This window comes from Nicotiana tomentosiformis, chromosome 8, assembly GCF_000390325.3.
Source record: "Nicotiana tomentosiformis chromosome 8, ASM39032v3, whole genome shotgun sequence".
Taxonomy (NCBI): Eukaryota; Viridiplantae; Streptophyta; class Magnoliopsida; order Solanales; family Solanaceae; genus Nicotiana; species Nicotiana tomentosiformis.
The window spans coordinates 18,999,924-19,288,281 of NC_090819.1; the positions used below are offsets into that span (position 1 = coordinate 18,999,924).

Here is a 288,358-nt window from a genome sequence, read left to right on the forward strand (position 1 = left end):
TGTTGCTTTGATAAGGGGTTAAACATGTTTTTCCCCGTATGTTACGAAGAAAAGATAGCTTATGCCCCGGTGAGGCCCAACAAGTACTTATTAAGAGAAAAAATAGTAATCTCATTATTGCCTATTCGGCCCTTTTCATATTAGCTTCCACTTTTTCAAGAGTTTGCTGAACTTTTAGTAGATCAATGTCAATACCCTTCTCCGCGTCATTTGCTAAAATAGTAATCTCATTATTGCCTATTCTAGCAAAACCACCTATCATAACCATTGGTCGTTAAGGCGTATTCTCAAAATACCTATATTTACAGTTAGGGGTGTCAATGGTTCGGTTCGACGGTTATTTTATAAAATTTGTATCATACCAATTTTTCGGTTATTCTATTATGTATAACCAAAATTAAATTTTTCGAAACCGTCCCAATTATGTCGGTTTCTCTTCAATATCGGTACGGTTCGGTTAATTTTTGGTATTTTTTTAAATATCATATAAAATTCACCAGTAGAAATAGAATGCAATAACATACGTTCTTTTATAGGACTTAGCAAAACTCTCTAGACACTTTTACTGTTTAAAGGGTGATGAATTAAAAAAAATAAAAGATGGCTAGAGTATAGATCCATCAACTATTCTACAATAACGTAAAAGAAACCAAGCAAAGGCAAAGAAAATATAAATCACACGAGTGGAAAGATATTAACCAAGTTGGGACTCAAGAATAAAGTCTATAGAAGATTAAATATTCAAAAAGATAAATCTAAATTATACGAAAGGAAACATATTCAATACATTATAGTTTGCTACTCATTATCGCTAGAATACTTTGTGTCTTGCTAATAAAGATACTTGAAATAACTTAATTTAAGTAGATCATAATTCTTAAAATTTAATGCCCAAAGAAAATTTTAATGCATTATTATTTTTAAACTTACTAGATAAATATATTTTTCACATGTAAAATTTATTCGGTACGGTTCGGTATTTTTTCGGTTTATTTTTATAAAATAAAAAACCTACCCTAATTATCGGTGCGGTTATAGATTTATATAAAAACCTACGGTTTCTTAACAAGAAACCTAAAAATCGGTTCGGCACGATACGATTCGGCTGGTTTAATCGGTTTTCGAATATCCAATTGACACCCTATTTACAGCTGTGACAATAGGAGCGTGATTTGGCAATAAACTTAGTTGAACAAGAATCAAGTTGAAAATTTAGTAGATATCTTAATTAAGTAAAAAACAAAATACCAACTTAGGCAATTTTATAACAATTCAGAAAGATAAAGGAAGGATAAAAGAGAAGAAAGGAGGAAAAGAAACGAAGAAAAGAAGAATAAGAAGTGGAAGCACGGAGAGAGTGAAGATAAAAGAAGAGAATTGATAATTCCACGTCATTATTTGTTCCTTTACTATTGTGGTTCTTTTCTTTATCGGTAAAATTTATTGGGTATCTATACCAAATTAATAGGTGTATGTTATGTGTTTGCACATACACTTTTCTCACTTAATTATATAGTTTATTAATATGTATTCTTTGCTTTAATAGTAGCCGTAGGCTCCTTTTCGAGAGTAACATATTAAGTGGGAAATTTCACAGCTCGGTTTTTTAGGAGCAAGTGTTTCTAAGTTGTGCGACTATAATATCTTTGAATATGTAATATAATAATAAAATCATTTCTTACAAAATTTAATCAGTAAGGTAGGCTAGGGGTATTCGTCGGTCGGTACGGTACGGTATTTAGACATTTCAGTTCGGTATTTATTCGATATCGATTTCTTAAAATGCTATACTAATGCTATATAGTGCTTTTCTTCTTTCGGTTTCGATTTATTCGGTTCGGTAACTTCGATTTGTTCGACTTAATTTTAATTGTAATATTATTAATTAAAGTACTTACAAATACAAATATAAAAATATTCCAGCTCACCCAACTATTGAAAAAATCTTTGTTCAAAACCAGCAAGTATCAACTAAGAGAAAAAAGGTACATAAAGGAATAAATTAATCCTTGAAAATATCTTGCTACTTGCTGAATTTAGAGAATACAGTAAGAATTAATCCAACAAATGCAATAACGATACACGAGTAACAAAGTAAGAAACACCCTAAAATCATAGAATCATTAGGTACTGTCGACCTCTACATGCATGTCAAAGAAGAAAAGTATTGTGTAACTTATAGTATGTTATAATTAATAATATATATGTATGTATAACTTAGTGTATACGGTCGAAATCGATTTCGGCCTTCGTACGACTGGTCGAGATGAGAACATAATAGACCGAAGAGAGTCTTCTTAATATCGAGATGAGATCCGAAGAAGGCACAAACAAGCTTCGAGTTTCAGGGACAGATCAAATACCGAGCTCGAAGTCATTATCGAGCTCGAGCCCAAATCGAACTATGATGAGAAGCGGTGGAATCGAGCTTAAAAGCCAGAGGCCAAACAATACCGAGCCCGAGTCAATACCGGACCCCGAGTTAATATCGAGCTCGAGCCCACATCGAGCTCTAAGCCTGGAAACTGACCGATAGCGAGTCCGATCAAGATCGAGCCAAGAGACAAGAGCCGTTAAAATCGCACTAAGAGAGAGAATCTCGGCGAAAATTATGGAAAAGCTAATTTATTATAGGTTTTTCACTATGTATTTTTTATTATATCTAAAGTAGGATCCTCCACTATAAGAGGGATGACTATTATTTTTATAGGAAGGAGGTCATTAATACACGGTAACTCAAATACTGTTGATATATTCCCATATTAAGAGATTATCCTTTTTAGCTTCATACACAATTTCATTTTTGCTGGTTCATAAATCATCTTCCTTTCAACTCGGTTTGTATCTTTTCTTTATAGTTAATATTCGATATTTCTACTTACTCTTACAATTTGTGTCAAGTTATACCACGTACCATTAGAACTACGTACAAATTCAACTCTATCCGGTAAATAAACATACCAAAAGTGAAAATAACGGTAAATAAAGATAAAGAAAAATAGTATCATAGTTATTACATACCAAATGTCATCACAAATCAAATCAAAATGGACCACCCCCCAAATAAAAAATAGCATTGTCCTTAATGCTAATATCAAAATAAGATCGGGGAAAGGTTAGAGAGTAAAGAGAACTCCATATATGGTCTCTGTCTGCATCGGGTCAGGAACATAAGTGGAGTCCTCAGACTGCATAGGATCATCAACTCCCTCGGTGTCCTTTAACTGGATCTCCACATCCTCTGACTGGGGGATCACGGGGTTGCTGAGCATCTGGATCATCTCCTCAGCAATATGTGTAGTGGCAACCGATTCCTTAGACTGGCCAGCTGCTGCATCTGATGCCTCATGCTCTGCTGCCTGTGCTGCTGGGGCGGTCTCCTCCATGAGCAGGTCTAGTGGGATATCTCTAGCAGAGGCAATCTTCTCTACCTCCTTTTTTTAGCATATGCACTAACTCCTTTGAGGCCTAAGTCTTCCTCATCTTCTTCACCTGCTTGCCCAGATCCTTGATAACCTTACCATGTGCATCCAAAGTCTCCAGGATCTTCTTCTGGTTGTCCAGGAGCTTCTTCTGGTTGTCCAGAAGCTCCTTCAATGAATCTTTCATTGATGGAGGTACCTGAAGCTGTGTTGGGGCTGACTGTACTGTTACTGCACTGGATAGGACAGTCAGCTTTGTGGTAGCTGCCTGCATCCAGTTGTTGAGGCTGGATAGTGTCTGTGAAACCCACAATGCAGTCTGAGGGTAGGTGAAAGATGAAGGTACAGATAATGTCACTGTGATGGATGGCCCGGAGAAAGGAGGAAGTATGGCAGCTGAAGAACCTTCTGCCATGGAAGGCTCTGACCCGGTGGCCACTATCCTTGGCTCTTCAGACTGGCCAGTGGAGGTAGTGGCTATACCAGGAGAAAGGCTTTTTAGGCCTCATCTTCGTATCAAAATGCCTCTTTTCTACCCCTTGGTATTCGAGATACTCAGTGATGAAGTTGGGGTAGGGATATGATCTTTCGCCTTTGCCAGCCGCCTTGGAGATATGGTAGGACATCAGGTTCCCCACATTAATTGGATACCCCGCCATGATGGAAGCTATCAAGATTGCCCGGGTGAGTGGGAGGACATTATCATGCTGTCAAGGGTCAAGCCGGCTGCACACAAATGTGGACCACCCTTTGGCTTCAAAGCTAAGGGTGTTTCTGACTATTGGGACTTCAGCTGTGAGCCATGCCGGTGTTGTCCCTGGAATAGCTAATACCTCCGCTAGCCATGGATGAGCTGCTTCATCCAAGGCCAACTTCTCCAAGTACCGCACTGCCTCCATATCCTCAAATCCGGCATATGAGTTTAGAGTGTGGCCATCAAACCGGATCTTCAAGTTCTGGACCTTTGTCATAGTGGTACCCTTTTTGATGTGGGCAACATTCGCGTAGAACTACTTGACAAGGCACTCATTTGCATCCACCACTTTTCCGGTGAAGTACTTCTACCCTTTTCTCTCCTCAAATTGTTTTAGGACATTTGGATTGTGGGGGAAGAAGGTCTCTTGTTATGAACTATTGCTCAAGTGTGAGCGACCTTTGGGGCCATTATTCCCGAAATTTTGCATAGGTCTTCTCACTCACGAATCGATCCGCCCACACCTCGGGCTTCCTTGACCTGGCCAAACCTCCCACATTAGTATCACCCCCTCTCCCGTCATCCAGGAACTCGTCATCATCATCAACATTTATTGGGGCAACTGTTGAGGCAGGTGTTGTAGCAGGTGGGGAAGATGGCTCTGATGCCTCACTACCTCCATATGAGCCATCAGATGACCCAGAAGAGGAGGTAGGTTCATTAACCAATCAGAATGGTTTTGATTGAGCCTCCGGTTATTGTTGTGCAGATTCCCCCTCGAAAGTCTCCCGGGATGAGAGGTATTCACTTGTGTCAGAGTAGTCGGCAGGAGGTCTAACGAGGGTAGCATTTTTGCCTACTACCCTTTGGGCTGCTAAGGGTAAGGTTTGCTTTCCTTTACCCCGGCCTCGGGAGGATTCTGCCCTCCCCTTTGAAGTGTCTCCTCCCCCACGAGAACGCACCATTTTCTGTAACACACAAGTAGTGAAAGACAGTTAGAATTGGGGTTCAATCATGTGTTAAAGCAGTACAGATGAATTGAAAAATAATGCTTCTCAGAACAGGGCATCGCGAACCGCACAAAAATGAGTGCGACCATGAACTGTCCATCGCGGACCGCGTAAAAGTGAACGCGGCCACGAAGAGGCCAGGCTCAGACTACTTGCTCTCTGAAATTGATCAATTGCAGACCGCACAAAAATGAGTGCGGCGGCGAAAGGCCAATCGTGGACTGCATAAAAATGAATGCGGCCGCGAAGGCAAATGATAGAGTCTCTGAAGTTCAAATGCGCGAACCACAAAAAATTGGGTGCGGCCGCGAAAGACCAATCGCGGACCGCACAAAAGTGACTGCGGCCGTGAATTCTAAACAACCATCAGTGCCTTAAAACTAGGGTATTGCAGACCGCGTAATTTTGGACGTGGCCGCATACCCTATCGCAGACCGCGGAAAAATGACCGCGGCCGCGAAATTCAAAATAAATTGGCACTGATGAACACTCAAAACTAAGGTTTTCACTAATTACCCAAGAATTGTAGCAATTAAACATGCAAAGTTACTAACCCCAACCCCCATTATGCAAACAAACACTACCCATATGTTGTTAATCAAAAATTAAGCATTAATTTGATATTTTGGCATGATTCTAACCCTATCTAAAAAGAAAAATTAAAACAAAGAGTAAAGAAAAGAAAAAGATAAAATCAAATTATTGAATTGAACATACTAGTGGTAAAATGTGGTAGGAAATCGAAAATTGATGAGAATAGGATGACTTTGAAACCAAGGATGCACAGTGCTTTAGGTGAGTTTGAGAGGTTAGGGTTCGTAAAGTGTGAAAAATTTCAAGAACTCCTATTTATACTCAGATCCCACCGCCTTACCTGAGTGCGGCCGCGAAATTTTGTCACAGTCCTCGAAAAACTGGTCGCGGCCGCACAATTTGTGCAGACTGCAAAAATTTGAATGCAGCCGTGAACTCTGAAGGAATTTTGACAGGCCAACTTCAGAGAGTTGGCATTTTGCCCATTTCAGCTATGCGATCACGCGTAGAATTGTGCGGCTGCGAAGTGCTCATGCGGTCCGCAAAATTTTGAGCGCGGTCTGCGAAAGTTCACTACTTAGCCAAATGTTTTCCTTGTTAATTTTCTGCACTGCACAACCAATTCCTACATACACTTCACAACCAGTTAGTCCAAAATAATGTCTAATCTACAAAGAAAATCAAAAGAAAGAAAAACACATGGATTGCCTCCAAAGAAGCGCCTGATTTAACATCGCGGCACGATACATGTTACCATTATCATTTGAAATGGATCAATGCCACAACGTGACTATCATCAATCTTGCCAAGGTAGTGCTTCACTCGGTGCTCATTGACTCTAAAGATCTCACCATTATGTTTTTCAAATCTAGAGCACCGAAAGGAGTAACATGTACCACTTCGAAAGGACTACTCCACTTCGACGTGAGCTTTCCCGAAAACATCGGTAACCGAGAGTTGAATAGAAGAACCAAGTCACCTTCCTTGAATTCTTTGTTCCGCATATACTTATCATGTAAGTACTTCATCTTGTCCTTATATAAGGACGAGCTGGAATAAGTATGGAACCGGAACTCATCAAGTTCATTTAGTTGCTCTACCCGGAGATTGACAGCTATATCCCATTCAAGGTTCAATTTCTTCAGCGCCCACATGGCCTTGTGCTCTAATTCAACCGGAAGATGACATGCTTTCCCAAATACCAACCGGTACGGAGGCATACTAATTGGAGTCTTGTAAGTTGTTCTATAAGCCCATAGAGCATCGTCAAGTTTCCTTGACCAATCAGTCCGGTTTGCATTGACAGTCTTGGATAGAATGCTCTTGATCTCCCTGTTGGAGACTTCAACCTGTCCACTTGCATGGGGATGATAGGGGGTTGACACCTTATGATTGGAACCATACTTGGAAAGTAAAGTGTCAAAGGCTTTGTTGCAAAAATGAGAACCCCCATCACTAATGATAGCCCTTGGGGTGCCGAACCTTGTGAAGATATTTTTCTTTAAGATAGCCACCACACTCCGTGCCTCATTATTGGGCAAAGCCACAACTTCAACCTATTTGGAAACATAATCCACACCAACAAGAATATAAGTGTTCCCACATGAACTCACAAATGGTCCCATAAAGTCGATGTCCCACACGTTGAAAATATCAATCTCAAGGATGGTGGGGAGAGGCATTTCATTCTTCTTGGAAATTCCACCGGCTCTTTGGCACTCATCACAATGCCTAACGAGCTCGCTAGCATCTTTGTACAAGGTAGGACAATAGAATCCACAGCTTAGGACCTTTGTAGCAGTTCTCGCCCCACCATGGTGACCACCATAGGGCGAGGAATGGCAAGCTTCAAGAATACTCAATTGCTCTTCTTCCGGAACACATTTCCGGATAACACCATCATTACAAATTTTGAAAAGATATGGCATGTACCAATAATAATCCAAGCAGTCCCGTTTGAGCTTCTTTCTTTGGTTAGAAGAGAGCTCATTCAGGATAATGCCGGTCACAAGAAAGTTAGCCACATCGGTGAATCAAGGTATCCCAGTCAAAGACACGGAGAGGAGTTGTTCATTTGAAAATGAATCATTAATCTCGAGGCCATCATGGGGCCTCTCCTCCTCTTCCAAGCGAGACAAGTGGTCCGCCACTTGATTCTCACTCCCTTTTCGGTCTATGATTTCAAGGTCAAACTCTTGTAGAAGAAGAACCCATCTCATCAACCTAGCCTTAAAGTCCTTTTTACTCATCAAATAATGAAGTGCAGCGTGATCGGTGTGCACAATTACTTTGGTACCCATGAGGTACAGGCGAAACTTTACCATGGCGAAGACAATGGCTAATAGCTCTTTCTCGGTCACCGTATAGTTGACTTGGGAGTCGTTCATTATTTTGCTTGCATAATAGACCGGATGAAATATCTTGTTGATTCTTTGCCTCAAATACCGCTCCTACCGCAACGTCGCTAGCATCACACATGAGCTCAAATGGTAAGCTCCAATTAGGTGCGGTAATGATGGGAATGGTAGTCAACCTATACTTGAGTAGATCAAAAGCTTTCATGCAATCATCATTGAATACAAACTTGGCATCTTTTTCCAACAACTTGCACAAGGGGTTCACCATTTTTGAGAAATCCTTGATGAACCTACGGTAAAACCCCGCGTGACCAAGAAAGCTCCTCACTCCCTCGACGGAAGTCGGAGGAGGGAGTTTTGATATCACTTCAATTTTTGCTTTGTCCACTTCAATACCGTTCTTGGAGATCTTATGGCCAAGGACAATGCCCTCCCCGATCATAAAGTGGCACTTCTCCCAATTAAGCACTAAGTTGTTCTCTTCACATCGGGCCAACACTTTATCAAGATTATCCATGCATTCTTCAAAGGAATCCCCCACAACACTGAAATCATCCATGAACACCTCGAGGAGGTCCTCCACCATATCCGTAAATATTGCCATCATACCCTACTGAAAAGTAGCCGGTGCATTATACAAATCAAATGACATCCTTGAGAATGCAAATGTGCCATACGGACAAATGAATGTGGTTTTCTCTTGGTCTTCAGGTGCAATGAGAATCTGGTTATATCCGGAATACCCATCCAAAAAGCAATAATAAGCACGTCCGGCAAGTCTATCTAATATTTGGTCAAGAAATGGCAATGGAAAATGGTCTTTCCGGGTCACTTTGTTCAGCTTCCTATAATCCATGCATACCCTCCAACCAGTGACAATTCTTGTGGGGATCAATTTATTTCTATCATTTGTGATCACAATCATGGCCCCCTTCTTTGGGACACATTGTACCGGCGAAGTCCATAAACTATCAGAAATGGGGTACACAACCCCTGCATCTAGCCAATTGATGATCTCTTTCTTGACTACCTCTTGCATGGCCTCGTTTAACCTCTTTTGATGTTCCACGAAGGGTTTGGCATCTTCCTCAAATATGATTTTGTGCATGCAAAAGGTGGGGCTTATACCCCGAATATCCGCCAATGTCTAATCTATTGCTTTCTTCCTTCTTTGAAGCACCGCAAGGGTGGAATCTACCTGCACGTTAGTTAAGCACGAAGAGAGAATAACAGGTAATATGGAACAAGGGCCTAAGAACTCATAACTGAGGTGTGAAGGCAAGGGCTTCAACTCCAATATGGGTGGCTCCTCGATTGAGGGCTTTATTGGTGGAGTTTTCTGGTTCTCAAGGTCCAAGAAAAGTTTTCAGGGTCCATATGTGTAGGATCCCAGTCCTTGCAAAGCATTTGTATTCTACCAAGCTTTCCTTCTCATCCTCATCATGATTCAACAACACAGCTTCCAAAGGGTCTTCCACATTAATCATAGCACTTGTGTCATCAACAATCACCTCAGTCACAAGATCCACAAATGAACATACTTCGTTGCTATTAGGCTGCCTCATTGACTTGCACACGTGAAACACAACTTTTTTATCGCCCACCCGAAAGGTGAGCTTCCCAGCTTCCACATCAACTAAGGCTTTCCCTGTAGCTAGGAAAGGTCTCCCCAATATTATTGGCACCTCATAGTCAACCTCACAGTCGAGTATCACAAAATCTGCGGGAAGTATGAATTTATCAACCCGAACTAGCACATCATCAATTATCCCCAATGGCCTCTTCATTGTTCAGTTTGCCATTTGCAACCTCATGTAAGTAGGTCTTGGTTGCCCAATCCCCAATGTATTGAACACAGAATATGACATCAAATTAATGCTTGCTCCCAAATCACACAAGGCTTTGGCAAAATCGGCACTACTAATAGTGCATGGAATTGTAAAGGCACCGGGATCTTCTAGCTTTGGAGCCATGGAATGCACAATGGCACTCACTTGATGTGTCATTTTGATCGTCTCACAGTTCATTGACCTATTCTTTGTTACCAATTCCTTCATGAACTTGGCATATCCCAACATTTGTTCTAGAGCTTTAACCAAAGGCATACTTATGGACAAACTTTTCATCATATTAATGAATTTCTTGAATTGGTTCTCGTTGTTTTGCTTTGCGAGCCTTTGAGGATATGGTGGAGGAGGCGTTGGCAAAGGAGCCTTGGCTTTGGGCACTACCGGATCCAGTAGGTCTATCATGTGTTCCCTAAATGGGTTCGCATCATCTTGTGTCTCCTCCACGTTTTCATCAATGTCTATCCTCACTTCATCATTTACATTCTCGTCATTTCTTGGCTTATCTTCTTCTTGCACAAAAACATCATCATTCACGATCTTTCTTGGATTGGATGTACTAGCAACTCCCCCTCTACCACTTCTTTTAGTCACCGCTATAGCATGGACCGTATTATTTTCACCTTTCGGGTTTACTACCGTATCACTTGGTAGTGCCCCCTTAGGGTGAGTATTCAAGGCTTAAGAAATTTGACCCATTTGGACTTCCAAGTTGCGGATAGAAGTGTTGTGGGAGGCTATTTGGGCATCGAAGTCGGCGTTTCTTTCCATCATTTGCTTGAACATACTTTCTATCTGTCCCATCTCATTGTTGGAAGAACTTTGCCCTTGTGACGGATATGGAGGCGGGTTGTTGGGTTGTTGATACATCGGGGGCCTTTGAAAGCCTGACCCCCGGTTCCCTTGATTATTGTTGTTCCAACCCCCTTAGTTTTCATTGCCTCCCCAATTACTATTATTGTTGCCACCCCAATTGCCTTGGTTATTTTCTTGATTCCCCCAATTTTGATTGTTGTTCCCCCAATTGTTCGGATTGTTGTTGTTGCCACTATTCCAATTCCCTTGGCCTTGGTTACCCTAATTTTGATTGTTTCCCTATGATCTCCACTGTTGTTGATTTGGAGCATTGCTCTGTTGACCTTGGTAATTGTTCACATATTGAACCTCTTGACATTGATCGTCATAAGAGTCATCTTGGTTGTACCCACTACCACTTTGCTCAAATTGATCCTGATTGTGTTGAACTTGTTGACCTCTTTGTCTCCTCTTGTTAACCATTACATTCACTCCTTCCATGGCATTTACTTGCTTTGGCCCCTAAACCTGCTGAAGTTGTGCCTTGGCTAACTGATTCATAGTAGTTGTCAACTCTGCTATGGCTTGTCCGTGATCATGAAGTTCCTTATGAAGGTGGATAACATTAGGGTCACCCTGAGGAATGTTAGCCCGACTTTGCCAAGCTGAAGAGGTGTCTGCCATCTCATCTAATATTTCACATGTTTTTGAATATGGCGTGTTCATGAAGTTACTCCCTGCGAGCTGATTCACCGCACACTGGTTAGTTGTGTTGATACCCCTATAAAAGGTTTGCTGGATCATTGCTTCGGTCATATCATTGTTGGGACATTCTTTGACCATTGTCCGGTACCGTTCCCAAATCTTATGTAACAGTTCATTTGGCTCTTGTTTAAAAGCAAGGATTTCATCTCTCAATGTTGCCATATGTCCCGGAGAAAAGAACTTCTCGGCCAACTCATCCCAAGTGGTGATGGAATGGTTGGGTAGCCTCTCAAGCCAATCCAAAGCCTTCCCTCTAAGTGAGAAAGGGAAAAGTCTTAACCTCAAAGCGTCCTCAGATACATTCGTCTGCTTGCTCCCCCAGCATATGTCCACAAAACCTTTGAGATGCTTATATGCGCTCTGATGTGGAGCTCCGGTGAAGAAACCCATTTGTTCCAATAGAGTAAGCATGACATTGGTTATTTGAAAATGGCCCACCCGAATCCGGGGCAGGACAATTGCACTTGCATAGCCTTCATTGGGCAACACCCGGTGTACTGCCCTTGGAGGAGGTGGGAGAGGGTTTGGAACGTTGTCATGAGGCGACCGACCTCTTCTTTGTACTTGAGGTTCAAGATTAACCTCATCCACTTCATTTCATCTACCTCCTCCCCCTGAGTAATATGTCCGAGGGCCTCGTTAAGAGCCATTTGGTACCTAAAAGAAATTGACACACAAAAATTAGAAAAATGGAAGGAAAGAAAAACAAAACACACAAATAGTTAGATATATAGCTAAGACCGTTTAACTCCCCGGCAACGGCGCCAAAAATTAATCGGGTCCAAGCCTGCACTACTATTGAGTAGCGAGGATGGTCGATGCAGTTTTACCCAACAAGGCCTGGATCGAATCCACATGGAGTTAATTGATTTGGAATTAGGTTTATGTCTAAGTCTAGATGCGTGTTTTGTTCCTAATTATGCTTCCGCACATTTTGGTTTTGATTCTACTTCTAATTCTATTCTATTGTATGCAATGATTAAAGCTAAGTACAATATCTTTTTGATGTTGGTTTTCAAGTGTTTAAAAAGACTAGGGTAGTGACTTCCGACTAGGTGGATATCTAACGGGTAGCAAGAATCTAGGGCAAGCTTGATTAACTTGGGGTCATAATATAACTATCACACCCAAGTACTCACTCTATACCTCTCGATAGTTTGAGTGATTTTTCCCAATTTGGCTTTCTCAAGTCCAAATGGGTATTCATGCAAGCCATGTGATATTAGCTCAAGTCGGGTATTACTATCTCTAGGTTTAACCCTTTAATTGGGGCTATAAATTTCTTGAGTTCACCCCAATTCCTTATTAGTCTAGTTTTCCTAGACTTAGTCCCTCTTTCTCAAGAAGAGACTAAGTCATAAAGGCATAAATCAGTGTTTGCAACCACTAATTCTACAATTCTAGCAAGAACTAGGCTAAATATCACTAACCCATAAACATTCAAGCCCTTAAATTCAGTACCCATTAAATACCCACACCAGGGTTGGGTCACAACCCTAGCTATGGGTCTAGCTACTCATAGAAATAACAGAAATCAAAGATGAAAAGAAGATAAAATTCATAATACTAAAGTAAAAGATGAAAATCTAATATTATAAGGTGAATCTAATATAAAATTGCCCCAAAAGGGAAGTTCCAGTCGTCTCACGTGCTCAGCAAATACACAACAACCTCTAAAAATGACAAAAAGTTCTATTTATACTAAGCTGAAATTTTCGGACAAAAATACCCCTACAGAGGTTACGCGGCCGTGTAATTCTGACCGCGACTGCACTCTTGCTTTAGTGGCCCCGTAATTCTGATCGTAGTACGCGTTCTTCACTTCTGGATCTGGGTTGAGCATGGTTTCACGGACCACGTAATTTCCATTGCGGTCGCGTAGGAGACTTCCGCGGCCGCGTAATCTTGATGCGGACCGCACTTCTTGTTTTTGCTTAAAATGTAAGCTCTCTGAACCTCAGCAACCGCGGTCCGCATAATTCTAATCGCGGCCGCGCAGGTACTTTCGCGGTCGCACCTTTCTGACGCAGTCTGCGTTCATGTTTTAGCCCAAAAATTCATCTCTCTGAATCTTCCTTTTGCGGACCTCGAAATAGTGCTCGCGATCGCGTTGTATCTTTCGCGGCCGCACAATATTTGTGCGATCCCCGTTTCATATCTTTTGGCCCAGTCTTGGTTTTTGTTCAAGTTTTGACTGCTTTATGAGTTGATTATGACTCCTTTTGGCTCATTTTGAACAATCCCTGCAAGCAAGCATATTACATTAGTTTTCAGGAATACCTTCACACATTTTTAGCCCTAAACACAATTAAAAGAGAACAAATAATAGGTTAAAATCCCTACTTATCAAGGTCGGCCTCGTACCGACTCAGCTCAGGAGATCGAGAACATGCTTCTCGATGAACCACTGAGGCCTACGAAGAAAGAAGAAAAGAAGTTAGAAAAGAAAAACAAATATAAAGGTGGTACCAATGAAGGTAGTTAGAGCTTACCCGATTCAGAGCTTGTTGCACTTTATAGAAAAGGCCCGACACATCACTAGGGCCAGCTACATCCTCGACACCAGAAAACAAACCATAGTGAGACCGGCCTACCTCGAGGGTCCCCAAATCCTGGGCTTCCCGAATTGCCCCTTCGGAAAAAGCAGGGAGAGTAGGCGAGTCTCCGATTACTATTGCCCCAAGCGAGTCGCTTGGGGCGTTCTCTTCGGTTCAGAGATGTTCAGGGTCGGCCCCTTCAGATATATCCACCGTTTGTTGACTTCGGTGGGAGACATTCTCGATCTCCAGCAACTCGGGGACTTTGCCCGAACCCTTCTTCGATATCCCCTTAGTTCGAGGCAGAGGCTCAAGCTCGCATTCTTCTAGAGAAACGAGGGGACTATCTGACACGCATTAAATGCCTTGGTAAACTAAACTGACGGGATAGCTATCACGTACGTCATGATCGAGCTCGGTGCAAGCGTCAGTATATATCTAATAGCGCCGTTGAAAAATCACGTCGTTTCTCGCCACATTCTTCCCGATAAACGAGGTGACTATCTGTATACGGTCGAAATCGATTTCGATCTTTGTACGACTTGTCGAGATGAGAACATAATGGACCGAAGAGAGTCTTCTTAATATCGTGATGAGATCCGAAGAAGGCACAAACAAGCTTCGAGTTTTAGGTACAAATCAAATACCGAGCTCGCAGTCATTATCGAGCTTGAGTCCAAATCGAACTATGGTGAGAAGCGATGGAATCGAGCTTAAAAGCTAGAGGCCAACCAATACCGAGCCCGAGTCAATACCAGAGCCCGAGTTAATATAGATCTCGAGCCCACATCGAGCTCTAAGCCTCGAAACTGACCGATAGCGAGTCCAATCAAGATCGAACCAAGAGACAAAAGCCGTTAAAGCCGCACTAAGAGAGAGAATCTCGACGGAAATTATGGAAAAACTGATTTATCATGAGTTCCTCACTATGTATTTTTTATTATATCTAAAGTAAAATCCTCCACTATAAGAGGGATGGCTATTATTTTTGTAGGAAAAAGGTCATTAATACACGGTAACTCAAATACTGTTGATAAATTCCCATATTAAGAGATTGTCCTTTTTAGCTTCATACACAATTTCATTTTTGCTGGTTCATAAATCATCTTCCTTTCAACTCGGTTTGTATCTTTTCTTTATAGTCAATATTCGATATTTCTACTTAGTCTTACGATTTGTGTCAAGTTATACCACGTACTTGTCACGCCCTAAACTAGGGGAGGCACGACTGACACTCGATACTGTATTCGATCGAGCTAGCCACTAAACATACTAGCTAACTAGACTGGGGGCCCAACAGATCGGGCAGCACAACATCTGAAATACTAAGCCTGGACCTTAAGGTTATGACATGAATAACAATAAGCCATATAAACATAGGTAGACAAGCCAAAATAATAAAATACTAGCTGGCCGATGAGGCCGCGACTGAAGATATACATGCCTACACACCTATATATACATGCCAAGCCTATGGGCTGGAGACTGAAAGCAGCAAAAAGAAACCCAGAATATTGTGTCTACAATAGCCTCTAAGAGTGTCATAAGCACTGTCAGGATAAGGCCCCAACTATACCCAAACTGTACAACAAAAGTAACCATCCTATGAAAGCTCCAGGAAGAGGTGGAGCTTACCAACTCACAGCTGAACCCCGAAATCCTAGCGGAGGGGTCGATCAGAGTTCCTACCTGGACCTGCACGCACGAAACAAAATGCAGTGTCCCTAGGCAACGGGACATCAGTACGAATAAAAATGTACTGGTATGTAAGGCAGAAAGTAGAATCATACATAGCTAATGTAAAAAGGTAATAAAGATACCACTTGACACTGAAACTCTGATAGCCTCCATGGCCGACATCCGACCTCATAGTAATAAAATATGTATGGTATGCTCGTGTAATCGTATGTCGTGAATACATATATATTGATGTAAATGCATGACATACCCAACCAAATGCTAGCAATGGCGGTCTCTCCCGGTAGCTAACCGGTATCATATTTCCAACCTGTGGCCATCTGTACAATATATATAGTCTTTCGGGCAAATAGGCCCTTTACCTCCGATTATAGCTCGAAGTCCATACATAATATGTCATGTATGATATGACCTTTGAATGCACATAATAGGCCATAACAAGAACTTAGCCAACCTTGGCTCATTGGTACTCTTATTCTCATAATCTCATAATCACCTTCGTATCGCATACAAATGTCTCGTGGAACCTCATATCTTTTTTTAATAAGTTTGAAAACTTAACTCGACTTTTAGAAAGATAACTTAACTCTGAATATGTTCATAAAAATCTTAAGGTGCTTCACTTAGTCCTTATACCTGATTTCTTGATAATTAGTAAAAGAAAGTATTTCAAAAAAAAATCAAATGTTTTAGTAGTTTAAACATAAAAATTACATTTGAAAATTTTGAAATCGACGTGTCACTTTAGAGATTTTAAAATACACTTTAACAAGGAAGAAGGACTGATCACAAATACTAAATGCCTTTATTTTTAAGTCACACAACCCAAAGACGAATAAGAATTCATATATTTGGACATATATTTAAGAAAGCCGACAAAATGACATATATAGATGTCGAATACCCTTTTTAACCGAACGAGTGGAATATCAACCTAATAGCATCATGAAAATACTTCAGCTACGATACCAATGTCTTTCATAGAAGGTCTTTCTAGCAACAGAATAGTAAAATATCACATTTGGCGTCTTAGGAATTTCCCAAAATTCGTGCTAAAAGGAAGGACGAAGCTTAGCCTTAACATACCTCTCCAACGAACGTCCGAATACCCGTAGTTCCTTCACAAAAGTTATTCCTTATATCCTAAGCTTCGAAACCACTATATATATGCAGCTTATACGCACATAAATGAGTTTAAATTGGTAGATTTTCCATATGACCCTAACTTGACGAAACGCCCGTAGAACTTTGTAAAAACGATCATAAAAGAGTCCCAAGATGATTACCTTGGCAAACAAAGTATAAATCCTGAAGAACCAGCAAGAACAACAATTTTCTATCTTCCAAAAATAGCTCAAAACACAGCTAATAGAAGGGGAAAACGATTGCAAAGCGTAGAGATTGCGCTTCTAGGCACGGGGGCAAACTTTAACGATAGAAATCGTTCAAAACGCACCTTAATCACTCAAGAACACCATGAAACCCTCTCTTAAGATTTCTCACTATTTTGGGACGAAGATGAAATATTTTGGGGTCTTAAAAATTGGATTTTCCGTCTTATGCTTGTTTGACCCGACCCGGTTCGCGATCCGATTTCAGCCCGGACAGTCCGCGGTAAAACAGTCATAACATTTTACTCCAATATCGGTTTGATGTGATATATCTTTGGTTGCAAACTAGACTCGTAGACCTTCGATTTGGCAGGTTATGGGTCCCATAACTCTTTATATATTGGGAGAAATGATCTGATACATTTGACCCAAAGTTTAGAAAATTTATTAGAGAAATTTACGATAACTTTTGCCGACCTTTATTTCACAACTTGCTTGACTCCAAAACTTAACATGTGACCAGTGTGATATTATAATACCTCATAACACATTATTCGTAGCATATTATACACTCTTAGTCTTATCCCACAGGTGCAAGTTAACTTAAACCTTCCGAACGCGCGGGGTGCTACCCGAGCCATTTCTTTAACCATGAACCTTTGTTTAAGGGATTCCTTTGACTTAAAGCTTTAGTTTAGTTCCTTGATATTACCACACATTTTCAGTCTTATTCTCCCAATGTGCTATACCCAATCATATATACCTAATATAACCACGCCACGTTACGTATATTACGTAAGAGAAGAGAGAAACACCTGGGGTCTCACAGTCTCCCCCCCTTAAGAACATTCGTCCGCGAATGGGTCAAGTCAATTCCTTGGTTTCATTTCTTGTCCGCTAATACGTTATTTGCGAGGCTATATTTGTTACATTTGCAAAGCATAAATCAAATTCTGAAGATTCCAACTACTAGGCTTCATATAGCTATCTCGCAATAAAAAAATTTAAATTAAACTTTCAAGTCATTTAAAATCCAATTAAGTTGCTGTAAAGAAATAATTGGCAATTATTTAAATGTGACTCACCTTAAGTCGTAAATAGGTGGGGGTACTTCTTCCTCATTTCCTCCTCAGCTTCCCAGGTCATTTTCTCGATGTTGTTATTTCGCCATAACACTTTCACGGAAGCCACTTCTTTAGTTCGAAGCTTCCTTACCTGCCGATCTAAAATAACTACTGGTACCTCTGCATAAGATAAGTCTTCAGCAATGTGAATATCCTCAATGGGCGTAATACGTGAAAGATCTCCAATGCACTTCCGCAACATAGATACATGAAACACACGATGGACTGCTTCCAATTCTAAAGGCAAATCAAGCTCGTACGCCACCCTACCAATCTTCCGAATAATCTTATATGGTCCAACATACCTGGGGCTGAGCTTCCCCTTCTTTCCAAATCGCATGACGCCCTTCATAGGCGATACTTTCAGGAAAACCCAATCTTCTACATCAAACTCTAAGTCTCGTCATCAAACATCTGCATAAGACTTTTGCCGACTTTGTGCTGCACGCAGCCGGTCTCTAATAAGTTTTACCTTTTCCATTGCTTGCTGGACTAAGTTAGGACCTAGCAACTCTGCTTCCCCGACCTCGAACCAACTGATCGGCGACCTACACTTCCGCCCGTATAGTGCTTCGTAATGAGCCATCTGAATACTAGCTTGGAAGCTATTATTATTAGCGAACTCAATAAAAGGTAGATGATCACCCCAACTTCCTTTAAAATCTAGCACGCAGGCACGTAACATATCCTCAACTGTCTGAATAGTACACTCTGCATGTCCATTAGTTTGCGGATGAAAAGCGGTGCTAAGATTTACCTGCGTCCCTAGACCCTTCTGAAAAGATTTCCAAAAATATGCTGTAAATTGATCCCCTCGATCAGAGATAATAGATAATGGCACTCCGTGAAGGCGAACAATCTCTCGAATGTAAAGCTTGGCATAATCCTCGGCTGAATATGTCATCCTGACTGGCAGGACATGAGCAGATTTTGTAAGCCTATCAATAATTACCCAAATAGAATCATACCTCCGTGGAGTGCGAGGCAAACCAGTGATGAAGTCCATATTTATCATGTCCCGTTTCCATAATGGAAGCTCAATACACTGAGTTAGGCCTCCAGGCCTCTGATGTTCGGCTTTAACTTGTTGGCAGTTGGGACATTGGGCTACCATCTCCGCGATATCTTTTTTCATTACATTCCACCAATAGATCTATCGAAGGTCCCGATACATCTTTGTCGCTCCGGGATGAACTGCATATCTAGAATAATGGGCCTCCGAAAGAATCTTGGCACAGAGCTCTCCTACTGACGGTACACATAAGCGGCCCTGGTATCTAAGGACTCCATCTCCAGTTAGCTCAAATAAAGGTTGTCGCTGCTGTGGAATACTTTCCCTCAGTTTTATAAGCTCAGGATCCCCGTGTTGTCGCTCTTTCACTTCAGTAACAAAAGAAGATTTTGTCGTATTCTGAACGAGAATGCTTCCACCCTCTGCATCTACCAAACGCACCTGCAAACTAGCTAGCTGGCATAGATATTTGGTCATCTTGACCTTATCAGCTTCAACATGGCTTAGACTGCCCATGGACTTCCGGCTAAGGGCATCAACAACAATATTAGCTTTGCCGGGATGATATAAAATATCAACATCATAGTCCTTTAGTAATTCTAGCCATCTTCTTTGTCGTAGGTTCAGCTCCGTCTGTTTAAATAAATACTGAAGGCTCTGGTGGTCGGTGAAAACATCAATATGAACCACATATAGATAATGCCACCAAATCTTTAAGGCAAATACAACTGCGTCTAACTCAAGATCGTGCGTATGATAGTTCTGTTCATGTTTTCGCAACTGTCTGGAGGCGTACGCGATAACCTTAATATGCTGCATAAGAACACAACCTAGGCCAATTCTCGAGGCATCAAAATATACAACATAACCCTCGGTGCCATCCGAAAGAGTCAAGACAGGTACCGTAGTAAGCATTTTCTTTAGTTCCTGAAAACTTTGTTCACATGCCTCAGTCCACTGAAACTTAGCTCCCTTATGTGTCAGTTTCGTCAATGGTGCAGAGATAGAGGAAAATCCCTCCACAAACCTTCGGTAATACCCTGCCAAGCCTAAAAATCTACGAACCTCTGTCGGATTCAAGGGCCTCGGCCAAGTCATCACAGCTTCAATCTTTTGGCCATCAACCTTGATACCATCGCCGGTAATAACATGACCAAGAAAAGATACAGAAGTTAGCCAAAATTTACATTTAGAGAATTTAGCATATAACTTGTAGTCCTGGAGAGTCTGCAATACAGCTCGCAAGTGGTCCGCATGCTCGGCTTCCGATCGAGAATATATCAGGATGTCGTCAATAAACACAATCACAAATTCATCCAAGAATGGTTTGAATACCCGGTTCATAAGATCCATAAAGGATGCTGGGGGCATTTGTAAGCCCGAAAGACATGACAAGGAATTCAAAATGGTCATACCTCATCCTAAATGCTGTTTTTGGGATATCAATATCCCTGACTCGTAGCTGATGATAACCGGATCACAAGTCGATCTTCAAAAAGCATTTGGCACCTTGTAACTGGTCGAACAAGTCATCAATCCATGGAAGAGGATACTTATTCTTGATAGTGACTTTATTTAGTTGCCTGTAGTCAATGCACATCCGCAAGGACCCATCTTTCTTTCGAACAAAGAGCACCGGAGCACCCCATGGGGATGTACTTGGCCTAATAAATCCTTTATCGAGCAAGTCCTTCAGTTGTTCCTTCAATTCCCTTAGCTCTGTAGGAGCCATTCTGTAGGGAGGAATGGATATAGGCTGCGCATCAGGAAGCAAATCTATAGCGAAATCGATTTCCCTTTCGGGGGAATTCCTGGAAGCTCGTCAGGGAATACCGTCGGGAATTCATTCACAATAGGAACCGACTGAAGAGTCGTTGGCTCCTTATCTATATCCCTAACATGAACCGGATGGTATATACAACCTTTAGCAATAAACTTCCGAGCCCTAAGGTATGAAATAAACTTACCCTTGGGCGTGGCTGCATTACCTTTCCATTCAAGGACAGGCTCACCAGGAAAATGAAATCGGACCAACTTTGCACGACAATCAATATTAGCATAACAAGCTGCCAACCAATCCATACCCATAATGACATCGAAGTCTAGCATAACCAATTCAACTAAATCAACAGAGGTTGGACGGTCATTAATTAACACTGTACAATCTCGATAGACATGATTAGCTACAATAGAGTCGCCAACTGGCGTAGACACCTCAACTGGATGTGGCAACAACTCAGATCTCATGTCAAGCTTACCAGCAATAAATGGAGTAATATATGAAAATGTAGAGCCGGGATCCATCAATGCATAAATAGTATGAGAATGTATTGTCAATATACCTGTGACAACATCTGGGGATGCCTCTGAATCCTGTCGGCCTGTGAGTGCATAAAAGTGGTTCTGGCCACCACTAGAACTTGAGGTGTCTCCTCCACCTCTCCCCCTACCACGACCCTGAGTAGACTGTGGACCTGGTCGGGGAGCACCGACTGAGGGCGAAGAGGCTGCTGTGAATCCTGAAGGCTGAGCTGGTGTACCTCTGCCTAACCCCGGGCACCGGCTAATATAATGTCCTGTCTGCCCACAATGAAAACATGCACTCGAACCCTGTCTACATTGCCCGGTGTGCAGCTTACCGCACTGAGTACATGGAGGAGTAAGCTGTCTCATCTGTGCAGAACACTCCTATCGACGGCCCTCAGGCTGGCCTGAGCTCTGCCCCGGTCCTGACTGAATATAACGATCAAACCGCTGGCCCTGCATCTGTGGTGGGAAACTACCTGCTGACCGAGGTGGATATCGATGGAGTGGGAGCCTAAAATCAACTCGTGGCTCCCTATAAGACCCCATAGTACGAGCCCTCTTACTCTGCTCCCTATCCCTGCGAGTATCACGAATTCGACGGGAAAGGTCCTCTGTAGTCTGAGCGAAAGCATGTATGCGGGAAATATCTACATCATCCGATAGGGATGCAACCCTACAGTCTCTAATCAGATGATCCCCCAAACCATCCACATAATGATGAACTCTAGCCCTCATGGTACGTACTATATCTGGTGCATACCTTGCCAAAGAATTAAACTTATGGCTATAATCCCTCACACTCATATCCCTCTGCTTTAGGCTAAGAAACTGGTCAAGACGGGCCTCCCGAACCTCCCGTGGCAAATAATGGGCTAAAAAGCCTCAGAGAAGTCCTCCCACTCTGCTGGCGGAGCATCAGGTCCTCTAGATCTCTCCCATGCCTCATACCATAGGACGGCTACATCACGTAGTCGAAAAGAAGCCCACTCCACAGCCTTGGTGACGGAGGCATGCATCACCCTCAATACTCTATACATATGGTCTATAAAGTCCTGGGGATCCTCAGTGGAACTGGATCCTGTAAATAATGGAGGGGCCAAGTGAAGAAACTCTCGTACCGTCGAGCTTCCAATCCGATCTCTCCGGGCATCTGCTCCTGACTCTAGCTATCGCTCATGAATAGAAACCATCCTAGTCAGCAACTGAACAGCCTCCTTCATCCCCTGCTCCCCAGTCTCTGATGGGGGAACAATATGTGTTGGAGGTCCTGTGTCTCTAGCTGCCTCAGGTACCAATGGAACTGGTGAGGCTGTGGGTACTGCATCTCCCTGGGCTCCAACAAGTGCTGGGGAAGCTGAAACTAGGGGTACTGGAGACTCACTGTGAGCCTCTAAGGGAAATCTAACCCTCTAACCTGGTGGGGAACGACTTGTACCTTCTCCCGAATCCATACCTATCTCTCGCTGTGCCATCTCCTGAGCGTAGGTAGCCTGTTAGATAGGAAACACAAAGCACGATTTAGATTTCATATGTTCTTATAACTTTGCTCTATAGCACGATCTATTAATTGAAAGAAATGTAACCATTCCTAAATGCCTCATAGCCTCCTGATTATAAGTGTGGTGCACAACACACCCATAAGCAAGACTCTACTAGACACGGCTTGTGGACTCCCTGGGATACAACCTGCTCTGATACCAAGTTTGTCACGCCCCAAACTAGGAGAGGCACAATTGGCACTCGATACTGTATTCGATCGAGCTAGCCACTAAACATACTAGCTAACTAGACTGGGGGCCCAACAGATCGGGAAGCACAATATCTGAAATACTAAGCCTGGACCGTAAGGTTATGACATGAATAACAATAAGCCATATAAACATAGGTAGACAAGCCAAAATAATAAAATACTAGCTGGCCGACGAGGCTGCGACTGAAGACATACATGCCTACACACCTATATATACATGCCAAGCCTATGGGCTGGAGACTGAAAGCAGCAAAAAGAAACCCAGAATATTGTGTCCACAATAGCCTCTAAGAGTGTCATAAGCACTGTCGGGATAAGGCCCCAACTATACCCAAACTGTACAACAAAAGTAACCATCCTATGAAAGCTCCAGGAAGAGGTGGAGCTTACCAACTCACAGCTGAACCCCGAAATCCTAGCGGAGGGGTCGATCAGAGTCCCTACCTGGACCTGCACGCACGAAACAAAAATGCAGTGTCCCCAGGCAACGGGACATCAGTACGAATAAAAATGTACTGGTATGTAAGGCAGAAAGTAGAATCATACATAGCTGATGTAAAAAGGTAATAAAGATACCACTTGACACTGAAACTCAGATAGCCTCCATGGCCGACATCCGACCTCATAGTAATAAAATATGTATGGTATGCTCGTGTAATCGTATGTCGTGAATACATATATATTGATGTAAATGCATGACATACCCAACCAAATGCTAGCAATGGCGGTCTCTCCCGGTAGCTAACCGGTATCATATTGCCAACCTGTGGCCATCTGTACAATATATATAGTCTTTCGGGCAAATAGGCCCCTTACCTCCGATTATAGCTCGAAGTCCATGCATAATATGTCATGTATGATATGAACTTTGAATGCACATAATAGGCCATAACAAGAACTTAGCCAACCTTGGCTCATTGGTACTCTTATTCTCATAATCTCATAATCACCTTCGTATCGCATACAAATGTCTCGTGGAACCTCATATCTTTTTTAATAAGTTTGAAAACTTAACTCGACTTTTAGAAAGATAACTTAACTCTGAATATGTTCATAAAAAGCTTAAGGTGCTTCACTTAGTCCTTATACCTGATTTCTTGATAATTAGTAAAAGAAAGTATTTTAAAAAAAAATCAAATGTTTTAGTAGTTTAAACATAAATATTACATTTGAAAATTTTAAAATCGACGTGTCACTTTAGAGATTTTAAAATACACTTTAACAAGGAAGAAGGACTGATCACAAATACTAAATGCCTTTATTTTTAAGTCACACAACCCAAAGACGAATAAGAATTCATATATATGGACATATATTTAAGAAAGCCGACAAAATGACATATATAGATGTCGAATACCCTTTTTAACCGAACGAGTGGAATATCAACCTAATAGCATCATGAAAATACTTCAGCTACGATACCAATGTCTTTCACAGAAGGTCTTTCTAGCAACAGAATAGTAAAATATCACATTTGGCGTCTTAGGAATTTCCCAAAATTCGTGCTAAAAGGAAGGACGAAGCTTAGCCTTAACATACCTCTCCAACGAACGTCCGAATGCCTGTAGTTCCTTCACAAAAGTTGTTCCTTACATCCTAAGCTTCGAAACCACTATATATATGCAGCTTATACGCACATAAATGAGTTTAAATTGGTAGATTTTCCATATGACCCTAACTTGACGAAACGCCCATAGAACTTTGTAAAAACGATCATAAAAGAGTCCCAAGATGATTACCTTGGCAAATCAAGTATAAATCCTGAAGAACCAGCAAGAACAACAATTTTCTATCTTCCAAAAATAGCTCCAAACACAGCTAATAGAAGGGGAAAACGATTGCAAAGCGTAGAGATTGTGCTTCTAGGCACGGGGGCAAACTTTAACGATAGAAATCGTTAAAAACGCACCTTAATCACTCAAGAACACCATGAAACCCTCTCTTAAGCTTTCTCACTGTTTTGGGATGAAGATGAAATATTTTGGGGTCTTAAAAGTCGGATTTTCCGACTTATACTTGTTTGACCCGACCCGGTGCGCGACCCGATTTCAGCCCGGACAGTCCGCGGTAAAACAGTCATAACGTTTTACTCCAATGTCGGTTTGATGTGATATATCTTTGGTTGCAAACTATACTCGTAGACCTTCGATTTTAGGTTGTGGGTCCCATAACTCTTTATATATTGGGAGAAATGATCTGATACATTTGACCCAAAGTTTAGAAAATTTATTAGAGAAATTTACGATAACTTTTGCCGACCTTTATTTCACAACTTGCTTGACTCCAAAACTTAACATGTGACCAGTGTGATATTATAATACCTCATAACACATTATTCGTAGCATATTATACACTCTTAGTCTTATCCCATAGGTGCAAGTTAACTTAAACCTTCCGAATGCGCGGGGTGCTACCTGAGCCATTTCTTTAACCATGAACCTTTGTTTAAGGGATTCCTTTGACTTAAAGCTTTAGTTTAGTTCCTTGATATTACCACACATTTTCAGTCTTATTCTCCCAATGTGCTATACCCAATCATATATACCTAATATAACCACGCCACGTTACGTATATTACGTAAGAGAAGAGAGAAACACCTGGGGTCTCACATTACCCTTAGAACTACGTACAAATTCAACTCTATCCATTTTTCGGGTAAATACTTAGTATATATTTCAGTATGATATCAGTATTTTGATATTATTCTTTTAAATACCAATTATCATATCTAATACAAAATATTTTAAAAACTTAAACCAAATAATAACTAAATAATACTATCAAATATCAAAATTTTCGATTTCGATACGATAATTCGGTATTTACCATATTATGTACAGTCCTGGAGTAAACTAGTAATTGGGTTAATCTTCAAAAAAAGATATGGTGTTGGTGGTGGTTTTTCTCCTCATCGTTAGAAATGGGCTTCAACATGTCAATTTGTCAATTTATATTGGGGAAAAATTCAAAAAATAGCGAGATTTACAAATGTTAATTGAAAAATAGCCACAGTTTTAAAAGTAATCGAAATTTAGCCACTTTTCATGTAAAGATAAATCTGAACGAAAATACTGTTCAAAATCTGGAAAATATTCCAGCATAATATACTGGAGTTACAGTATAATATACCGGTCCAGCATAATATGCTGGAAGTTCATACACAGGTACTCCAATCTCCAGTATATTATACTGGAACTTTTCGCGTGTTGGAGTTCCAGCATAATATGTTGGAAAAGTTCATACACAGGTGCACCAATCTACAGTATATTATGCTGGACCGGTCTGTGTTGTACCAAAATAGTGGCTATTTTTCAATGACTATGCAAACGCTTGCTATTTTTGAATTATCAGTCCGAAAACTGGCTAGCCCGTGCTATTTTTACTTTATATTGATACTCAAGTCAATTATGTCCGTGAAAATCAGCTGACGTGATTAAAAAAAACTAATAATGCTAGATAAGTAAACAAGAAAGAGGCATGTGATGTATATATTATCCTTCATGTGAAAAGATCGTAGACTAGTTTAGAATAACTAGTTTTAGGATACGCGCATGTATCTTATCTCAATGAATATAAAATTATAAACTTACATAAATATTAAAATTTGTGTTTGAGTTATAAAATTAAATCTAACAAAATATTAAATTATTATCGCAAAAGATATTATTCAATCGCTATAATTTTTATTAACTCTTTTTTGTTTTGGAGTGAGCTTTCTTTTTATATCCAGGCACATAATTGTGATGACCCAAAAGGTCATCTTATGTTTTAGAACTCGAATCTGCACTCTTAAGCCTTAAAAATCTCATTTTTATCCTTTCCGATTTGCGTGCGCGGTCCGAGTAGGTTTCCGGAAAGCTTTTTATGTTGAAAACTAATGAAAATAAGAATTTTTGCCTTAAAAGTTAATTTTATTTGATTTCGGTCAATATTTTTAGTAAACGGGTCTGGATCCGTGCTTTGACAGTCCTGGTGGGTCCGTATCGAATTATGGGACCTGGGCGTATGCCCGGAATCGAATTCGGAGGTCCTTAGCTCAAATTATGAATTTTTGATGCAAATTAAAAGTCTGAAAATTAATTATTTTTAAGAATTGATTGATGTTGGGCATTGTTAGTACCAGGTCCGTATTTTGGTTCTGGAGCCCGGTACAGGTTCATTATGATATTTAAGACATGTATGAGAAATTTGGTGAGAAACAGAGTTGATATGACGTGATTCGGACCTTCAGTTGAGAATAATTTTTAAGTGTTCTTAAGGATTTCATTCGATTTGGAGCTAAATTCATAGTTTTAGATGTTATATTGGCGATTTGATCACGCGAGCAAGTTCGTATGATATTTTTAGACCTGTATGCATATTTGGTTTGGAGCCCCGAGGGCTCGGGTGAGTTTCGGATAGGCCACGGGATGTTTTGGACTTTGGAAATCTGGTTTTTCTGCAGATTCTGTGTTCTGGTATGTCCTTCTTCGCGTTTGCGAAGGTACTCTCGCGAACGCGAAGAGTAACTACTAGGCAGTTGAAGTTTTCTTCTTCGCGAATGTGAAGGCCTGGTTGCAAACACGAAGTGATGGGGGACTTACCCTTCGCGAACGCGACTGGATCAACGCGAACGCAAAGCATGCGGAGACCTGGGGGGTGTGGGTGGGGGGGTTGGTCGTTGCTTTTATCGCGAACGCGAAGGCCAGGGGGAGTAATTATCGCGAACGTGAGCTGGATCTCGCGAAGGCTTGGCAGCCAGTATCCTTCGCGAATGCGACAGTGCTCTCGCGAACGCGATGAACACTGTCGCACAGCACTTAACAAAATCCAAAAACGGGATTTTAGCCAAAAACTCATTTTTCTCAAAAACCAAATGGTGAGAGGCGATTTTTCAAGAGTCATTTCTTCCCCAAATTGTTGGTAAGTGATTCTAAACCATTTTCTTTCAATTACCCATTACATTTCTTGAATTTTCAACCAAAAATTTAGAGTTTGTGGTAGAATTAGGGGTTATGGTAGAAACTAGGAATTTCGGGAATTTGGGGATTTAGACCTCAATTTGGGATCGGATTTCAAAACCAATTATATATTCGGGCTTGGGGATGAATGGGTAAAAGAATTTTGGTCCGAACCTCGGGTTTTGACCAAGCGGGCTCGAGGTCGATTTTTTGATTTTTTGGAAGAAAATTTAAAAAATGTAATTTATGAAATATAATTAATTCCTTTAGCAATATTTGATAGTATTGAGTTATTTTTTAATAGATACGAGTGGTTTGGAGGTGATTTCCAAAGAAAAAGCTGTGATTGAGAATTAAGTGGCCTTCGGAGCAAGGTAAGTATTGTGTCTAACTTTTGCTTGAGGGAATAGGTATTGTGTGAGTATTTGCTACGTGTTTTGTTGTTGAATACGATGTATAGTCGAGGTGACGAGCATCTATACGTTGTGGTCGAGTCATAGCATGGGAATGAAATTTTATTTCTTGCAAATTTGTAGTCTTAAATCTTGTTTTCCATGCTTATTGTTGTTGTTGAAATATTGGGAGACTTGTATCCGGTTCCACCAAGGTCGATAAAATTATGAATATTGATTCGCGGTCGAGATGTTAAATTGTGAAAGTAATCATTGATGAAATATCGATTTCTTGTGAAACTTCTCTCTATCCGTTGTTATTGATTATGTGAATTGTGAGGAAGAGTGTAAAGCACGAAGGGTGATGTCGTGCATAATTTAATTATATTGTGAGGAAAAGTGTAAATCACGAAGGGTGATGCCGTGCATAATTTAATTATATTGTGAGGAAGAGTATAAAACACGAAGGGTGATGTTGTGCATAATTTAATTATATTGTGAGGAAGAGTGTAAAGCACGAAGGGTGATGCCGTACATAATTTAATTATATTGTGAGGAAGAGTGTAAAGCACAAAGGGTGATGCCGTGCATAATTTAATTATATTGTGAGGAAGAGTATAAAGCATGAAGGGTGATGCCGTGCAGTTTTCCTTGCTGTCTTAATTGCTCAATTCGTTTAAGGATTTCCGGTTTAATTCTGTCTTTTCATTATTCTCACTCTTTATGTTGAATTTCCCCACTGTATGTTCCCCTCCCATTATTTTTGCGTTATTTCTTTATTTACTGTTGTTGCTACTAGCATGATTATATTATTCAGGTTATATGTGGGTGTCTTGTCCTAGCCTCGTCACTACTTCGCTGAGGTTAGGCTCGACACTTACCAGTACATGGGGTCGGTTGTACTGATGCTGCACTCTGCACTTTCTGTGCAGATTTTGATACCGGCTCAGGTTGATCAAGATTTACTACTGGTCCGCTGTCCGGATACTCAAGGTAGATCTGTCGGCGTTCACAAACCTTGAAGTCCCCGTCTATCTTTTATGTCCTACTGTTTTCTTTCATTCAGACAGCTGTATTTCTTTCAGACTAATACTTGTAGTAAATTCTAAAATGCTCATGAATTGTGACTCCAGATCCGGGTAGTAGTAATTAATATAGTTTTATGATATTCCGCACTTATTATATTTCATCTTAGTTAATTATTGTTATTTACTGAATGGAAACAAAAAATTGGTTTAACGATTTTCTAACGTTGGCTTGCCTAGCAAGTGAAATGTTAGGCGTCATCATGGTCCCATCGGTGGAAAATTTCGGATCGTGACAATAACCATGTATATATATATATATATATATATATATATATATATATATATATATTTTGTAGAAGTAGGAGGTTAAGATTGTAATGAAGTTACTTATTATTATTAATGGATTCTAAAAGGACTATGCTACTTAGCAAAAATATGGAGCGTATGTTAAAAACAATCCTAAACAATTTGTAGTCTTAGCTACCCTCTGAAGTCGGCTATTTGATAATTGATAAACTCTAGACTTCGATGTGTTAAAGAGAGTGGATATATATACTCTCTCCTTTAGGCGCGTGAAAGTGAAGAATAATTAAAAATTTAACTTTCAAAAATGACATTTTTCAATCGTTAATTGTTATATAATCATATACAAGTGTTATTTGTCAGAATATAATTATATATTTTTCCTTGCTTCATCTTAATATACAACACATACTTAATTTTTCCTCAAGTATTTCTTCAAATCAAGGATCAAAAACAGTGTTGTGTTTTTCTTTTAAAAAATGCAATATCCCTTTTGTGTTTTTGATTATTGACTAATATAATTATGAATTTTGAGGTATTTTTAGCACTAATGTTAGTAACATCTAGAGATTTAAAAGTCGTATATATTTACAAAGCAAAAGACACAAAGTTTTAGAACCTAAAATATCATTGAATATAGAAGGAGCACAGACTTATATTATCAATTTTAGTAACAAATAGTTCTTACTTATTCCTTGTGGACTTTATCGTTTTTTGTTTACTTGTTTATCATTATATTCAAACTCATTTCTCTCGTTTGAATTGACAATATAGTAATTTTATTTGAATTTATCATTAGAAGTAGAAGAAAATTACCTTGATATTTTGATTACTCTTTAATTCAAAATAAAATTGTCAAAATCAGGGTAACTTTGTTCGTTCATATACATTATTTAGTTGATATTAGATCTTGATAAATAGGAATTTGAAATTAAATTTTCGAGTTTTCTTCTTTGAACATGAATTAAACTAAGGAGTTATAGTTATTTTATGCAATTTAAGTAAAAACAATAATTAATATGAATTAAAATATTATTCAATTTTGAATTCTAAATATTAACAGTTCCTATTATGACAAAACTTTCACTTAATTTTTGAATTTTCAATAAAGTAATGACAATGATATTTAATATATAAGATGACGTACGTGTTATAAATAATTATTAATTAAAGTGCTTATATTAAGTATAAAAAATGTATAAGTCACCTTAAACACTTTGTCTACATATGAAAAATTAGAATTTTTGCTACTCACATGGTCCAAAAAAGAAATGGACAAAGAATTAGAATTTGAAAACATGCACGAAGACAAACTTTGCAATTCATTACAATTCCTAACGTGTAAAAACTCGGAAACATGGAAGGGTTATATGTAAGGAAAATAGAAAAATTATCTAAATAAAATCTAACTCAATATCGGATTTCTAAATATTAGGAAGTTTTACATAGTTCTAATAAGGAAAATATTAACTAATTTAAAGTTTTAAATATTAGAAAAATAATTAAATTATAATTACAATTTTATCCAATGTGAAATCTATTTTTAAAAGGTAAAAAAGGCGAACGACATTTCGTTAAGGGTTTTTGTGATTTTAATATAGTATAGATATAGATATAGATATAGATTGAGGAACTCAAACGTTGTGTCCTAATATATTGCTTCAATAGCCAATGTCATGGTCAGTTTATACAAAGAGTTAAGAGAGTCCTATATTCACTAACATTAAGACTTTATTTCAACTAATATTACAATTCCCATGGTTGGTTGGTAAGATGTGTTAGAGAAAATAATACATATATTTTAGTTTTGATAATATTAATCCCTTATTTGGTAGTATTTTTCAATCTATATATAATTAATATTTGTACTAGTTATACACGTTATTCAGTACTATTATTATACATAACGGATCATAGTATTCACAATTCCATAATTTTTAATACATGGATAAGCATGTATAAGGACAGAATTATCCTTTCAAGGAAAATAACCAAAAAATTAAAACAATATTGTCACACCTCCTTTTTCCAAAAGGAATAGGGGAGTTTTTCCAATTAAAGTGACATTATTCGAAATGAGATTATTTATTTGATTAGAGTCGCCACTTGGAATAATTTTATGGTGTCCCAAGTCACCGGTTTGTTTTAAAATCCCAAATCGAGGAAATTGACTCTATTTATGGTCCGCGAACACAGAAGATCGGGTAAGAAATTCTGTTAACCCGGAAGAAGGTGTGAGGCACTCCCGAGTTCCGTGGTTTTAGCATGGTCGCTCAATTATTAATAATTAGCCTAATTATCTGATTTATTACATATTTAAAAATCCTTTTGTGCATTTTATCTTTTATCGCTTTTATTATTTATTTAATCACTTTTAATATTTATGGAATTTATTTGAACAAGTCGCGATGTCGCCTACACATGCTCCTACACATGCCTTCTAGAAAGATCGACGCGTGATTTTGGTTATTATGGGGCGAGCGAAAGAATACAGAGTGAGAGGGAATCTTTGGATAAGGGAGCTGGGTTGAAGTATCCGAAACGGTTATGGTGAGGTGGGCGTGTTGGCTGGCAATGGCGAACGGAAATGGGCAGGGGCAGGCTGCCCACCGCGCGCAGATGTGCGGTCTCTTAGGGTTAGGGAAATGTTATAAAAATGTGAATGGATAATGGGTTAATGGTCTGGGCTGGGTATTTGTGGGGGAATTTGGGCTGCTGGCTTGTAAAATTCACTTGGCCACTGGAAATTTGCCCAATTTCGGGCAGCTCTCTTTCCCTCATTGTTAAAATTCACATTTGGCCAATTAATCAAATGACTTTCATTTTAATCATGTTTTTAACCTATGATTAATTTCTAAATGCAATTAACACACTAAATGAAAGATAAACTATTTTTTTTTTTATGATTTAAAATATTTCTAAATATGCATGAACAATGCGAATAAATGCAAAACAAATAAAAGAAAAACTCCTAAAATTTATAAAAATAATTAAAATTATTTTTGGACTATTGTTTAGGAGTAATTTTCTATGTGGGGCAAAAATTACGTGCTCACAACTGCCCCTCTTTGCTCGAAAACATGAAAATTTTTTGGGTAAAGATAAAGTGAGCAATTATGAGCAATTTTTGTCCATTTAGCACTCCATGGGAAGCATTTTGAAAAAGTTTGACCGAACCTTGCTTTAGAGGTTGCCTACATATCCTTGGCTATAAAGGAATCAGGTCAGTATAGTTTTGAAAACTTTGGTAGCTGGGACTACCGAAAAGCTGTGGTTTCGCTGTTGTTGCTGCTCTTACTGCTTGTTGAATCCCTTATTACACCAAAATCAAAATGAAAAGAAACTAAAAAAGCCTATCAGCTATGAGTTACAAGATTCCTATCTACAAGTCTTATGAATCTTGGCCTTGAATCTTCTACAGTCATGTTGTGCATCTCGAACTGTTGACTTGCATTCTTGAGGCGAGCTTCTGCTACTTCTAACCTGAATTGACCCTATTTTTCAGGCGGGCTCCTGCTACTTACTTGAAACTTGAAGTGAATTCTGAAATGACTTCCCTCGTTCTCCAGGTGGGCGCCTACTACTGACTTGAAACTTGAAATGAATTCTAAAATGACTTCCCTCGTTCTCTAGGTGGGCATTTTCTACTGACTTGAAATTTGAAATAACTCTGAAATAAATTCTGAAATGACTTCCCTCGTTCTCCAGGTGGGCACCTGCTACTACAGCAAAACATAAAAAATAAAAGAAACTTTTCCTGGCCCAGTTTGCATTAGGAAGATTTGTGAGTTGTTAGCAGAACTATAAATCACCTATGCTATTGATGAATGATGCAATGATGAGAGTAAAATTAAAGACTCGACTAGGATGTGCGTCTCCTATGAGTAAAACCAAGAAAATTTTGACTAGCAAATGCGTCTGCTAAAAAAAACCTGAATGACCCAAACTAGGAAGTGTGTATCCTAGGGATGAACTCAAACGACCCAAACTAGGAAGTGCGTCTCCTAGGGATGAAATCTCAATTTAGGAAGTGTGTCTCTTAAAAGTTTGACCTAAAAGACTCAGACTAGGAAGTATGTCTCCTAGGGATAAAACTTGAATGACTCAAACTAGGAAGTGCGTCTCCTAGGGGTGAAACCTTTAACACAGAATTATGAAGTGCATCTCCTAGAAAGTGTGGCTTGAAACATTTAAACTAGGAAGTGTGCCTCCTGGATGTGGGATTGGGTTTGAGGAAAACTATAAACTAAGCTTGACTAAAATAAAAACTGACCCTATTCTCTAGGTGGGACCCCTGAACTTAAGGAAAACTAACGATTACCAACCTAACAAAATTGAAAACTGGCCCTATTCTCGAGGCGGGATCCCTGAACTTTAAAAAAACTAAAGATTACTAAAACTGACCCTATTCTACAGGCGGGACTCCAAAACTTAAGAAAAGCCAAAGATTCCTTTCAACTAGGGATATGCCTAGGAGGTATAGTGTTTCTCAACTAGGGAGCATGCTTAGGAGGTATGATCTTCTCAATAGCCTTTGCGTTAGCAGAACTGGGGCATTGCACCTGAAAAATTCAAGCTTCCAAGCTTGATATGAACATAGCCTTCATCCCTGTTTTAGACAAAGAAAACTTGTGAGTTTTAAACACGGTGGTTAGTTTGTGGCTTTGACTTCGAGGGCGATTTCTCTTGCACTTGTCATGATCAACTTGGACTTCAACTTGGAAGACAATGCTTGTTATCGACCAACCACTTTTCCGGAAAACCCTTATCACAAGAAATATTCCTGATTCGTCCAAGTCCAATACCTTCGTATTCTAACATTTACCAAATATTTGCATTTTACATCAATCCGAAAGAACATCTATTATCACCAACTCAGTTCACACACTATTCTCCCATGTCTTATGCCATTTTGATGTGCTTGCTAGACTCTGCTTTGTGTGATTAAAAAGCTGGTAGCAGATTTTGAAGTCATTTCTCAATTGTTTCGACAAAAATAGACTCAAGAGGGACTTACACAAAACAAGAGGAACAAAGTAAGGAGATGAACCAGAAGAGATGGTATCTAACAAGAAATATTTTTACCCATGAAAAAGAACAAAGTAGAAACTAATCTGATTTGAAAGTCAGCTCCACTGATCATGACATGCATTTTGGATTAAGCGGCCTGATCTGTCAAGCGAGTCTAATCTTCAACTCTTGTTATACCTCTAAGCCGTGAAACTGGGCTTCAATGCTCCGATTATCCTATCTGATTCACGATCCTTATTCGACTTGTAGTACCCGAAGGGTTTTCACCATCAAGCCTCTCTCATTTTGTTCTTTCTCTCAACTCACCGTCGCCTTATGGTGCCTGTGAAGGTTTTCACCGATAAGACTCTCTCATTTTGTTCTTTTCTTCTTATTTCCTCTAATTCTGCAGATGACAAGGCATTAACCATGGTAAAAATATCATATGTTCTTGGCATGACTAACTCGGCACTCTAAAAGATTATCCGGTTTTTTTTGGACTGTAATGTAGCTTTTGGACAGGGTTAGAAAGAAAGAAAGGCATGAAAGCTCAAATTCGAACTAAGACAAAATGTGGTATAACTTTACAACTTTTGGAACCATCTTTTATATCAAACAAAACTTCTGCCCCAGTTTCTTTTGAAGTGAGGAATTTTAGGATTGTTTGACTTGGTGTGACCGAACCTTAAGGCTGCCTACGTATCTTGTTGACACAAGAATTAGGTCGAACGTAATTCAAAAGAATACTTTTTGTTGTTGCTATTTTTCTTTTTTCTTTTTTCCCTCTTTTTTTCTCTTTTTCTTTATCTCTTTTTTTTGAATTTTTCTTTTGGAATAAACTTTCTAAAAGAAACCTTATGGGGACAACTTGAGATGCACTTGAACTCAAAGTTGCTTGCTTCAAATTATCTGGGACGCACTCTCTTGTACCAAATTCTTATCGTACTATTAACTTCTCAAACTATCTATCCCATTTTCACACAATTCGGGCTTTAAATGATCTCAAAATGTCCAAATCTTTACTTATTTCCCTCAAATGTCCCTGTCATCTTCAAAACTTGTTTCATTGCTTTCTGATTAGACTAACTTTCAAGACCAGGCTGAGAATTCTGCGTGCAAGTCATGTCACTAGAGTCAGCATGTAAAGAACTATAAAAGAAAAAGAGAACTAAACAAATACGGACTAGAAATAACAGAATACAGGAAATTGCATTAGACATATGGTGAAAGGGTTTGAACAGTGAAACAAGCAAAATGAAACTTGGGTTACAACCTTGGAACAAACCTAGATAACACTAAACGAGTTACTACAACTAAATGAACTAGGCAAAATAAAAGGATAGAAGGGTTTGAGTCACAAGACAATATCCGAATTACAACCCTGAAATAACCCGGACATCAGAAATGACAACGAAATAAACCACCAAAACTCCTCCCTGGCTAGCCAAGAAAGGAGTGTCTTTCCAATTACCAAGCTCGACATCTTAGCCACTGAGTCGCACATCGACATTACCCAGACCTTCACAAGTCTCCATCATGTTGACCTTAGCAAATAGCTTTTGGGCCACTTTTGCCACCTCATTCTTAAGATCAACTTCTGGAACCGAGACTGATAGCGCTGAAAACTTTGCGATAAGTGGCCCTCCAAGGGATTCAGAAAAGTTCTCATATTCATTTTCAACACAAATCATGCCCACCATATGCATCTCATTATGAACAGACAATGGACTTTGGCTAGTATCCGTTGCATCTGGATTTTTTACGGTAATGTCACCTACATCGACAAGCTTCTGGACTGCTCTTTTCAGATGCCAACACTTTTCTACACTGTGCCCTGGGGCATTAGAGCAATATGAGCACCTTTGAGAATAATCAAAATTCTTCGGGAGGGGGTTCGATATTTTTATCTGAATCGACTTCAACATGTCCAATTGCCTCAACTTTTGGAACAGACTGGAATATGATTCTCCAATAGAAGTGAAAAACTTTCCTTTTGTTGCTGCCTTTTTATTTTGTACTCCGGCCTCGGTTGGAACCTCTTGCGGGTAGGTGGTTGATATGCTTGTAGAGGTGGGTAAGATATTTGTGGAGGTGGTGCAGGCCATTACGGGTCTGGTGGATGTGGAGCATATGGCGGTGCATTGTGGATAGAGTACTGGGAATGTGAGGTATGACTTTGGGGATTTTGTGGAGAGAAGTAGCATTGGGGAGGATTATTTGGAGTACGAGGAGCAGGAACACCCACTGGGACTTGTCGTTGGCGGGCCTCAACAACATCTTATCTATTTCTCTTTCTTACCCCAAACTTACTGAGATGTTCTGAAAGTCTTTTGTAGTATCTTTCAATGCAGAATAGCTCATAATTTTTCCTGACTTGATTTCTTCTTCTATCATATCCCCTATTTTTACCACATCATTGAAAGGCTTACCTAAAGACGGGATCAAATGACCGAAGTAGGTGGGTCCCTGAGCTTGTAGGAGAAGCTTAACCATTTTTTCTTCATCAATCGGGGGACTAACCCGAGTAGCTTGTTCCATCCATCTGAGCCCAAACTCCCTAAAACTTTCCTCGGGTTTCTTTTCCATCTTAGATAGGGAGGAACAATCTGGGATAATGTCTATATTGTACTGAAAGTGTCGAACAAAATCTTGAGCCATGTCATCCCATACATACCACTTACTCACATCTTGACGAGTATACTATTCCAAGGATGCCCCACTCAAGCTCTCACTGAAATACGCCATCAACATCTCATCTTTCCCGCTAACACTTTTCATTTCACTACAATAACCCCTCAGATGGGTCACTGGATCTCCACGCCAGTCATACAAGTTAAACTTTGGCATTTTAAACCCCGCGGGCAGATGAATATCAGGAAACATATACAAGTCATTGTAAGATATGTTAATCTGATTTCCCATCCCTTGCATGTTCATTAAGGATTGTTCTATACCTTTCAGCCTTTTGGATATCTCATATCGCTCGTATTTCTTTGTGAACTTTTCATTTTTAACATGAGGCTCATTCTGAGGGCGGTGATTATATGAGTCCGGGACCTGGTGGGCCAACTCTAGGAAGTAGTATTGGGCATCATGAGGTTTGAACTGGTGTTCACTGTTGTACCTAAGAAGAGGTTGTTGAGAGGTTATGATAGTAAGGATAGTGGATATGATAGGAGGGCTATTTTTGGGAAATATAGTTGGAGGACGAACAATGGAGCTACTAGGGAGGTTGGGAAAGCTATGATAAGCGGGAAAACCTGGAAAATATGGTGGATCATCTGACACTATGACCGGGGCTTGGGTAAGGGTGGCATCTAGGAAGTTAAGTGGTGGAGGGGGTGGTGCCTTACCAGTCATCCAAGCTTGATACATGCCCGTCATGTATTGTCTTAACATCCTTACCTCCTCAACCAACCCAGTGTCTTGTTCAACCAATTGATTTTGGGCACCAGTATCAACCAACTTAATTCCGTTGTCGTATGTCATTACCTTTCGACTTTATGTTGCAGGGTAGAGTTACTAACTTAGGAACCACAAACCAACTACCCTTCTACTATAATAAAGATAACAAAGAGGAACAAAATGAAGTCAGCACGTTAGCGTTAGAGCATTTACCATAAGATAATCTCACATTATGTGCAATGCACCTATTGCAGTTATCGGTTCTAAAATGACTTCAAGGGTACGAAGGTTATATTGGAATCATCCCAAGTTCACTCTTCCCGCCCCCTTTCTTCTTCACTTTTTGTTTCTCGCGCTCCTTGGTTTTTCATTTTCTTCCCTCTCTTTTCTTTCTGATAACCTCTCTTTTCTTTCTTCCCATTCCTCTATCCCATTTTTTTTATGATGATTCGATCGAACCAGATGTAGGTTGCCTATGTATCATGTTCCACATGAATCAGATCTTGCGTAGTTCGGGAAGATCAGGAATAAAGAAAATAAACTAACTATTTTTTTGGAATAAAGGAATAAAACTATGATAAGTGGGAAAATCTAGAGAATATGGTGGATCATCTGACACTATGACCGGGGCTTGGGTAAGGGTGGCATCTAGGAAACTAGGTGGTGGCGGGGGTGGTGCCTTACCAGTCATCCAAGCTTGATACATACCCGCCATGTGTTGTCTTAACATCCTTACCTCCTCAACCAATCCAGTGTCTTGTTCAACCAATTGATTTTGGGCACCAGTATCAACCAACCCAATTTCGTTGTCGTATGTCATTGCATTTCGACTTTATGTTGCAGGGTAGAGTTACTAACTTAGGAACCACAAACCAACTACCCTTCTGCTATAATGAAGATAACAAAGAGGAACAAAATGAAGTCATCACGTTAGCGTTAGGGCATTTAACATAAGATAATCTCACATTATGTGCAATGCACCTATTCGCAGTTATCGGTTCTAAAATGACTTCAAGGGTACGAAGGTTATATTGGCATCATCCCAAGTTCACTCTTCCTGCCCCCTTTCTTCTTCACTTTTTGTTTCTCGCGCTCCTTGGTTTTTCATTTTCTTCCCTCTCTTTTCTTTCTGATAGCCTCTCTTTTCTTTCTTCCCATTCCTCTATCCCATTTTTTTTTATGATGATTCGATCGAACCAGATGTAGGTTGCCTATGTATCATGTTCCACATGAATCAGATCTTGCGTAGTTCGGGAAGATCAGGAATAAAGGAAATAAACTAACTATTTTTTTTGGAATAAAGGAATAAAACTATGATAAGTGGAAAAATCTAGAGAATATGGTGGATCATCTGACACTATGACCGGGGCTTGGGTAAGGGTGGCATCTAGGAAACTAGGTGGTGGCGGGGGTGGTGCCTTACCAGTCATCCAAGCTTGATACATACCCGCCATGTATTGTCTTAACATCCTTACCTCCTCAACCAACCCAGTGTCTTGTTCAACCAATTGATTTTGGGCACCAGTATCAACCAACCCAATTCCTTTGTCGTATGTCATTGCGTTTCGACTTTATGTTGCATGGTAGAGTTACTAACTTAGGAACCACAAACCAACTACCCTTCTGCTATAATGAAGATAACAAAGAGGAACAAAATGAAGTCATCACGTTAGCGTTAGGGCATTTAACATAAGATAATCTCACATTATGTGCAATGCACTTATTCGCAGTTATCGATTCTAAAATGACTTCAAGGGTACGAAGGTTATATTGGCATCATCCCAAGTTCACTCTTCCTGCCCCCTTTCTTCTTCACTTTTTGTTTCTCGCGCTCCTTGGTTTTTTATTTTCTTCCCTCTCTTTTCTTTCTGATAGCCTCTCTTTTCTTTCTTCCTATTCCTCCATCCTATTTTTTTTTATGATGATTCGATCGAACCAGATGTAGGTTGCCTATGTATCATGTTCCACATGAATCAGATCTTGCGTAGTTCGGGAAGATCATGAATAAAGAAAATAAACTAACTATTTTTTTGGAATAAAAGAATAAAACTATGATAAGTGGGAAAATCTAGAGAATATGGTGAATCATCTGACACTATGACCGGGACTTGGGTAAGGGTGGCATCTAGGAAACTAGGTGGTGGCGGGGGTGGTGCCTTACCAGTCATCCAAGCTTGATACATACCCGCCATGTGTTGTCTTAACATCCTTACCTCCTCAACCAACCCAGTGTCTTGTTCAACCAATTGATTTTGGGCACCAGTATCAACCAATCCAATTCCGTTGTCGTATGTCATTGCGTTTCGATTTTATGTTGCAGGGTAGAGTTACTAACTTAGGAACCACAAACCAACTACCCTTCTGCTATAATGAAGATAACAAAGAGGAACAAAATGAAGTCATCACGTTAGCGTTAGGGCATTTAACATAAGATAATCTCACATTATGTGCAATGCACCTATTCGCAGTTATCGGTTCTAAAATGACTTCAAGGGTACGAAGGGTATATTGGCATCATCCCAAGTTCACTCTTCCTGCCCCCTTTCTTCTTCACTTTTTCTTTCTCGCGCTCCTTGGTTTTTCATTTTCTTCCCTCTCTTTTCTTTCTGATAGCCTCTCTTTTCTTTCTTCCTATTCCTCCATCCCATTTTTTTTTTATGATGATTCGATCGAACCAGATGTAGGTTGCCTATGTATCATGTTCCACATGAATCAGATCTTGCGTAGTTCGGAAAGATCAGGAATAAAGGAAATAAACTAGCTCTTTTTTTGAATTTTGATTTTTTTTTTAAAAATAATTTTCGTAAGAAGACTTATAAAGAAGAAATGAGTGATGCTTTTGAGTAGTTGGGCTAGGAATTGTACAGCACACACTAGTGTCACTTTACACGTTATTCCTTATTTTTGCATAATATATATTTAGTAGTATAGTTTTAGGACCAAGCTCTGTTTTAACGAAGACAGATCCAGAATTTAAGTTTTATGGGTTCAACATTTAAGGTTTTAGTATTGGACTCATTATATTTTTAAAGTTATTGATTCATATTTCTATATAATACAATATTAGTGAATTTTTACACATAAATTTATGCTCCGTGTCAAAAGTACCGGGTTCAGTTGAATCCGGTGCCGACCCATTGCATCAGTCTCTGTGTTTTAGAATGGTGAATACTCTCTCTTTCTCTCAAACTTATCTTTTTGATTTTATTGAAGGTGAGGGTGGCCCCATGAATAGTGTGGGGGAAGGAAAACGCAAAAGAGGGGAGTTCTTTCGGCAGGATTAAAGTTCTTTGATGGGAAGGAGCATTTATACATACAAATAAAAACACAGTGGAATAAAGTCAAATAAATGTCATTTGCACGTATATTTAAATTGTATTCATGTTGCAAGTGAAAGATAATCACGGTTGTTTCGGTTTAAGTCAGCATATTGATATTTTATTGCTTCAATTTTTCACAAAATTTTAACTAATTACTAATTATTATAAGAACATAGTATTACCTAAGCATAATGTTAAAAAAAATATTCATAACACAAGCATTATATACTCATTATATTTATGCATTTTCGCAGCAAACTTTTGTAGTCAAATCCGATATATTGAACAAACGAGTGGAATGCATGAACTCGACCATGGGAACATGTATGCTTATTTATTTACTTTTCAAAGTAAATATTCTTTCTCAATCCGTCCAAAAATAATGTCTACATTTTATGAAGAAAGGAAACTTCCACAACATATCACAATCCAAAAATATTGTTATATGGAGTCGTTTCAAATCTTCTTAGCACACAACTAGTTCTTCTACTTAATTCACTATATAAAAAACGTTTTAAGTTATACTCCGTATTCACGTTCAGTATAAAGAACTTTTTACATTGTCAATTCATCCAAAGATATCTACAGGTAAGTCTCTTGAAAATATAAAATTTGTAATCTTAAAAATAAGTAGGTTACCTGCTTTAACAGGTAAAAGTAACTTGATCCTGTAAATATTCTTACACTATCGGTGTATATAACTTAAACTTTAGAAAAAAAAAAATTCTTTTCTTCTACTCTTTCATATTAACCTAAACTGCTAAACCTAATCTGGGACCAAAGAAAATATAATCGTAGATGAGACATGAGTTATATATATTTATAATACAACTATTCTTACTCGTACTAATTAACCAGAGATCAACTTTACATACATCAAGTTTGGTTTTTGAACAACCTTCAAATGTGCTCAGATAATTAGGAAAATTTTATGGGGTTGGACTAATATATATTCTGTTCTGTGTACTGAAGGCTTGTATCCTCATTACGTTTTTATTTTTAATTAAGCTTTCACCTCCCGTGGTAGTGGGGGATTTATCATAGACCCATACTTCAAAGTTCAAACCTGACTTCCCTAGTAAAATACATGTAGGAATACAGGAAACAAAATATAGTTACAAATACAGACATTTATTTTTCTAACTGTTTCTCAAAGGATAGTATAGGACGCTGAAAAAATGATAATGTTACTATAAGCTGCTTAGGGTTATTGCACCCAGAGTCAAATCTCAATGAGATAAAAACAAAGAGTAAGTGATTAATTGTTTTCCTCCTAAACATTAACGGAAAGAGTTACCAAGTAGCTGTTCTGACAGGAGATAGGTGGTAATAAAACCGAATAAATTAGTCAATGTGTGTGTAAGTTGTATATTGTATAGATTATTTTGTGAGCGAGTGTATTTAATGGAAATGAAAAGAATATGACCATTTGACTCTCAATATCTCGTGTCACTGTCAAATTCCTGCTTTACACAATTCTTTTCAGCAATTAACTGCATTAGATTATTTAGTTTGGTTAATAATTGTTGATAAATTGATCCAATTGGATAAAGCTAGCTTTAACAGCTTGGCCAGACTTGGAAATTTTAATATACCCCCCACGGTATTTGAAAAAGTTAGGGACAATCTATAGTGTCACAAAGTTGCTTATGGCTTTTGGTTCAGATAAAGAAAAAGAACAGCATTTTAATTTGTGAAGATTAGTCTGAGCAGAATTTCATTGTATCTAGAAAGAAATTGAAAAAAGAAATATTCTATTTCACTATTATGTTAGGTGCAACTATATCATCACAATGAAAAAGCAGAGTAAAAAGAGAACGTAGAGGAGATTTCATGATTTGATTGAGAATATAATATATTATTTTTTTGTAATTCCAAACAAAGATTAAGAAAATGATCTGATCAATGATGGCTCCGAGGATTTGGCTGTCGCGGGAACTATGACATTAATATAAATTTGTCGCTGCCTATAAAGACCCTATCTATCTATCTATCTATCTATATATATATATATATATATATATATATATATATATATATATATATATATATAAGCACTAATATTTGATTATTTTTTAAAAATATTTATAAGTATATATGAAATTTTTGACGAAATTTTTGTGTGACCGTGACCCCTCAACCTATAGTGTGCGTCCACCTGTGCCAACAATATAGAGACAATTTGCTCGTATAGTCAGAAAGAGTGTTTTACTTTTTAGTTGCTTTTTAGTGAATCTACTCGGTATAAAGTTAAATTAGTGGGTCAATAAGTCGGGTGAATAGTTAAAGAAAACAGTGGTGAGTTTAGCTGTCAAATAATTTCTTCTTTTTCTTGTTTTCACATTAGAAATCAAAATAAAACACAAGCTTTTTGTATTTATTTTAACACAAGCTAATTATATGTTTATATGCTGGTTAGGTGAAGTAAAGCATGTTATATGAGGAAAGTACGAAGAAAATGTGCCAATTGTCGTGTACAGCAAAGCAGCCAGCACAAGCAAATTCGCACTTGATAAGTGGCTAAGTCCACTTTCTAGTGGACCTAGTGGTTCACTAACTTTTACCAAAAAGGCAATAATTTGCAATTCAAAAAGAAAAAAGGAAAAAAGAAAACTAGACAGACTTTAACACACCAACTCCCACAGGAAGCAACAATGCAACTCACAAAAGGAAACCGAGTTTTTCCGCGACGGATCTAGAATTTGGGTTCATTCTTTACGCTTTTTCGTATTAAACTCATTATATTTGTATAATTATGGGTTTATATTTTTTATTTATTGTAATTTTTGTAAAATTTTATATATAAGTGTATACTCCACGTCTCCGGATACTACATTAGCCTCTAGGGTTCTTAATACTCTTGTTAAATTGTCCAGGCTCCAAACGCATGTTCGTTTCAATTTTAACGGATGTTTCCGAACAACTCCAAATGTTCAATGTTAGGTGTGTTTGGTGTTAAGCTTCCGTCCTAGGTTAATAGAATAGATAATTGTTGTTTCTTATATAATTTTGAACAATCGTCGCCATAAACTAATTTTTAGGATGGAAGCTAATTTTTAGGATGGAGTACAGCCTAAGGTTAAAATATAACTATAAAAAATATCCATAAAAGGTGAAATTTAATTAGTAACATGAAAAGATAAAACTAGTGTTATCGGTCAAACTTTCAAAAGAGAAAGAAATAACTAGACAAACTTCAACAACCAACCTGCCCAACATGCTACTGTGCAATTGAAAAATAAACAAAAGAGAACCAGACAATATTTCAACCAATATTCCATCAAGAAAACCAATTATGACAATTCTTAACCAAAGTCACAACTAACACTTATAAAAAGCACTAACTCAACTGTACATGATTGTGAAGCCTAACAAAAACACTCTAAAAGGAAAAGACTACGAGAATAATTACACTACAACTCTTATAGCTAATTCTTGTCTCAAGATTTTCAGCTATGGAATCCTCAACCAAAAGCCAAATACCAACACAATCAGAAGAAGAGCGTAACTGCACATATGCCATGCAACTATTGTCATCTTCAGTCCTCCCCTTTGTGTTGCATTCAACAATTCAATTGGAAGTTTTTGAGATATTAGCCAAATCTAATGACACTAAACTTTCTGCTTCTCAAATTGTTTCTCAAATTCCTAACTGCAAGAATCCTGATGCAGCTACTATGTTAGATAGGATGCTTTATGTCTTGGCTAGTTACTCGTTGTTTACTTGTTCCATTGTTGAGGATGAAGAAAATAATGGGGGCCAGAAAAGAGTGTATGGTTTGTCACAAGTGGGAAAATTCTTTGTTAGAGATGAAGATGGTGCATCAATGGGGCCACTTTTGGCTTTGCTTCAAGATAAAGTATTCATAAACAGCTGGTAAGTTTTGTCCTACTGTGTATTCTTTTTGCAGTGGCTGTATTGATTGGTTGCCTTTTTCACAAGACAAGATTCTTAAGTTTTATTACTTGTCGATTTATGTTAGTCGTATGTGCTAGTGTTATTATTCTCCATCTGATCCTTTTATTGGTCACTTTACCTAAAAATATTGTTACAAAACATTTGTCCTTCTAGAAAATCAGGTATTATTAATTTTTCAATTCCATCTTTATTACTCCAATAGTGAATATGGTTATTAATTAGTGTTTTAAGGAAGATGTAAGGATAATTTAATCAAATAGGATTTATTATTAATGTTGTCAAAGATTCTGGTGGATGGATCGGAGAAGATTTCTTCATCTTAATCAGAGTTTGATGTTCGAGCCACAGGAATGAATTTGTTTTTAATAGGGAGTATTTTCTCTTTGAATAGACCTTACACAATAAAAGGGCAGCCCGGTACACTAAGCTTCCGTTATGCGCGGGGTTCGGGGAAGGACCGCATCACCAGGTCTATTGTACGCAGCGTTACCCAACGTGAATCTAAATTAATGAGACTAAAAAATGGAACCCAACACCAGTGAAAACCAAAAAAAGAAGCAAACTTTAGTGGATGGCTTGGAAAGATCTTTCTTCTTGAATAACTTGGAGCGCTATATATTAAGGCGTCGCAGCCGTTAGATACTTTCAAGAAGAAAGCTAAAAAATGTTTTAAAGTTACGGCGCTAGAATAATGAAATTTCTCTATATATATAATTCAAAAGTTAATAATTTATTCTCTTAACTTAAATCTATATTATAAAACTATATTAAGTAACTTCTGCCTAATTTATAATATACAACTAATGTTTTGAGAAAACAAAATAACAACAACATCAAACCCAATGAAATCCCACAAGTAGAGTTTGGGGAGGATAGTGTGTACGGAGACCTTACCCCTACCTTATAAAGTTAAAGAGGCTGTTTTCGAAAGACTCTCGGCTCAAGAACATTAAAAATTTGAGAAAACAAAATATAAATTCAAAACCTATATTAAGTGTATAATCCATGGTATATTATATTGGCTTAGTAATCTGAAATGAAAGATTTATGTTTGACTCCTCTAAACTTGTTTTTAATGCAAAAGAGGCACAACATATATATTATAAGTATCTTTTTTTGGTTTCCCACTGTGGCCGCTAAATTGGATTCGCTGGAAGTGTCACATTGTTGGGGATGGGGGCAACGCTCACAACAAAGACGACTCTATAATTAGTGTTCGAACCTGAAATTTTAGTTAAAGATAAAGAAGTACTTACCATAATGGTAGATATGATCATATCTGACTCTCTTTCTAATTTCAAATTACAGGTTTGAACTAAAAGATGCAGTTCTTGAAGGAGGAGTTCCATTTGACAGGGTACACGGTGTGCATGCATTTGAATATCCAAAATCGGACCCAAAATTCAATGATGTTTTCAACAAGGCAATGATCAATCACACAACTGTAGTCATGAAAAAAATACTTGAAAATTACAAAGGTTTTGAGAACCTTAAAACTTTGGTTGATGTTGGAGGTGGTCTTGGAGTTAACCTCAAGATGATTACATCTAAATACCCCACAATTAAGGGCACTAATTTTGATTTGCCACATGTTGTTCAACATGCCCCTTCCTATCCTGGTACCTTCTCTCGTTCTTATTTTGTTGTTTATTATATTTACTTCGATCATCAGGTCTAGGTCTGTCAAGTTAAATTCGTTCTCAAAAAAGTTTATTAAGGTTTTGAACTCCATCACCTATTGCTTTAGGATTTTGAGTTGTATGCTCTGAGTCTTGCGCATGGTATCATAGTCAATTTATTTAAGCTCGTTATTGCACTTGTGAATTCTATTATATAAGGAGTAAGCCTTACCAAAAAGGAGCGAAAATATTTTCCAAAACTCTTTTTAAACCTTCCTCACCCCATTCCCCTCTCCCCTCTCCCCCAACCCCACCCACCACCCCAACTCCCCCGTCTTAGTTTTTTTATTTATCCTGGACTTTCTTATATTTTATGCTTTCCTTTAATTGAACTCTTGTAACTAAACCATTTGCCCCCCACCCTATAGTGTTTGCCTAAATTTTATATTTTTCAAAATAATATTTTCTATTTACTAATTAAACATTAGAAAATATTTTTCGGATTTTTTTCCACTCACCAACCAAGCATGGGAAAATAGTGATAAAACTACTCATTTTTCAAAATAATATTTTCAAGGAAAACATTTTCCTTTATACCAAATACCCTTACTCTTGTATACAAATCTTCATGTCGATGATCTTGCAATATATATACATGTATATGTATGATTTGCTAAACCACATGAACAAAATGGTTGAGCTCTGCGAATTGTGATATATGATTTGCTTATGTGTTGTGCACTATCAATTACTTAAATTAAACTTCATCTAATAATATTGCAGGGGTGGAACATGTTGGGGGAGATATGTTTGAAAGTGTTCCAGAAGGAGATGCTATTTTTATGAAGGTACGCCAAATTAATTGGAGGAGTCACATAGGTTTAGCAGAAAAGTGAAAAATTATTTCTTGTTTTTTTTTTTAAAAAACGTTTACAGTTCAGTTCGCCAAATTGGAAACGGAGGTAGTAATAAATAGAAGTTGCACAAATAAAATAAAAATAGTTTTATTAATTTGGAAGCGGAATAATGTGCCAAGACGATTATTTTTTTATGACGGTGGTGTCTGAGCCAGCTAACACGACTAATTTCACTAGCTACCTGCCATCTCCAATCAATACAGGTATCGGGTAACTCTGTTCACCAAAGGTTTGGTAGATAAGAAGAAGTCACCTATATAGTGTTTTTTGTATCTGCTGGAATAACGTGCCAAAATGACTAATATTTCAATGTTTCTTAATGAAGTGGATTCTTCATGATTGGAGTGATAGTCACAACCTCAAGTTGCTAAAGAACTGCTACAAGGCTCTACCAGACAATGGAAAGGTGATTGTTGTTGAGGCCATTTTACCAGTGAAACCAGACATTGACACCGCAGTGGTTGGCGTTTCGCAATGTGATTTGATCATGATGGCTCAAAATCCTGGAGGCAAAGAGCGTTCGGAACAGGAGTTTCGAGCCTTGGCTACTGAAGCTGGATTCAAAGGCGTTAACTTAATATGTTGTGTCTGTAATTTTTGGGTCATGGAATTCTGCAAGTAGATTTCTACTGTACATTGAGTTTCTACTACTCTTGAGTATCCATTTATGGCAATCTGGGACTGGAATTGCAGCTTAGTCCAGATTGAACATTGATATTCCTAATAATATTTCTATTATTTCCCTTGTTTGTTTATCTTGTATGAAAGGATGTCATTTTGGGTATTGATAAACATGTTCTCTAGGACAGAAATTGTAACTTCGTCCAACTTTATTGATACTCCTAGTAAGATTTATATGAATGTGTCTCTGGTTTGAGAAGAGTTTCAATATCTACAGACGGCACTTGCGAAAGTGGGACTGAGATGGCTGCGATTGACAAAGTATATAGGGGAGGTGATTCTTGTCTCTATTTATATTTTGTCGTACTCGGAGAAGTGGGTAGTGGTGACCCGAGAGTACATACTAGACGAAATGATGGTGGCTCCATACGGGGATTGTCGGCTTCTTATGGATGCATTAACTAGAAATTGGCAACAAAAATTGCAACTTAGTCCACATTAGGACGTTATTCCTAGTAATCGGTTTACAACATGCCTTTTCCAGTATGAAAAGTATAATTTTGAGTTACAGATAGGCCTTCGCACATGAAATTGGAAGGTAGCTTACAACCGGGAAATAGGGTGTTGATATTCCTAATTATCCTTATAACCTGGTTTGCTTTTTCTACCTATAAGAAGAGTTTCAGGACTACGGCTGAAGTTGCATGGACTAGGATGTTTATAATCCGAATAACCTTTCTATAATAACTTTGCTTTCCTAGTATGACAAATGTGTCCACTTTGAGTTTGTACACATGGGAATCTTGGGCAGTAACCGAGCCACATAGGCTCAAGAGTGATCAGATGAACACTATGTGCCGAAAAATTATATTGTATATATACGTCAAGTAGTACCTTTTTATACATATTACATATATATTAATCTGAAATGCCCTTCAACACTCTTAACAAATTTTTTAGTTAGCCATTGATTTTTGGACTGGTTTTGAACTGGATTTCTTGGAGGTATTTATCCAAAGAGTGTGCCCCTAGTAAAGGTCTAAAATTATACTACTTGAGAAGCAAAAGAACAGAGGAAGCATTATCAATGAAAAATCTTTATCAATATCCACAAACAGATTTAAATTGATCACTGCGTGAAGTCTAAATAATGGCGAAGATAAGGTAGCATTGCTTAAGCTGTGGCTAGTCATACCTACATACTTCCTTTTATTTTTTTATTTTTTTTTATTTTTTAGTTTTTCATTTAGTGTCTCATACCTGCGTTGGAACCCGACTAAATCTGGTTTCGTGTCGGAAAAGTCTCACATTAAGTGGGTAAAGCATTTCCTAACAAAGACAACTTCACATACCAGGACTCGAACTCTAGACCTCTGATTAAGGATGGTGGAGTGCTTATCACTACACTACAACCCCGGTGGGTCTTGCTACATACTTCCCACAATTATATGATCATGACAATTGACAACCATATGGTAACATGTTTTGTGGTACAATTTTATAAGCTTAATTACCAAAGACATGGATCTACTTGAAGGTATTGATATACATTTATAAGCACGTAATTTTTGATCCGTGCAATTTTTAAAAGCAGTATTTTAAAAATATTAACTTATCTTTTATTTTAATAGGATTTCAATCAACTTTTAATTTTAATTTTAAAAAATAAGTTTAAAAACACAAAAAATAGTTTTATAGTATTTCTTCTCTTATTATATATCTTTTTATTTTATCCTTTTATTTATTTATTTAAGCTTATTAGTATTTTATAGTGATAATATTTTAATTTTTACCATTACTTTAACATAGTTTTCTCTACCTTTTTATAACATTTAAAAAATACCAAAAATATTTTCATTTGTATATATAGTTTACTTTAATAGTTTATTCTTATTAACTAAGATTAATTAGTATATTTTGTTAGTATTTTTATTTTTATTTTATTTTTGTTCATTTAGGAAAAATTAAATTTGGGTCAATTAAGAGCTCATTTTCGGATTTTAGTGGCCCAGCAAGATAAAGGCTTATTCTTCCCAATCCATTAGCCCACTCTCCACTTAAAATACAATATTTAATCTTAGCCATCTACTTTCCTCTAATCCAATGGTCCATATTTCCATATACTCCCATATATAAACTCCATCTTTCACAAAAAAATCTAACCCTAGAGAGACCGAATTCCTCCACCCCTAAGACAGACCACCCTTCACTAACCTAGGAACACACACAAAAAAAGCATCAGCATGCCCCACAAAAATACATACGCCTTTGCTGTCCCATTTTCCCCCAAAAAACCAAATAAACCCAGATTTTCCAAAAACTTTGAGAAATCAGCCGCCCACCTCCCATAGGAAACCCTTCAACTCCTCCATTCTAAGCCGACCTCCCCCGGATTTTCAGGTCTTCAGCCGCATCTCCTCCGCCCTTCAACCATGAAACCACCATTGAAGCCTTTTTCTTTCGCGTTCTCAATCATAATAGTCACAGAACTTTAAAGAACTCAAGAGATTTTATTCAGGTTTACTATTTCAGAATCCGGCGAGCTCTCAAACACCGGCGATATTCGTCGAAACAGGTTGGTTTCAACTGGAAACCTTAATATATGCTCAAATCTGGCCAGTTTTAGAATTTTTCGGCGAGGCATCCAAACAAAAGGGAGTTTGAGTCAGTGAGGTTGTCTGCTTGGATTCGCCGTTCGAGGTCTCTGTTCGATTTTTCCGGTCCAGGCTCTGTTCCACAGTTTCGGTCAAGTATTTCTACGCGATTTTGTTGCTTTCGCGTTTCAAAGCTTTCAACAGTCACAGTCAGATTCTGTTTTAAGGTCCATTTCCTAACACACACTCCAATTTTATTGACCTTGTATGCCCATAATTTTGTTTGACTGATTATGTGAGATGATCTCTTTATTTTGCTCTTGGTATGATTCTGTGTTACATATACTTAATTTTGTGTAAATCTTTTGAGTTTAAATTAAATATATTGTGGATGATATATCATTTTTATAGTGTGTAACCTTAACGGAAGTATTTACTGTGTTTTGAGCAACCGCTCCATTTAGTTGATAACATGAAGGTGAATTAAGTCATAAGATACTTTTTTGGAAAAAAGAAGAGTTACGGAATTAAGATGCAGAGATTCTAAGTTGGAAAACTAACGAGAAATAATAAGCTGTGGGATTTGTGGACTAAAATGAAAGTGAATTAGGTCAAAGTGATATTGGATTGAATTTTGTTTGGCATGTGACAATTTGAGCTGTGAAAGATTTTTGTCAATTCTTTATTTTTGCGTTACTAATTTAACCGCTAGTAGCATGTTTAGGCAGTCAACACTTGGGTAAGCAAACTTTTAGGGTATTTATGTTTTAGCTTTTTCGAGGTGAGAGTTCGTTCCCTTTAGTTCATTTTCAGGGGAATGTCCCGTAGACTTTGTATATATTTTTATCCGGGGTATGCTCCGTAGTATCATATATTTGGAGGCCGTGACTAACCTCGTGGAAAAGTATAGTATATATTAGTATTTAGGACTTTACTTTACTTTTCTCTTTCTATTTTCTTTTATTAGGTGGGATGACCTCGATCCTCTTTTATGATTGCTTTCCTTTTTATGTGTTTTAACCTCAATTTGAATATTTTAAAAGCCAACTTGATCATGTGCGCAACCATACTAGTTACGGGACTCGGGGAATGCTTAACACCTTCTCCCCGAGTCAAATGAACCCTCTTACCTGAATCTTTGGTGCAGTCAGTTTTAGAGTCTAAAAATGATGACCTGACACACTGAAATCAAATATCAGGTGATGACTCTGAAAATCTTTTGAACACAAATTTTTGTTACTTTCTAATTGAAAACTCTTGTGAGCTTTACAAATATTTTTATTTATTTTAAAGGGGTTAGTGAGGTGTAAAAAGGGGTGTGACAACATTAACTTCCAACTGCTAAATAAAAACACATGAAGGTAAGAGAATGAAAAGACAATGTACAAATAAGCAAAATATAGACGTAGTTCATTTGAGTTTTATTCTGTTAGAATATTAAGACAACAAAAGAACAAAGCAGAGTTTACATTTCGAAGAGCAAAGTTGCATGATTGCTCAACTGAAATCTATTTTGACCATGTCTCTGCAGCAACATTAGGACTCTATTTCTTTTCAGCTGCTCCCAATAATTTCCTTGTACAAGTCCTTGATCTTTGATATCAAAACTTCTCTGTTAACGGCAAAATGTTATAAGAAGAGAGGTAAGTAGTGACAAACACGACGTATGAATAATAAACTTAGCTTCCACTAATTCGTATATCGACGAAATGGAATTACCTGTTTGGTTTGAAGACCAAGTTCTTGTAGTCTTTGTATGATGCCAAAAGGGAAAGAAAATTGATGCTCGAGAGGGGGAACAGGTTCTCAGGAGAAATAAAAGTCTTTTTGCAGGAAAATTTGTATAGAGATTCAGTTCTCAGGGGAACTTGAATTATAAGTTTGTCATCATAAAAAGGGAGAAATTAATAAGTTATATGCCTTTTTGCATTTTGATGATCTAACAAACTTCATAATAAGAATCAGATTGAGAACCTATCACACATCCTCAAAGTGCTCAGTCTGGTACAAGTTCCAACAACTTGATTCAAAGAAATGACAGAGGCAACAAATGAATATTAGATCCCTTCCTGACAGTACAAGTCAACTCTCCACAACTGTAAAGTCGCTGCACTATTTCTCTGCACACACATAATAATGTAAACAGTGCAACAATCACTTTATGGAGAATGCCTTGTACCGGATAATTGCTTGCATCATCCAAGTGACCTCACTTGTATATTACCAACATGAAGCAAGTGAAAAACACATACTTGAACGATCCAAAATTATCAAGTTTCTATCTCAAGTATGCTGCCGATTTTGAGTGACTTCAAGACTTCAAGAACAAAATAACAACTAAACAAAGGATCAGTTTCCAGCACTGTGTTACCATATGTCTTTAGTTTTGTTGTACCTTTGTTAGAGTGATCTACTTGTAATTCTTACTTAGCTTAGTTAGAAGCATTGTTGTACCTATGTCTTGGCTAGAGTTAATCGAGTTGTGAGCTTTGTAATAGAGTTATTACAAAGAGGCTTGTAATAGAGTTATTACAAGTAGATGAGAGAATAAGAGGTTAATTCCTAGGTTATAATAGTTTGTACTATGAAGTTTGCTCAGTTAGTGAAGTTGAAATCCTACGAGTGTAGGTCGTAATTTTTAATAATGGAGTTGGGAGTTTTCCACGTAAAACTTGATATGTCATTTACTTATCTTTGATTGTGTACGTTCTGTGGGAACTGATAGAGAATCAGGTTCTCTATACAGTTTGGTGGACCCTAAGTTTCTATCAATTGGTATTAGAGCAAGTTCTTTCTATCAGGCTAATACCTAGAAAGGATCCACATAGCTGCTCCACCAAACTTTGAAGAAGGTCAATCAACCTACAGACCACCAAGATTCAATGGATAATACTACAGATGGTGGAAGACAAGGATGCATGATTTTATCATGGTTGAAGATTTAGAGCTCTGGGATGTTATCTGCGATGGACCCTTCGTCCCCATGAAGACCACTGGCGAGCTAGCAATGACAGTTCCAAAGACAAGGAAATAGTATAACGATGCTGACCGCAAAGCTATAGAGATCGAACAAAAAAGATCCCCGTCTGCGGTATTGGACCAGGCGAGTATAATAGAATTTCTGCCTCTCAATCTGCTAATGAGATCTAGGAGGCTCTCCATACTGCACATGAAGGAACAACTAATGTCAAGTAGTCAAATATCGACATGCTCACCACTGAGTATGACCTCTTCAGGATGAAGGATGATGGGTCCATTCAGGACATGCACACTCGATTAACCTCCATCATCAATGAGCTTCACTCTCTAGGAGAGATTATTTCCAGGAACAAACTTGTCAGTAAAATACTTAGTGTATTACCTAGTCCTTGGGAAAGCAAAGTCAATGCTATCATAGAGGCAAATGTTCTGCAAAAGCTGACCATTGATGAACTCATCGAAAATCTGAAGACCTATGAAATGAAGAAAAAGAAAGACCAGAAAATAAGAGAAACCAAAAAGGAGAAGAACCTATTCCTCAAGGCCGACAATAATAACTCAAGTGGCGAGGATGCTGACATGGACTATCTGACAAAAAGGCTTCAGAAAATGGTTCACAGAAATGGAGGCATTCCAAAAAAGGGTAATTCCAGCAGACCAAATAGCTATGACTTGTGTCATAAATGTAGGAAGCCAGGACATTTCATCAAAGCCTATCCTCTACAGAAGCAAGACCAGTACAAGCATAACACAGACAAAACAGCCTAGAGGAACTCGGTTCCTGACAAGAGATTCAAGAGAAAAGATGTTGCTGACAATATTGTGAAGCAAGCTCTTGCTGCATGGGGAGATTCTTCCAATGCATCTGGGGAAAATGATGAATAAGGTGACACCTCCATGATGGCCGTTGAAAGCAAAGCAACTGAATATGACTCTATTTTTACCTTGATGGCAAAATCTGATGAGGACGAAGATGATGATGACGATGAGGTAAACTTTCTGGACGTTCAAAGACATTTGAAGTCTTATTGTCAATAAAAGCTTATATATTTGAAAAATGTCCTAATTGATGCTTATCATAATTTCATTAATGAAAAAAATGTGTTAACTACAAAACTAGGAGAGGTTGAATATGAGAGAGATGATCTAGTAGTCATAGTGGTTGACTTAAAAGAAAGCATTGAGGATTTAAAAAAGGAAAATGATGCTTTAACTGATATTATTGAAAACGTAGAGCATGAGAGACATGACTTGTTGGTGGTAGTTGTGGATGTTAAAGAAAGCATTGGGGAACTAAAATGGGAATACAGTTCTAGGAACACTCAAAAGGGAAAGGAATTTGCAAGTGAGGCACACCTTAAGCTTGAAAATGAGCTAAAAATGGTGACATCTAGTCTGTGTGTTGAACTTGAAAGAAACAGACAACTTCAGGAAGATCTAGGCAGAGTTAAGAATGACCTAGAAAAATCTCTTAAATGGACCTGGTCCTCTGATGCAATCTCTTATATGTCTTTTTGCATTTTGATGATCTAACAAACTTCATAATAAGAACCAGATTGGGAACCTATTACACATACTTAAAGTGCTCAAGAACAACAAGTCTCAAGTTTGGCACCAGTTACAACAACTTGATTCAAAGAAATGACAGAGGGAACAAATGGATATTAGTTCCCTTGCTGACAGTATAAGTCAACTCTCCACAACTGTAAAGTCGATACACTATTTCTCTACACACATGTAACAGTGAAAACAGTGCAGCAGTCACTTTGTGGAGCATGCCTTGTACCGGATAATTGCTTGCATCATCCAAGTGACCTTACTTGTATATTACCAACATGAAGCAAGGGAAAAGCACACACTTGACCGATCCAAAATTATCAAGTTTCTATCTCAAGTATGTTGCCGATTTTGAGTGACTTCAAGACTTCAAGAACAAAGAAACAACAGAACAAATGACTAGTTTCCAGCACTGTGTTACCATATGTCCTTAGTTTTGTTGTACCTTTGTTTTAGTGATCTACTTGTAATTTCTACTTATCTTAGCTAGAAGCATTGTATAGGAAATCATTTGTAAAACCATAAACCTTGTGTTTGTGTCTTGGCTAGAGTTAGTCGAGTTGTGAGATTTGTAATAGAGTTATTACAAAGAGGCTTGTAATAGAGTTATTACAATTAGGTGAGGGATTAAGATGTTAATTCCTAGGTTACAATAGTTTGTACTATGAAGTTTGCTTAGTGCTAGTGAAGTTGAAATCCTACGAGTGTAGTGTTAGGTTTTAGTTTTAATGATGAAACAATAATATAATTGCTTTTGGTGTAGGGAATCAAGGAAATCAACTAAGATCGAAGTGCACAAAGAGAAACAATCAAAGTTGAAGGAAGAAATCAATCGAAGATTGATTGAAACATTCAAAAGGAAAAGAAGAACTGACAATCCGGCGAGATAATCAATCCGAGATTGATTGAAGAGTTAAAAAGGAAAAGAAGCATTAAAGATCCGCAAGATAATTAATCAGTAGCTATTACTGGAAGGACTCAGAACTAAGGAGCAAATCCGGTGCTATCAAGACTAAAAATGGAAAGATGTCAAAGTCCACACATCAAGGAAGAGTAACGAGAATTAACCTTATTCTTGAAAAGAATCAATTTCTTTCCAAGGATCAAATCTCTTGGGTTGGCAAATCTCTTCAGTAACGGTCTCCTACAAAGTATTTATACGCAACCTTAAGTCTTAGAGAGACATACTTTGATCAAACCAATTACCATCTCTTTGTTATTCTTCAAACAAACATTGTAGCTCTACTAGATCTGTTGTGTAACAAGTTAGAGAAGAAAGTGAGAAAAATACTGGTGAGGCATTATATCAAGAAAAGATGAGTGACATAAAAACTGAGCTGTTGGTGTAAACTACACCATTCACTTTGTACTCAAAAAACTCAATCACTGAAAGAGAACTTCCTTGCAACCCAAAGGGACTGGACTAGAATTTACATTGAATACGAACCAGTATAAAAACTCCGATGTCTTTAATTCCTACACTTTACTTTTGCATTTTAATTCTGCACTTTACTTTTGCATTTTAATTCTGCACTTCTTATTATCTCACTATTACATCTAGTCGACTAATTGAAAAACCACTCAACTTATAATAATTAATTTTAAAATAAGCAATTCACCCCCTCTTGTACTTTCAATTGGTAAGAGAGTAAGGCTCACATTTTTCTTTTGCTTAACAGTTTGTGAGAAAAGATCATGGCTAATCAAGTTATTGTCGGAGCACTCTTCCAAGAAGGAACATCGCAAGTAAAGCCCCCATATTTCAATGGACAACATTTCTCTCACTGGAAAGTGCGTATGGAAATATACGCAAAGTCTTATGATGTCAAGGTCTTATGAGTTATCAAAAAAGGGAACTATCCTCTGTCGGCTGCTGCTCAACCACCTGCTGATCCTGAAGATATAGATGAATATACTGATGAACAAATGGCAGTTGTGCAAGTTAATGCTAAAGCAAGGAATCTTCTTTATAATGCTATAAGTGGTGAAGAATATGAGAAACTCTCCAGTTGCGATACAGCCAAAGAGATGTGGGATAAACTTGAAGTTACTTATGAAAGAACCAATAAAGTGAAAGAAACCCATATTAACATGTTGGTTCATGACTACGAACTCTTCCTGATGAAAGAAGGAGAATCCATTGAAGATATGTTTGCCAGATTTAGCAAAATCATTAGCGATCTAAAAGCTTTTGGCAAACCATACTCAAGTGGTGATCAAGTTAGGAAAATTTTGAGAAGTCTATCCACTACTTGACAGACAAAAGTGGTTACACTTAAATCAAAGGATTTGAACAAATTATCATACGATGAACTTCGAGGAGAACTTATAGCCTTCGAGAAAACTCATCTCAAGAAAACAAACCAAGAAGAAAAGAAGAAAACAATTACTTTCAAGGCTAGAACTGAAAGAGTAGACAATGATATTGATGATGACCCGGAAGCTCTTCAAGAAGAAATTGCCATGGTATCAAGGAACATGAATGGTTTAATGAGGAGATACAGGAATACAAGAAGAGGCAAGAGACCACCCAAGCAAACTAGGCAATATAACGAACAAACAAAAATGATGGCAAATGCTATGAGTGGTAAGATTTGGGCATGTTCAAGCTGAGTGTCCTGATCTTAAATGAAGGGTTTCCAGAGGTTTTAACAAGAGCAAATCATTTGGAAGATGGAGTGATGAAGACAATTCAGAACACGAAGAGATAGCAAATCTATGTTCCATGACAATTCTGGAAAACGACATGAACAAACTCCGAGGGTGCTGGACAGATGAGGACACTTCAGATGACGAATGCAATGATGACAATGAGAACTGTTTCATGGCGCGAGGTGAAACAAGCAAGGTAAGATCTTATAACTGTGAAAGATGTAATGAATTGTAGGATATTCTTACCTTACTTTGAAAGAGTCTCAAAAAATGATGAATGAACTAAAGAGACTCAACAAAGAAGTAAAAGACTGGAAACTCAAGCTTGAAGTATGCGAAATTGAAAAGGAAGTACTTCAAGATGAGTTTCAGGAATTGCAAATGCAACTCAATGTCATGCGCAAATCCACCAGTCATAGTTCTGTCAAGTCGAACCAGGCGACTTACAAGTCAACTGGAGAAGGACCAGCCAGAACAGAGTCCACTAGTACTAACACAAATGAAAGATCCAAAAATGGATTAGGACTTACGTGTCACTACTTTAACAAAAGTGGAAATAAATATTCTTTTTGTCGATTTCGTAAATCAAATGTCTCAGGATGGATTTGGAAACCCAAAAACAATCCTGAGTCCAGTAATACTAACCAACAAGGACCCAAGCAAGCTTGGATACCTAAAAGGAATTGATAATTATGTTTTGCAGGAACACCACAGAAGGAGTCGCAAGGGAAATTGGTACTTAGATAGTGTGTGTTCCAGTCACATGACAGGTGACAAAAACCTGTTTAAAGAAGTTACAAAAATAGATGGAGGAAGTGTCAAATTTGGTGATGACTCAAAAGGAAGAATAGTCGGTATCGTAATAGTTCCTTTCAATAATAACTGTGATATCACTGAGGTTTATCTTGTTGACGGACTTAACTATAATCTTCTGAGTATAAGTCAGCTATGCGACTCAGGGTATGAAGTAAAGTTCAAGAAAATAGGCCGTGCTATTGAAGATGAGACATGTAAAATAATCCTCCCAGGTAAAAGGTATGGAAATGTCTATATTCTTGATGGTTTTGAAAATATAGATGGTCATATTTGCTTAACATCCATGTCTGATGATCCATGGTTATGGCATAAGAAACTTGGTCATGCAAGCATGCATCTGATAGAGAAATTTTCCAAGCATGATTTAGTTATTGGTTTACCTAAACTCAATTTCTCTAGAAATCATGTATGTGATGCATGTAAGATTAGTAAACAAACTAGAAAATCTTTCAAAAATAAAGATATTGTATCTACTTCAAAGCCTTTCCAATTGCTTCATATGGACTTATTTGGACCCACTAGAACTGCTAGCATAGGAGGAAAACGATATGCCGTTGTTATTGTTGATGATTACTCACGCTTTACTTGGGTGATTTTTCTATCTCACAAAGATGAAGCTTTGAAAAATTCGAGATCTTCTGTAAAGAGGTCGAAAAAGAAAAGCGGTATCTTATTACAACAATTCAAAGTGATCATGGAGGAGAATTTGAAAGCAGAGTATTTGAAGATTTCTATAATGATCAAGGATACACCCACAATTTCTCTGCTCCAAGGTCATCCTAACGGAATGGAGTTGTTGAGCGAAAAAATATGACATTACAAGATATGGCAAGAACTATGATACTAGAATATTCGTTGCCAAATCACTTCTGGGCAAAAGGAGTAAGTACATCATGTCACATTCTCAATCGATGCCTCATAAGACCCATCCTGAAGAAGACTCCTTATGAATTGTGGAAAGGTAAACAACCCAATATAAGTTACTTTCATCTGTTTGGAAGCAAGTGCTTCATTCATAATAATGGTAAGGACAATCTTGGAAAATTCGATCCAAGAATTAACGAAGGTATTTTTCTGGGCTATTCATTAAATAGTATATCCTTTAGAGTCTATAATAAATGCACACTGTGTGTAAAATAATCAGTACATGTTATCTTTGATGAAAATAACACTTCGGCCGAGAAAGAAATTATTGCAGGGGATGAAGATCAAATTCAAAAAATTCAGAAGACAAGAAAATCCCAAGAGTCGACTAATAAACCTGATGGTGTAATGGAGTCAACTAATGAGATTAGCAACAGTAAATCATAATCTCCGAAGGAGTCAACTACTCATACAAGTACAATTCGTCCAAATAAATGGAGTGGTGAACCAGAATATCCTCAAAAGTTTATCATAGGAGTCCCAAGTAAAGGAATGAAAACCAGGGAAGCTCTCAAGAAGAAAGCAAACATAGAGCTAATTTCCTAGATTGAACCAAAGAAAATAGAGGAAGCTCTGAAAGACTCAAGCTGGTTACAAGAAATGCAGGAAGAGCTAGATCAATTTGACAAAAATCAAGTGTGGAAACTGCTGCCTAAGCCTGAAAAAGCTCTTGTAATTGGAACAAAATGGATTTTCAGAAATAAGCTAAATCAGGATGGAAAGGTTATGAGAAACAAAGCTAGATTAGTAGCTCAAGGATAATCACAACAGGAAGGAGTCGACTATGACGAAACCTTTGCTCTAGTAGCTCGACTGGAATCAATACGAATTATTCTTGCATACACATCCTTTAAAAGATTTAGGCTCTTCCAGATGGATATCAAATGTGCCTTTATAAATGGTTTCATTGAGGAGGAGGTATATGTAAGACAACCCCCTAGATTTGAAGATTCAAAGTTTCCTTACCATGTGTACAAATTGACCAAAGCATTGTATAGACTTAAACAAGCTCCACGAGCATGGTACGAAAGACTCAGCTCATTTCTTATTGATCACGGATTTACAAGAGGTAAAGTAGACACTACCCTTTTTATTAAAAGTTCATCAGAAGGTAATCTCATTATTCAAGTTTACATTGATGATATTATTTTTGGTAGTGCTAATCCTCTTATGTGCAAGGACTTTTCAAATCTTATGCAAAGTGAGTTTGAAATGAGTATGATGGGAGAGCTAACGTTCTTTCTTAGAGTTCAAATTCAACAATCTAAAGAAGGAATGTTTATATGTTAGACAAAATACACAAAGGAGTTGATTCATAAGTTCGGTATGAGTAATGCTAAAGCTATTGGCACACCAAATGAGTCCTTCAACAAGTCTTGACAAAGATGAACAGGGAAATCATGTTGATGAAACTGAATATCATGGAATGATTGGCTCCCTTCTTTATCTAACTGCTAGTCGACCAGATGTTATGTTTAGTGTTTGTAAATGTGCCAGGTTTCAGTCAGCTCCTAAAGACTCACATCTGACTACAGTAAAGAGAATTATTCGATATCTCATTGGAACTATTTCTCACGGATTATGGTATCCACGCTCTAACAATTTTAAACTAGAAGGTTTTTCAGATGCTAATCTTGCAGGTGATAAGGAAGACAGAAAAAGCACCAGCGGAACATGTCAATTACTTGGAAAAGCAGTGATATCTTAGAACAGTAAAAAACCAGGATCAGTTGCACTATCCACAACTGAGGCTGAGTATATCGCCATTGGACAATGTTGTGCACAATTACTATGGATGTCTCATCAATTGGGTGACTATGAGCTATTCTTTAAACCCATTCCAATTTTCTGTGATAACTCTAGCACCATATGTGTCTCAAAAAATCCTGTGCATCACTCTAGGGCAAAGCATATAGACATCAAGCATCATTTCATTAAAGATCATATTCTTAAGGGAAATATAGAATTATCTTTTGTTGGAACTACTGATCAATTAGAAGATATTTTCACTAAACCTTTACTTGAAGACATATTTTGCTTTTTAAGAGAATTACGTGGTATTATTTCCATTGATCATTAATATTAGGACCTATGTGATATTTTTATGTTTTGTATGCCTAATGTTTAAACGTTGTCTTTTCATAGTCATTAATTGCGCCTCCGAATTCCCTATCTTTTCCTCTCTTTTCATATCCCTTGCAGTGTTCAAGAAAGGAAAACCAATCATCACGCCTGTTCAACTGACACCCTTTCCTTTTCTGCACCAAATTGTTAGAAACCCCTTCTTTTAATATCTGAAAACCTCTTCCAATCTCCATCATTCCCATCGCCTAGAAACCCTCTCCGAAACTCTCTTCAATCAGTTTATTCCATGGCTAAACACTCTAAAAATCCCTCAGCCTCCACCAGGAAAAGTACTTGCTCCAGAGCAAAATCTTTTTCCCAGCCTCCAGAATAAGTAGACCTAGGGTCCGACCACTCAGAAGGCTTTGCCTCATCTCAGGCAGAACTCTCAGATCATTCTCATCCTCTAGGAGAAAACGCCCTAGGAAAAAGACCTTTGGAAGAACCTCCTGAATCCTTTACTCCAAAGAAATCGAAAATAGATCTCTCAAGTTCTTTAGAGTCTGACCTAAATTTCTGGGATTCTCCAAATAGGGATTTTTTTATTGCTCTGAAAGACAAGCCAGTTTCTCATGACAGAGTAGTCGACCTTGATGACATGGAAGCTCTAAACTGTAAGGTAAAAGATCTGTTTGTTTATCAAGGCTGGTCAAAATTCTTTTCTGTTCCCCATCCTAAAGTGTATGAACCCCTAGTAAGAATGTTTTATGCCAATCTTTGCTCTAGTAAGTCTAAAATGTTGGAATTCTTAGTAATAGAAAAGCGCATTGTTCTTGATTGTGCCATGTTTGACTCAATTTTCCTGTGTAAGTATTCTGGTTTTCCCATGCTTTTCAAAAATTCTTGGCCTGGTGATTTTGAAATCACCTTTGATCAAGCAAAACGTTGTATTGCTGAGTGTTCATCTGAATCCCTCCCGAACCAGTTAGGTCCAAGTGATGTTAGCTTTGAAACTCGTGTTCTAGCCCACATTGTTGCAACTACTCTTCTCCCTCGTACTGGCTCCTTCTCTACCTTCTCTCAAAGAGATACCTTTCTTGTCTATTGCCTTGTGACCAAACTCAAGATCAAACTGTCCTCTTGAGTTATAAATTTTATGATTGGAAGTGCTGATGATCCCATCAGTCTGCCCTATGGCATGTCCATCACTCATATTCTGGAAGCTCATAATATATCTATCTCTGAATTCCCCTTCGTCTCTGTTTCAAAATCTTACAATTATAGGGCGTTTTCTAGTATGGGATATGTGTGTGTGAAGGGTTCCTGGGTTAAGAAACAGGAAGGTGAGGTCAAGCATGTTCAACCGGATTCCAAGACCAAAGCCTCTCTTTCCCATCACAGTCTTAGTAATCCTGACCTTGCTGAGAAATGACTGCCATTGACAACCAGCTGACCACCATCAAAGATCTTCTTACTTCCACTCAGTCTACTGTTGGGGACATTCATGCAATCTCCAAAGAGACAAGGTCTGATGTTTCAAAGATAAGGGTTGCAATTCTTAGAGTTAGGGAAAACACAGTCAAGGCATTCAAGGAAGTACACGACAAGCATGATGGAGTGTCTGTCTCAGCTAATGCTAGCTTTGATCAACTGAAGGAGGCAATTTGCAACACTCTTACTTATTTCTTGTGTTGTTAGTGTGGAAATTTCAAGTAATTGTTTTTTGCTGTGCTGTTTTGGACTGGATAACCAGTCATTGGATGATTGTTTTTAACTCTGCCTGCATATCATGCTACAAATTCTGCTTTAGTATCTGGTGTATTGTTGTTTTTATCCCCTCTTTGCTGATGTCAAAAAGGGGGAGAAGGCTATACATATATTCGTGTAGTTACATCCATTGCAGGGGGAGTAGACTATAAATACTACAGGTAAAGTCGACTAAAAGAAGTAGTCCCAATGACACCTATTGAGGGGGAATCAACTGCACTCATTGAGGGAGAGTAAAATACAGGGAAGTTAACTGATGTTTACATATATTATTTTTTTATAATCATCAAAAAGGGGGAGATTGTTAGATTTTAGTTTTAATGATGAAAAAATAATATAATTGCTTTTGGTGTGGGGAGTCAAGGAAATCAACCAAGATCGAAGTGCACAAAGAGAAACAATCAAAGCTGAAGGAAGAAATCAATCAAAGATTGATTGAAGCATTCAAAAGGAAAAGAAGCACTGATGATCCAGCGAGATAATCAATCCGAGATTGATTGAAGATTTAAAAAGGAAAAGAAGCATTGAAGATCGGGCAAGATAATCAATCAGTAGCTATTACTGGAAGGACCTAGAATTAAGGAGCAAATCAGGCGCTATCAAGACTTAAAAATGGAAAGCTGTCAAAGTCCACACATCAAGGAAGAGTAAAGAGAATTAACCTTATTCTTGGAAAGAATCAATTTCTTTCCAAGGATCAAATCTCTTGGGTTGGCAAATCTCTTTAGTAACGGTCTCCTACAAAGTATTTATACGCAACCTTTAAGTCTTAGAGAGATATACTTTGATCAAACCAATTACCCCCTCTTTGTTCTTCTTCAAACAAATATTGTAGTTCTACTAGATCTGCTGTGTAACAAGTTAGAGAAGAAAGTGAGAAAAATACTGGTGAGGCATTATATCAAGAAAAGATGAGTGACATAAAAACTGAGCTGTTGGTGTAAACTACACCATTCACTTTATACTCAAGAAACTCAATCACTGAAAGAGAACTCCCTTGCAACCCAAGGGAACTGGACTAAGATTCACATTGAATTCGAACCAGTATAAAAACTCCGGCGTCTTTAATTCCTGCACTTCACTTCTGCATTTTAATTCTGCACTTCTTATTATCTCGCTATTACATCTAGTCGACTAATTGAAAAACTAGTCAACTTATAATAATTAATTTTAAAATAAGCAATTCACCTATCCTCTTGTACTTTCATGTAGGTCGTGATTTTTAATCTTGGAGTTGGGAGTTTTCCACATAAAACTTGATGTGTCATTTACTTATCTTTGATTGTGTACGTTCTGTGGGAACTGATAGAGAATCGAGTTCTCTATACAGTTTGATGGACCCTAAGTTTCTATCAATTGGTATTAGAGCAGGTTTTTTCTATTAGGCTAACACCTAGAAAGGATCTACATAGCTGCTCCACCAAACTTTGAAGAGGGTCAATCAACCTACAGACCACCAAGATTCAATGTATAATACTACAGATAGTGAAAAATAAGGATGCATGATTTTATCATGGCTGAAGATTCAGAGCTCTAGGATGTTATCTACGATGGACCCTTCGTCCCCATGAAGACCACTGGCGAGCCAGCAGTGACAGTTCCAAAGACAAGGAAGGAGTATAACGATGCTGACCGAAAAGCTATAGAGATCGAACAAAAAAGATCCTCATATGTGGTATTGGACCAAACGAGTATAATAGAATTTATGCCTCTCAATCTTCTAATGAGATCTGGGAGGCTCTCCAAACCGCACATAAAGGAACAACTCAAGTCAATTAACAAAGATCGACATGCTCACCACTGATTATGAACTCTTCAGGATGAAGGATGATGGGTCCATTCAGGACATGCACACTCAATTAACCTCCATCATCAATGAGCTTCACTCTCTAGGAGAGATCATTCCAAGGAACAAAATTGTGGTCCTTGGGAAAGCAAAGTCAATGCTATCATAGAGGCAAATGATCTGCAAAAGCTGACCATTGATGAACTCATCGAAAATCTGAAGACCTATGAAATGAAGAAAAAGAAATACCAGAAAATAAGAGAAACCAAAAAGGAGAAGAACCTGTTCCTCAAGGCCGACAATAATGACTCAAGTGGCGAGGATACTGACATGGACTATCTGACAAAAAGGCTTCAGAAAATGGTTCACAAATGGAGGCATTCCAAAAAAGGGTAACTCCAGCAGACCAAATGGCTGTGACTTGTGGCATAAATGTGGGAAGCCAGGACATTTCATCAAAAACTGTCCTCTGCAGAAGCAAGACCAGTACAAGCATAACACAGACAAAACAACCAAGAGGAACCCGATTCCTGACAAGAGATTCAAGAGAAAAGATGCTGTTGACAATATTGTGAAGCAAGCTCTTGCCGCATGGGGCGATTCTTCTAGTGCATCTGGGAAAGATGATGAACAAGGTGACACCTCCATGATGGCTGTTGAAAGCAAAGCAGCTGAATATGACTCTATCTTTGCCTTGATTGCAAAATCTGAGATTATTGAAAACATAAAGCATGAGAGACATGACCTGTTAGTAGTAGTTGTGGATCTAAAAGAAACCATTGAGGAACTAAAATGGGAATACAGTTCTGGGAACACTCAAAAGGGAAAGGACGTTTCAAGTGAGGCATACATTAAGCTTGAAAATGAGCTAAAAATGGTGAAATCTAGTCTGTGTGTTGAACTTGAAAGAATCAGACAACTTAAGGAAGATCTAGGTAGAGTTAAGACTGACCTAGAGAAATCTCTTAAATGGACCTGGTCCTCTGATGCAATCACTGCCATGTATAAGAACACTGGGGGGGAACAAGCATGTAATCGGGTTCCAAAAGGAAAAGACTCTATACAATCCATATAGCAAGTACGTTACTATCCCTGATAATTGGCAGTGCACTCACTGTGGTAACATTGGACACTTTAAAGAAATCTGTAAAGCTAGATTTCAGTCCCAATCAAAAAATAAAATCTTTGTTGAAAAAGTAACTACTGCTAAAGAACCTTGTCCCTCAAATAAAAAATGTGGGATGCCTGCTTGGACAAGAGGAAGTTTGATTCACCCTTTTCCTCATTACAAGGGACCCTAACTTATTTGGGTTCCTAAGTTCAACCCATGATTTCCTTGTGCAGGGAGTAGTGAATGGAAGTAGCCAAAGATGGTATATGGATAGTGGCTGCTTTAAGCATATGACTGAAAACACCAATGATTTCCTTTCACTCAAATCCCTGCAAGAAGGAAGTGTGTTCTTTGGCAATGGCAAAAAGGGATACATTCTGGGAGTAGGAAGAGTTGGGAAGATACCCACTCATTCAATTGAGAATGTTTGCTATGTGAATGGCTTGAAATATAGCCTACTGTGTCTCTCCCAAATTTGTGACAAAGGAAACAAAGTGGACTTCTTATGAAAGACTTGCATTGTTATAAATCTTATAACTAGTGAAATGGTTTTGATGGCAAAAAGATTCAAAAATATGTATGTTACTGATTTTGTGTTTTTGAACAATGAGGATCTTACATGCTTGACTGCTGTTGATGATGATGCTGACCTGTGTCATAGAAAATTAGGACATGTAAGCTTTTCGTTGCTAAACAAGCTGGTCAAGAAGGACCCGGTTCATGGGCTGCCTAAGTCAAGGTTCAAAGAGCATAGGGTGTATGATGCATATGTAAGAGTAAAGCAAGTGAGGTCCTCCTTCAATCCCAAAAAGGAAGTAAGCACCTCAAGGCCACTTGATCGCCTCCATATGGATCTGTGTGGACCTATGAGGGTGCCAAGTAGAGGAGGAAAGAAGTACATTTTCGTCATAGTTGATGAATACTCCAGATTAACATGGACCATGTTCCTCAGAACCAAGGATGAAAGAAACGTTTCCAGTTTTTGCTGCCTTTGTGAAGAAGATTCAAGTGAATATGAGCCATATGTTATGAGTATAAGATATGATCAAGGCACAATGTTCGATAATGCAAATTTCAATGAATTTTGTGCTGAAAATGGTATAAGTCACAATTTTCAGCTCCTAGAACACCCCAACAAAATGGTGTTGTGCAGAGGAAAAATAAGACTCTTGAAGACATAGAAAGGACTATGCTGATAGACAGTGGTATTGTAAAAGGTTTTTGGGCAGAGGCAGTCAACACTACTTGCTATTTGGTGAACAGGTGCATGATCAGGTCCCACTTGAATAAAACCCCGTATGAATTGCTTAACGGGAGAAAACCCAAGCTAACTCACTTGAGAAAGTTTGGTTGCAAATGTTTCGTTCTAAACAATGGTAAGGAAGTGCTGGGAAAATTTGATGCTAAGAGTGATGAAGGTATGTTTCTTGGATATTCCTCACAAAGCAAAGCATACAGGGTCTACAATAAAAGGACTCAATGTATTAAAGAAAGTATACATATAATCTTTGATGAATCACACCACTTATGTGAGAAAGATTCACATGATAAGATTTATCAAGATGAGGAGTAGTCAAAGGTTCCCGGAGTAGTCATTGATATGGAAAATGGAAAGGGTGACATGATGAGTCAAGTCAAGGAATCCAATGAAGAAGATGCAGCAGAATCTACAGCTGATACAGAAGAACCCAGTTCCTCTATCCCAAAAACTAAAGCAGAGAACCGAGTTGATGATGATGTGCAAGGAACTCCTGATGCTGAGCTGAGAAGCGGCATTCACTCTTCCATTGATGCCAATAATAGATCCCATTCAGAGCAACCTAGGTCTTCTCACAATGCGATTCAGGTGTCTAACTGGAAGCACAAACGTTCACATCCTCTCCAAAATGTGATCACTCCTCTTGATTCAGGAATTCAAACTAGATCAAAGACAAGAAGCTCTCTTGCCTTCTCAGTTTTTCTTTCTCAAATTGAGCCCAAGAATTTTAAGGAGGCATTAAAAGATGATGACTGGATTACTGCTATGCAAGATTAACTCCATCAATTTGAGAGGAACCGCACATGGCACCTGGTTCCCCGACCCTCAGAAAGAACTGTTATAGGAACCTGGGGGTGTTCAGAAACAAGCTTGATGAGTTTGGGAATACAACAAGGAACAAGACCAGGTTAGTAGTGCAAGGCTACAATCAAGAAGAAGGGATCGACTATGATGAGACCTTTGCCCCAGTTTCTCGAATGGAAGCCATCAGAATCCTCATTGCCTTTGCATCTCATATGGAATTCAAATTGTTCCTAATGGATGTCAAAAGTGCATTTCTGAATGGATATTAAAAGGAAGAAGTCTTCGTCAAACAACCACCTAGTTTTGAGTTCATGAGCATCCTGAACATGTATTCAAACTTGACAAGGCATTATATGGGATGAAATAGGCTCCTTGTGCATGGTATGAAAGGTTGTCTAAATTCCTTTCTGAAAATGGCTTTACAAGAGGAAAAATCGACAATGCCCTATTTCTGAAGAAACGGGGGAGGAGCTTACTCATTGTGCAAGTTTATGTTGACGACATCATCTTTGGTGAAACAAATGATTCCTTGTGTGAGGTGTTTGCCAAGCTTATGTGAAGCGATCTTAAAATGAGCATGATGGGGGAACTGAATTTTTTCTCAGGCTTGCAAGTTAAGAAAACCTCTAAGGTAACGATGATAAGCCAACAAAAGTACATTAAAGAGCTTCTGAAGAGATTTGAAATGGAAAGTTCAAAAGCCATTGATACTTCCATTGCCATTGCCACTCGGCTGGATATGGATAAGGCTGGTACTCATGTGAATGAAACCATGTACAGAGGTATCATTAGTTCACTCTTGTATCTCACAGCCAACAGACCTGATATTGTATTCACTATGGGGTTATGTACTAGATTCCAATCAAGTCCAAAGGAACCTCATTTGAAAGCTGCCAAGAGGATTCTAAGGTATGTCAAAGGAACACAGGACACAGTACTCTACTATCCTTCAGGAGATAACTTTGACTTAATTGGGTATGCTGATGCTGATTATGCTGGGTACTGCTGGATAGAAAGAGCACATCTGGCATGGCACATTTTCTAGGGTCAAATTTGTTTTCATGGGGTACAAAGAAACAAAACTCTATGGCTCTTTCAATTGCAGAAGCTGCGTATGTGGCAAGTGCCTCTTGATGTGCTCAACTGCTGTGGATCAAGCAACAACTGGAGGATTTTGGTGTATTTTCTGATTGTGTGCCATTACTGTGTGATAAAACTAGTGCTCTCAACATGGCAAAGAAACCGGTTCAGCATAAGAGAACAAAGCACATTGATGTGCGACATTAGTTTCTCAGAGATAATGTTGAAAAAGGTCTTACCTGCACAAAGTTCTGCAAAACTGAGGACCTAGTAGCATATATCTTTACCAAAGCACTGAGCAGAGAGCACTTTGAAAACTATCGACTAGCATTGGGGTTGATAAAATCAAACTGAGCACCAGCTCCCTCAATGATTGGCTATGAAAGAATGAACAGGTAGAACTTCTAAAAAGTGTCTTCTAGCAATTTCTTACCGATCTCTATATCATTACAGGTTAACACGCATGGCAACTACAAAGCAAACAAGCAGCTAATGATGTTGCATCTTGGTAAAAGGATGAGGCTCACATTTACAAAACTAAGTCAGAGAACCCGGGTCCTTTGACTCAGGTTAATAGTTCCTTTTTTACTCTCATGCACATTGTAAACAACTATAAAAGTGCCACGTCATTAAATGTTTCTGTCTCTCTCTCTCATATCTTTAAAACTTAAATGTCACACCCATTATAAATCGACCCGTCTACCCAATAATTTATACACATTTGTAACCGATCCCTCACCCTCTCTAAATAACCCCAAAAGACGTCTCTTTCCTAACTATCCCCATCAAAGCCAAAAATTTCCTTTCTCTCTCGAAACAAACCTTCTCTTTCTTATGTCTTTAATCCCAACCTCCACAATGTCTCAACATCCAGAAATTTCAAACACTTCCAGAGTCGTCCCTACTATGTCTTCATCTCGTGAAGCACTGGAGCGAGAGTCTGAGTCCCAACCATTACCCAATTAAAATCCCATACCAGACAAACAACCGCCTACTACTTCTTTTCCAACCCCATCGAGTTTTGGTTTTCGCAAAAGTCGTAAGACCTAAATTCCCAAAATATTTGTTGATGCAACCTCTACCTCTGCCTCACCGGAAAAAATGTCAGACAACGAAACAGTAGATGGAGAAAAGGGGCAAGAAGTCTCGAATCAGCAGGTTGGGGAAATTTTTGAAGCCAAACAAGATGTTGTTGGCAGTGGTGAAATATCAGAAGTGCCCGCTCCAAGTTTTGATCTGAATATTGCTACTTCGACAGGTAATGTTCCTCTTGCATCTTCTGATTCTATTCTGGGTGTAAATGAGAGAGAAACAATAGAGATATGCTTTTGATTGCTGCTTAGGGATGTTTGGTTGGAGCGTATGAGGGTGGTGATGTGACCAATGGGTCTCAAGGTGAAGGTGAAGGGCCTAGAGGTGAAGGTGGGGAACTGGTACCTCTTGAAAACTTGGCACCAGTCAGTACTACTGGGGAAACAACATAGGGAACCGATCCCTGTGCCCAAGAAGAGCACTCTGCTCCCACTTGGGATGAAACCCCATGATCCTCAAAAGAGCCCCAGGTCAGTACTGATCCCTCTCCTTCTCCTCACTTTGGTGCAATACCACTGGACTTTATTATTACTGAGATGAGACCCCTTTCTGAAGAGGAAGATGACAATAGTGAGAAAGACTATGATAATGTGACTGTGGCAAGCTTCTTTGCTACTAGAAGTGGTAGGGCAGTTCATAAAGATCCCATTCATAAAAGACCCACTACCAAGCTGTAAAAGAAGGAAGCCTTTGAGACTGTTCTGAAGAAAAACAAAGAAGAGAAGAAAAGAATGAGGTTGGTGAAAGGGGGAAAGCTAGTAAATGAGGAGGATGTGCCTCCAGCAAATGTTGTTCATGTTGATAATGAAGGGGTGAATGAGGAACCTGCTTCCTTAATTCGAAAATCCTCTAAGAAACCTGTGATTCCAAAGCCTAGGAGAGGCTCATCAGTGAAAGCTATAGAGGAAGTGAAAAGTGTTGAGGGTGAGAAGTGTAGGGAACAATCCAGTGAGAAGTCTGAAAAGAAGGAGGCAAATGTGAGGAAGTTGGTGAAGAGGAAGGCTGGTGACAAAGGATGCAGGCAGAGCAAATCTTAGGAAGCAGAGAGTGCTATGGGGAAGAACTTTTGAAACTAACATTCTTGATATGTCAGGGATGGGACAACTCTTTGACATTTGTGAGTTTCAAAAGTGGACACATTTGTTCACTAATGAGAGTCCCAAGGCATATGAGGAAGAGGTTCGTAGCTTCTGCGGAGATATGTTTATAGTGGAGGATGATAACATTTGCTTGAAGGTCAATGGCATAGATTTTGTGATGGACGAGGTTGTTCTAGGGAGCATTTTGGGAGTGTCTACTGAAGGGCTCTCATCCATTGAACGAACCTGTTCGCATAACTTCAGAAGATCCATTATGAAAGATGATGCTGTGCAGCAGGGGGAATGGGTTCACAAGAAGGCCCTCCTTCCAGTGTATCAACAGGTCTTGCTTCCATGCACAAAGAGATGTTCTATTACTTCAAAAGCAAACCTGTTCCTCATGGAAGCACTAGATGCCTACACAATCATCAATCTTCCTGGTCTTATAATTGAACATATGACGAAAGTGGCAGACTTCAAGGACGACAATCATGGCTTGACTTATGGGTTCTTACTCACTAAGGTGTTTAACTTCCTCAAAGTCCCTTTGGGAAGAGCAACAGTGGGAACTCGCAAGCAAACCTTCTCAAAGACAACCTTGGAGGAATGTGAGTGTATTGACAAGAAAGGGGGTGTGGGCAACAATTCCACTATTTCTCAATTGATTGATGCTTAGAATGCTGCAAATGAGGAGATAAGGAGGTTGAAGGCACGTAATGCCATTCTTAAAGGGCAGCCTAGTAAGGCCAAGGAAGCACCTGGTTTTAGTAGTGCACAAGGCACATATGTTGCTCGCTTGACCATAGAAAATGCAGATCTCAGGAAATAGGCCGAGGACCTGAAAGAGCGGCTGATTAACGAGCAAATGTCTTCAAATGCTCAAATGGACATTCTCCTCAGAACCCTTTCCTCCTCATCCCTACCTCCCTCTTCCAGTGCCCCTTAAAACAGTTCCCTTCCTAGTATCCAGTTGTATTATGTCTGTCCTAACTTTTTTGTTTGTTGTCCCTATGGCTGGTACTTTAAGTTATTTTTTATGGATGTTTGTGTAACAATGGTACTACTATATCTTTTCTCCTTTTTCTTAAATTAATGAGTATCTCATCTTTTCCTATGCATGTTATACTCTTGAGCTCTATTTTTTGCCATGTTGTGTGCACACATGTGGCATGAGTTAACTTTGCTAGACTTCTTTTTGCCTTTACTTGTGTATAGTCATTTTATGATGCCAAAAAATGGAAGAAATTTGATGCTTGAGAGGGGAAACAGGTTCTCAGGGGAAATAAAAGTCTTTTTGCAGGGAAATTTGTATAGAGATCTGGTTCTCAGGGGGAACTTCAATTATAAGTTTGTCATAATCAAAAAGCTAGAAATTGATAAGTTATATGCCTTTTTAATTTTGATGATAAGAACCGGATTGAGAATCTGTTACACATCCTTAAAGTGCTCAAGAACAATAAGTCTCAAGTCTGGCACAAGTTCCAATAACTTGATTCAAAGAAATTACAGAGGGAACAGATATACATCAGTTCCCTTGGTGACAGTACAAGTCAACTCTCCACAGTTGTAAAGTCACTACACTGTTTCTCTGCACACACCCAACAATACAAACAGTGCATCAGTCACTTTATGGAGCATGCCTTGTACCGGATAATTAATTGCATCATCCAAGTGACCTCACTTGTATATTACCAACATAAAGCAAGGGAAAAACACACACTCGAGCAATCCGAAATTATCAAGTTTCTCTCTCAATTGTGCTGCCGATATTGAGTGCCTTCAAAACGTCAAGAATAAAGCAACAATAGAATGAAGGACCAATTTCCACCACTGTGTTACCATATGTCCTTAGTTTTGTTGTACCTTTGTTAGAGTGATCTACTTATAATTCTTACTTAGCTTAGCTAGAAGCATTGTTGTACCTGTGTTTTGGCTAGAGTTAGTCGAGTTGTGAGCTTTGTAATAGAGTTATTACAAAGAGACTTGTAATAAAGTTATTACAAGTAGATGAGAGATTAAGAGGTTAATTCCTAGGTTATAATAGTTTGTACTATGAAGTTTGCTCAGTTAGTGAAGTTGAAATCCTACGAGTGTAGGTCATGGTTTTTAATCATGGAGTTGGGAGTTTTCCACGTAAAACTTGCCGTGTCATTTACTTATCTTTGATTGTGTACGTTCTGTGGAAAATGATAGAGAATCAGGTTCTCTATACAGTTTGGTGGACCCTAAGTTTCTATCAATTGGTATTAGAGCAGGTTCTTTCTATCAGGCTAACACCTAGAAAGGATCCACATAGTTGCTCCACCAAACTTTGAAGAAGGTCAATCAACCTACATACCACCAGGACTCAATGGACAATACTACGGATGGTGGAATATAAGGATGCATGATTTTACCATGATTAAAGATTCAGAGCTCTGGGATGTTATCTGCGATGGACCTTTCACCCACATGAAGACCACTGGCGAGACAACAGTGACAGTTCCAAATACAAGGAAGGACTACAATGATGTTGACCGCAAAGCCATAGAGAAGAACTTCCGAGCAAAAGAGATCCTCGTCTGTGGTATTGGACCAAACAAGTATAATAGATTGTTTGCCTGTCAATATGCCAAGGACATCTGGGAGGCTCTCCAAACTGCACATGAAGGAACAACTCAAGTCAAGGAGTCAAAGATCGACATGCTCACCACTGATAGTGAATTCTTCAGGATAAAGGATGATGAGTCCATTCAGGACATGAACACTCGATTCACCTCCATAATCAATAAGGTTCACTCTCTAGGAGAGATCATTCCAAGGAACAAACTTGTCAGGAAAATACTTAGTGTATTGCCAGGTTCCTAGGAAAGCAAAGTTAATGCCATAATAGAGGCAAAGGATCTGCAAAAGCTGACCATTGATGAACTCATCGAAAGTTTGAAGACCTATGAAATGAATAAGAAGGACCAAGAAAGAAGAGAACCCAAAAAAGAGAAGAACCTGGTCCTCAAGGATGACAACAATGACTTAGGTGGTGAGGATGCTGACATGGCCTATCTGACAATAAGGTTTGAGAAAATGGTTTGCAAAAATGGAGGCATTACAAAAAAGGGGTAGCTCCAGCAGACCAAAAGGAAATGACTTTTGTCGTAAATGTGGGAAGCCAGGACATTTTATCAAAGACTGTCCTTTGCACAAGCAAGACCAGTACAAGCACAATACAGACAAAGCAGCCAAGAGAACTTTGTTCCTGACATGAGATTCAAGAGAAAAGATACTGCTGTCAATATTGTGAAGCAAGCTCTTGCTGCATGGGGAGATTTCTCCAATGAATCAGGGGAAGATGATGAACAAGGTGATAGCTCCATGATGGCTGTTAAAAGCGAAGCAGCTAAATATGACTCTATCTTTGCCTTGATGTCAAAATCTCCTGAGGATGAAGATGATAATGACGTTGAGGTAAACTTTCTAGACGTTCAAAGAAATTTGAAGTCTTATTCTCAAAAGAAGCTTATATCCTTAGAAAATATCCTAATTAATGCTTATCATAATCTCACTAATGACAAAAATGTGTTAACTATGGAACTAGGAGAGGTTGAACATGAGAGAGATGATCTCGTAGTCGTAGTGGTTGACTTAAAAGAAACCATTGAGGATTTAAAAAAGGAAAAAATGATGCTTTAACTGAGAAAATAAAAAATGTAGAGCATGAGAGAGATGACTTGTTGGTGGTAGTTATGGATCTAAAAGAAACCACTGAGGAACTAAAAAGGAAAATAGTTCTGGGAACACTAATAAGGGAAAAGAAGTTGTAATTGAGGCACACCTTAAGCTTGAAAATGAGCTAAAAATGGTGAAATCTAGTCCGTGTGTTGAATTTGAAAGAAATAGACAACTTCAGGAAGATCTAGGTAGAGTTAAGAATGACCTAGAAAAATCTCTTAAGTGGACCCGGTCCTCTGATGCAATTACTGCCATGTATAAGAACAATGAGGGGAACATGCAGGGAATCAGGTTCCAAAAGGAAAAGACTCCCTACAATCCACATCGCAAGTACGTTACTGTCCCTGATAACTGGCTTTGCACTTACTGTGGTAACACTGGCAACTTTAAAGAAACTTGTAAACCAAAGTTTTTGTTGAAAAAGTAACTACTGTTAAAAAACCTGGTCCCTCAAATAAAAATGTGTGATGCCTGCTTGGACAAGAAGAAGTTTTATTTACCCTTTTCCTTACTACAAGGGACCCAAACTTGTTAAGGTTCCTAGTCTAACCCTTGATTTCCTTGTGTAGGGAGCAGTGAAAGGAAGCAACCAAAGATGGTATATGGATAGTGACTGCTCTAAGCTTATGACTGGAAGCACCGATGATTTCCTTTCACTCAAAGCCATGCAAGGAGGGAGTGTGTCCTTTGGAAATGGCAAAAAGGGATACATTCTGGGAGTAGGAAGAGTTGGGAAGACACTCACTAATTCAATTGAGAATATGTACTATGTGAATGGCTTGATGATGATAGGTTATATTCTCGTATTTTAGTCACTTATTGCACTCTTATTTACTGCACTTTAATTGAGTTTGATCGCTAGTGTTTTGTAATAATTGCATGTTTTATGCATTGGAGGAGTTATTCTGAGCTATGTAGATGTTATGGAACGAATTTGAGCTATTTGGAGCTTTGGAGTCTGAGTAAAACCCCAAGGGATTAAGCCGGGATTGCATTCGAGGGTCGAGAACTATGTCTGGAAATCAAAAAGTCAAGAAACATCCGTACTCTAAGAAAATTACACAACCGCGGCACGCCGTGACTGTGTAAATCCTTCAATTTGCATGCTCTCTGAAGTTCCCCACAGATACCCCGCCTGGCGCTTTGCCCCATGCGGCGCGCCTGTGCAATTTTTACAGAACCGGAATCCTATTTCGCATAGGAAAAGGTGTTTCGTCTGGGCCCGACCCTACTTAGTATAAATATATGTAAAAATATTTTAGAGGACTTTTGACACACCTTAGACCGAAGGAGACTATTTTGGAAGGGTGAAGACGTTTGGAACATTCTTAGGAGGGGAGAATCATCGAATTCTTCACTCCTTCATCTTTTCTTTGTAATTTGTTTATGCAAAATACTTGAAAAAATATTACTACAAACATGAGTGGCTTAGCACTCAAGTTTCTAGGGTTGTGGTTGACATGATTATTAATGTTTATTAATTATGACTTCGTTAATTTGGATTATCATCTTGTGATTATTTCTTTAATTTTAGTTTTAACTTGTAAATTGTTGTAGCTACCAATTCACCCTACTATCTATGCTATGCTTGGGAAAGTCGTAATTAGATTAGAGTAGAATTAGAGAGAGCTTGTTTCTGAACCCGCAGCTTGGGAAAAGATTTTGTGGTTAGGATAGAAATATACCTAACATTCTTGCTTAATTGAATTCCGTATTATATTAGTTCATGATAAACTGAATACTATAGGAATATAGGATTGATATATTATGGATAGGCGAGTAGTATTGTTGGAACATGCTATTCATATAAACGATCTGGTTAATTAGAAACCATAGATAATCTGGATTAATGAGTGTGATTATTGAACTTAATAGGATTAATAAACCAACCACAACCCTGGAATCTTCATCTCCTCTGAATTAAGATCTCATCATGCACATTTGCATTCTTGATAAATTAGTTGTACTTGTTTAATTCCGTAATAGTATATTAATAGAAAAACAACACTCTTGATTATCTTGGATAGTAAATTGATTTTAGTTTGCTTAGTTAACAATTACTCTAAGTCTTTGTGGGTTCGGCATCTGACTTTGGAGTCACTTTATTACTTGACGGCCACGTATACTTGGGGAACCAACAAGTTTTTGGCGCCGTTGCCGGGGACTTAGTTATTGATTGTTTATTTAAGTTAATCTTTCTTTCGTTATTTGTTCAAGTTTTAATTTTTAGTTTGCCTTATTTGTGATAATGCATGCTTTTCTCTTAAATGCAGAGGAGTAGAAGTGCAAACAGTCTCCTTCTTCTTGATCCTGAAATAGAATGAACACTTCACAGAGTGATGAGGGAAGTCGAAGCTAGAACTGGAATAGAAAGAGAGTTGGACATTGTAGTTCAACCACAACCAATAGAGATGGCTGGTAATGAAAAGCGTCCGGTGATAGAAGCTGCATGGCCCAATCTTGCTAATATGACTCAGGCTATTGTGAAGCCTAATATTACGGGTCACTTTGAACTCAAACAATACATGGTACAATTGATTCAGTCCACCGGGTAGTATGTGGGTCTATCTCATGAAGATCCACAGAGGCACATTCAGAACTTCCTGGAAATTACGGACACTTACAATTATCCGAACGTTTTCAAGGACTATGTTAGGTTCACACTGTTTCTCTTTTAATTGATGGGGGAAGCTAAGGAATGGTTGCAAAAGGAGCCCGCAAACTCAATCAACACTTAGGATTCAGTTACCCTAGCCAATTGAGGGTTGACAATGAAGAAGAAGTCTTCAATGTATATCGAGCCATTCAGTTACTCCGTCATTATGAGGACCTGGCCATGATATCTATGGTGGAAATAAATGAACCAGCCATAGAGCCAAGTGCGTTTAAAGAAGATGCACTAGAAAAGGCATTGATGTTGTTCAATCACTTGGAACTTGATGAAGAGGTTGAGGAGATGTTGCAAATTCTGGATGCATCTTGCGAATACATAAGAGAAGGATCCCAATTTGAGCCTCTGGATAGGCCAATCGACCCGCCCCTAAACCCTCAGTTGAAGAGGCTCCAAAACTGGAACTTAAACCCTTACCATCTCATCTTCATTATGCATATTTAGGAAGTTCTAACGCTTTACCTGTGATTGTTTCTTCTCATTTTTCTAAACTCCAGGAAGAAAAGCTCTTTAGGTTGCTGAGGGAGTACAAGCATGCCATTGGTTGGACAATGTCTGACATAAAAGAGTATTAGCCCTACATTCTGCATGCACAAAATACTCATGGAGAAGGGACACAAGCCTAGCATGGAACATCAACGCCGCCTAAATCCAATCATGAAAGAGGTGGTGATAAAATAAGTGATTAAGTAGCTCGACGCAGGTATAGTATTTCCTATCTCCGTCAGTAAGTGGGTAAGCCCTATTCAATATGTACCTAAAAAGGGTGTATGACTGTTGTAGTGAATGAACAAAAAGAATTAATCTCAACTAGGACTGTGACTGGTTGGCGAATATGCATAGATTATAGGAAGTTGAATAATGCTACACTAAAAGATCACTACCCTCTCCCCTTCATTGATCAAATTCTTGATAGGTTAGCCGGACAAGAATACTATTGTTTCCTTGATGGCTATTCGGGGTATAATCAGATTGCTATTGCCCCAAAAAATCAAGAAAATACCACTTTTACATGCCCTTATGGCACTTATGCATTTAAGAGAATGCCATTCGGGTTGCGTAATGCACCTGCGGCTTTTCAAAGGTGTATGATGGCTATTTTCATCGATATGGTGGAACGGTTTGTGGAGGTCTTTATGGATGATTTTTCTGTGTTTGGTCCTTCTTTTGAAGAATGCTTGACCAATCTTGCTAAAGTGCTTTCTAGGTGCGAGGAGATTAATCTGGTACTGAATTGGGAAAAATGCCATTTTATGGTACGTGAAGGTATAGTGTTGGGGCACAAGGTGTCCAAAGATGGACTAGAAGTTGACAAGGCTAAGGTGGAAGCAATTGAAAAGTTGCCACCACCGATCTCAGTGAAAGGAGTTAGGAGTTTTTTGGTACATGCAGGTTTTTATCGCCGATTTATAAAGGATTTCTCAAAAATTTCCTCTCCTTTGTGCAAATTGCTAGAGAAGGATGTGTCATTCAAGTTTGACGATGCTTGTCTGAAAGCATTTGAGGAGCTAAAAAAGAAGTTAGTGAGTGCACCAATCATAGTGGCTCTTGACTGGAACGAGCCATTTGAGCTGATGTGTGACGCTAGTGATGGTGCAGTTGGGGCCGTATTGCGCCTCAGGAGGAGCAAAGTATTTTAATCCATTTACTATGCAAGCAAGAATCTCACTCTTGCTCAAATAAATTATACTGTGAAAGAAAAAGAGTTTCATGCTGTAGTGTGGGCGTTCGATAAATTTTGGGCCTATTTGGGTGGCACCAAAGTCATCGTCTACACAAACCATGCAACCATTAAGTATTTGTTCGAAAAGAAAGATGCTAAACCAAGGTTAATCCATTGGGTTTTACCCTTGCAGGAACTTGACTTGGAGATCCGAGACCGTAAAGGAATAGAGAATCAAGTGGCTGATCACTTGTCCAGATTAGAAACTCGGAATCATGTAGCTGAGGGAGATGTCATCAAGGAAACCTTCCCGGATGAGCAATTGTTCGCTGTTACTGTTGGGGAGGTGCTATGGTATGCAAATTTTGTGAACTATTTGGAAAGTGGAGGAATGCCACATGATCTTGAACCTCATGCTAAAAAAAAGTTCTTGCGAGATGTGAGATCATATGTGTGGGATGAGCCGCTTCTGTTCAAATCTTGTACCGATTAGTTAATGAGAAGATGTGTGCCCGAATTTGAAATAAATGCTATCTTACATGACTGTCATACGTCGTTATATGGTGGTCATCATGCGGGTGACAAAATGGCAGCAAAGGTGTTGCAATCGGGTTTCTATTGGCCTAGGTTGTTTAAAGATGCCCATGAGTTCCCGAGGAGGTGTGATACGTGCCAGAGAACAGGAACAATTATGAAAATGCATGAGATGCCATTGCAAGGTATTATGGAGGTTGAAATTTTTGATGTGTGGGGAATTGATTTTATGGGTCTGTTTCCTCGTCTAGTGGGTGTAAGTATATTTTGGTGGCCGTTGACTATGTGTCGAAGTGGGTGGAGGCCATTGCTCTTCCTACCAATGATGCCAAAGTTGTGATCAACTTTGTGAAAAAGCATATCTTTACAAAGTTTGGCACCCCGATAGTGATGATAAGTGATGGGGGCACCCATTTCTGCAACAAGCTATTGGACAATGTCTTAGCAAAATACGGGGTCAAACATAAGGTTGTGACCGCTTACCATCCTCAGACGAGTGGACAAGTTGAAGTGTCAAATAGAGAGATAAAGCAGATTCTAGAGAAGACGGTTAGTGCAAGTAGGAAAGATTGGGCCGCAAAGCTTGATGATGCTCTATGGGCATACCGGACTGCCTACAAAACTCTAATCGAAACCTCCCATTACAAGCTGGTTTATGGAAAGGCATGCCATTTACCGGTAGAACTTGAGCACAAGGCCTATTGGGCGATAAAGAAGCTGAACTTTGATGTAGAATTAGCGGGGAGTTTGATGAGTTTCGCTTGCATGCATATGAGAATGCCAAGCTTAAACATCAGAGAGTTGATATTTTTGACATCTCAATTGTACGGTCCACAAGAGGAATGTGTGGTCGCAATGGTCTTCTGCTATAGCACATAGAAATGTGCGGTACGCACAAATAAAGTATGATCCGCACAATTTTTGAATACTTAGCCATATTTTGTCCACAATTCCTGTAAGTCACACTCATCCCTGTAACACACTTCAAGCCAAGTTAGAATAAAAATAGCACCTAACTACAAAAGAAAAAGGAAAAAAAACATGGGTTGCCTCCTAAGAAGCGCCGATTTAACGTCGTGGCACGACACAGAATACCCTCAAGTGAATGAATGACCGCAACGACGTGTCTATCTCCAACTTTTACCAAGTAGTGCTTCACCCGGTGAACATTGACTCGGAATACTTCATTGTTTTTGTTCTTCAAGTCTAATGCACCAAAAGGTGTCACACCCATAATTTCAAAAGGGCCACTCCATTTGGATTTTAGATTCCCGGGAAACATCCTCAACCTTGAGTTAAGCAATTTAACTTACGGCTGCAGATGTGAACTCGTGGAACACATGTTTTGGTTGTGCAGCTGCAGAAGTGAAGTGCAGTACGCACAATTTGACTTGCGGCCGCACCTGTGAATCCTGAAAATGCTAACTCTCTGATGACAGAGAATTGACCAATCTGCAGCCGCAAGAAGATTTATGCGCTCCGCACAATTTGACTTGCAACCGCACATTGGTGTCTCAAAGTGAGTACTCTGTGATGACAGAAGATGTGTTGTTCTGTGACCATAAAGGGAATTCTGGACCGCAAAATTTCATTTGCGGCCGCATATGTAAACTCGCGGACCGCACTTTTTTGTTGTGCGATCGCAGAAGTGAAGGTTGGTCCGCACAATTTGACTTGCGGCCGCACCTTTGAATCCCAAAAATGCTAACTCTCTGATGACAGATACTTGACCAATCTGTGGTCGCAAGAGGAATTCTGCAGTCCGCACAATTAGACTTGTGGCCGGATATTGGTGTCTCAAAGTGAGTACTCTCTGATGACAGATGATGTGTTGTTTTGTGGCTGCAAAGGGAATTCTGTGGTCCGCACAATGTTAACTTGCAGCCACATATTCCTTCTTCTCTAAGTTGCCCAAACTCATCATCTACGGATCACACAAATTCAAGTGCGGCCACAGATTTCAAAAGTTAAGTACAAACCACATTTTTCTACTTAGGTTTGTTCAATTTCTTGCATAATTAGACATGGAAACATTATAAAAACATGAAATTATATAACCGAGTCCCCGTAGAGCATTTATCAAGTTAACCCAGTTTAGATCTACCCCACATATACATACAATGGAACTCCAATAACAGATGGCCTAAAAAGAACTAAAAATCTACAAATTAAACTAACTAAAAAGATTATTATGAAACTGAAGCATACCAGATAGAGTGAGTGCAATAAGTGACTAATCAAAAAGGCTTTGTGTGTGGACAGTGAAAATCCTCAAGAAAACATACTAGGGCACAATGTTTGTTCAAAGCAGGAAAAATGTAAAGTGAGGCCTATAATGCTATTTATACCAACTGTTGGATAATGGAAAGAAGGGTGAGTGTGGCCGCATATTTTCATGTGCGGTCCTCACTCTATCACCAGAGGATCTCATCTCAGAACTTCATCTGCGGTCCGCACATTTTCAGGTACGGCTGTAGATTTCACGTGCGATCGCAGATCGACCTCCGCACTGACAAGCTTAAACTTCAGAGAGTTGGTATTTTTGACATCTCAATTGTGTGGTGCTCAACAGGAATGTGCGGCCGCAATGCTCTTCTGCTATAGCACATATAAATATGCGGTCCGCACAAATAAAGTGTGGTTCAAATAATTTTTGAATACTTAGCCATATTTTGTCCACAATTCGTGTAAGTCACACTCATCCCTGTAGCACATTTCAAATCAAGTTAGAATAAAAATAGCACCTAACAACAAAAGAAAAAGGAAAAAAAATATGGGTTTCCTCCCAAGAAGTGCCTAATTTAATGCCGCGACATGACGCAGAATACCCTCAAGTGAAATGAATGACCGCCACGACGTGGCTATCTCCAACGCTTCCCAAGTAATACTTCACCCGATGACCATTGAATCAGAATACTTCATTGTTTTTGTTCTTCAAGTCTAATGCACCAAAAGGTATCACACCCATAATTTCAAAAGGACCACTCTATTTGGATTTTAGCTTCTCGGGAAACATCCTCAACCTTGAGTTAAACAACAATACAAGATCACCCACCTTGAACTCTTTGTTCCAAATGTATTTGTCATGAATATATTTCATCAATTTTTTGTACAAGGATGAACTTGCATAAGCATGGTACCATAACTCATCCAATTCATTCAAGTGTGCAACCCTCATGTTAGCGGCTACATACCAATCAAGATTCAACTTCTTTAGAGCCCACATCGCCTTGTTCTCTAGATCCATCGAAAGAGACTAGCTTTCCCGAACACCAACCGGTATGGAGACATTTTGATATGTGTTTTGTAAGTTGTCCGATAAGCCCATAATGCATCATCGAGCTTCTTGGACCAATCTGTCCGATTAGCATTTACCGTTTTGGAGAGGATACTCTTTATCTCCCAATTGGAAACTTCCACTTGGCCACTAGCTTGTGGGTGATAGGGAGTCGTGACTTTGTGAGTAACACCATTCTTGCTAAGTAAAGTGTTTAAACCTTGTTGCAAAAATGTGACCCCCATCGCTTATAATTGCGTGCAGAGTACCAAACGTTGTGAAAATATTCTTCTTCAAGAATGCTGCTACACTTCTCGCCTCATTGTTGGGTAAAGCAATGACCTCAACCCATTTGGACACATAATCCACCGCGACCAAAATGTAGGTGTTTCCACAAGAACTCACAAAAGGGCCCACGAAGTCAATACCCCTCTCATTAAAAATATCAATCTCCAAAATGATTGTGGGAGGCATTTCATTTTTCTTTGAGATTACACATGCCCGTTGACATTCATCACATCTTTTCACTCACTCACTTGCATTCTTGTAAAGAGTGGGCCAATAGAATCCACAACTAAGCACTTTGGTTGCCGTTCTCGCTCTACCATGATGGCCACCACATGGTGAATAATGACAAGCCCCAAGAATTTCACCTTGCTCTTCTTTCGTTTTATATCTTCTAATCACCCATCAGTACAAATCCGAAAAAAGGTATGGTTCAACCCAATAATAATCTTGACGATCCCGGTTGAGCTTCTTCCTTTGGTTTGAAGAGAACTCATCCAGAATGATTCCACACACAAGAAAATTTTCTAGATCCGCGAACTATGGCACCTCTTTCATTGAAATAGCCAAGAGTTGCTCATCGGGGAAAGATTCATTGATTTCAAGGCCATCATGCGGCCTCCCCCTCCTCCAAATGAGACAAGTGGTCCTTCCTTGTGACTTTGTTGAGCTTTCGTTAGTCCATACACACCCTCAAATCGGTCACCATTATTGTAGGAATCAATTCATTCTTGTAATTGGACCACTTCATACCTCCCTTCTTTGGGACACATTGCACCGAAGAAGTCCATGAACTATCAGAGATGGGGTAGACAACCCCAGCATTCAACTACTTGATAATCTCCTTTTTAACAACTTCTTGCATAGCCTCATTGAGTCTCCTTTGATGTTCAATAGATGGTTTGGCGCCATCCTCCAAATTGATCTCATGCATGCAAAAGGCAAGGCTTATCCCATGAATATCCGCCAAGGTCTAACCAATAGCCTTCTTACTCTTTTGTAGAACTGCCAAGGTGGAATCTACCTGCACGTTAGTCAAACAAGAGGAAAGAATAACCGGTAAAGCAGAACAAAGACCAAGAAATTTATACCTAAGATGTGGAGGCAATGGCTTTAACTCCAAGGTAGGAGGCTCTTTAATAGATGGCTTTGTAGGAGGAGTTGTTCTATTTTCAAGATTCAAGGATAATTTCCGGGGTGCATAGTTGTACGATCCCATTCCTTGCAAAGAGTTCACACATTTCATTAAACCATCCATCTCATCATCATCGAATTTGAGTAAGACGGCCTCCAACATATCACCAATATTAATTGTAGCACTTGTTTCATCATCAATAACATCTGTCACCAAGTCCACAAAAGAACACACCTCATTGTTATTTGGTTGCCGCATGGACTTACACAAATGGAATACCACTTTTTCATCACCAACCCAGAAGGTAAGTTCTCCCGCTTCAATATCACAAAGAGCCTTCCCTGTAGCAAGGAAAGGTCTCCCAAGAATAATCGGCACTTCATAATCAACCTCGCAATCTAAAATGACAAAATCCGCCGGAAGCATGAATTTATCAACACGAAACATGACATCTTCAATCACTCCCAAGGGCCTCTTCATATACGATCGACCATTTGCAATCTCATAGAGGTGGGTCTTGGTTGCCCAATTCCCAAAGTCTTGAAAACCGAGTAGGGCGCCAAATTGATACTTGCCCCAAGATCACAAAGATCTTTAGCAAACTCGGCACTTCCAATTTTATAAGGAATCATGAAAGCATCGGGATCCTCCAACTTAGAAACCATTGAATGTACAATTTCATTCACTTGATAAGTGACTTTGATGGTTTCAAAATTCATTTACCTCTTCTTTGCCACAAGATCCTTCATAAACTTTGCATAACCGGGCATTTGTTACAGAACTTCAACTAATGGCACATTGATTGAGGGACTCTTCATCATTTGAATGAACTTCTTGAATTGATTCTCACCATTTTTCTTGGCAAGTCTTTGAGGGTATGGAGGTGGCGGCTTAGGCAATGGTGCCTTAGCCTTTTGCACTACCGGCTTTGGTATGTCAATAATGTGTTCCCTAGATGGGTTCACCTCCTCTTGAGTCTCTTCCATGCTATCATCAATATCAATCCGAACTTCATCATTAGGTTACACCACATTGTTCGTGATCTCTTCTTCTTGCATCACTTGATCATCATCAACAAGTTGCCTTCCATTTGAGGTGGGTGCATTCCCACCTCTTTCACTTCTTGTGATAACCGCCATGGCATGCCCCGCGTTGTTACCACCATTTGTGTTTACCACTGTGCCACTTGGTAGTGCCCCCTTAGGACGAGAATTAAAAGCTTGAGAGATTTGCCCCATTTGAACTTCTAGGTTTCAGATTGATGTGTTGTGTGAGGCAAGTTGGGCATCCGAATCGGCATTCTTTTCCATCATTTGCTTGAACATATTTTCAATACGCCTTATCTCATTATTTGAAGAACTTGAACTATGGGAAGGATAAGTAGGCGGGTTGCTCGGTTGTTAGTACATCGGGGGCCTTTGAAAACCCGACCCCCGGTTGTCTTGATATTTTCTCCATCCGTCTTGATTGTTGCCCCCCCCCCCCCAATTTCCTTGGTTATTTTCATTCCAATTTCCTTGATTGTTGTTGTTATGCCAATTTCCTTGGTTGTTTTCACCATTCAAATTTCCTTGATTTCTAGAATTCCAATTGCCTTGATTGTTTTGAGGCCGCCATTGTTGTTGGCTTGGGCTTTGGAAATTATTTCTTTGCCCTTGAAAATTGTTCATATATTGCACTTCTTCTTCTTGTTCATTATAGGAATCATCTTATTCAAAACCACTATCTTCTTGCACATAGTTCTCCACTCGATTTTGCACTTGTTGACCCTTGGTTCTCCTCTTGTTCACCATCATGTTCACCTCTTCCATGGCATTGATTTGTTTAGGAGCTTGCACTTGACTAAGTTGTGCCTTTGCTAGTTAAGTCGTGGTGGTTGTTAATTCAGCAATGGCTTGTCCATGGTCTTGCAATTCTTTGTGAAGGTAGATCATATTCGGGTCACCTTATGGAACATTAGCCCGAGATTGCAAAGCCGATGATGTTTCCGCCATCTCATCCAAAATCTCATACGCCTCCGCATAAGGCATAGTCATAAAATTCCCACCGACAAGTTGATTCACTACACATTGGTTGGTTGTGTTAATCCCACGATAGAAGGTTTGCTGAATCATGTTTTCTGTCATATCGTTGTTGGGACATTCCTTAACCATTGTTCTATAGAGCTCCCATATCTCATGTAGTGGTTCATTCGGCTCTTGCTTGAAAGCCAAAATCTCATCTCGAAGTGTAGCCATGTGTCCGGGAGAGAAGAACTTAGCAATGAACTTTTCTGCCAATTCATCCCAAGTGTGAATTGAATGGTTCGGCAATCGTTCCAACCAATCTAAAGCTTTCCCCCATACAGAGAAGGGAAAAAGCCTTAGCCTCAATGCATCCTCGGAGACTTTTGTTTGCTTTCTCCCCCAATAAGTGTCCATAAACATCTTCAAATGTTAATAAGCATTATGTGTTGGAGCACCGGTGAAGAATCCCCATTACTCGAGCTAAGTGAGCATCACATTTGTTATTTGGAAGTTGCCTGCCCTAATGCGGGGAGGGACTAATTCACTAGCATAACCTTCGTTGGGCAATATCCAGTATGGAGCTGCTCGTGGTGGATGTGGGGGTGGAGCGGGTACATTGTCATGAGGCACCCGGCCTCTTCGATTGGCTTGAGGTTCAAGAGGTACCTCCTCGAATTGCTCATCCTCGCCGTCAACATCCCCCAAAGGCACATTTCCGAGATCATTGTTTGTCGCCATGATTGTACCTAAATGTTTCTCACACAAGTTAGTAACATGGAAGGAAAAGAATATATTCCAAAAACAAACCCAAATATATAGCTAACACCGTTTTAAATTCCCGGAAACGGCGCCAAAAATTGATGACGTCCACAACACACCTCGATAGGAGATATGATACGGTCGTATGCAATATAATTTACCCAACTGTGAGTCAGGGTCGAATCCACAGGGAGTTATAAGGCGTGTTAGGAGTATACACTTAAAGAAAGCGAATGGATTAACTAAATTTGCATTTCCATAAAAAGTTTTGATTTCTACTTCTACTATTACTCTAACAATTGTAAGCTAAGGAGAAAAAACTAGAAATTAAAGATTGTTTTTGGTATTTTTCCAAATAGTTAAAAAGCCTAGGGATGTGACCATAACCTAGGTGTTCGCTGAATGGGTTAAAGACATTAATATTTATTTTGTTGATTGAAGTGTATTATAGCTCTCAACTTTACATTACCCACTCAATACCTCTCGGTCAAAGAGTGATTTTATCCAATTTGGCTTTCTTAAGTTCAAATGGGTATCAAATAAAATAGTTAATATGAGCATATGTCGGGTTCTTACTATCTCAAGTTTGAACCCTTTAATTAGGCTAATCAAACTCTCAATTAACCCAATTTATTGTTAGCCAAGTTATCCTAGAGTAGGTCCCTCTTTCTCAAGTAGAGACTAAATAAATAAAGGCATGAATTAATGTTAGCAACCATTAATTCTAAAGTTGAAGCATGCACTAAGCTAAATAATCAATACCCAATCATAAATAAGCATTAAATTAAATACCCATAAGGTTTACACATCAACCTTAGTAAGAATCTAGCTTAGTGGGAATTGAAAAAAATAAAGAAAAAAAGCTAATTAAACTCATAATCAAAGATTAAAATGATAAAATATAATGTTTAAACACTAAAATAATCACAAATTTCCTAAAATGGCAAAATGTAAATGCTACAGCAGCTCAAACTTCAATCTTAACCTAAAAATGTGAAACTCGTCTATTTATAGTGGCCCAAAATTTGTTGACAAAAATTCCCCTCGGGAGGTTCTGCGGTCGCACAATTTCATGTGCGGTCCGCAGATTTTTTCAGTTGGCAGGAACTAGGATTCTGCACCCGTGCATTTTTGGATTGCGGTAATGAAATATCTTCTGTGGCCGCACAATTCTTATGCTGTCCGCACTTCAGCAACGCATTAGGACTTGGTCTTTTGTGCATTCTCTGAAATTTGAATCATTTGTTAGTGAAAACCCTATTTTGTGGTCGCACAATTCATGTGCGGTTCGCACATTTGCCAAGTTCTGCTGGGTGCTTTTACTTGGTCTGCGGCCGCAGATGGAATTCTGCGGTCCACACTTTCTTCTGCATGCCTCACTTCTTTGCTTATGTGCCCTTTATTGGCTTGTGATTCAGAACACTCATTTTTAAGTCGGATTTCATCATGGGAGACTAAACTTCCAACATTCCTATAATTTGTACAATTTGATTAGTTTCGGGAACATAAATCAATACTTTTGGATTAAAACAAAAGCAAAAAGGTGCTAATAAGTAGTCAAAATTCCCACTTATCAATGATGATGCTGTGGCACAGAAGATTGAGATATGCAAGCTTTTCGTTGCTAAACAAGTTGGTCAAAAAGGACCTGGTTCGTGGGCTGCCTAAGTCAAGGTTCAAAGATCACAGGGTGTATGATGCATGTGTAAGAGGAAAGAAAGTCAGGTCCTCCTTCAATCCTAAAAAAGGAAGTAAGCACCTCAAGGCCACTTGATCTCCTCCATATGGATCTGTGTGGACCTATAAGGCTGCCAAGTAGAAGAAGAAAGAAGTACATTTTTGTCATAGTTGATGACTACTCCAAATTCACATGGACCTCATTCCTTAGAACTAAGGATGAAACATTTCTTGTTTTTGCTGATTTTTTGAAGCAGATTCAAGTGAAGATGAGCTATAATGTTGTGCGTATAAGATCTGATCATGGCACAAAGTTTGATAATGCAAAATTCGACGAATTTTGTGCTAAAAATGGTATACGTTACAAATTTTAGCTCCCAGAACACCCCAACAAAATGGTATTGAGGAGAGGAAAAATAGGACTCTTGAAGACATAGCAAGGACTATGCTGATAGACAGTGGTGTTGCAAAAGGTTTTTGGGCAGGGGCAGTCAACACTGCTTGCTATTTGGTGAACAGGTGCATGATCAGGTCCCTCTTGAACAAAACCCCGTATGAATTGCTGAACGGGAGAAAACCCAAGCTAACTCACTTGAGAAAGTTTGGTTGCAAATGTTTCGTTCTATATAATGGTAAGGAAGCGCTGGAAAAATTTGATGCTAAGAGTGATGAAGGTATGTTTCTTGGATATTCTTTACAAAGCAAAGCATATAGGGTCTACAATAAAAGGACTCAATGTATTAAAGAAAGCATACATATAATCTTTGATGAATCACACCATTTATGTGGGAAAGATTCACATGATAAGATTGATCAAGACGGGGAGTAGTCAAAGGTTCCCGGAGAAGTCATTGATATGGAAAATGGAAAGGGTGATATGATGAGTCAAGTCAAGGAATCCAACGAAGAAGATGCAGCAGAATCTCCAGCTGAGACAGAAGAACCCAGTTCCTCTATCACAAAAACTGAAGCAGAGAACAGAGTTGATGATGATGTGCAAGGAACTCCTGATGCTAAGCTGAGAAGCGGCATTCACTCTTCCATTGATGCCAACAATAGATCCCATTCAGAGCAACCTAGGTCTTCTCACAATGCGATTCGTGTGTCTAACTGGAAGCATAAACGTTCACATCCTCTCCAAAATGTGATCACTCCTCTTGATTCAGGAATTCAAACCAGATCAAAGACAAGAAGCTCTCTTGCCTTCTCAGCTTTTCTTTCTCAAATTGAGCCCAAGAATTTCAAGGAGGCATTGAAAGATGCTGACTGGATTACTGCTATGCAAGATGAACTCCATCAATTTGAGAGGAACCGCGTATGACACTTGGTTCCTCGACCCTCAGAAAGAATTGTTATAGGAACCTGGTGGGTGTTCAGAAACAAACTTGATGAGTTTGGGAATACAACAAGGAACAAGACCAGGTTAGTAGTGCAAGGCTACAATCAAGAAGAAGGGATCGACTATGATGAGACCTTAGCCCCAGTTTCTCGAATGGAAGCCATGAGAATCCTTTTTGCCTTTGCATCTCATATGGAATTAAAATTATTTTAAATGGATGTCAAAAGTGTATTTCTTAATGGATATTAAAAGGAAGAAGTCTTCGTTAAACAACCGCATGGTTTTGAGTGTCATGAGCATCCTGAACATATATTCAAACTTGACAAGGCATTATATGGAATGAAACATGTCCCTCGTGCATGGCATGGAAGGTTGTCTAAATTCATTCTTGAAAATGAATTTACAAGAGGAAAAATTGACAACATCCTATTTCTAAAGAAACGGGGGAGGAACTTGCTCATTGGTAGGTCATATCTAATTCTCTTTCTAATTTTGAATTACAGGTTTGAATTAAAAGATGCAGTTCTTGAAGGAGGAGTACCATTTGATAGGGTGTACGGTGTAGATGCATTTGAATATCCAAAATCGGACCCCAAATACAATGATGTTTTTAACAAGGCAATGATCAATCACACAATTGTAGTCATGAAAAAAATACTTGAAAATTACAAAGGTTTTAAGAACCTTAAAACTTTGTTGATGTTGGAGGTGGTCTTGGAGTGAACCTCAAGATGATTACATCTAAATACCCCACAATTAAGGGCACTAATTTTGATTTGCCACATGCTGTTCAACATGCTCCTTCCTATCCTGGTACCTTTTCTCATTCTTATTTTGTCGTTTACTTTGCTTTGACAGTTTGGTCCAACACTAGTTAATTTTACTTAATTCATATCATATACAATCGTTAGAGAATTACCTTATATACATTGAAATGCTAAATATTACTCACGTTATAGCTTTCAGCTTCATAACATAGATATACATGAGGTGAGTCATAGTCAGAGGCGTATCTAGGTTAAGAGATATGAGTTCACGTGAACCTATGCTCTCCTCCCTAAATTATATATAATAATATTATATTTTTTCAAAATTACTTAAATATATGTGCGTGCACCCATGCTCAAAGATTTCTATGGTGCAATTATTATTGGATGTACCTCTACTAGTGAAATTGGCGGTTCAAATTTCACTCCGGACGATCTTATTTTCGGCACGGAGTATATATATATATATATATATATATATATATATATATATATATGTGTGTGTGTGTGTGTGTGTGTAAAAATCACTAAAATTTTAAAAAAGATATAATTTTAAACCTATAATTTTAAAAGTATAGTGAGTTCATGGTGAAAGACTAAATTTAAACCCGTCAAATATAAATTTTAGATCCACGTCTTCATAATTGTACATCCATCCTTTTGAAATCCTGGATCCGCCTCTTGTCACTGTAATGTCACATTGCATGCTTATGTAATTAGATCAAACTAAATTAAACCTCATCTAAAATGGTAAAGTTTTGTCAACTGATACAATATTTTCTTATACATGCACAATCAATTCTTAACTTGAATTAACTTTGTGTTCATAATATTTCGGGGGGGAACATGTCGGGGGAGATATGTTTGAAAGTATTCCAGAAGGAGATGCTATTTTTATGAAGGTATGTCCAAAACTTTGAGGAGCCGAATAGGTTTAGCAGAAAAAGTAATAAATGACTTCTTGTTTTTTTTGAAATTTCAAACAATTTAAAAACCAATTCAGTTTGTCAAAACGACTAATATTTGGAAGTGGGGAAGTAATCAATAGAAGTTACACAAGAAATTTGTTGGTTTTGGCTGTTCCTTTTTTTTTTTTTGGGCACCCTTCGTAGAAGGTGGTCTGGAACTCCAGATGCTCATAGTTTGTAGCAAGTTTTTGTTTGTTATGGTAATATTCACAGTTTATTCCAATAGGTTTATTAAATTGGGAGGGAGGGGGTAATAACGTGCTAAAATGACTTTTATTTTATTACGGTGGTTTCCGAGCCAACTTGCACGCACCTCAATTAATTCCACTAGCTACTTGCTACCTCAAATCAATACAAGTATCGTGTAACTCTGTCTACCAAGACTTAGGCAGATGGAAATAAGTCACCTAATATTTTTTATATTCGCTGGAATAACGTGCCAAAACGACTAATATTTCAATGTTTCTTAATGAAGTGGATTCGTCATGACTGGAGTGATAGTCACAACCTCAAGTTGCTAAAGAACTGCTACAAGTATTGTTGATAAATTGATCCAATTGGATAAAGCTAGCTTTAACAGCTAGGCCAGACTTAAAATTTTTAAACATTTGACAAAGTTATGGACAATCTATAGTGTCACAAAGTTGCTTGTGGCTTTTGGCTCAGAATAAAGAAAAAGATCAGCATTTTGTGAAGATTAGTCTAAGCAGAATTTCATTGTATCTAGAAATAAATTGAAAAACGAAATATTCTATTTCATTATGATGTTAGGTGCAACAATGAAAAAGCAGAATAAAAAGAAAACCAATAGGAGATTTCAAGATTTGATCGAGAAGATAATATATTATTTTTTTAATTCCAAACAAAGATTAAAAAAATGATCTGATCAATGATGGCTTTGCGCTATCACGAAAAAAATGATGTTTTCCAACAATCGTGGGTGGACTCACGATTTGGCGGTTGCGGAGAATCATAATATTAATATAAATTTGTCATTGCTTATAATGATCGGTACGGGAGCCTATGATAATATTTGATTATTCCTTAAAAATATTTGTAAGTATACATGAAATTTTAGACAAAATTTTCGGGTGATGGTGACCCTTCAACCTTTAGTATGCGTCCACCTCTGCCAACAATATCGAGACAATTTACTCTTATCCTCAGAAAGAGTCTTTTACTTTCTTAGTGAATCTAAGAGTGCAAGGGAGGGGTAAATTATAATTTTTCTTTTCTTTTTCGAGGTAGTCGACTAATTTGCAATCTAGTCGATTGGACTTTTCAGGAACATAATATAAAAGATAAATTGCAGAAAGTAAATGACAAAGTATGTTTTTATACTAGTTCGGATTCAGAGTGAATCCTACGTCTAGCCCCCTTGAGTTGCAAGCCCGATCTCTTTCAAGTATGAAGTGGCTTAGTACATATGAGTTGTTGTTGTTATACACAACCAACTTTTGTCCCTTGTTCTTTTTTCTATAATTGATCAATACCTCACCACTGTTCTTTTTTCTCTCTCTTCTCTTCTTTGTTATACAAGAAATCCAAAGCAGACTATAATATTTTGTTTGAAGTAGAACAAAGAGATTGAAGTTGATTTGATCAAAGTATAAAGTTTCAAGGTTGGTGCAGTAGGTATTTATACTTCTCGAGGCCTTCAAGTCTTGTATGTCTTTTGAGAGATTGCGAACCCAAGGTTTAGACAAAATCGTAGATTTATTCTTTCCGAGATTATTTCTTCTGCTGACTTGCCTTGACTCATGGACTTGAATGACTTCTTCCTTAAATAAGAGAATATTCCCGGTGCCAAATTCCTTGATTGATGCCTTCGTTTGACGTCTTTAAGTGGGATAATCTTTAGCGGATGATTTCGTACCCTTAATCTCCTTTGATTGAGATCCTTCCTATAATATCTCTTTTAAAATATTTTTCCATCTTTGTTGATTGATTTTTCTGTTTCTCTTTCCTTTTTTTCGTTTGGTTTATTTATGCTTCCATATGCCTTCATTTTATTGCTCAGAATCTTTTCCTGCACATAGGGAGTAAATGGTTATTTTGCATCATTGAAATTAATCGAGATCTAACAATCTTTTCCTTTTTGATGATGACATACTAATAATGAAAATACTTCCCTATTGATCAGCTGCCTTGAGTGTATTGTAGTCAACTCTCTTTTAATCCGCGTTTCTTGGTAGATTTGTCTAGTCGACTCCCCCTCAGTTGGATATTCTATTGTGCCTCATTTGTAAACATAGCACAAAACACAGAACACAGAAGTAGGTAATACATAGAAATGCAGGCCTTAAGCTTGCTTACTATTTCTCCCCCTTTGTTATCAATAAAAACAAAATAAAAGTAGGGACATTAAAAGTATTTATCCTAAGAGTACAATCCATGACTGAATCATCAGTCGCAAAAATAAAGCAAAAAGAAAATTATCTTAAACAACCAAACATCAACGACACTGAAAGTAGGTAAGGGTATTGCAAACTGCCTCTTTGAGGCGTTCAAAGCTAGAATTCACTGTGGCAGAGACCCCATCAATTATGTCGTGCATCTCTTTGAAGGCCCTTACTACATTTTCTGCAGTCTTGAGAATCTGCACTCAAATCTTGGACACATTGGAACCTGTCTCCTTTGCCATTCCATGGATGTCTTCAATCTTGCTTTGCATAGAGGTTAAGGGGGTCTTGATGATAGACAGTTTTTCTAAGAGGTCAGAATCACTTGTACTGGGGTGAGACACAAGAGCTTTTGCCTTGGAAATGGAGGGAACATTCTTGGTTTCACCTTCTTGTTTCTTGACCCATGCACCCTTTACAGAAATATAACCCATGCTAGTAAATCCCTTGGAATTGTAAGACTTAGTGAAAGTGATGTAGGGATGGTCAACAAAGGATATGTTGTTGGCTTCTAGCAGATGGGTGATAACCATACCATAAGAAAGAATTTTGGGATCATCGGCACTTTCTATCATGAAATTGATGACCCAAAACGACAAGTTGATCTTGTGCTTAGTCAGAAGGTAGTAAACTAAAAAGGTATCATGCTGAGAGAAGGTAGAGAAGGATCCTGTTGTTGGAAGAAGGGTGGTTTCTATAATATGTGCTAAGACACGAGTTTTAAAATAGACATCATTAGGTCCTAGTTGACTAGGAAGAGAGTCATAGGGTAATTCAGCTATACACCTTTTATCTTGATCAAAAAAGATTTCAAAGTCCTTAGGCCGGGTATTCTTAAAGAGAATAGAAAAACCAGAACAACTACATTGAAAAATAATATTAAACAGAGCATAATCCAGAACAATACGTTTGCCGAGAACCAAGGTTTCTAATTTATCAGGTTTTCTAGAGCGAAGATTAACACAGAACATTCTAACAAGGGGTTCATATACCTTTGGAGGAGGCAAGGAGAGAAAATTTTTCCAACTCTGGAAGTCGAAGAGTTCCTTCACTTTACAGTAGAGGCTGTCCATGACATCTAAATCGACAACTCTGCCATGAGTGACTTGCTTGGCAACAATATGGCCAAGAATATAGGTTTCAAAATTGATGTCACTGGGCCCTAATTAGTTTGGCAAGGGATGAGACAGGGAATCAACAATATATTCTTTGGCTTGTTCGAATGACTCTTCAAAATTATCAGGCCAAGAGTTCTTAAGCAAAGCAGAGTATTCAGAACTATTACACTTAAAGAGGGTATCAAAAGTAGAATAGTCTAGAGTAATACGCTGACTTAGCACCAGTGACTCAATCTTATCAGATTTCTGTGAGCGAAGATTTGCATAGAACATGTGAACTAAGTCTTCATAGACCTTTGGAGGGGTTAGGGCAAAGAAATTTTCCAACCTTGAAAAGTGCAGAAGTCTTTTACCTTTCAATTTAGGGCTTCCATCTCTTCCAAATTGATGAGAGATTGTCTTACCTTTGAAGGAGACGAACTTATCTCTATTGGGAGAATCCCAATAGTTTAGTTTGGATTCCAGTGCACTGTCTAGGTCGATATTCACCTTCTTCGAAGTGTACGCTGCAACTCTTTCTCCCATGGGTCGCTTCCCTAGTGCCTTTTCTACTCGAGCATTGTTAGAGAGAATTTCTTGAGAAGGTGAGAAACCCTCAGAGTGGTCAGAGCTAATAGTGATTGGTTCTGATGGTTGAGATGGGGTCTTTGCTTTGGACTGGGTGCTTTTGCGAGTGGAAGCAGAAGGATTTTTTTGAGGCTTTAGCCATTGGAGAGGATGATTGAAAGGAGTATGCAGAGAACTTCAAGGGAGAGGTGGACTTATAGAGGTGGAGAGAGGAGTGAAGCGATGTGACTGAATCGACATGACTGACGGGGTAGAGAAAGGCAAGAGACGTGATTGATTGATTCAATTTCCATCTCGGTAAACCAAAAAGGCAGAAAGAGGGGATAAAAACGGATGCGCATAATTAATGCAACATGAGTAATAATAAAGTAACATAGTAAAAGAAATTTTTTACAAAAAGTTATTTTGACACGCAATCTTTCAAGTAAAACAGAATTTAAAGCCTTATTTGGAAAAGGTAATAATGCCAAGTAATTCCCTAAGGGTTTTAAACCTATCCTCTAGAAGAGGCTTAGTAAAAATATCAGCTAATTGATTTTTCGTATTAACAAAAGATAATTCAATGTCTCCCTTAAGAACATGGTCTCTAATAAAATAATGCTCGATATATATATGCTTTGCTCTAGAATGATGCACAATATTTTTTGAAAGACATATAATACTCGAACTATCACAGAAAATTTTAACAGGCTTAAACGAAATATCATAATCAGTTAATTGATGAGTCATCCAAAGTAGTTGAGCACAACATTTCCCAATGGCAATGTATTCAGCTTCCGTTGTAGACGGTGCAACTGATCCCTATTTCTTACTGTTCCAGGAAATAAGTGATTTGCCAAGCAATTGACACGTTCTACTTGTACTTTTCCTGTTATCTTTATTATCGACAAGGTCTGCATCTGAAAAACCTTCAAGCATAAAATTTTTAAGGCGTGGATACCATAATTCATGTGAAGTATTTCTAATAAGGTATCTAATAATTCGCTTCACGACAGTTAAATGTGACTCCTTTGGAGTTGCTTGGAATCTGGCACATTTGCATACACTAAATATTATGTCAGGATGACTAGCAGTTAAATAGAGTAGATATTCAATCATTCCACGATATTTTGATTCATCTACTCATTTTCCTTCTTCATCTTTGTCAAGAGATGTAGCTGGACTCATGGGAGTCCCAATTGCCTTGACATTGTCCGTTCCAAATTTTTGTATTAGCTCCTTTGTGTACTTTGTTTGATTGATGAATTTGAAGTCAAAGGAAGAAAGTTAATTCTCCCATCATGCTCATTTCAAACTTAATTTGCATGAGATGTGAGAATCTCTTGCAGAAAACATGGTTAGCACTTCCAAATATAATATCATCAACATAATTTGAATAATGAGATTTTCTGAAGATGATCTTTTGATAAAAAAAGTAGTGTCAATCTTACCTCTCAAAAATCCATGACTAACCAAAAATGAGCTTAGTCTTTCATACCAAGCTCTAGGCATTTGCTTTAGCCTATAGAGAGCTTTAGTCAACTTAAACACATGATAAGGAACTGTGAGTTTTCAAAACCAGCAGGTTGTTTAACATAAACCTCCGCATCAATGATTCCATTTAAAAACACACTTTTAGCATCCATTTGAAATAGTTTAAAACTTTTAAAAGAAGCATATGCTAATAAGATACGAATTGATTCAACCCATGCTACCAGAGCTAAGGTTTTATCATAGTCGACTCCTTCATGTTGAGAGTAAGCTTGAGCGACTAGCCTTGCTTTATTCCAGATAACTTTACCTTCTTCATTCACTTTATTCCTGAATAAATATTTGGTTCCTATGATTGCTGCATTTGCTGGTTTGGGCAAGAATGCCCAAACTTGATTTTTATCAAATTGATCAAGTTCTTCTTGCATAGCCTGTACCCAACTTGAGTCTTTCAAGGTTTCGTCAACTTTCTTTGGCTCTATTTGAGATATGTGTCACGACCCAAAATTCACTATAGATCATGATGACGCTTAACGCCGCCGTCAGGCAAAGCCAATGGTGATTTACCAATTTAATTACTCATCTTAGTATTTTGAAATCATAATTTTCCTTAATTGAACAATAAAAATAAAATTTATAGAGTAAATGAAAATATTACACTAACCACAATAATGAATAACTTGAAGGAATCCCCAAAACCCGGTGTCACAAGTGCATGAGCATTTTCTATGAAGCACAACAACAATACAACATCTGTCCTGAATATAAATAAGACATGATAAGATAATTAGTATGATGGAGACTCGGTGGACTGTGATTCGTAGCCTGGGTTGTAGCTCACGTAAAGTCTCCTCAACAGATGCGCCTACGTGCCAAGATGATCATCCAATGAACCTGTCAGCTCCTGCCCATTTAGTGCAGAAGTGCAGCATGAGTACGTAAATCAACACGTACCCAGTAAGTATCTAGCCTAACCTCGGAGAAGAAGTGATGAGGGGTTGACATCGACACTTACTAGAGGTCCAAATAAATAACATAATAATTCATAACAGATATGAAGTGCATAACAATAGTGGAGTAAATCTGTAATTTCAAAATTTTCAAATTATTTCTTTTAAGGTATAAATTTCTCGATCTTGCAATCTACCTTAATAACTCAGAAAATGCCAAGTGTCAATACCAATAAATAAGGAATACCATAAAATCCCTGGCATCAGTGGAAGGTTTATCTCATGAACATTCGGACTACTAGCGATATAATGCACGATTTCGTCGAGGTCGTTCAGCTCGATCCAGAATAATATATACACTGTCGAGGAACGTGCGGCACGATCCATAGATGCATATATATACTTTCGAGGCATTCGGCCTGCTCCACAAGAAAAAAAAAGGAAGTTACCGAAGTACGAGACATGTATTTACAATACCGTAGACAAAATGAATATAATCTTTACCATTTCTCAAATAACTCGCCCACAACTCAAAGTGTTATGGCTTGGACTAGTATACATATATTTATTTCTAAATCAATTTCATTTATAACTTCGATTAATTAAGCCAGCAACATGAGTTCAAATAATTCAAATATTACAAAATAAGATCCTAAGTCTACCCAGACATAAACATGCTTTAGCTAAGTACGGACTCTCATCACCTCGTACATACGTAGCACCCACAACTAGTTGCATATAACAATAAATATCACCTAGGGATAGTTTCCCCCTCACAATGTTAGACAGAAGACTTACCTTGCTCCGAAGTTCCATAACCGGCTCCAAAACCTCACTAAAACCTCAAATCGATGCCCGTCGATCCAAAACTAGTCAAACAAGGTGCAAACCAATCAAAATATACTCGAATACCCACAATTAATCAATTTAAACAGTTCTCAACTCCGCTAGAAAAGTCAATAAAGTCAACCCTCTGGCCCACGTGCCCGCATTCCGAAAATTTTCGAAGATAAACCTTACCCATAACATCACTAACTCAAATATACACTTTGTTCTTAATTCCATTTCCAAAATCGTGGTCAAAATCTAAAACTATCAATTCTAGTTTTTTTTACCAAAATCCCACAAGTTTCCTAAATTTTCCACCTTAAATCAACATATAAACCTTACATTTAGCTCATAACAAGTGGGAAACTACTTATCTTGTGTTACATGATTAAAACTCCTCAAAATCGCCCAAGAACCGAGCTCCTAAAATCCCAAATAAAAATGACAAAATGACCAAGTTCGATCCCTTATGTTCTGCCCAGTTTTCGCTTCTGCAGATCACTTGACCGCATTTGCGGATTTCCCATCGCTTCTATGATCCAGGACTTCCAGCGCACTTCCGCATCTGCGGTCTCTAATGCGCAGATGCGCATCTGTATCTGCGGCTATGCTCCCAAACTTGCGCCCCCGGGCTCTCTCCCGTTCTCGCACCCACGACACCTCTCCATATCTGTGACCTCGCAGGTGCGGACAACCCTCCGCACCTACGATCACTGCCCAGCTTCACCCAAACTGCACCTGTGACCATTTCCTCGCTTCTGCAGTCAAACTTGCATAGGTGCGATTGCACCAGAACTGGTTGTCATGCCCTAAACTCGGGGAGCACGATCGATGCTCAACCGAGTGAACCCGGCCGAGAAAGCCTACTAGGTACTTTCTACCCCAAACTCACTCATGGAAAAAGAGGTGACATATATTCATTAATTAGACAATAGGGAGATTATGAATACAATATCAAAATCTTTCTATTAGTTTCTTCATCTTTAATATCTCAAATACACACCTTTTTATAGGCTAAAGTGGAACATAAACATGAATTGTTTGACTTCCCCCAATACCGACATATAACCCACACAATGTCTATAGAGCCTCTAAAAGATACAAAGGAGTACAATGATAGTGCCGGCAACAAGGCTCTGGCTATACCTGAAAATATGATAACAAAATGTACAAAAGATACATGACCCCGGAATGAGGTGGGGCTCACCAAGTCTGCTAGGAGGAAGGTGTACTGCTATTGCTGGTCAATGCTACCTGCTGTGGAACCACCTGCATCCATTAAATATGCAGCGCCCCCGAAAAAAAGGACGTTAGTACTATCGAATTTAGTAGTATGTATAACTAAACACCATCTCAATAGAATGAATAATAATACAAGGGGGAACAGTCAAGAATTCAATAAGAGCTTCAAATAATACTAAAACATCTAGTTAAGGGATCACATAAGTTTTCAAGTCAATTTCCATGTTATTAGGTTGGGTGATCTTTAGTGCCGATATACCATATTTCACAATACCACCGTATTCTTACACGGAGTCCGATCATGACCCGGTCAGCTAGGTCGTCTCATTTGAGACATCAACCATAACCATAATTTCATTATAATTTCCAGCACAGTCACCACCATGTGTGCGGCATGGCATCCGATCACGGCCCGATCCGCTAGGCCATCTCTCCCGAGACATTACTTTTTTCAGTTAATCATCTCACATCATACTTATTTCACATCCTTTCAATTCATTGGTACTAGAGGCCACAATTATAAAGTCATTCTTTGCACTTGCCTGTATTTCATAAATTCCAGTTCCCCATTCCACATTCAAACATCATTATCATTATCAACAACAATAAGGCTTCCCATTCAAGACATTAAATTCACATATGGGCAATTTGAGAATCTTAGGCACATAGAGGCTTTTCATACAATTTGGCATAACAACTTTTATTTTGATCTTGACTTAAAGTCTTAACATTTTTAACACATATTCCGTATTTTGAACACATCCTCAATGATAAGGTGATATGATAAAGCATTTAGAATACATATTGAGCATATATCCTTCAACACAAGCACATTCGAAATAGCCAATTCTATTATGATTAATTTGGGACTTACACCAATTACATGAACACCATGGGATTCGATTCTAAGAAGAAGGGGGTTTAGCCAACATACCTCAATTGAGCTTCCTTAAAATTTTAAAACGTTCTGGAATTCTTAGCAACTTCAATCTATTTTAGAAATATAACAAGTTGAACCAAAATTAGGAAGATGATCACGATTCTAGCTCATTTGAGCATATTATCAAGCACTAGGTGTGCATTAAGGTTTTAAGGCCCTTTTACGAAAGATTCCATCATTCCCCAACCCATTCTCTAACATTTTTAGCTCACAACCTTCCCACATTCTTTGATAACACATGCATGCAAGATAACAACCCCCACACCCAAGAATTGTCTTTCTAATTATCTCATTTTTGAAAATTTTCAAAATTAAGAGCTAGGGCATAAACTCTTACCTTTAGGATGAAGACTTTCCTTGTTAATCTTCAATGATTGAGGAAGAATTGATGGATAATAAGTTGAAGGTTACTCCCCCACTCTAAGTACTCTTTCTCACTTTAAAAGTATCAGAAATTTTACTCAAAATTAACTATGGCATATATTTTAACGAAGTAGGGTCGGGTTATTAAAACCTAAACAATGAAGCCCCGGGACAGGATCTGCGGTCACATATGCGACCGCATAATGATTCTACGATCCGCAAAATAGCCGCGGAAAATGGCCTCCGGAACTGGGCTAGCTTGCTTCACTCTGCGGCCGTTATGCGGCCCGTTTATGCAATCAAAGTGTGGCCCGCGAAATGGTTGTGCGGTCGCATATCTGGTCACGAAATTGACATAAAAAATGGCTCAAATAGCTACTTCACTCTGTGGCCATTATGCGGCCCGTAGAGTGATTATGCGGCCGAATAATGGGCCGTAGAAATGCCCAGCTCTGCAAAGTATTTTCCTTCAACTCCCCAACGCACTGTTCAATCCAAAAAGTCCGAACCGTGGCTCGCAAGCTCGCAACGAAGAATTTCTACCTCTGTGCCTACCCCGGCATCACGGAACCCCGGTTATTTTTGGAAAAATTTCACGAGGCCTTACACTGGTGCACATCAACCATTTTTTAAACTTCAACTTAATCCGTTAACCATACGAAACCACCCCGAGGCCCTCGGGACTTCAACCAAACCTACCAACAAGTCCTAAAACACAATACGAATTTAGTCGAACCTTCAAATTACATCAAACGATGCTGAAACCACAAATCTCAGCCCAATTCAAGCTTAATGAACTTTAGAACTTCAAACTTCTACATTCGATGCTGAAACCTATCAACAAGTTCGGTTGACCTCAAATTTTGCACACAAGTCATAATTTACATTACGGACCTACTCCCACTTCCGAAATCAGAATCTGACCCCGATACCAAAAAGTCCACTCCCGGTCACACTTCCCAAAATCACCCAATTTCCAACTTTCGCCAATTGATGCCGAAATGACCTACAGACCTCCAAATCAACATCCGGACAAGCTCCTAAGACCAAAATCATCATATGAAGTTGTTGGAACCTTCAAATTCCTATTCCAAAGTCGTTTACTTAAAATTCAAACCTTAGTCAATTCTTTCAACTTAAAGCTTCTGAAATTAGAATTTTCTTTCCAAATCAACTCCGAACTTCCCGAAATTCAATTCTGACCAAACATACAAGTCATAATACCCAAAGTGAAGCTACTCAAGGCCTCAAACCGCCGAACAACATGCTAGAGCTCAAAATGACTGGTCAGGTCTTTACAATATGAGTGAGATGTTGGATTGTTTCTTTAAAGCTCCTCTTGTTTTCATTCCATCAGTTAGATTTCGAATGATGAACTTATGAGGATATTCTGGTTCATTTCTCCACTCGTTTGGTACTTCTTCTGTACATTGATTAGTTGACTCATTCTGAAGTTGATCATGATCATTGATGTCTTTATTAGTCGACTGTCAATTTCAGTCGTATTGTCAGTTGTCTCTTTTGAAGTCTTCTGTTCACTAATCTTTGGCTGAATTTGGCTTATCTCTTCATCACCTGCAAAATTTCCATTCTCGACCATAGAGTTATTATCATAAAAAATAACATGAACTGATTCCTCTACGCATAGGGTACGCTTAATATAGTTTCTAAAAGATCTACTGTTATTTGAGTAGCCGAGAAATATCCCTTCATCACTCCTTGGGTCAAAACCAAGATTGTCCTTGCCATTGTTGTGGACAAAGAAATTGCTTCCAAAAGGATAAAAGTATCCAATATTGGATTTCTTACCTTTCCATACTCCCACTTCGAGAATCAGAATCCGACCCCGATACCAAAAAGTCCACTCTCGCTCAAACTTTCCAAAATCATTCAATTTTTAACTTTTGCCAATTAACGCCGAAATGACCTACGGACCTCTAAATCGACATCCGGGTGCGCTCCTAAGACCAAAATCATCATAAAAATCTGTTGGAACCTTCAAATTTTAATTTCGAAGTCGTTTACTCAAAAGTCAAACCTTAGTCAATTCTTCCAACTTAAAGCTTCTGAAATTAGAATTTTTTTTCATATGAACTCCGAACTTCCCGAAATTGAATTCCGACCACACGTACAAGTAATAATACCCGAAGTGAAGCTATTCAAGGACTCGAACCTCTGAACAACGTGCTATAGCTCAAAACGACCGGTCGGGTAGTTACATTCTCCCTCACTTAAATATACATTCGTCCTCGAACGTGTTAGGTCTGCTCCAGAGTTGCCCCAAAATCATTGTTCAACACCTTGTGCACCTAGCCGTGCCACCATAACCCAGTTGAGCACATTAGCTCGAGCCAGACTGAAGATGCCCCATTTTATTTGGTCAATAAGCCTTAGAACCAAATTCCAACCTCCGAATTCTTCTACAAGATCTGATTCTAACTTACGAACATTGTATCAATCACTACACACTATACCAAAACATGATCATACACCTTTGCTGAATTCACACCATGCACCACATAAGTCGGTTGCCCACAATAACATCCTCCGACCATAATAGCTATAATTTCACGAATCCGATGTCCGCAATACATCTCATGATGCATATAAATCCTATTCCAAATCTTGCAATACTGCCACGACAAAAAAGACATGTAGAAACTCATAACCACCTGTCGAATCAATAATTCATGGAGTCTATCCCCCTGACAAGAACCATTACCTCATTATGAACTAAATAACAATATTTTCTCTTTAATGTACCTTATGTAAATCTGATTGCACTAAGTTCAGGTCCAAAAATCTCGTCTCACCCAGTACAAGCTTCTCAGGCAATAAATTGCCTCAAACACTGTCAAAAATCTTATATGACGCCCATAACCCGCCAACAAGCTACAACTCGAATATGATACATAAGGAAGAACGAACTCTGGAGAAGTACTACCCAACCCGCATTACGAATAAAACGGTCGAATAGATGCTCTGAACCTACCTTAGGGATAAAAACAAGGCACACAAAATAAAAGTAAGGAACTATGCTCAACATCTCGTTGTTGTGGCGTGCAACTCGATTCTACATGACACTGTTGCGGCGTGCAACCCGATCCACATAACATGCCCGTGGTGGCGTGCCACCCGATCCGCACATAACAATCACGAAGAAAACACACATATCCAGCTGTAACACTCATACTTATGAAATGCACAAATATCGACCATAAGAACATCAAGTGCATAATACCAATCATGGGGAGACAGATAGTGCCATATGCTAAGAAACCCAAGAACAACTAAGGTGCAATAAATGACCTGCATCTCGAGAGCCATCCTGCTCACATAACAACACAAGCGACACCGACCTCAACACATGTGCGAATAATAAAGCCGTCTCACAACCCACATGGCACAATAGAGATTTACATAGAATAGCTAACGACGGGAATAACATCCCATGCCCGACGACTCCTCCGTAAGCAAATTCTATGACTAACGAATACATCTGACCTGACGTAGAGCACACACTCACATTAGTCCCACCAACGGACCTCACACCGATTCTGATCATACCATATTTGGCCAATAACCTTCCAAAGATCCACAATGGCCCTATTAATGACATATAAGAATAACCATCAAACCCGAAACAAACTTACACGGGCCACAACTCAAGGAATAGGATGCCTCTCAGGCATAAACTCTAGCATCTGCGATATTACCATAACCTCCATACTTGGTCTTAATCTTTAACAATCAAGTGACTAACATGCCACACTTATACAAATCTCCCCGTGGGGTACACTCCCACAACCTTCCGCTCAGGTAGCAAAGTCTGCACATCCATACCACCAACCGTACTAATTCTGTAAGGCAAATCACAATCCGCAAGTCAATACACAATGCCTCTTCCACAGAACACCATTCTCAGGCGACACTAAGATAACACCAACTTACTCTAAACATCTGAATTCTTCCCTGCTCATCCGAGCTCATGACATTCTTATCGACACTAAACCACAACCTTGATCCTCAACTTTCAAATTCCCATGCCGTTTACTGCACCTATCATGACGCTACGCGAGAATACATGAATTCATCATAATCCCTGAACTACCAATAGAATAAACACTTCATTGGCTAGAAACCTTTCACTTATATCATTACAGAAGAATAGTGCAACACGTAACTGAATTCCCAAATCGTAGAAAATACAAATTTCAAGTCGTGATCTAAACCGCCATGACTATTCCGGAATCTATTTACACCACAAGGCCATTTGAATCAAATAACTCCCAAATCAATCAAGTTGTGGTGGCTGTCAAGTCCGCATGTACAACCAGAAACCACATGTATAACTTCACACACCGAAGGAACTGATCATTGTCGCAATCATGCCGATTCAACCATTGCTAACCGACCCAACTTCTTTCAATTTACTCTTGACCTAACTTAGAAATAATAGCTCCATTCACAACATAACGAATACAATTCGCACTCATCCTGAGTGACCCGAATCGCGAGATCACATCGTCTCAATGTCCATGAACCATCTCATACCCTTCTCAAGCGTACAATAGTATCTCCAACTGGTACACCCATTTTGAAAAACCTTCCGCGAATCCGAAGTTATATCTTCCTTTCCTCAAATACTGCACCCACATACCCGATGATAACATAGAACATTCCAAGTCCTGTCCATAATCCTCTGTCAAAACTCGATCCTTAACCACACAACAAAACTGAAATCCTTAGGCACCGCGCTTAAATTTTTGAACCCACTAGGGCCATTGTTGAGAGTCACCCACTCTGACCTGGTACCGAATATAGCCAAACTCCATCGCTCTGATAGCACATGAACACCATATCAAACAAGCAACCAACTGAATTCATTTCCTTGTACATTACATCCACAAGAAACATAAACTCTGAGTCTTCCCAAAACCTGCACCTGAATCGATAAGGTGAAGTATAACACACATTCATCAAGTTCCTTGTTCGAATTACTACTGATATTTTCTTTTCTTAGTCATAAATAATCTACCAATGCATTGATAACCAGAAACTACACAAGTAGACAACCATGAGATCCAATCGTAGACGATGGGGATCCCTCACTTAGCTTTAAGTTACTATCACATAATGTAGAGCCCACAACGATTCCTCTATCTCAATTACCATGATCCCATACCATTAACCCGCCAAATTTCTTGAAGTCTTTCGTTAAGCCTTTCATGAACATTCTGAATAATCAGTCACAGTCACATATTCGATATCATACCGAGTAGCAAGTAGTATTCTTCACAGAAGTTTTATCAATATCACGCAATCACAATCTTGCTCATAGGAGATAACCCACATGTGGAATTCCTTACCGACATCCTCCAATGATGCTGCACTGGGTACAACTACCACGAGTTCAGTAAACCCTCCTGAGCCCATGCTCGTCCACCAGTTGTACAAGTCTGTTCCTTCCCTGTTGACATCAATTGAAAGTTCAAACCTTCCAAACTCAAAGCCATGTTGCATCCAAAACAATAATCACATCTTTACACCCCTCTTTATTTCAAGCAAACTCCTTTCTGCCATATTCAATCTTTCACCATACAGTAACCACCATTCTAATTATAATCCGTAGACCTAGTCACTCCAACTATGCCTTCCAAACCGCTCAAATCTTCCTCAAGGTACGTGACTATCCTACCACATAGTCCATATGCTACTATGCCACTCCCATTTCGGTCAAACCGTCTCCTTTAAGAAACTTCTCGACCTCCATTTCTCATACTCGACCTGCTAGTAACTCATCCACCGCTAGACACCTCCCGCCATGTCCTTCCTCATACTTCACTGCCCAAATGTTGCCTCAAATCAAAACATACATGTAGCACCAGATCTAATAAATTGCTACCAACCCTAAACCTCCTAGAAGATTATCTTTCTCGAGCCATCAACACTAGAAAACTCCTCAAAATCGCCCAAGAACCTACCTACCTTGTGTTACATAATGAAAACTCCTCAAAATCTCCCAAGATCCGAGATCCAAAAATCCCAAATGAAAATGACGAAATGACCAAGTTCGATCCATCATCTTCTGCCCAATTTTCGCTTCTGCGGATCACTTGACCACATTTGCGGACCCACTTCTGAGGATTTCCCATCGCTTTTGCGATCTAGGACTTCCAGCCCATTTCCGCATCTGCGGATATACTTCCACACTTGCGCCCCAGGCTTCCTCTCCCATTCTCGCACTTGCGACACCTCTCCACATCTGCGACCTCGCAGGTGCGGACAACTCTTCGCACCTGCGATCACTGCCCATCTTTGCCCAAATCGCATATGTGACCATTTCCTCATATTTGCGGTCACGCACCTGCGGTCAAACTTGCGTAAGTGTGATTGCACCAGAACTGGTGCACTTCAACCATTTTTTAAAATTCAACTTGATCCGTTAACCATCTGAAACCACCTCGAGGCCCTCGGGACCTCAATCAAACATACCAACAAGTCCTAAAACAGAATACAAATTTAGTCGAGCCTTCAAATCACATCAAACAATGCTAAAACCACGAATCGCACCCCAATTCAAGCTTAATGAACTTTAGAACTTCAAACTTCCACATTAGACACCGAAATCTATCCAATCAAGTCCGATTGACCTCAAATTTTGTACACAAGTCATAATTGACATTACGGATCTACTCCCACTTCCGGAATTAGAATCCGACCCCGATACCAAAAAGTTCACTCCCATTCAAACTTCCCAAAACCATCCAATTTCCAACTTTCGCCAATTGACACCGAAATGACCTACAAACCTCCAAATCGACATCCAGACATGCTCCTAAGACCAAAATCATTATATGAAGCTGTTGGAACCTTCAAATTCCTATTCCGAAGTCTTTTAGTCAAAAGTCAAACCTTAATCAATTATTTCGAATTAAAGCTTCCGAAATTAGAATTTACTTTCCAAATCAACTCCGAACTTCTCGAAATTCAATTCCTACCAAACGTACAAGTCATAATACCCGAAGTGAAGCTACTCAAGTCCTCAAACTACCGAATTACGTGCTAGAGCTCAAAATGACTGGTGAGGTCTTTACAATATGAGTGAGATGTTGGATTTTTTCTTTAAAGCTCCTCTTGTTTTCATTCCATCAGTTAGATTTCAAATGATGAACTTCTGAGGATATTCTGGTTCATTTCTCTACTCGTTTGGTACTTCTTCAGTACATTCATTAGTTGACTCATTCTGAAGTTGATCATGATCATTGATGTCTTCATTAGTCGACTGTCGATTTCAGTCGTATTATCAGTTGTATCTTTTGAAGTCTTCTATTCACTAATCTTTGGCTGAATTGGCTGATCTCTTCATCACCTACAAAATCTCCTTTCTCGACCATAGAGTTATTATCATCAAAAATAACATGAACTGATTCCTCTACGCATAGGGTACGCTTATTATAGATTCTAAAAGATCTATTGTTATTTGAGTAGCCGAGAAATATACCTTCATCACTCCTTGGGTCAAAACTAAGATTGTCCTTACCATTTTTGTGGACAAAGCATTTGCTTCCAAAAGGATGAAAGTATCCAATATTGGGTTTCTTACCTTTCCATAATTCCTATGAAGTTTTCTTCAAAATAGGTCGAATTAAACACCTGTTGAGAATGTGACAAGTTGTGCTTACTACTTTTGTCCAGAAATGATTTGGGAGAGAATGTTATTGTATCATGGTTCTTGCCATATCCTGCAGAGTTCTGTTCTTACGTTCAACCACTCCCTTTTGTTGTGGTGGCCTAGGTGTTGAGAAATTATAAGTGTATCCTTGACCATTGCAGAATTCTTCAAAAGCTCTGCTTTCAAGTTCATCTTTGAATAGTTGCTATAAGATGCCCCTTTTCTCGTTCAATTCTTTTACAGAAAATCTCAAAGTTTTCAATGCTTAATATTTATGAGATAAGAAAAATACCAATGTAAAACGTGAGTAGTCATCAATAATAACAAAAGCATATCGTTTACCTCCAATGCTGGCAGTTCTAGTAGGTCAAAACAGATCCATGTGAAGCAATTATAAAGGCTTGGTAGTAGACAGAATGTCCTTGGTTTTGAAAGAGTTTCTTGTTTGTTTTAGAAATTTGACATGCACCACATACATGATTTCTAGAAAAATTGACCAATAACTAAATCATGCTTGAAGAGCTTTTGAATTAGATGCATGTTTGCATGACCAAGCTTTTTATGCCAGAGCCATGAATCATTGGATATGGACGCTAAACAGATATGACTATCTTGATTTTCAATTCCATCAAGAATATAGACGTTTCCATACATTTTACCAAGAAGAATAATCTTACCTTCCTCATCTTCAATAGCACATCCTATTTTCTTGAACTTAACTTCGTACCCCGAATCACACAATTGACTTATACTTAGAATATTGTAATTGAGTCCATCTACTAGATATACTTCTGTAATATCGCAATTATTGTTGAATGGAACGGTGCCAGTACCAACTATCTTTCCTCTTGAATCATATCCAAATTTGATATTCCCTCCATTTATTTTTGTGACATCTTTGAATAGATTTTGTTACCGTCATGTGACTGGAACACGCACTATCTAAATACCATTTTCCTTTGCGACTCTTTCTGTGGTGTTCCTGCAAAATAGAATTATCACCTTCTTTTAAGTACTGGGTCATTGTTGGTTAGTATTACTAGAATCATGGTTGTTTTTGGGTTTCCAAATCCATCCTGAAATATTTTATTTATGAAATCAACAAAATAATTATTTATGACTAACTTTGTTATAGTAATGATACATAGGGATTGATCCAGTTTTTGATCTCCCACTTGTGTTAGTACTTGTGGACTCAGTTCTCGCCAATCCTTTTCCAGTTGACTTGTAAGTCGCCTGGTTAGATTTGACAGAACTGTGACTGGTGGACTTGCGCATGCCATTAAGTTGCATTTGCAATTCCTAAACTTCATCTTGAACTACAACTCTTTTGATTTCACAGACTTCAAGCTTAAGTTCCCAGCCCTTCTTATCCCTATTGAATCTTCTTTGTTCATTCAACATTTTTTTAGACTCCTTCAAGGTAAGGTCAAGAATATCCTACAATTCATTACATCTATCACAATTATGGGATATTACCTCGCTTGTTTCCCCTCATGCCATGAAGCAATTCTCAGTATCTTCTTTGCATTTATCATCTGATGTATCTTCATCCGTCCTACAATCAGAGTATCTGTTCATGTCGTTTTCCAAGATGGTCATGAAGCATAGATTTGCTATTTCTTCGTGTTCTGAATTGTCTTCATCACTCCAGGTTCTGATGGATTTATTTTTATTGAATCCTCTGGAAACTTTTCTTTTAAGATCTGGGCATTCAGCTTGAACGTGCCCATATCTTCCACACTCATAACACTTTCCATCATTCTTGTCTTGTTCATTGTATTGACTGGTTTGCCTCGATGGCATCCTTCCTCTTCTTGTGTTTCTATTCCTTCTCATCAATCCATCCATGTTTCTTGAAACCACGACAATTTCTTCTTTAAGAGCTTCTGCGTCGTCATCAATATCATTTTCAGGTCCTTCAGTTGTAGTTTTGAAGGCAACTATTTTCTTCTTTCTTCCTAATTTATTTTCTTGAGATGGATCTTCTCGAATGCTATAAGATCTCCTGTTAGTTCATCATATGAAAGTTTGTTTAGATCTTGAGATTCGAGTGTGACTACTTTTGTCTTCCAAGTAGTAGGTAAACTCCTTAGAAGTTTTCAAACTTGATCACCACTTGAGTAGGGTTTACCAAAGGCTTTTAGATCGCCAATGATTATGCTGAATCTTGCAAGCATTTCCTTAATGGATTCTCCTTATTTCATTTGGAAAAGTTCATAATCATTAACCAACATGTTTATCCGAGTTTCTTTTACTTTGCTGGTTCCTTCATAAGTGACTTCTAGTTTGTCCCACATTTCTTTGGCTGTATCACAGCTTGAAATTTTCTCATACTCTTCTCCACTAATAGCAATATAAAGCAAGTTTCATGCTTTAGCATTAACCTAAACAACCGCCATTTTCTCGTTTGTGTATTTATCTATATCTTCAGGATTAGTGGGGGGTTGAGCTGCTTCTGGTAGTGGATAGTTTCCCTTTTTGATAGCGCGTCGTACTTTGACATCATAGGATTTTGCATAAATTTTCATTCGCACTTTTTAGTGGGAAAATTGTTTTCCATTGAAATATGGTGGCATGACTTGCGTCGTTCATTCTTGAAAGAGTGCTCCAACAATTAAATGATTTGCCATGATATTTTCTCACAAGCTATTAAGCAAAAAGTGTGAGACTAGCTCTGATTCCAATTGAAAGTGCAAGAGGGAGGGTGAATTTTTAATTTTTTTCTTTTGCGAGGTAGTCGACTAACTTGCGTTCTAGTCAACTGGGCTTATCAAAACTAAATATAAGAAAGTAAATGACACAAAATGTTTTATACTCGTTTGGATTCAGAGTAAATCCTAAGTCCAGTCCCCTTAGGTTGCAATGGTGATCTCTTTCAAATATGAAGTGACTTAGTACAAATGAGTAGATGTTGTTATACACCAACAAATTTTGGTCACTTTGTTCTTCTCTCTTATAATTAATACAATGCCTCGCTAGTATTCTTTTCTCTCTCTCTTCTCTTCTCTTCTTAGTTACATAAGAAATCTATAAAAGACTACAATGCTTGTTTGAAGTAGAACAAAGAGATTGAAATTGGTTTGATAAAAGTATGTCAATCCTTGGCATCTTCTGTAGAATATATATGGCGAGTTGGTCTCCATTCTTCACGGCGTGATAGTGTAATAATGGAACATCGACCCAAGGGATTTGATTTTTAGAATCAATCAAGATGATTTCATTCCAGAAATAGAATGGACTTTTTCTTTCGTTGCTTCCTTGATTTCCTTTTCCTTGCGAGTAGTTTAGGAGAATATTCTTAGAAGATCTTCTATGTATATGATTGATCTTCAACACTGATTTATTGATGCCTTTCGTAAATGGTTGGTTCGCATATTCACATGATTGATCTTCTATACTGATTGATTGATCATCTTATGCTAATTGATTAATGCCTTCCGTAAATGGTTGATTCAAACATCTAGTTTCCATATAACGCGTTGTTACAACAGTTGTATTCCTTCAATCTTGCCTCCTTGATTTGTGCTTCCAAATCTTCTATTAGAATTTTTCCCATTCTCATGACATCCATTTGGATTGGTTTCCTTCAAGTAGAATTAAGTTATTGTCTATCATTAAAATCCATATCTAACAAAATGATCTAAATAAATCTCAAAAGTGGACCTGGTTTTCTGACACAATCACTTCTATGTATAAAAGTAATGGCGAGAAAATGCAAGGAATCGGGTTCCAAAAAGGAACGGTTCCCTACAACCCACTTAGCAAGTATGCTACTGTGCCTGATATTTGGCTTTGCACTCACTGTGGTAATACTGGTCATTACAAAGATTCTGGTAAAGTAAGGTTTCAGTCCTAACAAAAAAATAAAGTTTTTTGTTGAAAATGTATCTACTGCTAAGGAACCTGTTTCTCTTAAAAAGAAATGTGTGATGCCAGCTTGGACAAAAAGAAGTCTAATTCGCCCCTTCCCTCTTTACAAGGGACCAAAACTTAATTGGGTTCCTAAGTCTAATATCTGATTTCCTTATACAGGCAACAGGGAAAGGAAGCAGCCAAAAATGGTATATGGATAATGACTTCTCTAAACACAGGACTGGAAGGACGGATGATTTCTTATCACTCAAAACCCTGCAATGTGGGAGTGGGTCCTTTGGAAATGGCAAAAAGGGATACATATGGAGTTGAAAAAATTGGGAAAACACTCACTCACTGTCACGCCCCGAACCTAGGAGCGAGACAAGCACCCGGTGCCTCACCTAACCTGGCGTACCAAATTGCGACTAAGGGACTCTGAACATATAATGTCATACTTTGGCCATGGGGCCACCTTGCAAGATAATTTGCGAAGCAAAATATAAAACTGAATGGAAACTAGCGCTAACTAAACATCAATATAAAACTAGGCTGAAAAGGCCGTCATAGCTACTACAGCTGACAAACCACCAAATTATACATACCAGGCCTACAAACCCAACATACTGCACTAACCAACAAGATATGTCTACAAGCCTCTACTGATAGATATATTGTGATCGGAACAGGGCCCCGACCTACCCATATTATATATATAAATACATACATAAGATGCACACAAAAACTTAGACCCGATAACTCCGAAGGATGTGGAGCTTACCGATCAGGCTAAACTCTGGAAACACCTACTGAGGAGGTCTACTCGTCTGTCTATCTGAACCTGCATGCATGAACTGCAACGTCCCCGAAAAAGGGACGTCAGTAAGAAATAATGTACCGAGTATATAAGGCGATAACATAACTGAAAGTTGAAACTGAACTGATAATATAATAACTGAAAATAATTGGGAGTCAAGGATGATTTGGAGATATACTTACCTGTTGATACTGACTCAACTCCTTCAATATAGTAAGTAAAATAATTGTACGGCCTTATAAGGCTCGGTATATATAACTGCTCTGCCGTAGTAGGCTCGCTCATAGGCGCTCGGCCATACTAGGCTATGTATCTCGACCATGCTGGGCTTGCTCATAGGCGCTCGGCCACAGTAGGCTCGGTATATAACTTTCCATCTGATCAGAGGTTGCCCAATAGGGGCCTGCCCATCGATTATAGCTCGATGGTAATGAAAATACTGTAATACTGTATATATAGGCTTACTGCTCTCTTGACTGGAAGAAGACAATACTAAATTGAATATAGAATCTCGATAAGGAATAATATTGTAACTTATGAGACTAGAATAGTGTGAATAAATTCATGAATATGAACTTCTCTTTTTGTCTCATTACTAACACATGTAGCTACGAGATCATGCCAAAATGAAGGAAGGCTTAGCCTTAACATACCTTATCACAATCTTTCCAATCACCAAGTTGAACTCACCTCTTCGCACCTTAATCTACAAGAATGATAATAATACTATCGTTAAGTTACGAAAGTTACAACTATCGCACAACGAACGACAAACTTATTTTGTATTAAAACGGGCAGCATCTCCCCTATAATCCTTACTTCCTCCAAATTCAAGATAACACCAACAATACAAGAACAGAACAATGACAACATATATACATCATTTTCCAGCCCTATATACACCATCAAATACTACAAAACAGCCCAACACACCCCAATCTCTTCATACACAAAACGACCACCGTAGTAGTGTCAAACGACCCGAAAATGTTATGACGAACGACCAGCCAACCACCCTACATTTATATGGTGTTTCTACACCCCCTTCCTCCTCCAAAACTCCACAAAACAGTCGTAAAACATGCAGCTCAACAGCAACACAAAATAGTCTACAAAACAGTCCGCTACAAGTGAATAACTCGAACTCACGGCTTCCGATCACCGTCCCGTGAGTTCTCACAAGTATAGAACGACTTACCATGAATTTATAGAAGAAAAACTGGATGAAAGAGAGCAGTAAACTCACCTTATTTGTTGGATAACTCAGCTCCTATCTTGGTTCTTCAAACTCTAGGTTTTACCTCCAATTAGAACTTGAAAGGGAGAGAAAATCAATTAGGGTTTGTGGGAAATTTTTGGGAGGATTCTTTGTAGAGCTTATGTCTGGTTATTATACTCTATTTTAAGTCTAATATATGAAGAAAATAGGCCTTTAAAAGGCCTCTTTGGACGACCCGAAATGGCCCATTTTTGGGCTTTCATTTAAGCAAGTAGGTGACACACCTACTTGTCACCTAGCAGCTTGCGCAGTATCGCAAAAATGCCCATATCTCACTACTCCGATGTCATATTGACAAACGGTTTAATGAATTGGAAAATAGACTCATAGATATTTAATTTGATGGGTAGAAAACCCCATAACTCTAAGTATATTGGGAGAAAATTGCAGTTAGATTTGACCCAAAATTTCAGTAAAACTTATGAGTGTAACTTGTGATGACTTTCATCGACTTTTGTTCCACAACTCGCTTGACATTAAAACATAACACACGGATGTCATGCGACTAATATAAATCATAACATAATCTCCTTATCATGTTAATCACCCTAGTCTCACCCCAAAGGTACATGTTATAACATTCCCAACTTGTCGACTTTCGACGAAACATTGTTTTATTCAATTGCTTTAGCTTTTGAACTGTCCAACCCTCTTTGTACTTGTTGTTCATGATCTTCAATATTTTTAACCTCATAGGTAACATGATTAACTTACTTTACATACTTTTAATTATTATCTCATTTTTGATCCTACATTAGTTTGCTTACGACGCATTTTTACGTACAAAAATATAGGGTGTAACATCACTCCCCCTTGGGAACATTCGTCCTCGAATGTTTACTCTTAGAGACTTTGGAAAATTTTGCCAGAGTATCCTTCGTACACTAGGTTAAAACCAACCTGCACGCAGCCAGAAAACATACTATGCATGCCACACATGGCCAATCTTTATAAATAGCAGCAATTTGCCTCACCGACCGTAAATCATAAATATTGAAAGTGAAAAATAAAAGCTTACCTGATGACCTGCTAGCCTACATAGAGCTATGTTGTAGCGTCCCATCTCGAACCATATCTTCAGTTTGAAATAGGTGGGGGTATTTAGACTTCATTTCTTCCTCCGATTCCCACGTCATCTCTTCTACATTCTTGCTCCTCCATAAAACCTTTACGGAAGCTACCTCCTTATTTCGTAGATTGCGGATTTGTCGGTCTAGGATGGCAACTGGAATTTCCTCGTATGACAAGTCCTCTGTAATCTGTATCAGAGCCTAGGCTCGATATCGGACGAGGGATTACATTACAAGTACCACCATTTTTGACCATGGTGAATAATATGGATCGCATCGCGATCCTTGAGGAGACGGTTGATGTATTACGGCCCATGGGCTAAGCTTGCCTTTCTTGCCAAACCTCATCACGCCCTTCATAGGTGATACCCTTAAGAATACCCAGTCATTAATCCTGAACTCTAAGTCTCGTCGCCGCACATCAGAATATGACTTCTGACGACTCTGAGCTGTCAACAGTCGCTCCCGGATAAGCTTTACTTTCTCTATGGCCTGCTGAACCAGGTCTGGCCCATGTAACCCAGATTCTCCAACATCAAACCACCCTATAGGAGATCTGCACTTACGCCCATACAAAGCCTCGTACGGAGCCATCTGGATACTGGAGTGGTAACTGTTATTATATGCAAACTCGATAAGAGGTAGATGTTCATCCCAACTTCTTTTAAAATCCAACACACATACTCGTAACATATCCTCGAGCATCTGAATTGTGCGCTCGGCTTGTCCATCAGTCTGTGGATGAAAAGTTGTGCTGAGATTCACCTGAGTCCCTAGACCTCTCTGAAATGACCTCCAAAAATGTGCTGTAAACTGAGCCCCACGGTCAGATATAATAGAAACCGGTACTCCGTGTAGCCGCACTATCTCCTTAATATATAACTTTGCATAATCTTCTACTGTATATGTAGATCTGACCGGTAGGAAGTGAGCTGATTTCGTGAGCCTATCGACTATCACCCATATGGAATCGAACTTACGATTAGAACGAGGTAAACCCGTGATAAAGTCCATGTTTATCGCCTCCCATTTCCATGTCGGGATCTCTATAGTCTGCATTAGCCCTCCAGGCTTCTGGTGCTCTATCTTCACTTGCTGGCAACTAGTACATTGGGCGACAAACTCAGCAATGTTCTTCTTCATATCATTCCACCAGTACACATCCTTAATGTCATGATACATCTTCGTCGATCCAGGATGGATGGAATACCATGAATAATGTGCCTCTGACATAATCCTGTCTCGTAGCCCTGCTACATCTGGAACACACGAACGACCCCTGTATCTGAGAACCCCATCTCCCTTGAGCTCTAACAATGGCTTCTTCTGCTGCGGAACTCACTCTCTCAACTCGACCAACTCTGGGTCCTCGTACTGCCTTTCCTTGACTTCAGCTATGAGGGATGATTTTGCAGTGTTTTGGAGTACAACTCCACCATCCTCAGAATCTACTAACCGAACCCCCAACGAAGCCAATTGATGAATCTCTCTAGCTAATTGTCTTTTCTCGGGCTCTACATGTGCTAAGCTACCCATAGATCGGCGACTTAAGGCATCTGCTACAACATTAGCTTTCCCTGGATGGTAGAGAATGTTAACATCGTAATCTTTCAATAACTCAAGCCATCGCCTCTGTCGCAAATTCAACTCTTTCTGCTTGAAGATATATTGTAGGCTTTTATGATCAGTAAATACATCAACATGAACACCATATAAATAATGCCGCCATATCTTAAGTGCATGGACAACCGCAACTAACTCGAGGTCGTGGGTCAGATAATTCCTCTCGTGCTTCCTCAAATGCCTTGAAGCATACGCAATTACCTTCCCATGTTGCATCAGGACACATCCTAACCCGACACCTGATGCATCACAATACACGGCATAACCCTCTAGACCCTCTGGAAGTGTTAGAACTGGAGCTGAGGTCAACCTATTCTTAAGCTCTTGGAAACTCCGCTCGCAAGCCTCTGTCCATTGAAACTTAGTTTCTTTCTGTGTCAACTTCGTCAATGGTTCCGAAAGGGAAGAAAAACCCTCTACGAACCTCCGATAGTATCCTGCTAAGCCTAGAAAGCTACGAACCTCTGTCGGAGTGGTAGGTCTAGGCCAAGATTTCACGGCCTCAATCTTCTGAGTGTCTACCTTTATCCCTTCATCTGATACAATATGCCCCAAGAATGCTACAGACTTCAACCAGAACTCACATTTAGAAAACTTAGCATACAACTTACGATCACGGAGGGTTTGGAGTACCGCTCGCAGGTGGTCCGCATGCTCATCCTCTGAACGGGAATAAACCAGAATATCATCAATAAATACTATCACGAACAGATCTAAAAATGGCCGGAATAGGCTATTCATCAAGTCCATAAATACAGCGGGTGCATTAGTCAACCCGAAGGACATGACAAGGAACTCGAAGTGGCCATATCGGGTCCTGAAGGCTGTCTTCGGAATATCTTTTTCCCGAACTCTGACCTGGTGGTACCCCGACCTCAAATCTATTTTTGAAAAGCATCTAGCCCCCTACAACTGATCAAACAAGTCATCAATCCTTGGAAGTGGATACTTATTCTTAATAGTTACCTTGTTCAACTGCCTATAATCGATACACATCCTCAGCGAGCCGTCTTTATTCCGCACAAATAGTACCGGTGCACCCCAAGGTGAGGTACTGGGCCTGATGTAACCTTTCTCCAGCAAATCTTTTAACTGCTCCTTCAACTCCTTCAATTCAGCAGGTGCCATTCTATACGGAGGGATGGATATTGGTTGAGTTCCTGGAAGCAAATCGATGCTAAAATCAATCTCTCGCTCTGGAGGAATACCTGGAAGCTCATATGGAAACACATCTGCATACTCTTTGACTACGGGAATAGACTGAAGTGTAGGTATCTCAGCATCTGCATCTCTAACTCGCACAATATGATAAATGCACCCTTTTGCGATCATTTTCCTCGCCTTCAGATATGAAATAAACCTACCTCTGGGTGTTGCTGTATTACCTACCCATTCAAGGACTGGCTCACCCGAAAAATGAAATCTGACTGCCTTTGCTCGGCAATCAACTATGGCATAGCAAGCTGCCAACCAGTCCATGCCCATGATAGTATCAAAATCCATCATCTCTAGCTCAACTAGGTCAGCTGAGGTCTGACGACTACAAATTGTCACCGTACAACCTCGGTAAACCCGTCTAGCAATAATCGATTCTCCGACCGGTGTAGATACCGCAAAAGGATCACTTAGTATTTCAGGCACTATACCAAACTTCCTCGCGACAAATGGGGTAATATATGATAAAGTAGATCCTGGGTCTATCAAAGCATAAGCATCGTGAGAGCAAATGGTTAATATACCTGTCACAACGTCTGGTGAAGACTCCTGGTCCTGTCGACCCGCTAAAGCATAGATACGGTTCTGATTACCACTTGAACTGGAACCTCTACCTCTGCCTCGACCTCTACCAGCCGAAGACTGAGACTCACGCCTTGAAGGATGCACGGACATAGACGATCCTGTTGCTGAACTCGCTGGTTGTGCCATTCCCCCAGAATCTCTATTTGGGCAGTCTCGCATCATATGCCCCGGAAGCCCACATGTATAACAAGCATCAGAACCTGCTCGGCATTGGCCCAAGTATCCTCTACCACAGATGTCACACCGTGGAGGAAATGACCATGTCTGCATAGAACCTCGCTGTCGCTGCAAACCCGACGCCCGTGAGCTCTCACCTGGTCCTGACTGAGTATAGCGGTTATACCTGTAACCCTGTAACTGAGGTGGCGGAGGCCTAGGTGGCCGTCCGAAGTACTGGGTCCTATAACTACCCTGAGATTGCTCCTGAGACCTGGGAAATCTCATCCTCTTACGTTGCCCTTGCTCAGCCCTCTCTGTACCCTGCTGCCGACGCCTACCCCTTTCTATATTCTGGGCGAATGCCTGAATCCGGGAGATATCCATACTATCCTGCAATGCAGCGGTGGCACATGCCTCGGTTAACTCTGGGGCTAACCCTGCTATAAACCTGTGAATCCTGTCCCGCATAGTAGCAACTATGGATGGTGCATATCTGGCCAATGAGTCAAAACGGAGACTATACTCTCGAACACTCATATTACCCTGCTTGAGGGCTAGAAACTGATCGACTTGAGCCTGTCGGATCTCCCGCGGTAAGTACTGGTCAAGGAAGGCATCTGAAAAATTCTCCCAAATAGCTGGAGGTGCATCACGTCCCCTGGACCTCTCCCATCCCTCGTACCAAAGGATGGCTATATCTCGGAGTCGAAAAGCTGCTAGCTCAACTGCCTCTTTCTCCGTGGCATGCATAACACGAAAGATCCTGTGAAGCTGATCTATGAAATCCTGCGGGTCCTCCCTCTGATCTGTCCCCGTGAACTCTGGGGGACTCAAAGCAATAAACTCTCGGACCCTTGAACTCCCAGACCCCTCAGAAGTTCCTGCACTAGCTGATGCCCTAGCCTGTTGCTGGGTAGCTACCAACTGTGTCAACAAATGCACCGCACTCCTCAAGTCCTGATCTGATGGAAGTGGAGGGGGAACTGGATGTGCGGTTTCCCTAGGAATCTCCGTAGTTGGTGGAGGAGCCGGTAATGGCTGAGTAGGGGTCTCGCCTTGAGCCTCAGACTGGGCCACATCTACTGGGGGTACCCTGCTGGTCCCCTCACTTACTGCTGTATCTCTCCTCTGGCTAGCCATAGTCTTCCTAGTCACCGTCATCTGTGCATGCAAACACCAACACATAAGTTTAATTCAAATTTCCTATAACTCAGTTCTATGGCACGATTTAGATTTCAAAGAAGGGTAACCAACTCCTAAATGCCCTGTAGTTCCCTGCTTATATAATGTGGTGCACAACACATCTATAAACAAGACCCTACTAGACACGGCTTGTAGACTTCCTAGGACAGAACTGCTCTGATACCAAGTTTGTCACGCCCCGAACCTAGGAGCGAGACAAGCACCCGGTGCCTCACCTAACCTGGCGTACCAAATTGCGACTAAGGGACTCTGAACATATAATGTCATACTTTGGCCATGGGGCCACCTTGCAAGACAATTTGCGAAGCAAAATATAAAACTGAATGGAAACTAGCGCTAACTAAACATCAATATAAAACTAGGCTGAAAAGGCCGTCATAGCTACTACAGTTGACAAACCACCAAATTATACATACCAGGCCTACAAACCCAACATACTGCACTAACCAATAGGATATGTCTACAAGCCTCTACTGATAGATATATTGTGATCGGAACAGGGCCCCGAACTACCCATATTATATATATAAATACATACATAAGATGCACACAAAAACTTAGACCCAATAACTCCGAAGGATGTGGAGCTTACCGATCAGGCTAAACTCTGGAAACACCTACTGAGGAGGTCTACTCGTCTGTCTATTTGAACCTGCATGCATGAAATGCAGCGTCCCCGAAAAAGGGACGTCAGTACGAAATAATGTACCGAGTATATAAGGCGATAACATAACTGAAAGTTGAAACTGAACTGATAATATAATAACTGAAAATAATTGGGAGTCAAAGGATGATCTGGAGATATACTTACCTGTTGATACTGACTCAACTCCTTCAATATAGTAAGTAAAATAATTGTACGGCCTTATAAGGCTCGGTATATATAACTGCTCTGCCATAGTAGGCTCGCTCATAGGCGCTCGGCCATACTAGGCTATGTATCTCGACCATGCTGGGCTCGCTCATAGGCGCTCGGCCACAGTAGGCTCGGTATATAACTTTCCATCTGATCAGAGGTTGCCCAATAGGGGCCTGCCCATCGATTATAGCTCGATGGTAATGAAAATACTGTAATACTGTATATATAGGCTTGCTGCTCTCTTGACTGGAAGAAGACAATACTATATTGAATATAGAATCTCGATAAGGAATAATATTGTAACTTATGAGACTAGAATAGTGTGAATAAATTCATGAATATGAACTTCTCTTTTTGTCTCATTACTAACACATGTAGCTACGAGATCATGCCAAAATGAAGGAAGGCTTAGCCTTAACATACCTTATCACAATCTTTCCAATCACCAAGTTGAACTCACCTCTTCGCACCTTAATCTACAAGAATGATAATAATACTATCGTTAAGTTACGAAAGTTACAACTATCGCACAACGAACGACAAACTTATTTTGTATTAAAACGGGCAGCATCTCCCCTATAATCCTTACTTCCTCCAAATTCAAGATAACACCAACAATACAAGAACAGAATAATGACAACATATATACATCATTTTCCAGCCCTATATACACCATCAAATACTACAAAACAGCCCAACACACCCCAATCTCTTCATACACAAAACGACCACCGTAGTAGTGTCAAACGACCCGAAAATGTTATGACGAACGACCAGCCAACCACCCTACATTTATATGGTGTTTCTACACCCCCTTCCTCCTCCAAAACTCCACAAAACAGTCGTAAAACACGCAGCTCAACAGCAACACAAAACAGTCTACAAAACAGTCCGCTACAAGTGAATAACTCGAACTCACGGCTTTCGATCACCGTCCCGTGAGTTCTCACAAGTATAGAACGACTTACCATGAATTTATAGAAAAAAAACTGGATGAAAGAGAGCAGTAAACTCACCTTATTTGTTGGATAACTCAGCTCCTATCTTGGTTCTTCAAACTCTAGGTTTTACCTCCAATTAGAACTTGAAAGGGAGAGAAAATCAATTAGGGTTTGTGGGAAATTTTGGGAGGATTCTTTGCAGAGCTTATGTCTGGTTATTATGCTCTATTTTAAGTCTAATATATGAAGAAAATAGGCCTTTAAAAGGCCTCTTTGGACGACCCGAAATGGCCCATCTTTGGGCTTTCATTTAAGCAAGTAGGTGACACACCTACTTGTCACCTAGCAGCTTGCGCAGTATTGCAAAAATGCTCATATCTCACTACTACGATGTCGTATTGACAAACGGTTTAATGCATTGGAAAATAGACTCATAGATCTTTAATTTGATGGGTGGAAAACCCCATAAATCTAAGTATATTGGGAGAAAATTGCAGTTAGATTTGACCCAAAGATTCAGTAAAACTTATGAGTGTAACTTGTGATGACTTTCATCGACTTTTGTTCCACAACTTGCTTGACATTAAAACATAACACACGGATGTCATACGACTAATATAAATCATAATATAATCTCCTTATCATGTTAATCGCCCTAGTCTCACCCTAAAGGTACATGTTATAACATTCCCAACTTGTCGACTTTCGACGAAACATTGTTTTATTCAATTGCTTTAGCTTCTGAACTGTCCAACCCTCTTTGTACTTGTTGTTCATGATCTTCAATTTTTGTAACCTCATAGGTAACATGATTAACTTACTTTATATACTTTTAAATATTATCTCATTTTTGGTCCTACATTAGTTTGCTTACGACGCATTTTTACGTACAAAAATATAGGGTGTAATACTCACTAAATTGAAAATGTGTATTATGTAAATGGCTTGAAATATAACATGCTGAGTGTCTTTCAAATATGCAACTTTGAATCTCTGAATAGTGGTGATCTAACATGTTTTAGTGTTGTCGATGATGATGCTGAGCTATAGAACAGAAGATTGGGACATGCAAGCTTTACTCTATTGAACAAGCTAATCAAGAAGGATCTGGTTCATAGGTTGCCAAAGTCAAAGTTCAAAGATCATAAGGTGTGTGATGCATGTGTGAAAGGGAAGCAAGTCAGGTCCTCATTCAAGCCAAAGAAGGAAGTGAGCACCTCAAGGCCACTGGATCTTCTCTATATGGATCTGTGTGGACCTATGAGGATGCCCAATAGAGGAGGAAAGAAGTACATCTTCGCTATTATTGATGACTTTTCCAGATTCACGTTGACCTTATTTCTCAGAACCAAGGATGAAGCCTTTCAAGTCTTTGTTGCTTTTGTGAAGCAGAACCAAGTAAAATGAGCCATAATGTTGTGAGAATTATATCTGAACATGACACCGAGTTTGACAATGCAAACTTTGATGAATGTTGTGCTGAAAATGGTATCAGTCATAATTTTTCTGCTCCTAGAACACCCCAACAAAATGGTGTTGCGACGAGGAAAAATAGGACTTTTAAACATATGATAAGAGCGATGGTGATTGATTAGGATGTACCAAAGAGTTTTTGGGCTGAAGCAGCATGTTATTTGATTAACAGGTGCATGATCAGGTCCCTTCTAAACAAGAACCCAGATGTGCTACTTAATGGGAGAAAACCAAAGGTGACTTAACTAAGAGCATTTGGATGCAAATGCTCACTAATGGTAAGGAAGCGTTGGGAAAATTTGATGCTAAAAGTGATGAAATAATCGTTTTTGGTTATTCTTCACAAAGTAAAGCATACAAGGTATACAACAAAAGGACTCAATGTGTAGAGGAAAGCGTACATGTAATCTTTGATGAATCACACCACTCAAGTGGGTAAGATTCATATGATAAGGATGATCAAGATGGAGATTATTCAAAGATCCCTAGAGAAGTTATTGATATGGTAAATGATAAGGCATATTTAATGAGTCAAGTCAAGGAGTCTAGTGAAGAAGATGCAGCAAAACTTCCAGGTGATTCGGAGGAACCTAGTCCCCCCAGCACCGCAACTGAAGCTAAAAATAGAGTTGTTGATGTTGTACTAGGCACTCCTGATGCAGAGCAAGGAAGTGGTACTCACACTTCTATCAATGCCAATGATGGGTCTCATATGGCAGAACCTAGTCTCCCACATCCTAAAACCTAGGTGTCTAACTGGAAGCACAAAAGCTCACACCCTCTACAAACCGTAATCACTCATTTGGATTTAAGGATTCAGACTAGATCCAAGACAAGAAACATGTTTTCCTTCTCAGCTTTCTTGTCTCAAATTGAGCCGAAAGAATATCAAGGAAGCATTGAAAGATGCTGACTGGATTGATGCTATGCAAGAGGAGCTCCATCAATTTGAGAGGAACAACGTGTGGCACATGGATTCTCGACTCTCACACAGAACAATTATTGGAACTAGGTGGGTGTTCAAAAACATGCTTGATGAGTTTGGCTATACAACAAGAAATAAATCCACGCTGGTGGTCCAAGGCTATAGTAAAGAAGATGGAATTGATTATGATGAAACTTTTGCTCTAGTTGCAAGAATAGAATCCATCAGAATTCTCATTGCTTTTGCATCTCATATAAAATTCAAATTGTTCCAAATGGATGTTAAAAGTGCATTTCTGAATGGATATGTGAAGGAAGAAGTTTTTTTCAAACAACCACTTGTTTTTGAATGCCATGAACATCCTGAACATGTCTTCAAGCTTGATAAGGCTTTATATGGATTGAAGTAGGGCCCTTGTGCATGGTATGAAAGGTTGTCCTGGTTCCTTCTAGAGAATGGCTTCACTAGAATAAAAATTGACAACACTCTTTTTTCTAAAAAAAAAAGAGGGAGGAACCTGCTGATTATGCAGGTCTATGATGATGACATCATTTTTTATGCAACAAATGATTCTGTGTGTGAGTAGTTCGCAAAGCTTATGGGAATCTAGTTTGAGACGAGTATGATGGGGGAACTAAACCTTTTCCTAGGACTACATGTTAAGAAAACCTCTAAGGGAACAATAATAAGTCAGCAGAAATACGTTAAGGATCTTCTGTAGAGGTTTGAGATGGAAAGCTCAAAGATCATTGATACTCCTATTAAATGAAACTATGTATCGGGGTGTCATTGGATCTCTCTTGTACCGTACAACCAACAGACCTGGCATTGTGTTTACTATTAGGTTATGTGCTAGATTCCAATCAAGTCCTAAAGAATCCCATTTGAAAGCTGCCAAATGAATTCTGAGGTATCTCAAAGGAACACATGACCTGGTCCTCTATTATCCCTCCAGAGATAATTTTAATCTAATTGGGTATGATGATGTTGATTATGCTCGTTATCTGGTGGATAGAAAGAGTACATCTAGTGTGATTCATTTTTTGGGTTCATGCTCTTTTTTTAAGCAACTATACCACTCGGCAGCACTTGCCTAGTGGCTAATATATAAATAAAATCTCAAAATGGGTCCAAAGCTTACAAGATGTCCAAACCAAAATAGAAGTTGCATGAAGCTACTAGCTATTAAAATATAGAAAAGCTAAAATCTAATGAACTAGCTATTACAGCATGATAAGTTGAATGCTTCCTTCTCCTATTAGTGTATGTGAATCCAATTGTCATTGGCAAATACCAAGCAGCACCTATCAAGCTCTCACCAGGCGCCAGGGTATACTGTCCATAGGCTAAAATGAATTTCAAACATCTCCACCACAGAGTTGAAACCAACATAATCTTCCAAGTATAGCTACTATATGATCTCCATATACAATGGACTGATTTTGTCCAAGTATTAATCATGTGCTCACTCATCAAACTTAATGTGTAGAAGAGGAGCCTGGCTTTAGGCAGGCTTTGCAAGGCAAAAGCCAGGGTTGAGCTGGCTTTAGGCAGGCTTTGCAAGACAAAAGCCATGGTTGAACTGGCTTTAGGCAGGCTTTCAGGGCAAAAGCCAGGCTTGAGCTGGCTTTAGGCAGGCTTTGCAAGGCAAAAGCCAGGCATGAGCTGGCTTTAGCCAGTCTTTGCAAGGCAAAAGCCAGGTATGAGTTGGCTTTAGGCTAGATTTGCAAGGCAAAAACCAGGCATGAGCTGGCTTTAAGCAGGCATTGCAAGGCAAAGGCCAGGCTTTGAAATTATGTCTTTTTATGATCTTGTAAGCTCAGATCCTTCCCTACTAGAACCTTTAATGTATACATCATTCTAAACATTGCTAAACCATCCTCATATTGAGCATGAAAGCATGCTAATACCACTGAGAAATGATTCAACAATCTCCAAAAATACCACATGCAGGTTTGTGCAGAGTCCAATCCTGTGAAGCCATCAGTCTGGGGTTCTTCTCTTTGCTATCCTAACTCTAAGTTTAGGTGATTGAGATTTGTCTAGATTTATCAACCTCCTCCCTGCACTAGGCAGTTCAGAGAATGAATGAAACTCAGATGTACCTGCAAAAGAGAACACAATATTAGCTATAAAATCTGCTACTGAGTTGCCTTCTCTGAACACATGTTGAAAGATCACATTGAAGTTGTCATTCATCTCTACAATTTTCTTCACATCCTGTGCAATTACCCAAGGAGGATCCCATTCCCCTTCTCTCGCCTTCTTCATCACCAATGAATCAGACTCCAATATGAGAGGGTGAAGATCATGCTCTACACAATATTCCAACCCTTGAAGAATAGCCTTAGCTTCAGCTACCACATTAGTTGTCACTCTCATGTCTACTGCCCTAGCATACACCACATCACCTTCATCATCCCTCACACAAAAGCCTAGGGAGCTAGGTCCAGGATTTCCCTTTGAAGCTCCATCAGTATTACATTTGTACCAACCATGAAAATGAAGCTGCCATGTTACTCTTGTAGTGATCATTATTGGTTTATATCCTTCAAAGTATTGAATCATGTCTGGCCATAACAATGGAATATTAGGGATCCAAGCATACCTCACCCTTTCCAGTTGATGCAATGTCATATTTATCTCATGAATCACCCTATTTGTGGACACTGAACCACCATGTTAACCTGTATTTCTTCTCTTCCAAAGCTCTCAAGTGATGATAGATGGTATTGCTTGAAATAGTGGCTTTAATTTTGGACAACACTGAGCATACCACCAATGCCTTATAATCTGCTTTAATTGAATCAATTGCATAGAAATTCCAGCAGCCCCCATGAACAAGTTCCATACCTTAGAGGCAGTAGGACTTGTGACAAATATATGCTCAATGGATTCCTCTTGGGGCTGCTGACAACACCAACACCTAGACATCACCATTTGCCCTTGCCTCATCCACATGTCATCAGTGGCTATTTTCTTCCTCCACAATCTCCACAAGAAGAAGGATATCTTGAATGGAAAAACTTTAATCCACATTAACTTTAATTCTTGATTAGGATCAGCCCTATGCCTTAATATTTGCCAAGCACTGCTAACACTGAACTTGCCTGAAGGAGTTGGCATCCAGTATGGCCTATCCCAATATCCCTCACTGCCTTCATAATGCACATTTAGTCTTATATGTTCGGCAATTTCCTCATTGAAAGTTTGATCTAGCAGCTGATCATCTCATGCTTCCCCTTGCCGCAGTTCTGCCACCTCCTGAAGATCTTCATTGATTGGAAAGTCTTCCGGTAATACGTGATAAAGTGCACCCAATCCAGTCCAATTTTCATGCCAAATATTAGTTGTTCCACTCTTCAATTCCCATACAATCTCATGTTCTACTTCTTCCCTAGCATTCAGCATTTGTCTCCAAACATGAGACCCTCCCTAAAATGCACCACTGTTGGTAGCTCCTTCTTGCAATACTTATTCCACATGAAATTAGACCACAAAGATTTTGTGGTCCTAAACCTCCACCATAGTTTAGCAAACAATGCCCTTGAGACATCATTTAGGGACCTAAAACCCAGGCCTCCTTCCTCTTTAGGAAGGCAAAGATTTTGCCATGAAGCCCAGTGTCTGCTTCTCCCTTCTTCCTTTGTGCTCCAAAAGAACCTAGCAAAAGTCTTATGTAGATGCCTCAGGATGCTGTTTGGTGGATCAAGGACTGATAACATGTGAACTTGCATACTTTGCAACACACTAGAGATGAGTGTTGCCTTTCCTCCAAATGACAACATCTTTCCTTTCCATGAATGCAATTTAGCCTTCACCTTCTTGATAAGATCCTCATAATAGTCCTTCCTCCTTCTAGTGTAAAAAATAGGACACCCTAGATATGTGAAGGGGAATTTACCTCTTGCAAATCCTGTAATTGCTCCAACTGCCTGAAACAATCCATTAGCAACCTTTGGATGCATGTAGTATGAACTCTTATCTTTGTTAATCATCTAACCTGATATCTTCTCATAGTTTCCCAATACTGCAATAATCTTGCTCAAATAGGGAGGATGAGCAGATGCAAAGATTATCTTATCATCAGCATATGCCAAGTGGTTTAAAGGATCAGACCACTTAGGCATTCCAAATTCCACAAATGACTTGTCTTCAAAGAGATTATTCAAAGACCTGGAAAGTACCTCAACTGGCAGAATGAACAATGCTGGAGATAGGGGATCCCCTTATTTCACACCCCTTATCGACTTAAAGAACCTTGAGGACTGCCATTCACCAATACTGAATACCAATTATTTGACATCAAGTTCCACACCATGTTGATGAAGTGTTCAGAAAATACCATCTTCCTTAGCACATGCAATAAGTACTTCCATGAAACCCTATCATAGGCCTTAGCCATATCAAGCTTGATCACCACATTAGCTGGCTTTCCCCTTAACCTTATGTCAGTGACAATTTCTTGAGTCAATAAGATGTTCTCAAATATACTCCTACCCTTTACAAATCCAGATTGATTAGGAGTTATTAGAGATGGATAAAAACTCTCCAATCTGTCATGTAACACCCTAGACAAGACCTTGTTAATGAAGTTGCTCAAACTAATAGGTCTTAAGTCAGAGAAGGTCTCAACTCTAGGCTTCTTGGGCAGTAACACTAGATTGGTGTGAGTGATGGATTTAGGCAATGCAGCTCCTCCATAGAAGTGTAGCACCATGTTGTGTATATCAATACCAATAACATCCCAGCATGTTTGATAAAACAGGCCAGTGAATCCACCAGGACCACTAGTACTCTCCCCAATAAGCTCAAACATTGTTTCCCTTACTTCTTCAATTGTTGGCAATCTTCTAAGTTCCAAATTCTGATCCATAGTGACCATTGAAGGTACATTATTGAGCAAGGAAAATTCAGAAGCATCACCTTCATTTGTGAAATGTTTTTGGTAGAAGTCCACTGCAGCTGTAGCCAATTGCTCATGGTCTTCAATCCATACCTCACTGCCACTTTTGATCCTCTTCAGTTGCAATTTCTTTCTTTTGTCATTGACATGATTATGAAAGAAACTTGTATTCCTATCTCATTCAGCAAACCAAGTCACCCTAGCTTTTTGCTTCCAATACTGCTCCTCAATACTCAAGTATTTCTTCAATTCAGATTGAGCCTTTTGAAGCATAATCCTATTCTCAGTTGTAGGCTCTTCTGCAAACAACATCTCCTTCACCCTAACAATGTCCTCCAAAATAGCCAATTGCTTGAAGATATCACCAAATGTTTCCTTACTCCATTTTGAGAGAGCTGCCTTCACCCTCTTGATATTCTGCTTGAACATCAAAAACGGATCCCCTATGAAATCAGCTTCCCAATTCTGCCTCACCACATCCATAAATGTAGCATGCTTTGTTCAAAAGTTCAAGAATCTAAAAGGCTTGACAAAATTGGTTGTCTGCACCCCACATGTCATTAGCAATGATGCATGATCTGATCTAGTTCTGATTAGATGCTCAACTTCAATAGTTGACAACATGTTCTGAAATGGCAAATTCACAAAAATCCTATCCAATCTCTTGAATATACACTCAGCATTGGATCTCCCATTCCACCATGTGAATGGACTTCCTTTGTACCCTTGCTCAAACAAACCACAAGAGTTTACACAAAATTCAAAATCCTCATATTCAGGATGGTGTACTGGAAGTCCCCCTATTTTCTCATCTTCATGCAATATCACATTGGAATCCCCTCCTACCAACCATGGTAATTCCATATCACTTGCTAAGTAATATAAGTGATCTCACAAATCCAACCTCTCCATTGTTGAATATTTTGCATAAACAAATGTCATCATCATGTGCTACCCCAGGACATGGTGAAACACTCTCACAGTCACCTGTTGCTCAGTATCCTCCATTAATTCCCATTCCACCATTGCATCAAAGAAAAACCATATTTTCCCATTAATATTGCATAAGCAGTCTCCATAATAAACCTCCTTTTATATCTATCAATGAGTCCCTTCTTTTGAAAAGGCTCCATCAATGCAACTACACAAAAATTATGCTCCCTATTCATATTGATCACCCTAGGAAAGGCATGTTATGTATTCACATACCTTATGTTCCATATTAATGTTTTGATCATCATCAATTAGATAGAGAACCTGCCCTCCTTGGCATTATTCTTGAATGTTGTGGTGGATCTTTACTCTGATTCTTCTTAGTTTTTTTTACCTCCTTTAGCACTAGTTGTGTGTGATAAATCCCCTTCCCTAGCCACTTGTTTGAAGTTTTCTGCAGTTGATTCATCATCTCCTTCATCCTCAATTGGATTTTGTCTCAATAAGTCTTCATCAATTGGTGTCACATTGTGTGTAACTAAATCATGTAAATGTTGTAGAGGAGTATTAAGTGGAACATTAAGATGTAGTTGCATAATTTGATCAGTGCCAGATTCCATAGGCACTTCCTCTATTTCCCCTGATGCTCTTGGAACAATTGCCTACTCATCAGCCTATTCATACTCCTTGAATTGTAGCTCATAGACACTGCCTAGCCCAGGAGTTACTATAGCAGTCTGCTCTGAAAGCACTGTTCTAGTGAGATCACCACCCTTCCCATTGCTTGAAATTTGGTCTGAACCCATTATATCATCCCTAATCTTCACATCAACATCTCCATCAAGTTTTTTCTCTGATGCATACACCGGAACACAATCTACATAGACCAAAATCTCTCCAGTTGCACTAAGGTTGGGGTTTACTGTAGCTGCCTCATCAGGTGAACCTGGCTTTAGGCCTGGCGTAGCCAGCCTAACACCTGGGGAGCCTGGATTTAGGCCTGGAGTCGCCAGCCTAATGCCTGGGGATCCTAGCTTTAGCCCTGGCGTCGCCAACCTAACGCCTGGTGAGCCTAGCTTTAGGCCTGGCGTCGTCAGCCTATCGCCAGGTGAACTTGGCTTGTTGTCCTTCTTCACCTTGTCTTCAGTTGTCTTAGTTTTGCCCAGCTGATCATCCTTAATCTGAACTGCATCTCTCCATAAGACCTTTGTAGAGTTTACCTCATCAAGATCCTCAATCTGCCTAGAATCTTTAAATGTTTGAGATGGAATCTCATGACAAGATTGGTTTGTGGTCAAATTGTGTTGTTTTAGATCCTCTTTGCTAGTCCCAAACCTTCTATGAACCCAGTCGATTGTGGACTGAATCCCAGAAGGAGTAGGACTATTTTAGAACTGAAGACTGGTTTTTCCCCCACCAAAATCAGTTGGTTGTTCTCGTTTATATCACTTTGTTCCTCCTCTAATACTACAAATTTATTCCTTGCTTGAACCTTGTTTGTCTGATCTTCTTCTACCTCCACCAGTGCAAAGTTATTAGTAGTGTGCACCTGCTGTACACCAGCATTCACTGTCACGATTGCATTGACAGTTTGCCGTTGTACCTGGGTTTTGTTATTTTTGTTGGTTCCCCGATTATCCCGAACTTCCTTCCACTGTTCACCTACGTTCCCGACTACTTTTCCACTCGTGAGAATCATTAAAGGGGTAGTGTGATTTTTGGTTTTTCCTTGTTCATTAGCAGCAGTATTCTAGTTGTTCGACTCAGCAAGATCATTCCTTTTCTCGTTGCTTTGATTCTCAATAAGCTCGGGGTGCAAACGTTAACATTCAATTTCATCATGTCCTTGTAGTTTACACTCTTTACAATATTTTGGTAGCATGTCATACTGAATTCTCACCCATTATGTTCGAACACCACCAGTAGCTTCATCATCAATATCCAATCGCACCTTTTTAGGTAGTTCGGCCAACAAATCGACAAGAACTTTTACTCTTGCGCAACTCGGCCTAGTTTTGTTTGTAGTTGCCGTGTCAAGACACACTGGCCTTCCCACATCTGTAGCCAAAGAAAACAGAGTTTCCTTTACAAAAAAGGTAGGCAACAGTCCAGGAAAAGAAATCCACGCCATCGCCATCGGAGTTTCTTCACCCGCCTTAAATTTCGCATCGTAGATAAGAGTACGCAATTGGTATTCGTACCCATCTTTGGATTTGATGTAGTACCTACTCTTCGATGTGAAATTGAGAAAGTCTTGCCATAGAGTTAATCTAATTAACACATGACGATCTCTAAGGAATCTGATATTACACTCACCTTTGATACCACATTGAGTTGGAATTATTCACCGAAGCTCGTGAATCTCCGGAGATCCATATGAAAGCATTCCAACGACAGCATATTGGAGGCCTTCAATCACGTTCATTCGATCTACTTCTGCCTCTGTGAATTTAACCACTGGTTGGCTATTCAAATACATTGCTCGTCGCAGTGGAATGGGTTGAATTGAAGCTGCAGCAGTAGCCATCGCTAGAGGATTTAAAGAATTTGGTTTCAAAATCTTAGAGTAATCTAGAGGAGCTGGGTTGGAGTTAGTTGTTTTAGGTTATTGTGCAATGCTGGGGGAGGGCAGACCAGCCGGAAAAAATGGCTGATCGCCAGCCATTGTGGCCATTGAAGCCTAAAGCTCCAGCTTGTCCGAGATGAATAGTAACGAAGTCACTGTTCACGAAGCTATTTGGCACTGTTCACTGCTACAGTAACGCAGGAATTTAAGAGAAAAAATTCTAGAGAGAGAATTTTGCCCTAGCCTCTCTCTGTGCAAAGATTCTGGGTTCATGCTTGATTTAATTGGGTAAAAATAAATAAAATTTTGTGGCTCTCTCTACTACATAAGTTGAATATGTGGCAGTTTCCTCCTATTGTGCCCAATTGTCGTGGATCAAGAAACAATTGGAAGATTTTGGTATTTGTTTTTCTTATTGTGTGCTATTTTTGTGTGACAACACAAGTACCCTCAATATGGAAAAGAACCCAGTTCATCATAAGTCTTGGGGGTCCTCCTCGGGATTAGTACACGTGAATACTGGAGGGTCTAATTGAAGAAACTTGTTCACCCTGGAACTAGCAAATTCCACTGGCTGACTGGAATAAGTAGGCACAACATTTGATCTCTGGGCCTAAGAAGACACTATCTGAGCCAATATTTGTATGGCTTCCCTAAGACCCCCCTCAGAAACATCGAGATCAGAATCTGGGGCTAGAGTTGGAACTAGAATATCGGTTGGAGGCATCGTTGCACCCTCAGTAGGTGCAGGAACTGGTGCAGTATGATAGGGTGTAGTGGAATCAAGAAGTGAAGTGGTCGCGGGAATATTCTTACCCCTCGGGTGCTCACCTGCATCATCAAGTAAAGAATCAACTGCCACTCCTGGGGCGACATTGGCTCCTTGGCCAATTCTTGCTTTCTTCCTAGGTGCCATGTACTAAAAATTATAGCAATGCACGAGTTAGAGGAGGAAAAATCTTACAATCAGCTTTATCGCATGATCTAGAACATCAAAGAAGGGTGTTATTCCTAAATGCCCTAGTAGCCTCCTAATTATAGATATGGTTAACAACACACCGATAAGAAGGACACTACTAGACACGGCTCTGAGACATCCTAGGACACTTTAAAACCTTAGGCTCTTATACCTTCTAAGTTTGTCACGCCCCGACCTCGGCGAGCGCGACCGGCGCTCAACTGAGATAACCCGGCCGAGCAAGCCTGTTCAATATCTTCTATCCGAACTCACTCATGAATAAAGTAAATATCCATTTTATTAGTTAGACAATGGGGAGGATCATGTGAACAATACCGATTCCTTATCATTAGTTACATCATTTATAAAGTTCAAATACATACACTTTTATAATTTGAAGTGGAACGTGTGATACAAATACAACATTGCTAGTTTGACTTTCCCAACACCAACATACCACCCACACTATGTCTACAGATCCTCTAATAGATGCAAAATAGTACAATGATAGTGCCAGCAACAAGGTCCCAACTATACCTCAAAATATAATACACAAGGAACAAAAGATATACGACCCCGATATGAAGTGGGGCTCACCAAATTAGCTAGGAAGAGGGTGTATCGCTATCAATGATCAAGACCGCCTGCTGTGGAACCACCTGCATCCATTAAAGATGCAGCACTCCCAGCAAAAGGGAAGTTAGTACATATATAATAGTACTAGTATGCATTACTAAACACCTTCTCAATAGAATGAATGATTACACAAGGAAGGACAATCATAAAATGAATGAGAGCCTCAAATAATAACAAAACATAGAGTTAAGAGCAAGACAAGTTTTCAAGTAAGATTATATATTTTAGGTTGGGAGATCTTAACACCGACATACCACCATAATTTTAGCACGGAGTCTGATCACGGCCCGATCGGCTAGGCTGTCTCAGCCAAAGACATAAACCAGAATCACAATAATTATCACAATCTTAATCATTGTTTCAATCATAATATCAATCACAATCACCAATATGTGTGCGACATGGCGTCCGATCACGACCCGACCGGCTAGGCCGTCTTACCACAATGACGTGTGGATCGACATCACCCCTTTTTAGCAACCATCTCGTCTCAATAAAGGGGAATATTATCATCACATAAACCTCATCCCAATAAAGGGGTACAATTACAATTCACTCCTACACCGATACGTGTAGTTTTAGGGTTAGGTTATTTCAACCTACCCTTCCTCTGTGACTAACGATACTCCTAGTATGTTTATTTATTTAAAGGATTGACAACTTATTTCATTATCCTTTAAATATCATTCATTTAATTGGCACCAATTGCCATAACACAATGTTACTCTTGGCACGTTTGCCATATTTCATATTTTATGTTCATCTGTTTCACTTTCAAACAACATCATGAATCATCAATAACAAAGCATTTCTATTCAAGACTTTGAGTCCACATGTGAGCATTGAACACAAATTAGGAAGGAGTTTATGGTTCCAGCTCATTTGAGCATTTTATCAAATATTAGGTGTGCATTAAGATTTCAAGGTCCTCATATGGTGGATCCCTTCATCCCACTACCCAAAGTTTACCCAAATGAGCTCAACAATTTTACCACTACCCTAGATGGTACATGTATGCATAATGAACAACTCCCACACACAAGAATTCCTTTTCCTCGTTACCTGTTTCAATTAAATTCCAGAGTTGAGGGCTAGGGAGTAGAATCTTACCTCTAGGATGGAAACCTAGTGAGTTTTTCTTGTGAATTCTTCAACTTTGAGCAAGGGTTGATGAACAATAACCTTAGGAACTTCCCCTCTCACTTTAGACCACTCCCCTCTCTCTAAATATCAGTTAGGACCAGCCAAAATAACCCACAAGTTATTTTTATGAAAATGGGATCGGGTGAAATTTTCCAAACTTAAACTCTACGAAGCTGGGTCTGCGTCCGCAGACCGCACTGCAAAACAAGTATGTGGCCCACAAAGGGGACCACAGAAAAAGGGTCCTAAAACTAGGATGTTCGGGTTGGGTCTGCGGCAGGTCAGCGGTCCACAGACTAGTTCTACGGTCACATAATGCGCAACAGAACTCCCCTCCTGAAATCTTCATGCTGGATCTGTGATTGATTGTGCGGCCCGCGAAATGGTTTTTTGGTCGCATAATAGACTGCAAAACAACCTCAAAAAATGGGCCATTTGTCTGCTTCACTCTGTGGCGGCTCTACAGCCCGCAGAGTGATTATGCGGTCGCATAGTGGACCGCAAAAATGCCCTACTATTGTAAAAAGTTTCTTCAACTCTCCAACGCACTGTTCAACCCAACAAGTCCGTACCGAATCTCTAAAATCGTCAACACATAAGTCTATCTTGGCACCACAAAACCCCGAATTTTAGGTGAATTTTTAGAAGGCCTTACACCCTATCTCTTCCCCTCACCTTGATGCAGCCCCTTTAGAAATTATGTACCCTGGGATGAAGTTTGTGTCAGAAGGAGAAGGAGATGAATGTTAGGAAGACTGACAATTTGGTTGTAGCCCAGTTTAAGGCTTCTATGAGTGGTGGGACAGCTACTCAAGAGTGTGTTCCTAAAAGACCCACCACTAGGAAGTAGAAAATGGTTGCTCTTGGCAATTATCTAAAGGAGAACAAGGAGAAAAAGTAAAGAGGAAGACTTGTGAAAAGTAGGCTGGTTGATGAGGAGGTTGTGCCTCCAGCAACTATTGTGGAAGTTGAGGATGAGGTGTTGAATGAGGAACCTGCTTCTCTTGTCTATAAAACATCTAAGAAGGTTGTGTCTGTGAAACAGAAGAAGGTATCATCTGCAAAGGTTACTGAAACTGCTGGTGAAGAAAATATTGAAAAGGAGAAATCTGGTGAGAAAGAAAAGTCTATTGGGAAGGAGAAAAGTGTTGGAAAAAAGAAGTCTCTCAAAAGGAAGCCAAGCGGGAGTGAGGAACTTGGTTCCTCAAAGAAGGCCAGAGTTGATATGTCTCAGCTAAAGAAAAGCAAATAGTTTTGTAGGGCAGAGTTTTTGACACAGATATTCTTGATAAGTCTGAAATGAGGCAGTTGGTTGAAATTTGCGACATCTAAAAGTGGACTCATCTCTTTACTGTTTAGAGTCCAAAGGTTCATGAGGAGGAAGTTCGTAATTTCTATGCTGATTTGGTCACAGTAGAAGGCGACACCATCTGTTTGAAGGTTAATGGGGTAAACTTTGTGATTGATGTGGCTGTGCTCGAGGATATTCTTAAGGTGCCTGCTGAAGGACTCTCAACTGTGCAGAGGGGACCTACTCCCCAGGTTTTAGGAAGCTTATTCTGAAGCCTCAAGTTGTTCAACAAAGGGAACGGGTACACAATAAGGCACTACTTCCAGAATACCAACTCATGTTCGAGTTGGTGAACAAGGTGTTGCTACCAAGAGCTGAAAGGCGATCCATTGCCTCTATTGCGAACCTGGTTCTTTTGGATGCACTGGACGGCTACACTCCCACTAATCTGCTTGGAATTTTGATTGAACACATGAAGAAGGTGGCGGACTTCAAGGATGGAAATCATGAGTTACCATATGGGTTCCTGCTCACAAAAGTCTTTGAACGATTTGAGGTCCCCTTGGGGAGAGTAGCTATGGGAACTCATAAACAAATGTTCTCAATAAACACCTTGGAGGAATGCAAGTGTGTTGATAAAAAAGGGGGAATAGGCAGCAATTCACAATCTCTCAACTTATCGATGGTCAGAATGCTTCTAATAAAGGAATTAGGAGGTTGAAGGTCCAAAATGCTATTCTTGAGGGTATGCTCAATCAAGCTAGCACGGAACCTGGTTCAAGTAGTGCTCAGGGTGCATAAGTTACCCGCTTGCTAGCTGAGAATACAGAGTTGAGGAGACAGGTGGAGAACTAAAAAGAGCAGTTGTTCAACGATCAGAGAGCTGCTAATGCTGGCGTGGACGGTCTCCTCAAGGATCTTGCTCCCACGTCCTTCCCCTCCTCTTCTAGTGCCCCCTAAATTGTCCCTTTGTCAGTGTTCTTTTTGTCAGTCCCTACCAAGTTTTACAGTATTCCTTTTTTTGTTATTTGTTCCATATGGTTATGGTACTCTAGTCATGTTTAATTTGTGTATGTTTTTGTAATTATGGTACTATTACAATGGTTCTTTTCACTTAAATTTATGAGCAAATTAGTCCTTTTTAAATGCATGTTGTACTCGTGTGTTTTATCTTTAGCTATGTTTTGTGCACACAAGTGGCATGAGTTAACTTTGTTGAACTTCTTTTTGTGTTTACTTGTCTGATTTGTTTTAACGCCAATTGGGGGAAGAAAATTGAAGGGGAGAAACAGGTTCTCGGGGAAAATATAGCTATTGTGCAGGGGAGACAATGTGGAGATCTAGTTCTTAGGGGGAATATCAATTCTAAGTTTGTCATCATCAAAAAGGAAAAAAATGATAAGTTATCTGTTTTTTGTTTTGATGATTTAGCAAACTTCATACGAGAACCAAATAGGGAACCTGGTACAACTAGCTCCTCCGCATTCAGAATAACAAGTCAAATATCTGGCACAAGTTTCAATGAAATCATTTAAGGAAAGAACAAAGGGACCAAATAGATATCAGTTCCTGCGGTCACAATAGAAGTCAACTCTTACAACTGTTAAAGTTACTGTATTGCACACGCAACAGTACATCAACACTGTTGAAGCATGATGTGTACTGGACACTCCCTTGCATCATTTTTGATGACCTCACTTATATATTACCAACATGAGGCAAGGGATGACATACACTTGCAAAACCAATAACATATTTACTCTCAAATGTTCAGCCGACTTCATTCTCTCAAAGGCATTGAAGAGCAAAACAACAACATAACGAAGGACCAGATCCCAACATTGAATACATTGTGTGTCCTTAGTATTATTGTATCTTTGTTTATGTTATTCACTTGTAACTCCTACTTAGCTTATTTCGAGCATCTCATAGGATACTTTGTAAACCATAAAACTTGTGGTTGTGTTGACTAGAGTTAGTCAAGTGGTTATCTTTGTAATAGAGTTATTATAAAGGGGCTTGAAATATAGTTATTGTAAGTAGGTTTGGGATTAAGAGTTTAATTCCTAGGTTACAATAGGTTAAAATTTAAAGTTGCTCAGTTAGTGAAGTTGAAATCCTACGAGTGTAGGTCGTGATTTTTAATCCCATGAGCTGGGAGTTTTTCACGTAAATATTTTTCATTTCTTTCATAACAAAATACATTTTCTAAAACTCATATTATGCGAGTTGATTTAGTATACTATTATACTAGTTAGCGATACAAAAATTAGCCAGCTTAAACAAGACAATTCCTTTTTCACTAATAGTCATTCAATTTTTATTTTATTTCACTAAATTCCCTAAAATATTTTTGTAACAAAAATGTACTCGACTTTATCTAAGTATCATAGAAAGTCATTAAACCATTTGTTGTAACCAAAAATAATCACTCACTTTGCCTAAGAATCATAGAAAATCACTTAATAATTATGTTTTAACAAAAAGGCTATCATAGGAAATGGCACATTAATTTCCACCTAGTGACTTTATGTGATATCTAGGAAGAGTTGAGTGATTTTTTGGCTACAGAAAATAGTTCATTTACGTTCGTCATATTTAGGTAAAGTTGAGTGATGTTTTAGTATAAAAAATAATAACTTTGAGTAATGAAGTAAAAATTGAGTGACCACTCATAGTAACCCCTCAAATATTATTAAGAAACCACCTAAAAGGAAGTCGAGCATATCGATCATTGCTTAGAATACATAATAAAGTTAAGAGATACTTCAATACAACAATCAAGTATGGTTACAAATCTTTATTTCATAAATCACTTAACATCAGGAGGCATACCAAATGTAAATTCACAAATGCGGTACGCAGAAGCATTTTGCCTAGGCTCAAAATCTTCGGTAAATGCCTTTTCTTGTTTAAGACCAGCGTCATCATCATGATAACCAGTTATAGTAGGCCTTGGCTCGAAATCTTTCGTAAATAATGATTACTCAACTTATTTCAGCTTGGCGTCGTCGTGGTAGACAGATAGATTATGCCTTGGTTCAAATGCTTCACCTCCAATAGAAGGTGATGTGTAACAATCAGTTTTCTCTTTGGAGAGAGGAACTGAATGCCGAGGCATAAGATGTTTGATTGCTCCATGCATTGGCTCATCTTTCATCACAACTCTCTAGTATTCTCCTGGGTCTTTTCTTGAATTAGTGATGCTTGTGCACTTCCCGAGAAAGAGAGATTGTAAAAAGACTTTTGAATATATGCTATATGAACTTCTTTATATTCGAGTACATAATATATATATATACTGATATGCGCGAATATTTGGGACATGCAGGGGAAAATGTATGCTTTGATATATAGGTTTGGCAGAATGCCAGTAATGTTTGCCAAAACATTCTATGTATGTATCTAGAAATTCACTAAGTATATACAGAAATTAAATTTAGAACGCAATTATTAAAACTTGAGATCTTCTTAAAATCAAGAATTCAGAGATTTCTAATGTTAGATCTACCTTTGTAGGTACCGGGCATGTAAATATTTAGTATTGGCAAATAGATTCTATGTAAAATTCTAGTGCATTTTGAAGAGTAATTTGCAAAAATAAATCTATTCTTATTTGCACATGTTCGATAGGGATACGCCAAGACAAATGAATGATCCGGTTAAATAGGCTAAACCTCTCACTAGCTAGATGGGCTTAAACGGCTAGGTTTGTGCAAAAATCAAATGTTAGTTATACTCAAGAAGCAAACATTCTTTTTAGATAGTCGAAAATATACTATTCCATCCGTCTTCAGCTTTACATGAACCTGTATCCTCTTGATTCAGTATTAACCCATTTATAATAAGGAAACTCTTTTTAGTTTTAGCATTCCAATATTACCTTAAATAAAAGATTTTCATAACCACACAAATGGTATTACATATTTAAGATTACATGTTTTAACAAGATTATAGGCACATGATGGTAGGCTATAATCTCGTATTTTAGTCGCTTATCACACTTTAATTGAGTTTGAGCTTTAGTCACTAGTGTTTTGCACTGAAAGTGTGTTTTATGTCTTGTAGGAGGATTTTGAGCTACGTAGATGTTACAAAATCAATTCAAGTGATTTGAAGCTTTGAAATCTGAGTAAAAGCCCTAGGGATAAATCCGGGATCGTGTTCATTGGTCGAGAACTATGTCTCGATATAAAAAAGTCAAGAAACATTCGTATTCTGAGAATTTTCAACACCCGCAGCGCATGGAGCGGCGCGTGGGGTGCCACATATGTGCCAATTTCTGCTTCTGTTAAATTACAAGCTCTCTGAAGTTTTCCGCTGCCGGCCCGCTTGGCGCGTTGTCCCATGTGCCGTGCCTGTGCATTTTTTTACAGAGCCACAATCCTATAGAAGAAGGTGCTTTCATCTGGGCTCGACCCTACTTGGTATAAATACATGAAAAAATATTATTTGTGGGACTTTTGACATATCTAAGGAGGCTAGAGAGAAGGTGGAGAAGAGAAAGCACAAGGAATTCTTCATTCAACCCTCGCTCAAGAAACAAATTTGGATCGTCTTATGCTTTTCTTTATATTTATGATGAATTATTCTATATATATGGATTAGTTCTCTTTAGGTATTGATGGATGTGGTGTATTGATATTTGTTTGTTGATATTAACTCTAGTTTTTATGTATTAAATCGTTTTAGGTGTTTTAATTATTTCATCTATATTCACATGTTCATGTAATCGAGAGAGGCATAACTTATGATGTTTTTCCATTATCTTGTTGGTTGGATTCATTGATTCTTCTTAGTAATCGAGATAGGCTAGTTGAATTATTGATTAAACCTAATTAGGAGGATAATCAAGAGAGGTTTTCCTAAAAACCAATTCACTACGAAGTCGTACATATCTTCACCGAGCTTAAATTAGTTCATATTGTGAGGTTGAGACTTAATCGACAGAGGAGTTTCTACTAACTAGTTGAACTCATAATTAAGTGAATTTGAGAGTCTCACTTGAATGTTAGAAGTGAATTAACTAGAGTTAAATCCCGAACATTTAACTTGCACCTATCCAATTAACCCCTATTTTCTCCCATTGATATCTTCTTTGCTTACTTTTGTTTCGATTGTCATTCGTCAATTAGCTTTAGATTCTTAGTTAATTTTAGTTTTTAATCAAAAAATTCTAAACTGTTAATTATCTTGGATAGAAATCTAGTTATAAACTATAATAATACTGTTTAACTCCAATCCCTGTGAATACGATATTATATTATACTATATTCGACTGGCGAGCATATTTTAGTGTGTATTTTGCGCTCGCCAAATATTATGGTATGTTTAAAATCATAAATTTCAAAAGGTTACGTCTTTATTAAAACCTCTGTGCCCAGTCAAGAAAGATCCGTACTCTGAGAATTTTCCACACCTACATCTGTGCAAATTTTTACTCCTGTCAAATTACAAGCTAACTAAAGTTTCCCACTACCGCCCCACCTGGCGTGTCACGCCATGTGACGCGCCTGTGCATTTGTTTTACAGAGCCACAATCCTATTTCGTGTAGGAGAAAGTATTTTCGTCTGTGCCCTACCCTACTTGGTATAAATACACAGAAAAATATTATTTGTGGGAATTCTGACATATCTAAGACCTAAAAAGGCTAAGAGAGAAGGTGGAGAAGCGAAAGTACAAGGAATTCATCATTCAATCCTCACTCAAGACAAGAGTTTGGATCGTCTTATGTTTTTCTTTATATTTGTGATGAACTACTCTATATCTATGGAGTAGTTATCTTTAGGGATTAATGGATATGGTTTGTTAATATTTATTTGTGGATATTAATTCTAGTTTTTATGTATTGAATCGTTTTGGGTGTTTTAATTATTGCTTATATATTCACATGTTCATGTAATCGAGAGAGGCAAAACTTGTGATATTTTTGCATTATCTTGTTGGTTGAATTCATTGATTCTTCTTAGTAATTGAGAGAGGCTAGTTGAATTGTTGATTAAACCTAGTTAGGAGGATAGTCGAGAGAGGTTCTCCTGAAAACCGATCCAATATGAAATCGTACATATCTTCACCGAGTTTAAATTGGTTCATATTGTGAGATTGCGACTTAATCGAGAGAGGAGTTTCTACTAAACATTTGAACTCATAATTGAATGAATTCGAGAGACTCACTTGAATGTTAGAAGTGAATTAACTAGAGTTAAATCTCGGATATTTATCTTGTACATATCCTATCAACCCCTATTTTCTCCCATTGATATCTTCTTTTCTTACTTTTGTTTCGATTGTCATTCGTCTATTAGCTTTAGTTTCCTAGTTAATTTTAGTTTTTTATTACAAAATTCTAATTTGTTGATTATGTTGGATAGCAATCTAGTTATAAACTATGATAATACTGTTTAACTCTAATCCCTGTGGATATGATATTATATTATACTATATTCGACTAGCGAGTATATTTTAGTGTGAGTTTTGCGCTCGCCAAATATTATGGAATGTTTAAAATCATAAATTTCAAAAGGTTTCGTCTTTATTAAAACCTTTGTACCCAGTCAAATAGATTCACATATATTGAACGATATGAAACATAAATTAAATAATTCAATTATTAATATCTGATATGAAAAGACGTTGCAATTCGAAACGCGAGGTTGTTGACAGAGAAGAGCATAATAGTGCACCAAGAAAGTAGTAATTAATAATAACCCACCAAAAAGGAGGCATATAATTAATTATCTGTAAAAACTTACTAGAGCAAGTGAAAAGAGCTGGATATAATTAATTATATGTATGACTCAGAGGATGTTATTATTGATATTTTCTTGAAGCATATTATGAGATTATATAGACAGGTTAAGCTATTATAAAATCATATTTCAAGTAACAAGTTATTGTCAAGCATGCTTCACACACTCTTGTTGGACCAATGAGAGACGTACCATAATCATAAACAAATAGGAGGAGGCCCCAATTAGCTTATTTGACACGTATATTATTGGTGACCAAATCTTTTAAGTAGGCTCCATTTGCTCATAAATAATACTGCTGCCTATTCACGTTTTAGTGTTTGCAAATATCTGGCAATCGGTATCTATGATATTGCTTTTCAGTATCTTAGATAGTGGTAAAATATTGAAATTATTTTTTCAACTGATGCTAGATCATTCCTAAGATAGCCATATGAGTTCTATTTCTATTTTCTTTTCCTTTTTTGTCCTAAACTTTTGTAGTATAAAATGATTTGCTTCATATAAAAGAACAATGAGAGATGATTTAAACAAAATCAATTTGCTATATATTGAAAGCAAATATGCTGCAATTTAGGCACATTAATAGAGGATGCCTATCTCGAAAAATCCCATAAACTGTTTATTCACAAATAGATTAAGACTTCAAATATTGACTTTCTCGAAGAAAATAAGAGGCATTCTTCCTCAAAATCAACTCAAAATGCAATTAGATATTTTTCGACAATCAAATAATTTAAGAAAATCCGTATTTGGCCCTCGATTAAGGAAACAAGAAGGATATATCAAGAGAAGTAGTTCCTTGTGATCGATCCGGAGTATTGCCCGATTTTTTGGAGATCAAATATATTTGTCACGATCCAATTCCCACTATAAGTCGTGATGGAGCTACTCGTGGTGGAGGTGGGGGTGGAGCGGGTATATTGTCATGAGGCACCCGGCCTCTTCGATTGGCTTGAGGTTCAAGAGGTACCTCCTCGACTTGCTCATCCTCGCAATATAATTTACCCAACTGTGAGTCGGGGTCGAATTCACAGAGAGTTATAAGGCGTGTTAGGAATATACACTTGAAGAAAGCGAATGGATTAACTAAATTTGCACTTCCACAAAAAGTTTTGATTTCTACTTCTACTACTACTCTAACAATTGTAAGCTAAGGAAACAAAACTAGAAATTAACGATTGTTTTTGGTGTTTTTCCAAATAGTTAAAAAGCCTAGGGATGTGACCATAACTTAGGTGTTCGCCGAATGGGTTAAAGGCGTTAATATTTATTTTGTTGATTGGGGTGTATTATAGCTCTCAACTCTACATTACCCACTCAATACCTCTCGGTCAAAGAGTGATTTTGTCCAATTTGGCTTTCTCAAGTTCAAATGGGCATCAAATAAAATAGTTGATATGAGCTCAAATTGGGTTTTTACTATCTCAAGTTTGAACTATTTAATTAGGCTAATCAAACTCTCAATTAATCCAATTCGTTGTCAGCCAAGTTATCCTAGACTAGATCTCTATTTCTCAAGAAGAGACTAAGTAAAAAAAAGGAATGAATCAATGTTTGCAACCATTAATTCTAAAATTGAAGCATGAACTAAGCTAAATAATCCATACCCAATCATAAACAAGCATTAAATTAAATACACATAAGGTTTACACATCAACCTTAGTAAGAATGTAACTTAGTGAGAATTGAAGAAAATAAAAAAGAAAAACTAATTAAACTCATAATCAAAGATTAGAATGATAAAATATAATGTTTAAACACTAAAATAATCACAAACTTCCTAAAATGGCAACATGTAACGGCTACAACAGCTCAAACTTCAAACTTAACCTAAAAATGTGATACTCGTCTATTTATAGTGGCCCAAAATTTGCTGACAAAAATGCCCCGGGGAGGTTCTGCGGCCGCACAATTCCATGTGCGGTCCGCATATTTCTTTAGTTGGCAAGAACTAGGATTCTGCACTCGCATATTTCTGGATTGTAGTTGCGAAGTATCTTCTGCGGCCGCACAATTCTTGTGCGGTCCGCACTTTAGCAAGGCATTAGAACTTGGTCTTTTGCGCACTCTCTGAACTTTGAATCATTTGTTAGTGAAAACTCTATTTTTCGGTCGCACAATTCATGTGGAGTCCGCACATTGGCCAAGTTCTGCTAGGTGCTTTTACTTGGTCTACAGCCGCAGATGGAATTCTGCGGTCTGCACTTTCTTCTGCAGACCGCATTTCTTTGCTTCTGCGCCTTTTATTGCTTTGTGATTCAGAACACTCCTTTTTGAGCCGAATTTTATCATGGGAGACCAAACTTCCAATATTCCTACAGTTTACATAATTTTATTAGTTTCAGGAACATAAATCAATACTTTTAGACTAAAAGAAAAGCAAAAAGGTGCTAATAAATAGTCATAATTTTGACTTATCAATGATGATGTTGAGCTATGGCACAGAAAATTGGGATATGCAAGCTTTTCGTTACAAAACAAACTGGTCAAAAAGGACCTAGTTCGTGGGTTGCCTAAGTCAAGGTTCAAAGATCACAGGGTGTATGATGCATGTGTAAGAGGAAAGAAAGTCAGGTCCTCCTTCAATCCCAGAAAAGGATGTAAGCACCTCAAGGCCACTTAATATCCTCCATATGGATCTGTGTGGACCTATGAGGGTGCCAAATAGAAGAGGAAAGAAATACATTTTTGTCATAGTTGATGACTACTCCAAATTTACATGGACCTTGTTCCTTAGAACCAAGGATGAAACTTTTCCTGTATTTGCTGTTTTTGTGAAGCAGATTCAAGTGAAGATGAGCTATAATGTTGTGAGTATAAGATCTGATCATGGCACAAAGTTTGATAATGCAAAATTAGACGAATTTTGTGCTGAAAATGGTATAAGTCACAATTTTTCAGTTCCCAAAACACCCCAACAAAATGGTGTTGTGGAGAGGAAAAATAGGACTCTTGAAGACATAGCAAGGACAATGATGATAGACAGTGGTGTTGCAAAAGGTTTTTGGGCGGATACAGTCAACACTGTTGGCTATTTGGTGAACATGTGCATAATCAAGTCCCTCTTGAAAAAAAAACCCCGTATGAATTGTTGAACGGGAGAAAATCCAAGCTAACTCACTTGACAACGTTTGGCTGCAAATGTTTTGTTCTAAACAATGGTAAGGAAGCGCTGAAAAAATTTGATTCTAAGGGTGATGAAGGTATTTTCTTGGATATTCCTCACAAAGCAAAGCATACAAGTTCTACAACAAAAGGACTTAATGTATTAAAGAAAGCATACATGTTATATTTGATGAATCACACCACTTATGTGGGAAAGATTCATATGATAAGATTGATCAAGACTGAGAGAAGTCAAAGGTTCCTGGAGAAGTCATTGATATGGAAAATGGAAAGGGTGACATGATGAGTCACTTCAAGGAATCCAATAAAGAAGATGCAGCAGAATCTCCAGCTGATACAGAAGAACCCGGTTGCTCTATCACAAAAACTGAAGCAGAGAACAGAGTTGATGATGTCGTGCAAGGAACTCCTGATGCTGAGCTGAGAAGCGACACTCACTCATCCATTGATGCCAACAATAGATCACATTCAGAGTAACCTAGGTCTTCTCACAATGAGATTTAGGTGTCTAACTGGAAGTATAAAAGTTCACATCCTCTCCAAAATGTGATCACTCCTTTGATTCAGGAATTCAAACCAAATCAAAGACAAGGATCTTTCTTGCCTTCTCAGCTTTCCTTTCTCAAATTGAGCCCAAGAATTTCAAGGAGGCATTGAAAGATGCTGACTGGATTACTGCTATGCAAGATGAACTCCATCAATTTGAGAGAAACTGCGTATGGCACCTTGTTCCTCGACCATCAGAAAGAACTGTTATAGGAACCTGGTGGGTATTCAGAAACAAGCATGATGAGTTTAGGAATACGATAAGGAACAAGGCCAAGTTAGTAGTGCAAGGCTACAATCAAGAAGAAGGGAACGACTATGATGAGACATTTGCCCCAATTTCTCGAATGGAAGCCATCAGAATCCTCATTGCCTTTGCATCTCATATGGAATTCAAATTATTTTAAATGGATGTCAAAGTGCATTTCTGAATGGATATTAAAAGGAAGAAGTCTTCGTTAAACAACCACATGGTTTTGAGTGTCATGAGCATCCTGAACATGCATTCAACTTGAGAAGGCATTATATGGTATAAAACAGGCCCCTCGTGCATGGTATGAAAGGTTGTCTAAATTCCTTCTTGAAAATGGCTTTACAAGAGAAAAAATCGACAACACCTTATTTCTGAAAAAATGGGGGAGGAACTAGCTCATTGGTAGATCATATCTGATTCGCTTTCTAATTTTGAATTACAGGTTTGATTTAAAAGATGTAGTCCTCGAAGGAAGAGTACCATTTGATAGGGTGCATGGTGTAGATGCATTTGAATATCCAAAATCGGACCCCAAATACAATGATGTTTTTAACAGGGCAATGATCAATCACACAATTCTAGTCATGAAAAAAGTACTTGAAAATTATAAAGGTTTTGAGAACCTTAAAACTTTGGTTGATGTTGGAGGTGGTCTTGGAGTCAATCTCAAGATGATTACATCTAAATACCCCACAATTAAGGGCACTAGCTTTGATTTGCCACATGTTGTTCAACGTGCCCCTTCCTATCGCGGGATCTTCTCATTCTTGTTTTATTGTTTACTTTGCTTTGACAGTTTGATCCAACACTAGTTAAATTTACTTAATTCATATCATATACAATCGTTAGAGAATTACCTTATATACATTGAAATGCTAAATATTACTCCTGTTATAGATTTCAGCTTCATAACGTAGACATGCGTGGGGTGAGTCACAGTCAGAGGCATCTAGGTTAAGGGATATGAGTTCACGTGAACCCATGCTCTTCTCCCTAAATTATATATAATAATGTTATATTTCTTCAAAATTACTTAAATATATGTGCGTGCGCCCATGCTCAAAGATTTTTATGGTGCAATTATTATTGAATGTACATCTACAAGCGGGGGCGGATCTATTGAGGCCCGAGGGGGTGGTACATCACCCGCAAGCTTCGATAGAAATTCTATGTATATATGTGTATATATGTAAGAAATAGGATAAATAGAAGTGCTGCCACCCGGAGTAATAAAAGGCACCAAGGCGTGCCCGTGGTTGAGGCGCAGAGTTTTCTCTTTGATGGTGATGGATCAAACCTTGCGTGTTGCATTTTTCAGATGTTTTGGCTTGCGGCATGTCTAGGACTTTTTAAAAATTATACCTAATATCTATTTTTAAGACTCTTTTTTCGTTGACTTTGAGGGTTTAAAATCAATTAATAAGTTTCCTAAACAACGTGGAATTTTTCCAAACCTAAATTTCAGAGCCCGCTATTTTTGTAATTTGGCCATGAAAGTACCCTAAAGCTATACCTCGAGCTTTTCTTTCTTCCTTTTTTTTAAATTTAATTTCGGGTTAATCCAGCTCATACTTTTAATAAGAGTATCAGTATCAGGTAATTCATATTTTTTGTTGTCAGTTTCATTCTGTACTCTTAGGATTAACATAAATATTAGGAAAATTAACATGAAAGGTATTATAGTGATGTTACATAGTCTAAACGTAAATAATTTATATAAGGTAAAATCTAATTTGAATTTAAAGTCCTAAATATTAGGACCTTCTATGTACCTCAAATAAATAACTATAATTTTAATTTATTTTTAAATTATTAAAAAAGTAATGATAATTTTATCCAATATAAAACTTTTGAAGGATAAAAAAAGGCAATCAACATTTTGAGAAGAGACTTCGTGTTTTGGGTCTCTTTAGGAGAAGCGTTTGCCACTAGCTCAAGCCTCACTCTAATTATGTCATGAGGCTGATTGAATCCAGTTCATAAATCCGGGAATATATATAATATAAAGTTAAAAAAAATTAGTTTCCTTCTTCCAAGTTTTCATAATTATTATATTATTTTCCTTTAATTGATTTGTCTGTATAAATCGTAAGACAAACAATGAGAGTCGAAAAATTCCAAAATTGATCAAATCGACTAATATTAATCTATTTGGAACGTATAAATAGTAACACATCTATGTTCAAAGTAGTGTGGCACCCGCAATGTCCAAATCCTGAATCCGCCTCTGTCTATAAGTGAAATTGGCGGTTCAAATTCCCGTTGCCAAATTCCTTGATTGATACCTTCGATTGACGTCTGTAAGTGGGATAATCTTTAGTGGATGATTCCGTACCCTTAATCTCCTTTGATTGACATCCTTCCTATAATATCTCTTTTAAAATATTTTCCATCTTCCTTGATTGATTTTTCCGCTTCTCTTTCCTTTTTTTTGTTTGGTTCATTTATGCCTCCATTTTATTGCTCAGAATCTTTTCCTGCACATAGGGAGTAAATGATTATTTTGCATCATTGAAATTAACTGAGATCTAACAATCTCCCCTTTTTGATGATGACAAAATAACAATAAAAATACTTCCCTGTTGATCAGCTGCCTTGAGTGTATTATAGTCAACTCTCTTTTAATCCGCGTTTCTTGGTAGATTTATCTAGTCGACTCCCCCTCAGTTGGACATTCTGTTGTGCCTCATTTGTAGTCGGCTCCCCCTCAGTTATAGTCGACTGCCCCTTAGTTGTATACCATATGATGCACCTGCAAGTTAAAAACAAAGCATAAAACACAGAACACAAAAATAAGGAATACATAGAAATGCAGAACTGAAGCTTGCTTACTATTTCTCCCCCTTTGTTATCAACAAAAACAAAATAAAAGCAGGCAAATTAAAAGTATTTATCCTAAGAGTACAACCCATGACTGAATCATCAGTCGCAAAAATAAAGCAAAAAGAAAATTATCTTAAACAACCAAATATCAGCGATGCTGAAAACTGCCTCCTTGAGGGTTCAAAGATAGAATTCACTGTGGCATAGACCCCATCAATTCTGTCGTGCATCTCTTTGAAGGCCCTTACTACTTTTTCTGCAGTCTTGAGAATCTGCACTCAATTCTTAGACACGTCGGAACCTGTCTCCTTTGCCATTCCATGGATATCTTCAATCTTGCTTTGCATAGAGGTTAAGGGGTTCTTGATGTTAGACAATGTTTCATTAAAGGAGACAAGTTTTTCTAAGAGGTAAGAATCACCTGTACTGGGGAGAGACAGAAGAGCTTTTGCCTTGGAAACGGAGGGAACATTCTTGGTTTCACCTTCTTGTTTCTTGACCCAGGCACCCTTTACAGAAATATAACCCATGCTAGTAAATCCCCTGAAATTGTAAGACTTAGTAAAAGTGATATAGGGATGGTCAACAATGGATATGTTGTTGGCTTCTAGAAGATGGGTGATAACTATACCATAAGGAAGAATTTTGGGATCATCAGCACTTTGTATCATGAAATTGATGACCCAAGAAGACAAGTTGACCTTGTGCTTAGTCAGAAGGCAGTAGACTAAGAAGGTATCACGCTGGGAGAAGGTAGAGAAGGATCTTGTTCTTGGAAGAAGAGTGGTTTCTACAATATGTGCTAAGACACGAGTTTCAAAACCGACATCATTGGGTCCTAGTTGACTAGGAAGAGAGTCAGAGGGTAATTCAGCTATACACCTTTTATATTCATCAAAAGAGATTTCAAAGTCCTCAAGCCGGGTATTCTTAAAGAACATAGAATAACTAGAACAACTACATTAAAAAATAATATCAAAAGATCATAATCCAGAACAATGCGTTTGCCAAGAACTAAGGTTTCTAATTTATCAGGTTTGCTAGAGCGAAGATTAGCACAAAACATTCTAACAAGGGGTTCATATACCTTTGGAGGAGGCAAGGAGAGACATATTTCCCAACTCTGGAAGTCAAAGAGTTTCTTCACTTTGCAGTAAAGGCTGTCCATGACATCTATATCGACAACTCTGCCATGAGTGACTTTCTTGTTTTTGAAGGCAATGAAGGCATCCCTATTTGGAGTGTCCTAGAAATTTAGGTCAAACTCAAGAGAACTAGAGAGATCACTTTTGGGCTCTTTGGGAGTGAAGGTTTTAGGGAGGTCTATCATGGGTCATTTTCCTAGGCCTTTTCGTTGAGACTACGATCATCATCTGAGAGATCTTGAGAGAAGGCAAAGTCCTCCGAGTGGTCTGATCCTATATTGACCGGTTCAGGAGGTTGAGAAGAGGGTTTTACCCTAGAGTGAGTGCTTTTGCGGGTAGAAGCAGAGGGTTTTTTGGAGTGCTTTCCCATGGTAGGGTTTGGAACAGGGGAGTCGAGATAAAAACAATGTGAGAGGGACTAAAGAAATTTGAACTTAAAAAGGTGATAAACGGCGGTTGAGTACAGACGAAAAGGCATCAGAGATTTGACTCAATGATTGACCGGTCACTGAAAGGGTGTGAAAAAAAATGTAACAGACACACAATTAATGCACCTTGCACACCTAAGAAAATATTTAAACTAATATACAACAATAATTAAAAATACCATAAAGGCCCTAAAGTTATGAGTTTATGGATATAATGCCAAGAGAGTTTCATAATGCACAAAATCTATCTTCTAGCGAGGGTTTTGTAAGTACGTCTGTTAATTGATCGGTGAAACTTACAAACAATAATTCTATGTTGCCTTTAAGAACATGATCTCTAATAAAAATGGCTCTTAATATCTATATTCTTAGCTCTAGAATGATGCACAAGATTCTTTGATAGACAAATTACACTAGAATTATCAACAAATACTTGAATAGGCTTAAAACATAATTCATAATCAACCAATTGATAAGAAATCCATTGTAATTGAGCACAACGTTGTCCAATTGCAATGTACTTTGCTTAAGTTGGGAAAGAGATACTGATCCCTGTTTCTTATTGTTCTAGGAGATTAGAGCTTTTCCTAGTAATTGATAAGTCTCACTTTGCTTTTTCTGTCTTCCTTGCCATCTGAAAGATCAACATCTGAAAAACCCTCAAGTTAAAAATTGTTAGAGCGAGGATACCAAAGTCCGTAAGAGGTGGTTCCAATGAGATAACGAATAATTCGCTTTAGTGCTGTTAAGTGAGACTCTGTAGGAGCTGACTGAAACCTGGCATATTTACAAATACTGAACATGATATCTAGTCGACTAGCCGTTAGATATAGTAGAGATCTAGTCATTCCACGATACTTTGTTTCGTCTACCAATTTTCCCTGTTCATCCTTGTTTAAACTTGTAGAATGACTCATAGGAGTTTCAATTGATCTGGCATTGCTCATTCCAAAATTTTGAATCAATTCCTTTATATACTTGGTTTGACAGATGAATATTTCACTTTCTAATTGATGGATTTGTAGTCCAATAAAATATGTCAGTTCTCCCATCATACTCATTTCGAACTCACTTTGTATGAGATTTGAAAAATCCTTGCACAAAAGAAGATTAGTACTACCAAATATGATATCATCTACATAGAATTGAATAATAAGATTACCTTCAGTAGATCTCTTGATAAATAAAGTAGTATCCACCTTATCTCTGGTGAACTCAATCTTTCATACCAAGCTCGAGGAGATTATTTGAGTCCATAAAGAGCTTTAGCTATTTTATACACATGATAAGGAAATTGTGAGTTTTCAAATCCAGGATGTTGTTTTACACATACCTCCTAATCAATGAAATCATTTAGAAAAGAACTTTTGACATCCATTTAAAATAGTTTAAAACCTTTGAAAGATGCATAGACAAGCAATATACGAATTGATTCTAATCGTGCTACCGGTGCAAAGGTTTCATCATAGTCGTCTGCTTCCTGATGTGAGTAGCCTTGAGCTACTTGTCTGGCTTTGTTTGTTACTACCTTTACTTCTTCATTTGGCTTGTTTCGAAATACCCCACTTTGTTTCGACTACAGTAGCATTTGCAGGCTTAGGTACTAATTCCCAAACTTGGTTTTTGTTTAATTAATCAAGTCCGTCCTACATAGCTTGTATCCGGTTGGAGTCATTTAGGGCTTCATCAACTTTATTTGGTTCTACTTGAGAGCTGAGTGAAATATAACTTTCTTTTTAAGAGACCCTCTGGTTTTCATCCCTTTTCTTGGATCCCTTATGATGAACTTTTGAGGATATTCAGGTTCGCTTTTCCATTAATTCGGCCGGGTTCCAACCACAGAAGTAGTCGACTCCTTTTGTGGTTCAGCATGATTAGTCGCAGTTTCATTAGTCGACTCTGTGACTAAGGTTGGGATTTCAGTTGACTTCTGTGGCTTATGTTTGTGATACTTCTTGGTTGGTGTATTCATCCCCTGCAATGATTCCTTTCTCGGCCATAGAATTATTTTCATCAAATATAACATGCAATGATTCCTCTACAGATAATGTATGTTTGTTGTAAACTCTAAATGATCTACTATTAACTGAATTATCAAGAAAAACACCTTCATCTCTCCTTGGATCAAATTTTCCAAGGTTATCCTTACTATTATTGTGAATGAAGCATTTACTTCCGAACGGGTGAAAGTAGCAAAATTTTGGCTTCTTACCTTTCCATAATTCATATGGAGTCTTCTACAAAATAGGTCTTAGGTCTTATGAGGCACCTGTTGAGAATATGAAATGTTGTACTAACTGCTTCTGCCCAAAAGTGATTTGGCAGTGAATGTTCTAATATCATTATTCTTGCCATATCTTGTAGAGTTCTGTTCTTGCGCTCAACTATCCCATTCTGTTGGGGTGGTCTTGGGGCTGAGAAGTTATGGGTATACCCTTGATCATTACAGAATTCTTCAAAGGATCTGCTTTCAAACTTTTCTCCATGGTCGCTTTGGATAGTTGTGATCAAATACCCCTTTTCTCTTTCAATTCTTTAGCAGAAAATTTCAAAATTTTTCAAAGCTTCATCTTTATGAGATAAGAAAATTACCCATGTAAAATGTGAGTAGTCATCAACAATAACAAAGCATAACGTTTACTTCCAATGCTGGAAGTTCTAGTGGGTCCAAACAAGTCCATATGAAGTAATTGCAAGGGCTTGGTAATGGACACAATGTCCTTAGTTTTGAAAGAGTTTCTAGCTTGTTTACCAATCTGACATGCATCACATACATGATTTTTAGAAAATTTGAGTTTGAAAAGACCAATAACTAAATCATGCTTGGACAGTTTTTACATAAGATGCATGCTTGCATGACCACTTTTTTTATGCCAAAGCCATGGATCGTCAGAAATGGATGCTATACAAATATGATTGTATAGATTTTCAATGACATCAAGAATATATACATTTCCATACCTTTTTCTTGGAATAATAATTTTACTTGTTTCATCCTCAATGGCGCATCTTGTTTTCTTGAACTTTACTTCATATCCCGAATCACATAGCGGACTTATGCTCAAAAGATTGTAGTTGAGTCCTACTATAAGATATACCTCTGTAATATCACAATTATTTCCGAATGGAACTGTACCAATACCAACTATCTTTCCCTTTGAATCATCACCAAATTTGAGATTTTCACCATTTATTTTTGTGACTTCTTTGAACAGATTTTTATCACCCGTCATGTGACTAGATCATGCACTGTCTAGATACTATTTTCCTTTGCATCTCTTTCTATGGTGTTCTTTCAAAATAGAATTGTCACATTCTTTTAGGTACCTAAGCTTTTTTGGTTCCTTGTTGGTTAGTTCTACTGGAATCAGGATTATTTTTGGGTTTCCAAATCCATCCCGAAACATTAGATTTACGAAATCGACAAAAATAATATTTATGTCCAATTTTGTTATAGTGATGACACATAGGGGTTGATCCAATTTTTGATCTACCACTTGTGTTAGTACCTGTGGATTCAGCTCTAACCAGTCTTTTTTCAGTTAACTTGTAAGTCGCCTGGTTAGACTCGACTGAACTGTGACGGGTGGATTTGCGCATGTCATTAAGTTACATTTGTAATTTCTGAACTTCATCTTGAAGTACATCTCTTTCAATTTCACAGACGTCAAACTTAAGTTCCCAGTCTTTCTTTTCCCTATTGAGTCTCCCCAGTTCATTCAACATTTACTGAGATTCTTTTAGGGTCAGGTCAAGAATATCCTAAATTCATTACATCTATCATAGTTATAGGATCTTACCTTGCTTGATTTACCTCGTGCCATGAAACAATTTTCAGTATTTTCCTTGAATTCATCGTCTGATGTATCTTCATCAGTCTAGCAACCAGAGTTTTTGTTCATGTCGTTTTCCAGGATGGTCATGAAGCACATATTTGCTATTTCTTCGTGTTCTGAGCTATCTTCATCACTCCAACTTCCGAAGCATTTGTTTTTGCTGAACCCTCTAGAGACTTTTCTTTTAAGATCTGGTAATTCATCTTGAACATGCCCATACCTTCCACACTCATAACACTTCCCGGCATTCTTGTCTTGTTCATTGTATTGCCTGATTCGCCTAGATGACATCCTTCGCCTTCTTGTATTTCTATACCTTCTCATTAACCCATCCACGTTTCTTGATACCAGAGCAATTTCTTCTTCAAGAGCTTCTGGATCGTCATCGATATCATTCTTAGGTCCTTCAGTTGTAGATTTGAAGGCAATTGTTTTCTTCTTTTCTTCCTGGCTTGTCTTCTTGAGATGGGTTTTCTTGAATGCTATAAGATCTCATCTTAGTTCATCGTATGAAAGATTGTTTAGATCTTGAGATTCGAGTGCAACTACTTTAGTCTGCCAAGTGGTAGGTAAACTCCTTAGGATTTTTCGAACTTGATCACCACTTGAATAGGGTTTACCAAAAGCTTTCATATCGCTAATGATTTTGCTGAATCTTGCGAATATTTTCTCAATGGATTCTCCTTATTTCATCTGGAAAAGTTCATAATCATGAACCAACATGTTTATCCAAGCTTCTTTTACTTTGCTGGTTCCTTCATAGGCAACTTTCAGTTTGTCCTACATTTTTTTAGTTGTATCACAACTTAAAATCTTCTCATACTCTTCTCCACTTATAGCATTATACAACAAGTTCGTGCCTTAGCATTAACCTGAACGACCATCATTTATTCTTCTATGTATTCATCTATATCTTTAGGATCAGCGGGTAGTTGAGCTGCTGTTGGTAGTGGATAGTTTCCCTTTTTGATAACACGCCATACTTTCTCATCATAAGATTTTGCATAGATTTCCATTCGCACTTTCCAGTGAGAAAAGTGTTGTCCATTAAAGTATGGTGGCCTGACTTGTGAGGCTCCTTCTTGAAAGAGTGCTCCAACAATTATTTGGTTCTTCATGATCTTTTCTCACAAGCGGTTAAGCAAAAGTGTGAGACCTGCTCTGATACCAATTGAAAGTGCAAGGGGGAAGGGGTGAATTGTAATTTTTCTTTTCTTTTTCGAGATAGTTGACTAATTTGCGATCTAGTCAACTGGACTTTTCAGGAAAAGAATGTAAAAGAAAAATTGCAGAAAGTAAATGACACAGTATGTTTTTATACTGGTTCGGATTCAGAGTGAATCCTACGTCTAGTCCCTTTGGGTTGCAAGGGAGATCTCTTTCAAGTATGAAGTGGCTTAGTACATATGAGTTGATGTTGTTATACACCAACATATTTTGTCCCTTGTTCTTCTCTCTATAATTGATGCAATGCCTTACCGGTGTACTTTTTTCTCTCTCTTGTCTTCTTTGTTATACAAGAAATCTAAAGCAGACTACAATATTTTGTTTGAAGTAGAACAAAGAGATTGAAGTTGGTTTGATCAAAATATAAAATTCCAAGGCTGGTGCAGTAGGTATTTATACTTCTCGAAGCCTTTAAGTCTTGTACGTTTTTTTGAGAGGTTGTGAACCTAAGGGAGTTCTATTCAGACGGAATCGTAGATTGATTCTTTCCGAGATTGATTTTTCTGCTGGCTTGCCTTGACTCGCGGACTTGAATGACTTCTTCCTTAAATGAGAGAATATTCCCGTTGCTAAATTTCTTGATTGGTGCCTTCGATTGACGCCTTTAAGTGGGAGAATCTTTAGCAGATGATTTCGTATCCTGAGTCTCCTTTGATTGAGATCCTTCCTATAATATCTCTTTTAATTGATTTTTCCATCTTCCTTGATTGATTTTTTCGCTTCTCTTTCCTTTTTTCGTTTGATTCATTTGTGCCTTCATATCCGTTCATTTTATTGCTCAAAATCTTTTCCTTCACATAGGTAGTAATTGGTTATTTTGCATCATTGAAATTAATTGAGATCTAACAGAATCTATTCAGTATAGAGTTAAACTAGTCGGATCAATAGGTCTCGAATACTAAATAGTTAAGAAAACAGTAATGAGTTTACCAGTCAAATAATTAGTTCTTCTTTTTCTTGTTTTCACATTAGAAATCAAGATAAAACACAAGCATTTTGTATTTATTTTAACAGTGAATGAACTAATTATATGTTTATATGCTGGTTAGGTGAAGTATAGCATGTTATATGAGGAAAGTATGAAGAAAAGGTACCAATTGTCGCGTACAGCAAAGCCGCCAGCACAAGCAACGTGGCACTTGTTAAGTGGCTAAAGTCCACTTTTTAGTGGACCTCGCCGTTCACTAACTTTTACCAAAAAGACAATAATTTGCAACTCAAAAAGAAAAAAAAAAAGAAAAAGGAAGAAAACTAGAGAGATTTCGGCGCACCACCAACTCACACAGGAAGCAACAGTGCAACTCACAAGAGGAAACGAAAAGACCCAATATTGGGTTCTAATCAGAAGCCGTTTTAGAATTTGGGTTATACTTTTAATTTTTTTAGTATTAAACTCATTATATTTATAAAATTATAAGTTACTTAACATTTATTGCAATTTACATATGTATATTTATGCTCCGCATTGAAAATATTAAATTTGCCTTTGGGGTTCTTAATACTCTTATTATATCGTCCAGGCTCCAAATGCATGTTCATTCCAATTTTATCGGATGTCTCTCTAGGGACGGCTCCAAATGTTCAATGCTAGGTGTGTAATAGAATATATAATTATTGCTTCTAATATGGTTCTAAGCAATCATCACCTCATACGCTAATTTATAAGATTAAATATGGCCTAAGGTTAAAAAATAACTATAAAAAATATCCTTAAAAAGTGAAATTAATTAGTAACATGAAAAGATAAACCTATTTATCGGTCAAACATTCAAAAGAGAAAGAAATAACTAGACATGCTACTGTGCAATTGGATAATAAACTAAAGAGAACCACACAAACTTCAACCAATATGACAATTCTTAACCAAAGTCACAACTAACACTTATAAAAAGCCTAACAAAACCACTCTAAAAAGAAAACACTACAAGAGTAAATTACATTACAACTCTTTTAGCTAATTCTTGTCTCTAGATTTTTAGCTATGGAATCCTCAACCAAAAACCAAATACCAACACAAACAGAAGAAGAGCGTAACTGCATATATGCCATGCAACTATTGACATCTTCAGTCCTCCCCTTTGTATTGCATTCAACAGTCCAATTGGAAGTTTTTGAAATATTAGCCAAAGCTAATGACACTAAACTTTCAGCTTCTGAAATTGTTTCTCAAATGCCTAACTGCAAGAATCCTGATGCAGCTACTATGTTAGATAGAATGCTTTATGTTTTGGCTAGTTACTCGTTGTTCACTTGTTCCATTGTTGAGGACGAAAGTGGTGGATCGAAAAGAGTGTATGGTTTGTCACAAGTGGGAAAATTCTTTGTTAGAGATCAAGATAGTGCATCAATGGGGCCACTTTTGGCTTTGCTTCAAGATAAAGTATTCATTAACAGCTGGTAAGTTTTGTGGGAGTTGAAATAAAATAATACCAAATTTGATGGGATAACGTGAAATAAGGTGAGATATTCATAATTAAGTTTAATACTAAATTTATACTATGTTTGGTTGACCGTATAAATTTATCATGCGTCAACTAAACATAGTATAAGTTGAGTACGCATTATTAAGGCGTCGAAGCCATTAGATATATACTTTCAAGATGAAAGCTAAAAAAATGTTTTAAGTTACGGCACCAGAATAAGGAAATACATCTATAGCTAAAAAGCTAATAATAATTTATTCTCTCAACTTAACTAATTCATAAGCCATTTAGATAAATTAGATTCTTAGATTGACCTTATTTTAGTTTAATCGTAGGTGGAAGTTGAGGAAATCTATGTTGTACTAAATACTTCTCGTAGATGTTGGTCCTATTATTTTTATTTACTATTCTCTAGTGTAAAAGCTTATATATCATGTGCGGTCTTTGTTATGTGACACAATTTGACCAACTTCTCACCAAATATATGATGTGAAATAATATTTAAAGAAAACAAAATATAAAATAGAAAACTATATTAAAAGTATATTAATCTCTCTTTTTTTTTTAAAGAGGCACGACAAAATTAGATCATATATGACTCTCTTTCTAATTTTAAATTACAGGTTCGAATTAAAAGATGCAGTTCTTGAAGGAGGAGTTCCATTTGAAAGGGTACATGGTGTACATGCATTTGAATATTCAAAATCGGACCCAAAATTCAATGATGTTTTCAACAAGGCGATGATCAATCACACAACTATAGTCATGAAAAAAATACTTGAAAATTACAAAGGTTTTGAGAACCTTAAAACTTTGGTTGATGTTGGAGGTGGTCTTGGAGTTAACCTCAAGATGATTACATCTAAATACCCCACAATTAAGGGCACTAATTTTGATTTGCCACATGTTGTTCAACATGCCCCTTCCTATCCTGGTACCTTCTCATTCTTGTTTTATTGTTTACTTTACTTTGACAATCTGGTCCAACACTAGTTAAATTTACTTAATTCACATCATGTACAATCGTTGGATATTTACCTTAGCTTATATACATTGAAATGCTAAATGTTACTCCTATTATAGCTTTCAGCTTCGTAACGTAGACATAAAGGAAGTGAGTCACAGTCAAGTGTATCTAGGTTAAGGGATAATGGTTCAAGTAAATTGATGCTCTACTCTCTAAATCATGTATAACAAAGTTTTATTTTTTTCAAAATTACTTAAATATATGTGCGTGCACCCGTGCATAAAGATTTCTATGGTGCAATTATTATTGTGTGTACTTCTATAAGTAAAATTGGCGGTTTAAATTCCATTCCGGGCGGTCTTGTTTTCGGCATTGAGTGTGTGTATATATATATATATATATATATATATATATATATATATATATATATATATATATATATATATGAAAATCTCTAAAATTTCAAAAAGAATATAATTTTGAACCTATAATTTCAAAAGTGTAGTGGGTTCATGGTAAGAGACTTAAGTTAAACCCTCAAATCTAAATTCTAGATTCACCTCTTCATAACAGTATACCCCTCATCTTGAAATCATGGATCCGCCTCTGGTAACAGTAATGTCACATTACATGATTATGTAATTACATCAAACTAAATTAAACCTCATCTAAAATGGTAGAGCTTTGTCGACTGATATAAGATTTTCTTGTACATATACAATCAATTCTTAACTTGAATTAAGTTTGTGATCATAATATTGCAGGGGTGGAACATGTCGGGGGTGATATGTTTGAAACTGTTCCAGAAGGAGATGCTATTTTTATGAAGGTACGTCCAAATCTTTGAGGAGTCGAATAGTCTTAGCAGAAGAAGTAATAAAGGGCTTCTTGTTTTATTTTTTCTTTTGTGAAATGTCAAATAATTTTAAAACAAATTCAGTTTACCAAAATGACTAATATTTGGATGTGGAGGAAGTAATCAATAGAAGTTGCACACAGAGGCGGATGTAGCATACTAGCTACGGGTTTAACAGAACCCATAACTTTCGACGCGGAGTAAAAAATTTGTATGTAAAAATTCATTAAAATTGCAAAAATAGTAGATATGAACCCATAACTTTAAAAATATAATGGATTCAATGTTAAAAATCTTAAAATTGAACCTATAGGATTTAAATCTTGGATCCGCCTCTGGACTTGCACAAGATATTTGTTGGTTTTGGCTGTTCTTTGTTCTGGGCACCCTTCCTAGAAGGTGGTCTGGAACTCTAGATGCTCATAGTTTATAGTAAGTTTTTGTTTGTTATGGTAATATTTGCCAAAAACAAATAAGTCTAGGTTTATTAATTTGGAACAGGGGGTGGGGGTTTGGGGAGGGGGAGTAATAACGTGCCAAAACAACTTGTATTTTATGCGGATGGTGTCTGAGTTAGCTTGCATGCGGCTCGACTAATTCTATTGGGTACCTGCTACCTCGCATCAATACAGGTACCATGTAAAGCCTACCAAGGCTTAGACAGATGAGAAGAAATCAACTAGTATTTTTTTCTCCACTAAAATAACGTGCCACAACGACTAATATTTCTCTGTTTCTTAATGAAGTGGATTCTTCACGACTGGAGTGATAGTCACAATCTCAAGTTGCTAAAGAACTGCTACAAGGCTCTACCAGACAATGGAAAGGTGATTGTTGTTGAGGCCATTCTACCAGTGAAACCAGACATTGACACCGCAGTGGTTGGCGTTTCGCAATGTGATTTGATCGTGATGGCTCAATATCCTGGAGGCAAAGAGCGATCTGAACAGGAGTTTCGAGCCTTGGCTACTGAAACCGGATTCAAAGGCGTAAACTTAATATGTTGTGTCTGTAATTTTTGGGTCATGGAATTCTGCAAGTAGATTTCTACTGTGCGTTGAGTTTCTACTCTGAGTATCCATTTATGGCAGTCTGAGACTGGAATTGCAGCTTAGTCCAGATTGAACGTTGATATTCCTAATAATATTTCTATTATTCCCTTGTTTGTATGAAAGGATGTCATTTTGAGTATTGATAAACATGTTCTCTAGGACAGAAATTGTAACTTTGTCCAATTTATATTGACATTCCTAATAAGATTTATATGACATGTGTCTCTGGTATAAGAAGAGTTTCAATATCCACAGACGGGCACTTGCAAAAGCATCTCTGTTGGAAATGCGTTTCCTCGCTATCTTAGTGGGACTAAGGCGGATGTGATTGACAAAGTAGGAAGAGGTGATTTTTGTCTTTGTTCACTTTATCGTACTCAAAGGAGTGGTGACCCGAGAGTACATACCAGACGAAATGATGGTGGCTCCATACCGGGGATTGTCGGGTTATTATGGGTGCATTAACTAGAAATTGGGACTAAAATTTCAACTTAGTCCACACAGGGACATTATTCCTAATAATCGGTTGCTAACATGTTACTTTTTCCAGTATGATGAGTATAAGCTTGAGTACCCAGAGATAGGACTTGGCACATGAAATTGCAAGGTAGTCCACAGCTGGGAAATGGGGTGTTGATATTCCTAATTATCTTGATAACCTGGTTTGCTTTTTCTACTATGCGAAGAGTTTCCAGACTACAACTGAAGTTGTATCCTAGTCCAGACTAGGATGTTGATAATACGAATAACATTTCTATAATGACTTTGTTTTCTCTAATATGATAAATGTTTCCACTTTGAGTATCCAAACGCCCTGAGTTTTGGGCAGTAACAGAGCCACATAGGCTCAAGGGTGATCAGTTGAACACTCTTGCACCGGAAAATATACTGGTTTTCCGGTTTTGGGACTTGAACACCCTTAACAAGATTTCTGGTTTCGCCACGGGTTTTGGGACTTGATTCTGAACTGGATCTCTTGAAGGTATTAAATCCCAAGAGTGTGCCCTTAGTAGAGGTCTAAAATTATACTACTTGAGAAGCGTAAGAATAGAGGGAGCATTATCAAGGAAAAACTTTTTCAATATCTGCAAACCATCATAGGGAGATTTACATTGATCACTGGGTGAAAACTAAATAATGGCGGAGATAAGGTAGCATTGCTTAAGCTGTGGCTAGTCCTACCTTCATACTTCCATTCTTTTTTTTTGGTTTCTCACTTGGTGTCTGATATCTGCATTGGGGCCCGACTAAATCTGGTTTCGTGCCGGAAAAGTACCACATTAAGGGGGTAAAACATTCCCTAACAAAGGCGAGTCCATACCCAAGGCTTGAACTCGAGACCTCTTGTTAAGAATGATGGAGTACTTACTACTCCACTATGACCCTTGTTAGTTTTGCTACATACTTCCTACAATTATAAGATCACGACAAATTGACAATAGACAAATGTCTGGTTGAAAAGAACTTTCTTGAAATTTTGTCATCATAGATATTGGCAAAAAGACAGCCTAGTGCACTAAGCTTCCGTTACGCGCGAGGTCCGGGGAAGGGCCGAACCACAAATACTGGATTGCACATATAAAAGTGGTGGTACTGGGAGTCTTGTAAGGTGAGGGCCATGTAAACCCAAGTTTGCATGGTAGGAGTTTTACTTTTCTTTTAATTGCAGGTAATATCAATTTCACTCTCTTTTGGAATCTTAAAGTTGAGAGTTGAAGAAAGAACTAAGAAGGGGCTTGTGACATTAAAATATATGGTAACATGTTTTTTTGTACAATTTATTTTAAGCCATTAATTTCCAAAGACATGGATCTACTTAAAAGCATTGATATACATTAACTTCCAACTGCTAAGGAAAAACATACGAAGGTGAAAGAATGAAAAGACAATGTACAAATAAGTAATATATAGACATAGTTCATTTGAGTTTTATTCTGTTAGAATATTAAGACAGCAAAAGAACAAAGCAGAGTTTACATTTCAAAGAGCAAAGCTGCAAGATTGCTCAACTGAAATCTATTTTGACCATGTCTCTGCAGCAGCATCCGGACTCTATTCCCCTTTAGCTGCTCCCAATTATTTCCTTGTACAAGTCCTTGATCTTTGATATCAAAGCTTCTCTGTTAACGGCAAAATGTTATAAGAAGAGAGGTAAGCAGTGACAAACACAAGATACGAATAATAAACTTAGCTTCCACTAATTCGTATATCAACGAAATGGAATTACCTGTCTGGTTTGAAGACCAAGTTCTTGTAAGCAAACCACTGCAGAGGAAGACAGATCCAAGAAAATTAAAGAAGAATAAAGTGAATTGAGTTCAAAAAATTTTTGTGGTTGATTACATAGTAAAGCTTTACCAAATTAAAAGAAAGGATTTTAACTTAAATACACTAACAGTGTAAGACCTTTTTGTTTAACCCTATCATGTAATTATCAGTTATAATAGGTTATTTGATATAGACAAGTACACTAACATTTTAACACTTGAAAGTTTTTGACACTATAAGTTTATATAAGTTAAAACACCAAAAGAAAAGGCTAGGAGATTTAGGAGGAACTAATTGTCATCGATCATTCAGCTTTATAGAGAACACAGCATACAGTTAGTGACTAAAAGTGGCAAATGTTTCAACTTACACCGGTGTAACTAATTCCTACAAGCTCAAGAACACCAGGAATCAGAGGAAGCCTGTCAATTGCCTGCCACAATTAAGCACATCCTTTTGTCAAGCTTTAATAGTTGAACTAAAATGGAAACCAAAAGGTCCTAAGTTGGCAAATAGTAAGTAGCTAGAATAAAACAGTACCGAGATAACTCCAGTGGAGCTCCATAGTAGAAGTACTGCAGCAACACCAAGTGAACTGACTGCGTACTTATCATCAACTTTGTCCCACTGAAAGGAGAATTAAGTTGGTATCAAGACTAAGGCGGAGCAAATCAAGAACCAAGTGAAGTGAAAAAGCTAATACATATTAGTAGGTCATTACAGCTTCTTGAATTTTTTGGAGAAGCTCAGATGGTAGCTCAGTGGTTGCCATATCAGCTGATGAGGCCTCTGTAGCAGTTGCAACCTCTCCAGTAGAGGTTGCCATTGCGACCACATTCCGAGCAATCTTACGACCTGCATCACAGCGCATCCGAGACAAGAAATTACAACGGCACCAATAACTTTTTAGTATGAAGTATAGTGTGAATTACTTCTTCCGTTCTAACTTATATACTTTTTGCAAAATGTGTGACCAGTTATATTTCTATACAGCTCACTATGTTAAACTGACATTTTTTTTCCCTTTTTAGTGTGTTACAAAAAGAATGACAGGTTTTAATATTTCGACGCTCTTTAACTTAAACTTCTTATTTTACCTTTAACGACATGTACTTACAGCAACATAAATGTCATGGCATGTTTAGAACCACAAGTTATAACAGTACTTTTGCTATGTGCTATACATCTTTTTTTCATCAAACTCTGTGCTCAGTCAAATATGAATGGAATATCTTTTTAACACCATTGTACAAAATAACATAAATTTACGTGGGTGAACTTTCTCACATTGCTAATCCCACAGATAAAGAGAAGCGTTGCGGTGAGTTAACAGCCTAGTAAAACTAGTCAATTCATGATGAATTCCGACAATACAAAACACGTTGAAACGTGCTCACCTAGATACACAACACATCTTCGGTGGAACGACATGAACAATGATGACTTCATATTACCAACTTTAATTTGTTTGCAAGTAAGTAATTGTTTTGTTGTTCTATAATGTATGATACAAATTACCATTTTTAAACTATGTGTTCGATCAAATGACGAGGGTCCATTAAAAACAACTTATCTACCTGGGGTAAGGCTGCGAACACCACAAAAATAAATCAAGAAAAGAGTTACTTACAGTAGGCAGTGGTTCTGGCAGCACGGCTTTGGACGGCAGGTGGGGGAGGGAGGGTGGGTAGAGTGACACATTGGGATGATGCAGCAGCAGCTGACTGACGAGTTGTCTTGCCGTCAACCAAAGTTGATGAAGAGGAAAGAGAAAGTGAAGGGGAGGTAGTTGAGGCCATTGCTTTGAACTCCCCTTTCAAGTTCCTTAATTTAATTGTGAAAAAAGACTAAGCTAGATTTCTTTTCTTGATGAGGAGGGTTCGACCACTAAAGAATTTTAGAAAATATTTATTGAATTATTCTGTTGATGGTATTTTCTCAATCTTGGATATTTTCTTCTGAAAAAGGATGGGATTGTCAATAGTGAAATGTAAGATTTCTTGGACCTCCCAAAAGTAATAAGAACCTTGAGAACCACCCATTTCTGGGATGAAACCTTATCATCATCTGCCATTTTGCCTTTCTCATCATCCATCTGGACAATAAGTATGCGCTGATGTGGCTTTTCGGATATGGGTTTTATGGTGCTCTTTCATTGGACATTTGGTCTTTGTTAAATCACCCTCAATGCCCTTAATCAAGTGCTTTTTTTTGTTTGTTACTATATGGTATTCATACTACATTAAAAACAAAGACAATTTGGTGTACTAAGCTCCCGTTATACACGGTATTCAGATTACACTGAGATGACTAATTCAAATTTATAATGTGTAGAGTTCATTTAAGATAAAATACCCCTGCTAATAATTGTTTTTGCAGGGCTGGAAATTGAGACATTCAATTAAGGGTTGAAAGATCTTATTCATCTCAATATTAAATTTTTATGGTGATAGCACAAAGGAGTTTATATAGTTTAGCGATATTAGTATTAATCGTGTACGCAATAAGTGTTTGGTTCAATTTTTGTTATTCACTGCCTACCAATACTCCATCCGTTTCAATTTATTTGATGCAGTTCGAATTTCGAGAGTCAGGCGAATTCTTTTTACCGTAATTTTCATCCGTTTTTAAAATGCTTTAAATTGTTAATTACTTTGAGTTATGGTACTTTTATGTAGATGTTTTATTTGCAAATAGTTTAAAAATTTACAGGCAAAATTTTGTTGTTGTTATGCTGAGTTGCGCTACGCTATCGTGAAAACTGAAAACCGCGTGTCCTGACAAATTGGAAAACCTATTGTTTTTCCTGGATGAAAGTAAGAAGACGGATATTGATTATACTCCTATTATAAGTACTTTAACAAAAAATGAAGGCAGAAATCTAAGAAGGCCATTGGTTAGATAGCCATCTTATCTTCTATTTTGCCTCATATAGCCCGAGCCTATCACCTCTACTCCTTTTGTTTTATCTCATTCTACTTGTATACTCTCTCGGTCTCTCCCCCAAATGAGTACAATCCAACATCTAACATTGTGTTCTACTTTGCAAGAGATCATAAATCTTCTCACAAAAAAGGAAAAAGAAAAAGAAAAAAGAAAAGCTGACAGGTCCAGGATTTACAATTTATGGATTCAGCAACCTTAAGTAAATCATATCATTATATATTTATATTTAATATAAAAGCACGAATGTTTCATGCTAAATATTGAAGGACCAAAATATTCTTGCAATATTAATCGACTTTTATAACCTTCAGAACTAAATTATTTTTTCATATAAATAACTCCATGTTAGATAAAATTGTAAAATTAAGAACCTTACCTTATAATATTTAGGATTTTAAAATCAATTCAATTTTTACTACAAATTTTGTACTGGGAACATAATTGAACAATCAGAGCTTGCAAAGGAAAACTTTGTGATGGAACGAGATTGAGGAATTTGTGCTTGCAAAGGAAACTTTGTACGGAGTCTCAATTTAATTAGGAATTAATTGCATATTATACATTAATAAATTTTTTACAAAATATCGATGATCTTTCTCTTTTTAGTATTTGTGGAGTGGTGACACTTAGGGGTGTCAATGGTTCGTTCGGTCGGTTATTTTATAAAATTTGTACCATTCAATTTTTTGGTTATTCTATCATGTATAATCAAAATTAGACTTTTCGAAACCGTCCCAATCATGACGGTTTCTCTTCGGTATCGGTACGGTTCGGTAAATTTTCGGTAATTTTTTAATTTCATGTAAAAGTCACTAGTAGAAGTAGAATGCAATAACATGCGTACTTTTACAAGTCTTAGCAAAACTCCATGACATTTTTACAGTTTAAAAGGTGATGAATTAAGAAAATATGAAACATGGCTAGAGTATAGATCAATCAAACTATTCTACCTCAGCGTAAAAGAAACTAAATAAATACAAAAATAATATAAATCACACGAGTGGAATAATATTAACTAAGTTGGGATTCAATAACAATATGAGTAGCACAATAAGTTTGGGAATTAAGATTTTGAGCTTAATTACTTGTTGGCTTGTAATTGTTTCATAATTCCAAGGCCTAAGAAAAAATTTAATGATTTATTATATTTAAACTTAATATATAAATATATTGTTCACATTGTAAATTTATTCGGTACGATTCGGTATTTTTTCGGTTTATTTTTATAAAATAAAAAACCTATACTAATTATCGGTACAATTATAAATTTATATAAAAACTTACGATTTTATTAAAAAAACCTAAATTTTGATTTAATACGGTACGATTTAATCGATTTAGTCGATGTTTAAATATCCATTTACACTCCTAGTGATACTACTTACGTATTTAATCCCGTCTATCAATATCACTTTTGCGGCAGTCTCTCCAACTCCAAGATATGCGAGTACACGAGTTTTTATTTTCGGGTTAATAGAGAAAGTGATATGTTAGAGTTTATTTATAGCACATGTAAAAACACTCGCCATAAGAATACAACTTAATGATACGTTAAAAAAACTCGAATTTGTAAAATATTAGAATCTGAATCAAATTCTATCTACTTTAGTACTCATATCATCAAGTTCATCATACATTTGGAAAAATATTCTTATTATTTGTGATCTAAGATGATCGCTTGGAGATTGTTTCTTCACAGGCCTTTCTAGAATTATTTGGTCATGATTTTTATCGTAGGATCTGTTTACCCGTAAAACGATACAGTTAAATTTGTTACGTGGTTTATAGACAAGCAAACTGATTTGATCCCAAAAATGGTAAAGAAATACGATTGAAAATAAAACTTAGCAATTGAAATTAAAGAAGATGGCAAGCCTGGCTCCGAGTGTCTCCGAGGATAGAAATGAAAGCAATGTAAAAGAATTAACGAAATTACTTAATTTAGCATGAAGATGAAATACAAAATAAATTTTGCCAAGAATTTTCGTATCTTACAATGGCTATTGAGCATGCTATTTATAGCTATACCGAGGGAAACAAGATCCTAGGATCAAGCCCCACTTGAATGATAATGAAGGAGTCATTGATGAATTTATAACGGCGGGCCAAGAATGCAAATATTCTCCGCAACGGATGTCCATTTAATATTAGAGAATATTCTTCACTGAATGTTATCCAACGGCAAATATTCGACCTGCTCCTGTTGGCTTGCTCCCTTCGGGGTCTATCCGATGTCAACTGCACCTGTTATTCCCGGTCCTAGTTATTACTTGATTCGCCTTTTACTTGTCTTCGATTCCACATATCATGCTATCATTTGACCATATATTATAAGCCAATTTTTCTCTATATAGATAGTCCCTCTGCTTTCCGTTGACATATTTTTGTGTCATCGGAAAGTTGGTGAAGATCCCTTTCTTGGCGGGAAACCTCCTGAACAGTCTCTAACGCTTGAAAGGACGCACACCTTCTCGCATTTAATATTCCGAACATGTGTTACCACACGATTCAATAATATTTTCGCCGATTTTCGAGGTAATGATGACCACGATTTTTACTGTCTATATCTGTACTTTTTCTCGTCACTTTACCTCTTTCACTTCCAAAATTTTTATAAGTTTATCATCTTCTTTGCACTCAATATCCTCCTGCTTAGAAACTTTCATCTTCTCTAACTTTTTCTAAAAATATTATTGCCTTTTTATTACCATCGCTTTTGCTACTGCAGCTTTTAGAAAATCTAGTCTTCTCTTCGGTGGAGACCCCAAAAGAAACAAAGATAAAGAAGCTGATGTTGATTCTGAGCCTCCCACTGTAAACACCATTATACCCAAACACCTAAGTACCGTTAATGACTTTTAAGAGAAGGCTCTAGCTGCGTCTTCGCAAACTTGGGCTGTTAGTAGATACGCCTCCTCCATTCGCACATATGGAGACTGGGGAGACTGGGGAAACCCTAACCCTTGCACATATGCTGAACCTTTACTCCCCAAAAATATTTCGTGGGAGAGTAATAAATTTCAGCAAACATTACCATCACACCCTTCTCAGCAGCGTGGACGATGACAATGATAGTGGGTGGATAGAACGATTTGTCATCATCGCCACTAAGGATATCATCCCGCCTACAACTCTGCCTTTTCCCGAGTTGTGGAACCATTTTTGTAAGTTTTTGATTCATTTTCTTCCTTCGTGAAAGGACTGTTTTTCGTTATTGTTAACTTCTTCGTTTCTCTTGTTTCAGCTACCCGGGGGAACCACGATAGATTCAAGGCCTAGACCAGTGAGTTCAAAAGATTCTGGAAATTACAACACCAGAATCCCGCCGATAGAAGGAAATGGTCCCCAAATATGGGGGGAAGGCCAAGCACCATTGTAAACCAAGTCATTCTTCACTTTATCTTTGTATGAATGTAGTTAACTTTGCTAACTCCATTTTTTGCTTGGTTCAGGACTTCCGCAGGGCTCCCTCACCTACCCCAAGGTTGACATTTTAACCGTCATCGAGGAGGCTAAGAGGGCGCTACAAAGTACCCTTGCTCGAAGCAGTGCATGCATACCTGCTTCCGGTAAGGGTGCTTCCTCTCGCAGTCCCCATCCAGAGAACCAGCAACCAAAAAGATGACATTCTTCCTCGGTTGGGGCTCAAAATAAAAAAGCAAAGAAGGAAATGACTAAGCTAGTCATAGTGGTCGTTGTAGAGGAGGGGGAAAGCCAGTGATGAAGTTGCCCCCTTCAAAGGAAAAGAAAATCTTCATCAGCTCAACCGGATGCTCATCGGGGAGAGCTTCAAAGTCCGTCCACAGAGGAGGTCCAAGTGCTTTGGAGCAAGATGGATTTGGTAGATAATGCCAATTCTAGCTTTTGGCCCCCCATTATCGTCTCCGATCCAAGAAGTTCGGACCCCGAGCCTCTCTTGCCTTCAGCCACCGAGCAACCAACAACCAACATTGCCCATGCCATAACTGCTTCTCAACCTTCAATGCCAATAACTTCACGCCCCTCAACACCAGCAGTACCTTCGCCACCAGCACCCACTACATCTCCTCCACCAGCACCAAACACTCAAAAGAGGGGTGTTTCTCCTCCCCGTGCTCCTGACCAAGGGAATTTGGGGCATAATTACTCACCTCCTCCCCTAGATCCTCGAGGAATGAGGACTGCTACTCTTTCGATTTCAAAGGAGTGCCATCTGTTGTATAGGCCGGTAGAACTTGCGAACTACCTGAAGCCGTTGGCTTCAGAGAAAGATAAGAATAAAATACGTTCCCTTTCGGGGGAGCGCTTGTTGAATAATGCCATGCACAACACGACAATGGTATCGTACTTTTATTCTTACAACTTCCCTTACATTTATCTACTACAATAAGATTTCCCTTCCATTTATCTGCAAAAATTAATCCTCGATAAGCAAGTACTCGCGTCTGAGCGGGATCAACTGTTGGTCGAAAGGGACTAACTTGTTGCATGACTTCTAGTATTGGAAGCAAAGGCTGCTGAGGCGGGCGAGCTTGAGGCCCGATTGCAGCAAAGTGAACAAGAGATGATAGCCCACAACCAAGAAGCCATTTCATTACACGAACAACTCCAAGAGTCTAAGTCTAAGTGGGTCGAGCTCCAAGATAATGTACTTGCTGCTGTCGAGCGCAAGTCTGCCTCCGAGAAACAAGTGAATAACTTGAAAGTAGCCTTGAACTCCAAAATTGAGGAGGCCAATGCCGCCGAGGAGAAGATGGCCAAAATGGAAGAAAGATTCAAGAGGGTCATCGAGCAAAACCAGGTTCATCTATCTGCAACTCTTGATCTTGACTTGAGCCTCAGTGCCATAAGATCCGAAAGGGACAGGCTTCAGGCTGAGGTTGACAGGATTAAGGCAAAACTCCAGTTCCAAAAGGATTTCCTCGTATTGGAGAAGACGTATGCTATATATCAAGTGAGGAGGAAAACCTTGAAAGAGGTCAAATAGGGCATCATCGATATTGATGATTGCATCATTAAGGCCTGAGAACTGGAGCTAACTACTCGAGAACGTCTCCCTGTTGCTGCAGCTGATTCTTCAAGTACCGGTTCTGAGTACTCGGAGACCGAAGAAGAGATTGAATAAGATGAGGATGAAGGCCAAGAACCTGCATCTGATCCTCCCTCCTCCACCGGGGGAGACGCAGATCCTTCTATTCCTTTGGGCTCTGGCGGCGACAATGCTTAGATTTCTTCCTCTGTGTTTTTTTTGTACTTTGTAATTATGCCAAACTTTTCATTGAGTTTGGAATTTTGATAAATGAAGACGATTTTTGCTTAAGTATTGTGCAAAATTTATTTCTTTTGCGTCGAATTAGATAAAATTTTGAGTGTATTTTCGTCCAATAGCATCCAATTTCGGGCATAAGCTCTTGCGAAATTAACCCTTTAGTATGAGGATTTCATTAAGAGAGGGATTTCTTATGTTTACAGTGCTCTTGAAGAGGATGCCTCATGTTCATTCCGACACAAGCATTTGGAGTTTTTTGTTAACTTTCAAATGATAAAATCAACTCATCGTTTGGACAAGAAATAAGATAAAAATAAAATGATTTTATTAATTCCTTCTATCTTTAAAAGTATATAAGCATTCGTGCTAAAAACAAGAAACTGCAAACATATATGGCTAACTTGTACAACTTATTTCTACGGGGCTGGCCATGCAGTCCCCGGTCCCAATGAGACACTATTGTTCCCGGTTCTCGCAGTCCCCGGTGATCTACTGAAATTATCAACCAAGGTCAGGAAATATCTGTAATTATCATGTCTTTACATAATAGGGGCCCAACAGATCCATGTGTATTAGTTCAATGATCTTAGTAGAAGTAGTGGTACTATGAGCAAATGGAAGTCTAGTTTGTCTGGCCATTAGACAGATTGGGCAAAAGAAAGGTTGTCTTGGAGCAAAAGTGACTGGTATTGTAGAGATCTCCTTTTTTTCTACAAAAGGTACATGCCCTAGTATATTATGCCACAAGTGATCAATAGCATTTCCATGAGACATATCAGAAGACATCAAAATGGAATTAGCATAAGAAGAGCCAGTCTTATTGCTTGAATGGAATTTACACTATTGGATGAACATGATGACTTATTTATAAATGCCGATGAATGAAGAGGGTGATTGTGACTCTTTACTCTATTTGTAGCATCAACATGTGTAGGAATACATGAACTAAAGTACTTAAAAGGATCAAAACTGAAAGCAGAAATGAAATTTGACTTAGACTCATGACTGAGACATATTCAGTAGAGGAAGTATAGGCCACTTCTTGCTTTACCAATCTCTAGAGGCCTCTTCATTTAAAGGGCATGCATTAAACAAAGATACCTATTGAAGTTAACCATACAATTGAGATGTATAATTAATGAGTGAATTCAAATGAGATTAAATTTGAAAGTTGTCACATATAACACCCTAAACAAGGTTAGATTGGGACTAAGGAATGCATATCCTATTTCTGTCACTTTGACTCTATATCTATTAGGTAGGGTATGGTAACTAAAAATGGGTAAGGTAAGGTCTTGATGTTGGTTAGAAAAGATTTTCTGTATGTCAAGTGGTTTGAGGCTTCACTATCTAGTATCCACAAGTCAGCAATAGATTTGGAATATTTATACATAGTTGTTTCTGCCATCTCTTTATAAGTAGAGCAAGCTAGAACCTGCAAAGTTTGCAGCTCCATAGGCAATGTTGTTTGGATTCTCACCTGTATTTCCAGCTTGAAAGGTCTCCACCAAGTTCAACAATTGTCCATATTGTTCTTTTGTCATACTTGGGACACCTTGTTTCGAATTCTTATTCTTAGATCCTTCAAGACTTCCACCAAAAGACTCTTCACAACCTCCATGAACATTTCAGCAGATCTTACATTTTTGCCTTTAATAAACTTGAAGTCTTGTGAAAATCCAATTTTTCTATAGCACATTTCTTTGGTGTGCCCTGGCTTCTTGCAATAGTCACAGAAAAGTCTTGACTTGTTGAGTGTGTGATTTCCTCTGAATGAGTTATTCCCGGTGCCTCGTCTGTATGGAGTATAATTGGTGTGTGGAGTATAATTGGTTCTGAATGTGTTTTGACCAGGTCCATTGGCATTGAGTGATGCAGACTCCATGGCCAAGTGATTGTTTGGCCTAACTTCTCTTTGCTTCTCCTCTTGAATTAAAATAGAGAAGGCTTGTGCAATGCTAGGCAGGGCGCCTTAGATATTTGAGACTCTCAAATAATGCCAAGGTTACATCATCCAGACTATATGCTAAATCATTTGAGAGTGAATTGAGAATCCACGATGTTACTATGTCATTACATCGAGCCCACAGGTCGAAGGTTACATCATCGGAACCCGACTTCTTACATTTTCTGGTGATGAATCTGACTTTATTTTTTTTTTACTGAAAGAGCTCTAAGGACGCCTCTCCTCCATGATCTATAACCAGTTCTGTCGAAGGCTACCAGTAGCAACAATGTTCCAGCACTTTCAGACGGGTGCATGTATAATAGACTAGTCGTGTCCAGGCTAGGGTTAGTCGTGTTTGAAGTACCTTATCTCCGGCCATGATTCAATGCAAAATTAGTAGAGAGAGCTGATAAATTATGACGAAATTGAGAAAAATTGACTCGATTAACATGTGAATATCGAAACCCTAAATTTTTGATTCTGCAATTTGAGTCCGAGCAGAAGATCCTTCTCTTCTTGTGGAGAAGGCCAAATGCCTCGACGGTAGATAGATGCATCTATAGATCATGCCTCTCGTCTCTCGGCAGTATACACGTCACTCTGGATCGGGTCGTACGACCTCGACATAAATCGTGCTTAATAATAATAATTACACGATGCTTTGACATTTTATTGCACTTTGTGAAGATAAATGGTTTTTTGGAAATTATTAAATTATGCAAGAATTATTTATTTCTGCTTGTTAAGTAAATTATTGCTATTCACATAAACCATGTTTATTTAAATATCTTTGTCTTTATATTATTGACCCATAGTGAGTGTCAAAGTCGACCTCTCGTCACTAGTTCTTCAAGATTAGACTTGATACTTACTGGGTACACGGTCTTCACGTACTCATGCTACACTTGCTGTAATTTTGTGCAGGATCTGAGATAGGTGCATCAGGCGATCCTACCGGTGCACATCCCCAATATCCTGAGGCCTAGTGGTGAGCTGCCTTTACTGAGCCGTTCTGCAGCACCTAGCATCTCTTTGTACTTGCATTCTGTCTATTTTATGTTCAGATAGTATTTAGAGTTTTGTATAATCTACTAGATGCTCATACACTTGTGACACTAGGTCTTGGCACACACGCTAGTAGAATTGAGGTTTGAAAGTATTACTTTGGTTTTAATTAATTAAAAATTTTATTTTCTTAAATCTTGCAAATAAGGGAAGTTTAAATTATTCGAAAATTTATTAAAGGAGGAAGTATATGTTTAATTTATTAGTTGTCTTGCTTAGCGGTGACGTTGGGCGCCATCACGACCTATAGGTGAAATTGGGTCGTGACAATATACCTAGCCATTTTTTTTCTGTAATTTATATAACAAGGTAATTAGTGTTCAAAAATGTTCTCAATATTCTTTAATATGTTCTTATGTAATATAGATCTTGAAGTGTATATTGAACTTCCCTTAATTTTGCTTTTATATACATAGATCTTGAAGTGTAGATTGATCTTCCTTTAATTTTGCTTTTATGGAGCAATAACATAAACAACTTGTTGTATGGAATCCAATAGAAACTGGAGCAGTAGAGTCTGAAAAAGGATGTCACGATCCGAATCCAATTAGTCGTGATGACACCTAACCTAACCTAACCCGCTAGGTGAGCCAATTAACAACGATCCAATTCAAATGAGATTTACTGAGAAAATAAACAATAAAATAGCTGAACTTTTATACAATAACACAAGGACTGGTGCTATAAATCATGATCTTCTAGGAAATAGAGTTTACAATGTTGGTATGAAATAAATACATCATCTGTTCGAAATATACATAAACAGATTTATAAATCTAAAGCTACCAATAACAAGAGGGATCTATAACCAGAACGCAGGTACATCTTCAATGTCAGCTCTCGTCACATGCAGCAGTAGCAGCTCCAAAATCTGTACGCAAGGTGCAGAAGTGTATTATGAGTACAACCGACCCTATGTACTCAATAAGTGACAAACCTAACCTTAGGTTGAAAGCTGTGACGAGCTCTGGAGAAGGTCATAGTCCAACACCAAAGGCCAAGAACAACTCGTAATAACTAGTCGTGATGGCACCTAACCCACCCCGCTAGGTAAGCCAATTAACAACAATCCAATTAAAATGCGATTTACTGAGAAAATAAATGATGAAATAGCTGAACAAGGACTGGTAGTACAAATCATGAGCTTCTAGGACATAGAGTTTACATGGAGCTTCGAGTACAAATCATGAACAATGCTGGTATGAAATAAATACATCATCTGTTCGAAATATACATAAACATATTTATAAATCTAAAGTTACCAAGAACAAGATGGAGCTATAACCGGAATGCAGTTACATCTTCAATGCCAGCTCCCGCCACATGCAGCAGCATCAGCTCCAAAATCTGTACTCAAGGTGCAGAAGTGTAGTATGAGTACAACCGACCTCATGTACTCAATAAGTAACAAACCTAACCTTAGGTTGAAAGCAGTGACGAGCTCGGGAGATGGTCAAAGTCCAACACTAAAGGCCAAGAACTGTTACACCCCATATTTTCGTACGCGAAAGTACGCCATAAATAAATTGATGGAAGCTCGGAAATGAGATGTTACATCCCGCATTTTCATACGTTAAAGTTTTGTCGTAAGTTAATCGACGTAAGTTCAGGAATGGGATTATTTTGAGATCATAAGCATTATACTATTCAAACAAGTGATAAGCGAATCGAATAAAATGAATTTTCATCGAAGTTTGACATTTTGGGATAAAATACGGCCGAGCTAAAATACATAGTATTTATAGACCAGTGCCATACGAGGTACCACATGACCATAATAGTGAGGTGTGCAAAGTGTGTTAAAAGCGAGTAGTATTTTAAGTAATTTGAGATAATTCCTAATTATGTAAATAATTGGGTAATTATTGATTTTAGTGGGAGATTAATAATTAATTAAGATGCTGGTGGTTAATTGGTTGGGAATGGATGAGCATTAACGTGGCAGCCAACTTCATTCTTCAAAATATGACTCTTAAATCATTCTTCAAGGTGGCAAAATTTGTGAGATTATGTGGCCTAATCTTACCAAGTGCGGGGCCCATACCCACTTATATAAAAAGCCTCTCAAAACTACAAAATTGAGGCTTATGACTACATGTAGTAATGGATAGCTTCAGCAAGAAAAGTTATTCACTATTGTGATCAAATTCATTAAGAGAGATGGATTAAAAATTCAGCAAGTTAACGATCTTAAGCAAAAATTTCATACGAAGTTATACTGTGTAATATCAACGGGATTTGTAAATTCTAAGGGAGCACGGTACAATATTTCTCAAGAATATCACACAGATTTTTCCCTACTTCGATCGCCGTTATATGTTGTCGCAATTGACGTGTGTTAAAGGTATTGTCAAGAGAATTAGCTCAGGTATGTTAAGGCTAAGCCCTTCCTTAATTTTGGCATGATCTTATAACTACATGTGTTTGATAACTAGGCATAAAGAGAAGTTCATACTCTCAAATTTATATACATTATCCTAGTCACATAAGTTACAGTATTCTCCCTTATCGGGACTTTATATTCAATAGAGTATTATCTTCTTCTAGTCAAGAGAGTAGAGGGTCTTTCTCTCTCTCTATCTCTCTCTTTCTCTATATATATATATATATATACACATACAGTATTACAGTATTTTCACCACCATCGGGCTATAATCGGTGGGAAGGCCCCTATTGGGCAACCTCTAATCAGATGGTAAGTTATATATCAAGCTTACTGTGGCCGAGCGCCTATGAGCGAGCCCAGCATGGCCGAGGTACAGAGCCTAGTATGGCCGAGCGCCTATGAGCGAGCCTACTACGGTGAAGCAGTTACACGTTCTGAGCTTTATAGGTCCGGACATCTATTTTATTTACTATATTGAGAGAGTTGAGTCAGTATCAGCAGGTAAGTATATCTCTAAATCATCTTTGACTCCCAGTTACTTTCAGTTATTTTATTGACTTGCATACTAGGTACGTTATTTCGTACTGACGTCCCTTTTTCTGGGGACGCTGCATTTCATGTGTGCAGGTTCAGACAAGCAGAAGGGTATACCTCCTCAGTAGGTGTTGCCCGAGTTCAGCTTTATCGGTAAGCTCCACGTCCTTCAGAGTTGCCGGGTCTAGAGTTTTGTGTACATTTTGTGTATATATGTATATTGGTTATGGGTAGATTGGGGCCCTGTTCCGATCACAGTACATCCATCAATAGAGGTTTGTAGACATATCCTGTCAGTTAGTAAAGTATGTCGGGCTTGTAGGCTTTGTATGTATATTTTGTTGGTTTGTCAGCTATAGTAGTTGTGACGGCCTTGTCGGCCCAAATTTATATTGATGTTTAGTCAGCGTAAGCTTCCGTTCAGTTTTATATTTTGCTTCGCAAATTATATTGCAATGTGGACACGACCAAAGTATGACATTATATATTTAGAGTTCCTTAGTTGTAAGTTGGTACGCAAGAATAGGTGAGGCACCGGGTGCGGTCTCGCCCCCTAGGTTCGGGGCATGACAAAAGTGGTATCAGAACAGTTCTGTCCTAGGGAGTCTACAAGCCTTGTCTAGTAGAGTCTTGTTTATGGGTGTGTCACTCTTTATTCTTACTTTAGATCGGGTGGTAGAGCTCAGTTATAAGAACTCAATTTCCTAAACCCTATCTTATTCATAATAAGACGATACCTTCATCCAGAAAGACGGTTGGTAAGAGATATGGATGTGGAAGAGTTGAGTTAGAGGAACTCGATTTTGCATCATGCTTATGATCAGTAAATGTAAGGTCTTCAGTAGATCATGTGCGTACTAAGATATGTAAACTTCTTGATAAGAAGACTTAAGGCAATAATATCTATCCACTCATATGGTGAAAAGCAATAAGAGATTCAGAAGATAGATACAAGTTTCAACAAGTAAAAGAAGCAAGGTGACGAAGGGAACGAGGTACCCAGTTAGTGAAGATGATCATTATCTATAATTCAGGAAAAGAGATATAGGCATTTTGAGTTACCTTCGACAGTAACAGAGGTATGTACAATTGGCCACACCGATCTTAGTTATGCCCTATGGGAGCTAGCAGATATGGTTTAAGACAGGGTGGGATATCAGGATCCAGCTGGGATCAGAGTAACCCAAAATTGTGAATGGATTGGTTGTGTTAGTTGACATTTCCGAAGGATATTACAAAGGTGCTAATAGATCTCCTTGTGAGACACCCAGATGGTGCATTCTAGAATAATACAACTAGATATGAGTACTAGGGTGTTCAATTTTTTATTTATTTGCAAAGACATGCACTGGAAGCCTTGAAAGGATAAATATTACCTTAGTATGGCTCTCGTCCCTAGTAAAGAGAGAATGTTAGGAAACCCAAAGAGCCAGTGAATGGAGTAAGGGGATCTAGAAGCAAAGGAATGTCTTGATCGAGGTTTCAGAATAAAGTGATGGACATAGATGTTAGCGGGAAATAAGAAGAGAGTCAATGAAGCATTATGAGTAAGATATGATACATGGATGATAACGGTAGATCAAAAAGATGATAGTATTACAGAATCTGTAGTCAAGTGAAGGAAAAAATGAGAGGTGACAGGCCTTGAGACAACAAAAGACTATAGGCCATAAAGTCATATACTCATTTTGAAAAATAAGTTTGTGACTGTAACGTGATTACCAAAAGGAAAAGTTAGACCCCCAAATAATAGAAATCAGTATGGACTGATGAACGAGATAAACTAAACATGGATTGGGGACTAAGTGATTTGATAATAATCGATATCGTGAGAATTTCATATTTCGTTCCGGCAATAATAGAATGGACAACAGAAGAAGATTCATGAGAAATTCAGAGAATAGTCATTCAGGAAGACGCTTTCCTAAAGCAAGAAATGTGAGCAAAGTTAAGCTTAAGGGACTGTGTGTGCTAGTTACACCAGGTGTCTCCCTCGTGAGTACAAAATTTTGTTATCCTTGGTATAGAAGGATTTCCGCAAGGCGAGTAAGGGTCATCGATGATGTGAAAAGATGCCAAAGTTAAAGAGGTAAAACATCTATAGGTAGATCGTCGTAGCTCCAACTCTTAGTACTCCCTTAAAGGGGGGGGGGGGGAATATGGAGTGATGTGGTATTCAGTCAGAATTAAGTGGTTCTAGTAGTTATGGAATGGTAAAGGAAGAATGCGACAAAAAAAAGGATGAGATTGCACTTATTCAAAGCCTACAGATAGGCTACGATTCCAAAACATTATGCAAACACGAGGTCAAGAGAGGAAGTGAGGGTTCCTGCCCGAGATGTTATTGATAAATAAGGAGCCAGTACGAGACGTAAGTTAAGACAAAGGAAATAACCCAAGAAAGATTGCGCAGAATATTGATATGAGAGTGGGCCAACGATTAGTTAGTAGTTGGTTCAGGAAGAGCCTAGTTATGACTAAGTAAGAGGATACAAACAAATCAATAGATCATGCAAGATAAATAGAGTGAACCCCAACATGGGGAATTTAGTCTCACAGAAATGACATAGTGACCTTGAGAAGTATTCAGATAGGAGTTGGGGTAGTTAAAGATACCGTATGAGTATTATGGGAAGATAGTCAAAACTTCAGTTTAGTAGCAACCGTACAAGCACATAAGTGTGGAGGTAAGTAACTAAGGAATTTTATAGGTGAGTACGAACATCAAGAATTCCATTGGGTATACGATGTAATAAGCTCGCATCTTTACTAGGGCCAGAACGTATCCCTAAGTACTACACCAAAAGATTTGCTAAGGAAATAAGAAAGAAGGCTCCAACCTAAGCTCAGTGACCTAAAGAGGCAATGGTCTTATAACAACAGTCTCACAACGACATTGTATATGTACTCCATAAGAACGTGGCACCTACTGTGGCTAATAAACAGGAAGTAAAATCAGAAGTGATATTCGAGATCATATGAGTGGTATGGAATTCCAACATGCGTGGGAACTAAGATAAGCTAAGTATGCACGCAACAAGGGGACAGAAGACCAGGAAAAGTAATGTCTTACATTTAAAGAAATCTGAGAAGGAACGAAAATAATTATTCGATTAATGATCCAGAGTTAGTTGCATTATGAACCCACTTAAGATTTCGGAGTATTATCCATACAGTGTATATGATGACAATCATACAGCCGTAAAAGATTCTGGTATAAGTTAAAAGAAATAATTAAGTCCAGGTCATAGTCAAAGTATTGAATTGTTAGAAGAGTGTATCATGGATATTCCATAGCACCCATGAAAGGCTAAAAGTAATAATTGATACCATGAGCCGCAAATCGAGAGATAGCTTAAGCCTACGTAAAGACTGATCAGAAGGAGGAGGAAACTAAAAAGTTACATCAACGAAGTAAATCAGGAGTCTAATTATTGGACCCAGAAAAATTATAGACCTCGTGATTAAGAACATTATAGGATTACTCTTAGATATCAGAGGTACACGAGAGATAGTACAGTAACCATATTCTATAATGGCTCTACGATAAACCCAGTTAGAAGAAGTACCAGCCTCATAAGAAGTCGGTATGAATCTCCCACCAGGTTGTGTATGCACCAAAGATGCAAGTATTATAATAGAGCTTCAAGTCGTGGATGTGAATTATACCTATGTGGAAGGGAGGTCATGAAAGAGATAGAAAAGGTGAGGCAATATTTTAAGGTAAGTAACGTAAAGGTGAACAACGTATGAGATACTGAAGTGCAGAAGGTTGTGGATAACCCATACTTCAGATAGAGGGCTGGAAGCGCTGGGATTCAGTATCCAGGTATGATAGCGGCGTCATCAGTGACATATCTTCTAGCTTATGGGTTCTAGGTATCGAGATGTCTAGTTAAAAGAGTAAAGAAGAGTTTGAGAAGATGTGATGTCTCGCTTGACGTTCCAGAATAATATAAAGAAATCTATGGTGCAGGCAAATTGAAGGAAGGCTGCGAATAGTATAAATGGATATGTGTGGGTCGCAAGCTAATGTATTGTAGAGCGACAAGGTTTTAGGAGGACATGAGTAAGGATAAGAAAGGGCAAGTGAGAAGGTGACGAGAATGGATAAGTCCTCGGGATTAAACCCACGAAAATGAGAGAGCTGATGGTTTCTCTAAGTTATAGAAAGCTCAGTATAGCTTGAATGAACTCAAAGGAGTCTAAGACTAATAGCATTTAGAAGAGATGGAATGCTGCCCTGTTAGTAGAATGAGGGTGTAATTATGATAAATAAAGGATGACGTTTGGACCTTACTTAAGTAATGATTTGAAGGGATTCATGAATTGTACAAGATTAAAATATCCACGTAAGGTAAATCACACTGGGATGCTATGAGGTGGATCAGTCTCATTACTCCAGATATCCCCGATGAGACGTGAGCCTTAGCAACAGTGTTACATAAAAGGTCAAGTTATCAATGGTAGATTATAGATCAATGTTGAGGTGAATCAACAATGGATGGATAATAATTACAAAGTATAAGATGATAGTAGGCCGTCATTCTTAAGATGAACAGTAATGAGAAGGCATTAAAGGACTTAGACTTTTACATAGTAGCTGCCCAGAATTGGCCGGCCAAATCCTGGCATAACTGTACTTGCGGACATAAGCACGTAGGTGCGCTCACTCAAAAGCGGAAACTATGGCGCAGATGCACAACTATTCGCAAGTGCGTCGTGAAACTCGCAGAAGCAGCTTCGCAGAAGCGCTTCTGGAGTCGCAGGTGCGGATATCGAACTGGTTTAATCAAATAACTCCCTCATTTCATCAGGTAAACTCTAAATTTTTTTTCTCAAACTCAAACTCCTCTCATCTCTCACACAAATCAATCAGTGCATCAAACTGCTCACGCGAGTTCTCACACAAGACAAGGTAGGTGTCTCTCATCTGCTCCTCTCTTCTACTTCTCTTTCCTTCTTTTTCTTCCTTATTTCTGGGTTCCCATGCCCGTTCCCCTAACTCCCCAATTCCCTCTGATTAGTGTTGCTATTAGGGTGAGGATATTAGTTGAGAGTATGTAATGCGTGTTGTTGTTTTGAACATCCATGTTGGGGGAAATCTGAGTACCCAAAATAGTGTGAAGAAGCATAAATTCTCACTGCTTGCAATGTGTTCGACAAATTGTCCAAAAGAAAATCGTTTGCTAAGTACCACAAAATCAAGTTTAGTAGTATCGTAGGTTTATGTAATGCACTAATTTAGAAGTCTTGAGTATAAATTACGTGCTAAAAATCTTGTTTGAGCAGTAAAAGAGTCGAAATTTCTGGGCATTTAAACCCACTGATGAACATCGCAGAAGCGAATGAAATGCCGCAGATGCGGCGTCACACCTGCATAGACTGTCCGCAGGTACGAACACTGAGGAAATGGTAAAAACCGCAGAAGCGGATAAAAACCGCAGAAGCGGGACCGCACCTGCGATGGCTGTTCCGCAGGTGCGGAAACTGGGCAGATTTCCAAATTCCAGTAGCTTTGCATTTGGAGCTTCCCGGGCCCATTTGACTCGATTCATTGGCCTAATTGCTTTGTTTTAAATTGCCTAATATGATTCTACTACCCGACTAACATTGTTTTGATTTTTTTGAAGGTACTTTGAGCTAAAATGGACCCGAACATGAACGAAAATGCTCCGCTTGCTCACGAAATTGAAGAAGTGGCTGAGGACTTGAACTATGATGCTACCAGATTTATGTCTTCCCAGTGCCAAGCCCGGTATTATGATGATCTCCTCACGAAGAAGCTCAAACTTGAGAAGGGAATTACCGATGACAAAGTGTCCTAACTTCTTCCGGATTTCCATGGCCGGCTAGTTTCAAGCGGCTGGACCTACTTCATCCCCACACCATGCGATGCCAATGAAGAATGGGTTAGGGAATTTTATGCCAATTTAAGGCATACACATTTCCAAAACCATGAAATCACTATAAGAGGGAAGACTGTGAGATTCAGAATTAAAGAGATAAATGATGTCTATGGGCTCCCAAATCATCCGCTCGAGCCAGTGCAAGAAAGAGATACATGCGACAATGGTGATTGGCTAGTCGCAAAGCTATGTCCTCCAGGTCATAGAATGACTTGGGCTACAAAGAAGAAAGGCATCAAATATGGTGATTTCACAGCCGAAGCAAAAATGTGGTTGTATATCATTGGGAGTAGAGTGTCTCCTTGTGGGAACGTGTCTGGTGTTCCATACACCAGGGCCTTGATAATTGCTTGCATCCTTGATGGCATTCCTGTGAATATCGGTCACTACATTATTCGGGAGTCGAAAGAGTATGTGCTTCAAGGTGGCACATTATTGATATTTCCATTATTGATAACAAAGTTGTGCCGGCGTGTACATGTTGAGAAATGGAATGGAGATCATTTGATACAGGCAGACAAACCATTACACCCATTGAGAGTGACATGAGAAGGCAGTGTGCTCAAGAGTAAGAAGAGGAAAGTGGAGATTACTGTAGGTGAGGGGTCCTCCTCACAGACTGCTCAGGCCGAGAGACCATTTGGGATACTAAATTCCCAGCTTGCTTCCATTCGTGACTTAGTGTCACAACTCCCTAATGGCCCCTCACACTCCCAGCCTATGCCCGAGTACTTCACTAGGGATGACATGAAGACCTACTTAGATGCACAGAAAAAGCAGGCAGAGTCTCAGGAGAAATAGCAGCATCTGTTGGCAAACTTGAGGCCGCCTATGGAAACTTGGCCAAGGCACATGCAGGTCTTCAGTCAGACTTTGAAAAGGAGAAAGCGAGCAACAAGAAGAAGGGCAAGTTTATGATCAAAATGTGGAGAGGCATCAAAGCCATTTTCAAAAGGGGGCAGCCGAACAGGAAGATACCTGCTGCTGATGCTAAGGATAGTGAGGAGTACTCTTTCATGTCGAGTGCTGCTGATGATGATGCTGATGACACCGAGGATGATGAGGCTGAGAGTTCTCAGCAGCAGTGATTAGCCTTTCTCCCGCAGTCTGCTAGTCTGACGCAGACCTCAGGGAGACCCTCAAACTATTCTTATTTTATTTTGATATTGTGCAGTGAGGACACTGCAATGTTTTTAGTTGGGGTGGATTTAGGTATTATACTTTATTCGTACATTGATTCTATATATTTTCCCTTGCCGGGTTTATGTTGTGGTATGGATATTGTGTGCCCTTGCCGGGCTTGTTTTGTTATTGATTATCATGTGCTCTTACCGGGCATAGTTTCTTTAGTTGTTATTTTTATTTCTGTAGTGTTTATTTTATCTTGTTCAGTAGTTTTAGTTTATATTATTTTTTATCTCTTTTAATAGTAATATACTTTTAAATAAATGTCCTTGGGTTTTCTTTATGCTACTGTTCTTTCCCAAGGAATATTTATTTGTTGAATCGGGTGACTTTTCCCTATGACAGATGGCGTGACAACTTTCTTAAGGGAATTAGTCTTATTTTGTTTTGTGGAGACTTTTGGATTATTTGGTACTAACAAAATTAATCTCTTGTATGTGAAGTGTGAATTAAGAATACCCCTCCGATTTTTGGTTTTAAATTGAAAAAGTAAGTTGCATGGGGAAGAATAATTTTTTAGACAACTTTTTGGCTCATTTGGTGACTCTTTGTCCACTAGTTGGCATGATATTGCTCTAAATGCTCTTGTCAAGAAGTGAAATTGATCCGGCTTGATTAGTTCATGTGCCATGTGTGCTAGTTTTTGTTATAAATAATCCTTGTGTTTACTTCTATCATCTAGAATTTGCCTGGTTGGTCTTTCAATGCTAATGTTAATTATGTTTGGTTGGAGGGATGTCCTTAGGAATTCTTTGTAATCTTTAAAAAAAGCCTCTTTAGCCTTTCAAGCCTACCATTGCATAAATATTATCACTAGTTTACTCCATCTGAGCCTTTAACTTTTTCTTTGGCCACGTCATTACAAACCTTTACCCTTTTGTGAAATAATCTCCTCTTTTGAACCCATCCCTCTTTGAATATTGAGAATGAGGCTAAAAGCCTAAGTTGGAGGTGTTGGTGTCAAGTTGGAAATTGGTAAGGTTGTAAATTAAGGGTAGAAACATATACCTCAAAGTTGTTCATATGAAGTTACTCAAGCTCCAAAAGAAAATAGTATAAAAACAAAAGGGAGAGAATAATATGTATATATATAAATATGGAGTCTTGAGAAGATTAGAGAGGTACTTTAAGGTGGTTTTATGTTGGTAGCTAGATGCCAATAAGGGCGATGTGTTTTAAGAAGAAGCAAAGTGCAAAAAGAAAGACAAATGTGAGTAGTGTTCAAGGAGGGTGTAGTCACTTGTATCCCAAATGCTTATCCTACCCTTCCCTAAACCTACATTACAAGATTAAAAAGTCCTTATGGGATCTCTAACCGAATGTTCTTGAATAGGCGGCGAATTAAAATAAGGGCAAGCTTATGGCATGATATTTTGTAACACTTGAAATTCTTTGTTGAGAGTGAGTGTCTTTGTGCATTTGTCCCTTGTTTTGTTATTGTAAATATGGTGATTTTGGGACTTTCTTTCTTGTGAGGGCACATGAATTAGGATGGATTGGTGACATTGATGTATCCCGAAATGAGTAAATTGAGCATATGTAGTAGACTAGTGCTTTTGAGTCACTTCTTGAGGCTTTTTGTTGTCACTTGATTATTTTGAAACTCCTTTGCATTTCTTAAAGTTGATTTTAAATTAGGGAGTTGTTTGGTTGAGATTCACATGTTTGAGCTTAATTATTAGTACCAACCAAATCCATAAGTATGGTGCTTAATTGGAGAATGTGATTTGTTTATGATAGCAATGCCACTTGTGCTTTAAATGGTAGAACCTCATTGAATTGTTGGTTTTGATTTGATTGAGGACAAGCAAAAGCCTTAAGTTGGGAGTGTTCTTCAATTTGTTTATGGTGTGTATTGCTAGATTTTTAGGTAAATGATGCCACGAAGAGACTTGAATTCAAGTGAAGTGGAATTGTGCAAAAAAGAGTACAAAAGTGCAAAATCCTTCAGTGATTCTGCGTATGCGGAAGACTGTCCGCATATGCGAACTCGCATCTGCGAGCTGGAAGGCTGCATCTGCGGAGTTAAACTTTACTAGGACAGCATCTGCGGCAAAAATCTGCACCTGCGGAGTCGCTGGTGCGACTATTTTGTCCGCATCTGCGGAGATAGGGAACACCTGCAATGGCTTATCCGCATATGCGGAGTCGCACTTGCGCCACAATGTCCACATCTGCGGAGTAGGTAAAATCCCCTGAGTTCATGCATCTACGATTGAAGGCCCGCATTTGTAGAGCCGCACCTGCGAGGATCTTTCTGCATGTGCGGTCAACGGGTTTCTGACCTGGGCAATATTGACATTTCACATTTTCTCAACTCCAAACCCACAAATATACGACCTAGCTCATTTTTTGGGATACCTTGGAACATCTATGGCTTACTTTTCAGTCTAGATACTATAGAGAACAAGTTTTGGAAGCTAGGGTTCTTGCACACACACTTGAGTCTTGAAGATTTAAAGCTTTTGGTTGAGAATTTCTTACTCCTTTATGCTCATTTCTTTATTTCCTTGATTTGTATTGTATATCTAAGTGTGTAGTATTTATTTCCAACACTTGAATCTTGTTTATGGAAATATTCATATTTAAAGTGTGGATTAAATACCTTGTTGTGCTTATGTATTGATCGATTTTTATTTATTATGAAGCGAGCTGTTGTTTCTTTAATTATTCTTGTTCTTAAATGTTTTCAAAGGGATTAGCTAACCCTAGGACTCGCCCATTCACTTTGGATTAATTTTGGAAAAACTAATTCGGGGTTGGGAAAGATTAATTCATAAGAACTTGAGGTGTTAACCCTCACTTTATAGATTCTACCTAGTGATAGGAATGAACTACTTGTAGCCATATTCAGATGTTCTTAATCTCTTAATTGTTTTAGGGATAATTCAATTAGGAAGTCTTGTTAGTATTCGAGAGAAGCTAATATAGAATTATTATCCTAGGCTAATTAAATAATAAACTCGTTCATATTTATAAAATTGTGAAATATATTGGATCGTTACTTGAGTGTAAATCCCGATGCACCCATGCTTGTAGTTATTGATCATTTTACTTGCTTTCTAGGTTAGTTTACATTTTCGCATTTGGCTATAATATTTTCCCAACAACCATTCTAAGTGTTTGGCATTGCATAATAAGTGATAATTCTCTTACATTCCTAATCGCCTACATATTGTTCTCTGTGAGATTCGACCCCGACTCATAGTTGGGTAAATTATATTGCATGTGACCGTGTCCATTTACTTTTTAGTGGTGGATTTGGACTTCATCATAGGCCCCTATTGGGTAACCTCTGATCAGATGGTAAGTTATATACCGAGCCTACCGTGGCCGAATGCCTATGAGCGAGCCCAGCATGGCCGAGGTACAGAGCCTAGTATGGCCGAGCGCCTATGAGCGAGCCTACTACAACGGAGCAGTTACACGTTCCGAGCTTTATAGGGATGGGCATCTATTTTATTTACTATATTGAGAGAGTTAAGTCAGTATCAGCAGGTAAGTATATCTCTAAATCATCTTTGACTCCCAGTTACTTTAAGTTATTTTATTTCCTTGCATACTCGGTACGTTATTTCGTACTGGCATCCCTTTTTCTGGGGACGCTGTATTTCATACGTGCAGGTTCAGACAGACAGACGGGTAGACCTCCTCAGTAGGTGTTGCCCGAGTTCAGCTTTATCGGTAAGCTCCACGTCCTTCGGAGTTCTCGAGTCTAGAGTTTTGTCTACATCTTGTGTATATATGTATATAGGTTATGGGTAGATCGGGGCCTTGTTCCGATCACAGTACATTCATCAGTAAAGGATTGTAGACATATCCTATCAGTTAGTGCAGTATGTCGGGCTTGTAGGCCTTGTATGTATATTTTGTTGGTTTGTCTGCTATAATAGTTGTGATGGCCTTGTCGGCCCAGCTTTATATTGATGTTTAGTCAGTGTTAGCTTCCGTTCAATTTTATATTTTGCTTCGCAAATTGTCTTTCAATGTGGTCATGGCCAAAGTATGACATTATATGTTCAGAGTCCCTTAGTCGCAAGTTGGTACGCAAGGATAGGTGAGGCACTGGGTGCCGGTCTCGCCCCCCAGGTTCGGGGCGTGAGAAGAACAACTCGTAACAATATAATAAAATCAGGTGCAAGTAATAACTCAAACTTATTATGCTCAGCTCATTCACAGTTACAGAAAACAAGCATGCTTTTTAGGTATATCAAAAAACCCAAATCTTTCATCAAAATCACCAAAATATGTGTATGAAAACTGTGATTTTCCCAAAATCTTTCAACAACGGATAAGATATTTTATTCTCAGATAACATGAGGAAAGTACATCTTTATGCCTACATGTCAATGTGCATGTGAAGTTATGAATGCCACAATACCGTATAGCATGAGGAAATGCATCTCTACGCCTACATGCCAAATATGCATGTCAAATAATACATCACAGTGACAAACTCATGTACTCACACTCTTAGTGTACCCAATCTCACCGTCTCACACACAATCACTCGGTACACTCAATCACTCGGCACACTCAATCACTCGGCACACTCAATCACTCGGCACTTGGTACCTGCACTCACTGCTGGTATGTTAGGCTCTGGAGGGGCGGATTCTACCCAAGCGCTAATATAAGCTAACATGGCATGCTGCAGCGTGAATCTGATCCCATAGTGAGTCAATAAAGTCTACTGCGACGTGCAGCCGGATCCCATAAATGTCACTCACAACTCGGTCCTCGGGCCCAAACTCAGTCATCAATCTCTCTAGTCTCCCGGGCTAACAAATCTCATGCAAATCAGCCCAAACAATGATTACATGATGTAATAACAAATCACGACCCAATTTCACCTATTGGCCGTGATGGCGCCCAACGTCGCCGCTAGGCAAGCCAACAGTGAACTAATCTATGTTATTTTTTTTAATAAGTTTCCAAGTAATTAAATTTTATTTATTAAGAAATTAAGGAGTAGAAAATTTAGTAAATAAAACGAAGACAACTGAGTGGAAATCATAGTGATATAAGTACTCCAAAACTATAAAGTCTACTGGTATGTGTGCCAAGACATGGTGTCACAAGTATATGAGCAATTAGTAGAATATACAAAACTCTAACTACTGTGTGAAATAAAAATAGACAGAAAATAAGTGCAAATGAGAGACTATAGGTGCTGCAGGATGGCTTAGGAAGCAGCTCACCATTAGGCCTCAGAGTAATGGGGGTGCACGCTGGTGAGACTGCCAGATGCACCTACCTCAGATCATGCACGGTTAGTGCAGAAGTGTAGCGTGACTACATAAACAACATGTACCCAGAAAGTATCTAGTCTAACCTTGAAGAAGTAGTGACGAGGGGTCGACATTGTCACTTACTATGGGCTAACAATAAAAATACAAAAATTCTAAATGAGCATGGTTTATATAAATAATAATAGTATCTCAATAACAAGTAGGAAATAAATAATTCTATCACTACCGCTAAATTCCAAGTTAGCTTCTGTCGTATATATATTTTAACCTCCCAGACCATAATATTATATCAAATATAATTAAGCTCCGAGTATTATCACGCACGATTATGCCGAGGTCATACGACCTGATCCAGAATAATGTGTACAATGCCACGGGTCGTGCGGCATAAACCATAAATGCATCTATCTACTGCCGAGGCGTTCAGCCCGCTCCACAAGAAGAAAGGATACTTTATGAACAACCGATTTACAAGCTAATACAAGGCTAATGTACAAAGTAACATAATTTTTATTAACGATCAAGTAACCCGCCGAAAATCAGGTAAGTGGAAGTCGGCCTTTCACAATTCCTCTGTCAAGTTCCAATATAATTTAGGCACTTAAATTAACAGGTAGTGTGCAAACATTACAAATAATTCATGATTTGGGTCCTAAACTACCCCACACATAAGCATAATTAGTAGCTACGTACGGACTCTCGTCACCTCGTGCGTACGTAGCCCCCACAATTAGAAGCAAACAGTAATTTAAATCACCTATGGGGTAAGTTCCCTCTTACAAGGTTAGGCAAGAGACTTACCTCATCTCAAAGCTCACTTTCCGGCTCCAAATTCACTCTAAATCCTCAACTTGGTGCCGAACAATCTGAAACTGGTCAAATGTTATATAAATTAATCATTACATGCTCGAAAGTTCGTAATCTAACTATTAGAGTAGTTACCCAACCCCTAATGGAAGATTCCTACAATGAACCCGAGGCCCACGTGCCCGGATTCCGGAAATTTTCGAAGATAATTATTACCCATAGCCTTACGATCTCAAATATATAATTTTCATCCCATTCCATAATCATTTTTTGTGGTTAAATACCATTTATATCAAAATCTAAGTTTTTCATCTAAACCCAAAGTTCTCACAATTTACATGTTAAAATCAATCCATAATCTATATATTTTACTTACATTGGGTAGGAATTACTTACCTTCAATATCTAGGTGGAAATATCTCTCTAGGAAGCTCCAAAATCTCCCAAAGAAGTGAGATAAATGAACCAAAGATGGCCTAAGTCCACAATAAATGGACCTCCCTGCCTCCGATACTTCCGCTTTTGCGGCTCCATGACCTCATCTGTGGTTCTGCTTCTACCGACACAGCCTCGCAGATGCAGCCTCGCAGCCGCAGGTGCCCCTCCCACTTCTGCATGCGGAGTCTCGCATCTGCAAGCCCGCTTCTACGGCACAAGCACCGCACCTGCGCACCAAGCCACTTCTGCTATCCTTTCCTCGCATATGTGCCTTCGCAGATGCAGCCCCTATCCTCGCTTCTGCGACCACTGGGCAGCCCAAGCTGGGCTGCTTCTGCGGCTGTTGACTCACTTCTGCAAGCTCGCACCTGCGGCTGGCCCTCCGCTGGTTTGATTGCACTAGAAGCTTGATGCTTCAACTATTCATCCAAGGACAAACAACTTCCCTGCATCGTCCGAATGGAATCCGGGGCCCCCGAGGCCCCATCCAAACATGCCAACAAGTTTTTAAACATAAAATGGCCCAAAACCATAGAATCGCGGAAAACAATATTAATACTAAGAATCGCGGCCCAAAACCAATAGAATCAACTTACGAAGTTCAGTTTCTTCCAACTTACTCCGAGCGCGCCGAATCATACTTAAACTACTCAGAATGACACCAAATTTCGCGTGCAAGTCTTAAATCACCATACAGAACTATTCCTAGGCTCAGAATCGCGAACGGACCTCGATAACACCAAGTCCAAGTCCAAGCCAAATTTAAAGAACTTTAAAACCAACAATAACCCAACTTTCAACTCTAGGCGCTAAAACGCTCCCGGGTCATCCAAAACCCGATCCGAACGTACGCCCGAACCTATTGCGACCGTCAAATCCTGATTCCAAGATCATTTACTAGAAATGTTGACCCAAGTCAAACTTAACCCTTTAAAGCCAATAACAAGGAACTAAGTGTTCCGATTTCAACCCGAACTCTTCTAAACCCAAACTAACCATTTTCGCAAGTCGTAAAATAATAAAAGCATATACAGGGAATATTATTTAGGGGAACGGGGATCTAGGAAGAAAAATGACCGGTCGGGTTATTACATTATCCACCTCTTAAACAATCCTCGAATCTTTCTAGAACTATACCTGGAGTGCTGAATAAGTGTGGATATCTTTTCCGCATGTCCTCCTTGGCCTCCCAAGTCGCCTCCTTGACTGGTTGGACCCTCCACTGAACTTTTACTGAAGAAATTTTCTTGGACCTCAGCTGCCGAACCTGTCTGTCAACAATGGCAACTGGCTCCTCCTCATAACCTAGGCTCTCATCTTGCTGAACCGTGCTGAAGTGTAACACATGCGACCTGCCGGCATGATACCTCCGGAGCATAGAAACATGGAATCTTGATAGACTGGGAGGCAAAGTAAGCTAATAAGCAACCTCTCTAACTCGTCTCAACACCTCAAATGGACCTATAAACCTTGGGCTCAACTTGCCCTTCTTTCCGAACCTCATGATTCCCTTCATAGGCGAGACCTTTAAGAGAACCTTCTCACCCACAATAAATGATAAATCACATGCCTTCTCATCTGCATAACTCTTCTGTCTGGACTGTGTTGTACGAAGTCGCTTCTGATTCAACTTTACCTTTTCCAAGGCATCCTTTACTAAATCAGTACCATATAACTTAGCCTCATCGGGCTTAAACCATCCGATAGGCGAATGTCATTGCCGACCATATAAAGCCTCAAATGGATCCATCTCAATGCTGGAATGCTAACTGTTGTTGTAAGCGAACTCGTCCAAAATCAAGAATTGATCCCACTGCCCTCCGAAGTCAATCACACATGCCCTGAGCATATCCTCCAAGATCTGAGCTGTCCGCTCCAACTATCCATTGGTCTACAGATGAAAGGCTATGTTGAGCTCTACCCGGGTCCCCAACTCACTCTGTACCGCCCTCCAGAAATGCGAAGTAAACTGAGGGCCTATGTCTGATATAATGGAGACAAGTACACTATGCAACCGAACAATATCCTAAATGTAAATCTGAGCCAATCTTTCTGAAGAATACATCGTCACTACCGGAATGAAGTGTGCTGACTTGGTCAACCTGTCGACAATGACCCATACTAAATTAAATTTCCGCAAGGTCCACAGTAACCCAACTACGAAATACATAGTAATGCACTCCCATTTCCACTAAGTTATAACCATCTTCTGGAGTAGGCCACCTGGCCTCTGATGCTCGTACTTAACCTGCTGGCAATTAAAGCACCTCGCTACATACTCAACTCTGTCCTTCTTCATCCGCCGCCACCAATACTGCCGCCTCAGGTCGCAATACATCTTCGTAGCACTTGGGTGAATAAAATACTGAGAACTGTGTGCCTCCTCTAGAATCTTTTCCCTCAATCCATCAACATTAGGGACACATAGACGACCCTGGAGTCGTAGAACAAAATCCTCCCCGATAGTAACCTCTTTGGAACCACCCTGTAGTAAAGTCTCTCTGAGAACCAATAAGTGCGGATCATCAAACTGAAGAGCCTTGATCAGCTCGAATAGTGACGACTAGGCGACGATGCATGCAAGAACTCGGCTGGGCTCCGAAATATGCAACCTCACAAGTCTGTTAGCCAAGGACTGAATGTCTAAAGCTAATGGCCTCTCCTATGCTGAAATGAATGCCAAACTACCCATACTCTTCGCCTTTCTTCTCAAGACATCCGTAACCACATTTGCCTTGCCCGGATGATAGAGGATGGTAATATCATAATATTTTAGTAACTCAAGCCACCTATGCTATCTCAAATTGAGATCCCTCTACTTTAACAAATGCTGCAAGCTGCGATGATCGGTGTAAACCTCACAGGACACCCCATAAAGGTAATGTCTCTAGATCTTAAGAGCATGAACAATCACAACTTACTCCAAATCATGTACGGGGTAATTCTTCTCGTGGGGCTTTAGCTGTCATAAAGCATATGCAATAACTCGCACATCCTGCATCAACACATAACCCAAACCACTGCTTGAAGTGTCATAATACACAGTATACATCCTTGAACCGGAAAGCAACACTAACACCGATGTTGAAGTCAATGCGGTCTTGAGCTTCTATAAGCTCACCTCACAATCATCAGACCATCGGAACGGAGTACTATCACGACCCAATTTCCCCTCCGTTGGGTATCGTGATGGAACATAGTCTTAGGGACTAGGTAAGCCTAACATTAATTGAAACAACAACATTATTTAAATAACATCTAACAATTTGAAATAGAAATCTCTTAAAAATTTAAAATTTCCAAAACCGGTAGTACAAGTCATAAGCTCTACAGAGTGTTTGCTAGAAAACTTCTAATACAACTATCCAGAAATAAGAATAACAGTGCAAAACGAAAACTTGAAGGTGACTCCGAAGCCTGCGAACGCAGCAGCAGGTGTACCTTGAGTCTCCACAGCAACGACCCGCACAGCTACTAACGAACAATACCTGGATCTGCACAAAATGTGTAGAAGTGTAGAATGAGCACACCACAGCGGTGCCCTGTAAGTATCAAGACTAACCTAGGTGGAGTAGTGACGAGGAACAGTCAAGACACCCACTGGTCTAATAGACTTAACAAGTATAAGTATATGAACAACAGAAATATGATATCTACATAAAGACTACGCAATATGGCTCACAATACAGTAATGGCAATAAGAAAGGAAACAACAAGTATAAGTAGAACACCATAAAAATGACTTGGAAAAGTGAATAGAACACAACCTAAATCCGGAATCACAAATATAGCAAGGACAAGTAATAACTCAGCAAATACAACCGTTTTTACATCAGGTTTTTAGTTATCAAACTCCACGAGGTACCGAACCTCGGACAAAATCATAACTCATGGGTTCCAATACCAGAACCCTAACACTTGGCATCCTGTGCCCTGATAACACCTCATAACCGCACTGACGACTCACATGCCAATAAAGCCATTCTCACATAGAAGGCAAGTAAACAAGGGTGAGCATATATGATCAACAATATCAAGAACACCTCTTATCCGATAAGAGTGCTTAACTACATGTATGCTTGTGCAAGTGTCCTAACATGGTCCATACCAGCAATTAAGCATAAGGAAAAAGAATGGACAATACATAGAATGTTTTTCTCACAACTTTCACAAGATAAAGCTCACACAGGTAAGTGTACCACTACAAAAATATCAACAACAAGAATGCCCCCAGGCCATAACAAATCATCATAAAGAGATCAGCTCAACAAGGGAAAACTAATATGTAGCAACGATCCCACAATATACATTTCAACAACAAGGAAGCTAATACGAGTCAAATAATTCCAATTAAAACAAGTTGACTAAGATATAGGATATCTAAACTTCTTTTATGGTCGAGAAATTACGAAGGATATTCAATAATTCAATTAAGGATAAGCAGCAGAAAGATAATCATAACCTCAATTAAGACTGAACAATTATAGGATGAGATAATAATAATTTCAAATAAAGATAAGCAATTATGAAAAGATAGCATGACAATAGAAGAGGTAAAATCTTCAGTTAAGTCAAATAAGAGCCAAATAGACAATAAGAGTGAATCCTAAAGCAATTAATTCAAATTAAAGCATGTAGAGGTGAAACTAGTAAATACTAACTTAATCATATCAAGAACGACTTCATACTCAGTGAATATAAGGACCTAAGAACCCTAAAAGGCCAACTTTGCACAAATAAGTCCGAGTATGCACTCGTCACCTCACGTACATGGACTACAATCGACATAGAAGACTCAAATCCTAAGGGGAAATCCCCCACACAAGGTTAGGCAAGATATTTACCTCAAAGAAGACAAACTGATACTCAAAAAATAAACTCCTCAGGTGAAATGACCTCCGAACGGCTCAAATCTAATCACAATAACTTCAAAATACAAATAAAACACATAAGAAACTATTCCTGATCATAAAGCTTTAATCTTTATCAAAATCTAAAAATCGGTCCAAAAGTCGACCCCCTGGGCCCGTACATCAGAATCCGACAAATTTTCACAAAACGCGAACACTCATTCCGATACGAGTTCAACCATACTAAAATTATCAAATTCGTATACCAGTTCGTCCCTCAAAACATGATTTTTCATTTTGAAATTTTCTTCAAAAACCTCCATTTTTCCTCAACTCAAAACACAAATTAAATAATAAAAATAAAGATAAAATCATGGAATAAAACACTTACCCAATCGATTTGCTTGAAAAACCCACAAAGAATCGCTCAAAACCGAGCTCTACAAGTCAAAATATGATGAAAATGGCCTAACCCTTGATTTAGAAAACTTATATTCTGCCTAGGTCTGCCAGGATGTGCTTCGCGAACGCGAAGACGCGCTCGTGAATGCGGAGAAGAACAGACGGAAACCTACGCAAACGTGCTGGGAAACACGCGAACGCGAAGAGTAACGACCTCCAGTGCTCAGGGCCTGGTTTCTACTACACGAACGCGGAATGGAGGACGCGAACGTGATGAAGGAAATATACAGAGTTACGTGATCGCGTGGCATACTAAGCGAATGAGAAGAAGGAAATTGAGGCGGTCAGCAGAGATACTTGGCGAATGCGAAAGGAACTTCGCAATCGCGAAGAAGGACATTAGACACGAAAACCAGCAGTTCAAAAATAGAAGAAAATGACTCGTAGCCCATCCGAAACACACCAGAGGCCCCCGGGACCCCGTCGAAACATACTAACAAGTTCCATAACCTAACACGGACTAGATCGAGGTCTCAAATCACATCAAACAACGCCAAAAACACAATGTCAAATTTTGCTGGCAAGTCCCAAATAACATAACGGAGATGTTCCAACTCTCGAAATCGCATTCCGGCCCCGATATCAAAAAGTCCACTTCCGGTTAAAATCTCCAAAAATTTGACTTTTGCCATTTCAAGCCTAAATCAGCTACAGACCTCAAATTCACAGTCCGGACATGCTCCTAAGTCCGAAATCACCCAACAAAGCTAACGGAATTGACAGAACTCCATTCTGGAGTCACCTTTACACAGTTCTGACTACGGTCAAAATCCTAAGACTTATGCTTTCGTTTTTGGGACCAAGTGTCCCAAATCACTCTGAATCATCCAGTAACTGAATTCAACCACGCACGCAAGTAAATACACATAATATGAAGCTTCTCATGGCCTTATGCCGCCAAACGGGACTTAAATGCTCAAGACGAACAGTCGGGTCATTACATCCTTCCCCTTTTAAACAAACGTTCATCCTCGAACGTGCCAAGAATCGTCTCGAAGTCTTCAAATCACTGAAAGCACATATTCAACATACACCCACGGGAGGCCCCACGTCACCCCAATCCATATAAGCCTGACGACACTATCCCAACTATAATTCATCCTTTCTGTCAACACCAATAAGCCTTAGAGTCAAAATTCGCACCTTCCATTTATCTTCAAAATACCTGATTCAAAATCCATAACCGGTATCAGTCTCAATCAGCTATAACAACTCATGCCTACACCCACACATAGGCCCATAATAACATTTCTAATCACAATGGCTGCCCGTAAATCAAACCAGTACCGGTAATTAGCCTCATATCCGTTAGAACCTTGTTTCAAACCTCCACAACACTGACAATGATGCGCGAAATATGAAGACCTCTTAACTATACACCCGAATCAACAAGTCACAACTAACACAACCGGACACACACCCCGCAAGCTAAAACTCAAGAAGCATAGAACGAAATATGACTGGATATATAAAGAGAACATATAAGAGAAATATCAAACAATGCCGACAGGTACAACTCTCTATAAGTACCATCCTACGAATCAATTTAAAAGGAAAATTAAAGTATATGAACAAATCACAAGGATCTCATCCTGATATAACTTCCATCGCGGCACACAGCCCGGCTCAAACATATCAAATCATATGGAATCGCGAGGGTCTCACCCTCAACTCTGAATCATAAGTCGAATACACATCATACCAATGGAAATCTTCCACTAACTCAATTCTGCCCATAAAATCACAACACTTACTAAACTCTCACCCCAGTAGAGTATCAAATCACAAATCGTAATCAATTACTCAGGAATCACATCAAACCTATAATAATGGACAACATGAATTCAATTTTAGTCTCGTAACTTTCAATAATGATTTAAAACAACGATAGACACGACTATCACTCATAGAATCTCCTAACAGGGGCAAACATATAAACATAATGCTAAGTCATGAACTCACCCATAGGTGGGACAACAAATAGGGGAACTTACCCCGATAAGCAGAAAAATACGAATGGTGCCCCTTTGTAACAAATCAAAAGCATACCTGTATGACATCACATGGCACAGCAGCCTCCAACCTACTATATGATACACATCAACGGGGTGGGCCTTCCCCTCTTGGGTGCCCTCTGCTCGCCTGAATACCCCGTTGTGACACATCTGTTCGGAGTCTAGGACAATCTCTCACCATGTGGCTGGTATTTCCACACTCGAAGCAACCCCTCTGCCGACGTGGCTGTGGGAACTGTGCGATATGGGTACTCTGAGACCCACGAGCACCTAAAACACTATGCGAAGACTGAAGTACAAGCTGAACTGGATGACCCATAAAACCTCTACCATGTCGTACCCTACCTTCAAAATAAGGACGAGTAGATCTCTCTGGTCTACGAGGCCTCCTCGCCTCCCTGTCCTCTCTCTCCTGATCTCGCCTGTAATCTCTCTCATGGCCACGCCTGTCCTCTCTCTCTTGATCCCACATGCCCTCTATATGGTAAGCAATCCCCACCATCTACTGAAATGAAACATCTGACTCTAACTCCCAAGCCATGCTGAGCCGAATATCATACTTGAGTCCCTTGATGAATCTACGGACACGCTCTCTAACTGTGGCGACCAAAGCAGGTGCATGCCTGGCCAAATCACTAAATCTCACGGCATACTCTGACATTGACATAGTGCCCTGGCGCAGCTACTCAAACTCTGCGCGCCATAAATCTCGAAGGGCCTGAGGTACAAACTCTCTCAGGAACATCTCTGAAAACTTAACCCATGTAAGTGAAGCTGACTCGACCGGGCTACCCAACACATACACCCCCCACCACTGATAAGCCGCTCCCCTGAGCTGGAACGTAGTAAAAGCAACCTCGCTCATCTCCACAATACCCATAGTACAGAGAATGTGGTGACACTCCTCCAGAAAACCTTGTGCACTCTCTGAAGCCAAACTACTGAATGTAGGAGGGTCATATTTCTTGAACCTTGCAAGTCAAAGCTGCTCTTCCTCAGATGTTGCTGCCCTGACCACGGGCTAAACTGGAACCATAGGCTGTGTCGCCATGACACCTGGAACCTAACCAACATGAACTCCCTGCTCTGGGGTATGGGCGGCGGGAGTCTAGGCTCCTCCCCTGGTCTGTGAAATAGTTGGTGCAACTGGACTCAACTCCGCCTGTGCCAATGTAACAAACATGCTCAGGAACTTTGCTAAGGTCTCTTGAAGTCTGGGGTAACAGCAGGTGCCTCCGGTACCTGCCCCCCAATTGGAACTACTAGAGGCTCGGCAACTGCTGCTCTGGTAGGTGCTTTAGCTGTGGCACGTATTCCTCGTCGGTCTCTGCCTCTAGCGACATATGCTCTAGGAGCAGCGCCGTTGATAACTGCAGCTCGTGTCCTCACCATCTGTGAGAGAATGGAATGATAAAAGTTCAAACACCAAGATCAATAAGCTCGCACGATATGAATTAACAAAGTGAGATTATCCTAATAGTTTCATACCCTCTCGAAGATAAGTACAAACGTCTCTGTACCGATACACAAGATTCTACTAAACTCGATTATGACTCATTGCACCTATGAACCTAGAGCTCTCATACCAACTTGTCATGACCCAATTTCCCCTTCGTTGGGTATCGTGATGGTACATTGTCTTAGGGACTAGGTAAGCCTAACATTAATTGAAACAACGACATTATTTAAATAACATCTAACAATTTGAAATAGAAATCTCTTAAAAATTAAAATTTCCAAAACCTGTAGTACAAGTCATAAGCTCTACAGAGTGTTTTCTAGAAAACTTCTAAATACAACTGTCCAGAAATAAGAATAACATTGCAAAACGAAACCTTGAAGGTGACTCCAAAGCCTGCGAATGCAGCAGCAGGTTTACCTTGAGTCTCCACAGCAATGACCCGCATAGCTACTAACGAACAATATCTGGATCTGCATAAAATGTGCAGAAGTGTAGAATGAGCACACCACAACGGTGCCCAGTAAGTATCAAGACTAACCTAGGTGGAGTAGTGACGAGGAACAGTCAAGACACCCACTGGTCTAATAGACTGAACAAGTATAAGTATATGAACAACAGAAATATGATATCTACTTAAAGACTACGCAATATGACTCACAATACAGTAATGGCAATAAGAAAGGAAACAACAAGTATAAGTAGAACACCATAAAAATGACTCGGAAAAGTGAATGGAACACAACCTAAATCCGGAATCACAAATATAGCAAGGACAATTAATAACTCAGCAAATACAACCGCTTTTACATCATGTTTTTAGTCATCAAATTCCACGAGGTACCGAACCTCTGACAAAATCACAACTCACGGGTTCCAATACCAGAACCCTAAAACTTAGCATTCTGTGCCCTCATAACACCTCATAACCGCACTGATGACTCACGTGCCAATAGAGCCATTCTCACATAGAAGGCAAGTAAACAAGGGTGGGCATATGTGTTCAACAATATCAAGAACACCTCTTATCCGATAAGAGTGCTTAACTACGTGTATGCTTGTGAATGTGTCCTAACATGGTCCATACCAACAATTAAGCATAAGGAAAAAGAACGGACAACACATAGAATATTTTTCTCACTACTTTCACAAGATAAATCTCGCACAGGTAAGTGTACCACTACAAAAATATCAACAACAAGAATGCCCCCAGGCCATAACAAATCATCATAAACCAATCCCTGACACATCCCACCTTGTCTCGCCGCATGTGCAATAGTAAAGTAAATGCCCGCCTTGTCTCGCCATATGTGCATAACAATGTTCCCACCTTGTCTCGCCACATGCGCAACCCACACACACACACACACACACACACACACATATATATATATATATATATATATATATATATATATATATATATGTATATATATATCCCGCCTTATCATGCGCATGTGCAAACATCGTGCATCATAATAACCACAACCGTACGGTAGAAACCTTGTGCATCACCACAACAAGTACAACAACAATAATGGCAATAATACAAAGTATGACAAGTTAATCAAGTCCAGAACTTTAAATCACAAGAAACACTAGAACCGATTCACAAGGATTAACCACGGTAAAGAATGCTAGGGGTAAAGATATCAACTCAACAAGGGATAACTAATATGTAGCAACGATCCCACAATATACATTTCAACAACAGGGAAGCTAATACGAGTCAAATAATTTCGATTAAAACAAGTCGACTAAGATATAGGATATCTAAACTTCTTTTAAGGTTGAGAAATTACGAAGGATATTCAACAATTCAATTAAAGATAAGTAGCGAAAAGATAATCATAACCTCAATTAAGACTGAACAATTATAGGATGAGATAATAATAATTCCAAATAAAGATAAGCAGTTATGAAAAGATAGCATGACAATAGAAGAGGTAAAATCTTTAGTAAAGTCAAATAACAGCCAAATAGGCAATAAGAGTGAATCCTGAAGCAATTAATTCAAATTAAAGCATGTAGAGGTGAAACTAGTAAATAGTAACTTAATCATATCAAGAACGACTTCATACTCAGTGAATATAAGGACCTAAGAACCCTGAAAGGCCAACTTTGCACAAATAAGTCCGAGTATGCACTCGTCACCTCGCGTACATGGACTACAATCAATATAGAAGACTCAAATCCTAAGGAGAAATCCCCCATACAAGGTTAGGCAAGATACTTACCTCAAAGAAGACAAACCGATACTCAAAAAATGAACTCCTCGGGTGAAATGACTTCCGGAGGGCTCAAATCTAATCAAAATAACTTCAAAATACAAATAAAACACATAAGAAACTATTCCTGATCATAAAGCTTTAATCTTTATCAAAATCTAAAAATCGGTCCAAAAGTCGACCCCCCGGGCCCGTACATCGGAATCCGACAAATTTTCACAAAATGCGAACACCCATTCCGATACGAGTTCAACCATACTAAAATTATCAAATTCCTATATCAATCCGTCCCTCAAAACATGATTTTTCATTTTGAAATTTTCTTCAAAAACCTCCATTTATTCTCAACTCAAAACACAACTTAAATGATAAAAATAAAGACAAAATCATGGAATATAATAAATTCTAGGTGATGAACACTTACCCAATCGATTTGCTTGAAATACCCACAAAGCATCACTCAAAACCGACCTCTACAAGTCTAAATATGATGAAAATGGCCTAACCCTCAATTTGGAAAACTTATATTCTGCCCAGGCCTAAAAGCATCACGAACACGAAGAAAGGCTCGCGTTCGCAAAGAAGAAAAATTAAGGCTGCCAGGAAGTGCTTCGCGAATGCGAAGATACGCTCGCGAACACAAAGAAGAAGAGACAAAACCTACACAAATACATAGGGAAACACGCGAACGCGAAGAGTAACGACCTCCAGTACTCAGGGCCTGGTTTCTACTTACACGAACGCGGAATGGAGGACGCAAACGCAATGAAGGAAATGTGCAAAGTTACGCGATCGTGAGGCATACTACGCGAACACGAAGAAGGAAATTGAGGCAGTCAGCAGAGACACTTCGCGAACGGGAAAGGAGCTTTGCGATCGCAAAGAAGGACATCAGACACCAGGACCAGCAGTTCAAAAATAGAAGGAAATGACCCGTCGCCCATCAGAAACACACCCGAGGCCCCCGTGACCCCGTCCAAACATACTAACAAGTTCCATAACTTAACACGGACTCGCTCGAGGGGTCAAATCACATCAAACAACGCCAAAAATATAAATCGCACCACGAATCGAACTTATGAACTTCCAAAACTTCCAACTTCTAAAACTCGTGCTGTAACCAATCAAACCAACCCGGAATGACGTTAAATTTTGCAGGCAAGTTCCAAATAATATAACGGAGCTGTTCCAGCTCTCGGAATCGCATTCCGACACCGATATGAAAAGTCCACTTCCGATCAAAATCTCCAAAAAATTGACTTTTGCCATTTCAAGCCTAAATCAGCTACAAGCCTCAAATTCACAGCTCGGACACGCTCCTATGCCCGAAATCACCCAACAGAGCTAACGGAATCGACAAAACTCTATTCCAGAGTCGTCTTCATACAGTTTTGACTACGGTCAAAATTCTAAGACTTAAGCTTCCCTTTTAGGGACTAAGTGTCCCAAATCACTCTGAATTATCCGGTAACTGAATTCAACTATGCACGCAAGTAAATACACATAATACGAAGTTGCTCAGGGCCCTATGCTGCCGAACGGGACTTAAATTTGCAAACCGACTGGTCGGGTCATTACAAGTACCCTTCTGGGTCAATCTAGTCAAAGGTACTGCAATAGATAAGAAGCCCTCCACAACCCGGCGATAATAACCTGCTAACCCCGAGAAGCCCCTGATCTCAGTCCATGTGGTAGGAAGAGGTCAACTCTGAACTACCTGGATCTTCTTGGGATCTACCTTAATACCTTCTTCTGATACAACATGCCCCAAGAATGCCGCAGAATCCAACCAGAACTCACACTTGGAGAACTTAGCATATAGCTTCTGTTCCCGCAAGGTCTGAAGCACCACTCTCAAATGTTGCTGGTGCTCCTCCATGCTACGCCAGTAGATCAAAATGTCATCAATGAAGACAATGACAAACGAATCAATATATGGCCTGAACACCTGATTCATCAAATCCATAAACGCTACCAGGGCATTGTTCAAAACGAAAGACATCACTAGAAACTCATAATGGCCATATCTATTCTGAAAAGCCGACTTCGTAACATCCGAATCCCGAATCTTCAACTGATGGTACCCCGATCTCAAGTTGATTTTAGAGAACACCCTAGCACCCTGCAACTGGTTATAGAAATCATTAATTCGCGGTAACAGGTACTTGTTCTTAATGGTAACTTTGTTCAGTTGGCGGTAATCAATACATATCCGTATAGTCCCATCTTTCTTCTTCACAAATAACACTGGTGCACCCCATGGAGACACACTCGGTCTGACAAACCCCTTTGCTAGAAACTCCTCAAGTTATTCCTTTAATTCCTTTAACTCCTTTGGAGCCATGTGGTACGGTAGAATAGAGATAGGTTGCGTACCTGGAGCCAAATCAATACAGAAATCAATATCACGATCTGGTGGCATGCCTGGAAGATTAGAGGGAATAACATCAGAGAACTCTCGGACTACGGGCATTGAATCAATCGCCGAAGTATCTGTAGTAGTATCCTGAACATAAGCTTGATAAGCCAAACATCCCTTCTCAATCACGTGTCGAGCCTTCATAAAAGAGATAACTCGACTAGATGCACTGATAGACGAACCCTTCCACTCAAATCTAGGAAACTCTAGCATCGCCAAGGTAATAGTCTTGGCATGGAAACCAATGATGGCGTGATATGGAGACAACACGTCCATGTCTAGGATGACCTCAAAGTCGGTCATATCAAGTAACAAAAGATCCTCTCTAGTCTCATAACCATAGAAAGTCACGATACAAGACAGATAGACCTGATCCACAATAACAAAACAGCCCACTGGAGTGGACACATAAACAAGAGTACCTAAGGACGCGCGAGGAACACACAAGAAATGAGCAAATACAGATGAAACATATGAATATGTAGACCATGGATCAAATAGTACCGAAGCGTACCTACCGCAGACAGAAATAATACATATGATCACAGCATCTGAGGCCACTGCATTTGGTCTGGATAGAAAAGCATAGAATCTAGCTGGAGCGCCACCTGACTAGCCTCCACATGACTGGCCTCCACCTCTAGGATGACCCCTACCCACCTGCCCTCCGCCTCTGGCGACGTGACGGCTAGTGAGCAGCTGGTGTTGTAATCATAGGCTGCTGACCCTGTTGCACTGCCTTGCCCCAAATCCTGGGGCAGAACCTTCACACATGCTTAAGATCCCCGCACTCGAAATAACCTCTCGGTACGGTGGACTGCTGATATGAAGGTTGACCCTGATGGCCTGAATACCCACTGGAGGAACCCTGAATAGATGGTTAGTGGTAGGAAATCTTTGGCATGGTGCTGAAATAAGGTCACACTGAATCACCCAGAGGAGGCAGCGGTACTGGATATGTTGGCCTGCTGGACTGACCTCTCAAAAACTGACCTCTACCCCCAGCCGGGGCACCTCTGAACTCTCTAAAATATCGTTACCGCTTATCCCTCATCGCTTGCTCTGGGCTACGCTGACGTACACCATCGATCCTCCGATCTGTCTCCACAGCTAGCTCGTAAGAAGTCTCCATCTCAACCTATCGGGCCATAGTGTCCTGAATACCAAAGTGCAAACCTGCAACAAACCTTCGCACACTCTCTGCATCAGTAGGAAGTATCATAAGTGCATGGAGAGACAACTTAGAGAATCTTTCTTCATAGTCGGTCATCGACATCTGACCCTGCTGGAGCTGCTCGAACTAACTTCCCTTTGAGAGGGCGAAATATACCTATCCAGAAAAATATGGGTGAGCCGGTCCCAAGTCATGGGAGGAGAATCTACTGGTCTGCTGAGGATATATGACTACCACTACCTAAGGGCCCTGCCCTCCAGCTGAAAGGTGGTAAAGTCCACCCCGTTGGACTCCAATATCCTCATGTTGTGCAGTCTGTCCTTGCACTGATCAATAACGTCCTGAGGGTCCTCATGTCACTAACCTCCGAAGACAACTGAGTGGCAATCACAGTGATAGAAGTAATCCAAAACCATAAAGTCTACTAGTATGTGTGCCAAGACCTGGTATCACAAGTGTATCAGTAACTAGTAGATTATACAAAAGACTAACTACTGTCTGAAATAAAAATAGATAAAACTTAAGTGAAAAAGAGAGACTCTAGGTGCTGCAGGACGACTCAGGAAGTAGCTCACCGCTAGGCCTCAGGGTAATGGGGGTGCGCGCCTGTAAGACTGCCAGATGCACCTGCCTAAGAGCCTGCACGTTAGTGCAGAAGTGTAGCGTGAATACATAAACAACATGTACCCACTAAGCATCTAGTCTAACCTCGAAGAAGTAGTGATGAGGGGTCGATATCGACACTTACTCTAGGCTAGCAATAAAAATACAGAAATTCTAAATGTGCATGGTTTATGTAAATAATAATAGTATCTCAATAACAAGCAGGAAATAAATAATTTTTTTACAAATCATAAATCCCAAGTCTGTTTCTGTCGTATATATATATATATTTTAACCTCTCGGGCCATAAAATAATATCAAATATAATTAAGCTCCGAGTATTATTATGCACAATTATGCCGAGGTCGTACGGCCCGATCCAGAATAATATGTACATTGCCGAGGGTCATGTGGCACGAGCCATAGACCATCTATCTACTGCCGAGGCGTTAGGCCCGCTCCACAAGAAGAGAGGATACTTTATGACTAGCCGATATACAAGCTAATACAAGGCTAATGTACAAAGAAACATAATTTATATTAACGATCAAGTAACTCGCCAAAAAATAAGTTAGTGGATATCGGTCTTTTACAATTCCTCTGTCAAGTTCCAATATACTTTAGGCACTTAAATTAACAGGTAGGTTGCAAGCATTACAAATATTTCATGATGTGGGTCCTAAACTACCCGGACATAAGAATAATTAGTAGCTACGCACGGACTCTCATCACCTCGTACATACGTAGCCCCCACAATTAGAACCAAACAACAATTTAAATCACCTATGGGGTAAGTTCCCTCTTACAAGGTTAGGCAAGAGACTTGCCTCGTCTCAAAGCTCGCTTTCCGGCTCCAAATTCACTCTTAAGCCTCAAATTGGTGTGGAACAATCCGAAACTAGTCAAATATTATATAAATTAATCAATACATACTCGAAAGTTCGTAATCTAACTATTAGAGTAGTTACCCAACCCCTATTGGAAGATTCCTAAAATTCAACTCCGCTGCCCGGATTCTGAAAATTTTCAAAGATAATTGTTACTCATAACCTTACGAAGTCAAAAATATAATTTTCATCTCATTCCATGATCATTTTTCATAGTTAAATCTCATTTATATCAAAACCTAAGTTTTTCATCTAAACCCAAAATTCTCACAATTTACATGTTACAATCATAATCTATATATTTAACTTACATTGGGTAGGAATTACTTATCTTCAATAGCTATGTGGAAATCACTCTCTACGAAGCTCCGAAATCACCCCAAGAAGTGAAATAAATGAGCCAAAGATGGCCTAAGTCCGCAATAAATGGACCCCTCTGCCTCCAGGACTTCCGCTTTTGCGGCTCTGCTTCTGTGGACACAGCCTCGCAGATGCGGACCAAGCCCAATTCTACCACTCCAATTTCTGCATTCGGAGTCTTGCATCTGCGAGCCCGCTTCTGCGGCATGAGCACCGCACCTGCGTACCAGGCCGCTTCCGCGATTCCTTCTTCACATCTGCGAAGGCCCCTATCCTCGCATCTGCGACCACTGGGCAGCCCATACGGGGGCGCTTCTGCGGTTGTTGGCTCGCTTCTGTGAGCTCGCACCTCTGGCTGGCCCTCCGTAGGTGCGATTGCACCAGAAGCTTGATGCTTCAGATATTCATCCAAGGCCAAAAGACTTTCGCGCATCGTCTGAATGGCATCCGGGGCCTCCAAGGGCCCGTCCAAACATGCCAACAAGTTTGTAAACATAAAATGAACTTGCTTGCACCCTTGGAACGCGGAAAACAATATTAATACTAAGAATCACGACCCAAAACCAATAGAATCAACTTACGAACTTCAATTTCTTCCACCTTACTCTGCACGCGCTGAATCATACATTAACTACTCGGAATGACACCAAATTTTGAATTCAAGTCTTAAATCAACATACAGAACTATTCCCAGGATCGATATCCTGAACGGATCTAGATAACACCAAGACCTACTCCAAACCATATTTAAAAAACTTTACTACCTTCAATAACCCAACTTTCAACTCTAGGCGCTGAAACGCTCCCGGGTCATCCAAAACCCGATCCGAACGTAAGCCCAAGTCCAAATTTATCATACGAACCTATTGGGGCCGTCAAATCCCTATTACAATATCGGTTACTAGAAATATTGACCCAAGTAAAACTTAACCCTTTAAAGCTAATAACAAGGAACTATTCCAAACCCGCACTAATCATCTCCGCAAGTCGTAAAATAGTAAAATCACATATAGGGAGTCTTATTTAGGGGAACGAGTATCTAGGAAGCGAAATGACCTATCGGGTCATTACAATATAATTGCCATTTAAGTAAATAACTCAACATCAAAGATGACCTCAATGGATCCCAACAGAATAAGCATACAACCTAAACATGATTTCTAACATGATTCACAACTCATATAATCAAAAAATAGGGAGAACATGGAGGTAACAAGATATAACAACAAAACAAGTCTGGTCACAGTCTAATAGTCAACTAGCATCATGGTTTCCCTGGCACACGCCCACACGCTCGTCACCTAGCATGCACATCACCTCTATGCATCTCGTATAACATAGTCCCCAGGGTTAAATACCGTCAAATCCAAGTTTATATATGTTTCTTACCTCAAACAAGCCGAATTCAATACTGAGCAAGTCAAATAATACTCTAGAAATGCTATCCATCGCATAAAAACCTCTAAACAGCTCGAAACTAACCAAAAAAAGCTCAAAATATCAAATAAGCCAAAATAAAACAATCCCAATTAATAAAGGTTGAATATTTAATCAAAAGCCCAAAGTTAACCAAAAAGTCAAACCTAGGCCCACTCCTCGAAAACTCGACAAAACTTACAAAAGCCGATAATACATTCAATGACGAGTCCAACCATACTAATTTCACTCAAATACGACTCCGAATAGGTGTTCAAAACTCGATAATTCACTTTAGGAAAGTTTAGACAAAAGCCTCCAATTTGTCTTTTGAAATCATCAATTGTCACGACCCAAAATTAATCATAGGTCGTGATGGCGCCTAACACTGCCGTCAGGCAATCTAACTGTGAGGACCCAACCGGTCGTTTGAGCAATTTGCACTTCGCTCGATAGTTTACGGCCATGAGTAGCTCCGTATGATGTATTATGACTTATGTGAATCGTTAGTTTTTGGTTTTCAAGTTATTCGGAATCGAATTGAAAGAATGAATTTCATTGTTGAAACTTTAAATTGGGAGAGTTGGCCAAGTTTGACTTTTTCAGAATTTGAACCCGGAACGGAGTTTTGATGGTTCTGGTAGGTCCGCTGGGTAATTTTTGACTTAGGAGCATGTCCGAAAAATTATTTGGAGGTCCATAGTGGAATAAGGCATGAAATGGTGAAAGTCAAATTGTTGGGAAGTTTGATCGGGGGGTTGAATTTTTGATATCGGGGTCGGAATCCGATTTTGGAAATTGGAATAGCTTAGTTATGTCACTTATGACTTGTGTACAAAATTTGAAGTCATTCCAGATTGATTTTTGTGTTTCGGCACAAGATATAGAATTTAAAAGTTCAAAGTTCATAGATTTTGATTTGAGGTGTGATTCATTGTTTTGATGTTGTTAGGTGTGATTTGAGGCCTCGAATAGGTCCGTATTATTTTAGGGGACTTGTTGGTATGTTTATACAGGGTCTCGAGGGGCTCGGGCATGTTTCAGATTGATTTCGGCTCTTATTTCTTTATGTTATTATTGCTGGTTGCTGCTGGTTCTAGTGTGACCGCACCTGAGGATGGTTTGCGCAGGTGCGATGGTCACAGAAGTGACAATGCAGTCGCAGAAGCGGGATGAGATCTGGATGAGGAGGCCCGCAGGAGCGGAGAAAAGGGTGCAGGTGCGGATGCGCATGCGCGTCTAGTGAAAGTGCAGCTGTGAGGGTCTTCACAAATGCAGAGTTTAATACCGTAGGTGTGGGGGTTGCTGGGCAAGGCTATTTTCGCGGAAGTGAAGTTTACATTTTAACCGCATATGCGGAAATGCTGGGCAGAAACCATAAAATCGAGGCTTTGGTTCTTTCTTCATATTTTGAGATATGGGACTCGAATTGAGGCGAGTTTTGGAGCAAATTTCATCACAAGGATTGAGGTAAGTGTTCTCTATTCGGTTTTGGTTATATTTCATGAATCTACCTTCATTTTTGGTAATTGAATGTAAATTTTAAAGAGGAAATTGGGGGTTTTGGTCTAAAGTTTCATAATGTGAATTTTTGAGTTTTGAACATCGAATTGGAGTCGAATTTGAGTGAAACTAGTATGGTTGAATTCATAATTGAATGGGGTGTCAGATTTTTTGAGTTTTGTCGGGTTCCGAAGTATGGGCCCGGGTGTGAATTTTTTGCCGATTTTGGGTTTTGATTAAGGATTCGATCTTTATCATGTGGAATTGTTTCCTTGGGATTTATTTGATGTATTTGAGTTGCTTTTGGCTAGTTTTGAGCTGTTTGGAAGTCGCTACACGTATGATGGAATCTTTGGAGCATCGCTTGGCTTGCTCAGCATTGGTATTGGCTTGTTCGAGGTAAGTAACTCTTCTTATCTTGGAGCTGAGGGTATGGACCCTGAATATACGTGTTATGCATTTGGTTTTGAGGTGACGCACATGCTAGGTGACGGGCGTGTGGGCGTACACCGTGTGAACTGTGATTTTCGTTATTTCTGTGGCACTGTGTAGTTATCTAAACTTTTATGAAATCATGAAATCTCTAAGTACTAGAATTATCGAGCTATGATTATGTTAGAAGCCATGTTTAGGCTACATGCTTATCCTGTTGGGACCCACTGAGGTCATTTCTGTTGTTGAGTAATCTGCTTTCATTGCATTACATACTCAGTCATACGCATTCACATGCATATCACATCTCAGTCTCTATTGTTATTTATTGATGCATCATATCATTGTTTTCAGGCTAGTATCATGACACTGTGAGCCCGTGAGAGAGAGACCGGAGATTGGTGACTGAGTGAGGCCGAGTGCCTGAATATGAGTGACATTTATGGGACCGGGTTGCATGCCGCAACGATCCATAGGGCTGTATATATATATATGGATTGGGTTGCACGCCACAACGAGATAGCGCTTGGGCTGAAAGAGCCCCACCGGAGTCTGCACACACACCCAGTGAGCGCGATTGATATTATTGAGGGAAGGATCTTCGCTAGACATGGATCAAAACGATGGGCCGCGACGGGCACCCGGTACCTTACTCAACTGAGTACCAACGTAACATATCGTTCTTATTACATCATCATATACACGTGACATACGGGCCTAATAGGCAAACATGATCATTTATAAACTCAAAACATAAGCCGACAAGGCCATACAATCTTTGACGCACACGACATATGTCTACAAGCCTCTAAGAGTACATAAATATTATAAAGGTCAAGACAAAGCCCCGCCATACCAAAGCATACACCTCTAGATCTTACTGACCAAACAAGCAACTCCGGAGCAAATGGAGTGCACCAATATCTTCTGCTGAGCTGATCGCCTACTTGGAGGACTCTCGACCTGTCTATCGAGACCTGCGGGCATGAAATGCAGCGTTCCCAGGCAAAAGGGATGTCCGTACAAATAATGTACTGAGTATTTAAAGAATAAAAATCAGTAAATAATAGACATGAGAGAAACATGGAGTAAAAGACTCGACATGTACGTCCGCATAGTCTGTGAATCATTTCATTTTTATAACGTCATGCATATGAGTATAAATGTCATACCATGCATAGGTATATGTGTTCATGACATCATCAAGACTATAAGGGCATCCCATCATATCATTTCGGCCACTGCGGGCAAATCATCAATGTATACCAGCTGATCAGGTGGTGGTGCGTATATAATGCCATAACCTTTTTTCATATCCCATATATATATAATATACATATATACGCGTATATAATTCCATCTGGTCATGGGTCAATGTATATGTATAAATGCACGAAATGCATAAGAAATACGTTAATAATATTTTCTCGGAGTGTCATAAAAATAATATGCCTTAAGAAATACGTTAATAAGATTTTCTCGGAATGTCATACAAATAATATGCATGTCGGATAAATTTTATCAAATACGTATTTTTCTGAGACCCATGAACAGAAGATATAATAATAATTCACATGGGGAATCAAGAATATAGACACCCTTAATATTTCTATAAATAGAGTTGTTTATAGAAACTGTGTGTTTGCTCGTTTCTTTCAGTATCATTTGGGTCATGCCAAAAAGAAAGAAGGAATATCCTTAACATACCTGGAGTAGGGAAAAATCCGTATAATATCCTTGGAAAAGATTGCATCGTACTTTTTTTGAACCGCAAAATTTTACGTTTCTACGATTCTAACAATTCTCGTTGGAATTATTTTGGTTGCAAGAGTTTTGTTGAAAGCTTACTGGATGGAGTTTGAACCGTAATGTTTATGAAACCAATTCTGGTTTGAAAGTGTCTTGCATATGAATTTAGGAAGAAAACCAAACTTTGTAATATTATGACACCAAGCTTATAATGTCTTACACTTACTTACACGTAAGTGCCTTATAACTTTAGATGGCCACTAAGCCAATATGACTAAGAGTCATAGGTCATAGTAGTGGCTTGATTCCACGTGGATGTGGGGGTGGGGTGGGAATTATTAATCTTTATCCACTTATTAGGTAATTCGGTAATGTCCCGTTATCCGATAATTAACCAATTACCCGCATAATTAAGAATGGTCTCAAATTACTTAAAATTCTGCTTATATTTAATACACTTCATACACCGTACTATTATGGTCATGTGGTACCTTCTATGGTACTAGTCCATTAATACCGGGTATTTTAGCTCGGGCCGTATTTTATCCCAAAATGTCAAATTTTGACGAAATTCATTTTCTTCGATTTGCTTACCCTCTCACCTTCACGAATTTACTCACCACTTGTTTGAAATAGCATAATACTTATAATCTCACAATAATTTTCTTCCCGAACTTACGTCGATTACTTTACGACGAAACTTTAACATACAAAAATATGGAATATAACATCTCATTTCCGAGTTTATATCAATTTACTTATGGCGTACTTCCATGTACGAAAACATGGGGTGTAACATCATTCCCCCCTTTGGAACATTCATCCTCGAATGTTGACTGATCCACTTTATCGTTCTCATAACCCATAGCTCTTCCGAATACTTTAATACTCTTCTTGCCATTTAGGCATCTATTCTTTGAATAAATCCAAAGGCAAAGGCATTCCCCCCTTTAAGCCTCTTTCTCACACCACGACTTGTAGTCAAAATTCTTCTAATCTAGTAACTGTTGCTACCTTCTATCATGCAGCTTGTACGACTCTAACTTTGTATGTGCGCCTATGCGAAGCTTCTCTCCCCTTTCCTCCAGCTCTTAGCAAATCTCTAGGCCTCACTTAGTGAACATATACAAAATTATGTCAAGATGTCCCTCTGGGTGTCATTTGCTTTACTACATCTAAGTAGGCCATACTATACCATAATTCTTACTTTGCTTTATCATTATTGAGGTCTGCTACAGAACTCCAGGTTACTTTCGTTACTTATCCCATATGCATAAAGCCAAGTCTTTTAACGCTTGTTCATTACTGTTCGTCTTAAGAATGGTGGTCTAATCTCATCTCGTACTTTGTATCTTTTATCCATCCATTGTCGATTCACCTCAGTGTTGATCTACAATCTTCTATTGATAACTTGAAACTTCTTACGTAATACATTGCCATTAGGGCTTATGCTGTATCGAGGAATATTTGAAGTGATTTTCTTGATCCACTTAGGGGCGATACTGTACTTTAATAATAGTATTTTATAGCATCCCAATGTGATTCACCTTACATTTTTAATTCTGTACAATCCATGAAATCCTCTTCAAATCATTACTCAATCGAAGGCCCAAACGTCATCCTTTATCTATCACAATCGCACCCTTATTCCACTACCAGGGCATCATTCCATTTGTTTCTAAATATTATTAGTCTTAGACTCGTTTTAGTTCATTCAGGCTATACTGAACTTTCTATAACTTAGAGAAACTATTAGCTTTCTTGTTTGCATGGGCTTAATCCCGAGGACTTATCCATTCGTGTCACCTTCTCACTCGCCCTTTCTCGTTCTTACTCTTGTCATAAAACTTTGTTGCTTTACTATACTTTAGCTTGGGACCTATACACTATTCGCGACCTTTCTTCAACTTGCTTGCACCATAGATTTCCTTATGTTATTCTGGAACAACAAGAGAGACATCACATAGTCTCTAACTCTTCTTTACTCTCTTGACTAGATCTCTCATTACTTAGAAACCATAGGCTGGAAGGTACGCCACTGACGACGCTGCTATCATTACTGGATATTGAATCCTAGTGCTTCTAGCCTTCTATCTAAAGCATGGACTATTCACGATCTTCTGCCTTTGAGTATATTTTACGTTTTTCACCTTTACCTTACTTACCTTAAAATCTCGCATCGTATCTTTTATCACTTTCATGACCTCCCTTCCACATAGGTATAATTCACGTCCATAACTTGAAGCTCTATTATAATACTTGCACCTCTGGTGCCTATACAATCCGATGGGAGCTCTATACTGAATTCTTGTGAGGCTGGTATTTTTCTAACTGGCTTTATTGTAGAGCCGTTATAGAATATGGTTGTTGTACTATCCCTTTGGTACCTCTGATATTAAGAGTGATCCTATAATGTTCTCAATCATGATTTCTATATATTTCTGTGTCCAATAATCAGATTCCTGATTTACTTAGTTGATGTAACTCTTTAGTTTCCTCTTCCTTCTGATCATCCTTTTTGTAGGCTTAAGCTATTCTTCCGATCTGCGGCTCATGGCATTTAGTTATTACTTTAGCCTTTCATGGACGCTATGGAAAACCATGATACAATCTTCTAATGATTCAATCCTTTGTCTATGACCTGGACCCAATTCCTTCTATTAACTTATACCAAAGTCTTCTACGGCTGATCATTAATCGAATAATTCCTTTCATTCCATTTCAGCTTTCTTCAAACGTAAGAAATTTCTTTTCCTGTTCTTTTGCCCCCTTGTTGTGTGCATACTTAGCTTATCTAAGTTCTCACGCATGCCGAAATTTTTGTGCAACTCATATGGTCTCGAATATTACTTTTGGTTTTACTCCCCGCTCATTAGCCATGGTATGTGCCACTTTCTTTTGGAGTGCATACAATTTTGTAGTGAGACTGTTGTTACAAGACCATTTCCTATTTAGGTCACTTGTGCTTAGGTTGAAGCCTTCTTTCTTATTTTCTCAACTAGTATTTCATTGTAGTACTTAGGGAAGACCCTCTGACTCCTATAATGCTGTGAGCTTATTACATCGTATACTCAATAGAATATTTGATGTTCGTACTCACATATAATTATCCTTAGTTACTTTCCTCCACGCTTATGTTCTCGTACGGTATCTTCTAAACTGAAATTTTGATTGTTTTCCCAGTTGGACTCTATTTTATTTCCATAACACTCATACGGTATCTTTAACTACCCCAACTCTTATCTGAATATTTCTCAAGGTCGCGATGTCATATCTACGAGACTGAATTCTCCATGTTTGGGTTCACTCTGTTTATCTTGCATGATCTATTGATTTGTCTGTATCTTCTTGTTTAGCCATACCTAGACTCTTCTTGAATCAACTACTAACTAATCATTGGCCAACTCTCATATCAATATTCTGCGTAATCTTTCTTGGGTTATTTCCTTTATCTTAACTTGCGTCTCGTACTGGCTCCTTATCTATCAATAACATCTCAAGCAGGAACCCTCACTTCCTCTCCTTGACATCGTGTTTGCATAATATTCTAGAATCGTAGATTATCTGTAGGCTTTGAATAAGTGCAATCTCATCCCTTTTTCATTTTTGTCGCATTATTCCTTTACCATACCATAATTACTAGAATCACTTAATTCTGACTTAATGCCACATCACTCCATGTTCCCCCCTTTAGGGGAGGACTAAGAGTTGGAGCTATGACAATCTACCTATAAATGTTTTACCTTTTTATCTTTGGCGTCCTTTCACATCATCGATAACCCTTACTCGCCTTGCGATAATCCTTTTGTACCAAGGATAACAAAATTCCTTACTCACGAGGAAGGCACCTAGTATAACTGGCAAATACAGTCCCTTAAGCTTATCTTTGCTCACATTACTTGCTTTAGGGAAGCGTCTTCCTGAATGACCATTCTCTGAATTTTTCATGAATCTTCTTCTGTTGTCCATTCTATTATCGTGGAACGAAATCTGAAACTCTCATGATGCCGACTATTATCCAATCACGCAGTACCTAATTCATGTTTAGTTTATCTTGTTCATCAGCCCATACTGATTCCTATTATTATGGGGTCTAACTTTTTCTTCTGGTAGTTGCGTTGGAGTCATGAACTTATATCTCGAAGTGAGGATATGTATTTATGGCATATACTCTTTTGTTGTCTTAAGGCCTGTCACCTCTCGTCTCTTCCTTCACTTGACTATAGATTCTGTAATACTGTCATCTTTGTTCTACCGTTGTCATCCATGTATCATATCTTACTCTTAATGCTTCATTAGCTCTCTTCTTATTTCCTGCTAACATTTCTATCTATCACTTTATTTTGCAAACTTCAACAAGATATTCTTTTGCTTTTAGTTCCCCCTTGCTCCATCCACTGGCTCTTCGGGTTGCCTAGCATTATCTCTCTACTAGGAACGGGAGCCATACTAAGATAATATTTATCCTTTCTAGGCTTCCAAAGCCTATCTTTGTAGCACTCATATCTAGCTGTACTATTTTAGAGTGCGTCATTTGGGTGTCTCACAAGGAGACATGTTAGCACATTTGCAATATCCTTCGGAAATATCAACTAATGCAAACAATCAATTCACCATTTTGGGTTACTCTAACCCCAGTCGGATTCTGATATCCCGTCCTTTTCTTAATCTACACATGTTATCCCCCAATAAGGTATAACTGAGATAAGTATGGCCAATTATACATACCTCTATTACTGTTGAGGGTAACTCAAAATGCTTATCTTACACATCTTAGTATACACATGATTTGCTGAATACCTCATATTTATCCATTATAAGCATGATGCAAAAATCGAGTTCCTCTGACTCAACTCTTCCACAGCTATATCTCTTGCCAACCGTCTTTCTAGATGTAGGCATCATCGTATTATGAATAAGATAAAGTTAGGAAATTGAGTTCTTATAATTGAGCTCTATGACACGATCTAGAGTAAGAAGAAAGAGTGACAGTCCAAAATGCCCTGTAGCCTCCTGCTTATAAGTGTGGTGCACAACACACCCATAAACAAGACTCTACTAGACATGGCTTGTGGACTCCCTAGGACAGAACTGCTCTGATACCACTTTTGTCACGACCCAAACCGATGGGCCGCGATGGGGCACCCGGTACCTTACTCAACCGAGTACCAACGTAATGTATATTTCTTATTACATCATCATATACACGTGACATACGGGCCTAATAGGCAAACATGATCATTTATAAACTCAAAACATAAGCCGACAAGGCCGTACAATCTTTGATGTACACGACATATGTCTACAAGCCTCTAAGAGTACATAAATATTATAAAGGTCAGGACAAAGCCCCGCCATACCAAAGCATACACCTCTAGATCTTACTGACCAAACAAGCAACTCCGGAGCAAATGGAGTGCACCAATATCTTCTGCTGAGATGATCGCCTACTTGGAGGACTCTCGACCTGTCTATCGAGACCTGTGGGCATGAAACGCAGCGTTCCCAGGCAAAAGGGACGTCAGTACAAATAATGTACCGAGTATTTAAAGAATGAACATCAGTAAATAATAGACATGAGAGAAACATGGAGTAAAAGACTCGACATATACGTCTGCATAGTCTGTGAATCATTTTATTTTTATAACGTTATGCATATGCGTATAAATGTCATACCATGCATAGGTATATGTGTTCATGACATCATCAAGCCTCTAAGGGCATCCGATTATATCATTTCGGCCACTGTGGGCAAATCATCAATGTATACCAGCTGATCAGGTGGTGGTGCGTATATAACGCCATAACCTTTTTCATATCCCATATATATATATATATATATAATGCCATCTAGTCATGGGTCAATATATATAATATACATATATATGCGCATATAACGCCATCTGGTCATGGGTCAATGTATATGTATAAATGCATGAAATGCATAAGAAATACGTTAATAATATTTTCTCGGAGTGTCATAAAAATAATATGCCTTAAGAAATACGTTAATAAGATTTTCTCGGAATGTCTTAAAAATAATATGCCTGTCGGATAAATTTTATCAAATACGTATTTTTCTGAGACCCATGAACAGAAGATATAATAATAATTCACATGGGGAATCAAGAATATAGACTCCCCTAATATTTCTATGAATAGAGTCGTTTATAGAAACTGTGTGTTTGCTCGTTTCTTTCAGTATCATTTGGGTCATGCCAAAAAGAAAGAAGGGATATCCTTAACATACCTGGAGTAGGGAAACATTCGTATAATATCCTTCGAAAAGATTGCATCGTACTTTTTTTGAACCGTAAAATTTTATGTTGCTACGATTCTAACAATTCTCATTGGAACATTTTTGGTTGCAAGAGTTTTGTTGAAAGCTTACTGGATGGAGTTTGAACCATAATGTCTATGAAACCAATTCTGGTTTGAAAGTGTCTTGCATATGAATTTTGGTAGAAAACCAAACTTTGTAATGTTATGACACCAAGCTTATAATGTCTTAAACTTACTTACACGTAAGTGCTTTATAACTTTAGATGGCCACTAAGCCAATATGACTAAGAGTCATAGGTCATAGTAGTGGCTTGCTGCCACGTGGGGGTGGGGTGGGAATTATTAATCTTTATCCACTTATTAGGTAATTAGGTAATGTCTCTTTACCTGATAATTAACCAATTACTCTCATAATTAAGAATTGTCTCAAATTACTCAAAATTCTACTTATTTTTAATACACTTCATACACTGTACTATTACGATCATGTGGTACCTTGTATGGTACTAGTCCATAAATACCGGGTATTTTAGCTTGGGCCGCATTTTATCCCAAAATATCAAATTTCGACGAAATTCATTTTCTTCGATTTGCTTACCCTCTCACATTCACGAATTTACTCATCACTTGTTTGAAATAGCATAATACTTATAATCTCACAATAATCTCATTCCCTTACGACAAAACTTTAACATACGAAAATACGGAATGTAACATCTCATTTCTGAGCTTATATCAATTTACTTATGGCGTATTTCTATGTACGAAAATATGGGGTGTAACAACTATATTGGCCCTACTCGGTACTGAGTGACTGATGATTAGTTGATGTGTATATTCCGGGATGGATCTTCACTGGGCCGGATTGGCCATATACAGTACCGAGTGATTGAGCATGATAAGTGGAATATGTGAGAAAGTGATATTGAGTACTCTGAGAGTGTGAGTACATGAGTTCATCTCTGAGATACATTGCATTGACATGCAAACATGACATACATGCATAGAGATGTATTTTCCTCATGTTGTACGGTATCGCGTCATTCATGACTTCTCACATATGTTGATATATGGTCATAGAGATGCATTTGGTTTACACTGGCTATCGGGAAAGAAAATGAGACATCTTATTTATTATTGAAAGAATTTTTGGGGAAATTACTGTTTTCAAACTTACTCATATTTTTGGCAACTTCGGAGAACGATTTGGGTTTTCACTAATATACTTGAAAGGCAAAACTATTTTCGAAAATCATGATTAACTGAGCATTTTATCTTTGAGTTACTTCTATTATTACTTGTGTTATGTTGTTATGAACTGTTGTTGGTTATTGGAGTTGGACTCTGACCTTGGTACAAGCTCGTAACTACTTTCATCCTAAGGTTAGGTTTGTTACTTATTGAGTATATGGGGTCGGTTGTACTCATACTACACTTCTGTACCTTGTGTGCAGATACTGGCTGTTGATGTTGCTGTGTTCGTTGGGAGCTAGATCTGAAGATGTATCTGCATTCCGGTTGTAGCTGCCTCTTGTTCATGGTAGCTTTAGATTCACAAAACTCTGTTTATGTAATTTTTAAGCAGATGATGTATTTACTTCATACCAGCTTTGTAAACTTTATTCTTAGGAGCTCATTATTTGTACCACTAGTTCTTGGGGAATGTATCAGATTCAAATATTTCTTTACTTAATTTCTTTATTAATTGTTATTGAAATTGGTTAGTGGTTACCTGGCTTACCTAGCGGGTTGGGTTCGGTGCCATCACGACTAGTTGGATTTTGGGCCGTAACAAGGTAGTATCCGAGCTCTAGGTTCATAGGTTCTACAAGTCATGAGCAAGTGTCCAGTAGAGTCTTGCGGATCGGTATGATGACTCCCACACCTATCTTCAAGAGACTACTGGGCATTTAGGATATATACTTCCCATATTTCTTTCCTCATCGTGCGGAATGGATTTAGCTTGAGACATGACTCTTTGGATTCCTTCCATGCATTCGTGTGCGCCTGTGAGCGCTCGGTATCAGCTGTGCATTGCCAGCTTTTGATTCCATGAACAAGGTTCGAAATGTATATTATATGTTTTGGTGATGGGCCAGTCTGGAGGAAATGAGGCCAGGTTTATACCATAGCTTAGGCTTGGTAGCTTCAGTTGTAACTTGTACAATTGGACTCATATGTACGGTGGTGTCCCTATGAATGGAATTTGTGGCTCGATGAACGGTTGAATGGTTATATGATAAGTATGATGTAAATGCAGGATTTGTTAAGATAGTTTGAATGTGACGTGAAGTGTCTCCTTAGAATGTAAAGAGGGCCATTGGGTGCTTGATTTTCATTGTGATGTGACGTACGGTCCGAGTTATGAGTGTGTGGAAGGATCTGTCATATTGTTTAATTGTGGAGCGAATTAGATTTTCATGTCGTGTTGATGAGTTCAAACTCAGAAAGATTAAATGATTGCGTAGTAGTCGTGACTGTGGAAGGGTATAGAGAGATGTCAGTTTGAGGCAAAGCGGGTGGGTTATCTCCTGCGAGGTGTCCTGAGGTTGTGTGATCCCTATGATGTTTTGTAGAGAGTTCTCTTTTACCAGTGAATGATATATTTTGCAATTTGAGTTTGGATCGCTTGTGAAAGTTGGCTACATCACGAGGATGAACGCTAGATTTGCAGATGATTTGAGGTACTAAATGGTTTGTGTTGCTTGAGCAGATGAAGGATTTAATGGAATCTCACTGAGGTATTATGGTAGTAATGGGGTATGGTTATTGTAAGTAATCATACGTTTTATTCCATGGCTTTGAGACAAGTGGGGGAGTCTGCTATCGACGAGTTGATTGCACGGTTATGTGTTGTATTGGTTTTGGTTCAGGTTATACTGGTGAATCAGCTTTGACTTGCATAGGTCGAGATCGAGGATGACTCGGGTAAAGGATTTTCTGGATACAGGTTGTATTACACTCTATGGGATTATGCATTTCAGCATCAAGAAGGTGAAGGAAATAATTTTAGATTCACATAAGGTCTCTTTAGAGTGGGTGTCACGATTGTGGTGCTTTGGGGTGCTTAAGAAGAAGGTCAGCGGCTTATAGGCCTTAGGGCGTTGTGGTTTTATACTAGGGTCTCTTGTGTGGTGAATTTTGGTTAAGGATCGTGGTGTTATAGCAAGGAAAAGTATCAATTTGAAGGCAATTTGGAAGGAAAGGGCATAAATTCGTAGACAACATGGACAGTTTCAGGTGACTAGGTAAATGTTATTACTAATCGGTATGTCTTAATGAGAGTATACATTTCAAAAGGGGCAATATGTTTTGATTTATGGATAATTCACTGGTATTGCGGTAGTCTCCTGGTTGATCGACTGCTGATATTCAAATTTTTCTATGTGGTATGGAAGGATTTTAGAAGTATTCCTTGTGGGATGATCATGTATGAGTTGTGAGTTACTCTTCTATGCTACGAGGAGTTGTGATTCGTTGGCTATAAGCACACTTGGTGCGGTTCTATTTGGGCTTTATAGCGGAATTTGAGCGAGATGAGTAATTAGGTATTGCATGGTTGATGGCATATAGGTTATGTTCTTTCTGAGCATTTTTTCTAAGGAGTACAATAATAATACAATATTTGTTCAGAATGTAAATAAGACAGGATAAAATAAATAGTACGATAGAGACTCGGTCTACTGCGATGCGTAGCTTGGAATGCAGATCACATAAAGTCCCCTCAACAGGTGCGCCTACGCGCCAAGATGATAGCCAAATGAACTTGTCAGATCCTGCACATTTAGTGCAGAAGTGCACCATGAGTACGTAAATCAACGCGCACCCGGTACGTATCTAGCCTAACCCCGGAGAAGTAGTGACGAGGGGTTGACATCGACACTTACTAGTGGTCCAATGAAGCAATATAATAAATCATAAGCAGATATGAAATACACATCAATAATGGGTAAATCTGTAAGTTACATAATCTTCCAAATATTTCTTTTAAAGTATGAATTTCTCAATCTTGTATTTTACCTTAACAGCTCAGAAAATGTCAAGTACCAATATCAAAAAATAAGGAACACCATATAAAATGTCGGGCATCAGTGAAAGATAATCTCGTAAATGTTCGAACTACCACCGATATAACGCACGATTATGCCGAGGTCGTTCGGCTTGATCCAGAATAATGTGTATACTTCCGAGGGTCGAGCAACACGAACCATAAATGCATCTATTATACTGTCGAGGCGTCGGACCGCTCCACAAGAAAGGAAGGAAGTTATCGAATTACGAGGCACATGCTTATAGTACATGGGGACAATAATAAATATACCCCTTTACATTTATCAAATCTCTTGGAAACAACTCAAGATGATAAAGCTCGACCTAACATGTTTATATGTTTCTAAATCCATCTCAGTTAAAATTTCAATCGATTTAAACTAGCAAAATGAGTCCAAAGAATTTAAATATTATATGATAAAATCCTAAGTCTACCCGGACATAATCATGCTTTAGCTACATACGGACTCTCGTCACCTCATGCATATGTAGCACCCACAACTAGTTGCACATAAAAATAAATATCACCTAGGGGTAGCTTCCCCCTGACAAGGTTAGACAGAAGACTTACCTCACTCCGAAGTTCCATAACCGGCTCCCACACCTCTCTGACACCTCAAACCAAAGCCCATCGATCCGAAACTAGTCAAACAATGTGTAAATCAATCAAAATATACCCCAATGCTTACAATTAAACATTTTATAACAATTCCAAACTCGGCTTGAAAAGTCAATTAAGTCAACTATCGGGACCACGTGCCAAGATTCCGAAAATATTCGAAGATAAACTTTACCCATAACACCACAAACTCAAATATATAATATATTCCAAATTCCATGTCCAATTTCATGGTCAAAATAAAAAAATATCAATTTCTAGGTTTTCTGCCAAAATTCCAAATTTCTACTAATTTCCATGATTAAATCCATATATAAACCTTGTATTTAACTCATAATATGCGGCAATTAAAATCGCCAAAAAAGAATTTAAAATCGCCCACAAGAGCTCCAAAAATTGCCCAACCAAATGAAAATGTGAGAGAAATGGGCTAAGTCTCGGATTAAAAACACCCCCACTGCCCAACAACTTTTGCACTTGCGGACTCGCTTTTGCAACCATAAATGTGCATCTGCGAAGCAGCACTGGTAACAGTCCCTTCGCACCCGCGGACAAGGGCTCTGCTTCTGCGCACATGCATGTGCAAGCCAGTGCTGCTTCTACGATTCCATCCACTCTTGCGCTCAACATTTTCACTCCTGCGGATGCGCAGGTGCGTCTAGAGCCTCGCTTCTACGATGAGCAACCAGCCTCTGCCCAACTTCCTTTCCAATCACTTCTGCGGTGATTACCGTGCGTCTGCGAGGTTGCTTATGCGATGAAGCTTCTGCAAAAGCAGTTGCACCTGCAACCATATTTCTCCAGCATTTCCATAAGTCCAAAATCCGATCCGTTAACCATCCAGAATCCACCCGAGGCCCACGGGACCATGACCAACTATACCAATGCATCCCAAAACACATTACGAACTTTGTCGATGCATCAAATCACGCCAAACAACATCGGAACTACGAATCGACGATCGAAATCCTTCTTTAAACTTTGAAACTTCGACGAACGCGTCCGAACCATATCAAAACATTTCGGAATGAGATCAAACTTTGCGTGCAAGTCACAAATCACGATACGAACCTATTCCAAGGCTCGAAATACTAAACGGACATCGATAACATCAAAATCTACTTCAAACCAAATCATCATACAAACCTATTGGAACCTTCAAATCCCGATTCCGAGATCATTTAATCAAAAGTCAAACCTTAGTTAATTCTTCCAACTTAAAGCTTCCGAAATTAGAATTGTTTTTCCAAATCAACTCCGAACTTTCCAAAATTTAATTCCGACCACACGTACAAGTCATAAAACATGAAGTCACTCAAGGCCTCAAACCACCAAATGACACGCTAGATCTCAAAAAGACTGGTCGGGTCGTTACATTCTCCCCCACTTAAACATACATTCGTCCTCGAGCGTGCTAAGAACTGCTCTGAAGTTGCCCCGAAATCACTGTTCAAGACCTTGTGCACCTACTCGTGCCACCACAACCTAGTTGAGCATATTAGCTTGGTCAAGACTGAAGATTCTCCCTTTTTACTTAGTCAATAGATCTTAGAATCCAATTCCAACCCCTCAATTCCTCTACATACATGAGTCTAACATATAAACACCGTTCCAATCTCCACACGCTGAACCCACACAGGATCATGCAGACATCACACAACGCACCGCAACACTCATTTTCCCAAGGCAACCTCTACCAAGTACAACAACTACAAATTTACTGACCTGACATCCATAGTATACCTCATAACACATGTAAGCCCGATTTTAAATCCTCACAATATTGCCACGGCAAAAAATATGTGTAGAAACTCATAACCACCTACCTAATCAACAAATCATGGAGTCTCTCCTCCTGACAGGAACCATTACCTCATTCTGGACTGAATAAACATATTTGCTCTTTAATATACCGTATATAAATCTGATTGCACTGATTTCAGGTCCAATAATCTTGCCTCACCTAGTACAAGTTGCTCAGGCAATAAGCCATTTCAAATATTGCCTAGGATTTTGTATGACACTGTTAATGCGCCAACAAGCTAGAACTTGAATATGACACATAAAAAAGAACGAACTTTGGGAAAGAACTACCCAACCCGCATAACAAATAAAATGCATGAATAGATGCAATGAACCTACCTCAAGGATAAAAAAAACAAGGCATACAAATTAAGTGTAAGGAACTATCCTCAACATCTCACTATTGCGGAGTGCACCTGATCCAATATTACACTATTATGGTATGCAGCCCGATCCACACAACATGCACGTGGCGGCGTGCCACCCGATCCGAACATAATAATCATGAAGAAAACACACACACTAACACTTATACTTACGAAATGCCCGAATATCGACCACAAGAATGCCAAGTGGATAATACAAATCCTGGGGAGAGGGATAGCGCCATACACTATGAAACACAAGCACAACTAAGGGTGTATCAGTTGCAGATGCTATTGTGCACATAAGGAGAGTATGAGATGGTTCATAAGTATTAAGACGATGTGGTCTCATGATGCAGGTCACTCGGGATGAGTGCGGATTTGGTTAGTTATAGTTTTTAATGGAGCTACTATTATTTCTAAGGCATGTCAAGAGTAAATTGGAAGAAGCTGGGTCAGTTAGTAATGGTTAAATATGCATGATTGTGGCAATGATCAGTTCCTTCATCGTGTGAAGTTATACATGTGGTTTGTGATGGTACATGCGGACTTGACAGCCACCACATCTTGATTTATTTCGGAGGTATTTGATTCAAATGGACTTGTGGTGTAAGTGGATTCTAAAAGAGTCATGGCGGTTTAGATCACGACTTGAGATTTTTATTTTTTGCATTTTTGGGAATTCATTTGCGTGTTGCATTGGTTCTTGTGAAATGAGCTAAGTGAAAGGTTTCTAGCTAATAAAGTATTTTTTTCTACTGGTAGTTTAGGAGTTATGATGAATTCTTGTATTCTTGCGTAGCGGCATGATCTGTGTAGTGAGCGGCATGGGAATTTGAAAGTTGAGGATCAAGGTTACGGTTCGTATTGACAAGAATGTCAGGAGTTCGGATGTGCAGGGGAGAATTCAGATGTTCAGAGTAAGCTGGCATTTTCTTTAGTGTCACCTGAGAATGGCATTTAAGAGGCTTTGTGTATTGATTTGCAGATTCTTGATTTGCTCTACAGAATTAGAACGGTTGGTGGTATGGATGTGCGGACTTTTTTACCTGGGCGGAAGATCGTGGAAGCGTTCGCATGGGGAGATTTGTCTAAGTGTGACAGGTTAGTCACTTGATTGTTAAAGATTGAAACCCAAGTACAGAGATTTTTGGTACTATTGTTAATGTGAGAGTTTGTGCCAGGAAGGCGCTCTATTCCTTTGGTTGTGAATTGTGGGAGTTTGGTTCGGAGTGGACGGCTGCTCATGGGTGTCATAAATAGGGCCATTGTGTATCCTTGGAAGGTTATTGGCCCAAGATGGTATGATCGGAATCGGCTTGGGGTCCGTTGGTAAGTCTAATGTGACTACATGCTATACATCAGGTCGAATGTGTTCATTCAGCATATCATTGCTTGCGGAGGAGTCTTTGGGCTTTGGATGTTATTCCCGTCATCATCTATTCCATGTAATACTCTATTGTGCCATGTGGGTTACGAAACGACTTAAGTATTCACACATGTATTGTGATCCAGTGTAGCTTGCAATGTTATATGAGCAGGATGGCTCTCGAGATGCAGTTCATTTATCGCACCTTAGTTGTGCTTGGGTTTCCTAGTGTATGGCGCTGTCCGTCTCCCCAGGATTTGTATTATGCACTTGGCGTGCTTGTGGTCAATATTTGGACATTTCATAAGTATAAGCATTACGGCTTGATGTGTGTGTTTTCTTCTTGATTGTTATGTGTGGATCAGGTGGAACACCGCCATGGGTATATTATTTGCATAGGTGGCATGCCGCCACGGGCATGTTGTGTGGATAGGGTTGCACACTGCAACAGTGTCATATTGGATTGGGTTGCACGCTGCTACAGTGAGATGTTGAGCATAGTTCCTTACACTTATTTTTTGTGCCTTGTTTTTCACCCTTGAGTTAGGTTCATAGCATCTATTTGTTCGTTTTATTTGTTACGTGGTCAGGGTAATTCTTTCCCAGAGTTTGTTCTTCTTTATCTGTCATATTCAAGTTGTAACTTATTGGCGCATTGATTGCGTCATATCAAATCCTGTGCAGTGTTTGAGATGGATTATATCCTGAGCAGCTTATACTGGATAAGACGTGATTATTGGACCTGAAATCAGTGCAATCAAATTTATATAACGTATAATAAAGAGCAAATATCGTTATTCAGTTCAAAATGAGGTAATGGTTCCTATCAGGAGGAGAGACTCCATGATTTGTTGATTTAGCATGTGGTTATGAGTTTATACACATCTCTTCCGTCGTGGCATTATTGTGAGGATTTAAAACCGGGCTTATATGTGTTATGAGGTATACTACGGGCATCAGATCAGTGAATTTGCAGCTATTGCACTTGGGAGAGGTGACCTTGGCCAAATGAGTGATGTGGTGCATTGTGTTATGCCAGCATGAGTGCATAATCCTGTGTGGGTTCAGCGTGTGGAGATTGGAACGGTGTTGGTATGTTAGAATCAGGTCTGGTAGAGGAATTCGAGGGTTGGAATTTGGTTCTAAGGCCTATTGACTAAGTAAAAAGGGATAATCTTCAGTCTGGCTCGACGTAATATGCCCAACTGGGTTGTGGTGGCACGTGTAGGTGCACAAGGTGTTGAAGAGTGATTTGCGGGCAACTCCGGAACAGTTCTTAGCACGTTCGAGGACGAACGTATGTTTAAGTGGGGGAGAATGTAATGACCCGACCCGGTCATTTTCAGCTCTTGAGCATTGTTCGGCGGTTTAAGGCCTTGAGTATCTTGACTTCATGTTTTATTACTTGTACGTGTTGTTCGAATTGAATTTCGGGAAGTTCGGAGTTAATTTGTAAAGAAACTTCTAATTTTGGAAGCTTTAAGTTGAAAGAATTGACTAAGGTTTAACTTTTGAGTAAACAATCTCGGAATCGGGATTTGAAGGTTCCAATAGGTTCGTATGATGATTTCAAACTTGGGTGTATGTTCGGGTTGAGTATCGGGTGGTTCGGGAGCATTTCAGCGCTTATTGTCGAAAGTTGGCATTTTTGATAGTTTTAGAATTTCATAAGTTTGTTTTGAAGTGGATTTTCATGTATGTCTGTTTGGGGTTCTGAGCCTTGGAATAGGTTTGTATCATGATTTGTGACTTGCACGCAATGTTTGGCATCATTACGGAATGTTTTGATATGGTTCGAACGCGTTCGTCGAAGTTTGATAGTTTAAAGAAGGATTTCGATCGTCGATTCATAGTTTCGATGTTTTCTTGAGTAATTAGAGGCCTCTACTAAGATTGTAATGTGTTTTGGGACGCATTGGTATATTCGGTCATGATCCCAAGGGCCTCGGGTGATTTCAGATGGTTAACAGATCGCATTTTGGACTTATGGAAAAGCTGGAGTATTCTTGTTGCTGGTGCAACTGCTTCTGCGTGGTCACTTCACCCCTGAACTACCAATACAATAAACACTTCATCGACTAGAAACCTTTCACTTAGATCATTACAGAAGAGCCAAATAAACACATGCAATTGAATTCCCAAACCGCAGAAAATACAAAACTCAAGTCGTGATCTAAACTGCCATGGCTCTTTCGGAATCAATTTACACCACAAGGCCATTTGAATAAAATACCTCCCAAATTAATCAAATTGTGGTGGTTGTCAAGCCCACGCGTACAACCACAACCCACATGTATAACTTCACACGCTGAAGGAACTTATCATTGCCACAATCATGCTGATTCAACCATTACTAATCGGCCCAACTTCTTCCAATTTACTCTTGACTTGCCTTAGAAATAATTGTAGCTCCATTCAAAAACGTAACGAACCAAATCCGCACTCATCCCGAGTGACCCACATCACGAACCACATTGTCTCAATACTCATGAACCATCTCATACTCTCCTTATGTGCACAATATCATCTCCAACTAGTACACCAATTATGCAAGACCTTCCGCAAATTCAAAGCTATTTCTTCCTTTCATCCAATACTGTACTGCATACTCGATGATAACATAGAACATTCCAAGTCCCGTTCGTAATCCACTGAAAAAGCTCGATCCTTAACCATACAACGGACCCGAAATCCTTAGGCACTACACTTAAATTTTTTGAACCCACTAGGACCATTGTTGAGAGTCACCCACTCTGATCTGGTCCCAAATATAATCAAACTCCAACGCACTGCTAGCACATGCACACCTATTCAAAGAAGCTACCAGATGAATTCTTTTTTCTTGTACATCACATCCACAAGAAGCATAAATTCTGAGTCTTCCCAAAACTGCACATGAATCGATAAGGCGAAGTTTAGCACACATATATCAATTTCTCCGCTCGAATTACCCCTGATGTTTCATTTTCTTAGCAATAATGACCCATCAATGCACCGATAACCAGAAATCGCACTAGCAGACAACCACGCGATCCAATCGTAGATGGTGGGGCTCCCCCACTTAGCATTAAGCTATAATTATATAAACCTAGAACACACAAAGATTTCTCCTTCTCAATTACCACGATCTTGTATTTTCTTATTAAACTTTTCTTGAAAATTCTGAATTATCATCCATAATTGTATACTCGACCTTCTGCTTTGTAGTTAGTAGAAATCTTCATAGAAACTTCATCAAAACCACACAACCGCTAACCTGTCCACAAGAGATAGCCCACCTGGGGAATTCCATACCGACATCTCCCAACGACGTTGCACTGGGTACAACTACCACGAGATCAGTAAACCCTCCTGAGCCCCTGCTCATCCACCAGTTGTACAAGTCCGTTCATTCCCCATTGACATCAACTGAAAGTCCGACAATACATTCCAAACTCGAAGTCATGTTGCATCCCAACGATAATCAAGTTTTCATACCCCTCTTCATTTCCAGCAACTCCTTTCTGCAATATTCGATCTTCCTCAATGAAGTAGCCACCATTTCAAATAAGGTCCATAGACCTAGTCACTTTCCACCATGATATACGGCAGCTGCATGCCCAGGAGCCTGAGATGTGGCTGGGTTTGCTACAGGCATCTCGCCCTGCTCCTCAATAATAAGGTCCTCTACTGAATCCACTAGTGGCATAACTAGAGCAACTCTAGGATGCCCTCGTCCATTACCACGGGCTGGAGCCCTCCCTCGGCCCCTGCCTCGGCCTCTAGCAACAGGGGAGAAGCTCCTCCATGATTGGGTATATCTGTCGCGCGTGTTCTCACCATCTGTGAGGGAATAAGAGAAAGATACTTAGTACAACATCGATTGCACGATAGGAGATGAAGAAAAAGTAGTTTCCTAACACCTTATAGCCTCTCGAAGATAAGTACGGACGTCTCCACACCGATACGCAATACTCTATTAGGCTTGCTCATAACTTGTGAGACCTACGTGAACCTAGTGCTCTGATACCATGTTGTCACAACCCAATTTCCCCTATAGGCCGTGATGGAGCCCAACGTTGCCGCTAGGCAAGCCAACGGTGAACTAATCTATGTTATTTATTTTTAAAAAAAAATAAGTTTCCAAGTAATTAAATTCTATTTATTAAGAAATTAAGGAGTAGAAAATTTAGTAAATAAAACAAAGACAACTGAGTGGCAATCGTAGTGATATAAGTACTCCAAAGCCATAAAGTCCAGTAGTATGTGTGCCAAGACCTGGTGTCACAAGTGTATGAGCAATTAGTAGATTATACAAAACACTAACTACTGTCTGAAATAAAAATAGATAGAAAACAAGTGCAAAAGAGAGACTCTAGGTGCTGCAGGACGGCTCAGGAAGCAGCTCACCACTAGGCCTCAGGGTAACGGGGTTGCGTGCCGGTAAGACTGCCAGATGCACCTGCCTCAAATCCTGCACGGTTAGTGCAGAAGTGTCGCGTGAAGACATAAATAATATGTACCTACTAATTATCTAGTCTAACCTCGAAGAATTAGTGACGAGGGGTCGACATCGACAATTACTCTAGGCTAACAATAAAAATACATAAATTCTAAATGTGCATGGTTTATGTAAACAATAATAGTATCTCAATAACAAGCAGGAAATAAATAATTCTTTCACAAATCATAAATTCCAATTCAGTTTCTATTGTATATATATATTTTAACCTCTCAGGCCATAAAATAATATCAAATATAATTAAGCTCCGATTATTATCAGGCACAATTATGTTGAGGTCGTACGACCCAATCCAGAATAATGTGTACATTACAGAGGGTCGTGTGGCACGAACCATAGAGCATCTATCTATTGCCGAGACATTCGGCCCGCTCCACAAGAAGAGAGGATATTTTATGAACAACCGATTTACAAGCTAATACAAGGCTAATGTACAAAGAAAGACAATTTATATTAACGATCAAGTAACTCGCCAAAATTTAGGTTAGTGGATGTCGGCCTTTTACAATTCCTCTGTCAAGTTCCAATATACTTTAGGCACTTAAATTAACAAGTAGGTTGCAAACATTACAAATATTTCATGATGTAGGTCCTAAACTACCAGGAGATAAGCATAATTAGTAGCTACGCATGGACTCTCATCACCACGTACATACGTAGCCCCCACAATTAGAAGCAAACAGTAATTTAAATCAGCTATGGGGTAAGTTCCCTCTTACAAGGTTAGGCAAGAGACTTACCTCGTCTCAAAGCTCACTTTCCGACTCCAAATTCACTCTAAAGCCTCAAATTGGTGCGGAACAATCCGAAACTAGACAAATGTTATATAAATTAATCAATTACATGCTCGAAAGTTCGTAATCTAACTATTAGAGTAGTTACCCAACCCCTATTGGAAGATTCCTAAAATTCACCCCCGCTACCTGGATTCCGAAAATTTTCGAAGATGATTGTTACTCATAACCTTACGAAGTCAAATATATAATTTTGATCCCATTCCATAATTATTTTTCGTAGTTAAATCCCATTTATATCAAAACCTAGGTTTTTCATCTAAACCAAAAATTCTCACAATTTACATGTTAAAATATCCCCTTAATCTATATATTTAACTTACATTAGGTAGGAATTACTTACCTTCAATAGCTATATGGATCTCACTCTCTACGAAGCTCCGAAATCGCCCCAAGAAGTGAAATAAATGAACCAAAGATGGCCTAAGTCCGTAATACATGGACCTCTCTGCCTCCAGGACTTCCGCTTTTGCAACTCTAATTCTGCGGACACAGCCTCGCAGATGCGGACCAGGCCCAATTCTACCACTCCAGCTTCTGCGTGTGGAGTCTCGCATTTGCAAGCCCGCTTCTACGGCACGAGCACCGCAAGCCACTTCCGCGATTCCTTCCTCACATCTGTGCCTTCGCAGATGCGGCCCCTATCCTCGCTTCTGCGACCATTGGGCAGCCCACACTGGGGCGCTTCTTCGGCTGTTGGCTCGCTTCTACGAACTCGCACCTGCGGCTGGCCCTCCGCAGGAGCGATTGTACAAGAAGCTTGATGCTTCAGCTATTCATCCAAGGCCAAACGACTTTCGCGCATCGTCTGAATGGCATCCAGGGCCTCCAAGGGCCCGTCCAAACATGCCAACAATTTTGTAAACATAAAACAAACTCGCTCGCACCCTCGGAATTGGGAAAACAATATTAAAACTAAGAATCACGACCCAAAACCAATGGAATCAACTTACGAACTTCAATTTATTCCAACTTACTCCGCATGCGCCGAATCATACATTAACTACTCAGATTGACACCAAATTTTGAATTCAAGTCTTAAATCACCATACGAAACTATTCCCAGGGTCGAAATCTCCAACGGACGTCGATAACACCAAGACTTACGCCGAAACGCTCTCGGGTCATCCAAAACTCGATCCGAACGTACACCCAAGTCCAAATTCATCATACAAACCTATTGGGACCGTCAAATCCCAATTACGATGTCGGTTACTAGAAATGTTGACCCAAGTAAAACTTAACCCTTAATAGCAAATAACAAGGAACTAAGTGTTCCGATTTCAACCCGAAGTAATCCAAACCCGAACTAACCATCTCCGCAAGTTGTAAAATAGTAAAATCACATATGGGGAGTCTTATTTAGGGGAACAGAAATCTAGGAAGCAAAATGACCGATCGAATCATTACAATGTAATTGCAATTTAAGTAAATAACTCAACAATAGAAATGACCTCAATGGATCCCAAAAGAATAAGCATACAACCTAAACATGATGTCTAGCATGATTCACAACTCATATAGTCAAACAAGTAGGGAGATCATGGAGGTTAGATGATATAATAGCAAGACAAGTCCTGCCACAGTCTAACAGTCAACTAGCATCATGGTTTCCCCGACACACGCCCACACGTTCGGCACCTAGCATGTGCTTCACCTCTATGCATCTCGTATAACATAGTCCCCAGGGTTAAACACCATCAAATCCAAGTTTATATATGTTTCTTACCTCAAACAAGATGAATCCAATACTGAGTAAGTCAAATAATACTCTAGAACTACCATCCGTCGCGTAAAAACCTCCGAACAGCTCGAAACTAACCAAAAGCAGCTCAAAAATATCAAATAATGCCAAAAGAAAACAATCCTAATTAATAAAGATTGAATCTTTAATCAAAAGCCCAAAGTCAACCAAATTGTCAAACCCGTTCGCACTCCTCGGAAACCCGATAAAACTCATAAAATCCGATAATTCATTCAATTATGAGTTGAACCATACTAATTTCACTCAAATCCGACTCTGAATCGGTGTTCAAAACTAGATAATTCACTTGAGAAAAGTTTAGACAAAAACCTTAAATTTCTCTTTTGCAATCATCAATTGTCACGACCCAAAATCAATCATATGTCGTGATGGCGCCTAACACCGGTGTCAGGCAAGCTAACTATGAGGACTCAATCAGTCATTTTGAGCATTTTGTACTTCGCTCGGTAGTTTACGGGTATGAGTAGATTCGTATGATGTATTATGACTTATGTGAATCGTCAGTTTTTGGTTTTTAAGTTATTTGGAATCGAATTGGAAGAATGGATTTCATTGTTAAAACTTTAAATTGAGAGAGTTGACCAAGTTTGGCTTTTTGTGAATTTGAACTTGGAACAGAGTTTTGATGGTTCTGATAGGTCCGCTGGGTGATTTTGGACTTAAAAGCGTGTCCGGAAAATTATTTGGAGGTTCATAGTGGAATTAGGCTTGAAATGGCGAAAGCCGAATTTTTGGGAAGTTTGACCGAGGGGTTGACTTTTTTATATCGGGGCAGAATCCAATTCTGAAAATTGGAATAGCTTCGTTATGTCACTTATGACTTGTGTACAAAATTTGAAGTCATTCCGGATTGATTTGATGCGTTTCGACACAAGATATAGAATTTGAAAGTTCAAAGTTTATAAATTTTGATTTGAGGTGTGATTCGTCATTTTGATGTTGTTAGGTGTGATTTGATGCCTTGAATAGGTCCGTATTATTTTATAGGACTTGTTGGTATGTTCGGATGAGGTCCCGAGGGGCTCAGGCATGTTTCGGATTGATTTCGGATTTGTTTTCTTTATGTTAATATTGTTGGTTGTTGCTGGTTCTGGTGTGACAGCACCTGAGGCTGGTTTGCATAGGTGCGATGGTCGCAGAAGCGACAATGCAGTCGCAGACGCGGGATGAGAGCTGGATGAAGAGGCCTGCATGAGCGGAGAAAAGGGCGCAGATGCGGATGCGCAGATGCGTCGAGTGGAAGCGCAAGTACGAGGGTCTTCACAGATGTGTAGTTTAATACCGCAGGTGCGGGGGTTGCTGGGCAAGGCTATTTTCATACAAACGAAGTTTTTCCGCAAAAGCAAAGGTCGCAGATGCGACATTTTAACCGCATATGCGGAAATGTTGGGCAAAAACCATAAAATCGAGGCTTTGGTTCTTTCTTAATATTTCGAGATGTGGGACTCAGATTGAGGCGATTTTTGGAGGAATTTTCATCACAAAGATTGGGTAAGTGTTCTCTACTTAGTTTTGGTTATATTTCATGAATCTACCTTCGTTTTTGGTAATTGGATTGTGAATTTTAAAGAGGAAATTGGGGGGTTTGGCCTAAAGTTTCATAATGTGAATATTTGAGTTTTAAACATCGAATTGGAGTCAAATTTGAGTGAAACTAGTATGGTTGAATCGGTAATTGAATGGGGTATCAGATTTTATGAGTTTTGTCAGGTTCTGAGGTGTGGGCCCGGGTGTGATTTTTGGCCGATATTGGGTTTTGATTAAGGATTCGATCTTTATCATGTGGAATTGTTTCCTTGAGCTTTATTTGATGTATTTGAGTTGCTTTTGGCTAGTTTTGAGCTGTTTGGAGGTCGCTACATGTATGATGGCATCTTTGGAGCATCGCTTGGCTTGCTCGGTATTGGTATTGGCTTGTTCGAGGTAAGTAACTCTTCTAATCTTGGAGCTGAGGGTATGGACCCTGAATATACGTGTTATGTGTTTAGTTATGAATTGTGATTTCTGTTATTTCTGTGGTACTGTGTAGTTACCTGAACTTGTATGAAATCATGAAATCTCTGCGTACTAGAGTTATCGAGCTATGATTATGTTAGAAGGCATGTCTAGGCTATATGCTTATCCTGTTGGGACCCACTGAGGTCATTTCAGTTGTTGAGTAATCTGCTTTCATTGCATTACATACTCAGTCATACGCATTCACATGCATATCATATCTCAGTCTCTGTTATTATTTATTAATGCATTATATCATTACTTTTGGGCTAGTATCATGACACTGTGAGCCCGTGAGAGAGAGACTAGAGAGATTGATGACTGAGTGAGGCCGAGTGCCTGATTATGAGTGACATTTATGGGATCGGTTTGCATGCCGCAACTAGCCTTAGGGATGTATATATATATGAATTGGGTTGCGCGCCGCAACGAGATAACCCTTGGGCTGAAGGAGCCCCTATGTAGTCTGCACACACACCCAGTGAGCACGGTTGATATTATTGAGGGATAGATCTTCCCTGGACATGGATCTTGTCTGAAGCATTATATACCTGGAGATGGATCTTCTCCATGGGCTGGATTGGCCCTACTCGGTACTGAGTGACTGATGATCAGTTGATGTGTATATTCCGGGATGGATCTTCCCTGTGCCGGTTTGGCCATATACAGTACCGAGTGATTGAGCATGATGAGTGGAATATGTGAGAAAGTGAGATTGAGTACTTTGAGAGTGTGAGTACATGAGTTCATCTCTGAGATACATTGCATTGACATGCACACATGACATACAAGCATAGGTATGTATTTTCCTCATGTTGTACAGCATCACATCATTCATGACTTCTCACATATGTTGATATAAGGTCATAGAGATGCATTTGTTTTACACTGGCTATCTGGAAAGAAAATAATACATCTTATTTATTATTGAAAGGATTTTTGAGAAAATTGTTGTTTTCAAACTTACTCATATTTTTGGAAACTTCGGTGAATGATTTGGGTTTTCACTGATATACTTGAAAGGCAGAACTATTTTCAGAAATCATGATTAAGCTGAGTATTTTATCTTTGAGTTATTTCTTTTATTACTTGTGTTATGTTGTTATGAGCTGTTGTTGGTTATTGGAGTTGGACTATGACCTTGGTGCAAGCTCGTCACTACTTTCAACCTAAGGATAGGTTTGTTACTTATTGAGTACATGGGGTCGGTTGTACTCATACTACACTTCTGCACCTTGCGTGCAGATGCTGGCTGATGATGTTGCTGTGTTCGTTGGGAGCTGTATCTGAAGATGTACATGCGTTTTGGTTGTAGCTGCCTCTTGTTCATGGTAGCCATAGATTCACAAAACTCTGTTTATGTAATTTTCAAATAGATGATGTATTTACTTCATACCAGTTTGTAAACTCTATTCTTAGAAGCTCATGATTTGTACTACCAGTTCTTGGGGAATGTATCAGATTCAAATATTTCTTTACTTAATTTCTTTATTAAGTGTTATTGAAATTGGTTAGTGGTTAACTGGCTTACCTAGCGGGCTGGGTTAGGTGCCATCACGACTAGTTGGATTTTGGGTTATTGACTTATGAAATTCTAAAACTTTCCAAAAGGCCAACTTTCTACAATAAGCGCTGAAATGCTCCCGGGCCACTCAATACTCAACCCGAACATACTCTCAAGTCCAAAATCATCATACAAACCTATTAGAATCTTCAAATCCCGATTCCGAGATCGTTTACTCAAAAGTCAAAACTTAGTCAATTCTTCCAACTTAAAGCTTTCGAAATTAGAATTATTTTTCCAAATCAACTACGAACTTCCCAAAATTCAATTTCGACCACACGTACAAGTCATAAAAACATGAAGTCGAGATACTTAAGGCCTCAAATGACCAAACGACACGCTATATCTCCAAACGACCGGTCCGGTCGTTACATTCTCCCCCACTTAAACATATATTCATCCTCGAATGTGCTAAGAACTGCTTCGATGTTGCCCTGAAATCACTGTTCAACACCTTGTGCACCTACCCATGCCACCATAACCTAGTTGAGCATATTAGCTCGATCAATACTAAATAATCTCCCTTTTTACTTAGACAGTAGGCCTTAGAATCCAATTCCAACCCCTGAATTCCTCTACCAGACCTGAGTCTAACACACAAACACAGTTCCAATCTCCACATGCTGAACCCACATAGGATCATGCACCCATGCTGACATCACACAATGCACCGCAACACTCATTTGCCCAAGGCAACCTCTCCCATGTACTACAACTACAAATTTACTGACCTGGCGCCTATAGTATACCTTATAACATATGTAAGCTCGATTTTAAATCCTCACAATACTGCCACGATGGAAGAGATGTGTAGAAACTCATAACCACCTGCCTAATCAAAAAATCACGGATTCTCTCCTCCTGGCAAGAAACATTACCTCATTCTGAATTGAATAACCATATTTGCTCTTTAATTTACCTTATATAAATCTGATTGCACTGATTTCAGGTCCAATAATCTCGTCTCAGCTAGTACAAGCTGCTCAGGCAATAAGCTATTTCAAATATTGCCTAGGATTTCGTATGGCACCATCAATGCGCCAACAAGTTACAATATGAATAAGACACATAAAGAAGAACGAACTTTGGGAAAGAACTACCCAGCCCGCATAACAAATAAAACACACGAATAGATGTTATGAACCTACCTCAAGGATGAAAAACAAGGCATACCAAATAAGTGTAAGAAACTATCCTCAACATCTCACTATTGCGACTTGCAACCCGATTCAATATGATACTGTTGTGGTGTGTAGCCCGATCAATACAACATTCTCGTGATGACGTGCCACCCGATCCAAACAATATACCCATGGTGGCATGCCACCCGATCTGAACATAACAATCAAGAAGAAAACACACACATCAAGTCATAACGCTTATACTTACGAACTGCCTGAATATCGACCACAAGCATGCCAAGTGCATAATACAAATCCTGGGGAGAGGGATAGAGCCGTACTCTATGAAACCCAAGCACAGCTAAGGGTGTACCAGTTGGAGATGCTATTGTGCACATAAGGAGAGTATGAGATGGTTCATAAGTATTAAGACGATGTGGTCTCGTGATGCGGGTCACTCAGGATGAATGCGGATTTGGTTAGTTACATTTTTGAATGGAGCTACAATTATTTCTAAGGCATGTCAAGAGTAAATTGGATGAAGTTGGGTCGGTTAGTAATGGTTGAATCTGCATGATTGTGGCAATAATCAGTTCCTTCATCGTGTGACGTTATACATGTGGTTTGTGGTTGTACGCGCGGACTTGACACCACCACAACTTGATTTATTTGGGAGGTATTTGATTCAAATGGCCTTGTGGTGTAAATGGATTCTGGAAGAGTCATGGCGGATCGAATCACGACTTGAGGTTTGTATTTTCTACGGTTTAGGAATTCATTTGCGTGTTGCATTGGCTCTTGTGAAATGAGCTAAGTAAAGGATTTCTAGCTAATGAAGTGTTTTTTTCTACTGGTAGTTTAGGAGTTATGATGAATTCTTGTATTCTCGCGTAGCGGCATGATAGGTGTAGTGAGCGGCATGGGAATTTGAAAGTTGAGGATCAAGGTTGCGGTTCGGTGTTGACAAAAATGTCACAAGCTCGGATGATCAGGGGAGAATTCAGATGTTCAGAGTAAGACGGCATTTTCTTTAGTGTCACCTGAGAATGGCATTCTGCATAACAGGCTTTGTGTATTGATTTGCAGATTCATGATTTGCTCTATAGAATTAGAACGGTTAGTGGTATGGATGTGCGGACTTTGCTACCTGGGCGGAAGATCGTGGGAGCGTTCCCCATGGGGAGATTTTTCTAAGGGTGACAGGTTAGTCACTTGATTGTTAAAGATTGAAACCCAAGTACGGAGATTTTTGGTATTATCGTTAATGTGAGAATTTATGCCTGGAAGGCGCTCTATTCCTTTGGTTTTGAATTGTGGGTGTTTGGTTCGGAGTGGACGGTTGCTCGTGAGTGTCATGAATAGGGCCATTATGGATCCTTGGAAGGTTATTGGCCTAGTATGGTATGATCAAAATCGGCTTGGGGTCCATTGGTGGGTCTAATGTGAATACGTGCTCTACATCAGGTAGGATGTGTTCATTCAGCATAGCATTGCTTGCGGAGGAGTCTTTGGGCTTTGGATGTTATTCCCGTCATCATCTATTCCATGTAATACTCTATTGTGCCATGTGGGTTATGAGACGGCTTGATTATTCGCACATGTGTTGTGATCCAGTGTAGCTTGCAGTGTTATATGAGTAGGATGGCTCTCGAGATGCAGTTCATTTATCGCACCTTAGTTATGCTTGGGTTTCGTAGCGTATGGCACTATCCATCTCCCCAGGATTTGTATTATGCACTTGGCGTGCTTGTGGTCGATATTTGGGCATTTCGTAAGTATAAGCGTTACGGCTTGATGTGTGTGTTTTCGTCTTCATTGTTATGTGTGGATCGGGTAGAACGCCACCACAGGTATATTATTTGCATCGGATGGCACGCCGCCACGGGCATGTTGTGTGGATCAGGTTGCACGCCGCAACAGTGTCATATTGGATTGAGTTGTACGCCACAATAGTGAGATGTTGAGCATAGTTCCTTACACTTATTTTGTGTGCCTTGTTTTTCATCCTTGAGGTAGGTTCATAGCATCTATTCGTTACGTGGGCTGGGTAATTCTTTCCCAGAGTTCGTTCTTCTTTATGTATCATATTCAAGTTGTAACTTGTTGGCACATTGATTGCGTCATATCAAATCCTGGGCAGTGTTTGAGATGGATTATTGCCTGAGCAACTTGTACTGGGTAAGACGAGATTATTGGACCTGAAATCAGTGCAATCAGATTTATATAAGGTATAATAAAGAGCAAATATCGTTATTCAGTTCAAAATGAGGTAATGGTTCCTATCAGGAGGAGAGACTCCATGATTTGTTGATTTGACATGTGGTTATGAGTTTCTACACATATATTCCGTCGTGGCATTATTGTGAGGATTAAAACCAGGCTTCAGATCAGTGAATTTGCAGAAGTTGCATTTGGCAGAAGTGGTCTTGGGCAAATCAGTGATTCAGTGCATTGTGTGATGCCAACATGAGTGCATGATCCTCTGTGGGTTCAACGTGTGGAGATTGGAACGGTGTTGGTATGTTAGAATCAGGTTCGGTAGAGGAATTCAGGAGTTGGAATTTGGTCCTAAGGCCTATTCACTAAGTAAAAAAGGGAGAATCTTCAGTCTGGCTCGACTTAATATGCTCAACTGGGTTGTGGTTGCACGGGTAGGTGCACAAGGTGTTGAAGAGTGATTTGGGGGCAACTCCGGAGCACTTCTTAGCACGTTAGAATGTAACGACCCAACATGGTCATTTTGAGCTCTAGAACATTGTTTAACAATTTGAGGCCTTGAGTATCTTGACTTTATATTTTATTACTTGTACGTGTGGTCAGAATTGAATTTTGGAAAGTTCGGAGTTCATTTGGAAAGAAAATTCTAATTTCGGACGAACGCGTTCGAACCATATCAAAACATTCTGTAATGACGCCAAACATTGCGTGCAAGTCACAAATTACGATACAAACCTATTCCAAATTAGAATTTTCTTTCCAAATTAACTCTGAACTTCCCGAAATTCAATTCCGACCACACGTACAAGTCATAAAACATGAAGTTAAGCTACTCAAGGCCTCAAATCGCCGAACGACGCGCTAGAGCTCAAAACGACTGATCGGATCGTTACATCAATCATTGCCAAAAACAAAGATGGAATCATAGAATAAAACCAATACCGAGTAGAAAATACTTACCCCATTCCATGTGGTGAACATCGCCTCCAAAATCATCCAAATCTTAGCTTCATAGCTCAAAATATGATAAAATGCCTAAAACCTTCAAAATAGAGTTCTTATATGCACTGCCCAGGCGAACCCTTCTCGAACACGGAAAAACCAGCGCGCTCGTGATGAACAAAATGAATTGGCACCAAAAATTCCATACGCATTCGCGATGCCCAAAGATGCCACACAACGCGAACGCGGCCCATCTCTAGCGGACCGCGAAGAAGAGTGCTCCAGCTCCCAACTCATCATCGCGAACACGACTACCTAAAAGCGAACGCGAAGCTCAAGTCCAGCATACCCTGCGAACGCGACTCAACACTCGTGAACACGAAGAGATAAAATAGCCCAGTCCAAATCCTTATTCGCGATCGTGATGACTCCCGCGCGAACGCGATTCAGTACAGACATCAGTAAAAACCAGCAATTCAAAATGAGAGCAAATTATCCGAAAGAGATCAGAAACTCACCCGAGCCCCTCGGAACCCCGTCCGAACGTACCAAAAAGTCCCATAATATAACACGGACTTACTCGGAGCCTTAAATTACATATAACAACATCAAAAATATAAATTGCATCTCAAATCGAACTTAACGAACTTTTGAACTTCCAAAACTCGTGCCGAACCATATCAAACCAACCCGGAATAACCTCAAATTTTGCACACAAGTCCCAAATGATATAACAAAGCTATTCCAATTTTCAAAACCACAATCTAAACCCGATATAATCAAAGTCAACTGCCGATAAAACTTATAAATATTCTAAACCTTCAAATTGCCAACTTTCGCCAAATAGTGTCGAAGCCTTCTAGAAGCACCCAAATGCAAATTCGGACATACGCCCAAGTTCAAAATAGCCATACGGACCTAACAGAAGCATCAAAATCATGTTCCTAGGTCAAATACATAAAAGTCAAACTTGGTCTACTATTCCAACTTAAAGCTTCCTAGTTGAGAATTATTCTTTCAAATCAATCCTAAAAACTAAAACCGACAATACAGAAAAGTCATAATACATCATATGAAACTACTCAAGACTTCAAATAGGTAAACGGAATGCAAATGCTCAAAGCGACCGGCTGGGTGGTTACAAAGCAGGAGAGCACACCTCAGCAATTTGAGATTATATAAATTTGTTGTTGAATGGTAGTGTAATTTGAAACTTATTATTGGTAGGTAGAACATGATGTACATGCCAATAACTTTCTCATAAGGGCCATATGGTACAACAAGAAAATATGTCAACATCTGATTAAATATCTTTTTGTTTGTTCATGAAATTAATTTATTTTGATAATATAAATCTTTATCTTTTTCATATCAACTAAACTTATAAAATGAGTTATTTGATTGCGTGAAGTGCGGGTAAATTAACTAGCATTTAAAATAATTAATTGGTACCTTTTGCACTTCAAAAAGAATTTCCAAGCTTTTGCTTGATTGATTAAGTTACGAAAGAGTTTCTTTCCTCATTCACAACGCAAAAAGGTTATTGTTTCAGGTCTTGGAAATGAAGTTGAAGATCTGGTGAACTGTTACTTGATTCATGGGCATCATAAGGCAAAAAAAGTTAATTTTTTAATCAATTGCGAGAATAATTTTGTTTGTTCCCTTAATTTTTCTCACTGAATTGTTCTCCATGATTCAAAGACTTAAACAACATATTTCTCGAAAGTATCATGATGCAGAACTCCTTATAATATATTTTATCTCCAAGAAAATTGGGCAATACTCCGGATCGATCACGAGGAACAACTTCTCTTGACATCTCCTCCTTGTTTCCTTAATCGAGAGCAACAATTGAGGGTCAAATACGGATTTTCTTGAATTATTTGATTGTCAAAAAGTATCTAACCGCGTTTTGAGTTGATCTTGAGGAAGAATGTCTCTTGATAACTTCAGCTTTGAGAAAGGCAATATTTGAAGTTTTGATCTATTTGTGAATAAACAGTTTATGGGATTTTTCGAGATAGGCATCCTCTATTAATGTGCCTAAATTACAGCATATTTGCTTTCAATATATAGCAAATGTATTTTGTTTAAATCATCTCTCGTTCTTTTATTTGAAGAAAATCATTTTATACTACAAAAGTTTAGGACAAAAAAGGAAAAGAAAATAGAAATAGAACTCATATGGCTATCTTAGTAATGATCTAGCATCAGTTGAAAAAATAATTTCAATATTTTACCACTATCTAAGATACTGAAAAGCAATATCATAGATACCGATTGCCAGATATTTGCAAACACTAAAACGTGAATAGGCAGCAGTATTATTTATGAGCAAATGGAGCCTACTTAAAAGATTTGGTCACCAATAATATACGTGTCAAATAAGCTAATTGGGGCCTCCTCCTATTTGTTTATGATTATGGTACGTCTCTCATTGGTCCAACAAGAGTGTGTGAAGCATGCTTGACAATAACTTGTTACTTGAAATATGATTTTATAATAGCTTAACCTGTCTATATAATCTCATAATATGCTTCAAGAAAATATCAATAATAACATCCTCTGAGTCATACATATAATTAATTATATCCAGCTCTTTTCACTTGCTCTAGTAAGTTTTTACAGATAATTAATTATATGCCTCCTTTTTGGTGGGTTATTATTAATTACTACTTTCTTGGTGCACTATCATACGCTTCTCTTTCAACTGCCTTGCCTTTCGAATTGCAACGCCTTTTCATATCAGATATTAACAATTGAATCATTTAACTTATGTTCCATCTCAACAATTTATGTGAACATATTTGACTGTGCACATGGGTTTTCAAAAAGACGAAATCTTTCGTAATTTATGATCTTAACCATACCATAATATTTGTGTTGCTATAAGATTGTTAAAACATGTATATTAAATATGTGATACCATTTGTGTGGTTATGAAAACTTTATATTAAAGGTAATATTGGAATCCTAAAATTAAAAGAGTTTCCTTATTAGAAACGGGTTCATACTTAATCAAAAGGAAATAGGTTCATGTAAAACTAAAACAAACGGGATAGTATATTTTCGACCGTTAAAAAAGAATGCTCGCTTCTTGAGCATAACTAACATTTGATTTTTGCACAAACCTAGCCGTTTAAGCCCATCTAGATAATGAGAGGTTTAGCCTATTTAACCGGATCATTCATTTGTCTTGGCGTATCCCCATCGAACATGTGTAAATAAGAATAGTTTTTTTTTTTGTTACAAATTACTCTTCAAAATGCACTAGAATTTTACATAGAACTCTATTTGCCAATACTAAATATTTACATGCCCAGTACCTACAAAGGTAGATCTAACATTAGAATTCTGTGAATTCTTGATTTTAGAACAATCTCAAACTGAATTTAATTTCTGTATTTACTTAGTGAATTTCTGAATACATACATAGAATTTTTTGATAAACATTACTGAGTTCTGCCAAACCCATAGATATAGAGTAGTTCATCACAAATATAAAGAAAAACATAAGACGATCCAAACTCTTGTCTTGAGTGAGGATTGAATGATGAATTCCTTGTACTTTCGCTTCTCCACCTTCTCTCTTAGCCTTTTTAGGTCTTAGATATGTCAGAATTCCCATAAATAATATTTTTCTGTGTATTTATACCAAGTAGGGTCGGGCACAGACGAAAATACTTTCTCCTACACGAAATAGGATTGTGGCTCTGTAAAACAAATGCACAGGCGCGTCACATGGCGTGACACGCCAGGTGGGGCGGTAGTGGGAAACTTTAGTTAACTTGTAATTTGACAGGAGTAAAAATTTGCACAGATGCGGGTGTGGAAAATTCTCAGAGTACAGATCTTTCTTGACTGGGCACAGAGGTTTTAATAAAGACGTAACCTTTTGAAATTTATGATTTTAAACATACCATAATATTTGGCGAGCGCAAAACACACACTAAAATATGCTCGCCAGTCGAATATAGTATAATATAATATCGTATTCACAGGGATTGGAGTTAAATAGTATTATCATAGTTTATAGCTAGATTGCTATCCAAGATAATTAACAGTTTAGAATTTTTTGATTAAAAACTAAAATTAACTAAGAATCTAAAACTAATTGACGAATGACAATTGAAACAAAAGTAAGCAAAGAAGATATCAATGGGAGAAAATAGGGGTTGATTGGATAGGTGCAAGTTAAATGTTCGGGATTTAACTCTAGTTAATTCACTTCTAACATTCAAGTGAGACTCTCGAATTCACTTAATTATGAGTTCAACTAGTTAGTAGAAACTCCTCTGTCGATTAAGTCTCAACCTCACAATATGAACTAATTTAAGCTCGGTGAAGATATGTACGACTTCGTAGTGAATTGGTTTTTAGGAGAACCTCTCTTGATTATCCTCCTAATTAGGTTTAATCAATAATTCAACTAGCCTATCTCGATTACTAAGAAGAATCAATGAATCCAACCAACAAGATAATGGAAAAACATCATAAGTTATGCCTCTCTCGATTACATGAACATGTGAATATAGATGAAATAATTAAAACACCCAAAACGATTTAATACATAAAAACTAGAGTTAATATCAACAAACAAATATCAATACACCACATCCATCAATACCTAAAGAGAACTAATCCATATATATAGAATAATTCATCATAAATATAAAGAAAAGCATAAGACGATCCAAATTTGTTTCTTGAGCGAGGGTTGAATGAAGAATTCCTTGTGCTTTCTCTTCTCCACCTTCTCTCTAGCCTCCTTAGATATGTCAAAAGTCCCACAAATAATATTTTTTCATGTATTTATACCAAGTAGGGTCGAGCCCAGATGAAAGCACCTTCTTCTATAGGATTGTGGCTCTGTAAAAAAATGCACAGGCACGGCACATGGGACAACGCGCCAAGCGGGCCGGCAGCGAAAAACTTCAGAGAGCTTGTAATTTAACAGAAGCAGAAATTGGCACATATGTGGCACCCCACGCGCCGCTCCATGCGCTGCGGGTGTTGAAAATTCTCAGAATACGAATGTTTCTTGACTTTTTTATATCGAGACATAGTTCTCGACCAATGAACACGATCCCGGATTTATCCCTAGGGCTTTTACTCAGATTTCAAAGCTTCAAATTACTTGAATTGATTTTGTAACATCTACGTAGCTCAAAATCCTCCTACAAGACATAAAACACACTTTCAGTGCAAAACACTAGTGACTAAAGCTCAAACTCAATTAAAGTGTGATAAGCGACTAAAATACGAGATTATAGCCTACCATCATGTGCCTATAATCTTGTTAAAACATATAATCTTAAATATGTAATACCATTTGTGTGGTTATGAAAATCTTTTATTTAAGGTAATATTGGAATGCTAAAACTAAAAAGAGTTTCCTTATTATAAATGGGTTAATACTGAATCAAGAGGATACAGGTTCATGTAAAGCTGAAGACGGATGGAATAGTATATTTTCGACTATCTAAAAAGAATGTTTGCTTCTTGAGTATAACTAACATTTGATTTTTGCACAAACCTAGCCGTTTAAGCCCATCTAGCTAGTGAGAGGTTTAGCCTATTTAACCGGATCATTCATTTGTCTTGGCGTATCCCTATCGAACATGTGCAAATAAGAATAGATTTATTTTTGCAAATTACTCTTCAAAATGCACTAGAATTTTACATAGAATCTATTTGCCAATACTAAATATTTACATGCCCGGTACCTACAAAGGTAGATCTAACATTAGAAATCTCTGAATTCTTGATTTTAAGAAGATCTCAAGTTTTAATAATTGCGTTCTAAATTTAATTTCTGTATATACTTAGTGAATTTCTAGATACATACATAGAATGTTTTGGCAAACATTACTGGCATTCTGCCAAACCTATATATCAAAGCATACATTTTCCCCTGCATGTCCCAAATATTTGCGCATATCAGTATATATATATATTATGTACTCGAATATAAAGAAGTTCATATAGCATATATTCAAAAGTCTTTTTACAATCTCTCTTTCTCGGGAAGTGCACAAGCATCACTAATTCAAGAAAAGACCCAGGAGAATACTAGAGAGTTGTGATGAAAGATGAGCCAATGCATGGAGCAATCAAACATCTTATGCCTCGGCATTCAGTTCCTCTCTCCAAAGAGAAAACTGATTGTTACACATCACCTTCTATTGGAGGTGAAGCATTTGAACCAAGGCATAATCTATCTGTCTACCACGACGACGCCAAGCTGAAATAAGTTGAGTAATCATTATTTACGAAAGATTTCGAGCCAAGGCCTACTATAACTGGTTATCATGATGATGACGCTGGTCTTAAACAAGAAAAGGCATTTACCGAAGATTTTGAGCCTAGGCAAAATGCTTCTGCGTACCGCATTTGTGAATTTACATTTGGTATGCCTCCTGATGTTAAGTGATTTATGAAATAAAGATTTGTAACCATACTTGATTGTTGTATTGAAGTATCTCTTAACTTTATTATGTATTCTAAGCAATGATCGATATGCTCGACTTCCTTTTAGGTGGTTTCTTAATAATATTTGAGGGGTTACTATGAGTGGTCACTCAATTTTTACTTCATTACTCAAAGTTATTATTTTTTATACTAAAACATCACTCAACTTTACCTAAATATGACGAACGTAAATGAACTATTTTCTGTAGCCAAAAAATCACTCAACTCTTCCTAGATATCACATAAAGTCACTAGGTGGAAATTAATGTGCCATTTCCTATGATAGCCTTTTTGTTAAAACATAATTATTAAGTGATTTTCTATGATTCTTAGGTAAAGTGACTGATTATTTTTGGTTACAACAAATGGTTTAATGACTTTCTATGATACTTAGATAAAGTCGAGTACATTTTTGTTACAAAAATATTTTAGGGAATTTAGTGAAATAAAATAAAAATTGAATGACTATTAGTGAAAAAGGAATTGTCTTGTTTAAGCTGGCTAATTTTTGTATCGCTAACTAGTATAATAGTATACTAAATCAACTCGCATAATATGAGTTTTAGAAAATGTATTTTGTAGAGGGTGTGAGTTTTTGTGCTTCCAGTTAGGCACCTAGGTTTTAGGATGTGAGAGACCAGGTTCTGCCATATGAGTCCCATCATTGGCATCGATGGAAATGTGAGTACCACTTCTTTGCTCTGCATCAGGAGTGCGTAGTACAACATCAGCAACTCTATATTCAGCTTCAATTGCGATGCTGGGGGACCAAGTTCCTCCAAATCAGCTAGAAATTCTGTTGTATCATCTTCACTAGACTCCTTGGCTTGACTCATTAAATATGACTTCCCGTTTGCCATATCAATAATTTCTCTAGGGACCTTTGAATAATATCTAGCTTGATCAAACTTATCATATGAATCTTTCCCACTTGAGTGGTGTGATTCATCAAATATTACATGTGCGCTTTCCTCTACACATTGAGTCCTTTTGTTGTAGACCTTGCATGCTTTACTTTGTAAATAATAACCAAGAAAGATTCCTTCATCACTTTTAACATCAGTGTTTCCCAACGCTTCCTTACCATTATTGAGAACAAAGCATTTGCATCCAAATGCTCTCAGGTAAGTCAGCTTTGGTTTTCTCCCATTAAGCAGCTCATATGGGGTCTATTTTAGAAGGGACCTGATCATGTACCTGTTAATCAGATAATAGGCAGTGTTCACTACTTCAGCCCAAAAACGCTTTGGTACACCCTAGACAATCAACATCATTCTTGCCATATCTTTAAGAGTCCTATTTTTCCTCTGCGCAACACCATTTTTTTGGGGTGTTCTGGGAGCAGAAATATTATGACTGATACTATTTTCGGCAAAGAATTCATCAAATTTTGCATTGTCAAATTCGGTGCCATGATCAGATATAATGCTTACAAAATTATGGCTCATTTTTACTTGATTATGTTTCATAAAAGCGGCAAAGAGTGGAAAGGTTTCATCCTTGATTCTGAGAAATAAGGTCCACGTGAATATGGAATAGTCGTCAATAATAACGAAGATGTACTTCTTTCCTCCTCTGTTGGGCATCCTCATAGGTCCAGACATATCCATATGGAGAAGATCTAGTGTCCTTGAGGTGCACACTTCCTTCTTTGGCTTGAATGAGGACCTGACTTGCTTCCCTTTCATACATGCATCACACACCTTGTGATATTTGAACTTTGACTTCGGCAACCCAAGAATCAGGTCCTTCTTGATTAGCTTGTTCAGTAGAGTAAAGCTTGCATGTCCCAATCTTCTGTGCCATAGCTCATCATCATCATCAACAACACTCAAACATGTTAAATCACCACTATTCAGAGACTCAAAGTCTGCAACATAGATGTTTTAAAACTTTTTGCAATCAGAACCACTTCACCAATTATAAGATTGGTGACAGTGCAAGACTTTGACAAAGGACTCCACTTTGTTTCCTTTGTCGCAGTTTTGAGAGATACTCAACAGGCTATATTTCAAGTCATTTACATAATACATATTTTCAATTGAGTGAGTGAGTATTTTCCCAATTTTTCCAACTCCCAGATGTATCCATTTTTGCCATTTCCAAAGGACACACTCCCACCTTGCAAGATTTTAAGTGAAAGTGAATCATCCGTACTTTCAGTCATGTCTTTAGAGAAGCCATTCTCCATATACCATCTTTGGCTGCTTCCTTTCACTGCTGCCTGTACAAGGAAATCAGAGACCTAGGAACCCAAATAAGTTTGGGTCCCTTATAATGAGGGAAGGTTCGAATTAGACTTCTTATTGTCCAAGCAGGCATCATACATTTTTTTTAAGAGAAACAGGTTCCTTAACAGTAGATACTTTTTTGTCACGAACCCAATTTCCCTCCGAAGGATGTCGTAACGACACCTAGTTTCTAAGACTAGGTAAGCCTAACAATTTTGTAGAATAACTGAATATAAAGCTAAACTCAAACCTTATCATCTAAAATAAATAAAAATTGTGATACAAAATAGTTACAACTCCCAAAACCTAGTAGAAATAAGTCACAAGCTCTAAGGAGGAAATGCTAAGTATCTCTATACATTAGAGTCTAGTGAAAATAAAGGAAACAACATAATAAAGATATATAGGGACTCTGAGGTCTGCAGATGCTGGTAGATGTACCTTGATGTCTCCACATACGGGCCATCTTACTGGTACCTGGTCTGGTAAGTAGTACCTAGATCTGCACAAATAATATATAGAAGTGTAGTATGAGTACACCACAATGGTACCCAGTAAGTGACAAGCCTAACCTTAGCAGAGTAGTGACGAGGTCAGGTCAGGGCCCTATTGGAAATAATATGAAACAAGGCAGAAGATATAATAATATAATGAAATGACTAAGAAGTGAACAATGAGAAATTACCGACAGATAACAACACAACAAATAGGGGTAAACATCAGGGGCGCTCCCGAGGTACCGCCCCGTAGTTCCAAAAGTAGATACACAACAGGGGCGCTCCCGAGGTACCGCCTCGTAGTCCCAAAAGTAAATACATAATAGGGGCGCTCCCGAGGTACCGCCTCGTAGTCCCAAAAAGTAAATACAGAACATGGGCACTCCCGAGGTACCGCCTTGTAGTCCCAAAAGTAAATAGACAATAGGGGCGCTCTCGAGGTACCGCCTCGTAGTCCCAAAAGTAAATATGCAACAGATAACCAATGGAACAATGAAATTACAGCAAGGAATCCTACAGTTAAAAACTGAATACGAAATCAAGGAAACAGGTAATCCAACTAAGCATGTTGCTCAAATTACAAGTAAGAAATAAGATACGTAGACATGTGACATTAGACTAAACATGATGAGTACACATGCTAGAGTAACTCAGTTAAGAGATTAAAAGAAAACTACTTAGCAAGATCAGAGTTTTTACATTTAACCCGAGTACAAACTCGTCACCTCGCATACACGGCCTTCACGTATTGCAAATACCATAACAATAGCAAAACCTAAAGGGAGTTTCCCCCACACAAGGTTAGACAAGTCACTTACCTCAAACCGTGCAAATCTCTACTCTAACACGCCCTTGCCTCGCGAAACGACCTTTGAATGCCTCGAATCTAGCCACAAACAATTCGATACAATCAACACAAGGTAAATGAATCAATTCCATAAGGAAATACTAAGCCCTTAATCAAAAGTCAAAACGTCAACTCAAAAGTCATGAGTTTGTTCCCCTGATTCTTCTCACTGAATTGTTCTTCGTGATTCGAAGACTTAAACAACATATTTCTCGAACGTAGCATGATGCGGACCTCCTTATAATAGATCTGATATCCAAACAAAATGGGAAATACTCTGGATCGATCATGAGAAACAGCTTCTCTTGACATCTCCTCCTTGTTTCCTTTATAGAGGGCAACAATCGAGGGCCAAATATGGATTTTCTTGAATTATTTGATTGTCGAAAAATATCTAATCGTATTTTGAGTTGATTTTGAGGAAGAATGTCTCTTGATTACTTCAGCTTTGAGAAAGACAATATTTGAAGTCTTGATCTATTTGTGAATAAACAGTTTATGGGATTTTTCGAGATAGGAATCCTCTATTAATGTGCATAAATTACAGCATATTTGCTTTCAATATATAGCAAATTGATTTTGTTTAAATCATCTCTCGTTGTTCTTTTATTTGAAGCAAATCATTTTATACTATAAAAGTTTAGGACAAATAACCATTTTTTGTATAACAACCATTTTTTGTGAAATACCCGAATATACAAGAAATTCTACCCGAGTATCGGGGTGGCGTACCACCCCGTCTCTTCTACGTAGATCTGCCCCTGCTCTGAGTCATACATATTCCTAGTGAAGTGACAATGAAATCGCCTATTGCTCTTATCCTGCTCTTTTCACTTGATATGTTTAGTTTTTACAGATGATTAATTATATGCCTCTTTTTTGGTGGGTTATTATTAATTACTACTTTCTTGGTACACTATCATACGCTTCTCTTTCAACTGCCTTGCCTTTTGAATTGCAACGCCTTTTCATATCAGATATTAACATTTGAATTATTTAACTTATGATCCATCTCTTTCAATTTGTGTGAACTTATTTGACTGGGCTGAGAAGTTTTCAAAAAGATGAACTCTTTCATAATTTATGATCTTAAACATACCATAATATTTGTGTGTCTATAAGATTGTTAAAACATGTAGTTTTAAATATGTGATATCATTTTTGTGGTTATAAAAAACTTTTATTAAAGGTAATATTGGAATCCTAAAACTAAAAGAGTTTCCTTATTAGAAATGGGTTCACTCTGAATCAAGAGGAGTTAGATTCATGTAAAACTGAACTTGTCACGATTCAAACTCCACTATAGGCCGTGATGGCGCCCAACGTCGTCGCTAGGCAAGCCAATAGTGAACTATCCGTTTAATTGCTCATTTTAATATTTTCAAAGTCATTGATTTTTATTTAATAAAGAAACAAATAGAAAGTGATTGTAGTAATGTAAAGCGTAAACTAAACATAGAGTAAAGTAGCGAATTTAATAATAAAAAACCATGAGTATCTACTAGAATTTTCTAAAATCCGGTGTCATAAGTGCAAGAGCATCTAGAAGAATATACAAAACTCCCTAAGACTACTATCTGAAACAGAATAGACATAAATGATAAACATAACAAGAGAAGGCTCCGGGTGCTGCAGGACAGAGTGTGAGAAGCAGCTTACCACTAGGCCTCCGGATAATGCGGATGCACGCCTGAACAAACATCAGATATACCTGCCTCAGAACCTGCACAATTTGTGCAGAAGTGTAGCGTGAATACGTAAACAACGTGTACCTAGTAAGTATCCAGTTTAACCTCGAAGAAGTAGTGACGAGGGGTCACACTTACTAGTGGTCGATATACATAATGTATAAGAATTACCAATATGCATGAAATACAACAGAAATAATTGAATAAGAGGCAATAATTAAATGGTTCTTTAACTAAATAAATAAATTAAAAGTCCCCAAATATCACATGTTAGTCTCAACAAGTCAGGGACAATAAGTAATTATAATTTCTCAAGTCATGATGGATATATCGAGTATAATCGAACTCCTAGCGATAACAAGCACGAGTTATGCCGAGATCGTACGGCCCGATCCATAAGAATCGTGTACATACACTACTGAGGTCATACAGATAGCAATCCGAAACTAGCCAAAGGTCGTACAAACTAATCAATAATTACTCAAAAGTTCATAATTTAACTATTAGAGTAATTACCCAACCCAATTTAGAAGGTTCATACAATTTACCCTCGAGACTATGTGATCGGATTACAGAATTTTTTGTAAATAATTGTTACCCATAACTTCACGAACACAAATATATAATTTCTACAATTCTATAACTATTTTCGTGGTCTAATCCCCTTTTTATCAAAACCTATATTTTTCAACAAACTCCTAAAATTTTAATATTTTACATGTTAAAATTTACCCATAATCTATGTATTTAACTTACATTGTATAGAAATCACTTACTGTCAATAGCTAAGTGAAAACTCCTCTCCAAGAAGCTCTAGAATCGGCAAAGAAATGTGAGAAATGAACAAAATGGTCAATGTCCTGTTTTAAAACAAGTCACTACCCAGTTAATCCTTCTTCGTGATCACGGAAGAAGCCTCGCAATCGCGAAGGCAGAAATCCCAGGCCCAGGAAAGTCTCCTTCACGATCGCGAGAAGACTCTTGGGAACGCGATGCACTAAGCCGCCCTCTAATCGCAAGCGTGGGTCTCCACTCGCGAACGCGAAGGGCAACTGAGTTGCCCTGGCCTTTTATGCGAATGCGAGGCAATCGCAAATGAGAAGGCCACTGGTTCCAAGCCTCCGCGAAGGCAGTCCTATTTTCGCGAACGCAAAGTGAAAAATCACCCGGTCCCCAAATCAATCATCGCGAACGCGAAGAAGGAAACCAGAACCAGCAATGCAACGATTTTGGACTTAGCCCCGGGCAGTCTGAAACACACTCGAGCGACCCGGGACCCCGTCCAACTATACCAACAAGTCTATAAGCATAATACGGACCCTCTCGAACCCTCAGAACGCGTAAAGCAATATCAAAACTAATAATCGCACCCCAAAACCAAATTGAATCAATTTATGAACTTCAAATTTCTCAACTAGCTCCGAACGCGTCGAATCATACTTAGACTACTGGGAATGATACCAAATTTTGCGTACAAGTCATAAATAACTATACGAAACAATTCCCATGCTCGAAATCCCAAACGGACCTCAATAACACCAAAGTCTACTCCAAACCAAATTTTAAAAACTAGAAAACCTTCAATGAACCAACTTTCAAGATTAAGCGTTGAAACGCCCTCGGATCACCCGAAACTCGATCCGATCACACATCTAAGTCTGAAATCATCAATAACCTATTAGAACCATCAAATCCCACTACCGATATCGTTTACTCAAAATGTTGACTCAAGTCAAATTTGGCCATCTTATGCCACTATTAAGGAATTAAGTGTTCCAATTTCAACCTGAACCCTTCCAAACCCAAACCAACCATCCCCGCAAGTCATAAAATAGTAAAAGTACATACGAGGAGTCTTAATTAGGGAAACATGGATATAGAAAGAAAAACGACCAGTCGTTTCGTTAGAGAAATTGATGGAATAGTATATTTTCGACTATCTAAAAAGAATGCTTGCTTCTTGAGCATAACTACCATTTGATTTTTGCACAAACCTAGCCGTTTAAGCCCATCTAGCTAATGAGAGGTTTAGCCTATTTAATCGGATCATTCATTTGTCTTGGCGTATCCCTATCGAACATGTGTAAATAAGAATAGATGTTTTTTTGCAAATTACTCTTCAAAATACACTAGAATTTTACATAGAACTATGTTTGCCACTACTAAATATTTACATGCCTGATACCTACAAAGGTAGATCTAACATTAGAATTCTATGGGTTCTTGATTTTAGGACTATCTCAAGTTTTAATAATTGAGTTCTGAATTTAATTTCTGTATATACTTAATGAATTTATGGATACACACATAGATTATTTTGGCAGATATTACTGGGTACTGCCGAACCCATATATTAAAGCCTACATTTTCCCCTGCATGTACCAAATATTTGTGCATATAAGTACATATAGATTATGTACTCGAATATAAAGAAGTTCATATAGCATATATTCAAAAGTCTTTTTATGGTCTCTCTATCTCGGGCAGTACACAAGCAGCACTAATGCAAGAAAATACCCTGGAGAGTTGTGATAAAAGATGAGCCAATGCCTCAAGCAATCAAACATCTTATGCCTCGCCATTCAGTTCCTCTCTCCAAAAAGAAAACTAATTGTTACACATCACCTTCTGTTGGAGGTGAAGTCTTTAACCCAAGGCCTAATATTCTGTCTACCACGATGACCCTAAGCTGAAAGCAGCTGAGAAATTATTATTTATGAAAGATTTCGAGCCAAGGCATACTATAACTAGTTATCATGGTGATGACACTGGTCTTAAACAAGGGGATTTCAGGGCTGCGGACGCCGTGCAGCTATACATCAAGTCTCCTCTGATAGCTAGATCCGAGCATGTCTACTGAACGTCGTTGGGACCAACTCCAAAATTTGCATAAGAAGTGCAGCCTGTAGTATGAGTACAACCGACCCCATGTACTCTGTAAGTGCCGAGCCTAATTTTGATGAAGTAGTGGCGAGGCTAAGGCGAGCCATTTACAATAACATGTACGCAGTATAATAATAACAAGGAAGGAAAACAGGAATTGAAAGTAAGGCAACTAATTTATGAAAAAGAACTCAATCCTTGCAATAAGAGAACCCAGAATAACCGATCTCACGATTTCATGTAACAAATGCTGGAAACCAACACATTAACAATAACGAATACAACATACACAATCCGTTGCGGCACGTAACTCGATCCCACCGTACACACACAATCCTCCATTCTTTCACCATAACATCAATTATCAATATCAAGAATCACATATAAAATTTGTTGCGGCGCGCAACCCAATCCCACTAAATCATCATAATCCTCCCTTATTTCAACATGTCATAATTTATCAATATCAAGTATTACATACACAACCATTGAGGCGCGCAACCCGATACCACCATATCATTATAATCAATATCAAAATCCTCCTTTATTTGCCATATCACAACTGTTGCGGCGTGCAACCCGATCCATAACCATTGTCAATAAAAGGAATCAATTCAACAACTCAATTTACAAGGATCTCCACAATTAAGGAATATGAAAGCAATAAAGGAACCACGTACTAATCAAAGAAAAGCTACAAATAATACAAAAGCAACAAAAAGAGTCAAATATGTGACAGTTAATATGTGCAATTAAGACAAATAGGGAAAGTAGCAATTAGTCATGGAGTCATGGAAGGAACGAACAATTCAATACAAGAAAAATTAATGACAAGTAACAAATTACGGAATAGAAAGCAATTAAAGTATGTAACAGTTAAGGCATGGAATGAGGTAATTAATGAAATACGAGGAAAGACATGGAAACAATTATTTTGACGGCGTATATACACTCGTCACCTCGCATATACGCCGTTACACATGTAATTCACATAACATATATTTCAAGGGTTCCTAATTCCCTCAAATCAAGGTTAGACCAAACACTTACCTTCCTCTGCAACTAAATCAAAGCTCAACCGATGCTTTTTCTCTAAAATTTGCCTCCAAACCAATCGAATCTAACCAAAATTGATTTAATATCATCAAACAATGCTAGGGAAATCAAATACAATAGACAAAGCAAAGATCTTTACACTTTTTTCAAAAAGTAAATAAAAGTCAACCCCGGGACCGCTTAGACAAAACCTGAGATTCAGACCAAAACCCAATTACCCATGCACCCCCGAACCCGATTATGTGATTAGTTTTCAAATCCGACCTTAATTTGAAGTCTAAATCTCAATTTTACAAACCCCCCTCCCGCCAATTCTACCCAAATTCATAATTTTTATCATGAAAGAGCCTAGATTAAAGGTTAGAAATCAATGGGTGCTGATGGAAATGAAAGTAAACAAGTTAAAATATACTAACCTATGAAGTGGGGATGAAATTCTTCTTCAAAATCGCCTCAAGGCCGAGCTCTAATGCGTAGATGGTGAAAAATGAAGAAAATCACGTCTTTGGGATATTTTAAATCACTGGCGTCAGGTCTTCATCGCGTTCGCAAAGGACCTGACACGATCGCGTAGCACAACAACCCTATTGGACTATGCGTTCGCAATGTTCCTCACGCGTTTGCGAAGGCTTCTCCCCCTTGGCCTTCCATTCGCGAGCCAGGGCTTGTGTTCGCGTAGAGTAACAACCCAGCTTCCTAGACCCCTCCTAACATTACGCATTCATAAAGGAAAGGTCGCGTTCGTGAACCCCCACTACTCCATATTCGCGACGAGTAAATTCCTCCCCAGTCCCCAATTACCCTTCGCGATCGCAAAGAAGGATACACAAGATATCAGCAGTTGTGAAAAAACAGCAATCTTTCAAGTTTGAAATGGTCTGTAGCCTATCCGAAACTCACCCGAGACCCTCGGGCTCCAAACCAAACAGGCACACAAGTGTAATAATATCATACGAACTCGCTCGCGCGATCAAAACACCAAAATAACACCTAGAACTGTGAATTAGACGTCAAAACGAATGAAATTTTAAAAGAAACTTAAGAACTTTCAATTTTATGACCGGACGTCCAAATCACGTCAAATCAACTCCGTTTTGCACCAAATTTTTCAGACAAGTCATAAATAGTGAAATGAACCTATTCCAAGTTCCAAAACTGAAATTCGAACGTGATAGCAACAAAGTCAACCTACGGTTAAACTTAGAAATATTTTAAGCCTTCAAATTACTAGTTTTTAACAAATCATATTAAATCAAGTTAGGGACTTCTGAATTCGATATCGGGCATACGCTCAAGTCCCAAATCAAGATATGGACACACCGGTACCGTCAGAACATTGATCTGGGTCTGTTTACATAAATTGTTGACCATAGTCAACTCAAATCATTTTAAGGTTAAAATTCACATTTTCTTCAATTTTTTTCACATAAACATTTTTCGGAAAAAGACTTGGACTGCGCATGCAACCATGAATGTAACATCACGAACTCTACGATCAGCATAACTCTTCTGCCTAGACTGAGTTATGCAAAGACAATCCTGAATCATCTTGACCTTTTCAAAGGCATCCTTAACCAAATAAGTACCCAACAACCGAGCCTCTCCCGGCTCGAACCAACTAACTGGCGAACGACACTGCCTCCCGTATAATACCTCAAAGGGAGCCATCTGAATACTCGACTAGTATCTCTTGTTGTAGGCAAACTCTGCGAGTGGCAAGAACTGATCCCAAGAACCCCCGAAATACATAAAGCAAGCGCGAAGCATATCCTCCAATATTTGAATGGTGCGCTTGGGCTGTCCATTTATCTGGGGGTGAAATGCTATACTTAACTCAATTTGTGTGCCTAACTCACACTGTACAAACCTCCAGAAGTACGAGGTAAACTGCGTTCCTCGATCAGAAATGATGGACACGGGCATACCGTGAAGACGGACGATATCCCGGATATAGATCTCTCCCAATCACTCTGAAGAATAGGTAACTGCCACTGGAATGAAATGTGCCGACTTGGTCAACCTATCAAAATGACCCATACTGCGTCGAACTTCTTTTGAGTTCATGGAAGCCCGACAACGAAATCCATGGTAATACGCTCCCACCTCCACTCAGGAATCTCAAGCCTCTGAAGCAAACCTCCAGGCCTCTGATGCTCATACTTTACTTGCTGACAGATTAAACACCGAGCTACATATGCAACTATATCCTTTTTCATCCTTCACCACCAATAATATTTCCGCAAATCCTGATACATCTTGGTAGCACCCGGATGAATGGAATACCAAGAACTATAGGCCTCCTCAAGAATGAACTCACGAAGCCCATCCACATTGGGGACACAAATACGACCCTGCATCCGCAACACACCATCATCTCCAATAATAACCTGTTTTGAACCACCGTGTCGCACCGTGTGTCCTTAAGGACAAGCAAATGGAGGTCGTCATACTGACGCTCTCTGATGCGCTCATACAAAGAAGAATGAGAGACCGTGCAAGCTAGAACACGACTAGGCTCCGAAACATCTAACCTCACAAACAGATTGACCAAAGCCTGAACATATGATGCTAGCGGCCTCTCCCCAACTAGAATATAAGCAAGGCTACCCATACTCACATCCTTTCTACTCAAGGCATTGGCCACCACATTGGCCTTCCCTGGATGATACAAAATGGTGATATCATAGTCCTTCAACAACTCCAACCACCTCCTCTGCCTCAATTTGAGATCCTTTTGCTTGAACAAATATTGTAGACTCTAATGATCCGTGAATACCTCACACGACACGCTGTAGAGGTAATGCCTCCAAATCGTCGGTGCATGAACAATGGTTGCCAACTCTAGGTCATGAAAAGGGTAATTCTTCTCATGAACCTTCAACTGCCGCGACGCGTATGCAATCACCCTTCCATCCTGCATCAATACTGCACCGAGCCCAATACGAGATGCATCACAATACACCATGTAGGATCCTGAACCTGTGGGCAATACTAACACTGGAACCATGTCAAAGCACTCTTGATCTTCTGAAAACTCAACTCACACTCGTCGGACCACCTGAACGGAGCATCCTTCTAGGTCAATCTAGTCAATAGAGCTGATATGGATGAAAACTCCTCCACGAACAGGCGATAATAACCCGCCAAACCCAGGAAACTCTGAATCTCTGTAGTTGAAGTAGGTCTAGGCCAATTCTGAACTGCCTCAATCTTCTTAGGATCCACTTTTATGCCCTCGGCCATTACAACATGCCCCAAAAAGGTGACCGAGTCTAACCAAAACTCACACTTTGAAAACTTGGCAAATAACTGATTATCTCTCAGAGTCAGAAGTACAATCCGAAGATGCTACTCATGCTCCTCTCGACAACGGGACTAGATCAAGATATTATCAATGAACACGATCACAAAAGAATCCAAATAGGGATTAAACACTCGATTCATCAAATCCATAAATGTTGTTGGGGAATTTGTCAATCCAAATGACATCACTAGGAACTCATAATGCCTATACCGAGTCCGAAAAGCTATCTTAGGGACATCTAATGCCCTAATCTTCAACTGATGGTAGCCAGACCTCAAATCAATCTTTGAAAACACTTTGGAACCTTGTAGCTAATCAAATAATTCATCAATCCTCGGCAACAGATACTTGTTCTTGATAGTGACTTTGTTCAACTGCCGATAGTCTATACACATCCTCATCGAACCATTTTTTTTCTTCACGAACAACACGGGCACACCCCAAGGCGATATACTAGGCCTAATGAATCCCTTATCAAGCAAATCTTGCAACTGCTTCTTCATTTCCTTCAACTCCGGTGGGGCCATATGGTATGACGGAATAGAAATGGGCTGAGTGCTCGGAGCCAAATCAATACAGAAGTCAATATCTCTATTGGGTGGCATCCCCGGCAGATCTGCAGGAACCACCTCAAGAAACTCACGCATAACAGGTACTGAATCCATGGAAGGAACCTCCGCACATATAATCACGAACATAGGTCAACTATACTAGACATCCCTTCTCGACCAAACGGCGAGCCTTCACATAAGAAAAAACCACGTTGGTAGAATAGCCAGGAGTCCCTTTCCACCCTAATCGAGGAAACCCCGGTATGGCTAAGCTCATCGTCGTGGCATGACAATCCAATATAGCATGATAAGCTAACATCGTCGTGGCATAACAATCCAATCTACCCTAGTCTCAAGACTCCTAATAGTAATCAAACATGAGTGATAGAAACGATCTACAACAATAGAATCTCCCACAGGCATGGACACATACATAGGAGCACTCAAAGAGTCACAAGGCACAACTAGATATGAAGCAAAATAAGATGACATGTAGAAATAAGCAGAGCCTGGATCAAATAGAACTGAAGCATCTCTATGGCCAACTAGAGCAATACTTGTGATAATGACGACAGATAACTCGATCTCAGGTCTAGCTGGGAATGCATAAAACCGGGGCTAAGCCTCCACCACCCTGACCTATGTCTCTCGGACGACCTCTAGCTGGCTGGCCTCCACCTCTAACGGCCTAACCTCCACCTCTAATGGCCTAATCTCCACCTCTGGCTACCTGACCCCTGACTTTAGCTGGCTAAGCGGGCGGTGGAGCAACCGGTGGCTGGACCATGTCACGAGAACTCTGTTGTGGCATATTGCTCAACAATCTCGAACAGAACCTCCGGATGTGACTAATACCCCCCACACTCAAAACACCCATCCTGCTGCTGAAGCTGAAACTGACTCGAATGGGCAGGATAACCACGGTGATAGCTCTGGATCGGAGGTGCACTGAGAGAAGCTGAGGGTGCGTTGTAGGTTGGCTATCCACCATGAGATACATAAGGGCCAAGACTCCCTGAAGCACTATGACATGCCTGAAGCGTTGACTGAAATGGTCTAAGAGGATGGCTTCTACCAAAATTACCCCTGCCCCCAGATGAGGCACCACCACAGGAATGACGAGGCCTCTCATCAGATACCGGCCTTCTCTCCTGACCACGAACCATCTTGATCCATCTAGCAATATCTATGGCCCTCTGGAAAGAAATATCATCTCCAATCTACTTAGCCATCTATAGCATGATACTGAAAGTGAGCCCATAAATGAATCTCCTCACTCTCTCCCTCTCAGTAGGGAGTAAAATAATGGCATGCCGAGTTAGGTCCACAAATCGAGTCTCATACTGGGTAACAGTCATACTACCCGACTGAAGATTCTCAAACTGCCTGCGGTAATCCTCTCTCGGAGTGAAAGGAATGAACTTCTCCAGAAATAACTATGAAAACTGATCCTGGGTAAGTGTTGGTGAACCAACTGGTCTAGTAAACACATAATCCCTCCACCATCTCTTGGCAAAACCGGCCATTAGGAACACTGCAAAATCCACCTCATTGGTCTCGACTATATCTATGTTGTGCAACACCTTGTGGCAACGGTCCAAGTAATCATGTGGGTCCTCAGAAGATGCACCGCTGAAATGAACAGGAAAGAGCTTGGTGAACTTATCCAACCTCAGCAAGGCCTCAAAAGACATAGCGGGCCTATCATTGGCCTGTGCCGCCACAACCGGCTGAACCACCCAAACTCGCTGGGCTGTTGGTGTTTGATATAGAGGAGCCACCTGCTCCGGGGTGTGAGTAGAGGGAGTCTGTACTCCTCCCCCAGCCTGAGAGATGGCTGGTTCCACCAAAAATGCAGCGGTCTGAGCCACACTCTCCATAAGGCCCACCAAGCGAACTAGAGCATCCTGAAACACTGGAGTGGCTATGAACCTCTCTGGGACCCGAGTTGGTCCGACGGGTATGGTCTGAGCTGGGACCTCCTCCTCATAATCCAATTGAGGCTCCTATGTGGGTGCTGCTTCCCAAGTTTTAGGCTGAGCTCTGCCTCTGTCTTGGCCTCTGACTCGACCTCGGCCTCTGCCCCTAGTAGTAGCTGCCACAAGGGGCTCCAGCTCCTGTCCGATTGCAGATGTTGTGCGTGTTCTCTCCATTTGCGAGAGAATAAGAATAAAATGATTCAATCATCAATGATAGAATAAAATCGCACTATAGAGAAGGAAAAAAGTGAAATATTCCCTAAACTACATAGCCTCTGGAAGATAAGTACAGATATCTCCGCACTGATCCTCATGACTCTACTAAGCTTGCTCATGACTCGTGAGACCTAGGCAACCTAGCGCTCTGATACCAACATGTCACGACCCAGAAATTCCCACCTTGGGGACCGTGATGGCGCCAAATATTTTACTTGCTAGGCAAGCCAACATTAGTTGTATCTATTAACCATTTTTAACAATTTCCAAATTAAATGACAATAATAAAACCGAATAGTCTGAAATATAGTAAGTACTAATAAGTAACGAAATTCAAAGACAAATCCCGGAACTGGTGTCACGAATACATGAGTGTCTAGAATGCTACAAATAATAGTCTGGAATAAACATAACTGTCTAAATCAAAATAAACAGCTAAAATGAAGTAGAAGGGGGCTTCAAGGCTGCGGACGCCATGTAGCTATACCTCTAGTCACCTCTGATAGCAAAATTCGAGCAAGTCTACTGAACGTCGCTAGGACCAACTCCAAAATCTGCACAAGAAGTGCAGAGTATAGTATGAGCACAACCGAACCCATGTACTCTATAAGTGCCGAGTCTAACCTCGACAAAGTAGTGACGAGGCTATGGCGGGCCACTTATAATAACTTGTACGCGGTATAATAATAACAACAAGGAAGGAAAATAGGAATTGAAAGTAAGGCATCTAATTTATGAAAAAAGAACTCAATCCTTGCAATCAGAGAACCCAAAATAACTAATCTCACAATTGTATGTAACAAATGCTGGAAACCAACACAATAACGACAACGAATACAACATACACAATCCATTGGGGCACGCAACCCGATCCCACCGTACACACACAATCCTCCCTTATTTCATCGTAACATCATTTATCAATATCAAGAATCACATATAAAATTTGTTGCATCGCGCAACCCAATCCCACCATGTCATCATAATCAATGTCATAATCCTCCCTTATTTTGCCATGTCATAATTTATCAATATCAAGTATTACATACATAACCATTACGGCGCGCTACCCGATCCCACCATATCATTATAATCAATATCAAAATCCTCCCTTATTTCACCATATCACAACCATTACGGCGTGCAAGCCGATCCATAACCATTGTGAATAAAAGCAATCAATTCAACAGCTCAATTTACAAGGATCTTCATAATTAAGAAATATGAAAGGAAAGCAATAAAGGAACCACATACTAATCAAAGGAAAGCTACAAATAATACAAAAGCAACAAAGTGAGTCAAGTATATGACAGTTAATATGTACAAGTAAAAGAAATAAGGCAAGTAGCAATTAGTCACAGAGTCATGGAAGGAACGAACAATTCAATACAAAAATAATTAATGATAAGTAATAAATTATGGAATAGAAAGCAATTAAAGCATGTAACAGTTAAGGCATGGAATGAGGTATCTATTTTGACGCCGCGTATACACTAGTCACCTTGCATATACAGCGTTACACATGTAATTCACATAACATATAGTTCAAGGGTTCTTAATTCCCTCAAATCATGGTTAGACCCAATACTTACCTCGCTCCGCAACCAAATAAAAGCTCAACTGGGGCTTTTTCTCTAAAATTTGCCTCCAAACCAATCGAATCTAACAAAAATTAACTTAATATCATCAAACAATGCAAGGGAAATCAATTACAATATATAAAGCAAAGATCTTTACACTTTTCCCAAAAAGTCAACAAAAGTCAACCCCATGCTCGCTTGGTCAAAACCTGAGATTCAGACCAAAACCCAATTACACATTCACCCCGAGCCTAATTATGTGATTAGATTCTAAATCCGACCTCAATTTGAGGTCTAAATCTCAATTTTACAAACATCTCCAATTCTACCCAAATCTCTAATTTGTACCATAAAAGAGCACAGATTAAAGGTTAGAAATCAATGGGTGTTGATGAAAATGGAAGAAAACGAGTTAAAATATACCAACCTATGAAGTGGGGATGACATTCTTCTTCAAAATTGCCTCTAGGCCGAGTTCTAATGTGAAGATGGTGAAAAATGAAGAAAATCTCGTCTTTGGGATATTTTAAATCACTGGCGTCAGGTCTTCATCGCGTTCGCGAAGGACCTGACACGATCGTGAAGCATAGCAGCCCTATGGGCCTACGCGTTCGCGATGTTCCTCACGCTTTCGAGAAGGCTTATCCCCCCTGGCCTTCGCGTTCGCGAGCCAGGGCTCGTGTTCGCATAGAGTAATAGCCCATCTTCCCAGTCCCCATCCTAACACTACGCATTCGCGAAGGACAGGTCGCATTTGCAAAGGGTAGACCCCCTACTACTCCGCATTCGCGATGAGTAAATTCCTCCCTAATCCCCAGTTACCTTTCGCGATCATGAAGAAGGATACACCAGATATCAGCAACTGTGAAAAACCAATAATCTTTCAAGTCTGAAATGGTCCATAGCCTATCCCGAAACTCACCCGAGTCCCCCAGGATCCAAACCAAACATGCACACAAGTGTAATAATATCATACGAACTCGCTCACGCGATGAAAACACCAAAATAACACCTAGAACTACGAGTTGGACATCAAAACAAATGTAATTTTCAAAGAAACTTAAGAACTTTAACCGGACGTCCGAATAACGTCAAATCAACTCTATTTTCCACCAAATTTTGTAGACAAGTCATAAATAGTGAAGTGAACCTATTCCAAGTTTCGTAACCAAAAATAAAACCCGGTAGCAACAAAGCCAACCTACGGTCAAACATAGGAATCCTTTAAGCCTTCAAATTACTAGTTTTCAATAAATCACGTTAAATCAAGTTAGGGACTTCTGAATTCTATTCTGGGCATACGCCCAAGTCCCATATCACGATACGGACCCATCAAGACCGTCATAAAACTGATCCGGGTCCGTTTATACAAGATGTTGACCGTAGTCAACTCAAATCATTTGTAAGGTTAAAATTTACATTTTCTTCAAAAAACAATTCACATAAAACATTTCGGAAAAAGACTCGGACTACGCACACAAATCGAGAAAAGAGCTATTCGAGGTGTCAAAACAAAAAAATGAAGATTAAAACTCAAAGTGACCTATCGGGTCATCACAACGTCATATTAAAGTCAGTGGCAGACCCAGAATTTTAAACAAGTGGGTTCAGTAATGTTAACCGACATTAAGGACAGTACTGACAAATAAGATTTTTCTAGTGCTCTTTTTTATATTAAACTCATAATGCTACCACAAAATGAACAATTTGAAATAGCTACGTGACATCCTTGTTATTTTATATTTTAAAAGTTGAGCAAGAAATTATAAAATATTTAACAAAGACCACTTACTTTGACTAAAAATGATAACAATTCATCTATTTTGATTAACAATTTTATTTCAAAGAATTTCACCTTTTTTACACTCTAACTAAAAATCTATTTACCAAATTTAGAAACTTTCTAGACTTTAGAAATTTGACAAAATCTAAAATATTTTTCTTATTGATATAGAACTGTCACGACCCGAAATCCCACCCCCGGGATCGTGATAGCGCCTAACATTTTACTTGCTAGGCAAGCCAATATTAGCTAAATTTCTTAACCAGTTTTTATAATTCAATTAAAATATTAATAACAATAAGTTGTAACAATCTGAAATAGGTTAATAAAATACCAAACGACTAAATCTGAACATCCCAGAATCTGGTGTCACGAATACATGCGCATCCAGAGTACTACAGATAAAGTATGAACAAAGTACAACTGTATGAAACTAAATAAACAGTAAATAAAGAGTGGAAAAGCAACTTTAACGCTGCGGACACGAGCATCTATACCTTAAGTCTCCAAAAGTAGCTGAATCCGAGCAGTCTCACTATGCGCCGCTAAAACCTACACCGGTATTTGCAAGAGAAGTGCATAGGTATAGTATGAGTTCAACCAACCCCATGTACTCTGTAAGTGCCGAGCCTAACCTCGACGAAGTAGTGACGAGGCTATTGCAAGTGTGATGACCTGATAGGTCATTTTGAGTTTTAGCCTTTATTTACATGTTCCAAGACCTTAATCTGCTCCGTTTAGTATTCCTCGATTTGCGTACGTGGTCTGTGACTCATTCCAGAAAGTCTTTATGTGAAACATTGAAGAAAATATGAATTTTTGCCTTAAAATGATTTGAGTTGACTACGATTAATATTATGTAGAAACCAACCCGTATTGTTATTTTGACAATCCCGGTGGATCCATATCGTGATTTGGGACTTAAGCGTATGCTCTGAATTGAATTCGAAAGTCCCTAACTTGATTTAACATAATTTGTTGAAAATTAGTAATTTGACGGTTTAAAGAATTCTGAAGTTTGACCGTAGGTTGACTTTATAGCTATCGGATTCGGATTTCGGTTCTGGGACTGTATAGGTTAATTTTACTATTTATGACTTGTCTGCAAAATTTGATGGAAAATGGAGTTGATTTGACATGATTCAGACACTCGGTTGTAAATTTGAAAGTTCTTAAGTTTCTTTAAAAATTTCATGCATTTTGATGTCCAATTCATAGTTCTAGGTGTTATTTTTGTGTTTTTATCACACGAGAAAGTTCATATGATGTTATTACACTTGTGTGTATGTTTGTTTTGGAGCTTGAGGGGCTCGGTTGAGTTTTGGATAGGCTACGGGTCAATTTTGGACTTAGAGGTTGCAGCTTCAGCTAGTTTTCTGATATCTGGTGCATTGTTCTTCGCGATCGTGAAGCTACTCTCGTGATGGAGAAGGGTAACTTGGGCTGGGGGTGAATTTCTTCACCGCGAACGCAATGGCGAGGTCAGGAACGTAAAGCACTGAAGGGGTTACCCTTTGTGAACGCGACCAGCCTCTCGCGAACACAAGCCCTGGCTCGCGAACGCGAAGGCCATTGGTGTGAAGACTTCGTGAACGCGTGAGGTACATCGCAAATGCGTAGGACATTTTTGGCTATTGTGCATCGCGAACGTGTCAGGCCTTTCACGAACACGAAGAAGGCCTGATGCCTAGTGACTTAAATATCCCAAAGTCGGGATGTAACCCATTTTCACCATTTCCAAGTTTGAGCTCGCCCTAGAGGCGATTTTGAAGAGGTTTTTCATCCCAACTTCATAGGATAGTAGATTTTAACTTTTTTCCTTCCATTTCAATAAACACCCATTGATTTTAACCTTTAATCTATGCTTTTTCGCAATAGAAATTAGGAATTTAGGTAGAAATTGGAGATTTTGAAAAATTGAGATTTAGACCTCAAATTGAGGTCGGATTTTGAAACTAATCACATAACCCGGCTTGGGGTGAATGGGTAATCAGCTTTTGGTCCGAATCTCAAGTTTTGACCAAGCGGACCCGGGGTTGACTTTTGTTAACTTTTTCGAAAAACATTAAAGATTGAATATTTTTCACTCGTGGGTAGTTTCTAAAGCTTATTTTGAATTGTTTGAACTATATTTGGTTAGATTTAATTGGTTTGGAGGCTAATTCTAGAGGCAAAGTCCGGTTGAGCTTTGATTTGATTGCAAAGCGAGGTAAATGTCATGGTTAACCTAAACTTGAGGGATTAGGACGTGTTAGTCTATTTGCTACGTGTTTTATTTGTGGGAACAACATATATGTGAGGTGACGAATACTTATATGTAGTTATTTGGTTAAAACATGCGGGTGGAACTTATTTCTTTCTATTTTATTGCTTTGTTAATTCTGATATCCATGATTAGATTAGATTATTACTTCTTTGATTATTCATTTCATAATTATTGCTTATTTCATAGTTGTTAAATATTTTTGAAATTTGAAGTTTGGTATCATGGCACCATATTTGACATTAAAATTTATTCTCACATTATTTATTACTCAAATTCATATCAATATTACATGGTGAGGAAGAGAGTAAAAGCACGAAGGGTGATACCGTACCATTCCATTTACATAATCATTACTACATGGTGAGGAAGAGAGTAAAAGCACGAAGGGTGATGTCGTTCTATTTCATTCATTATTATTACTACATGGTGAGGATGAGAGTAAACGCATGAATGGTGATGTCGTGCCATTATATTCATATTATTGCATGGTGAGGACGAGATTAAAAGTATGAAGGGTGATGCCGTGCCATATTCATATCATTCGTTTGACTGATTTTACCGGTATTGATGATTTATTTGGTTATTTTATGTTTTCATACTTGTCGTAGATGTTATATTTTCCCCTTTTCGCATGTCCCCTCCCAGTTTGTATGTCATCATTCTATGTTATTATTGCTGCCTTATATACACGTGTACAGGTTTATTTACGTGGGTGTTAACCCAAGCAGTGCGTGAGGTACGTCAGCTCGGATCATTGCATATGGAGACTCGAGGTAGATCTGTTGGTGTCCGCAGACCTTGAAGTCCCCTTCTTTTTTTCACTTTTACTGTTCATTTCTTTCGCAACAGTCGTATTTATTTTAGACTTTGTTTGTAAACATCTAGTTGCTCGTATACTCGTGACTCCTGATTTCTGGTAGTAGATATTATCACATGATTTGTATCAGTATTGTGATAGACTAGGTTTCTATTTCTCGTTGTATACCACCATTGTGTTTTTAACTATTAAAATTGGTTATATAATTATTTCACATCGGCTTCCCTAGCAAGTGGATGTTAGGCTCCATCACGACTCCGAGGTTGGGATTCCGGGTCGTGACAAGTTGGTATCAGAATACTAGGTTGCTTAGGTCTCACGAGTCATGAGCAAGCTTAGTAGAGTCTGGAGGATCAGTAAAGAGACATTTGTACTTATCTTCTAGAGGCTATGGAGTTTTAGGAAAAACCATTCACTTCATTCTTTCCTTTTCGTGCAATTTTGTTCTATCATTGATGTTTGAATCATTCCATCCTTGCTCACTCGCAGCTGGTGAGAAAACACACAGCATTTATAGCTGGGCAGGAGCCGTAGCCCTCTGTTGCAACTGCTACCAGGGGTAGAGGTCGAGGTCGAGCCAGAAGCCGAGGCACGGGCAGGGCTCACCCTAGAGCTCGAGCAGCAGCACTCGTAGTGGAGTCTCAGATTGATCATGAGGAGGAGATCCCATCTCAGACCGTACCAGTTAGAACGGCTCAGGTTCCGGAGAGATTCATAGCTACTCCAGTGTAGATTCATAGATTCAGGACACTCTAGTCCTCTTGGTGAGCCTTATGGAAAGTGTTGCCCAGACCGGTGCATTTTTTATAGCACCAGCCGTCTCTCAGACTGGGGAGGAGCATAGACTCCCGCTACTCACACTCCAGAGTAGATGGCTCCCCTATATCAGACTCCAATAGCCCAGCCGGTTATTGCGGCACAGGCCGCGAATAGACCTGCTGTGTCTTCTGAGGCCTTGATGAGGCTGGATAAGTTTACAAAGCTCTTCCCTCTTCACTTTAGTGGTGCACCTTCTGAGGACCCATAGGATTAGTTGGACCATTTCCACGAGGTAGTGCGCAACATGGGTAATATTGAGACCAATAGGGTCGACTTTGCAGTGTTCCAGATGACCGATTCTTCTAAGAGATGGTGGAGAGATTATGTGTTGACTAGACTAGCTGGTTCACCTTTACTTACCTAGGATCAGTTTTCACAACTATTTTTAGGGAAGTTCATCCCTTTCACTCTGAGAGAGGAGTACCGCAGGCAGTTTTAGCGCCTTCAACAGGGAAACATGATTGTTACCCAGTATAAGACTCGATTCGTGGACCTAGCTCGTCATGCAATTATTTTACTTCCTACAGAGAGGGAGAGAGGGAGGAGATTCATTGATAGGCTCATTTTCAGTATCAGGCTGCAGATGACCAAGAAGACCGGAGATGATATTTCTTTTCGGAGGGTCGTAGAGATTGCTAGACGGATCGAGATAGTTCGTCGTCAGGAGAGGGGGACGGCATCTGATAAGAGACCTTGTCATTTTGGTGATTTCAGTGGTGCCTCGTTTCGAGGCAGGGGTACTTTTGGTAGAGGTCATGCTCCCAGGTCATTTCAGACAGTGCTTTAGGCATCCTACGGTGCTTTGGGTAGTCGTGGTCTTTATGTATCTCATTTTGAGAAGCTAGAGTACAGTGCACCATCAGCTCCTATTAGTGCACCTTTGATCCAGAGCTATCAGAGTGGTTATCCAGGTCGATAGGGCCAGTTCCAAGGTCAGCGGTCACAGCAAGCGAGGGCTTGTTATACTTTTAGAGATTAGAGGAACCTTTCTAGATTTTGCCCCAGATCATAGGGCACCATGCCACAGAAGGGCTTTTTGTGCCATGGTTTCGACACCGCTTGCTTCACTTCCCGCTCAGCCAACTAGAGGTGGGGGTCAGGTAGCCGGAAGTGGAGGTCAGGCCATTAGAGGTGGAGGTCAGGACATTAGAGGTGGAGGCCAACCAGCTAGAGGTCGTCTGAGGGGCAGAGGTTAGAGTGGTGGGGCCCAGCCCATTTTTATGCATTCCCGGCTAGACCTAAGGCAGAGTCATCTGACGCCGTTATCAGAGGTATTGTTCCAGTTTGCCATAGAGATGCTTCAGTTCTATTTAATTGGGGCTCTACTTATTCCTATGTGTCATCCTATTTTGCTTCATATCTGGTTGTGCCTCGTGATTCTTTGAGTGCTCTTGTGTATGTGTCCACGCCTATGGGAGATTCTTTTATTGTAGACCATATCTATAGCTTATGTGTAATTACCATTGGGAGTCTTAAGACTAGCGTAGACCTTCTACTTCTTGATATGGTAGAATTTGATGTTATTTTGGGCATGGATTAGCTGTCACCTTATCATGCTATACTGGAATATCACGCCAAGATGGTGACCTTAGCCATGCTGGGGTTGCCTCGATTAGAATGGAGAGGGACTCCTAGCCATTCTACTAGCAGGGTTATTTCTTATGTAAAGGCTCGGCGTATGGTCAAGAAGGGATGTCTAGCTTATTTGGATTATATTCATGATTCTAGTGCAGAGATTCCTTCCATGGATTCAGTACCAGTTGTGCGTGAGTTTCCAGAGGTGTTCCTTGCAGATCTGTCGGGGATGCTGCCCGATAGAGATATTGACTTCTGTACTGACTTGGCTCCGGGCACTCAGCCCATTCATATTCCACCATACCGTATGTCCCTACCTGAGTTGAAGGAACTGGAGGTGAATTTGCAAGATTGCTTGATAAAGGATTCGTTAGATCTACAGTCTCACCTTGGGGTAAGACCGTGTTGTTCGTGAAGAAGAATTATTGTTCGATGAGGATGTGTATAGATTATCGGCAGTTAAACAAAGTCTCTATCAAGAACAAGTATCCGTTACCGAGGATTGATGACTTATTTAATCAACTTCAGGGTGACAGTGTTTTTGAAGATTGATTTGAGATCTGGCTACCATCAGTTAAAGATTATGGCATCAGTTGTCCCTAAGACAGCTTTTCGGACTCGGTATGGCAATTATGAGTTCCTATAATATCATTTGGGTTGACAAATGCCCCAGCAGTATTTATGGATTTTGATGAACCAGGTACTTAAGCCCTATTTGGATTCTTTTATGATCGTATTCTTTGACAATATCTTGATCTACTCAGGCAGTCGAGAGGAGCATGAGCAGCATCTTTGAGTTGTACTTCAGACTCTAAGAGACAGTTAATTATATGCCAAGTTTTCAAAGTGTGAGTTTTGGTTGGACTAGGTCGCCTTTTGGGGGCATGTTGTATCGGTCGAGGGTATAAAAGTGGATCCTAAGAAGATTGAAGCAATTTTGAGCTGGCCTAGACCTACTTCAGCTACAGAGATTCAGAGTTCCTGGGTTTGGCGGGTTAGTATCGCCGGTTCGTGGAGGGGTTTTCATCCATAGCAGCCCCATTGACTAGATTAACCCATAAAGGTGCTCCATTCAGGTGGTCTGATGAGTGTGAGTTGAGCTTTCAGAAGCTCAAGACTGCCTTGACTACAGCCTCAGTGTTGGTGTTGCCCACAGGTTCAGGATCCTACATGGTGTATTATGATGCATCGCATATTGGGCTTGGTGCAGTATTGATGCAGGATGGCAGGGTGATTGCATACGCGTCGTGGCAGTTGAAGGTTCATGGGAAGAATTACCTTGTTCACGAGTTAGAGTTGCCATCCATTGTTCATGCACTGAAGATTTTGAGGCATTACCTCTACGTTGTGTCGTGTGAGGTATTCACGGATCATTGGAGTCTACAGTATTTGTTCAAGCAAAAGGATCTCAACTTGAGGCAGCGGAGGTGGTTGAAACTGTTGAAAGACTATGGTATCACCATTTTGTATCATCCCAGAAGGCCAATGTGGTGGCCGATGCCTTGAGTAGAAAGGTTGTGAGTATGTGTAGCCTAGCGTATATTCCAGTTGGTGAGAGACCGCTAGCATAAGATGTTCAGGCCTTGGCCAATCAGTTCGTGAGGTTAGATGTTTCGGAGTCCAGTTGTCACGACCCAAAACTAACCCCTGTCGTGATGGCGCCTATCATGGAACTAGGCAAGCCGACTCATTTTCAAAACAAACCGATATTTTCAATTTAAAGATAATTTCAAGGTTATTTAACATAAACCTTCATTTAAAGAGTTCAAATCAAAGAAAAACAGAAGTGCGGAAAAGAAAAGCCCGACATCGGTGTGTCACTAGTCATGAGCATCTTCTACAATCTGTCTAACAATATCAAGGCTAACTCAGCGTGGAAAATAGCTAAATACAACTAGAGGAAGATAAGAGGGAAAAGAGCAGGGCTGCGATCGCCAAACAGCTACCTTGCTATCTCCAAGAAAAATCTGCAACCCAAACACTCAATAATCGATACCGTGTCCAGCTACACCTGAATCTGCACACAAGGTGCAGGGAGTAATGTGAGTACGCCAACTCAGTAAGTAACCACAATAAATAAAGACTAAGCAGTAGTGACGAGCAATAAAGCATATAACATTCATATCATGAAATCTCAGTAAAGTACAACATGCTTTAAAAAAAATCAGTGTTTGAATCAAATCATCTCGTTTAAACCCGGTTCCAGTAAAAAAAATCATTTAAAGATATTTGTCCACCAGTTTTTCAAACAAAGGCTAAATGCAAAGGTGAGCAAAAATGATAAAATCATAAACAGCCCCTCGGGCAAAACATCACTCATATACAGCCCCTCGGGCAAACCTCACAGTCACTCGTGCTACTCGGGCATACCTCACAATTGCTCTTGCCACTCGGGCATACCTTACAATCACTCTTGCCACTCAGGCATACCTCACAATCACTCTTGCCTCCCAGTCACTCAGCACTCGGTACTCGTCACTCGGCACTCGCACTCAGTAGGTACCTGTGCTCAGTGGGGTTGTGTACAGACTCCGAAGGGGCTCCTTCAGCCTAAGCGCTATAATCAGCACGGACAACTCACGTGCGATAATAATAAAGTATGCTGCAGGCGGGCAGCCCCGATCCACACTCATCCTCACAAATCAGGCCCTCGGCCTCACTCAATCATAAAGTATGCTGCAAGCAGGCAGTCCCGATCCACACTCATCCTCACAAATTAAGCCACTCGTGCATTTCAGTAAAATAGGGCATTCGGCCCAAAACATTTATATGCATCAAAATAGAGTCATAAAACTGAGTTATGCGGTAAACAAGTATAAACATGACTGAGTATAGAATTTTCAATCAAACAGTGAGAGGATGGTAAGAAACAGCCCCTAAGGGTCCAAACAGCATTGGCGCAAGGCCCAAACATGGCATTCAGCCCAATTTACAGAAAATCTTTCCAAAACATGTAAGTATCAATAGTTTCAACAAAGTATGCAACTTTACAGTTGCTACGGGACGGACCAAGTCACAAATCCCCAACAGTGCACGCCCACACGCCCGTCACCTAGCATGTGTGTCACTTCAAAATAATAGAATGATACGAAATCCGAGGTTTCATACCCTTAGGGCTAGATTTACAATTGTTACTTACCTCAAACTACGAAATTCTTATTCTGCAATGCCCTTTCCCCGTGAATTGGTCTCCAAACGCCTCGAATCTGGTCATAAATAATTCGTTTCAGTCAATAAAATTCATTAGAATTAATTCCACAAGAAAACTACAAAATTACACCAAAACCCGAAATTGCCTCAAAAATCGCCCGTGGGGCCCACGTCTCGGAACCCGACAAAAGTTACGAAATCCGAAAGCCCATTTAACCAAGAGTCTACCCATACCAATTTTACCAAAATCCCACCTCAACTCGACCCTCAAATCTACAAATCTTATTTCCAAATTTCTAAGTTCCAATCTCCGATTTACACCTCAAAATCATGTAATCTAGTCGGATTATTCGATGATAATTCAATATTATGAAGTAGAAATGATCACAAGGGACTTACCTCAAGTTTTTCCTTGAAAATATATCAAAAATCGCCTCTCCTCAAGCTCCAATTTGTCAAAAATGGCAAATGGGACGAAGTCCCTATTTTTATAATTCTACCCAGACATCCTCGGTTCTGCCTCGATCTTGGCCTTCGATCGAGATCCTTGATCCTAGTCCTCGGTCCTGGCCCTCGATCCTGGTTCTCGATCCTATCCCTCGATTATGTCATCGACTCGGCCTTCTACTGTGACCCTCGACCCTGGGCTCGATCATGCCTTCGATCGTGGCCCTCGACCTTGAGCTCGATCTGGGCTTCGGTCGTGGCCCTCGACTATGAGCTCGATCTGGGCTTCGATCGTGGCCCTCGACCCTGAGCTCGATCTGGGCTTCAATCGTGGCCCTCGACCCTGAGCTCGATCTGGGCTCACATCTGGGCTCGTTTTCTGGGCAGAAGTAATTTCCAACATAAGGAAATTGCAGCAGTTGTTCTAGTTCAATTTTGATCCGTTAACCATCCAAAACTCACCCGAGGCCCTCGGGACCTCAACCAAATATACCAACAAGTCCTAAAACATCATACGAACTTAGTCGAATCCTCAAATCACCTCAAACAACGCTAAAACCATGAATTACACCCCAATTCAAGCCTAATGAACTTTGAAATTTCTAATTTCTACAAACAACTCCGGAACCCATCAAATCATGTCCGATTGACCTCAAATTTTGCACACAAGTCCCAAATGACATAACAGAGGTATTCCAATTTTCAGAATCGCATTCTGACCCCGATATCAAAAAGTCAACACCCCGGTCAAACTTCTCAAAAATAAAACTTTCGGCATTTCAAGCCTAATTCCTTTACGGACTTCCAAATAATATTCCGGACACGCTCCTAAGCCCAAAATCATCATACGGAGCTATTGGAATCATCAAAATTCAAATCCGAAGTCGTTTACACATAGGTCCATATCTGGTCCACTTTTCTAACTCAATTTTTCAATTATGAGACTAAGTGTCTCATTTCACTCTGAGTTCCTTCCGAACTCTAACCCACTAACCCGATATAACATAATATAGCTGAATAACACAAAAAGAAGTAGAAATGGGGAAAACGGGGTTATAACTCTCGAAACGACCGACCGGGTCATTACATCCTCCCCCTCTTAAATATTCGTTCGTCCTCGAACGGGTCTAGAAACATACCTGGAGTTTCGAATAGGCGTGGATATCTGCTCCGCATCTCCCGCTCGGTCTCCCAAGTGGCCACCTCCACAGGCTGACCTCTCCATTGCACCTTCACTGAAGCTATATCATTTGACCTCAACCTTCGAACCTGCTGATCCAAAATAACCATCGGCTCCACATCATAAGTCATATCACCCTCCAACTGAACCATGTTGAAATCCAAAACATGGGACGGATCTCCAATATACTTCCGGAGCATGGAAACATGAAACACTGGATGCACACTCGACAAGCTGGGTGGCAAGGCAAGCTTATAAGCCACCTCTCCTATCCTCTGAAGCAGCTCAAAAGGACCAATGAACCGGGGGCTCAACTTGCCCCTCTTCCCAAACCTCATAACACCCTTCACGGGTAATACCTTCAGTAAAACCTTCTTCCCAACCATAAAAGACACATCACGGACCTTCTTATCCACGTAGCTCTTCTACCTGGACTGCGTTGTGCGAAGCCGCTCCTGAATTACTTTCACCTTTTCTAATGCGTCCTGGACTAAGTCTGTACCTAAGAGCCTAGCCTCACCCGGCTCAAACCATCCAACGGGAGATCTACACCTCCTCCCATACAAAGCCTCGTACGGAGCCATCTGAATACTTGATTGATAACTGTTGTTATATGCAAACTCTGCGAGTGGCAGAAACTGGTCCCATGAACCCCCAAAGTCAATGACACAAGCACGCAACATGTCCTCTAATATCTGAATAGTGCGCTCGGATTGCCCGTCCGTCTGAATTTAAAAAGCTATGCTTAACTCAACCTGAGTACCCAACTCTCGCTGCACGGCCCTCCAAAAGTGCGATGTGAACTGAGTACCCCTATCTGAAATGATGAAAACTGGGACACCATGCAGGCGAACGATCTCTCGGATGTAAATTTCAGCCAACCACTTTGAAGAGTAAGTAGTACCAAATGGAATGAAGTGCGCGGACTTGGTCAGTCGATCCATAATAACCCAAATAGCGTCGAACTTCCTCGAAGTCCATAGGAGCCCAACTACAAAGTCCATAGTGATCTACTCCCACTTCCACTCTAGCATCTATAACCTCTAAAGCAAGCCACCCGATCTCTGATACTCATACTTAACATGTTGACAGTTTAGACACCGAGCCACAAACCCAACTATATCCTTCTTCATCCGCCTCCACCAATAGTGCTACCTCAAATCCTGGTACATCTTCGCGGCACCCGGATGGATAGAATACCGCGAGCTGTGGGCCTTCTCAAGAATCAGCTCTCGAAGCCCATCTACATTAGGCACATATATCCCGCCCTGCATTCTCAGCACCCCGTCATCACCAATAGTCACATCCCTAGCATCACCTCTCCGAACCCTATCTTGAAGAACGAGAAAGTGAGGGTCATCATACTGATGCTCCCTGATACGGTCATAAAGAGAAGACCTGGAGACCACATAAGCCAATACCCGACTAGGCTCCGAAATACCCAATCTGACAAGCTGACCTGCTAAGGTCTGAACATCTAATGCCAAAGGTCTCTCTACTGCTGGAAGATATGCTAAACTCCCCAAACTCTCTGCCCGGCGACTCAAAGCATCGGCCACCACATTGGCCTTCCCCGGATGGTATAAAATAGTGATATCATAGTCCTTAAGAAGCTCCAACCATCTCCACTGACGCAAATTAAGATCCTTCTTCTTTAACAAATACTGCAGACTCTGGTGATCAGTATAGATCTCATAATGAACCCCATACAAATAATGATGCCAAATCTTCAAGGCGTGAACAATGGCTGCTAACTCAAGATCATGGATAGGATAGTTCTTCTCAAGGGTCTTCAACCGGCGCGAGGCATAGGCAATCACCCTACCGTCCTACATCAAAACACAACCAATGCCTCTTCTCGAGGCATCACAATACACGGTGTAAGAACCTGAAGTTGATGGCAGAACTAACACTGGAGCTGTGGTCAAAGCAGTCTTGAGCTTCTGAAAGCTCTTCTCACATTCATCCGACCACCTGAATGGAGCACCCTTTTGGGTCAATTTGGTCAAGGGCGATGCAATAGATGAAAATCCCTCCACAAAGCGACGGTAGTAAACCGCCAAACCAAGAAAGCTCCTAATCTCCATGGCTGAGGACGGTCTGGGCCAACTCTGCACCGCCTCTATCTTCTTCGGATCCACCTGAATACCCTCACTGGACACCACGTGCCCCAAGAATGCTACTGAATTGAGCCAAAACTCATATTTAGAGAACTTTGCATAAAGTTTCTCCTCCCTCAATCTCTGCAATACAACCCTCAAATGTTGAGCATGCTCTTCCTGGCTACGAGAGTACACCATGATGTCGTCAATTAATACAACGACGAATGAGTCCAAATAGGGCTAGAATACACTGTTAATCAAATGCATGAACGCCGTTGGGGCATTGGTCAGCCCAAAAGACATCACCAAGTATTCATAATGGCCATATCGGGTCCTGAAAGCTGTCTTGAGAATATCTGAATCCTGAATCTTCAGCTGGTAATAACCGGACCTCAAATCAATCTTGGAGAACACCCTCGTTCCCTGAAGCTGGTCGAATAAATCATCAATACGAGGAAAAGGATACTTGTTTTTGACTGTGACCTTGTTCAACTGCCTGTAATCAATACACATTCTCATGGAACCATCCTTCATTTTCACAAATAGAACTGGTCCACCCCAAGATGACACACTAGGCCGAATAAACCCCTTATCAAGGAGTTCCTGAAGCTGTTCTTTCAATTCCTTCAACTCCGCCGGTGCCATACGATACAGTGGAATAGAAATAGGCTGAGTGCCCGGCACCAAATCAATACCAAAGTCAATATCCCTATCAGGCGGCATGCCTGGTAAGTCTGTAGGAAACACATCTGGAAAATCATATACCACCGGAACAGAATCAATGACCGGAGTCTCTGCACTAACATCCCTCACAAAAGCCAAATAAGATAGGCAACCCTTCTCAACCATGCGCTAAGCCTTCAAATATGAAATCACCCTACTTGGTACATAATCTACAGAACCGCTCCACTCAACCCTCGGAATTCCTGGCATAGCCAACGTCACCGTCTTAGTGTGACCATTTAGAACAGCATGACATGGAGATAACCAATCCATACCCAATATCACATCAAAGTCAACCATACTGAGCAACAATAGATCTACTCAGGTTTCAAGACCCCCAATAGTCACCACACATGACCAATATACGCGGTCCACAATAATAGTATTGCCCACAGGAGTAGATACATGTACAGATGAAACTAAAGACTCACGGGGCATATCCAGAAAATGGGCAAAATATGAGGAAACATATGAATACGTGGAACTAGGGTCAAATAATACTGAGGCATTTTTGTGGCAAACTGAGACAATACTTGTAATCATAGCATCTGAAGCAATAGCATCTGGTCTGGCAGGGAGAGCATAGAAACGGGCCTGATCACCCCCTGATCTGCCTCCCCCTCTAGGGCGACCCCTAGCTGACTGACCTCCACCCCGAGCTGACTGGGCGGGTGGTGAGGTAGCTGGTGTTGTAGTCGGAGGCTGACTCCTCTGATGCGATAGACCTCCATGATGACGAGGACACTGCCTCCACATATGCCCAAGCTCCCCACACTTAAAACAACTCCCTGGTGCTGGCGGCGGAAACTGAAGGGAACCCGTAGCACCGGGATGACTGGTAGAAGAACCTGGCATGGAAGAGCTCTGAACAGGTGGAGCACGGGACGAACTCTGAACTGGAAGGGCACTAAGTGATGAGTGGCCCTGATGAGAACTGTGAGAACCATGGCCATATGATGCACCCTGATGAAACGGCCGAGCTGATTGAGCCTGTCTGAAATGACGACCTCTACCGTGCTGGAACTGACCCCCAAAAGGAGCACCGCTGAATCCACCCTGACCACGAGGCCTCTTAGCCTCCCGCTCAACCCTCTCCTGACCGCGAACCATCTCAATCTACCGAGAAATGTCGACAACCTCATCAAAGGTAGCACCCAAAACTCGCTCCCTGGTCATGAGCAACTGTAGCTGATAAGTGAGGCCATCAATAAACCTCATGATCCTCTCTCTGTCCGTGGGAACCAACCAGATAGCATGACGGGCCAACTCGGAGAACCGTATCTCATACTGCATCACAGACATATCACCCTGGCGGAGCCGCTCAAACTGTCTACGCAGCTCCTCTCTGCGGGATCGAGGCACGAAATTCTCCAAAAAGACCACGGAGAACTGCTGCCAAGTAAGGGGTGCTGCGCCAATAGGCCTACGCCTCTCTTAAGACTCCCACCATCTAAGTGCAGCCCAAGAAAACTGAAAGGTAGTGAATGAGAACCCACAAGTCTCTAAAATACCAGCAGTCTGGAGTATCCTCTGACACCTGTCCAAAAGGTCCTGAGCATCCTCTCTCTTTATACCACTGAAAGGTAGTGGCTGAAGTCTCCAAAACCTCTCCAACCTGCGCTGATCATCCTCAGGCATAGCAGGAACCACATAATCTTGAGCAACAGCAACCGGTTGGGCTGGTGGTAGCTCTGGTGTTTGAAGTCCCTGAATAACCTGCTCGGGTGTGCGAGCGACAGGAGTCTGAGTGTCTCCCCTGGCCTGAGAAGTGGTTGCGGCTGTTGAAATAGAGACCGCCTGAGCAAGGCCAGTACACGCTGTCAGAATCTGAGCTAGGGCCTCCTGAAGGCCTGGAATCACAATAGGCACAGGTGGTGTCTGAGATGGTGCATCGACAACTGGAACTTGGTCTTGATCTGGGACAACCGGTGGATCTGTAGGTACTGCCCCAACTGCTGTATGGGCTGCACCTCTGCCCCTACTATGGCCTCTACCGCGACCTCGGCCTCTCGCGGCCCTGGCGGGTGGTACTGGTGGCTGGCCCTCGTGACCGGTAGTACGAGTCCTCACCATCTGTGAGAGAATGAAATAACAGATGTTTAGTTACTAGAATCAACAGATTCGCACGACAAGAATTCAAAATATGGAGTTTCCTAAAGGTTATGCAGCCTCTCGAAGATAAGTACAGATGTCTCCGTACCGATCCGCAAAACTCTACTAAACCTGCTCATGACTCATGAGACCTATGTAACCTAGGCTCTGATACCAATCTGTCACGACCCAAAAGTAACCCTTGTAGTGATGGCGCCTATCATGGAACTCGGCAAGCCGACTCATTTCCAAAACAAACCGATATTTTCAATTTAAAGATAATTTCAAGGTTATTTAACATAAACCTTCATTTAAAGAGTTCAAATCAAAGAAAAATAGAAGTGCGTAAAAGAAAAGCCCGACATCGGGGTGTCACTAGTCATGAGCATCTTCTACAATCTATCTAACAAAATCAAGGCTAATTCAGCCTGAAAAATAGCTAAATACAATTAGAGGAAGATAAGAGGGAGAAGAGGAGGGGGCTGCGATCGCCAAACACCTACCTTGCAATCTCCAAGAAAAATCTGCAACCCAAACACTCAATAATCGCAACCATATCCAGCTACACCTGAATCTGCACACAAGGTGCAGGGAGTAACGTGAGTACGCCAACTCAGTAAGTAACCACAATAAATAAAGATTGAGTAGTAGTGATGAGCAATAAAGCATATAACATTCATATCATGAAATCTCAGTAAAGTAAAACATGCTTTAAAAAAATCAGTGTTTGAATCAAATCACTCGTTTAAATCCGGTTCCAGTAAAAAAAATCATTTAAAGATATTTGTCCAACAGTTTTTCGAACAAAGGCAAAATGCAAAGGTGAGCAAAAATGATGAAATCATAAACAGCCCCTCGGGCAAAACATCACTCATATACAGTCCCTCGGGCAAACCTCACAGTTACTCGTGCCACTTGGGCATACCTCACAATCACTCTTGCCACTCGGGCATCCTCACAATCACTCTTGTTACTCGGGCATACCTCACAATCACTCTTGCCTCCAAGTCACTCAGCACTCGACACTCGGCACTCGCACTCAGTAGGTACCTGCGCTCACTAGGGGTGTGTACAAACTCCGAAGGGGCTCCTTCAGCCCAAGCGCTATAATCTGCAATGACAACTCACGTGCGATAATAATAAAGTATGTTGCATGCAGGCAGCCCCGATCCACACTCATTCTTACAAATCAGGCCCTCGGCCTCACTCAGTCATAAAGTATGCTGCAGGCGGGCAACCCCAATACACACTCATCCTCACAAATCAAGCCACTTGGGCGTTTCAGTAAAATAGGACATTCGGCCCAAAACATTTATATGCATCAAAATAGAGTCATAAAACTGAGTTATGCAGTAAACAAGTATAAACATGACTGAGTATAGAATTTTCAATCAAAAACAGTGAGAGGATGGTAAGAAACAGCCCCTAAGGGTCCAAACAGTGTTGGCGCAAGGCCCAAACCTGGCATTCAGCCCAATTTATAGAAAATCTTTCCAAAACATATAAGTATCAATGGTTTCAACAAAGTATGCAACTTTATAGTTGCTATGGGGCGGAGAAAGTCACAAATCCCCAACAGTGCACGCCTACACGCCCGTCACCTAGCATGTGCGTCACTTCAAAATAATAGAATAATATGAAATCCGGGGTTTCATACCCTCAGGACTAGATTTACAATCGTTACTTACCTCAAACCGCAAAATTCTTATTCTGCAATGCCCTTTCCTCTTGAATTGGTCTCCAAACGCCTCGAATATGGTCATAAATAATTCGTTTCAGTCAATAAAATTCATTGGAATTAATTCCACAAGAAAACTACAAAATTAGACCAAAACCCGAAATTGCCTCAAAAATTGCCCGTGGGGCCCACATCTCAGAACACGACAAAAGTTATGAAATCCGAAAGCCCATTCAACCACGATTCTACCCATACCAATTTTACCAAAATCCGACCTCAACTCGACCCTCAAATCTACAAATCTTGTTTCCAAATTTCTATGTTTCAATCTCCGATTTACACCTCAAAATCATGTAATCTAGTCGGATTATTCGATGATAATTCAATATTATGGAATAGAAATGATCACAAGGGACTTATCTCAAGGTTTTCCTTGAAAATATATCAAAAATCGCCTCTCCTCAAGCTCTAATTTATCAAAAATGGCAAATGGGACGAAGTCCCTGTTTTTATAATTCTGCCCAGACATCCTCGGTTCTGCCTCGATCTTGGCCTTCGATCGAGATCCTTGATCCTGGTCCTCGGTCCTGGCCCTCGATCCTGGTTCTCAATCCTGACCCTCGATTATGTCTTTATCCCGGCCTTCGACCGTGACCCTCGACCCTGGGCTCGATCATGCCTTCGATCGTGGCCCTCGACCCAGAGCTCGATCTGGGCTTCGGTCGTGGCCCTCGAACCTGAGCTCGATCTGGGCTTCGATCATGGCCCTAAACCCTGAGCTCGATCTGGGCTTTGGTCATGGCCCTCGACCCTGAGCTCGATCTGGGCTCACATCTGGGCTCGATTTCTGGGCAGAAGCAATTTCAAACATAAGGAAATTGCAGCAGCTGTTCTAGTTCAATTTTTGATCGGTTAACCATCCAAAACTCACCCAAGGCCCTCGGGACCTCAACCAAATATACCAACAAGTCCTAAAATATCATACGAACTTAGTCGAATCCTCAAATCACCTCAAACAACGCTAAAACCATGAATTACACCCCAATTCAAGCCTAATGAAC

General features: G+C 39.2%; 8 protein-coding genes and 2 long non-coding RNA genes across 11 annotated transcripts; 4 read left to right on the forward strand and 6 right to left on the reverse strand.

Annotated features, from left to right (window-relative positions):
- Window positions 1–6,419: 6,419 nt before the first annotated feature.
- LOC138897141 (uncharacterized) lies at window positions 6,420–8,603 on the reverse strand. The gene is made up of 4 exons (XM_070183099.1): window positions 8,308–8,603; window positions 7,949–8,193; window positions 6,729–7,086; window positions 6,420–6,528 (listed from the first exon to the last, which is right to left on the reverse strand). Exons 1-4 carry the CDS (start codon window positions 8,601–8,603, stop codon window positions 6,420–6,422), a joined length of 1,008 nt encoding a protein of 335 aa, XP_070039200.1.
- Window positions 8,604–18,076: 9,473 nt separating this feature from the next.
- LOC138897142 (uncharacterized) lies at window positions 18,077–18,454 on the reverse strand. The gene has a single exon (XM_070183100.1). The coding sequence runs from the start codon at window positions 18,452–18,454 to the stop codon at window positions 18,077–18,079; it is 378 nt and encodes a 125-aa protein (XP_070039201.1).
- Window positions 18,455–20,902: 2,448 nt separating this feature from the next.
- On the reverse strand, window positions 20,903–21,799 carry LOC138897143 (uncharacterized). Its single transcript, XM_070183101.1, has one exon. The coding sequence runs from the start codon at window positions 21,797–21,799 to the stop codon at window positions 20,903–20,905; it is 897 nt and encodes a 298-aa protein (XP_070039202.1).
- Window positions 21,800–21,814: 15 nt separating this feature from the next.
- LOC138897144 (uncharacterized) lies at window positions 21,815–22,237 on the reverse strand. Its single transcript, XM_070183102.1, has one exon. It carries the CDS (start codon window positions 22,235–22,237, stop codon window positions 21,815–21,817), a length of 423 nt encoding a protein of 140 aa, XP_070039203.1.
- Window positions 22,238–44,762: 22,525 nt separating this feature from the next.
- On the forward strand, window positions 44,763–48,786 carry LOC104093759 (cathecol O-methyltransferase 1). The gene is made up of 4 exons (XM_070182151.1): window positions 44,763–45,458; window positions 46,809–47,119; window positions 47,903–47,967; window positions 48,362–48,786. The coding sequence occupies exons 1-4, from the start codon at window positions 45,037–45,039 to the stop codon at window positions 48,656–48,658; spliced, it is 1,095 nt and encodes a 364-aa protein (XP_070038252.1). The 5' UTR covers window positions 44,763–45,036; the 3' UTR covers window positions 48,659–48,786.
- A 3,842-nt stretch (window positions 48,787–52,628) lies between these two features.
- Window positions 52,629–168,688, reverse strand: LOC104114143 (protein CURVATURE THYLAKOID 1B, chloroplastic). 2 transcript variants are annotated; one of them, XM_070182152.1, is made up of 6 exons: window positions 168,332–168,668; window positions 167,423–167,556; window positions 167,242–167,328; window positions 167,072–167,134; window positions 166,661–166,698; window positions 52,629–52,863 (listed from the first exon to the last, which is right to left on the reverse strand). In XM_070182152.1, the coding sequence occupies exons 1-6, from the start codon at window positions 168,498–168,500 to the stop codon at window positions 52,806–52,808; spliced, it is 549 nt and encodes a 182-aa protein (XP_070038253.1). In that variant the 5' UTR covers window positions 168,501–168,668; the 3' UTR covers window positions 52,629–52,805. The 2 variants fall into 2 exon arrangements, with proteins under 2 accessions (XP_070038253.1, XP_009622817.3); XM_009624522.4 differs by lacking the exon at window positions 52,629–52,863 and adding an exon at window positions 166,304–166,553 and having other exon boundaries at window positions 168,332–168,688.
- LOC138896626 (uncharacterized) lies at window positions 141,854–142,089 on the forward strand. Its single transcript, XR_011409994.1, has 2 exons — window positions 141,854–141,946; window positions 142,000–142,089. It is a non-coding gene; the product is annotated as an uncharacterized lncRNA (long non-coding RNA).
- Window positions 161,038–164,600, forward strand: LOC104113085 (cathecol O-methyltransferase 1-like). The gene is made up of 4 exons (XM_070182150.1): window positions 161,038–161,532; window positions 162,182–162,492; window positions 163,290–163,354; window positions 164,128–164,600. Exons 1-4 carry the CDS (start codon window positions 161,117–161,119, stop codon window positions 164,422–164,424), a joined length of 1,089 nt encoding a protein of 362 aa, XP_070038251.1. The 5' UTR covers window positions 161,038–161,116; the 3' UTR covers window positions 164,425–164,600.
- A 4,791-nt stretch (window positions 168,689–173,479) lies between the features above and the next one.
- Window positions 173,480–174,613, forward strand: LOC138897145 (uncharacterized). Its single transcript, XM_070183103.1, has 2 exons — window positions 173,480–173,912; window positions 174,126–174,613. Exons 1-2 carry the CDS (start codon window positions 173,480–173,482, stop codon window positions 174,611–174,613), a joined length of 921 nt encoding a protein of 306 aa, XP_070039204.1.
- Window positions 174,614–251,517: 76,904 nt separating this feature from the next.
- LOC138896627 (uncharacterized) lies at window positions 251,518–251,753 on the reverse strand. The gene is made up of 2 exons (XR_011409995.1): window positions 251,661–251,753; window positions 251,518–251,607 (listed from the first exon to the last, which is right to left on the reverse strand). It is a non-coding gene; the product is annotated as an uncharacterized lncRNA (long non-coding RNA).
- Between the last annotated feature and the right edge of the window lie 36,605 nt (window positions 251,754–288,358).

Excerpts from the sequence above, each read along its gene's own strand:
- LOC104113085 (XM_070182150.1), top strand. The coding sequence starts at position 161,117 with ATGGAATCCTCAACCAAAAACCAAATACCAACACAAACAGAAGAAGAG. Across the intron at positions 161,533-162,181 it reads AAAGTATTCATTAACAGCTG|GTTCGAATTAAAAGATGCAG; the intron begins GTAAGTTTTGTG and ends TTTAAATTACAG. Across the intron at positions 162,493-163,289 it reads ACATGCCCCTTCCTATCCTG|GGGTGGAACATGTCGGGGGT; the intron begins GTACCTTCTCAT and ends ATAATATTGCAG.
- LOC138897142 (XM_070183100.1), bottom strand. The coding sequence starts at position 18,454 with ATGCGATTTGGAAAGAAGGGGAAGCTCAGCCCCAGGTATGTTGGACCA.
- LOC138897144 (XM_070183102.1), bottom strand. The coding sequence starts at position 22,237 with ATGAGTGTGAGGGATTATAGCCATAAGTTTAATTCTTTGGCAAGGTAT.
- LOC104114143 (XM_070182152.1), bottom strand. The coding sequence starts at position 168,500 with ATGGCCTCAACTACCTCCCCTTCACTTTCTCTTTCCTCTTCATCAACT. Across the intron at positions 167,135-167,241 it reads GCTCCACTGGAGTTATCTCG|GCAATTGACAGGCTTCCTCT; the intron begins GTACTGTTTTAT and ends TAATTGTGGCAG. Across the intron at positions 166,699-167,071 it reads TAGGAATTAGTTACACCGGT|TGGTTTGCTTACAAGAACTT; the intron begins GTAAGTTGAAAC and ends CTTCCTCTGCAG.
- LOC138897143 (XM_070183101.1), bottom strand. The coding sequence starts at position 21,799 with ATGAGACAGCTTACTCCTCCATGTACTCAGTGCGGTAAGCTGCACACC.
- LOC104093759 (XM_070182151.1), top strand. The coding sequence starts at position 45,037 with ATGGAATCCTCAACCAAAAGCCAAATACCAACACAATCAGAAGAAGAG. Across the intron at positions 45,459-46,808 it reads AAAGTATTCATAAACAGCTG|GTTTGAACTAAAAGATGCAG; the intron begins GTAAGTTTTGTC and ends TTCAAATTACAG. Across the intron at positions 47,120-47,902 it reads ACATGCCCCTTCCTATCCTG|GGGTGGAACATGTTGGGGGA; the intron begins GTACCTTCTCTC and ends ATAATATTGCAG.
- LOC138897145 (XM_070183103.1), top strand. The coding sequence starts at position 173,480 with ATGGATTTGGTAGATAATGCCAATTCTAGCTTTTGGCCCCCCATTATC. Across the intron at positions 173,913-174,125 it reads GAAAGATAAGAATAAAATAC|TATTGGAAGCAAAGGCTGCT; the intron begins GTTCCCTTTCGG and ends CATGACTTCTAG.
- LOC138897141 (XM_070183099.1), bottom strand. The coding sequence starts at position 8,603 with ATGGTGGAGGACCTCCTCGAGGTGTTCATGGATGATTTCAGTGTTGTG. Across the intron at positions 8,194-8,307 it reads CACGCGGGGTTTTACCGTAG|GTTGACTACCATTCCCATCA; the intron begins GTTCATCAAGGA and ends ACTCAAGTATAG. Across the intron at positions 6,529-6,728 it reads AATGAACTTGATGAGTTCCG|ATTTGAAAAACATAATGGTG; the intron begins GTTCCATACTTA and ends TCGGTGCTCTAG.